The 244,532-nt window shown below is 45.0% G+C and overlaps 1 protein-coding gene across 1 annotated transcript; it reads right to left on the bottom strand.

Annotated features, from left to right (window-relative positions):
- Positions 1–37,743: 37,743 nt before the first annotated feature.
- Positions 37,744–233,967, bottom strand: LOC143773712 (uncharacterized). The gene is made up of 5 exons (XM_077261082.1): positions 233,790–233,967; positions 103,855–103,964; positions 66,599–66,674; positions 40,232–40,362; positions 37,744–37,942 (listed from the first exon to the last, which is right to left on the bottom strand). Exons 1-5 carry the CDS (start codon positions 233,823–233,825, stop codon positions 37,846–37,848), a joined length of 450 nt encoding a protein of 149 aa, XP_077117197.1. The 5' UTR covers positions 233,826–233,967; the 3' UTR covers positions 37,744–37,845.
- Between the last annotated feature and the right edge of the window lie 10,565 nt (positions 233,968–244,532).

Raw genomic sequence — 244,532 nt, 5'->3', positions numbered from 1 at the left:
GAATAATATAAATAAAGGTTAATACAGCTTCCTGTGTTAATAATTGTAATGGATCTGTGAAAAGTAAATAACATGTGAATGGTAACCTGAATGTGATCAGTTTTTTACACACCCATTGATTTATAATGGGCAAATATAATTTGAAATATGGCTCAGATTAGTGTACGCTGTGATCTTTTTACATGCAGATCATCAGTCCGTGTGTAAAACCGTACATGTGAACTACTACATTAATTTGCATTGGACCTTCTGCTAACTGTATTCCACCTGTTTTGTATATGGACAGATTAGGCTACTGTCACACTAGCGTCGTGCACTGCACGTCGCTATGCGACGTTGCAGCGCAGCGACGCATAGTGTGGAAGTGCCGCACAACGGGGGCAGCGAATGCTGTTTTACATCGCATCCGCAGCCCCATTGTGATGTGTGGGGAGGCGGGGGCGGAGTTCCGGCCGCGCATGGGCGCTCGGAAAAGACGGTAGCGACGCACAGAAAAACGTTACATGTAACTTTTTTTGTGCCGACGCAACCGTCGCACGACGGTTGCGACGTGTGGCAATGCGTCGCACTGCGTCGCTAATTCAAGTCTATGGAGAAAAAAATGCATCCTGCAAGCACTTTTGCAGGATGCGTTTTTTCTACAGAACGACGCATAGCTACGTGCAGTGCACGACGCTAGTGTGAAAGTAGCCTTACACGCTCTTCTGAACGAGCCCTTAGGTTTAAGACCGGAGAAGCATCCAATCTTGGTGAGACCAGCTGATCCTTTTCTGTTCCAAGGGCCACATTGTCATATTTAAAGAGAACCTGTCAGCACTATTTTGAAATATAAAGTAAAGATTTAGCTGTAATATTGATACCCTTGATGAAAAAATCTGCATTATTGTCCTTCTGCAATCAGAATTTAAAGTTTTGTGCTACTTAGAGCTCGGTGCACAGGGGCTGGACAGTACACGGGGTCTTCTCCCTCTTTGTGACTCCCTGTCCCCTCTGCTACCTCCTGTCTGTGAAATCTCGGCAGCGAGGCGGAGAATCGCAGATGGAGAAGGATCCAATTACGGTAGCAGAAAACCTCACATGCTGATTACAGAAGAACAATAATGTGGATTTCTTCACCACGGTATCAGTGTAATCAGTATTACAGCCAGGTCTTTACTTCATATTTCAAAATCGTGCTACAGGTTCTCTTTAATTATTTTCACGGGCTGCAATCAAAAGGGGGTATTCTCTTTTGGAGGTTTATGCCATGTACAAAGTATATGCCATAAATTTCTTATAAGATGTAGGTTCCACTTCCATGACTCCCCAATCCGGTATTCTAGAGAGGAGGAGACACTGCACTCACTGAAGACTAGGAGTTGTAGTATCTGGCTATATTTCACAATTCATGAGAGCTGCATGCATAGTTGGTCACCACTCTAGCATTCAGGGCAGATGTATGGCGGCCCACATATGGTTACACAGTGCTCTATGTGTGATTATTCCTGCTCCTGTATGATGACTTTTTCTCTCTGACATGGAATCTACTGTAAACAGAAGGTTGGGGTCCCACAAAATGACGTGGCGGGCAGCGGTTTGTTTACCCCTGGTCTACAGGGTCACCTGACATACAATGCTTGGCAAGCGTGTTTGTGTATGGTGCGGTTATGAGATAGCTGGCAGTTGAATGAGTTTTCGGCCAACAGCTATTTAAACTGTATGCGTGCCTTTACTTTTAGGCCCCTTTCACACATCAGTTTTTTGCTATCCGTCGCAATCTGTTGAATTTTGAAAAAAAGAAAACGGCAACTGATGCCGCGAGATCCGTTTTTTCTCACAGACTTGTATAAGTGACAGATGGCCTCACGTTTCATCCGTCGTTTGCCGGATCTGGCGAAAATGGTTTGACAGCCAGAGACAACAGACAAAGTAACGTTTTTTGTGTACGTCGAAAAATCGGACAGCAACGGATCCATCGCCGTCCGTCGTATGCTCGAAGGGAATCCGGTGCCCATAGGCTTCCATTTTTTTTTAACTGAGAATGCTCTGATTTATTTAGGATCCAATTACTCAGATCCGCTAGTCAGATCCGTCAAAAAAACGAATCCGTCGCATCACTTTTTCACAGTCTGCGACGGATCCATCGAGCCAAAAAGTGATGTGAAAGGGGCCTAACAGATGTCAATTGTAAAATAAGATTGCCTAACATAAAATAGGGTATGTGCACAAGATGACTTTTTCAGGTAAGCAAACCTGATGAGTTTTTCAAGAGGAAGATGTTTCATGGAACGCTGTCTTTATTTCCTCCTACGGCGCATTTTAAAGATTTTTTTTTTTTTTTGCAGACTACTTTTTCATCTTTTTTGACCACTGCTGTTTATTGGAGCATTTGTCCTTAGTTTTTGGGGTGTGTATTTTTACTATCATTTTCCAGATTTTTTTTAGTTTACTTCATTTCAACAATGAAGAAACTGCTGGCAGTTTTTCAAACATGAACTCTGCAAAAATGCTTTTGGGCCTTCCCATTGCCTTCTATTTTAACCCCTTCCTGCAAACCGCCATACATTTACGACATGATGATCACACGGGCTTGAGCCAAGCGCCACCCCAATCGAATGTGGGTGTCAGCACTATATGAGAACTGACACCATGCAGCAACGCCCACGATCAGTGCTAGCGCCAATCGTGGACTTTGAACTCCTTTAACACTACTATCAGTGACAGTGACATCGATCGGCATCACAGAGGAAGAGGGCTACCTCTCTGCTCCGATTGGCACAATGCAATTGCGTTGTGGCAACGGTGTCCCCCAGCCCAAAAGATGGTTCGGAGTTACCCAAGGACAGTGGCCTGTAAGCTCCTACTCCGAGAAAAAAACTGACAATCCTCCTCCCTGTCTGCGAGATGCTGATCTGATGCCCTCTAATGCAAATGCATTGCAGAGTATTAGATCAGGACAGGGAATTTTGATGTCCCGTACTGGGACAAGGTAAAAAAAAAAAGGTTTTAAAAATTGTACAAATATTTAAAAAAAAATCACAAAATGAAAAATGCAAAACTAATATTTCAATAACTAACTTTATGTACACGTTTGGTATTGCTGCATCCGGAAGGACATGACCTATAAAACTGTCCCACTAAATAACTCCTTCAGTGAACACTGTAAAAATAAAAAAGTTGCAAAAAACTATGCTTTTTCATCATACAGACCAACAAAAAGTGTAATAAAGCATAACAAAAGAAGTAAATAAAAATGCTATAGCTGAAAATGCCATCTTGTCCCACAAAAAACAAGCAGGCATAAAGGTCCATCAGCGGAAAAATAAAAAATTTATAGCTCAGAATAAAGCGAGGCAAAAAAATACTTTTTTCTATAGAATAGTTTATATTGTGTAAAAACGTCAAAACACAAAATAAAATATAAATGTGGTATCGCTGAAATCATACAAACCTGAAGAATAAAGCTGCCTTATCAATTTTACCAGACACAAAACGGCATAAAAAAAAATTTTCAGTTTTTGTTCATTCTGCCTCCCAAAAATGTCATAGAAAACTATCAAAAACGTTATATGCCCGAAAATGGTGTCAAAAGTGTCAATTCATCCCACAAAATAAAGGCTCTTACATTACTGTCTACAGAAATATAGAAAAAGATATAGCTATCAAAATATGGAGATACAAAAACTTTATTTTGAAAAAAAAAATAGTCTTTTAATGTGTGATGGCAGCCAAACATAAAAAACATCTGGTATCACTGTAATCGCACCAACCCTATGAATAAAGTCATCTAATCACTTATACAGTACCAGAAAGAGCGTAAAAAATGAATAAAACCAATTTTTCGCCTGCTGTTGATTTGTTCATTCTGCCAACCAAAGATTGCAGTAAGGCTCTGCTTACGTCCTGCGCTCTACACTGAGCGCTGACACCAGGATTTCCGTGTAAATCTCTGAAATATGTGATTCAGATGGAACTCCCAGCTTAAGACTATGTGCACACATTGCGGATTTACCTATGAAATTTTCTGCACAGATTCTTCCTCTCTTGGCAAAAACGCAGTTAAAAATCTGCATGTTTTTGATGCTTTATTTTATGCTGATTTTCATGTGTTTTTTTCATGCGGATTTGTATGCGTTTTTGTAAGCTAAATATAGATATATTATTTAACAAAAAAAAGAATTGTGATGTCATTTCTTTGTCCAACCTCTTTTTTCTTTTTACATACTCCATTGAAGTCCATAATATCACATACCAGGTTCAAACATAATGTTTACACACACACAAAACAAATATAAGTGAATATATAGATAATACCAAGCCCGATGTTTAGTAATGAACATAATAAAATGGTACATAAAGAGTTGAATAAAGACACACACACACAATCTGCATTAGGCTGGGGTCACAGTTGCGAGAAACTCGCACAGCCGCCAGCACTCAGACCGGGGCATTCAGCTGCATAGAAATACATGCAGCTGCACATTCCGGTTCCGGCGGCAGTGTTGGCTATTGAGGTGCGAGTTCTCTCAACTGTGACCCCGGCCTTAAACACAATATCTGTTTAATTTTTGAAAAAACATTGCTTGGGCTCCCGCGCAATCTTCAAAACCAGAACAGGGAAAGCCAGCGACTGGGGGCAGATGTTTATAGCCTGGGAAGGAGGTAATACACATGGAGCTTCCCATGCTATTAATATCAGCTCACAGCTATATATTTAGCCTTTACTGGCTATTAAAATAGGGGGGGCCAAAAACATGACTTGGGGTCCCCCTAAAATTAATAACCAGAAAAGATTATGCAGATATCTTCGGGCTGATATTAATAGCCTAGGAAGGGGCCATGGATATTGTTCCCCCGGCTGCAAATACCAGCTCTCAGCCACCCCAGAACTGGCGCATCTCTAAGATGCGCCAATTCTGGCACTTAGCATCTCTCTTCGCACTTGCCCTATAGCGTTGGCAAGTGGGGTAATAGTTGTGGGGTTGATGTCACCTTTGTATTGTAAGGTGACATCAAGCCCATGGCTTAGTAATGGAGAAGCGTCAATAAGACACCTATCAATTACTAATCCTATAGTTGTTATATGTTAAATAAAGACACAGCCAGAATAAAGTCTTAATGAAATAAAACAACACAGTTTCCCATATTTATTATATGCCTAATTCCTGCGACGCCCTCGATCTCCTGCAAAAAAAAATAAAATAACAAACCAACACAAATACTCCCTAATCCGATGTAATCCATTTAATAACGACTGTCCCACTACGATCTCCTATGTAGAGCTGTCACACCAAAAGATGTGACTGCTCTACAGGGGCCTCCAACGATACACTGGAGGTGATCCTTCCGCAGTGTAGTTCATCTGAGTTTGTGCTCTCACTTTACGGCACTACAGCTTCGTGAGAACTGTGTGGTGCCGCAAGTGACAGGACGAACTCCGGCGACCTCTAGGTGGCGGAGTGATCCACTGCGGGAAGATCACATCTGGTCACTATCACCGGAGCCTCTGTAGAGCAGTCACATCTGATGTGACAGCTCTACATAGGAGATCGTCGTGGGACAATCGTTATTAATTGGATTACATCGGAACAGGGGGTATACTGTTGGTTTATTTTTTGCAGGCGATCGAGGGCATTGGGGATTAGCTGTTTGGTGAGTATGAATTTACTATTCAACACAGTAGCCGGATGATGAGACTACTATCCCATCATCGGCTAATCCTGTCACTGTTCTATGTGACAGCAGACAGCCGGACGATGCCTGCCTACGCACAGACACACATAGTTTCCGCCCACTCACGCTTCCTCCCTATCTGCAGCGTTTTTCGCATGCAAAACCGCAAATCTTTTAACACCTGCGGTTTTGCTGCAGATTTGACTGACTCAATGGGTGCCGAAAAGCTGCAGATCCGCAAATAGAATTGACATGCTGCGGAAAATAAAATGCAAATCCGCGCTGATTTTTCCGCAGCATGTGCACACCAAGTCTAGATTTCACATTGACTAACATTGCTTGTGCACTACACTGCGGATTTGATGCAATTCTGCACGTCCAAAAATGCTGTGGATCCACATCAAAATCAACAACGTGTGCACATAGCCTAGGATTCCCTATAATGTGGCAGATGGAGACACTATGGACGCTGTCTGGCCTGTGATCTAGCAGTGCCCGTACTTTATAAGTGTGCGTAAAAGTGCGGTCCGCCACAGTTTTGTGCTCCTCTGAAAAGAACACAGGCCAGACGTAGTCCAGAGTAACTGCTGCCTCATTATAGTGAATGGATCCCTCAGAGGTTTCATCTGAATCACGTCACTCAGAGAATTAGATGGAAACCCCAATGTAATTGCTCAGTATAGCGCACAAGATAAACATGATCCAAAATGTTATGTAAAATGTTACCAATAAAAGCTTTAAATGAATGCACAAAAAAACCAAGTCCCCACTCAGGTTCTTCATCTGTTAATGGAAATATAGGGGGCTTCCACATTACTTCTAGTACAATGGCTCCTCGCCCCCCAAAAGAAACCCTTCGAATTCTGCACTCCCAAATCCAAATGCCCGTCTCCCTTCTGAGCTCCAGTGTGCCTAAACCACATTTAGCGTACATGTCTGTCTTTTCTGTAGCGATGAAAGCCCGCTTAATTTACAGGTGCATGTCTCTGGAAGCACGAGTTGGGCACAATGTATAGGCACTACAATGTATGGGCACTACAACTGCAGTTATCATCTACGTTTGGCATTTTCTGTAACGGTGAGAGCGTGCTTAATTTACAAGGTCCATTACTCCAGGAAAACGAGCAGAGCTCAATGTCTGGCCACTACATCACACCGGGCACTACACTGACAGATTTCAAATTTTCAGTCAGCAACGTTCATTGCTACTTGTTTCTGTCAAACACCAATGGAGTGAAGATTGTCACTACACCTGCACATAAATTCCCTGAGGGGTTTAGTTTCCGCAATGAAGGTTCTGCTCTTCTGGTCCTTAGGGGCTCTGTATATGGAGTCTGCAAACTATTTTATGATCATTTGTTCTCCAAGAGTCAAAAAGCACTCCTTTCCTCGCCATGTAGCCAAGCAGTACGGCACAGCCACATAATGGGGTATTGCCACGTTCAGCAGAAATTGTGTGTCCAATTTTGTTGTCATTTTTACCCATTTCCCAAGTGACAATCAAAAGTCTAGAGCTAAAACTATATTTTTGCGGTAAAAATGTAAATTGTGCAACATATTATGTGGTCCATTTTCTCCTATTAACCCCTTTTGAAATTAAAAACTTGGAGCCAATGTAACATTTTAGTGGGAAAAAAATGGTAATTTTCCATTGACACAGCCCAATGTTATATAATTTTGTGTACCGTTTGAGGGTTAAAAATGCTCACTACACGACTAGATGAAATTCTCAAGTTTCCAAAATTGTGTCACTTGTGGGGGTTTCTGCTGTTTTGGCATGTCAGGGGCATTTGCAACCTGTTCCAGCCTAAATTGCACTACAGAACTCAATTGGCACTCCTTCACTCCCGAGCCCAGCCATGTGCCCATACCGTAGTTTTCCACCACATATTGGGTACTGGTGTACTGAGGACAAATTGCAAAGCAAATTGTATGGTCCATTTTCTCCTGTTACCCTTGTGAAAATGAAAAATTTGGGGCAAAAGGATCATGTTTGTGGGAAAAATGTATTTTTTTCATTTTCACAGCTCTACGTTATAAAATTCTTTGAAGTACCTGTGGGATCAAGGTGCTCACCACACCTCTAGATGAGTTCCTTGAGGGGTGTAGTTTCCAAAATGGAGTCACTTGTGGGGGGGAGGTATCCACTGTTTAGGCACATCAGGAGCTCTGTAAACACAACATGGTGTCCGCTATCTATTCCAGCCACTTTTGTGTTCAAAAAGTCAATTGGCTCTACTTTTGTTCTGAACCCTAACACAGTAGTTTTCCCCCACATATGGGGTATCAGCATACTCAGGAGAAATTGTACAACAGATAGTGTTCATTTTCTCTTGTTACCCTTGGAAGAATGCTAAATTTGGGGCTACATGAACATTTTATGGGAAAAATTAAAATGTTCATTTTTTCTTTCCACATTGCTCTAATTCCTGTGAAACACCAAGAGGGTTTTTAAACTTGTTGAATGTAGTTTTGAGCACTTTGAGGGGTGCAATTTTAGAATGGTGTCACTTTTGGGTGTTTTATGTCATACAGACACCTCAAAATCACATGTGATGTGGTTCCTAATAAACATTGTTTTAGAAATTTTGTTGGGAAAAATTAGAAATTGCTGATAAACTTTTAACCATCTTAATTTTATGTTTCAAAACTGATGCAGATGTAAAGTAGACATACGGGAAATGTTATTTATAAATTATTTTGTACTGCATGACTGTTTTAAGGATATGAAAATTAAAAGTTTGAAAACTGGGACATTTTTGTCAAGATTCCAAACTTTCCACAAATAAACGCAAGTCATATTGAAAATTTTTTATCATTAACATGAAGTACAATATGTCACGAAAAAAACATTCTCAGAATCAGTGGAATCCATTGAAGCGTTATTACCGTTAGAGGCGGGCGCATCCCTGGATGTTCGGGTCCGGTCGGTTTGGCCGAACAGTTAAAAAAGGGTTCGAGTTCCGGTATCTGGCTGGTTATCAAAAATACAGGAGAACCCACTCCATTTTTTTTTTTAAATACAGTATTTATTTAGAGCACAGGCGCCGGCTGGTGAATACTTCCATCAGCCCCGCCTGCTCTCACTGTTAATAGAGGAAGCAGGAATAGGCTGATGGTAATAGTATTTCCTTTGGCCGACACTAGTGACCAGAGGTGAACTTCTTACCTCCAATCACAGCTGCGATACCATGCGGTCATTTAACAGCGTGGGAACTGCGGCTGTCTGACCGGCGGTAATGATTTTACCTCTGATCAGAGGCGTGAGAAACACCTGGTGTTCAGGGTGCCGAACAGTAACACTGACTTCCTGGTGAAGTCTGTGTTCAGGGTCCATGCCTGAACAGTAGGTGTTCGGTACGGACCCCAATCTTTAATGTTTGGGTTCACCCATCTCTAATTACCACATACAGTGACACTGGTCAGAATTGAAAAAATTGGCTGTGTCAGGAAGGTGAAAATAGGCTTCAGGGCGAAGGGTTGAAGTGTACAGCATCTTTAGAGCTGAAACCACCTGTAGAATGTCGAACTCTTCGTTTAACTGTTTGGCATGTTTTGAAAACTGAAGTGGTTAAAAGATACTGAACATATGAACAGCAATTAATTTTTATATGGAAATGTATATGTTCATTCTTTTGAGAATTTAGGTTGTAGTTTTTCAGGCTGCAGAATCCTGCTTAGGCTAGTTTCACACTTGCGTTTAAATCCGCAGCGTTTAATCCGCATCCACAAGTGGTGGAAAAAACGCATATAAACGCGTACAAGCGCGGCGTTTTTTAGACGCATGCGGTAACGCATGCGGTTAAAAAAAGCCGCGTTTGTACGTGTTTACACTATGTTCCAAATTATTATGCAAATTACATTTTTATCAGATTTTCCTAAATGGTCGGTGCAAATGACAGTCAGTCTAATAAAAGTCATCACCCGTTATAGTATACATCGAATTTTATTGAAGAAACCTCCCAATGATAACAGTATAATCTCCAAAATGAATAAAAACTCAAAATGCACTGTTCCAAATTATTATGCACAGTAGAATTTCTAAACATTTGATATGTTTTAAAGAACTGAAAATGCTCATTTGTGGAATTTGCAGCATTAGGAGGTCACATTCACTGAACAAAAAAGCTATTTAACGCCAAAACATCCCAACAGGCCAAGTTACATGTTAACATAGGAGCCCTTCTTTGATGTCACCTTCACAATTCTTGCATCCATTGAACTTGTGAGTTTTTGTAGAGTTTCTGCTTGTATTTCTTTGCATGAAGTTGGAATAGCCTCCCAGAGCTGCTGTTTGGATGTGAACTGCCTCCCACCCTCATAGATCTTTTGCTTGATGATCCTCTAAAGGTTCTCTATAGGGTTGAGGTCAGGGGAAGATGGTGGCCACACCGTGAGTTTATCTCCTTTTATGCCCATAGCAGCCAATGACTTAGAGGTATTCTTTGCAGCATGAGATGGGGCATTGTCAGCATGAAGATGATTTTGCTCCTGAAGGCACGTTTCTGCTTTTTAGACCATAGAAGAAAGTTGTCAGTCAGAAACTCTATATACTTTGCAGAGGTCATTTTCACACCTTCAGGAACCTTAAAGGGCCTTACCAGCTGTTTCCCATGATTCTGGCCCAAAACATGACTCCTCCACCTCCTCGCTGACGTTGCAGCCTTGTTGGGACATGGTGGCCATCCACCAACCATCCACTACTCCATCCATCTGGACCATCCAGGGTTGCTCAACACTTATCAGTAAACAAGACTGTTTGGAAATTAGTCTTCATGTATGTGTGGGCCCAATACAACCATTTCTGCTTGTGAACACTGTTTAAGGGTGGCCGAATAGTAGGTTTATGCACCACAGCAAGCCTTTGAAGGAGCCTACACCTTGAGGTTCGAGGGACTCCAGAGGCACCAGCAGCTTCAAATATCTGTTTGCTGCTTTGTAATGGCTTTTTAGCAGTTGCTCTCTTAATCCGATGAACTTGCCTGGCAGAAATCTTCCTCATTATGCGTTTATCAGCACAAACACATTTGTGCTCAGATACAGCCACAAATCTCTTAACAGTACGATGATCACGCTTATGTTTTTGGAAAATTTCTAATGTTTTCATCCCTTCACCAAGGCATTGCACTATTTGATGCTTTTCAGCAGCAGAGAGATCCTTTTTCTTTCCCATGTTACTTGAAAACTGTGACCTGCTTAATAATGTGGAACATCATTTTTAAGTAGTTTTTCTTTAATTAGAATCACCTGGAAAACCAATTATCACATGTGTTTAAGATTGATTTCAGTGATCCATTGAGCCCTGAGACACAATACCATCCACGAGTTTATTTGAAAAACAAAACAATTAAATCTTTATGACACTTAAATCCAATTTGCATAATAATTTGGAACACAGTGTATATGTGTTTTTTTCTGCGTTTGCGTTTTTGGTGCGCATGATGAGAAATTTCACAAGAGAAAAATCAAGATAACCAGACACCGCCAATGGGACTACAGAGGGCGTGTATTATGGGATTTCTTTATATAGACCCCTGAACAGCTGTAATCTTCAGATTTTGCTCCTGTATCCTGTGTCATGATGGATCTTCGCATGGAGAGCTTTTATTTCAACCTGGATTTAAGCATCAAGCTGTTTCTTGCCTGTCCTTTTGCTTGGGAGCAAGACAGAAATCGCGAAAGATGGAGAAGGAGACAATGTAGGCGTTTTTGGAGACACCCCATTATCGAACTACGTGAGAGCCGTGGAGCCTATCACACGCTGTATGGCGAGCTTAATGCCAACCCTGAGAAATTCCATGAATATACAAGGATGTTGCAAGACTCGTTCTGGGATTTGCTTGCTCATGTCCAAGGAGCCATACGGAGACAGGACACCCAGCTCCGTAGAGCGATTCCACCAGAGGAACGTCTGCTGGTTGCATTAAGGTATGTTCCAAATCTAAACCAATGACAGTCCAAATTTTGTGTTTTCTGACATGTATGTTTTGGGTATTTTCCTTTCTTTAGCGTAACCACACCATAAATAGAATAGTTTGTAATTTTTGGGGGGTTTCTTTTTCTTACAGATTTCTGGCAACCGGAGAGAGTTTATCATCCCTACACTTCCAATACTGGCTTGGAATATCCACCCTGTCCGGAATAGTTGCGGACACCTGTCGGGCTTTGTGGAATGTACTCTGGGATGAGTTTATACCCCTACCCACCGTCGACATGTGGCTTGAAATTGCGGAAAAATTCTGGAGTGCGTGTGATTTCCCCAACTGTTTAGGAGCGGTGGATGGAAAGCAAATCCGCATTATCAAACCAGCCAGAACAGGATCGGAGTATTTCAACTATAAAAAATATTTTTCTGTTGTGCTCATGGCAATAGCTGATGCGAACTGTCGCTTCATCGCCGTGGACATTGAAGCTTTTGGCTGTGGCAACGATTCCCAGACTTTCAAGAACTCGGATATGGGCCGCCGTGTGTATGGCAAAAATTTAAATTTTCCACGGCCACAACCTCTCCTCAACACTCAAGGTCCACCGATGCCATTTGTTATGGTTGGGGATGAGGCCTTTCAGATGTGTGAAAACCTACTGAAGCCCTATTCCAGTCGGGACTTGAACCACACTAGAAGGATCTTTAACTACAGACTGACCAGGGCCCGAAGAACAGTAGAGTGTACCTTTGGCATTCTGGTCTCTAAATGGTGCATTCTTGCATCAGCCATAAATCTAATAGTGGAAACAGTCGACGAAGTGGTCAAAGCCTGTGTGGTTCTGCACAATTATGTAATGGCTAAGAAGCAACCCAACATTGAACTGGATGAACCAGTTGCACACCCACTGCCCGATTTCCAGCATCACCCGCTGCTTTCAACTGCAGCAGTTGGTCACATGCGGGACCAATTTGCTGCCTTTTTTGATTCAGATATTGGACGTGTGTCATGGCAGGACAATGTTGTGTAAATTTCCTGTTGTAATTCAATCTATACCAGTAATTTTCTGCTATGATAATAATATTTCTCATTAATAAACTTTAGTTTTGGTTGTGTTGACCGTGTCTCCTATGTTTTTCCTCTACAAACCAAGGCTGTCCTAAAACTAGCAGTATTTGGTCTGTATTTAATATCAGTATTTGTAATCCAAAACCAGGAGTGGGTGATAAAGGCAGAGGTGCTAGTTATTATGTTAATATCATAATTTACCTCTAATTGTTCCACTCCTTGTTTTGGCTTACAAATACTGATATAAAACACTGGCCACATACTGCTAGTGTTATGGCAGCCTTGTTGCTTTATTGGTAAGCTTGTTGACGTCATTGCGTCGTGATTCTGTTCTGCTGTATCCATTGGACACAAACTGAAGAGACAATCACTGTCACACTATCTATACTCATCAAGTCAGGTGTCAGAAATAATGAATTCATGATAAACATATACAGGCTCATGAATTCACTATTTCTGACACCTGTGCAGGTGAGCATAGATATGCCGTGTGTGATCACCATCGTCCCTTCAATTTGTGTGTAATAGATTATGTACACAGAAGAGAAAATGGAGGTTATACAAGGCAGTTCTCTACTCACCAGGTCAGGTGTCCTAACTAATGAGTTTTTTGACACCTGACCTGAGTGTGCAGCCATGCCAGAGTCCATAGTGCTCGTAGAGCGTAAGGCTATGCCAGAGTCCATAGTGCTCGTAGAGCGTAGGGCCATGCCAGAGTCCATAGTGCTCGTAGAGCATGCAGCCATGCCAGAGTCCATAGTGCTCGTAGAGCGTAAGGCCATGCCAGAGTCCATAGTGCTCGTAGAGCGTAAGGCCATGCCAGAGTCCATAGTGCTCGTAGAGCGTGCATCCATGCCAGAGTCCATAATGCTCGTAGAACTTGCAGCCATGCCAAAGTCCATAGCGCTTGTAGAGCGTAAGGCCTTGCTAGGGTCCTGCTGCATCATGGTGGTGGCGGTACTCAAGGCCATGCCAGGGTCCTGCTGCATCGTGGTGGTGGCGGTACGCAAGGCCATGCCAGGGTCCTGCTGCATCGTTGTGGCAGTACGGAAGGCCATGCCAGGGTCCTGCTGCATCGTGGTGGTGGCGGTACGGAAGGCCATGCCAGGGTCCTGCTGCATCGTGGTGTCAGTGGAGGAGGTCCAAGCAGGAGCAGCGGTTGTCATGGTGGTGGCGGTGGGATGTCCAACTGCACTCGGCATGGTGGTGGTGCTGTAGTGGTGTCCGGCAGTGCTAGGAATTGAGGTGGCCGTGCAGTGGTATGCAGCAGAGGTCGGCATTGAGGTTAATCATGACAGTGAAGGCCCAGTTGGATATGCCGACACTGTCTGCTGGAAATACAGACTGTGCTGCATAGCCTGCACGTAAGCAGCATTGCAGGCCTGCATGACACTCAGCTGGAGATCAGGAGTAAGGTGTTCCGACATGCCCTGCTCAATTTGGTTAAAAAAATGATGTGCTGGCCTCTGGAGGTCGGCTTTCACTTGGTCAAGGCTTTTGGTGACCTGAATACGTGCATTCAAGAGGTTATGGGAAATATCCATTCGGTCACCCAAAGCCTTGATTTCTATGTGTAAAACCGAGCTCAAGTGCAAAAACTCGGGCATGAGTGACCTGTCCGATGCCCTCTGCCGCTGCCGGGAGGAGCCCAAAAAAAAAGGGGCAGTGGAAGAGGACTGCGAAAGGGGAAGACCTGATGGACCAGCTCCCTGGTCTCCAGTTAGTGTGGAAGGCCCACTTGCTGCAGCGCTGCTGGATGGCTGGGACGGATCCGTGGCTGTCAGATGAAGGACCTCTCCAGAACCTGGGCCAACAGTTGTGCTCCATGTGCTGTGAAAAAAAGAAAAAAAATTAATACCAAAAATTAACCAGATGCAAAATCCTGTGGAATAGAAAAATACAGATTATGGCAATACAATACAACCTAATGCACGTGATAAATACTTACGTTCTCTGGGCAAGGACCGGTCTTAAAAATGCCAGAACTCGATAGTATTTGTATTTTCTGATCCTTGCTCCTGAATCACTGGGAACACGGCTCTCTTGATGCAGGTCCTTGTTGAAGCGGTCCTTCATCGAACGCCAACGTGTTTTGACTTTGGCCACTGTTAAAAAAAAATTATGGTCAGAAAAAGGACCTTTGGCCGTGCTTACACAACTGTGTGTGATGACAGAAACTCCTGAGAGTTTCTTTCATCACACACAGTCGAGTGAGCACGGCCAAGGTCTCTGCTGCTTCACACTGCAGTGCAATACTTGCAAATGCATTTGAAAATGCATTTCGGACCCGAGTCGGGGCATTGTCCCAGCCATCCCACATCTCTTTGGCCACCTCATTCCAGATCGTGACGTTGTTTGAGTGCAGTGGATCCCGGGTGTCCCACAACGGGACTCACTCCTAGACCAGGGAGATGAGGAGGTCATTCTCAATTAGGTCATCTTCCCATTGTGGAACCTAAAAATTAAATACAGTCATTAAAGTTTAGTGAATTAACATAAGGAAAAAAAAGATGCTGAGAAATGGCATGAATAGGAAAGTCAACATACAAAAGGATTCCAGAAGAAAAAAGTTAAGAAATAGGAATGGAAAGAAAAGAAGATTCAAGAATATTACACTGAGGATACAGTAAACAGTCAGCCTTGTATACGTACCCGCTGCCGTCTTTCCACCCGATCTAGAGTCTGCTGCTCCTGCCCAGTCTGTGCCGCAGTTGAAGAAGAGCTCTAAAAAAATTAAAAATTCAAATTGTCACATGTGTAGATGTGACAGTGAATACTTACCAATCTGACGAGGCAAGTACTCACCTCACTGACATGCTCGACTTCCGACGGCCCAGGACGAAACTCCTCATCAGAAGAAGAAGAAGACATTCTGATGCATGTAGAAAGAAACAAATGCAAGAATATTAGGACATGTAGAGACAGAAAATAGAAAATAAAAGGCATTGGCTAGGATATACTCACATTGTTCAGTGTCTTGTTTTCCTCCAAGATGTAGCCTGTGTCTCGTCTGCTTCAGTGTCTGCTGAGTAGTGACCTGCAAATGTCCACTCCCACCCTTTATCACCTTGTATGAGGGGGGTGGCTTATCAGTGTCTAGACATGTTTTTCTCTTTTGAAACGCATGCGTTCACGAACGCAAGCAAACGCATATGCTTGTGGACGCATGCGTTCATATAGACAGCAATGCGGTTTTTGGCCGCAATCCTTGCGCAATCAACCGCATGCGTTTCCAGGTGGCAAATTGACGCCTCTAAAAATTACTACATGTTGCATTTCCGCGCCAAGCCGCAAACGACAAAACGACGCATGCGTCGTCAGACACGGCAAAACGCGAACAATCAAAAACGCATGCGTCCCTAATGTTAAATATAGGAATACACAACGCATGCGGATATTTGCGGAAGAAACGCTGCGGACACAACCGCAAATGTGAAACCAGCCTTAGAGACAGGCATCATGATCTTGCTGAAATGACAACAAAGTATCTCCTGATAAGCTATCTATCAAAAACCTCCTCATGAACCATAATCTAAGATGAGGAAATGTGTCGAGGTCATGGTAAACTGCTAGATATGTGTTTTTTTCACCTTATGTGACAGACTGGGACAGATTGCATTGCCACTTGACTGATGTGGTGTACAAAATGAGGTACAATCAGGCGATTGTAACGCACAGAGGCTGTGTGCACGGTATCACCGCCAAGTGTCAGCTGATTCAGACATCTGACACCCGGCACTAAGTCACAGAAGCAGTGCCTGCACCACTCCCGGCACTTTAACTCCCTAACCCCCTAAATGCAGGGAAGAAAGCCCCTCTGTCATTGGCCGTCATTGCTGGGTCCCGATCGTTGCCATGGTGATCCCATGACATCATGACGACATCCGGGTCACCAGATACTAGCAAGTTAGTTAGATCAAGCACAGTGCATGATATAACTAACTTGGGTCTGCAGGACTAACAGGCTATAATCTATAGCAATTCTCCCACATTGCTATACCTTATAACTGCAGAAAGTGAAACTATGGGACTAGGTAAAAAAAAAAGTTGTAAAAGTATATATATTTTTTTTTAACACATCAAAAAAAAAAAAAAAATATATATATATATATATATATATATATATATATATAAAAAAATATATATATATATATATACAGTATATATATATATATAATTTGTATCCATAATTATTTGCATGAAAAATCAGTACACATATTTTGTATGCCGCATCCGGAACAACCCAACCTATAAAACCTCCCTACCAGTTAACCCCTTCATTGAACACCATAAAAAAATTAAAAAACAAGGCAAAAAAATATGCTTTATCAGACAGACAAAAAGAAAAGTAGATAAAAGGCGATTAAAAAGACGAATGTAAGTAAAAATGGTATAGCTGAAAATATAATCTTGTCCCGCAAAATACTGAGCCGTATGGCAGCTTATCAGCGGAAAAAAAGTTATATCTCTGAGTAAAGCGATGCAAAAATAATTATTTTTTCTATAAAATAGTTTTGTAAAAGTGCCAAAACATAAAGAAACTATGTGGATGTGGTATCGTTGTAATCGTACTGACCTGAAGACGTAAATCTGCCTTATCAATTAAAACACATGCGAACAGCATTTTAAAAAACAATTTCTGAAATCCTGGTGTTTGTTCATTTTGCCTCCCAAAAATTGGAATAGAAAGCTATTAACAAGTGTCATGTCCCTGAAAATGGTACCATTAAAAATGTCTGCTCATCCCGCAAAAAACAAGCCCTCACATAACTCTGTTGGCCGAAATATGGAAAAATTATACCTCTCAAAATATGGCAGTGCACAAGTTTTTGCAAAAAAGCGTCTTCTAGTGTGTGACAGCAGCCAAATATAAAAATCCATTATAAATCTAGTATCGCTGTAATTGCACCGACCAAAAGAATAAAGTCATCTAATCACTTTACCGCACGAGGAACAAGGTAAAAAATAAAACCAATTCTTCACCTGCGGTTGATTTGTTCATTCTGCCTCCCAAAGATCTTGTAAGTCTCAGCTCACATTTATCTACACTGAGTGCTTGCACCAGGGTTTCTGTGTAAATCTCTGAAATATGTGATTCAGACAGATCCCCGGTGAAAGATTCCCTGCGATCCGGCGGTGTCCGTTTTTTTAGGCGTGCATAAAAGTGCTGTCGGCCACAGTTTTGTGCACTTTTGAAAAGAAGGACAACGCTGAACAGTGGCCAGATGAAATCCAGAGTAATTCTGCTGTTTCACTATAGTGAATGGATTCCTCAGGGGTTTCATCTGAATCACGTCACTCGGAGATTTAGATGGAAACCTGAAAGTAAGTGCTCAGTGTAGAGTGCCGGTTAAATGTGATCCTAAAGGTTATGTAAAATATTTCCAATAAAAGCTTCAAATCAGTCCACAAAAAAGCAAATCCCCACTTCCCCACTCAGGTCTGTCATCTGTTAATGGAAATATAGGGGGCATCCACGTTACTGGTTGTACAAATGCTCTGGAAAAGCAAAATGGCTCCTCACACGCCAAAAGAAATCCAGAGATTTCTGCGCTTCCAAATGTCCTCCCTTCTGAACCCCACAGTGTACCTAAACTACATGTAGCGCCCACGTTTGGCATTTCTGTAGTGATGCGAGCCCACCTAATTTACGAGTGCATGTCTCCAGAAGCATGAGCTCAGCATAATGTACTGGTCACTACAGCGTACTGGTCACTACAGCTGCAGTTTACAATTTTCACTTGGCAACATCCACTACTGCTTGTTTCTGAAAAACATCCATGGAGTCAAAATAGTCACTACACCTGTAGGCACATTTTTCAAATGGCTATAATTTCCAAAATGGGGAAGTTCTGCTCTTCTAGCACCTAGGGGCTCTGTATATGGAGTCCGCTGACTATTCTAAGAACATCCTCGCTCCAGGAGGCAATTAGCGCTCCGTTACTCTGTGTGGCTATGTAGTACTGTACAGCCACATATGGGTTATTTTCACATTCAGCAGAAATTGTGGGACAAATTTTGGTGCCATTTTTACCCATTTCCCAGCGTGAAAATGTAAACTCTGGGGCTAAAACAAAATTTTGGTGGTAAAAATGTAGTTCTTTTTTTCTTCACAGCCCAATAGTATAAAATTGTGTGACACACCTTTGGTGTCAATATGATCAATGCACCCCTAGATGAATTCATTGAGAGGTGTAGGTTGTAAAATGGGGTTTCTTATTGAGTGTTCTGCTGTTCTGGCACCTTAAGGGCTCTGCCAATGTGACATGGCACCCTCAAACCAGTTCAGCAAAATGTGAACTCTAATATGCCTATTCTCTTTTGAGATTTTCACTGTGCCTCAAAAGTATTTTTAACTACATACGGGATATTAGCGTACTCAGGAGAAATTGCACAACAAATTTTCGGGTCCATTTTCTTCTGCTATCCTTGTGAAAATGAAAACATTTTGGGCTAAAACATTTTTGGGTGAAAAATATTTTTTCTCCATTTCCACTGTTGAGCGTTGTAAAATTCTGTGAAGCACCTGCAGGTTGAAGGTGCTCACGACACATCTAGATAGATTCCTTGAGGGGTCTAGTTTCCAAAACGTAATCACTTGTGGGGGTTTTCCACTGTTTAGGCACATCATGGGCTCGCCAAATGCGACATGACACCAACAGACATCAAAGTTTGCATTCCAAAACATCACCCCTTGTTTTCTGAGCCCTGTTAGGTTATGTCTCCATGGGCTGGATTACAGTACATCCGGATTAGCTGCGGATTGAGCGCTGCGTACAACCTCAGCGTTCAACCCGCAGCGTCCAGATGTTACAGCATAGTGGAGGGGATTTTATGAAATCCCGTCTCCACTATGCATGTGAACACGCATCTGGCGGCCCTGTGTTTACAGACATAGCCCCATGCGGGAAGTAAGCAGATTAATGCATTCCTAGGTGTGCGGAATCCCTGCGATTCCGCAAATTTAATGAACATGCTGCATTTTTTTCTGGAATGCGATTCCGCTCAGGAAAAAAACGCAGCATGTGAACAAAAAATGCGGATTGCATTCTATTAAATAGGATGGTTAATGTGAGCATTTTTTCGCGGTTTTATAGCGAAAAACCGCGAAAAAAACGCAAAAAATCTGTTACGTGTGCACATAGCCTAAGGGTTTAGTGATGACCCCTGAATAGGATTTTACTAGTAATACCCCAATGACATTGTAGCCTATTTATGGAACAATAGGGACAGTGACAGTCTTATTCCTCATCGATGCTCTATCCATCCTTTTTAATTTTGAAGTATCAAAGTATTATCCAAGTGTTGAGAAGTCTGACAGATCGACAAAGCGATCAATTGGATCAAGTAACAACAGACAAGGCAGTGGTTTAATACATTCATAGTGTACTTAATTGCTAATGTTTCACTTTGCAGTCTGAGGCATTCATCTAGTACTTCCATTGTAAGATCTGAATTGGAATTGTGAGGACTGTTTTTTGTACTTTAGAGTAAATATGGACACCTTTTTAATGAAACCTGATTGCTTAAAAATGCAGACAAGCTTTACCCTTCTATGGATTTTTGTGATGTTCCGGTGAAGGATTACCGGTAGAAGTCTTGATTATATCTCCCCAGATGCGTTTGATGTTGACAAGAGCCAAATTGTGATGAACAGACGACTGGTCAAAAATGTTTTTTGATATGTAATGTTTAGTATTTACCAACATTGGCCAAGGCAGGATGATCATTAAAATTACAACACCGTGATGGGCGTCCAAAGTTCACTGATGTGCAGGGTAGCCTGCCTGGTTTGAGTCCCTCAGAAGAGCTACTTTAACACTAAATGGTGATGAAATCAAACCATTTGATGAAAACTTGTTGATCGGTGGGAAGCTGACCACTGGGACACTCACCAGTCAGTAATGGTGCACTTTTATCCACGTTAGAATGAGGCAGCAATGTGCATGCTCAATCACTCCGTAGCTTTTTCTAGTGGGTAGGAATGGAATGGCAGTCAGGCATCTCACATGATGCTCCATTTTGTGACTTTGGTAAAACAAGTAACTTTTATTAATCTGTGTAGGCACCAGCAGTCAGAGCTCCACCTAGCAACAAGTTATCACCGATCTAAAACACCAGATAGACCTGCCACTCATGCACAGCCGGACAGGTAAAAGTTGTCGGGACCCTCATCGCTGACTAGTCAACTCAGTCACCATGATTTGGGCTGTCTGCTTAAAATGTATTTTCTCCAAAAATTCTGCACCGTTTCAGAGTTAAACAGGAATTGTTAATAAGAACAGTTGCCTCCAATTCATTTTGCTGGTCATTAGGGAAGGTTGAATCACTTGACAGCTTCAGTTTATTGCTTTAGATTCTTTTTTTCATGTTGGATGCAGTATCTCCAGTCTACCTGCCATTATTATAGTCAGACTATGCTCTAAAGTCTGTAAATGTCATCTAGGATGTACGTCATAAAACATCAGCTTGTTCTTGGCAACGATAACTAAACTATATTCCTAAATATCCACAAAGACATTGCTCCATATTAAATTCAATTGTTTTAATTCAAAGTGGCATGTGTCTTTGAGCAAAAAGTGATTTGCCAAGTCTGTCAAGCTAAATAATGCACAACAAGGCTTTTACTGTCTATGATATTAAATAGGGCTTGTAATGTAGTAGCATGATCTGTGGTTGAGCAAGATCTCTGACACAAACATATAGGTTGTGAAAGTGTAGCAGCTGCAAAGTAGAGAGGCTGTGACCTCTCCATGGTAATAGGGAATAACCACACTTTTTGACTGAATGGTAAGTGCAGAGGATTTAGTCTTAAAGCATGTAATAGTTTGGCTGATGATTACTCAGATTTGGAGTACACTATAAAGAAACACTTTGAGCATAACTGGATACACAGTTGTTTGTCCAATGCAGAGGTTTACGCGGCCAGTGTACGACATGGATTTTCGTTTTATGGTCTTCTCATAGGCATCGCAGATTAGGGCACCCATAGCCATAGACATACAGTATGAGACATGTCTGTGCTACAAATGGCACAATGTTGTTCTCTTTTAAAAGCCAAACTTCAACCTGCAATTTTAGAATGAGCTGTTGAAGAGCTGGAAAACTCAGCATGGAGCCAACGTGCATGTACAGGTCTGTGACCACCATCCTATTAAAAAAAAAAGGTGGAAAGACATACTGTATACAAAAGACTGGTTGTACTTCCTAAATTTGAATAATGTAAATCTTTATATAGTAACAAACACAAAAGATTAGACAAGACAAAGAAAAATATTTAAAATGTGATGCAATGGGAGTTTGGACAAATACTTTTATACACTGAATTGTAACTGTTGTGCCACGTAAGGGTTTTTGGATATTACTGTAGTATTTTTTTCCAACCTGCAGTTCCAGAATGGCTGATTAACTAGGAAAGGTTCCCTTTTAGAAGCCAAACTTCTACCTACAATTTTAGAATGAGCTGTTGAGCTGGGGAACTCAGCATGGAACCAACATGCATTTACAGGTCTGTTACCACCATCCTGTTCCCCCAAAAAAGTGGAAAGACATACTGAATACAAAAGACTGGTTGTACTTCCTAAATTTAAATAATGTAAATCTTTATATAGTAACAAACACAAAAGATTAGACAAGACAAAATATTTAAAATTGTGCAGATTCCACCAGAACTTGTTTCCTAGGCCAAATATGATCTCTGATATCCACCACATTTAGGTAAGACAGATAATATGAATGGACACTACCACTAAAGTGATGTGATTTATTGTCTGTACATGTGCATTGCGCCTTTCCTCTTAACTGAATTCTACTTGACATCACTTTAGGGGTAGTCTCCATTCATACTTACAGTTTTGCTCAAAAGTTTACATACCCCGGCAGAATTTTTGCTTTCTTGGCCTTTTTTCAGAAAATATGAATGATAATACCAAAACTTTTTCTCCACTCATGGATAGTGGTTGGGTGAAGCCATTTATTGTCAAACTACTATGTTTTCTCTTTTTAAGTCATAATGACAACCCAAAACTTCCAAATGACCCTGATCAAAAGTTCACATACGCCATTTGTTAATACTGTGTATTGCCCCCTCTAACATCAATTACAGCTTGAAGTCTTTTGTGGTAGTTGTGGATGAGGTTCTTTATTTTCTGAGATGGTTAAGCTGCTCACTATTCTTGGGAAAAAGCCTTCAGTTCCTGTAAATTCCTGGGTTGTCTAGCATGAACTGCGTGCTTGAGATTTTCCCAGAGTGGCTCAATGATATTGAGGTCAGGTGACTGAGATGGCCACTCCAGAACCTTCACTTTGTTCTGCTGTAGCCAATGACAGGTTGACTTGGCCTTGTGTTTTGGATTGTTGTCATGTTGGAATGTCCAAGTACATCCCATGCGCAGCTTCTGGGCTGATGATTGCAAATTTGCCTCCAGTATTTGCTGATAACGTGCTGCATTTATCTTTCCATCAACTTTGACCAAGTTTCCTGTGCCTTTGTAGCTCACACATCCCCAAAACATCAGCAATCCACCTCCGTGCTTTACAGTAGGAATGGTGTTCCATTCATCATAGGCCTTGGTGACCTCTCTCCAAATATTATGTTTATGGTTGTGGCCAAAAAGTTCAATTTTGTTCTCATCACTCCAAATTACCTTGTTCCATAGTTTTTGAGGCTTGTCTCTGTTTTGCGTATTGTAAGCAAGATACTTTATGGCATTTGCACAGTAATGGCTTTCTTCTGGTGATTCGACCATGCAGCCCATTTTTCTACAAGTGCCTCCTTATTGTGCATCTTGAAACAGCCACATTGCTAGTTTTCAGAGAGTCTTGTATTTCAGCTGATGTTTTTAGTGAGTTTTTCTTTGCATCCCGAACAATTTTCCTGGCAGTTGTGGCCAAAATTTTTGTTGGTCTTCCTTACCATGGTTTTATTTTTATAGAGCTCCTGATTTTCCATTTGTTAATCACAGTTTGAACGCTGCTGACTGGCATTATCAATTCCTTGGATATCTTTTTGTATCCTTTGCCTGTTTTATACAGTTCAACAACCTTTTCCCGTAGATCCATTGACAATTCTTTTGCTTTCCCCTTGACTCACAATCCAGAAATGTCAGTGACTGGATGAAAGATGCAAGAGTCTGTCTGGTTCCCAGAAACTCACTCAGCTTTTATGCACACACACTGATTACAAGCAAACAGGTCAGAGGTGAGGATGTTACCTTTAGTAGCCATTCAAACCCATTTGTGTCAACTTCTGTGCATGTTATCAGGCCAAAGTCACCAGGGTATGTGAACTTTTGATTAGGGTCACTTGGATGTTTTGGGTTGTCATTATGAATTAAAGAGAGAAAACACAGTAGTTTGACAAGAAATGGCTTCACCCAACCACTAACCATGAGTGGAGATAAAGTTTTGGTGTTATTCATATTCTCTGAAAAAAGGCAAGAAAGCAAAAATTCTGCCAGGGTATGTAAACTTTTGAGCACAACTGTATCTTTGGTTTCCACCACATTTACATGGCTCTATTAGTTATCATGCCGGTCGTATGGGTTGCATCCCACTGCCAATTTGTGGCCTAGAAAACAGTTTCTGGCCCAATGTGTACATTTTTATTTTTTATCTTGTATAGATTGTGTTTGTTAATAAATAACTATTTACATTGTTCAAGTTTAGGAAATGCAACCAATCTTTTGTACGTGTCTTTCCGCTTTGTCTTTCAAGTATTTTGGTATGCACTCCATTAATATACAGTATATGTTGGGGGTCGAGTTCCCGCCTCTCCACAGGGGGAATCTCGGGCCATCTCCGCTACGGTCTCCCATTCTTCTCCTGCCGCGGTGGAGCCTGCTCAGCAGAGATGTCGGTCCCAGTGTCTCGCTCAGTTTGACTATGCAAAGGGTTACTGCTGCTTTTCCAGCTTCTGCCATTGAAGCCAGTGCTGGGCAGCGGCGAGCAGACGCTTTTGGGACTAAGTCCTGTTTTTCCCCTTCTGAGCATGCCCAGGGTAAGATCTCTTGTTGGAGATCGAGGGTCACATGCTTAGATACTGCAGAAAAACCCATTGGTTCTCCAGAAAGGTCCTGAAGTTGCTCAGGCTCTGTGGCAGCCTCTCATTGGTCCTTCTAGGAAGGTCCTGTACTTGCTGCAGCTATAAAAGGTTTGCATGGCCGCACAGCCATGCGCTAGTATCAATTCATGTCATGAGTTTTGCGCCAATGTGGTCATACATGTGTGTATTCAGGGCCCCGGCTGAAATAAGCCACTAGAATACCGGCACCTCCGGTGAGGAGATTGTGTGTATGTTTCTAGGGCCCCGGCTGAAATAAGCCACTAGAATACCGGCTCCTCCGGTGGAGACTGTATGAGTGCCTCTTTGACTGCGTGACCACAAACTGCTATCTGCTCGGCAGTTACTGTGTACACCTGTGAGCTAAACAGGACACAGTGCTTTCTTTATAGGCGACTCTGTGAAGTAACAGAGTTTGCTTCGACCGCCATATAGGGCCGCCATTTGCCAGCAGCAGGTTCTCTCCTGCACGGTGGACCCCGGGCTGCGAACGCACCAAATATCTCATTATTTACTTGGTGCGTTCCGCCAGCCCTAACAATATAGATGTAGGTGTTTACACTACATTTTTACTTTTTGGTAGTTCATCATCCTGTTCCTGTATAACCTCAGCATTAGTTTTTTTCCAACAAAAGTGAAATTTGCTAATCTAATCTACTCTTGACTTCATCAACTATGCCACAACAAGATCTGGTACCAGAACTGGCACTAAAAACGTATAATTTCTGTAAGATAATCCAACTGCAAATTTGCCTAAATTAAGTACACAGACAACTAGCCGGGTGACTTGCTTTAGGCTTGTCTAGGCAATGTTCAGACTTCCACTTCATTCCACAGGCGACAGTGGCATCCACTTTGGTCACAGACGAAGAAGCCTCAGCACTTGGGAACAGCAGAATGAATCCAAATGGCATTGGTTTCTATACATTATTTATTCATAGGTAAGTTTTATTAACTGGTCTGGGGCTGTCCTTTTAAGTCGCCTTAATAAGTAATTAATTAGTAATTATAAACTAGGGATGGCGGTTTAGGATTAGTATTTATATGGGGTACTGGAAATCCTGTGCATGCTAAAATACCTGTTTTATTTGAGGAGTTACTTTTTCAAATTTTCCACTTACAGAGGATCTGTCATCTTTCCTGATATTATCTCTTTTAGTAAATTCTTGCATTTCCAATGACCTAACAATTCTGGTTCTTCTTGACCGCTGAATATGACGCCCCCCCCCCCTTCTCAAAGGGGTGCATCCCTACTGAGCGAGCACCTACTGCTCAATGCTATCAATTAGATGTCAGTTTATTCAGTAAGATTTAGAAGGCATTACAGGGAAACAGTGCAATGCAGAATGTAAAAATGCTCCAGAATTTTATTTAATGATGGATATCCAAAGGAAAGCTGGCAAGTCCTAGATGCCTTGAGTTAAATCTTCAGGAGCATTCTGCTTCCTGCCCATGTTGCTTGCTTTGCTGGGTCAGTGTGGTCTTCAAGAGTGACAGTTCACACCAGCGGTATGGTTCCTTCCAGCCAGCTTCAGTGTAGCCAGCAATCCGACCAGCTTCAACATGCCTCGAGAAGGCTGTAAAGCATAGAGCCTTCTTGAGCTGTGCCCTCCTTTCCTAGGCATCAGCCATCCTGGAACTGCAAGTTGGATAAAATACTACAATATCCAAAAACCCTTACGTGGCACAACAGTTACAATTCAGTGTATAAAAGTATTTGTCCAAACTCCCATTGTCTCACAATAGCTACCATAAATCACACGATAATATTTCTTCAATAATTATTTATATTCTTTTCTTGCAAATACAAGACAGCAAATATTGGTTACTTCCCTATGCTAAGACATACAACATACAATAAAGTATTGCACATAAAATATTCATCCCAAGTGAAAAATGAGGGTCCTTCTCCAATTTTTTGATGCAGCAAGATCACAATTATTGTAGAGATTTTGTTACAGTTTTCATCACATAGACCAACATACATAATGATACGTTTCGAGGACACGCACCTTCCTCAAAAAGCACTTACATGCTGCTGTCAGTAGTTGACAGTGGCATTTAAGAGGACAGCGGAGATCAGTGGTAGTGCCAGCTGCTACTGTTAAAGACAGATACCACTATGTGATATGGTTGGCATCTGCCCTGTCTGGAGCAGATTCGGCTCTTGAGCTTGCTCAAAACACTCCGAGATGCTCGAAGATGTAATGGTACATCATGGAGATTTAAGGGAGTAATATGGGTTTTCAATTCACACACATTCTTCTGCCAAAATACAATCAGTTTATATGGTGTCTTCCTGTTGAACAGTCTAGAGCAGAGTATATTTGGCCTGCGAAGACCCCGCCCGGCATCGCACTTCCACAAGACATCACACTTCCTACTCTATCGGCATCCGAGGTGCTGATACAGTTGAAAGTAATGATGAAAGCGGAGAATCAGCTGATGCTCCCTTTCCCATCATTCTTGTTCTGCGTCTGACGTCACAGCGCAGCAGACATCATTATAAAGTGTCCGCTGTACCTAGATTCTGAGATGAGCAGAAGCTCTGACGACACCATGTAGAGACCGGAGCAGCAGGGAAATGGGCATAAGTATTTTTTTTTTATGTGGGGCCTATTATACTGTATGAAGCGGCCTATTATGCTGTATGAAGCACTATGTGGGGCCAATATACTCTATGGAGCACTTTTTGTGTTCATTATACTGTATGGAGCATTATGTGCGACCATTATACTGTATGAAGCACTATGTGATTGCCTTTATAGTGTATGGCGCACTATGTGGGGCCATTATACTGTATGGAAGGCAATATAGGGCCCCACTATACTGCATGGGGGACTATGTGGGGCCCATTATACTGTATGGAGCACTTTTTGTGGCCGTTATACTGTATGGAGGGCCGTGTGGGGATTACAGTTAGAGACTCATACTGTGATGAAGTCACCATTCTTTGTTGAGGAGATTAAGGGAGGAGGGTACAGTAGAGTCATCATACCGTACCTGTGGAGGAATTCACTGTGGGGGTATCATACCTTGTTTTGGGCACTTTTGTTGGCATCATACTTTATTATCTGTATTATTCAAGGTTCTTTTTTATCCTTTCTTATTACATATTTAAATTAGGCCATTGGGCCATATGCTTTTTACTGCTCTTACATAACATATTATATTATTTCAAAATTTATTCTAAGATCTATTAATTCAATTGTACTTTGTTCGTGGGACAACCACTCTGTTTGTTTTCATTTGAAAAAGTTCATCGTTATATTTGATGATAAGGAAAAACATCCTCAATTGCAGACTTTGTCCAAGCTTTTAATTTTGGTCCTCTGTGTATTTGAGTTAGACATCCATTGTCTAGAGCAGGGGTGTCAAACTGCATTCCTCAAGGGCTGCAAACAGGTCATGTTTTCAGGATTTCCTTGTATTGCACAGGTGATCATTTAATCACCTGCACAGAATGATTCCAGCACCTTGTGCAATGAGAAGGAAATCTTGAAAACACGCATGGTTTGAGGCCCTCGAGGAATGCAGTTTGACACCCCTGGTCTAGAGCAAAGGTCCCCAACCTGTAGCTTGGGAGCCACATGTGGCTCGTGGTCCCATGATTTGTGGCTCGCGGCTGTCTGTCAGCTCGGGCATTAGTTCTAGTTCTAGCAAACAGGTACGAAGAGCACATCTGAAAATGGTGAATTTTGTGAGCCACCCTGCACAGAAGAGCAGATCTGGATGCACATATACTCTTCTTAGGGGTTTTGAGATGATTTAAGTATGGTACGCTGGAGACAAGATGACACCACCTCCCAGAGGAGGTGTTTGAAGCTGGATGTGACAGTGTCTTGGGAGTGCTTTATAGGAGAATACTGAATGGAGGTATTGTAGGAACCACTGGATCTTTGTATACTGCATTGGGGTGATTGATTTTTGTGGAAAAGCTTTGGTTACCATTATGCCTGTAATGGGGATTTGGTTGCCACTATTGTAAGTGGGGCGGGAGCTGAATGTGGCTCGCGACCCTCTCTCAAGGCTGGATGTGGCTCGTGACCCACGCAGAGCTGCATATGGCTCTCAAGGTCAGAAACGTTGGGGACCTCTGGTCTAGAGAATTGAGGTCTGTGGTACTCTACTGCTTATTGTCTGCAGCTCTCTTAAGAATCTTGCATCTACATTTGTTTTGGTCACTGCTTAACACCATTGATGCTTATTATATATACTATATGGAGGCCCGATGCGATTGCAGTAATCACGGTAATGTCATGATGGGGGCAGGCATGCGGCGCTGTTGTTGCCTAATGGCATCCTGTGATAATCTAATGACTTTTGCATCAAGGGACTCATGTGCTTGACGCCTACGCTTATATGCATTGTTTTTGTCCCAGCGATGCTGTTGCTCTTCAATAGTCTCATTTGCCTATGTTGTCTTCGACCTTGTGCCTTTGCTGCTTTCCTTTAATTGTCATTGGCATACGTTTTAGGAGGAGCCATGTTGGCGTTGATATTTGCTTTTTAAAGGGGTTTTCCCACGAACAAAAGTTTGTTTTAAAAATTGTCTGTGTCTAACCGTGTACCGAATATACCACAGCTCCTGGGCAGGGGAGGAAGCAAAAAACAATACTGACATTACAGCAGGAGATCGCAGAGGATACATTTTGTGAGGTAAAATATTTTTTAAAAACAGTCAGTGAAATATTCCGCTGGTGGTACCACGCAAGAGGCTGTGTGAGTGTGTGAGTGTGAATGTGTGAGTGTGAATGTGTGAGTGTGAATGCATGAGTGTATGAGAGTGTGAGTGTGAGAGAGTGTGTGTTATTGTGTGTGAGTGTGTGTGAGTGGTGCGTATGGTGTATGCAGTGTGTGTGTGTGTGTGGTGCGACGGTGTTCCTCTGGTGGTACCGCGCAATAGGTTGGTACCAGAAGCAGTTTCCATATTGAGACACCCATCACTTGGGTGTCCCAATGTGGCGGTCGGTTCACTTCCTCTGCTTGGAATTCTGGGATATGGTGACATCTGGACAGAACAGGAAATGAAAACATTACAAGGCAATTGTATAAATAGATATCTATATTGTAACCCTTTGTCTTTTGGGTTGAAGATATGATTGTATTGAAGATATGATTGTATGATAACTATGCATAAATACTGGTGAATGTATATAAATATATTGAAATATATGAATTTATTATTGAGGTGCAGACCCCCTTTTTTACTTTGGCATTCTTTTATAGCCTTGCTTAAAGGGAATCTGTCAGCAGGATTTCACCTCCCAAATGATTCATATGCGTATTTAGCTCTTTAGAAAAAATACATTCAGCCATACCGTCACATGGCCAATCTATTCCTCCATTCCTGAGAAATCAATGTTTGAATTGATATGCAAATGAGCCTGTAGATCTAAAGCCTCTTTCACTCCAGCTCTATTTTCCACCCAGTGCTGCCTCCTCCTGCTTCCTGCTTGACTGACAGCCTCTATATTGTGTGACTTCAAGCAAAGGAGCCATCAGTAATGAAGAGTGTAAGTGCTCGAGACTCGAGTTTGCCTAGGGTGCAAAGGTATGCACCGAGTATCCCGGGTGCTCGATTGACATGTTCGAGTCCCCGTAGCCACAAGTTTTGCAGCTGTTAGAAAGCCACAAAACATGCTGGGATTGCCTGACAAACTTGGGCAATCCCCGCATGTTTGATGGGTGTCTAACAGCCATGAAACAAGCGGCTGCGGGGACTTGAACATGTCACTTGAAAATCCGCAATACTTGGTGCATACCCTAGCACCCTAGTCAAACTCGAGTAACGAGTACTTGTGCTCATCACTAGCAATCAGCCAAACAGAAACAGGCGTCACTGAGAGGAATAGAGCTGGCGAGGCAGAGGCTTCAGATCTGCAGCCTCGTTTGCATTTCAGAGCTACTGTACATGCTTTACATGTGAAAAGACGCAAATATAGACAAGCAAAATAAACATGAGCAATACAAGGACAGAAGGAGAGAGAACCCTGCCCACGAGGGCTCACAATCTACAGGGGATGGGTGAGGATGCACTAGAAGAGGGTAGAGCTGGTCGTGCAGCAGTACAGCAGACTAAGGATCACTGCAAATTGTAGGCTTGTCGGAAGAGGTGGGTCTTCAGGTTCTTTTTGAAGGTTTCCTTGGTAGGCGAGAGTCTGATATGTTGGGGTAGAGAGTTCCAGAGTATGGGAGAAGCACGGGAGAAGTCTTGGATGCGTTTGTGGGAAGAAGAGATAAGAGGTGAGTAGAGAAGGAGATCTTGAGAGGATCGGAGGTTGTGTGTGGGTAAGTACCGGGAGACCATGTCACAGATGTATGGAGGAGACAGGTTGTGGATGGCTTTGTATGTCATAGTAAGGGTTTTGAGCTGGAGAGTCTGGACAATAGGAAGCCAGTGAAGCGCTTGGCAGAGAGGAGAGGCTGGGGAATAGGTAGACCAATGGATTAGTCGGGCAGCAGAGTGTAGGATGAATTGGAGTGGTGCCAGGGTGCTGGATGGGAGGCCAGAGAGTAGGGGTACCGTCACACTCTGCAACTTTCCAACGATCACGACCAGCGATACGACCTGGCCGTGATCATTGGTAAGTCGTTGTGTAGGCGCTGTAGAGCTGTCACACAGACAGCTCTCCAGCGACCAACGATGCCGAAGTCCCCGGGTAACGAGGGTAAACATCGGGTTACTAAGTGCAGGGTCGCGCTTAGTAACCCGATGTTTACCCTGGTTACCATTGTAAATGTAAAAAAAAAAACACATACTCACATTCCGGTGCATGTCACATCCCCGGGCGTCCGCTTCCCTGCACTCCTCCTGCATCCTGTGTAAGCACGGCTGTAAAGCAGAGCGGTGACGTCACCGCTGTGCTCTGATGTACGGCCGGTGCTGACACAGGATGCAGGAGGAGTGCAGGGAAGCGGACGCCCGGGGACGTGACAGACACCGGAATGTAAGTATGTACTGTTTTTTTTTTTTTACATTTACAATGGTAACCAGGGTAAACATCGGGTTACTAAGCGCGGCCCTGCGCTTAGTAACCCGATATTTACCCTGGTTACCAGTGAAGACATCGCTGCATCGGCGTCACACACACCGATGCAGCGATGTCAGCGGGTGATCCAGCGACGAAATAAAGTTTCAAACGATCTGCTACGACATGCGATTCTCAGCGGGGTCCCTGATCGCAGTAGCATGTCAGACACAGCGAGATCGTAACGATATCGCTGGAACGTCACGGATCGTGCCGTCGTAGCGACCAAAGTGCCACTGTGAGACCTTAAGAGGTTGCAATAATCGAGGCGGGAGATGATAAGGGCGTGCACTAGCTTTTTTGTGGTTTCATGGTCAAGGAATGCACGGATCTGGGAAATATTTTTGAGATTGAGTTTGCAGGAGGCAAGGGCTTGGATATGAGGCTTGAAAGAGAGGGCAGAGTCGAGAGAGAGAGCATGTGGGACTGGGGAAAGTGAGCAGCCATTGACACTGATGGATAGGTCTGGTGGAGGGGTAGAGAGAGAAGGGGGAAAGATGATGAATTCTGTTTTGTCCATGTTCAGTTTTAGAATGCGAGCAGAAAAGAAAGCTGAAATAGCAGACAGACATTGTGGGATTTTGGTGAGTAAGGAGGTGAGGTCGGGTCCAGATAGGTAGATTTGCGTGTCATCGGCGTAGAGATGATACTGCAAACCGTGGGATTCTATGATTCTAGATCCCACTGATATGAAGTAATTTGGCTGATGTTTCACTTCTATTGTATGGCCAGCAATTAATTTCAATAGTTCATCAAGAAGGGCTGTGACATGAAAATAAATAAATCTCGTTGAGCACAAGGGGGGTTTATTTTCAGCTTTACCCTCCTCCATGACTATTTGTATTCTCGTTCTGCATACTGACAGCTTTATAGCAGGACATGGAAGACTAACTGTAAATGGAGATCTCTGGCTGGAGAAAAAAATAATTTGTGCTCAGTCAGTGAGGAGATATACAGTCATGGCAATGTAAAAAAGTAAAAAAAAAGTTAATAAAAAATTATAAAAATATTTTTAAAAAATCACGAAATAGTAAAAAAAAGAACAAATATTATTCCAATAAATACAATTATTTAGGTAAAAACAAAAATAAAAAAAGTACACATATTTGGTAACACCACGTTCCGAACGACCAGATCTATAAAACTGTCCCACTAGTTAACCCCTGCAGTGAACACCGTTAAAAAAAATAAAATAAAAAACTAGGCAAAAAACTATGCTTTATGATCGTACCGTTGAGCAAAAGCTGGAACAAAACGCAATCAAAAAGATGAATGTAATTAAGAATGGCATAGCTGAAAACGTCATCTTGTCCCGCAAAAAATGCCATCATACAGCGCCGTCAGCGGAAAAATAAAAAAGTTATAGCTCTCAGAATAAAATGGTGCAAAAATAATTATTTTTTCTGTTAAATAGTTTTTATTGTGAAAAAGCTCCAAAACATAAAAAAACTATATAAATGAGGTATTGCTGTAATCGTACTTGACCAAAAGAAAAATAAAGATGCCTTATTAATTTTACCACATGCAGAACGGCTTATAAAAAAAAAAACATTTCCTGAATTGCTGGTTTTTGTTCATTCTACCTCCCAAAAATCGGAATAGAAAGCGATCAAAAAATGTCATGTGCCCGAAAATGGTACCAATAAAAACTTCAACTCGTCCCGCAAAAGACAAGCCCTCATATGACTCTTCAGCCAAAATCTGGAAAAATTATAGCTACCAACATATGGCGATGCAAAAACTTGTTTTTTCAGTAAAACGCATCTTTTAGTGTGTGACAGCAGCCAAATATAGAAACCTGATATAAACCTGGTATCGCTGTAATTGCACCAACCCGTAGAATAAAGTCATCTAATCACTTATACCGCATGAGGAACAGTGTAAAAAAATTAAATAAAACCAATTCTTCACCTGCTGTTGATTTTTTCATTCTTCCTCCCAAAGAAAGATCGCAGTAAGGCTCGGCGCATATTTATCCTGCACTCTGTGCTGAGAACTTACACCGCAGTTTGTGTCTAAATCTCTGAAATACATGATTCAGATGGAACCTAAGGCGGAAAATTCCCTATAATGAGGCAGATGGAGGCACTGTGGACTCCATCTGACCTGTGATCTGGCAGTGTCTGTTCATAACAGTGCGGTCCGTGACAGTTTTGTGCACTTCTGAAAAGAAGGACACCGCTGAACAGAGACGGAATCCAGAGTAACTCTGCTGCCGCATTATAGTGGATGGATCTCTTGGGGGTTTCATCTGAATCACATCACTCAGAGATTTAGATGTAAACCCTGATGTAAGTGCTCAGCATAGAGCGCCGGATAAATGTGATCCAAAACGTTATGTAAAATGTTCTCAACAAAAGCTTCAACTCAATCCACAAAAAAGCAAGTCCCCACTGAGTTCCGTCATTTTATTAATGGAAATATAGGGGGCTTTCATGTTAATAGTAGCACAAAGGCTTTGGAAAAGCACTATAGCTTCTCGCCCCCCAAAAGAAACTCAGCAAATCCTCACCTCCCTTCTGAGCCCCACAGTGTTCCTAAACCACATTTGTCATCCACATATTTGGCATTTCTTTAGCAGCTCACCTAATTTACAGATGCCTGTCTCCAGAAGCATGGGCACCACAGCATACTGGGCACTACAAAGTACGGACATTACAATGGCTGTTTGCAATTTTCACACCCATGGAGTCAAAATCGTCACTACACCTGTAGATAAATTCCCAAAGGGGTATAATTTCCAAAATGGGGTCACTTAAAGTGGAATTCTTCTCATCTAGAACTTAGAGGCTCTGTGTATGGAGTCTGCAAACTATTCTAGGAAAATCTGAGCTAGCAGTGAAGGGATTATATCTCTGAACCTCCAATGTTCACAATTGGGCAAAATGAACCTTGAGTCAGGAAAAGTGAAACTTATTTATCAATCTTTACTACCATATTTCTGTTTAAGGCCTATTTACCAGTCTATGTTGAGTTTTAAATGACCGGTTTGTTTAGATATGTTTTCTTCACCATGCATCCATGAACATTTTTACTAGGAAAAATCAAGATATTATCTTGGTCTGTACTTTCTCAGCACATTACAGTAGAATTGAGTTGAATCCAGTCAAATCTCCTAGCGAGAAATGTGTTGTATAGTTACATCTTTCGAAGGTTAACTGTACCGATACCTGCTGGTTTTCAAGCTAATATCTGCCTGTAACACTTCTTAACTCTGATATTGCACTTTCAACCATATAAGCTAATGTGGAGATGTTCAGAATCTTGATATTTCATTTGAATTTATGTGTTTTCGCATGAGCAGTTTTACTTGCAAAATGTTGTTATTTGTATGTCTTCAAAGGGCATCAAATGAAAATAAACAGTAAACTTTCAACCTGTATGATCAAACAGATAATCGTCATAGTGAGTAGGTTTTTGAATGTCTAAAGAACAGGCAAATGTTTTCATGTTTAAAGGGAACCTGTCATGTAAAAAACACTATTATCCTACAGCTATGTGGTTAATCTGCAGGTTAATAGCGCTCTAAAACTGTGTGGCCGCCTCTGTGAAAGCCAGGCTGCCGGGAGAATATGAACTTTATTGTTCCCGGCAGTCTCTGATATTTAGTCATAGAGCTGTGGCCTGGGTGGCCTCAGTCACCGCTCAGTACATAATGAGCGGCAGCTGTAACCACACCCCAGCACTGACTGACAGCTGGCTCTACAATACATTCGAGCTAAGCTGGCTGTCAGTCAGTGCTGGGGTGTGGTTGCAGACGCCACTCACTATGTACTGAGCGGTGATTGAAGCCGTGCTAGCCAGCGCCTCTATGGCTGAAAGCCAAAGACTGCCGAGAAGAATAAAGTTAATTTCCTCCCGGTAGCTGAGATTACTGCGAGACATCTACACAGCTTTACAACACTATTAGCCTGTATATTTGCAGGTGAATTGCTTTTATTGACATGACAGGTTCTCTGTGAATGAACCCAGATATTCATATATAAAATACCTGTAACCCAACAATGGTTCTCCCTGACTTTTATGAGACCAGTAGGTGTCTGAGCCCAGCTGGCTGAACGATTCTGCCCTCTGAAAATAATGGATAGCTGACTGAATGGTGGGAAACCTGATAGCGACAGATCACTTTTGCCTTTAGGGCTTGCTCACATGAGCATAAACATTGGACTAATGCTATCCGATGTTTTTTTCGGATAGCACTCCAGTGTTATTCTATGGGACAATGCTGATCAGCGTTTTTTCTTACTGATTCAGTATGAGAAAAAATGACAGCATGCAGAGCAAATCAGATGCCACACACCCATTCAAGTCTGTAGATGCATGGAAATTATTGGACCGTGCTTGGATGACATCCAAATGCAGTCCGATTTCCACAACCTCACAGAATGGGAAAAAAGGTAGGAGAAATTTTGTTCTCCATCTTCTCCTCTTCTGTGCTTCAATTCTCTCATGCAAGAGAATCGGATCAGACTAAGCTGTCTCTGATCAGAGTTTGATCTGAGTGTTATTTATATAATCGATCCGATCTTCTCAACTGAGATAAACTACAGTTGTGTGTCACCGTAGCCTTACAAAAATTAAATTGAAACCATCAGAAATGCTAATAGAATGACACCTCTACACATTTCTGTAAAGATGATAGAACCAACTAACAGACAACAGTCAGTGGAACAGAGCCTTTCACCCACCTCTGACTGGGTCTATTATGTTCATGACTTCCATGATAGCTTACTTCTGTGATGTAATTCAGCTTAGTCATAAAACAAGGAGTATCTTGTCTTGATAGAAAACATTGAGGTTGAGACAGATGTTTCTTTAGTGTCACACCTGATAATTCTGCATTCTTCTGAAGATTATTGGTCAAGTTTTGTTAGTCTGGTACCATAATGGAATTTTATTAAATCTTATTTACTACAGACTAGTTCACTCGATTACACATCCGTCATGTGTGTATGCATGTATCCTTATATTAAAGGACTCCTATTGAGCCATTCTTTTTTACTTAAATGCGTGTATTTTCAGCTAAAAATAACTTTCATGTGTTTTAGACACTTTCTGCACCATCAAAAAAATGTCATCTTCCAGAAAGGAGGGTGGGCTTAATGCAACTTGTGAGGCAAATTTGCACAAAGTAAGTCAATCAAGAAGTGGAGTGTACTTAGATTAGAAATTTGCATTACGGTTATCAAATAGCATGAGACACTGGGATAAACTGGGGCAGTTTTGGAAAGTATAGACTTTGCTCTGTCGAAAAATTAGAGATTATTGATTGTTTAATTATGATTAATGTGTGCAGATAGAGCACGCAGGTGAAGACGATGTAAACTATCAATATGGTATGTCATAGTGAAAATGCTTTGGAAATTAGCTCCTTTGGCATCTTGATTTAAAAATGAACGGAGGTGAATTACACAGCTCTGTTCCTAACAGAATTCACAATGTGTGGGCCTATTTCACAGACCAACTTTCACAGTCCGTACATGGACCGCCATGTCCGTACCAGTCACCGGTCTCCTGACCCAAACTCAACAGCCTAATATGCTGTTGTGTTCGAGTCAGGATACCCATGGTCAATCTGAGCATTGCACTCTGTACATAGAGCATGAAGGTTTTATGTGTGATACCTGACTTAACCATTGTTTATTTTGCTTATTGACATGGAGAGATTGGCATTACAAATACTCAAAAATGGTTCCTATACACCTCCGATGCCTATTAGCCCCAGCTACTGTATCTTTCCTGACCTCTTCATGTTTCTGAACATTCAGCTTGGCCAAGCGTCTTATCTGGCATCAGATTATCTGCCTGCAGAACAAAATGATCAGGTTATCGTTATCTTCCCCACATCATCAGTTGAGAGATAGTTGAAAAGTCCCCATACACACTAGATGGCCGGCTGACCCCATAGAAACTTTTTCCTACAATGGGGCCTTTGGGTTTAGGTCTCAGTGGAAATCATTGTTTATATAGGGAATTAGGCAAGATCAGGCTGCATTTTGGTCTCAAATGTCTATTTCAGATTTTATTAAATGGATTTCTTTGATTGTGGAGGATTTCAAAATTCAATATTCTAAAAAGATTTCATTGTAGAAATGTATGTATATTCCACTTATCGCGTCCTCTTCTTTTTCACCTGTGGTCTGTTACCAAGGGGAAGACAGTAGATTCGTAGTGGGATATTTTTAAAATAACTTGATACCCAGGGCCTGAGAAAGAACAAAAACATGCATATTTATCAGAATTGTTGCACACACCATAACATACCGTAACTTTCTAATAGGAATGTAATAGAAATATAACAACCATGCACTGTTATAATAGTCCTGAACCATACAGAAGACAATTTAAAGTTTGCCGTGCGACACAAACATTTTGGTGATTTCATTTCTTGGATTTATGCTATGAATGAACTGTTTTAACAGAAGAATTATTCTGCAGTATATGAATCTAACTGCACTGATCCTCTATTGCAGTACTAGTTTAAGAAGATTCTAAGAAAAATTACGTTTTTGCACACTTTTCATTACAGATATTATTATTCAGGCTTTGTTCAATGTAAAAAAACAAAACATTTTGCTATATCTTGGAGTATTTTGAGTTAATAGATACTGAATTTCTGTTCAGTGTTCCCATCTTATTTCCAGAGTGGAGAGTAGTTACAAAAAAGCATCTCTCTGGAGGACCTGTCTTGTCCTGCATCACACAGACAGCTCATCGATTTGAGTAGACATCTCTGATAAAGGAATTTTAAGCATTTTCTGACAGGTTACCCCCACAGGTAACAGTTGATCACTGAAGTTCACCACAGTAAGACATTTAATTATCTTAATGTCAATGAGCACCTAATAAGTAAGGATATGGAGAAACCCTTTAATTATTTAATTATTTTCTTAATTAAGATTAAACACAATAGCCAATGGAAAATGGACCCACTTTATGATCAATTTTCAGAAATGTGTGTTATATATAAATTTGTGCAACCTACTAATATACTCTTTCCTGAAGTTCTATGCCAGTTTTATATTGATTAAGCAACCCACAGGTGTGCGACCAGCATTTTGTGCCGTCAAGTAGAGCAGTCTTGTTCATAAGATGGCTGCTAATGAAAGGACATCCTTCTCCACTGAAATGTACACATTGGAAATTGTGTATGGTCAATGTTACACATCTGTCCCAGATCCGTGCTTTGCTTCCCTCCCCCTAATCCGCTAGACTTTCTTGTGCTCCATGTCGAGCTTTGCAAGTAGTCCGGCGTGTTCCCATGTGTTGAACTTCCAAGGCCTATAAAATGCCTCAGAACACACACACCTGTGTCTTGGAATTAAGACTTTTAGGTATGACTTTTATTTTGACTGTGCACAGTTCCTGTCAGTGGTCTGCAGGACGTCACTTGTCTGTCTGCGGCTTCCAAGACATCTCCATTCCACTCGGGGCTTCCAGGACTTTAAGACATTTCCTTTGCCTTTGCTATGTGTCCATCTGTGGCCTCCAGGACTTCTCCTATCTACTTGTGGCTTACAGGGTTTTATTAGGACTTTTAGATTGCCTTCTACGTGCCCACCTGTGGCTTCCAGGACTTTATTAAGACTTTAGTGTTGCTAGACTCTGGCTTTCTCTGTACAACATGACCTGCTCAACTTCTGTCTGCAGTTTCCTGGATGCATCCCACCAGTTTGCGGTCTACTGGACGTCTCCAGCCTGCCAGCGATTTCCAGCATCCTGCCTGCTTGCCTTCATTTTCCAGCATTTGACCTATCTACCTATGATTTCCAGTCCCTCAGCTGCCCATCTTCCGCGTACTCCACCTAGCTACTACACCGACGCCCATGTGCTCATCTGAATCTTGTGCTTATAGGATCCACCTCACCTAGTGAGTCTAACAGTCACATGTACCTCCATCAATCAATATTATGGAGGGGACCTCCATGCGAATGATAATCAAAATTAGATAGATAAGCAACTGCATCATAAATCTAGAAGCTTCTAAACTTTGTATGCCAAATATATGCTAGAAAAGAAAAAGACGCGCACTCTTGCTACGGTGGTGCTGACTGAACGTGGAGTTATTCCACAAAATGTAATCCCAAGGATAAACAGTCGCACTCAAATCCTTTAAGTTGCAAACAATTTAGAATTTTATTTTCAAAACACCAAAATTAAATGATGAACCGCAGTCGAGACAATAAGGTATTCCAATGGTATAAGGTAACGTTTCGACCCACTGGGTCTTTATCAAACCTTACTCATAGTAGAAAGGCAAGGAGAGGTAATATTTCATGAGAGGTGCTGGAGTCTCATTAATGGCTACTTGTATGCTGCATCTGGAGACTGCGGTGGTGTGTGGAATTCTGAGTGCGACTGTTTAACCTTGGGATGCCGAATATATACAACATTTGCATTATTTATATAGTTACAAATACATTTATGATTTTTAGTTATGGATTTGTTCAACTGTTTTACTCTGCATTTTGTCAGTATTTTTTCAGCAACCTTACTTGCTTAAACATTGGTTGAGAGTTATAAAATGCAAATTTCTCCATCGTTCCCTGTTTACTTCTTGCTGAAGGTATTCTAGTTCCAAATCCTTTCTCTCCTTCTGCTTCCTTTGTTCTTCAACGATAGCAAGCTTTATAGAAAAGAGACATATCATTAAGGTCTGGAACAAGGATCTGAACATTTATTTATCCACTCCGATACTAATCCTGTGATGAACCACTGTCTATCTACATTGTAAGGCTAAGTTCAATCATCCGTTAGATTGGATCCAGCAGCAATCCGTTGACAAGAAAGTTGTGTTGACACAACTTTTTGGTCCGTCTGAAAAATCTGATTTCAACTGTTTTATTTTTTTTTACATTGGAGTCTATGGAATACGGATCCATTAAATAGCCATCTGTTTTTCCTCATTTCAAAACAATTTTAGATTACTGGACATGTGAATTTAGACTAAGTAGATGTTACAAAATCTACAATGTGTTACTCTAGCTCTGCGTCTTACTTTTAGGGCTCATACTCATTTGTGAGAAAACGGACGAGTGCAATCCGATAAAAAATCGGATTGCACTCTGACCAATGTTATTCAATGAGTTACATCTCATCTGCAATTTTTTTCTCAGCTGAAATCGGACTGAGAATAAAATCGCAGCATGCTGCGATTTGCTGTGTATGGGCTCATTTCCACTTTTTACACATACCTTACCATTCTGTTTCATAGAACACTGTAAATGGTCCTGTAAATGATTGTAGAAAAATAGTAGCAGAGAAAAAAAACGCATTGCATACGCATGTCATACGGATGCTGTGTGAGAAAAATCGCATTGTACTCGCATGGCACTCGGCCATTTTTTTCGGTCCAGATTACGGACCTTTTTTTTTCTCACAAATGGGTATGAGCCCTTAGACATTTATACAGTATATCTGTTTGAAATGAGGCCCAAAGCCATTATGAGGTCCAAAGCTAAGGAAATCCTAATGGAATGTCCCCTTTAGATTTCTTTCAGGTACAGGATTTTCATGAAACGTCATTTATATCAATATCTACATCTTATCTGGTTACACAGCTTCAACATTTAGGCCTATTACAGATAAACATTTGGCATGCGTATGTAACACTAGTAGCACTTCATCATATTTCATCAATATTCTCTTAGTATTCGATAGAAAATAATAGCAATGAATGCAAACATAGTTGCAAAAACTGATCAAATGTTGATAGAATATTGATTAAATACTGTTGTTCCCTGGTCCATTGTACTAATTATTGCATTCTTATTTTAAGCATTCTCTTTAGACTTCTGCAAGTGCATTCTAGATTTAAAAAAAATTTCATGAGAACAGCCTTATTAGTTTAATTTTGCACTGTATTTCAATCCGCAAGAAACAAATGGAATATAAATTGCAAATATGCCTGTCTGAAAGAGGCTGTCCATTTTTCATTGATTCATTGATGGGAATCTGTCAGCAGGTTTTTGCCATCTCATCTGAGAGCAGCCTGATGTAGGCAAAGAGACTCTGATTCCAACGATGTATCACTTAGATTACTGGATGCAGCAGCTCTCACACAATGAGTTTTTAGATTTAGCATGAAGCAGAGCCGAGAAAAGGAAAAGCTATCCCCACCCACACCAGGTTCTGCATATACAATGTCTATAGCCAGTAAGGTACTTATCACCGTAGGGGGCAGAGTCGGACTGGGGGGAACCACATTTTTATTTTTTGGGTGAAAAAATTGGCTATATTGTCATCCATAGAGTATAGCTACTTTGTGAAACATTTATGTGTTATATAACACTCCAAAAAAGCCTTGAAACATTTTCTGTATTCAATTACTCATCCATATACTATTACATGGTCTGTGGTGCATTTCAATGTTACATAACAATTCAAAAAAGCGTTGAAATATTTTTCTGTATTCAATTACTTATCCATATACTATTACTTGGTCTGTGGTACATTTTGGTGTTTCATAACATTCCAAAAAAGCTTTGAATAATTTATCTGTATTCAAAAATATTTAGAATTGAGAGTCCTCACTGGTTGATACCTTTCAATGGCTAACTGAAAAGATGGTGACAAATTGCAAGCTTTTGAGACTACTTAGGTTCCTTCATCAAGCATAGACTAATACAAATTCTGAAGAATCACATATTTATGCACAATACAGCCCAGAAATAATGCCATAGATAAGACAGGTGACGTGAAGCAGCACTACCATTATGTGAGAGCGCTAAACAGTTGTGTCCATAAATATTGGAACAGTTCATAGAAAAGGAGTGTGAATGTTTTATTGTCCTCGGATTGGGGTGTGGTTCTGTTATGAGGCCCCCACATGGTCTGAGGAGCAAATTCCTTAATTGATGTAAAAATGCAAATTGCCTCTTCTGAGAAAAAGAGGACTTAACTCTATAGCGCCACCTGTTGGAAGTAGCGATCCTACAAGTCACAATCAACCCTCTAACGAGTGGTGCAATATGACTTAGGATAAAAGCCAAATCAGTATCTCAATTCGCAGACACGGTGTTTCGGGCTGTTGGCCCTCGTCAGTGCGAAGCATGAGAACTGATTTGGCTAGGTGAGAGGCTCTGGACTGGGGTCTAAGGGGTATCGTTTCTCCTTATGGAGAGTGACATACCATCTCTGGCTTGTCAAGGTAAGGAGGCTTATTTGCCGTACAATGCTCCTCTGGGAAATTAAATATGCAAATTGCCTCTTCTGAGAAAAAGAGTTAAGTCCTCTTTTTCTCAGAAGAGGCAATTTGCATATTTAATTTCCCAGAGGAGCATTGTATGGCAAATAAGCCTCCTTACCTTGACAAGCCAGAGATGGTATGTCACTCTCCATAAGGAGAAACGATACCCCTTAGACTTGATGTAAAAAGACATAAATCCATGTGACACATTCACTCCTGCCCTGAGTGTGTCAAAGGTCATCATCAGTTTATATTCCCAGACCCTTCTGTCTCTCAGATTTGAAATTACCCTTTAATACAAGTAATCTCATGTCCATGGTGCTGTGATCAGGGAGGCAGAAATTTTTAGCCACAGGTAGATCCATTCTTTTTTCTCTTTTTGTGTGGTGATGAGAGTTCATCCTTGTTCTCAGTTTTTACCCTGTCTCCCCTACATACAGACCCCCAGTTGGACATTTAGTACATATAATTAGGTACACCACATTAGATATGATGCAGCTGAAAGTACCTGGGATCTTGTAGTCCTGATGTGATTTGGGGATCTTTATTTTGTCTGCGGTCATTATAAATTGACAGGTTTTACATTTTTTCTGGTTGCAAGGAAAGGTTCCTGCAGCTGTTTGAGAGAAAAGGGAGCTTCTCACAATGAAACTTCTTAGATTTGGGGGCTGCCTAAAACACAGTAGTGGGGGGACCTGGAAAAATTGGATTGTAATCGGGCATCTTTTTGTAGTAAAAGTTGTCATTTCCTCCAGATTTGGATTGTAGGTGTTATGATCTGGTGGCCTAAGAGCAGCATGAGACGTACTCTGGAGAAGGTGGTACCTGTACTGACCGCAGACCCTGAACTTAACACCGCAACTAGAAGTAGCTGTGGAATGTACCTATCACTCCCTAGACATCTCGACACAGCCGGAGGACTAATTACCCCTAGAGATAGAAAAGGGAAAACTATCTTGCCTCAGAGAAAATCCCCAAAGGATAGACAGCCCCCCACAAATATTGACTGTGAGAGGAGAGGGAAAAAACATACACAGACTGAAATCAGGATTTAGCAAAGGAGGCCACTTCTAGATAAATAGAAAGGATAGGACAGAGTACTATGCGGTCAGTATTAAAACACTAGAAAATATCCACCACAGAAAATACAAAATCTCCACATCTAACTAAAGATATGGAGGGTATATCTGCATCTCCAGAGATATCAGCTTGGCTAAACAAATCCTTATACAGACCAAGCTGGACAAGACAAAACCATGGAAAAGAACTGAACAATAAGGCCACAGCATGTGGACAGCAAAAATCAAGGCCAGAACTTATCTTTGTTGAAATGAACAGCAAAGCAGGAGAGACCAGGCAGGGATGTGAATCCTCCAGGAACAATGGACAACTGGCACTGACTAAAGGGTCAAGCAAGACTAAATAGCCCAGTCAGAATTGCAAAAAGTGAACACACCTGATAAATGCTGTGATTTAGAGACAGCAGCGCTACCACTTACAACCACCGGAGGGAGCCCAAGAGCTGAATTCACAACATGTAGGTGACTACTAGAGGCACCCGGTTATTTTCTTCTTTAGCTTTTTGATGTAGCAGGTGATTCCTTGATATTCTAGTTGCTCTGATTCTAAAAGGTCTTTCTGAGGTGACCATAGGGTGTTCATCCCTATCCATGTGTTTGGAACATATACGATTGTATCTGATGGCTTGGCTGTAGACAGTAGAGTTTTTTATGTGCTTTGGATGGAAACTGTCCCATTTAAGGTATGTTGGGCGGTCGATTGGCTTCTGATACAGGGATGTTTCTATTTCATTGTTCTGCAGCTTAATGATGGTGTCCAAAAAGTTAATTTCAGTTCTGGAGTAGTTGAGTGTTAAGTTGATGGTGGGATGAAATTGATTAAACTGTTTGTGGAACGTCTTTAGCTGTGTCTCAGACTCCATCCAGATGATTACAATATCATCAAAGTAGCTGTAGTAGGCCAGAGGCCTGATGGGACATGAGGACAAAAAGTCGCTTTCAAGCTTGGCCATAAAAACATCTGCACGCTGTGGGGCCATTTTACTTCCCATTGCTGTACCAGTCTCCTGTAGATATATCTTTTTGTCAAATTCAAAGTAATTGCGGGTGAGGATGGATTTTATAAGTTTCTCCACAGAATCAGCATCAGTCCCTGTTTTTTCCATTAAGAATTTGAAGGCATTTAAAGGGAACCTGTCACCCCGTTTTTTCAAGATGAGATAAAAATAGGGTTAAATTGGGGCAGAGCTGTGCTTTACATTAGTGTATTTTTTGTGCCTTTATTCCCCACCTATGCTGCCGAAATACCTTTGTAAAGTCGCCGTTTTGGGCTGTCACTCACGCTGGTCTGGTCATATGGGCGTGGTGACATCGCTGTTTCTCCCCCAGATCTTGCTCATCTTTCCGTTGGTGGCATAGTGGTGTGCGCATGCCCAACAGGCGAATCCACTGCGCAGCTGAGGGAAAAGAGCGCGATCTGCGCTATTCAGCGGTTAATCGGTGGGCGCAGCAATCTTCCTGAGGCCGCACGTGCGCAGATGGTAGTGCTCGGCTTGTATCTGCAATCTGTGTAGTTTCTTTTCGTTGTTATGAATCAGAAAGGTCCATAGTTTGTTGCAGTATTGTTGTAATTTTTGCTCTGTGTTTTCCGTAAGTGTTTAACTCAGAGTTTCAAATTGCTCTTGAACTTTACTCTTTATCTGTATTCAATTACTCATCCATATACTATTACATGCTCTGTGGTAAATTTCGGTGTTACATAACAGACCAAAAAAGTGTTGAAATATTTTTCTGTATTCAATTACTCAGTCATATACTATTATGTGATCTGTGGTACATTTCAGTTGTATATTACATTCTCAAAAAAGCGTTAAAAAATTTGTCTGGATTAAGTTAGTCATCAATACAGTATTAAGTGCTTTTTGTGACATTTTGGTGATATTTAAGTCACCAAAAAGCATTGAAAATTTGTCTGGATTCAATTAGTCATCCACACATTATTAGGTACTTTTTGTGACATTTTGGTGGTATTTAAGTCTGAAAAAAGTGTTGAAAAAATTGTCTGGATTCACTTAGTCATCCATACAGTATTAGATGCATTTTGTTACATTTTTGTAGCACATTACACTCCAAAAAAAATTGAAAAATATTTCAGGATTCAATTAATCATCCATAGTCTATTAGGTGCATTCTGTGACATTTTGGTGGTTTATAAGGCTTTAAAACAGCTTTAAAAAAATTGTATAGATTCAGTTAGTCATTAGTGACGGGCAGGCACTAAAATGCTCGGGTGTTCATTGCTTGGGTCGAGCAACGAGTTCAATGTAAGTCTGTGGGAAACTCAAGCATTTTTCTCCTCCACCCCCCGGCGGTCTGCGGAGGGTCTAGAAATTGTGGACATCGATGGGAACAGTGCTCAAATGACATGGGAACAGCATGGAGAAGACCCCTGGAAGCATTTCTAACTCCCAGGTCACTGCTGTGAACAATGTTGTCCGAGTCTTACACCACTTTTACAGACTTACAAAAACAACATACAAAAATGAAACCAAAATGGATTTTCCTCGGAAATATGTTAAGGAACATCCTTTCCAGGGTAATGACTTCTGTATAAGGCAAAATAAGTAACCAAAAACAAAAATGCTCCTCCACATCTTGGGCTATATTCACACACACAGTGTTTTTAATGTGTTTTTGAACTTTAGCATTGCTTTCAACCAAGACAAATGCATTCACTGGGAAATGTCATTTTAACATTTTACAACCTTATTTACCCATGGGCTGTGTGACACATTGTCAAACTCATCCTGTTTCATTTATAAAGGAGTGACTCTCAGTCACAAAGCCTATTTTTATAGAGCCATCAGGTGGCCTTTACTATTCTTAAAGGGGCAGCAGTTGGCCCTCACTATTCTTAGAGATCCATCAGCCGGCTATGCTTTGTTGTTCCCATTATTAAACAATGGGTCTCCTATACTGTTATTGCGTGTGCAGTGAATGCAAGGCCTGTCCAAAATTTAGATGCACCCCAATACCCCTTTTCCAAGACGTACAGGAGGGACTCATGAAAAAATGTTCTGATTATTAGGAAGTGGGTCTCCCATAGTGTTTGCCTATGCAGTGAGTGGCAGGTTTGCACCAAATTTGGACGCACCCCAATACCCCTTTGAAGAGACGTACAGGAGGGCCTCCTGAAAACAATGTTCCCATTATTAGGAAGTGGGTCTCCTATACTGTTTGCCTATGCAGTGGATGCAAGGCCTGACCAATATTTAGACGCACCCCAATACCCCTTTGACGAGACATACAGGAGGGCCTCATGAATAAATGTTCCCATTATTAGGAAGTGGGTCTTCCATAGTGTTTGCCTATGCAGTGAGAGGCAGGGCTGCCCAAAATTTGCATGCACTCCTATACCCCTTTGAAGAGACGTACAGGAGAACCTCCTGAAAACAATGTTCTGTAGTGTGGTCAAGGGTCGCATAGTCAGTGGGAGGTAGGTGTCACAGAGATGGCTTGTCTCTGTGATGTAGCCCGTAGTGTTCTCTAATGCATGAAAGGCCTAGGAGGTTCATTTGTTGCACCTGGGACTGGGCTGCAGGTAGCTATGAGAGATGGGTGGGTCTGGCTACCGACATACCTCACCTCTGGGCAGGCGCGGACTGGGCCGGGTTGCAAAGGGGCATGTGCCCCCCGGGCCGGTCACCAAGCAGCTGATTCGGGCTGCTGGTGGCCGGCGCTGTGTTCTCTGTGTCTTGACAGCGGCCTCACAGTGGAGCAGACACGCCCCCTGCCCCCTGTGTGCGGCCGGCCGGCTGCTGAGGAAGAGGGAACACTGCTGCATGTAACTGCTGGAGATCTGCACGTGGCCGGCTCACACATCAGTGAGTACCTTCAGCTCTGTGTGCGGTGAGGGGATGGACGCTGCTGCTCACCTCCCGATTAGTCCAGGGCCGGTCCCTATAGTATCAGTGGCCGCTCTGCTGATGCTCACAGATTTATTGCAGGAGACTGAACTTTCACCCTGTCAGTGCCAGGTCATCGGCTCCAGAGTTACCAGACTGCAGGAAAGTTCAGTCTCCTGCAATAAATCTCCCTATACTGAGAGTGAGCAGAGACTGTCTGCAGAATCCAGCACTGGAGTGATCACGCCTGAACCTGGTGACTGGACATCACATGCTATATACATGGCCCTGTATATATACAGTGCATGTATGTCCTGGGCCAGGTGCAGGATTGATCCATCCAGTGTATATAACATTGTGTACCTGTGCCTATAGTATACCCCTATCGGGCGTAACTACAGAGGTTGCAGCGGGGCCCAGAGTGCTAAGGGGCCCCTAAGCACGCTGAGCTACAAAATGGGCCGCCGGCCCTCTAAATCCTCTGCACAGGCCCTGGTGCGTGCTCTCTTGGTGAACGCGCTGTCCAAGGCCGTGGCGGCCCACATGAGCACGGCCCTCGTTCTTGCTTGCGTACATGGCTGCCGCCTTTGTCAGTGAGGGAAAACAGGAGAGCGCACGCACCAGGGCCTGTGCAAAGGTTTGAAAAGGCCGCCACCGCGCGCAGAGATGCCTGAGCCTTACTGTGTCTGACCCTGGCCAGAACCAGTGTCAGAGAACAGTGCTCTCCTCACCAATCCCCGGCCTGCATCTGCTCCACATCCTCCGCACCTCCGATGCTGGCTGGACAGTGGACCCTCCTCATCCTCCCCTATCTCAGATGAGACCCAAGATGAAAATTTTTTTATGTATAAGCAGCATTTGCAGTTTGACCTGTCTAATGTATATTGACTGTTGTATATGCAATATATAAGTGATACTGCGATTATATACCGCAGTAGCAGTATCACCCATATAATGTATGTACAGCAGTCTATATACATTATATAGGTGAAACTGCGGTACATACATTATATAGGTGATACCACTGTGTGTAATATACTGCGACCGCTGTGTATAGCCCATATAGGTCAGCCGCAGTGTATATGTGTGTGTGTGTATGTGTGTGTGTATATATATATATATATATATATATATATATATATATATATATATATATATATATATATATATATATATATATATATATATATACACACACACACATACACACACAGAGCGCCTGGCCTATATGGGCTATACATAGCGGTCGCAGTATATTACACACAGTGGTATCACCTATATAATGTACGTACCGCAGTCGCAGTTTCACCTATATAATGTGTGAGTGAGTGTGTGTGTCTATGTATGTATGTGTATATATATATGTGTGTGTGTGTCTATGTGTGTGTGTGTGCATGTATGTGTGTATGTATGTGTATATATATGTGTGTGTATGTGTATATATATATATATATATATATATATATATAATACATATATATGTGTGTGTGTGTCTATGTATGTATGTGTTTGTGTGTATATACATATATATATGTGTGTGTCTGTCTATGTGTGTATGTGTGTGTGTGTGTGTGTGTGTGTAATTATGCGTGTCTATGTTGTATATATATGTGTGTGTGTGTGTGTATATATATATATATATATATATATATATATATATATATATATATATATATATATATATATATATATATATTATACACACCACTTATTTTTCGGATTATAAGAGGCTCCGGATTATAAGACGCACCCCAAATAATAAGAAAAAAATATTTTTTAATAAAATGGTGGTGCTTCTTATAATCCATGTGTCTTATTGCTTACTGGGAGTAGTGGGTGCAGTGAAGGGGGGTCTCAGGGTCGTTGCTGGAGGAGGCAGGAGTGGGGTGATGCTGCAGGCCAGGATGAGGGGGGCTCTGATGAGCGACGTGATGGTGTGGGGGGGTCTTGTGCTGGTGCATGTCCGATGCTGTTGCCGGGTGTCTCTGGGTGCCTGGCGGTTGCTGGCCGGTGCTGCGGGTGTCTCCGGGGCCCAGCAGTGCTGCGTGGGTGTCCGGCGCTGCCATTTTGCGACAGGCCAGAGCCCCGGAAATTCCACGGTTCCCTGTGTGTGTGCAGTGGACTCCGAGAATATGGCCAAGAATATGGGCTAATAAAGAGTCCATTGCTTAAAGGGACTGTCTCCCACTAGGACAACCTCGTCTTAAACTGAATGTTCGGCCCCGATACATTAATAAAGCCTATACTCACCTGCCGTGCCGCGCCGTTCCCACAGTGGCTGTTATGTGGTGTTATGCCACATGTTGCCCGGAACCAATCAGTGCTGGTGTCACTGTCCCCGCCTTCAGACAAACTGAACATGAAGAGGAAGTGCAGGATGAGCTGCTTGATCCCGGACGTCCTCTTCATGTTCAGTTTGTGCAAAGATTGAGACAGTGACACCAGCACTGATTGGTTCCGGGCATCACATGTCATAACACCACATCACAGCCACTGTGGGAACGGCGCAGCACAGGAGGTGAGTATAGGCTTTATTAATTTATCGGGGCCGAACATTTAGGGGTTGTCCTAGTAGTGGACAAGCCCTTAAATATTTGGTGCTGCTCAGTTATATATATATATATATATATATATTGCTTGCGTGGTGTAAATCTAAGTATCTGTGTATATACACTGCACAGTACCACTCCTCCTGTATATACACTGCACAGTACCCTCCACCTGTCCTGTATATATACACTGCACAGTACCACTCCTCCTGTCCTGTATATATACACTGCACAGTACCACTCCTCCTGTATATACACTGCACAGTACCCTCCACCTGTCCTGTATATATACACTGCACAGTACCACTCCTCCTGTCCTGTATATACACACTGCACAGTACCCTCCACCTGTCCTGTATATATACACTGCACAGTACCACTCCTCCTGTCCTGTATATATACACTGCACAGTACCACTCCTCCTGTATATACACTGCACAGTACCCTCCACCTGTCCTGTATATATACACTGCACAGTACCATTCCTCCTGTCCTGTATATATACACTGCACAGTACCACTCCTCCTGTATATATACACTGCACAGTACCACTCCTCCTGTATATACACTGCACAGTACCCTCCACCTGTCCTGTATATATACACTGCACAGTACCACTCCTCCTGTATATACACTGCACAGTACCACTCCACCTGTCCTGTATATATACACTGCACAGTACCATTCCTCCTGTCCTGTATATATACACTGCACAGTACCACTCCTCGTGTATATATACACTGCACAGTACCACTCCTCCTGTATATACACTGCACAGTACCCTCCACCTGTCCTGTATATATACACTGCACAGTACCACTCCTCCTGTCCTGTATATATACACTGCACAGTACCACTCCTCCTGTATATATACACTGCACAGTACCACTCCTCCTGTATATATACACTGCACAGTACCACTCCTCCTGTATATACACTGCACAGTACCCTCCACCTGTCCTGTATATATACACTGCACAGTACCACTCCTCCTGTCCTGTATATATACACTGCACAGTACCATTTCTCCTGTCCTGTATATATACACTGCACAGTACCACTCCTCCTGTATATATACACTGCACAGTACCACTCCTCCTGTATATATACACTGCACAGTACCACTCCTCCTGTATATACACTGCACAGTACCCTCCACCTGTCCTGTATATATACACTGCACAGTACCACTCCTCCTGTCCTGTATATATACACTGCACAGTACCACTCCTCCTGTCCTGTATATATACACTGCACAGTACCACTCCTCCTGTATATATACACTGCACAGTACCACTCCTCCTGTATATATACACTGCACAGTACCACTCCTCCTGTATATATACACTGCACAGTACCACTCCTCCTGTATATATACACTGCACAGTACCACTCCTCCTGTATATATACACTGCACAGTACCCTCCACCTGTCCTGTATATATACACTGCACAGTACCATTCCTCCTGCCAATCCTGTTCCTGTCCTGTTCTCGGATAGGCGACATTGGTCTTTGGGAGAGTTAATATTGGTTTATTATTTTCAGGAATACTATGGGAAAATAAAATATATATATATTGGAAAACACATTTAAATGGATTATACCAAGTAATCCCCTTTCCCGAGAACTTTGTAGTTGCTGGGGTCCGACCGCTGGGACCCCCATGATCTCGAGAACCGGCGCTCTAAAGAAGCGATCAATCGTGGGCACTGTGGCGACATTCACACATAGCTCTTCAAATAACGCCTTTAAGAGGAGCGTTGAAGGGCACAACACAGTATAGGAAAATCCACTGATCGGGTGTGGGGGGAGTGTTAAGGTACCGTCACACTCAGCGACGCTGCAGCGATATAGACAACGAGCCGATCGCTGCAGCGTCGCTGTTTAGGTCGCTGTAGAGACGTCAAACACAGCAGCTCCAGAACGATGCAGGAGCGATCCTGTGACGTAACGGTGACTCACTTATCGTTCTCACAGGTCGTTAGCTCCATGTAAAACATTGCGGACATCGTTGCTTTTGATGTCAAACATGACGATACACGCCGACCTGACGACCAAATAAAGTTCTGGACTTCTAGCTCCGACCAGCGATATCACAGCAGGATCCAGATCGCAGCTGCGTGTCAAACACGACGAGATCGCTATCCAGGACGCTGCAACGTCACAGATCGCTAGCGATATCGTTGTAAAGTTGCTGAGTGTGAAGGTACCTTTATAGTCTGTGGGCTGGTGGGGTTTGTGTGGCATTGCTCCTTTTTTGTCCCAGTCCGGCCCTGGACAGCTCTGCAGGGAGGCTGCCATACTTTGTACTGGTTTTACTCCCTGCATATTGTGGGGCAGCTGAAGGGTTCAGGTAGCAGTGTCATCGCCCTGTGTTGTTCTGTAGCCCACATCCCCACACTGACTATATACAGTGGGCAACTAAGGGGTAGACAGCAGTTCCTTATGAATAGTAGGGTCAGTGGGTAAATGTGTCTACCTGTTTTACAATGGTATGGCCCAAATGTGAGCTGAGGTAAAACATTGCCAGAAGCCAAGAGGGACCAAGCTTTCTTCTCTCTAGCCTCTGACATGTCCATACACAGGCACTAATGCCCTCACACTTCTGCCAGTATGTACTGCCGTGTGTGTGGCAGTAGTTTTTCTAATAGTCTTATCACACCTGTCTGCCTTACTTCCTTGAGGAGGGACGGGAACCAAAGTTGACGTGTTCTAATATTGAAATTCCATTTCCCAGCTCTGGAAATTCACCACTTACGGTTGGAGGATTGGCAGTGATTGCATGGTTTAGAGGAGCACACTTCCATTTATAAGGGGTTGTCCCCGTCAGGCTGGGTTTACAGGAGGGATACCCTCCGCGAGGCTGGAGGTTGTGGTGCGTATACAGAATGTAAACTTCACTCTTGTGAACCCAGCCTACAACTAATTATGTAATGGTGCATGTATTACTAATGCAGATGACGTTTGCGTGTGTCGCCATTTCTAATTCATCTATATATTTTACTATATTATACTGCTCTGTAGTAAGCTCCGTTCTGCGCCCATATGTCTGTAGTAAGCTCCGTTCTGCTCCCATATGTCTGTAGTAAGCTCCGTTCTGCTCCCATATCTCTGCAGTAAGCTCTGTTCTGCTCCTATATCTCTATAGGAAGCTCTGTTCTGCTCCAATATCTCTGTAGTAAGCTCGGTTCTGCTCCCATATCTCTGTAGTAAGCTCGGTTCTGCTCCCATATCTCTGTAGTAAGCTCGGTTCTGCTCCCATATCTATGCAGCAAGCTCAGTTCTGTTCCCATATCTCTGTACCAGCCTGTTTTTAAAGCCTGTTATGTCTGCTGCTTTAATGCAATGGTCAGAGGTAAGCAGGGAAAAGGAGGGCCACCGCAACTCGAGGGCCACTGCCTTGTGATTGCCCCCCAGGCTGAAAAGTGCCAGCCAGCCCCTGCCTCTGGGTGTGATTACAACCTACATAATGGTGGCTGTTGTTTGGCACATGGTCTGTGTGTTGGGGGAGAGAGAAGGCCTCCTGTGTGTGAGGCTCCAGACTAAGCCTGAAGTACTGGACATTATCCCAGCCTGTGTGCCCACAGGCGTGGAGGAGCAGAACCCTGCTATGGACATTTATACTTTGTTTTGCCTGAGCTAAAGGCTATTTATATTCTGTTTGTGCTTCTGGGGTTTATGAAGAAATAAACTCACATGAACTTTTAAAGGAACGTGCCTCCTGTTTTCCTCCTGACGCACCTGAGCAAGTACAACCCCTAAAATTGGTGGAGAGTGCGGGCAGCGTTCCCAGCAGAGACATGAGACTGCTACAGGAAGGACTGCATGTCCTGGGTCAAGTTTGTTGCGAGCCAGCAAGCATCGCCACACAAAATGGAGGACTTGCTGAAACACCTGGTCCAATCACAGCAGCAGTATCAAGAAGCCAACAGGCTGTTGTTACAACAGATCCAGCAGAGCCAGCTGGAGCAGCGGTAGCAGATGCAGCTTCTGGCGACCGCCATCCAGGGCAGGATGAGCGCCCCAACCCCAGGTCTGGCTGATGACGCTCTTGTCCGGAAAGCGGTAAGACGGGCTTTGCAGAGAATGACTCCTGGGGATGTTGAGGCTGAAGAACCTGCAGTGGAGAATTTTAATGTTGAAGCTGAAGAACCTGCAGTGCAGAATTGCAATATTGAAGCTGAAGAACCTGCAGTGAATTGCAGTGTTGAAGCTGAAGAACCTGCAGTGGAGAATTGCAGTGTTGAAGCTGAAGAACCTGCAGAGGAGAATTGCAGTGTTGTGGCTGAAGAACCTGCAGTGGAGAATTTCAATGTTGAAGCTGAAGAACCTGCAGTGGAGAATTGCTGTGTTGAGGCTGACGAACCTGCAGTGGAGAATTGCAGTGTTGTGGCTGAAGAACCTGCAGTGGAGAATTGCAGTGTTGAGGCTGAAGAATCTACAATGGAGAATTGCAATGTTGAGGCTTTCCTGGCGGTGTTTGAAAGGGTGGCCAAGAGAGAGAAACTCCCGCCAGAGCAGTGGGCAGAGGTACTGGCACCATACTTGACGGGGGAACCCCAGAAAGCATACTATGATTTAGCTTTGCAGGATGCTAAAGAGTATGGCAAGCTAAAAATGGACATTCTTGCCTGCTTGGGTGTAACATTGACTCTCAGGGTACAGCGGATTCACCATTGGGTGTATCACCGGTACAAACCACCATGTTCCCAAATGTTTGACCTATTGCATCTGGTCCAAAAGTGGCTGCAGCCAGAGTTATCTATGCCTGCGCAGATGGTAGAATGGGTGGTTATGGACCGGTTTGTGCACTCCCTGCCAAGGCCCTTACAGACTTGGGTTGCCCACGGTGATCTCCGGAATGCCGATGTACTGGTCGTAACTGGTCGAGAGATACCAGGGGATGGAAGGTGTTATGACCCCAATGGCGAGGGTCTCAGAGGAACGTGGAAGTCTGCAGAATACAAAAATCCAGCTCATAGGGCAGTGGTAACTGGGTTGACCATATATCTACTCCTAACGCCAACACTAGAAGTAGCCGGGGATCATTCCTACGTTGATTCTAGATGACACGCGCCAGCCGGAGAATCTAGCTACCCCTAGTAGAGGAAAACAAAGACCTTTCTTGCCTCCAGAGAAGGGGACCCCAAAGCTGGATAGAAGCCCCCCACAAATAATGACGGTGAGGTAAGAGGAAATGACAAACACAGAAATGAACCAGGTTTAGCACAGAGAGGCCCGCTTACTAATAGCAGAATAAAGAAAGGTAACTTATATGGTCAACAAAAACCCTATCAAAATCCACACTGGAAATTCAAGAACCCCCGAACCGTCTAACGGTCCGGGGGGAGAACACCAGCCCCCCTAGAGCTTCCAGCAAAGGTCAGGATATAGATTAGGAACAAGCTGGACAAAAATACAAAACCAAAACAAATAGCAAAAAGCAAAAGGCAGACTTAGCTGATATAACTGGAACCAGGATCAGTAGACAAGAGCACAGCAGACTAGCTCTGATAACTACGATGCCAGGCATAGAACTGAAGGTCCAGGGAGCTTATATAGCAACACCCCTAACTAACGACCCAGGTGCGGATAAAAGGAATGACAGAAAAACCAGAGTCAAAAAACTAGTAACCACTAGAGGGAGCAAAAAGCAAATTCACAACAGTACCCCCCCCTTAGTGAGGGGTCACCGAACCCTCACCACGACCACCAGGGCGATCAGGATGAGCGGCATGAAAGGCACGAACTAAATCGGCCGCATGAACATCAGAGGCGACCACCCAGGAATTATCCTCCTGACCATAGCCCTTCCACTTGACCAGGTACTGAAGCCTCCGCCTGGAGAGGCGAGAATCCAAGATCTTCTCCACCACGTACTCCAACTCGCCCTCAACCAACACCGGAGCAGGAGGCTCAGCAGAAGGAACTACAGGCACAATGTACCGCCGCAACAAGGACCTATGAAATACATTGTGAATAGCAAACGACACAGGAAGATCCAGACGAAAAGATACAGGATTAAGGATTTCCAATATCTTGTAAGGCCCAATAAAACGAGGTTTAAATTTGGGAGAGGAGACCTTCATAGGAACAAAGCGGGAAGAAAGCCATACCAAATCCCCAACGCGTAGTCGGGGACCCACACCGCGGCGGCGGTTGGCAAAGCGCTGAGCCTTCTCCTGTGACAACTTCAAGTTGTCCACCACATGATTCCAGATCTGCTGCAACCTATCCACCACAGAATCCACCCCAGGACAGTCAGAAGGCTCCACATGACCCGAAGAAAAACGAGGATGGAAACCAGAGTTGCAGAAAAAAGGCGAAACCAAGGTGGCGGAACTAGCCCGATTATTAAGGGCAAACTCAGCCAACGGCAAGAATGTCACCCAATCGTCCTGATCAGCAGAGACAAAACACCTCAAATAAGCCTCCAAAGTCTGATTAGTTCGCTCCGTCTGTCCATTAGTCTGAGGATGGAAAGCAGACGAAAACGACAAATCAATGCCCATCCTACTACAAAAGGATCGCCAGAACCTGGAAACGAACTGGGATCCTCTGTCTGACACAATATTCTCAGGGATGCCGTGCAAACGAACCACGTTCTGAAAAAACACAGGAACCAGATCGGAAGAGGAAGGCAGCTTAGGCAAAGGAACCAAATGGACCATCTTGGAAAAGCGATCACATATCACCCAGATAACGGACATGCCCTGAGATAACGGAAGATCAGAAATGAAATCCATGGAGATATGTGTCCAAGGTCTCTTCGGGACAGGCAAGGGCTTAGCTCGAGCACAAGTCCCACAGGACTGCACAAATGACCGCACATCCCTTGACAAGGAAGGCCACCAAAAGGACCTGGCCACCAGATCTCTGGTGCCAAAAATTCCCGGGTGACCTGCCAACACCGAGGAATGAACCTCGGAAATGACTCTGCTGGTCCACTTATCCGGGACAAACAGTCTGTCAGGTGGACAAGACTCAGGCCTATCAGCCTGAAATCTCTGCAACACACGTCGCAGATCCGGAGAAATAGCTGACAAGATAACTCCATCTTTAAGAATACCAACAGGATCAGCGACTCCAGGAGCATCAGGCACAAAGCTCCTAGAAAGAGCATCGGCCTTCACATTCTTTGAACCTGGTAAATACGAGACAACAAAATCAAAGCGGGAGAAAAACAATGACCAGCGGGCCTGTCTCGGATTAAGGCGTTTAGCAGACTCGAGATACATCAGATTTTTGTGATCAGTCAAGACCACCACACGATGCTTAGCACCCTCGAGCCAATGACGCCACTCCTCAAATGCCCATTTCATGGCCAACAACTCCCGATTGCCCACATCATAATTTCGCTCGGCAGGCGAAAACTTCCTAGAGAAAAAGGCACAAGGTTTCATAACAGAGCAACCAGAGCCTCTCTGCGACAAAACGGCCCCTGCCCCAATCTCCGAAGCATCCACCTCAACCTGAAAGGGAAGTGAGACGTCAGGCTGGCACAAAACAGGCGCCGAAGTAAACCGGCGTTTCAACTCCTGGAAAGCCTCCACGGCAGGAGGAGCCCAGTTAGCTACATCGGAGCCCTTCTTGGTCATATCCGTCAAAGGTTTCACAATGCTAGAAAAATTAGCGATAAAACGACGGTAGAAGTTAGCGAAGCCCAAGAACTTCTGAAGACTCTTAACTGACGAGGGCTGAGTCCAATCAAGAATAGCTCGGACCTTGACTGGGTCCATCTCCACAGCAGAAGGGGAAAAAATGAACCCCAAAAAGGGAACCTTCTGTACACCAAAGAGACACTTTGAGCCCTTGACAAACAAAGAATTTTCACGCAAAATTTTAAAGACCAACCTGACCTGCTCCACATGCGAATCCCAATTATCAGAAAAAACCAAAATATCATCCAGATAAACAATCAAAAATTTATCCAGATACTTCCGGAAAATGTCATGCATAAAGGACTGAAAAACTGAAGGCGCATTGGAGAGCCCAAAAGGCATCACCAAGTACTCAAAATGACCTTCGGGCGTATTGAATGCGGTTTTCCATTCATCACCTTGCTTAATGCGCACAAGGTTGTACGCACCACGAAGGTCTATCTTGGTGAACCACTTGGCACCCTTAATCCGGGCAAACAAGTCAGACAACAGCGGTAAAGGATACTGAAACTTGACAGTGATCTTATTCAAAAGCCGATAATCAATACAAGGTCTCAAAGATCCGTCCTTTTTTGCCACAAAAAAGAATCCCGCACCAAGAGGGGAAGAAGACGGACGAATATGTCCTTTCTCCAGAGACTCCTTGATATATGAACGCATAGCGGTATGTTCAGGTACCGACAGATTAAACAGTCTTCCCTTAGGAAATTTACTGCCTGGGATCAAATCTATAGCACAGTCACAGTCCCTATGAGGAGGCAGTGCACTGGACTCAGACTCACTGAAGACATCCTGATAATCAGACAAATACTCCGGAACTTCCGAAGGCGTAGAGGAAGCAATAGACACAGGCAGGGAATCCCCATGAATACCACGACAGCCCCAACTTGAGACTGACATAGCCTTCCAGTCCAGGACTGGATTATGGGTCTGTAACCATGGCAGCCCTAAAACAACCAAATCATGCATTTTATGTAAAACCAGGAAACGTATCACCTCGCGGTGTTCAGGAGTCATGCACATGGTAACCTGTGTCCAATACTGCGGTTTATTTGCTGCCAATGGTGTAGCATCAATACCCCTAAGAGGAATAGGATTTTCTAATGGTTCAAGAGTAAAACCACAGCGCTTAGCAAATGAGAGATCCATGAGACTCAGGGCAGCACCTGAATCTACAAACGCCATGACAGGATAAGATGACAGTGAGCAAATCAAAGTTACAGACAGAATAAATTTAGGTTGCAAATTACCAACGGTGACAGGACTAACAACCTTAGCTATACGTTTAGAGCATGCTGAGATAACATGTGTAGAATCACCACAGTAGTAGCACAAGCCATTCCGGCGTCTATGAATTTTCCGCTCATTTCTAGTCAGGATTCTATCACATTGCATTAAATCAGGTGTCTGTTCAGACAACACCATGAGGGAATTTGCGGTTTTTCTATCACATTGCACCGAATTAGGTGTCTGTTCAGACAACACCATGAGGGAATTTGCGGTTTTGCGCTCCCGCAACCGCCGGTCAATTTGAATAGCCAGTGCCATAGTATCATTCAGACCTGTGGGAATGGGAAAACCCACCATAACATTCTTAATGGCTTCAGAAAGGCCATTTCTAAAATTAGCGGCCAGTGCACACTCGTTCCAATGTGTCAGCACGGACCATTTCCGAAATTTTTGGCAATACACTTCAGCCTCGTCCTGCCCCTGAGACATAGCCAGCAAGGCCTTTTCTGCCTGAATCTCAAGATTGGGTTCCTCATAAAGTAAACCGAGCGCCAGAAAAAACGCATCAAGATCAGCCAATGCCGGATCTCCTGGCGCCAGCGAAAAAGCCCAATCCTGAGGGTCGCCCCGTAAGAACGAAATAACAATTTTTACTTGCTGAGCAGAATCTCCAGATGAACAGGGTCTCAGGGACAAAAACAATTTACAATTATTCACGAAATTCCTAAACTTAAACCTGTCTCCGGAAAACAGTTCAGGAATCGGTATTTTAGGTTCTGACCTAGGATTTCTGATAACATAATCTTGTATGCCCTGCACACGAGTGGCCAGCTGGTCCACACTTGTAATCAAGGTCTGGACATTCATGTCTGCAGCAAGCATAGCCACTCTGAGGTAAAGGGGAAAAAGAGAAGAAAAAAAAAAACTCAGAATCTTCTTTCTTATAATCCCTCTTCTGCAATGCATTAAACATTTAATACTGGCCTGGCAAACTGTTATGACCCCAATGGCGAGGGTCTCAGAGGAACGTGGAAGTCTGCAGAATACAAAAATCCAGCTCATAGGGCAGTGGTGACTGGGTTGACCATATATCTACTCCTAACGCCAACACTAGAAGTAGCCGGGGATCATTCCTACGTTGATTCTAGATGACACGCGCCAGCCGGAGAATCTAGCTACCCCTAGTAGAGGAAAACAAAGACCTTTCTTGCCTCCAGAGAAGGGGACCCCAAAGCTGGATAGAAGCCCCCCACAAATAATGACGGTGAGGTAAGAGGAAATGACAAACACAGAAATGAACCAGGTTTAGCACAGAGAGGCCCGCTTACTAATAGCAGAATAAAGAAAGGTAACTTATATGGTCAACAAAAACCCTATCAAAATCCACACTGGAAATTCAAGAACCCCCGAACCGTCTAACGGTCCGGGGGGAGAACACCAGCCCCCCTAGAGCTTCCAGCAAAGGTCAGGATATAGATTAGGAACAAGCTGGACAAAAATACAAAACCAAAACAAATAGCAAAAAGCAAAAGGCAGACTTAGCTGATATAACTGGAACCAGGATCAGTAGACAAGAGCACAGCAGACTAGCTCTGATAACTACGATGCCAGGCATAGAACTGAAGGTCCAGGGAGCTTATATAGCAACACCCCTAACTAACGACCCAGGTGCGGATAAAAGGAATGACAGAAAAACCAGAGTCAAAAAACTAGTAACCACTAGAGGGAGCAAAAAGCAAATTCACAACAGGAAGGTTCCATGGGAAAGCAGCCCACTCCATACTGGGGGTCCCAAAAGGGGGTGGAGCACCCAAGGTCCAAAGGGGCGGGGAGGTGGTGTCCAAGGTCCCTACGGGTTATGTTAGTTGCTGAGGTGCCACAGGCCAGGACATATAGCCACCTGTTGTCCCCTGACCACTGAGCAGATGGACTGCAGCATGGGACGCCGTAGTTCATATGCATATCCGGCCTGCAGTGTGAACTCTCCACTCAACGAGGGGCCTCAAGCGTGTCCCATGAAGGTGAATAGTGGAGGGGTAACAGCACTGCTAGATTCCAATAGGAGCTTAGTGACCCTCGTGAGGGCCACTTTTCCTCTCAAACTGATCCTGGGGAAAAAGGTTGGCATTCGGTGCTTACATGGTGATGCAAAGGACTACCATATGGCCAGAGTGGACATGGAAAGGCCCCACGGTACTGAGTCCCATGAGGTCGGCGACGTTTGGGACTTGTTGCACCCTATAATAATAGGCCTGGAATTTTGTTTATTTTGGGATCTGTGGGGGAAGGGTTCTGAGGTCACTATCATGAATAGGGAACCAGGGAACCTTAATAAGTTATCACCACACTCAGAGGCAGACGGGTTTCCCTTTTGTGTCCTTGTGGGGGATGAGGAAGAAGTGTCCCCTGTATCTGACATTCCAAAGTTAGGGGTTACCGGTGAGAATTTTGGGAGTGCCCAACATAGGGACCCATCTCTGAAAGAAGCCTTTAACATTTGGCCAATTCATGTCCTGGAAACAAGAAACGCCTTAACATGGCTTCCAGGTACACATGAATTGGCCAATTTATGCGCTAAGCTTTCTCAATTTTTCATATTTCTAGTGCAGTAATGCAATTAAATTTTCATATTTCAGGTTTGCAAGCTATGGCGCTACAGAATGCTGCCTTATTTATTTGATTGTATATGAGTTGGTGACTTTAGGTAAGCACCTGTTCACACCTAGTCTGTTTGGATGTGATGGTTAGTTTTTTGAAATTTGTATTCATTAGCCTTCTGACTGAGCACTCCGCCTCTTAGCCTCATGCGTTTTTAATCACAGCAGGACCTTACCCCTCAACAGAGATATAGATTTCAGTCTAAGAGAGGATTCACAGGTTCCCATACAGGTGAAGATATTTATTCTAAGAGAGGATTGGCATTGTTAGGTCATGGAAACGAGAAGCGTCTTAACATGGCTTCCAGGTACACATGAATTGGCCAATTTATGCGCTAAGCTTTCTCAATTTTTCATATTTCTAGTGCAGTAATGCAACTCAATTTTCATATTTCATGTTTGCAAGCTATGGCGCTACAGAGTGCTGCCTTATTTATTTTATTTTATATGAGTTGGTGACTCTAAGTAAGCACCTGTTCACACCTATTCTATGTTTGGATGTGACAGTCAGTTTTTTTGAAATTTGCTCAAATATTTGGGCATCACTACAAGCGATCTCCTCTTGCCCCGCTTCAAGTTGACCGGGCAAGAAGCCCGAAACTCTAAATGGAAAAGAGAACAGCTCTTCGGAGTGTCCAAGTGTGGGATTAGTTGTCTCTGGGCACTCGGCCTGATGGGAGGAAGGATGATCAGGGTGAGGAATATGTGGTCCAGACTCATGGCTACTGAGACTTGACCATGTGGAAGACAGGGTGGTGATGGTGGCAAAGTGACTGGAAGCATTATCCGCTATCAAACCAACAACCTATTGACACTGCTTTGGGTTCAGTAGTGGTGTGCTGATGCGGTCCCCTAGTAATTGGGACAGGAATGTCAAGCGAGAAGATGTGGGTGTTTGTTGTGGCACAATTTCAGCTTGCCCACGGCCTTGGCTTCTGCATTCACCATCATGTCCAGTTCCCCATCCCTTGACACATGCCTTGCCCATTTGAAATGGAGGACAATACTGTATTTTCCACGTTCACTACAAATGGATGAATTTGGAGCGATCTTATATGTAATCCGTGTGACGTAAAACCACAGTTTCAAATATCTGGTCTGTAGGTAACTATTTTTTTTGTTCAGCAAACTGGTGTCAATAACTTGGCAAAGACACTGCAAAAATATTTAAATGGAGGCCTGAAATGGCACAATTTTCAGCATTCTGATATGTGATGCATGGGACGGACAAACTCCAGTTTAAAGATTCATATACAGTAGAACTGGCCTATATATGGCACTTCCCACAGTCATGAAAAAATCCTACCGATGAAACGGAAGCAAATACCAGAGTACAAACTACAAAATCTTTATTGGGTTATTTAAAAAAAAAAAAAAAAAAAAATTAAAATTTTTTTTAAAAGCCTATTTGCACACAATAGAGATACACAAGCAAATTATGACTGCAGGATGCTGATCAATCACAAATTAGGTATATACCCTGAAATTCTACTGTAATCAGAAGGATAGAGTAACATGTTTATCCAATAGTATACGTAAGTATACATAATTGATTCGAATACATATTTTTTCTGATAAATAACTCCGTAACAGAGAACTATTAAATCTCCTAACAAATCAATGCCTCTTATAGAAAAAAATTTTTTCCAAAACATTATATGCATACAGACTGATTTAGAGGTGAAGGCAAAAAAAAGTGCTTGTGCTTATATACTAGCAAAGTGCATAATAATAATTATTATCCACCAATAAATGAGCCCATGCTATAGGAGTTTTAAGAGGAGTGCAGATCTAAAGATTAGCCAAAAAGCAATCCGATACCAGTGTACATATGCAAGTGCATCGGGGATTCAATATACCCCATATCCATATCCTCACACATAGACACTGCAAATGAGATAGAAGTAAATGTGATACATAACCTGCACATGCACACACAAATTCCCCCGGAAGAAGCTAACGCGAAACGTGAGTTGGGGCTAAGGACTTCATGGATAATAATTATTATTATGCACTTTGCTAGTATATAAGCACAAGCACTTTTTTTTGCCTTCATCTCTAAATCAGTCTGTATGCATATAATATGTTTTGGAAAAAAAAAAATTTCTATAAGAGGCATTGATTTGTTAGGCGATTTAATAGTTCTCTGTTACTGAGTTATTTATCAGAAGCAATATGTGTTAGAATCAGTTATGTATACTTTTACTATCGGATAAACGTGTTACTCTATCCTTCTGATTACAGTAGAATTTCAGGGTATATACCTAATTTGTGATATTGATCAGCATACTGCAGTCATAATTTGCTTGTGTATCTCTATTGTGTGCAAATAGGCTTTTAAAAATTTTTGTAAAAATGTAAAAAAATAAATAAATAAATAACCCAATAAAGATTTTGTAGCTTTTACTCTGGTATTTGCTTCCATTTCATCTGTAGGATTTTTCCAGTTTAAAGTAAAGGATCAGGCTGTATTCTGCAGTGCCAACAAGCAAATGGGGAACAAAAAGGGTGTTCTCTGGATTGCTTTTAAGGAAAATAATCAGGATTAAGATCTAAAAAAAATTACTGAATATTACTGGCCCCTGATACCTGGGGCTATGTCTATAAATATCTGTAATAGGCAGCAGCAGCAGACAGAACTGGTATGGACACCCTCTTGCTATATGCACTGCAGTCTGCCACACACACTGCCTGTCTGCCTAGCTCTGATATCTCTGCAGCTTTATTAGTCCTCAGAAAGAATGTTAGTTTAGATGGATATCTGTATAATATATGGTATACCCACACTAAGTATGAAGCAAAAAAAACCCTAGCTCAGCAGCAACTCTCCCTACACTGCCTGATTCTGTAGTAGACTGTGACGAGCATGGCGGCGCCAGGTCTGATACAGACCAGATGAAGCTGTGTGGACAGCCAATCACTGTAACACCACAACCAACATGGATGCGGCATTACAGTGTGTGGCAGACAATCATTGTATGTTCATTGGCTCTCTAAAGAGCACCAAATATGCAGGGCAGGGACCCAAGCTCCCGCCGAGCAGAGCTGGAAATGCTCGGCGAGCTCCGAGCATCCTGAGCACTGGGATGCTCGGGCGAGCGCCGAGTAGTGGCGAGCAGACTCACTCATCACTACTGCAGACTCCTCACAAACCTGGACAACCTCTTTAATGCTCCTAACATAAATAACTATATGAGCATTAGTATCACAAACATTTTTAAATCTAGGTACCAGAGACGTTCTTTGTTTTCATTTTAATTTTGTCCAGACACCATGATGACTTTTCTCACCAACAGCTCATCTCTGCAGGTATCCATCTTCTCCAGTCTTGTGCAACATATCCCCACACGATGGGTTTAAAGAGAGCAGTGCCATTATAATGCTTCTGAATAAAAACATCTGCCCTATACTAAGCACCTGAATAAATAATTGCCCCTTACTATAGTTCATGTACAAAATATGACCCACACATTGTCCCTCTTATGATACAAGCCCTCCACACTCCTTTCCATATTGGGGATCCGCTTCACTGTGTCCCCCGTATAGAGCAGTCTCTATACTATGCCCCTCACCACGCGTCCTCTCCCTGGCTATGACCTTACACTGTCCCCCCATGGAACCCCCACACTACTCAGTCTTTATTCTGTGCCCACTTACGCTTTTCTCCCCTCATACTGTCTCCTCACATTATTCCCCTCAATAGTATCCTCACACATTTCCCCCTCCCTCCTCAAGCTGTCTTCTCTCACATCCCCCTGCTAATCATTCTGTCTCCTCACAAATCTCCCCCTACTAACTATACTGTGTCTACACCCATCACTTCCTTCACTCTTCATTCTGCATTCGCACCCATACTCCCCATTCTGTGTCTGCACCAATTCCCACACTCACCATACGGTGTCTGCACCCATCTCTTCCAATCACCATACTGTGTATGCACCAAACTACTCCAAACTGTTTCCTCATACATGCCCCCCAACTCCCAACTTGCCCCTCATACTGTGGCTTCTAATCTTTCCTGCTTTCCATAGTGTCTGCACCTGTCCCTCCTTGCTCCCCAAACTTGTATCCTTAAATATTCTCCCATTAAACTAAATTCCTCCCCACAAAGTAAATCTCCCCCACCGAATAAATCACCCCCACGGATTAAATCTCCCTCCCCCCCGAGGTTACATTTAATCTTCAGTGTCTTCAGCTCCAGGTGGAGCACTTACCACAGATGTTCTTTGCGCTTCTGGGCATCAGCGAGTGATGTCAGCAGCCTGACTACATGACCTTGACAGCTGGATCAGAGAACGTCTGACTACTAGTCCAGGGGGCAACAGACTGCAGCTGCCAGGGGAGACACTGCACCCTCCGCTGGCTGTGCTCGGGGCGCATGCCACTGCTGCCCCCATCCCCCCCAGATATGCCTCTGGGCATGTATGAGGCTGTTAGTTTCAATTAGGAGACTTATTGAGGATCCAGGCACTGTGGTCTATATACGGACTGTGAAACATGGATATCTGAATTCAGTCCGATTGAACAAATTTGTAAGAAAAATGCCCGACGTTCCCTCTCTGACTGACATACACAAAAATGCTTTTTAGATTCCACATTGAATTTAGGAGGTGTAATCATGGATTTATTCATCAGAATCAAGTTGTGCTTACTTCTTCTAAGTAACTAAATGACCCTGCAATGTCTTTAGTCTGAACCAACTTGTTTGATCCTTTGATGCGTTCTGACCTAGAAAGGAAGACAAACAGATCAGTTCATTGAATTAGTATCACATCAAACATATCACCCCAAAAAAAGATGTGTTCTAATAAAGACAAATTGTTGTAATTTATTTTTATAACTTTTTTCAATTAGTCTTTTCCCTTATCAAACAGCATGGGAGCGGTTACATGCACTCAGAACTGCATGGTCTTCAATTCTGCAGATAGGTGAGGTTCCAATCAGAGCTGTAAATCCTTAAAATAGGAATAAAAATAACTTTCCTGACACTAAATTTATTCCAGAAATCAACGCTATGAGCCATAAACTTTTGTTCCAATAAAGCACATGAAATTGTGTATTAAAGCTTGTAAAGTGTGAATAATATTGATGTACTATTGATCCACATATTCCTGTTCTTAAATACCATACAGTGTTATTGTAATGAGGCATGAATTCAATTTTCGGCATTGGGAAATAGCTGTGTCCACTGTCATGTATGTCCCTGCTGTATGTTACTGAAAATTCAATTTAAGTCACAGATTTCCAGACTGCAGCAGGCTTCAGCTTTATATAAGTGAAGTGAAAGTTTTTGTTAAAGACATTAAAATTAAGATCATAATTTCAGCTTTTAAAACTGAAGTACTTTTGTCTTTCTTATGATATCTTTATTAATTGTAGCATAGCGCCTACTACGTGTCTTGGGGAACACTCGCTTGGCAGCAGAATCAAAGCACTCGGGCACGGTTTTCTATCAAAAACAGTCTTTTCGGTTTATTTCTCATAATGTAAACTACATCCACAGGAACTTGGTAACAGTTTGAACACAGTCTGCATATATTCATCTTTACCACAGTTCGTCTCTTACCCCGGTCAGCATTATACACGGTTTTCAGACCGTTACCCGTTGGCAACCTTGACGGGTTCCTGGACACCCCTTGGCCTCCGAGGTGCCCATACACAATGTCTCTCACTCTGACCCCGGTCAGTGTCACACGGTTCCTTCCCGTTACCTGTTGGTGCCGCACAGGTTTCCCGGATCCCTCTTCTCCACAGAGGTATCCATCAGACGTTTCTCACTCACACTGACTTCTGGTCAGTCCCAGGTCCTCAACACAGACCTCCCAGGTCTACGGTCTCCAGGTGCTTCCAGGACGACTCCACTCGCCGGAGCCTCCAACACCAACCGTCCGTGCTATGTCCAGCACGCAGGCTCTCCAGCCTGGAATGGTCACTGTGTGCTTCCAGGACGTCTGTCCCCACCTGGGACCGTCCAGCACACAGGCCACTTTGCAGTGTCCTACCAGGACACACGGAAGTGTGTCCACCCTGACGGACACTTACTCACAAACACTCACATTCCACCATGTGCTCCACACACCTCCTTTACATAGGTGTAACCACACCCAGGTACCTTTCACATGGCTAGTCAGGTGAGCGTGACATCACCACAGGTCCTTGCACACCATATACATGCCTCAATGCATATCTCAAGGAGCACACACAGCGCCCCCTAGCTGCCACCGGGGTCGCTATACCACATATTCCCCCCCTCTGTTCAAACCCGTAGGGTTGAACACTTATCACACACCATCTTCATCATCACACCTTTGTCAGGTCTTTTCCCCGCCCCAGCGGTCAACATGTAAACCCTGAGCTTTAGCCGACAAGTCACAACATTTTTGTAACAAGGTCTCCCACCAATGTCATGTCCGTAAGTTGGGATCGTCCACCTTCTTCCCCGGTCACGCCCAACCCAGGACCGTCAACCACAAGGGCACTCTCCGCACCAACCTCCATACCCAACAATTAATTTGCCCCGGACAACATTCCGACTGCATCACCCTTTTGGGACGCTCCGCCCCCTTTTGAGAAACCATGATTTGGCAGAACTCCACCCTTTTTTTGGAAACCACCATTTGGCAGAACTCCACCCTTTTTTGGAAACCACCATTTGGCAGAACTCCACCCCTTTTTTTGGGAAACCACCATTTGGCGGAACTCCACCCCTTTTAACAACCATCTTTTGGAAACCACCATTTGGCGGAACTCCACCCCCCTTTTTGGACTCCGCCCCTTTTAGGGACACCAGCTCCTTCCCTGGGGTACACCCAACAGTACCAGTTCACACAGTACAGAGAAAAAAAAACCATGTCTCTTTGGGTCGCACTGGCCCTTTAAGAGTCTGCACAGAGAAAAAAAAATGTTCTTTTTTTTTTCTTCAACACTTCACCAGCTCCTGCTGGCAATCACAAGCCGCTGCTGAACCTCTTGCTGCAAGTGCAGCCGCACTCCACAATGCTCTGGACGGCTCCACTGCAGACTTCGTGGACCCGCCGATCCACGGCAAGACGCTTGTCACCTTCATAACCCAGGCGAGTTACAGCATTACAGCACAAACACATTTTGCTCACTGATCCCGATCAGCATAACACACGGTTGTCAGACCGTCGACTCCTCTGGCTCAGCCAGCACCGTACATGTGCTTCTTAGGGAACTGTTTGCCCCCATTCTCCACCAATTGTAGCGTTTCAACCGCTACGGGTCTTGGGGGACACTCGCTTGGCACGGTGTTATGATCTGCTGGCCTAGGAGCAGCATGAGGCGTACTCTGGAGAAGGTGGTACCTGTACTGACCGCAGACTCTGAACTTAACACCGCAACTAGAAGTAGCCGTGGAATGTACCTATCACTCCCTAGACATCTCGACACAGCCGGAGGACTAATTACCCCTAGAGATAGAAAAGGGAAAACTATCTTGCCTCAGAGAAAATCCCCAAAGGATAGACAGCCCCCCACAAATATTGACTGTGAGAGGAGAGGGAAAAACATACACAGACTGAAATCAGCATTTAGCAAAGGAGGCCACTTCTAGCTAAATAGAAAGGATAGGACAGAGTACTATGCGGTCAGTATTAAAACACTAGAAAATATCCACCACAGAAAATACAAAATCTCCACATCTAACTAAAGATATGGAGGGTATATCTGCATCTCCAGAGATACCAGCTTGGCTAAACAAATCTTTATACAGACCAAGCTGGACAAGACAAAAACATGGAAAAGAACTGAACAATAAGGCCCACAGCATGTGGACTGCAAAAAATCAAGGCCAGAACTTATCTTTGTTGAAATGAACAGCAAAGCAGGAGAGACCAGGCAGGGATGTGAATCCTCCAGGAACAATGGACAACTGGCACTGACTAAAGGGTCAAGCAAGACTAAATAGCCCAGTCAGAATTGCAAAAAGTGGACACACCTGATGAATGCTGTGATCCAGAGACAGCAGCGCTACCACTTATAACTACCGGAGGGAGCCCAAGAGCAGAATTCACAACAGTACCCCCCCCTTGAGGAGAGGTCACCGAACCCTCACCAGAGCCCCCAGGCCGATCCGGACGAGCCAAATGAAAGGCACGAACAAAATCCTCAGCATGAACATCGGAGGCAACAACCCAAGAATTATCCTCCTGGCCATAACCCTTCCATTTGACAAGATACTGAAGCTTCCGCCTCGAAAAACGAGAATCCAAAATCTTCTCAACCACATACTCCAACTCCCCATCAATCAACACCGGGGCAGGAGGATCAACAGAGGGAACAAGGGGCACCACATATCTCCGCAACAAAGATCTATGAAAAACATTATGGATGGAAAAAGAGGCTGGAAGGGCCAAACGAAAAGACACTGGAATGATAATCTCAGAAATCCTATAAGGGCCAATAAACCGAGGCTTGAACTTAGGAGAAGAAACCTTCATAGGAACATGACGGGAAGACAACCAGACCAAATCCCCAACCCGAAGCCGGGAACCAACACACCGACGACGGTTAGCAAAACGCTGAGCCCCCTCCTGAGACAACACCAAATTGTCAACAACATGAGCCCAAATTTGCTGCAACCTGTCAACCACAGAGTCCACCCCAGGACAATCAGAAGGCTCAACCTGCCCTGAAGAAAAACGAGGATGAAAACCAGAGTTACAAAAGAAGGGTGAAACCAAGGTAGCAGAACTAGCCCGATTATTAAGGGCAAACTCGGCCAATGGCAAGAAAGCCACCCAATCATCCTGATCAGCAGACACAAAGCATCTCAAATAAGTTTCCAAATTCTGATTAGTTCGCTCGGTTTGGCCATTTGTCTGAGGATGAAATGCGGAAGAAAAAGACAAATCAATGCCCAGCCTAGCACAAAAGGCCCGCCAAAACCTAGAAACAAACTGGGAACCTCTATCGGACACAATATTCTCCGGAATGCCATGCAAACGAACCACATGCTGAAAAAACAACGGAACCAAATCAGAAGAGGAAGGCAATTTAGGCAAAGGTACCAAATGAACCATCTTAGAAAACCGGTCACAAACCACCCAGATAACAGACATCCTCTGGGAAACCGGAAGATCCGAAATAAAATCCATAGAAATATGCGTCCAAGGCCTCTCAGGGACCGGCAAAGGCAAAAGCAACCCACTAGCGCGGGAACAGCAAGGCTTGGCCCACGCACAAGTCCCACAGGACTGCACAAAAGAACACACATCCCATGACAAAGAAGGCCACCAAAAGGACCTACCAACCAAATCTCTGGTACCAAAAATCCCAGGATGACCAGCCAACACAGAACAATGAACCTCAGAAATCACTTTACTAGTCCATCTGTCAGGAACAAACAGTTTCCCCACTGGACAGCGGTCAGGTTTATCAGCCTGAAATTCCTGAAGAACCCGTCGTAAATCAGGGGAGATGGCAGAAAGAATCACCCCCTCCTTCAGAATGCCGACCGGCTCAAGGACCCCAGGAGAATCAGGCAAAAAGCTCCTAGAGAGGGCATCAGCCTTAACATTCTTAGAACCCGGAAGATACGAGACCACAAAATCAAAACAGGAGAAAAACAGGGACCATCGGGCCTGACTAGGATTCAGCCGTTTGGCAGACTCGAGTTAAATCTGATTCTTATGATCGGTCAAGACCACAGTACGGTGCTTGGCCCCCTCAAGCCAATGTCGCCACTCCTCAAATGCCCACTTCTGTTGTGAACTCTGTTTTTGGGCTCCCTCTTGTGGTCACAACTAGTACTGTGTGAGTGCTGTCTTTGGGCTCCCTCTGGTGGTTCTTTGTGTCATTCTGCAGGTCTGAGGCTGATCAGCTGTCTCGTTATCTGTTAGCTGGTTTCCTATTTAGTTCACCTGGATTCTCAGTTGTTGCCTGCTGTCAATGTCTTCAGTGCTATTTTGGAGCTCTCCTGCAGTCCTTCGTTATCAGTCTCTTCAAGACAAGCTAAGTTTTGCTTGGTTCATTTTTTGACCATCAGTGGTCATGTGTTTCTTGGTTTATTTTTGTTTCTTTCCCAGCTTGCTAATATGTGATTTCCTTGCTTGCTGGTAGCTCTAGGGGGCTGAGTTTCTCCCCTCACACCATTAGTTGGTGTGGGGGTTCTTGTATTCTCAGCGTGGATATTTTGCATAGGGGTTTTTACTGACCGCACAGTTCCCTATCTGTCTTCTGCTATCTAGTATTAGCGGGCCTCTTTTGCTGAATCTGTTTTCATTTCTACGTTTGTGTTTTCCCCTTACCTCACCGTTATTATTTGTTGGGGGCTTCCTATATCTTTGGGGTGATTTCTCTTGAGGCAAGTGAGGTCTTACTTTCCCTCCAGGAGTAGATAGTTTCTCAGGCTGCGTCGAGACGTCCAGGATTTTAGGCACGTTCACCGGCTACCTTTAGTGTTTTGGTTAGGATCAGGTTTGCGGTCAGTCCAGTTTCCACCTTCCTAGAGCTCGTGTCTATGTTCATAAACTTAGCTAGTCCGTTTTGTGATCCTCAGCCACTAGGATCATAACAGTACAGCAGGCCCTAAAGTGTTTAATGCATCGCAGAAGTGGGATAAGAGAAGCCCTGAGTACAATTTTTTTTTTTCCTCTATCTTTGCTGCAGTCTGTCCAGCTTCTCTCATCCCCTTAATCTCTGGGTGGTTTTGTGTTCAGCTGCAGACATGGATATTCAGAGTCTGACTTCTAGTGTGGATCATCTTGCTGCAAGGGTGCAAAGCATTCAGGATTTTGTTGTTCATAGCCCTATGTCAGAGCCAAAAATACCTATTCCTGAGTTGTTTTCTGGAGATAGATCTAGGTTTCTGAATTTTAAGAATAATTGTAAATTATTTCTATCTTTGAGACCTTGTTCCTCTGGTGATTCCGCTCAGCAAGTTAAAATTGTTATCTCCTTGTTACGTGGCGACCCTCAAGATTGGGCTTTCTCTCTGGTGCCAGGAGATCCTGCATTGCTTAATGTGGATGCGTTTTTTCTGGCGCTTGGACTGCTTTATGAGGAACCTAATCTTGAGAACCAGGCAGAAAAGGCCTTGCTGGCTCTTTCTCAGGGCCAGGATGAAGCTGAGGTGTATTGTCAAAAATTTCGGAAATGGTCGGTGCTTACTCAGTGGAATGAGTGTGCCCTGGCTGCAAATTTCAGAGAAGGTCTTTCTGAAGCCATTAAGAATGTTATGGTGTGGTTCCCCACGCCTGCAGGTCTGAATGACTCAATGGCTTTGGCCATTCAGATTGATCGGCGTTTGCGGGAGCACAAATCTGCGCACCATCTGGCGGTGTTTTCTGAACAGAGACCTGAGTCTATGCAATGTGACCGAGTTCTGACCAGAATTGAGCGGCAAAATCATGGACGTCAAAATGGGTTGTGCTTTTACTGTGGTGATTCAACTCATGTTATATCAGCATGCTCTAAGCGCGTTAAAAAAATCGCTAAACCTGTCACCATTGGTACTATACAGCCTAAATTCATTTTGTCTGTTACTTTAATTTGTTCTTTGTCATCCTACTCGGTTATGGCTTTTGTGGATTCAGGTGCTGCCCTGAATCTGATGGATTTGTCATTTGCCAGGCGCTGTGGTTTTGTCCTGGAGCCTTTGGAATTCCCTATTCCACTGAGGGGAATTGATGCTACACCATTGGCTGAGAATAAGCCTCAATATTGGACTCAAGTTACCATGTGCATGACTCCTGTGCATCAGGAGGTGATTCGCTTTCTTGTGCTGCATAATTTGCATGATGTTGTCGTGTTGGGTCTGCCATGGCTGCAGGCCCATAATCCAGTTCTGGATTGGAAAGCTATGTCTGTGTCAAGTTGGGGTTGCCAGGGGATTCATGGCGATGCTCCTTTGGTATTAATTGCTTCTTCCACTCCTTCTGAGGTCCCTGAGTTTTTGTCGGACTACCAGGATGTATTTGACGAGCCCAGATCCGGTGCCCTGCCTCCTCACAGGGATTGTGATTGTGCTATAAATTTGATTCCTGGTAGTAAGTTCCCTAAGGGACGACTTTTTAATTTGTCTGTACCAGAACATGCCGCAATGCGGAGCTACATAAAGGAGTCTTTAGAGAAGGGACATATTCGCCCGTCCTCCTCCCCTCTTGGTGCAGGATTCTTTTTTGTGGCCAAGAAGGATGGTTCTCTGAGACCTTGTATAGATTATCGTCTTCTAAATAAAATCACGGTCAAATTTCAGTATCCTTTGCCATTGTTGTCTGATCAGTTTGCTCGGATTAAGGGGTCCAGTTGGTTCACCAAGATAGATCTTCGTGGTGCGTATAACCTTGTGCGCATTAAGCAGGGGGATGAATGGAAAACAGCATTTAATACGCCCGAAGGCCATTTTGAGTACTTGGTGATGCCTTTTGGACTCTCTAATGCTCCTTCTGTGTTCCAGTCCTTCATGCATGACATCTTCCGAGAATATCTGGATAAATTTATGATTGTGTATCTGGATGACATTTTGGTCTTTTCTGAGGACTGGGAGTCCCATGTGAAGCAGGTCAGGATGGTATTTCAGGTCCTGCGTGCTAATGCCTTATTTGTGAAGGGCTCAAAATGTCTCTTCGGAGTACAGAAGGTTTCCTTTTTGGGTTTTATTTTTTCTCCTTCTACTATTGAGATGGACCCAGTCAAGGTCCAGGCTATTCATGACTGGACTCAGCCTACATCTGTTAAGAGTCTTCAGAAGTTCTTGGGTTTTGCTAATTTTTACCGTCGCTTCATTGCTAATTTTTCTGGCGTGGTTAAACCCTTGACGGATTTGACCAAGAAGGGTTCTGATGTGACTAATTGGTCCCCTGCGGCCGTGGAAGCCTTTCGGGAGCTGAAGCGCCGGTTTTCTTCGGCTCCAGTTTTGTGTCAGCCTGATGTCTCTCTTCCTTTTCAGGTCGAGGTTGATGCTTCTGAGATTGGAGCAGGGGCTGTTTTGTCACAGAGAAGCTCTGATTGCTCTGTGATGAAGCCTTGTGCTTTCTTTTCAAGAAAGTTTTCACCTGCCAAGCGGAATTATGATGTTGGTAATCGGGAGTTGTTGGCTATGAAGTGGGCATTTGAGGAGTGGCGACATTTGCTCGAGGGAGCTAAGCATCGTGTAGTGGTCTTAACTGATCACAAAAATCTGATTTATCTCGAGTCTGCCAAGCGGCTGAATCCTAGACAGGCTCGTTGGTCGTTGTTTTTCTCCCGTTTCGATTTCGTGGTCTCGTACCTGCCTGGTTCGAAGAGCGTGAAGGCTGATGCTCTTTCTAGGAGTTTTGTGCCTGACTCCCCGGGAGTTTCAGAGCCGGCTGGTATCCTCAGAGAGGGAGTGATTTTGTCTGCCATTTCCCCAGATTTGCGACGAGTGCTGCAGAAATTTCAGGCGGATAGACCTGACCGTTGCCCACCAGAGAGACTGTTTGTCCCAGATAGATGGACCAGCAGAGTTATTTCCGAGGTTCATTCTTCGGTGTTGGCAGGCCATCCTGGGATTTTTGGTACCAGAGATTTGGTGGCTAGGTCCTTCTGGTGGCCTTCCTTGTCGCGGGATGTGCGTTCCTTTGTGCAGTCCTGTGGGATTTGTGCTCAGGCTAAGCCTTGCTGTTCTCGTGCCAGCGGTTTGCTTTTGCCTTTGCCTGTCCCGAAGAGGCCTTGGACGCACATTTCCATGGATTTTATTTCGGATCTTCCAGTCTCTCAGAGAATGTCGGTCATCTGGGTGGTGTGTGATCGTTTTTCCAAAATGGTCCATTTGGTGCCCTTGCCTAAGTTGCCTTCCTCCTCCGATTTGGTTCCTCTATTTTTTCAGAATGTGGTTCGCTTGCACGGCATCCCTGAAAATATTGTGTCTGACAGAGGATCCCAGTTTGTGTCCAGATTTTGGCGGATCTTTTGTGCTAAGATGGGCATTGATTTGTCTTTTTCGTCGGCCTTCCATCCTCAGACGAATGGCCAAACCGAGCGAACTAATCAGACCTTGGAAACTTATTTGAGATGTTTTGTTTCTGCTGATCAGGATGATTGGGTGACTTTTTTGCCATTGGCCGAGTTTGCCCTTAATAATCGGGCTAGTTCTGCTACTTTGGTTTCGCCTTTTTTCTGCAATTCTGGTTTTCATCCTCGTTTTTCCTCGGGTCAGGTTGAGCCTTCCGACTGTCCTGGGGTGGATTCTGTGGTGGATAGGTTGCAACAGATTTGGAACTATGTGGTGGACAATTTGAAGTTGTCACAGGAGAAGGCTCAGCGCTTTGCCAACCGCCGTCGCGGTGTGGGTCCCCGACTTCTTGTTGGGGATTTGGTATGGCTGTCTTCTCGGTATGTTCCTATGAAGGTTTCCTTTCCTAAATTCAAGCCTCGCTTCATCGGTCCTTATAAGATTTTGGAAATCCTTAACCCTGTGTCATTTCGTTTGGACCTCCCAGCGTCGTTTGCCATTCATAACGTGTTCCATAGGTCTTTGTTGCGGAGGTATGTGGTGCCTGTGGTTCCTTCTGTTGAACCCCCTGCTCCGGTGCTGGTTGAGGGCGAATTGGAGTACGTGGTGGAGAAGATCTTGGATTCTCGTATTTCTAGACGGAGGCTTCAGTATTTGGTTAAGTGGAAGGGCTATGGTCAGGAGGATAATTCCTGGGTTGTCGCCTCTGATGTTCATGCGGCCGATTTGGTTCATGCCTTCCATGTGGCTCATCCTGATCGCCCTGGGGGTTTTGATGAGGGTTCGGTGACCCCTCCTCAAGGGGGGGGTACTGTTGTGAACTCTGTTTTTGGGCTCCCTCTTGTGGTCACAACTGGTACTGTGTGAGTGCTGTCTTCGGGCTCCCTCTGGTGGTTCTTTGTGTCATTCTGCAGGTCTGAGGCTGATCAGCTGTCTCGTTATCTGTTAGCTGGTTTCCTATTTAGTTCACCTGGATTCTCAGTTGTTGCCTGCTGTCAATGTCTTCAGTGCTATTTTGGAGCTCTCCTGCAGTCCTTCGTTATCAGTCTCTTCAAGACAAGCTAAGTTTTGCTTGGTTCATTTTTTGACCATCAGTGGTCATATGTTTCTTGGTTTATTTTTGTTTCTTTCCCAGCTTGCTAATATGTGATTTCCTTGCTTGCTGGTAGCTCTAGGGGGCTGAGTTTCTCCCCTCACACCGTTAGTTGGTGTGGGGGTTCTTGTATTCTCAGCGTGGATATTTTGCATAGGGGTTTTTACTGACCGCACAGTTCCCTATCTGTCTTCTGCTATCTAGTATTAGCGGGCCTCATTTACTGAATCTGTTTTCATTTCTACGTTTGTGTTTTCCCCTTACCTCACCGTTATTATTTGTTGGGGGCTTCCTATATCTTTGGGGTGATTTCTCTTGAGGCAAGTGAGGTCTTACTTTCCCTCCAGGAGTAGATAGTTTCTCAGGCTGCGTCGAGACGTCCAGGATTTTAGGCACGTTCACCGGCTACCTTTAGTGTTTTGGTTAGGATCAGGTTTGCGGTCAGTCCAGTTTCCACCTTCCTAGAGCTCGTGTCTATGTTCATAAACTTAGCTAGTCCGTTTTGTGATCCTCAGCCACTAGTATCATAACACACTTCATAGCGAACAACTCACGATTGCCGACATCATAATTGCGTTCCGCAGGCGAAAACTTTCGAGAAAAGAAGGCACACGGTTTCATCAAGGAACCAATCTCAGAAGCATCAACCTCAACCTGAAAAGGAAGAGAAACATCCGGCTGATGCAACACAGGGGCAGAAGTAAATCGGCGTTTAAGCTCCTGAAAGGCAGAAACAGCCGCAGAGGACCAATTCGTCACATCAGCGCCTTTCTTCGTCAAATCGGTCAGGGGTTTAACCACACTGGAGAAGTTGGCAATGAAACGGCGATAAAAATTAGCAAAGCCCAAAAATTTCTGAAGGCTCTTCACGGATGTGGGCTGGATCCAATCATGAATGGCCTGAACCTTAACCGGATCCATTTCTATAGATGAGGGAGAAAAAATGAAGCCCCCAAAAAAAACCTTCTGTACTCCAAAGATGCACTTAGACCACTTCACAAACAAGGCATTATCATGAAGGATCTGAAATACCATCCTGACTTGTTTCACATGAGACTCCCAATCATCTGAAAAAATCAAAATATCATCCAAATATACAATCATGAATTTATCAAGATAATTCCGAAATATATCATGCATGAAGGACTGAAACACAGATGGAGCATTAGAGAGTCCGAATGGCATCACAAGGTATTCAAAATGGCCTTTGGGCGTATTAAACACAGTTTTCCATTCGTCACCCTGCTTAATACGAACAAGATTATATGCCCCTCGAAGGTCAATCTTAGTAAACCAACTAGCCCCCTTAATCCTAGCAAACAGATCAGAAAGCAAAGGCAAAGGGTATTGGAATTTGACCGTGATCTTATTCAAGAGGCGATAATCAATACAGGGTCTCAAGGAGCCATCCTTCTTGGCAACAAAAAAAAAACCTGCTCCCAATGGTGAAGAAGATGGCCGAATATGTCCCTTCTCCAAATACTCCCTAACATAGCTCCGCATGGCGGTATGTTCTGGCACAGACAGGTTGAAAAGTCGGCCCTTAGGGAACTTACAGCCTGGAATCAAGTCAATAGCACAATCACAGTCCCTATGCGGTGGAAGGGAACTGGACTTGGGCTCATTGAATACATCCTGGAAATCTGACAAAAACTCAGGAATTTCAGAAGAGGGGGAGGAGACAATTGACATCAAAGGAACATCACCTTGAACCCCCTGACAACCCCAACTAGTCACAGACATAGATTTCCAATCTAATACCGGATTATGCACCTGTAACCATGGGAAACCCAGCACAATAGCATCATGCAAATTATGCAACACCAGAAAATGACAATCTTCCTGATGGGCTGGCGCCATGCACATGGTCAGCTGTGTCCATGTGAGGTTTATTGTTAGCCAACGGTGTAGCATCAATGCCCCTCAAAGGAATTGGACTCTGCAAAGGCTGCAAGGGGAAACCACAACGTCTGGCAGATTCTAAGTCCATTAAGTTTAGAGCGGCGCCTGAATCCACAAATGCCATGACAGAAAATAACGATAATGAGCAGATCAGGGTCACATAACAGAAATTTAGGTTGTACAGTACTGATGGTAACAGAACTAGTGATTCTCTTGGTATGCTTAGGGCAATCAGAAATAACATGAGCAGAATCGCCGCAGTAAAAACACAACCTATTCTGACGTCTGAATCCTTGTCGTTCAGCTCTAGACACAATCCTATCACACTGCATAGGCTCAGGAGTCCGCTCGGAAGACAATGCCATAGTGTGCACAACTCTGCGCTCACGCAAGCGCCGATCAATCTGAATGGCCAGAGACATAGAATCACTCAGACCAGCAGGCGTGGGGAACCCCACCATAACATCTTTAACGGATTCAGAAAGACCCTTTCTGAAAATTGCCGCCAAGGCATCCTCATTCCATTTAATCAGCACAGACCATTTTCTAAATTTCTGGCAATATGATTCTGCCGCTTCTTGACCCTGACACAGGGCCAACAAGGTCTTCTCAGCATGATCCACTGAATTAGGTTCATCATACAATAACCCAAGCGCCTGGAAAAAGGTGTCTACATTAAGCAAAGCCGGATTCCCAGGTTCCAGGGCAAATGCCCAATCCTGGGGGTCACCACGCAGCAGAGATATAACAATTTTAACCTGCTGGATGGGATCACCAGAGGAATGGGGTTTCAGAGCAAAAAACAGTTTACAGTTATTTTTAAAGCTCAAAAATTTGGACCTGTCCCCAAAAAACAAATCAGGAGTTGGAATTCTAGGCTCTAAAACCGGAGTCTGAACGATATAATCGGAAATACCCTGTACTCTAGCAGCAAGTTGATCCACACGAGAAGCCAATCCCTGAACATCCATGCCAGCGCCAAACTCCTGAGCCACGCAGAGGTAAAGAGGGAAAATAAAACACAACAGACTACAGAAAAAAAAATGGCTCAGCACTTTCCTTCCCTTCTTCTGAGATGCGGTTAACTCATTGTCGGCCAGTTGTACTGTTATGATCTGGTGGCCTAGGAGCAGCATGAGGCGTACTCTGGAGAAGGTGGTACCTGTACTGACTGCAGACCCTGAACTTAACACCGCAACTAGAAGTAGCCGTGGAATGTACCTATCACTCCCTAGACATCTCGACACAGCCGGAGGACTAATTACCCCTAGAGATAGAAAAGGGAAAACTATCTTGCCTCAGAGAAAATCCCCAAAGGATAGACAGCCCCCCACAAATATTGACTGTGAGAGGAGAGGGAAAAAACATACACAGACTTGAATCAGAATTTTGCAAAGGAGGCCACTTCTAGCTAAATAGAAAGGATAGGACAGAGTACTATGCGGTCAGTATTAAAACACTAGAAAATATCCACCACAGAAAATACAAAATCTCCACATCTAACTAAAGATATGGAGGGTATATCTGCATCTCCAGGGATACCAGCTTGGCTAAACAAATCCTTATACAGACCAAGCTGGACAAGACAAAAACATGGAAAAGAACTGAACAATAAGGCCCACAGCATGTGGACTGCAAAAAATCAAGGCCAGAACTTATCTTTGTTGAAATGAACAGCAAAGCAGGAGAGACCAGGCAGGGATGTGAATCCTCCAGGAACAATGGACAACTGGCACTGACTAAAGGGTCAAGCAAGACTAAATAGCCCAGTCAGAATTGCAAAAAGTGGACACACCTGATGAATGCTGCGATCCAGATACAGCAGCACTACCACTTATAACCACCGGAGGGAGCCCAAGAGCAGAATTCACAACAGCACGGGATTAAAGCACTCGGGCATGGTTTTCTATCAAAACACAGTCTTTTAGGTTTATGTTGTGTAAAATAAACCTAAAAGACTGTGTTTTGATAGAAAACCGTGCCCGAGTGCTTTAATCCCGTGCCAAGCGAGTGTCCCCCAAGACCCGTAGCGGGTGAAACGCTACATAATGTAAAAGTACATATCGGTTTAAATGGATAATTATGGATGTAGATAAAATTATGCAGGTTATACCAGACATACCAGCATTAGGTTATGCTATAAAAGTCTTTTTTAGTATTAAATAATAAACGTGTAAAAACAGTAAAAAAATAATTATCTTCATTAAAGAGAAACTATCACCAGGTCAAAAGTGGCTAGTGTTGGCACTTATTTTACTCCAGTTGCTTTGCAGATCAATCCTTTTAACTTAATTGATTTTTCTTTTTGTTTTTTTTTGTTTTTTTATTCCATCATATGGTTTCATAGATATGGGCTTCATTTTCTTCGGCCTTTTTATTTAGTGATAATTTTTACGGTCGTAACTAATGGAGCATTACTCACAAGGTAATTATGCAGAACAGCTTAAAGAGATGCCGTCGGAGAATCTTGTGAGCTCCAAAACATAGCAACAAAGAAAATGGCCTAAGTTTTATAATTCGTAGAAAAGAAAATCATAGATTTCAAATGTAATGAGAATCTCAGGCTAGTATGAACCAAGCTAATTTTGAAATTCCCTAACTTCTCCATGTACCAACAGCTTCATACATACAAAGTTGATGACAATGGAGCATAATCTTCTCACACGCATTTTTGGTAAGGGCTCATTGTCACTTGCGATGAAATCGGACCAATGCAATCCTATAAAAAATCAGATTGAATTCGGACCAGTGTTATTCTATGATTGTGTGTTCATTTGCATTTTTTTTTTCCAGATCGGATAGGATCACGATCAGACTGGAAAAAAGTCGCAGCATGCTGCGACTGTAATCGGAAATCGGGTTGCATCCCGCAATAGAAGTCAATGGGTGCGAGAAAAAAATCACACAGTACTTGGACCATGCGAGTGCTGTCTGATTTTTACACACCAATCGCATGTGAAAAGCTGTCAATTCTTATTCTGGGTACAGTAAAATCACACTGACAGGTTAGAATAGAATAGATAGAATAGATATATAAGAATAGAATACATTTATATATAGATGTCAGTGACACACACACACATATATATGTATTTATATTACATAGATAGATAGGTAGAAGAAAAGCCGGCAATTCAGTAGCCGGGTAGTGAAAAATCACTGCAGGAGCCCACAGGATAGACGAGAGAGATTGCATACAGTAAATAAAAATAGAATAGGTAGATATATAGATGTCTGTGACAAATATAATTCGTTCACTGTGTGCAGCTTACTGTACATGTATTTAATTAATAAAAGATTATTTTTTGGAAAACAATGGCATGGGCTCCCGCGCACTTTTCGTAACCAGCAGAGGGAAAGCCAACAACTAGAGACAGATGTTTATAGCCTAGGAAGGGGGTAATACCCATGGAGCTTCCCCGGCTATTAATATCAGCTCACAACTGTATACTTAGCATTTACTGGCTATTAAAATGGGCTCCTCTCCCAAAAAGTCACATGGGGTCCCCATATAATTAATAACCAGCAAAGGCTATGCAGACATCTGCAGGCTGATATTAATAGCCTGGGAAGGGGCCATGGATACTGCCACCCCAAGTTAAAAACATCAGCTCTCAGCTTCCCCAGAAAAGGCGCCTCTCTAAGATGCACCAATTCTGGTACTTAGCCTCTCTCTTAGCAGGGGCAAGTGGGGTGATAGTTGGGGGATTGATGTCACCTTTGTATTGTCAGGTGAGATTAAGTTCTGAGGTTGGTAATGGAGAGGTGTCAATAAAACGCCCTCATTACTAATCCCATAGCCACATTGTATAAAACACACACACACACAGAAAAAAGTCCTTAAATTGAAAGAATGATACAGACTCCTTTAATATTTTTAGTTAGACCATACTTATGATCTCGCCCATTCCCCCAATGCCCTTGTCATCAGCAAAAGAGGTAAAAATAACAAACAATTTTTCTCACCTTTCCGCAGACATGCTATTAATCTATTTGTTCCACAACATTTCCAGCTCTGTGTTCAGAGTCTGTGTAAACTGCTATTCCCTGTCTGAGGGCACCGCGAGCGTGAGAAAGCTCACACGGTGCTCAGTTTCTCTGGTGGATGACAGGCTGCATGGTCGCAACATGCAGCCTGCCATCTATTGTAGCAGAGCTGGACTCGTCCTGGGACAAATGGATTAAAAGCATGTCTGCGGAAAGGTGAGGAATACTGTGGTTTGCTTTTTTTACCTCTTTTGCAGATGACTAGGGCATCAGGGAATGGGTGAGGTCATAACTATGGTTTAATTAAGAATATTAAAGGAGTCTGTGCCATTCTTTCAATTAAAGGACTTTTTCTGGGTGTCTGTGTTTCCTTACAATGTGACTATTGGATCAGTAATGGGGGCATCTTATTGACACCTCTCCATTACTAACCTCTGGGCTTGAAGTCACCTGACAATACAAAGGTGACATCAACCCCCCAACTATCACCCCACTTGCCACTGCTACAGAGCAAGTTGGAAGAGTGAGGCTAAGTGCCAGAATTGACGCATCTTAGAGATGCGCCTTTTCTGGGGTGGCTGAGAAATTATGTTTTAAGCCTAGGGTGGGGGGCCAGTATCCATGGCCCCTTCCTAGACTATTAAAATCAGCCCTCAGCTGTCTACATAGCCTTTGCTGGTTATTATTTTATTGGGGGACCCCACGTCATTTTTTTGGGGAGGTCACCCATTTTAATAGCCAGTAAAGGCTAAGTATACAATTGTAAGCTCATATTAATAGCCTGGGAAGCTCCATGGGTATTACCCCCTTCCCAGGCTATAAACATCTGCCCCCAGCCGTCTGCTTTCACTCTGCTGGTTACGAAATTTGAGCGGGAGCCCACGCTATTTTTTCCAAATAATAATCTTTTATTAATTAAATACATGTACAGTCGCTGTCACTATTGACAGTGGCATCAGGACTGTTAAAGGGCATCAGAGGGCGTTGCCGAAGGGTGTCAGCTCTCACATCCATGATCAGTGCCGTACATACAGCTCTGGCAAAAATTAAGAGACGACCACCACATCAAAACCCTGTCATGGACAGCCCAATCTCCAGACTTGAACCCCATTGAAAACCTCTGAAATGTAATCAAGAGGATGATGGATAGCAGCATCAGACTGAAGCACCTTGGGCCCACCAGAGAAAATCATTATTGGGGCCCACTATGTAGCTACATAGAAATAAATTCAAGACCATCAATTGTGTAGTAAAACATGCTAATATCAGGGTATAATATAAGGTAGTACACGATATATAATATATATAGAATAGAATATAATGCATCCCCCCTCATAGGGTATAATACAGCACCCCACAAAATATAATGCAACCCCCTCATAAGGTATAATGCAGCGCCCCATAGAATACAATGTAGCACCCTCATATAGAATAATGCAGCCCCCCTCATATAATATAATGCAGCCCCTCCACAGAATATAATGTAGCCCCCTCAGAGTATAATGCAACCCCTTATAAGGCAGCCCCCTTAGAATATACTGTAGCCCCCTCAGGGCATAATGCAGCTCCCCTCATATAGTATGATTTAGCCCCCGGAGAGAATAATGCAGCCCCCACAGAATTATAATGTAGCCCCTTCATAGGGTATACTGCCGGCCCCCTGAAAAGGTATAATGCAGCCTCACTCCATCACCATCATTGTTTTCCCCCTCCACTCCCATCATTTTACTCATCACCACCTCCATCATTGCCTTCTCCCCACCACCATTGTCCTTTCCACCACAACCATCATTGCCTTCTGCCCCACCATCATCATCATTGCCTCCCCCACCATCATCATCATTGCCTCCCCCACCATCATCATCATTGCCTCCCCCTCCACCACCATCATTGCCTCCCTCCACCACCACCATCATTGCCTCCCTCCACCACCACCGTCATTGTCTCCCTCCACCACCACCATCATTGCCTCACTCCACCACCACCATCATTGCCTCCCCCCACCACCATCATTGCCTTCTTCCCCATCACCCACATCATTGCCAATCTCCAATACACGCACACACTAATTATAATGCCAAATTTTTATTTGTCAACCAAAAACAAAAAACATCACACAATTAAAATCACTTAAAACCTCAATACAAATATAACATGGGTTCCACAACGGGAATCACCCCCCCTGGACATGGTTGATAGAAAAAAGATGCACATACACTCACCGGCCACTTTATTAGGTACACCATGCTAGTAACGGGTTGGACCCCCTTTTGCCTTCAGAACTGCCTCAATTCTTCGTGGCATAGATTCAACAAGGTGCTGGAAGCATTCCTCAGAGATTTTGGTCCATATTGACATGATGGCATCACACAGTTGCCGCAGATTTGTCGGCTGCACATCCCAAAGATGCTCCATACAAGGCAGGTTGGATCCATGCTTTCATGTTGTTTACGCCAAATTCTGACCCTACCATCCGAATGTCGCAGCAGAAATCGAGACTCATCAGACCAAGCAACGTTTTTCCAATCTTCTACTGTCCAATTTCGATGAGCTTGTACAAATTGTAGCCTCAGTTTCCTGTTCTTAGCTGAAAGGAGTGGTACCCGGTGTGGTCTTCTGCTGCTGTAGCCCATCTGCCTCAAAGTTCGACGCACTGTGCGTTCAGAGATGCTCTTAGGCCTACCTTGGTTGTAACGGGTGGCGATTTGAGTCACTGTTGCCTTTCTATCAGCTCGAATAAGTCTGCCCATTCTCCTCTGACCTCTGGCATCAACAAGGCATTTCCGCCCACAGAACTGCCGCTCACTGGATTTTTTTTCTTTTTCGGACCATTCTCTGTAAACCCTAGAGATGGTTGTGCGTGAAAATCCCAGTAGATCAGCAGTTTCTGAAATACTCAGACCAGCCCTTCTGGCACCAACAACCATGCCACGTTCAAAGGCACTCAAATCACCTTTCTTCCCCATACTGATGCTCGGTTTGAACTGCAGGAGATTGTCTTGACCATGTCTACATGCCTAAATGCACTGAGTTGCCGCCATGTGATTGGCTGATTAGAAATTAAGTGTTAACAAGAAGTTGGACAGGTGTACCTAATAAAGTGGCCAGTGAGTGTATAATACAAACACTATACAGGGTAAATAGTGGTAAACTGTGACTATTACACTAATATGTCTATCCCATACAGCAAAAATCCTGTAATAGTACAAAACATGGCACAGCTCGCTGCATAATGACCAGAAATGAATGTATGTAGATATTTACCCAAACAATAAAGGCAAGTTAGACAGTATGAACACTATAGGATGGAAATAGATGATATATACAATAGGATTTAACCAGCACTGCAGTCTTCGTAAATATGAGGAGATGCACCAATGTTATACATAAAGGACTGATCACAGTTGGACTAAGTGCTAACACATCCTATGTTTAACAGCCCTAAATGCAATAATATAAGCTGGTGCATAAGGAAAAGAGCTGACCGAACCTGTGCAAAATGTGGTGGGCTAAAATGGAGCCAACACCGCTAATAATGGGAAGTAGCCTGCTGTAAGAACATGACCATTACCACCATAATACCACCATAGCCCAGAGGTCCAGGGGGCTGAGAGCCCAACGCGTGTCACCACCTAGCGTGGCTTCGTCAGGAGCAGATACCTGTGACGGCGGCTGACTACTATATATACAAAATTAAATTATGTACCTTATTAAAGAAACCCCCAGCAGCTGGAAGAAGAGACGGCATGGAGATCGGGCATCTTTTCTCAGCGTCCCGGAAACGGAAATGACGACGCTGAAGATGCTAAGCTATCTTGGCATATTGGCACTCTCGCTATAGCTTAGCATCTTCAGCATCGTCATTTCCGTTTCCGGGACGCTGAGAAAAGATGCCCGATCTCCATGCCGTCTCTTCTTCCAGCTGCTGGGGGTTTCTTTAATAAGGTACATAATTTAATTTTGTATATATAGTAGTCAGCCGCCGTCACAGGTATCTGCTCCTGACGAAGCCACGCTAGGTGGCGACACGCGTTGGGCTCTCAGCCCCCTGGACCTCTGGGCTATGGTGGTATTATGGTGGTAATGGTCATGTTCTTACAGCAGGCTACTTCCCATTATTAGCGGTGTTGGCTCCATTTTAGCCCACCACATTTTGCACAGGTTCGGTCAGCTCTTTTCCTTATGCACCAGCTTATATTATTGCATTTAGGGCTGTTAAACATAGGATGTGTTAGCACTTAGTCCAACTGTGATCAGTCCTTTATGTATAACATTGGTGCATCTCCTCATATTTACGAAGACTGCAGTGCTGGTTAAATCCTATTGTATATATCATCTATTTCCATCCTATAGTGTTCATACTGTCTAACTTGCCTTTATTGTTTGGGTAAATATCTACATACATTCATTTCTGGTCATTATGCAGCGAGCTGTGCCATGTTTTGTACTATTACAGGATGTTTGCTGTATGGGATAGACATATTAGTGTAATAGTCACAGTTTACCACTATTTACCCTGTATAGTGTTTGTATTATATGTGCATCTTTTTTCTATCAACCATGTCCAGGGGGGGTGATTCCCGTTGTGGAACCCATGTTATATTTGTATTGAGGTTTTAAGTGATTTTAATTGTGTGATGTTTTTTGTTTTTGGTTAAAAAATAAAAATTTTGCATTATAATTAGTGGTGGTCCCTATTATATAGCTTGATGCTTTTCTCCTTTTTCGGCTGCACTTTGTCTTTATCAAGCTTTGGTCGACCCCCTATTTCATAAAAAATATTTTTTTCGCTATTTTGTGCGGATGGTGCCCTCCACCTTTGTGTGTGTCAATACACGCACACACACAACACCACTATCACACATACAGCACCACATAGACAGCACTGCACCACTCTCTCACCCACACACACACAAACACACACAAAGCACCGCACCACATACACACACAGCCACAGATACACATGCAGAGACACACACACACACAGCACCCACTCACCTCTCCGCACATTCCCAGCAGCAGCAGCACATCTCGGCAGCTTCCTCTCTGAAACAGCCACGCTGAATGATGCGCTGAGTCAGACAGGAAGTGTCCTGCAGGTGGACAGGAAGGAGGATGGCGTCGGATCCCTGCATCCCCGCTTCGGTCCCAAGCTGCAAGGATCGCAATCAGTGTTCGCCGCCCTTTAGGGGCCCACCTCCGGTGCCCCGAATCAGCAGCACCGGAGGGCAGTGTTAGCCTCAGCCGCTGCCCGCTATTAAGCTGAAATGGTATTCACTCCTCTCCACATCCATGGCGGCGTGGGGAAGCATAAATATTAATTTCCAGGTCACCACCTGACAGCACCATGGAGGATGTCCTTCTTATCCGTAATGGGATAGGAAACACGATAGGTTAAAAGGGCCCTTCCCCTACCACCCTTCAGTGTTTTTCCTGTCCCATTATGGATAGAAACGGCGAGAGTGTAAGACCGACCGTTTCTGTGCGGGAGGTGTGGATCGGGGGCTCTGCTTCTTCCTTCCCACCATGAGGCACCCGCAGGCCGACACCCACCTAAGGGTCCCTCAGCCTACCAGTGCAGCGCTGCTCCTGGTCCGAGAGTCGCTTCCCCCTGCCAGGGGCTCTCAACCCTTCCGTCGCGCCCCCTGGTGTACTGGGCTCCAGACCGCCTCTGTTGATGGGGGCATCTCCACGTGGCCTTTCGGAGGAAGTCAGATGGCCTTGCACCGCTCTCAGCTCTTCCATGGAGAAGTACTCCGGAGCGGTCGGAGGGCGTGGGAAGCGCCGCACCACTACAACAGAAGATCAGGATATAAAGGTATGGAGCGGGGCTGTGGGACACATAGGCGATCCTCAAACTAGTTCACCATGGAGGATGCGGCTAAGTCTGATGTGGGGCAAGAAAGCCTGGGACACGTAAGTGACAGAGTAGAAGCCCCTAAAGTACACATAGAGGTCAGTCCCACATTGACAGCTACAATTATATTTTGTAGGTTTCCTCCTTGCCAGAGAAGACTGTAAAGAAGCCAGCAAAAGTAGAAAATGTCCTATTTGCGCTACTAAGCTGAAGGATTCCTGGCAGAAACCCCTATGTGAGACGTGCGTCAGCAGAATTGTGGGAGAAGAGCAGGCTTCTCTTATGTCTAATATGAGAGCCATTATAAGAGAGGAAGTTCAGGCCTCAGTATCAGGCCTGGTACTCCCTCAACCCTCACATTCAGAGAGATCCAGGAAGAGACCAAGGGAAGAGGTTTCCTAGATGGACTTGACCCCTTCCGACTTAGAGCTGGAGGAGGAGGAGGGAAAAAGTAGAGAACCTCCAGAAAAAGGAAGGAAATATTTATTTTCCTCCGGGGACTCGGAAGAACTTTTAGAGGCTATAAGGCAGACTATGCAGATTGAAGAGCCTCAACCTACGTGTTCTGTACAGGATGAAATGTTTGGGGGTTACGCTCCCAGACTTCAAAGGTCTTCCCGGTAAACTCCCATATTCGCTCTATGATTTTATAGGAATGGGAGGAGGCGGAAAAAAGACTAACGATCACCAGAGACTTTAGACTCCGCTTGCCATTTGACCCAGGAGAGGTCAAGGAATGGGTAGACATTCCCAAAATAGACATTCCGCTGGCTAAGGTGTCCAAAAGGACTGCGATTCCTTTTGAAGACTCCTCTAGCCTGAAAGAGCCCATGAACAGGAAGGCAGATGGCCTTTTAAAGGGGGCCTGGGATAGTTCAGCAGCAATCATAGGAGCAACTATAGCTGCGACATCAGTAGCTCATTCCATGCATCTGTGGATAGACGATCTCCAAGATCAGTTATCAGCCAAAACTCCTAGAGAAACCATATTAAAATCCCTTCCTCTGTTGAAATTGGCAACCGCCAATTGGCAAATTGGCTGATGTCTCTGCAGAATCAGTTAGATTTGCAGCTAGGAGTCAATCTCTATCTAATGCAGCCAGAAGAGCTATCTGGCTCACGAGCTGTTCAGGAGATATGGACTCTAAGAACAAGCTTTGTTCTATACCCTTTTCCGGGGACAGAGTCTTCGGAGCTGTCCTTGATGATATTTTAGAGAAGGCCTCAGACGAAAAGAAAGGGTTTCCAGAGGAAAAGCCAAAAAGATTTCAGCCCTTTCGTAGACCCTGTTATAATCAAAAGACAGATTACAGGGGGAAAGGGAAGCAAGGTAGATGGAGTTATCAAAAAGGGGGAGAGAGCAGAGTCAAGAATAAGGACTCGAGCTACTCAGGTTCTGGGTCTAACTACCGAAGAAAATGACACCATCAGAGCAGGGGGCCGACTATCCGAGTTCCTAGGGGGATGGCGGGAAGTTACCACAAGCCCTTGGGTCTTACAGGTTGTTTCCCAGTGATACAGAATAGAGTTTGTGTCTCCCCTTTCTGAAAGATTCCTTGTTTCCAGCTCCCATCTAAATTCAGCGTCCCCTATGTGGTCAGATATCCAGGACCTCCTGGACATGGCAGCGATTGTTCCGGTACGCCCTCAAGAAGAGCGCAGAGGTCACTACTCATATCTCTTCTCAATAATAAAACCATCAGGAGAGTCCAGAACAATAATAAACCTAAAACACCTAAACAAATGGGTAACATACAAAAGGTTCAAAATGGAGTCGATTCGGTCCACCATTCCCCTGTTAGGGAAGGATGTGGTAAAGATGACTTTCTAATAGCAGCAGACTCTGTAAGCCAGCTCAGAATCAACTGTCAATCCCTAATTTCCACACTGCAAGAGCTAGGATGGATCATAAACTGGACCAAATCAGATCTAGTACCCAAGACAAAAATAAAATTCTTGGGGATCATACTAGATTCGGAAGCAAGAATGTCTTACCTACCAGAAGAGAGGCTAAGGGGCATAATAGGAAAAGCACAACAGTTTGCCAAAAGCCAAATTTCCATCAGAGACGCAATGAAGATCTTAGGACTAATGACAGCCTGCATTCCTTGTGTGAACTGGATCCAGTTTTATTCTCGGCGATTACAGCGGAAGTCCTTGCTCCCTGGGACAGGAAGCAAAGCTCGCTAAATCTAGGATTGAGACTGTCTCCTCAAGTCAGAAAATCCTTAAAATGGTGGACCCTTCCCAGAAATCTTCCAGTTGGTGTGGCGTGACTTCAAAACCCGGGAGTTTCGGTCACAACAGACGCAAGTCAACAAGGCTAGGGATGTCATGTCCAGGGAAGATACAGTACTTCCAGGGACAATGGAGGCAAAAGGACAGCAGAAGATCATCAAACTACAGGGAGCTACACGCAGTCTGTGTTAGGGCTAGCGGAACGCACCAAATAATTAGACAAAAGGAAAAGGGTGCATTCGCAGCCCGGAGTCCACCGTGCAGAGATGGAACCTGCTGCTAAGCAATGACGGACTATATGGCGGTACAATGAGGATAAACACGCGGGTTAGCTTCACCTTGTGTGAAAGAAGCGAACCCTGTCGCGTCACAGGGCCGCAGTACAGCACGTAACAGAAATAATAAAGTAGCACGAGAGTGCATGCGGTGCCGCACTGGCGGACGCCACTAGCCACCCAGACTTGGTTTGGAAAGCGCGGCGATAGCGCACGGCGCCGCACTGGCGGTCACAGCAATAGACGCTGTTTGTGTACTTGTGTTGGTAACAATTCGGGTGCTAGATTACAATCATCCTCCTTACGCGAGCATTCAAACACAAGGGAGGGGTGATTAAAGCAACTTTCACTCACAACACACACACGTAAACAAGTGTATACTAGCGCATGGCCGTGCGGCCATGCAAACCTTTTATAGCTGCAGCAAGTTGAGGACCTTCCTAGAGGACCAATGAGAGCTGCTACAGTAACTGAGCAACTACAGGACCTTCCAAGAGGACCAATAGGATCTACTGCAGTACCTGAGTGTTGTGAATTTGCTTTTTGCTCCCTCTAGTGGTTACTAGTTTTTTGACTCTGGTTTTTTCTGTCATTCCTTTTATCCGCACCTGGGTCGTTAGTTAGGGGTGTTGCTATATAAGCTCCCTGGACCTTCAGTTCAATGCCTGGCAACGTAGTTATCAGAGCTAGTCTGCTGTGCTCTTGTCTACTGATCCTGGTTCCAGTTATTTCAGCTAAGTCTGCCTTTTGCTTTTTGCTATTTGTTTTGGTTTTGTATTTTTGTCCAGCTTGTTCCAAATCTACATCCTGACCTTTGCTGGAAGCTCTAGGGGGCTGGTGTTCTCCCCCCGGACCGTTAGACGGTTCGGGGGTTCTTGAATTTCCAGTGTGGATTTTGATAGGGTTTTTGTTGACCATATAAGTTACCTTTCTTTATTCTGCTATCAGTAAGCGGGCCTCTCTGTGCTAAACCTGGTTAATTTCTGTGTTTGTCATTTCCTCTTACCTCACCGTCATTATTTGTGGGGGGCTTCTATCCAGCTTTGGGGTCCCCTTCTCTGGAGGCAAGAAAGGTCTTTGTTTTCCTCTACTAGGGGTAGCTAGATTCTCCGGCTGGCGCGTGTCATCTAGAATCAACGTAGGAATGATCCCCGGCTACTTCTAGTGTTGGCGTTAGGAGTAGATATATGGTCAACCCAGTTACCACTGCCCTATGAGCTGGATTTTTGTATTCAGCAGACTTCCACGTTCCTCTGAGACCCTCGCCATTGGGGTCATAACAGTTTGCCAGGCCTGTATTAAATGTTTAATGCATTGCAGAAGAGGGATTATAAGAAAGAAGATTCTGAGTTTTTTTTTTTTTTTTTTTCTTCTTCCCCTTTACCTCAGAGTGGCTATGCTTGCTGCAGACATGAATGTCCAGACCTTGATTACAAGTGTGGACCAGCTGGCTACTCGTGTGCAGGGCATACAAGACTATGTTATCAGAAATCCTATGTCAGAACCTAAAATACCGATTCCTGAACTGTTTTCCGGAGACAGGTTTAAGTTTAGGAATTTCGTGAATAATTGTAAATTGTTTTTGTCCCTGAGACCCTGTTCATCTGGAGATTCTGCTCAGCAAGTAAAAATTGTTATTTCGTTCTTACGGGGCGACCCTCAGGATTGGGCTTTTTCGCTGGCACCAGGAGATCCGGCATTGGCTGATCTTGATGCGTTTTTTCTGGCGCTCGGTTTACTTTATGAGGAACCCAATCTTGAGATTCAGGCAGAAAAGGCCTTGCTGGCTATGTCTCAGGGGCAGGACAAGGCTGAAGTGTATTGCCAAAAATTTCGGAAATGGTCCGTGCTGACACATTGGAACGAGTGTGCACTGGCCGCTAATTTTAGAAATGGCCTTTCTGAAGCCATTAAGAATGTTATGGTGGGTTTTCCCATTCCCACAGGTCTGAATGATACTATGGCACTGGCTATTCAAATTGACCGGCGGTTGCGGGAGCGCAAAACCGCAAATTCCCTCATGGTGTTGTCTGAACAGACACCTAATTCGGTGCAATGTGATAGAAAAACCGCAAATTCCCTCATGGTGTTGTCTGAACAGACACCTGATTTAATGCAATGTGATAGAATCCTGACTAGAAATGAGCGGAAAATTCATAGACGCCGGAATGGCTTGTGCTACTACTGTGGTGATTCTACACATGTTATCTCAGCATGCTCTAAACGTATAGCTAAGGTTGTTAGTCCTGTCACCGTTGGTAATTTGCAACCTAAATTTATTCTGTCTGTAACTTTGATTTGCTCACTGTCATCTTATCCTGTCATGGCGTTTGTAGATTCAGGTGCTGCCCTGAGTCTCATGGATCTCTCATTTGCTAAGCGCTGTGGTTTTACTCTTGAACCATTAGAAAATCCTATTCCTCTTAGGGGTATTGATGCTACACCATTGGCAGCAAATAAACCGCAGTATTGGACACAGGTTACCATGTGCATGACTCCTGAACACCGCGAGGTGATACGTTTCCTGGTTTTACATAAAATGCATGATTTGGTTGTTTTAGGGCTGCCATGGTTACAGACCCATAATCCAGTCCTGGACTGGAAGGCTATGTCAGTCTCAAGTTGGGGCTGTCGTGGTATTCATGGGGATTCCCTGCCTGTGTCTATTGCTTCTTCTACGCCTTCGGAAGTTCCGGAGTATTTGTCTGATTATCAGGATGTCTTCAGTGAGTCTGAGTCCAGTGCACTGCCTCCTCATAGGGACTGTGACTGTGCTATAGATTTGATCCCAGGCAGTAAATTTCCTAAGGGAAGACTGTTTAATCTGTCGGTACCTGAACATACCGCTATGCGTTCATATATCAAGGAGTCTCTGGAGAAAGGACATATTCGTCCGTCTTCTTCCCCTCTTGGTGCGGGATTCTTTTTTGTGGCAAAAAAGGACGGATCTTTGAGACCTTGTATTGATTATCGGCTTTTAAATAAGATCACTGTCAAATTTCAGTATCCTTTACCGCTGTTGTCTGACTTGTTTGCCCGGATTAAGGGTGCCAAGTGGTTCACCAAGATAGACCTTCGTGGTGCGTACAACCTTGTGCGCAATAAGCAAGGTGATGAATGGAAAACCGCATTCAATATGCCCGAAGGTCATTTTGAGTACTTGGTGATGCCTTTTGGGCTCTCCAATGCGCCTTCAGTTTTTCAGTCCTTTATGCATGACATTTTCCGGAAGTATGTGGATAAATTTTTGATTGTTTATCTGGATGATATTTTGTTTTTTTCTGATAATTGGGATTCGCATGTGGAGCAGGTCAGGTTGGTCTTTAAAATTTTGCGTGAAAATTCTTTGTTTGTCAAGGGCTCAAAGTGTCTCTTTGGTGTACAGAAGGTTCCCTTTTTGGGGTTCATTTTTTCCCCTTCTGCTGTGGAGATGGACCCAGTCAAGGTCCGAGCTATTCTTGATTGGACTCAGCCCTCGTCAGTTAAGAGTCTTCAGAAGTTCTTGGGCTTCGCTAACTTCTACCGTCGTTTTATCGCTAATTTTTCTAGCATTGTGAAACCTTTGACGGATATGACCAAGAAGGGCTCCGATGTAGCTAACTGGGCTCCTGCTGCCGTGGAGGCTTTCCAGGAGTTGAAACGCCGGTTTACTTCGGCGCCTGTTTTGTGCCAGCCTGACGTCTCACTTCCCTTTCAGGTTGAGGTGGATGCTTCGGAGATTGGGGCAGGGGCCGTTTTGTCGCAGAGAGGCCCTGGTTGCTCTGTTATGAAACCTTGTGCCTTTTTCTCTAGGAAGTTTTCGCCTGCCGAGCGAAATTATGATGTGGGCAATCGGGAGTTGTTGGCCATGAAATGGGCATTTGAGGAGTGGCGTCATTGGCTCGAGGGTGCTAAGCATCGTGTGGTGGTCTTGACTGATCACAAAAATCTGATGTATCTCGAGTCTGCTAAACGCCTTAATCCGAGACAGGCCCGCTGGTCATTGTTTTTCTCCCGCTTTGATTTTGTTGTCTCGTATTTACCAGGTTCAAAGAATGTGAAGGCCGATGCTCTTTCTAGGAGCTTTGTGCCTGATGCTCCTGGAGTCGCGGATCCTGTTGGTATTCTTAAAGATGGAGTTATCCTGTCAGCTATTTCTCCGGATCTGCGACGTGTGTTGCAGAGATTTCAGGCTGATAGGCCTGAGTCTTGTCCACCTGACAGACTGTTTGTCCCGGATAAGTGGACCAGCAGAGTCATTTCCGAGGTTCATTCCTCGGTGTTGGCAGGTCACCCGGGAATTTTTGGCACCAGAGATCTGGTGGCCAGGTCCTTTTGGTGGCCTTCCTTGTCAAGGGATGTGCGGTCATTTGTGCAGTCCTGTGGGACTTGTGCTCGAGCTAAGCCTTGCTGTTCTCGTGCCAGCAGTTTGCTCTTGCCCTTGCCTGTCCCGAAGAGACCTTGGACACATATCTCCATGGATTTCATTTCTGATCTTCCGCTATCTCAGGGCATGTCCGTTATCTGGGTGATATGTGATCGCTTCTCCAAGATGGTCCATTTGGTTCCTTTGCCTAAGCTGCCTTCCTCTTCCGATCTGGTTCCTGTGTTTTTCCAGAACGTGGTTCGTTTGCACGGCATCCCTGAGAATATTGTGTCAGACAGAGGATCCCAGTTCGTTTCCAGGTTCTGGCGATCCTTTTGTAGTAGGATGGGCATTGATTTGTCGTTTTCGTCTGCTTTCCATCCTCAGACTAATGGACAGACGGAGCGAACCAATCAGACTTTGGAGGCTTATTTGAGGTGTTTTGTCTCTGCTGATCAGGACGATTGGGTGACATTCTTGCCGTTGGCTGAGTTTGCCCTTAATAATCGGGCTAGTTCCGCCACCTTGGTTTCGCCTTTTTTCTGCAACTCTGGTTTCCATCCTCGCTTTTCTTCGGGTCATGTGGAGCCTTCTGACTGTCCTGGGGTGGATTCTGTGGTGGATAGGTTGCAGCAGATCTGGAATCATGTGGTGGACAACTTGAAGTTGTCACAGGAGAAGGCTCAGCGCTTTGCCAACCGCCGCCGCGGTGTGGGTCCCCGACTACGCGTTGGGGATTTGGTATGGCTTTCTTCCCGCTTTGTTCCTATGAAGGTCTCCTCTCCCAAATTTAAACCTCGTTTTATTGGGCCTTACAAGATATTGGAAATCCTTAATCCTGTATCTTTTCGTCTGGATCTTCCTGTGTCGTTTGCTATTCACAATGTATTTCATAGGTCCTTGTTGCGGCGGTACATTGTGCCTGTAGTTCCTTCTGCTGAGCCTCCTGCTCCGGTGTTGGTTGAGGGCGAGTTGGAGTACGTGGTGGAGAAGATCTTGGATTCTCGCCTCTCCAGGCGGAGGCTTCAGTACCTGGTCAAGTGGAAGGGCTATGGTCAGCAGGATAATTCCTGGGTGGTCGCCTCTGATGTTCATGCGGCCGATTTAGTTCGTGCCTTTCATGCCGCTCATCCTGATCGCCCTGGTGGTCGTGGTGAGGGTTCGGTGACCCCTCACTAAGGGGGGGGTACTGTTGTGAATTTGCTTTTTGCTCCCTCTAGTGGTTACTAGTTTTTTGACTCTGGTTTTTTCTGTCATTCCTTTTATCCGCACCTGGGTCGTTAGTTAGGGGTGTTGCTATATAAGCTCCCTGGACCTTCAGTTCAATGCCTGGCAACGTAGTTATCAGAGCTAGTCTGCTGTGCTCTTGTCTACTGATCCTGGTTCCAGTTATTTCAGCTAAGTCTGCCTTTTGCTTTTTGCTATTTGTTTTGGTTTTGTATTTTTGTCCAGCTTGTTCCAAATCTACATCCTGACCTTTGCTGGAAGCTCTAGGGGGCTGGTGTTCTCCCCCCGGACCGTTAGACGGTTCGGGGGTTCTTGAATTTCCAGTGTGGATTTTGATAGGGTTTTTGTTGACCATATAAGTTACCTTTCTTTATTCTGCTATCAGTAAGCGGGCCTCTCTGTGCTAAACCTGGTTCATTTCTGTGTTTGTCATTTCCTCTTACCTCACCGTCATTATTTGTGGGGGGCTTCTATCCAGCTTTGGGGTCCCCTTCTCTGCAGGCAAGAAAGGTCTTTGTTTTCCTCTACTAGGGGTAGCTAGATTCTCCGGCTGGCGCGTGTCATCTAGAATCAACGTAGGAATGATCCCCGGCTACTTCTAGTGTTGGCGTTAGGAGTAGATATATGGTCAACCCAGTTACCACTGCCCTATGAGCTGGATTTTTGTATTCTGCAGACTTCCACGTTCCTCTGAGACCCTCGCCATTGGGGTCATAACACCTGAGCATGTGACCCCAGACCTCCACTGAGAGGTCTTCCTTTGGGCATGCTCAGAAGGGGAAAAGGTGGAGATAGTCCCAGAGACATCTGCTCCCCGCTGATCAGTACAGGCTACAATGGCAGAGCCTGGAAAGGCAACAGTAACCCTTTGCACAGAATCAGACTGAACAGGCTCCACTGTGGCTGATGCAGAATGAGAGACCGCAGCAGACATGGTTCAAGAGTCCCCCTGTGCAGCAGCGGGAACTCGACTCCTAACAGCCTGGAAGGTCTTATCAGCCACCCAGTCTCTGGTGAAAAACAGGCATGTGAAAATCTTTTCGGACAATACAACAACTGTCATCAGGGCGGTCCAAGACATATAGCATTACAGAACCTGGCCGAGCGAATCTTCAAATGGGCAGAAAAGTCTGTACTTTCGATCTCGGCAGTACATCTGGAAGGTACCAAGTATCAGCTCGCAGACTTCCTGAGCAGGAAAGAGGTGGCCCCGACGGAGTGGGAACTGAACAATGAAGTCTTCAGCAGTCTCTGTCAACTTTGAGGAAAACCCGATGTGGACCTATTCGCTGCAAGACGGAACGCGAAAGTCAAAATCTTTTACTCCCTAAATCCTTGGGAAAGCCCAGCAGGGATCGATGCCTTCTCACAGCCCTGGAACAGCAGGTTACTGTATGCATTCCCTCCTCTGGCAATGATTCCAAGAACTCTCAGGAAAATTTTACGAGGACAGAGCCAAGGTCATGCTTATAGCACCCCTTTGGCCGAAGAGGAGTTGGTTCCCCTTACTAAAAAAGTTATCGGAAGAGGAACCCCTCTTGCTGCCGGAAAGAAGGGACCTTCTTCATCAAGGCCCGGTTCTACAGCAAAACCCAGAAGCTCTACTGTTGGCAGCCTGGATCCTGAATGGCAGGTCTTAAAAAGCAAAGGGACTGTCAGATGATGTTTTCTCTACCCTCCAAGCCAGTAGGAACCCGGCGATGTCTGCTATCTATACCAAAATATTGAAACGATTTTGCAGTTTCTGTGGGGAGATGACAGTTGATACTGACCATCCTGATAATCCGAAAATCCTTGATTTTTTGCAGTCAGGATTCAGGAAAGGGCTTAGACCTAGTACTTTGAGGGTCCAGATAGCAGCCCTGAGTGTACTTTATGACTTCCCTCTGTCAGCTCATCCCTGGATAAGTCAGTTTTCTAGGGTAGTTCAGAGACTAAAGGTACCGTCACACTAAACGATATCGCTAGCGATCCGTGACGTTGCAGCGTCCTCGCTAGCGATATCGTTTAGTTTGACACGCAGCAGCGATCAGGATCCTGCTGTGATGTCGCTGGTCGCTGAATAAAGTCCAGAACTTTATTTGGTCGTCCGATCGCCGTGTATCGTTGTGTTTGACACCAAAAGCAACGATACCAGCGATGTTTTACACTGGTAACCAGGGTAAACATCGGGTTACTAAGCGCAGGGCCGCGCTTAGTAACCCGATGTTTACCCTGGTTACCAGCGTAAAAGTAAAAAAAACAAACAGTACATGCTCACCTGCGCGTCTCCCAGCGTCTGCTTCCTGCTCTGACTGAGATCCGGCCCTAAAGTGAAAGTGAAAGCACAGCGGTGACGTCACCGCTGTGCTGTTAGGGCCGGAGCTCAGTCAGTGTCAGGAAGCAGACGCTGGGAGACGCGCAGGTGAGTATGTACTGTTTGTTTTTTTTACTTTTACGCTGGTAACCAGGGTAAACATCGGGTTACTAAGCGCGGCCCTGCGCTTAGCAACCCGATGTTTACCCTGGTTACCCGGGGACCTCGGCATCGTTGGTCGCTGGAGAGCGGTCTGTGTGACAGCTCTCCAGCGATCAAACAGCGACGCTGCAGCGATCGACATCGTTGTCGCTATCGCTGCAGCGTCGCTTAATGTGACGGTACCTTAAAACCTTTAATTAGGAGATCGGTGCCGCCTTGGGACCATAACCTGGTCCTTATCTATGTGAACAGCCGTGGGGTCTAGAGGGGATCATAGAGATTAGCAAACTTTCCTTTAAGGGTATGTGCACACGCTGCGGACTGGTGTGCGGATTTTTCCGCACTGATATTGATAAATCCGCAGGGCAAAAACACAGCGTTTTTGCTGCGGATTTATTGCGGATTTTCTGTAGATTTTCCGCGGTTTTTGTGCGGATTCTTCTGCGGTTTTACACCTGCGTTTTTTTAATATGTAGCAGGTGTAAAACCGCTGCGGATTCCGCACAAAGAATTGACATGCTGCAGAAAATAAACTGCAGCGTTTCCGCGCGTTTTTTTCCGCAGCATGTGCACAGCGGTTTTTGTTTTCCATAGGTTAACATGGTACTGTACGCCGCATGGAAAACTGCTGCGGATCCGCAGCGTCAAAAACGCTGCGGATCCGCAGCAAAAACCGCAACGTGTGCACATGGCCTAAAACTGCGTTCTTAGTGGCTTATACGTCAGCAAAAAGACTATGGGAATTACAGGCTTTATCTGTCCAGAATCCGTATTTACAGATTTTCGATGATAGACTAGTCTTAAGACTCGATCCAGCTTTTCTCCCGAAAGTCGTCTCAAATTCTAATATGAATCAGGAAATCGTTCTTCCCTCCTTTTGTCAGTTCCCTAAAAATCAGAAGGAGAGGTTTTACCATAATTTGGACGTTAACGGTACTCAAATACCTTGAATCAACTCGACCCTGGAGACAGGATTACAATCTGTTGACCAGTTTAGGGGCCCAAATAAGGGGAAAAAAGTGTCCAAAGCTACCATTGCAAGGTGGATAAAGTCTACAATTAGCTTAGCTTATGAAGCTCAGGGAAAGAGTTCCCTGGTTGATCTTAGGGCCCATTCATTTAGGGCCATGGCCACGTCATGGGCAGAGAAAGGGGGCCTACGGCAGAACAAATCTGCAGAGCTGCATCTTGGTCCAGCCTTAGTACCTTTTCGAAACATAAGCTAGATGTAGTATCAACACAGTTAGCTTTTGGTAGAAAGGTACTTCAGGCAGTAGTCCCACCCTAAACACCATTCTCCTTTGGTATTTCCCCATGGTGCTGTCAAGTGGGACCTGGAAAATGGTAATTAGACCTACCGGTAATTGTATTTCCAGGAATCCATCCTGACAGCACTGTTACTTCCCTCCCTAATGTTGTTCTATATACTCATGTGACGTAACATTTGTATGATTGATTACTTTGCTGGAATAAACCTTATTTTTTGCATCCATCCAGATGTGTTACTTTGAAAAGCACTGAAGGGTGGTAGGAGAGGGTCCTTTTAACCTCTCGTGTTTCCTGTCCCATTACGGATAAGAAGGACGTCCTCCATGGTGCTGTCAGGAAGGATTCCTGGAAATACAATTACCGGTAGTTCTAATTACCGTTTTCTCTTTAGCAGCGGGGACAGGCTCCTGACTCAGGGGCCCCATAGCAGCTGGGTGTGCCGCTATTAGCGACATGCCACTGGCTGGGGGGCCCCTGGAGCAGTGGGGACCCTAGGCAGCTGCTGGCCAATATGCTAGCAGGTGTCAGTGCCTGGGCCAGTATGACCCTGATGGATAGTCACAAGCCATCAAACGAAGAAGAACTGCTTAAATTTTTGCGCAAGATGCAGTGTGAAAGACTGGTGGAAAGTATGCCAAGACACATGAAAGCTGTGATTAAAAATCATGGTTATTCCACAAAATATTGATTTCTGAACTCTTCCTGAGTTAAAACATTAGTATTGTTGTTTCTAAATGATTATGAACTTTTTTTTTTTTTTTGCATTATTTGAGGTCTAAAAGCAATGCATTTTTTTGTTATTTAGACCATTTCTCATTTTCAGATAATACCAAATTTATTGCTTGGAACTTCGGAGACATGTTGTCAGAAGTTTATATAATAAAAGAACAATTTACATTTTACTCAAAAATATACCTATAAAGAGGAAACTCAGACAAACTGAACATTTTGCAGTGGTCTCTTAATTTTTGTCAGAGCTGTACACTGCGGTTTGCGGAAACGCAGCTCCTGCGGCGCCGTATATATGTACAGCGCATGTTAGGAAGAGGTTAAAGTGAACCTGTCATGTGAAAAAAAAAACACATTCAACCTGCAGATATGTGGTTAATCTGCAGGTTGGTTAATAGCGTTCTGAAGCTTCTCAGTGCTTGCACTGAAAGCCCGGCTACTGGGAGAAAAAGAACTTTATCCGTTCCGGCAGCCTTCGGCTTTCAGTCATAGAGGCACCTCTTCAGTCACTGATTAGTACATAGTGAGCAATGGCTGTAACCACACTCCACCACTGACTGACAGCCGGCTTAGCTCTGATGTATTGTAGAGCCAGCTGTCAGTCAGTACCAGGACGTGGTTACAGCTGCCACTGATTAAAGTTAATTTCCTCCTTGTAGCCCAGCTTCAGAATGCTGTTAACCTACAGGTTAACATCGTATCTGCATATTAATAGCATTTTTTTCACATAACAGGTTCCCTTTAAATAACTTATTAGTATAGGTCAACTTGCACTATTACATTGGGTTTGCTATTGGGAAATATTGGGAACTCTGCTGTGACTACTACAGTAGAACCACCGTTATGAGTACTGCTTGTACACTACAATATGGCAAGTACTATTATTTGGATATTACTATGTGGCTACTGCTGTATGGGTACTACCATGTACACATAACATTGATCAGAACTTATCTTGGAGTGCCATGAGAAATATTTGACCTAGTTTTTGTTGTGCGATTTTTTTTTTTCTCGCACCCATAGGCTTGCATTGGCGAGTCTCGGTGCCAATTGCAGCCTGCTGCGGTTTTACATGCACGCCGAATACGCCTGAGGAAAAAAATGCTGATCTGGATTGCCCCATAGAGTAACACTGGGCCAAGTGCTATGCGATTTTTTTCTCGCATACCACTCGGCTGGATTCTACAGTAGTGTGACTCCGGCCTTAGTGCCATAAACTGAGAAAAAATGTCCTGAGTAGTAAAAGTACATAAAGCAAATGAGACACTTTTATAAGCATCCTGAATAGGACCTGTGCTAGAAATAGAAGGAAACCACTATGGCTGAATAGAGCTGTAAGGGGCGCAATAAATGACAAAAAGAAAGCGTTTAGAGAATTAAAGTAAGTGGGTAGTGACAAGGTCTTAAATAATTATAGGAAAAAAATGGAGTAATGCCACAGAAAGCAGAAATAAACCAAAATTATTCTACAACTATATAAACAGTAAGTAAATGAAAAATGATAGTGTTGGCCCCCTCAAAAATAATCTGGGTGGAATGGTGGAAGAGGAAGAGGGAAAAGCCAATATGCTAAAGTCTATTTCTCTTCAGTATTTATACAAGAAACCCCAGGACAGACGACATGATCAGGGATACTAGAAATTCTCCACTAAATCTCACCTGCTTAACCCAGTAGGAACTACAGCGCTGCCCCAAAATAAAAATCATTAAAGTAGACAAATCCCCCGGCCCGGTGGCATACACCTCTGAGTACTGCAGGAATTAAGTACTGTGATAGACAGAACATTATTTCTCATCTTCAAGGATTCCATAATAACTGGCCATAGCAAATGTGCTGCTAATATTCAAAAAGAGGACAAAATCTGAGTCAAGAAATTATAGGCCAGTAAGTTTAACCTCGACTGTGGGTAAAATCCATGGAGGTGCTGTGCTGGAGTATCTCAATAAGAATAACCGTATGACCCAGCATCAACATGGTTTTATGAGGGATCAGTCATGTCATACTAATGTGATCACCTTCGTCGAGGAGGTAATTTCCAGACTAGACCAGGGAAACGTGGATATTGTCTACATGGACTTTATGGTTTTAGGTTTCTGTTTATTAATGTCTGCCGTTTATAGTGTTAAATCTGGTGACAGATCCTCTTAAGAAGTATTCCCATTTGAGTTTTTCCTGACTGAAGCTCTAATAATCCATCCAGGCTCCAATAATTTCTTTTGGAATTATGTAAGCAGCGTAACTCATCCACTGTTGGCTGTTTTCAAAACTCCACCTCCATTTAATTTTTGCCAGGAATATGGTGGCTGAATGGTTTGGCGCTATACCGGCTGTATAATGGTATGATAGAATAGGTAAACATGGCTGTCAGGATTTGGATTATGGCAGATACCTTGTCACAAACATGCAATCTCCTGTCGTGAAGTAGTTTTTTGGAAGGAAAGTGAAAATAAATGGAATAGGAGACATTATAATCCAATTCTTTGCAATATTTAGGGCCTGTTATTTGTTCCTTGGCATCAAGTAAATGCATTATAATAAATAATGTATGGATCTCTGTCACAGCTGAGATGATACAAGAAGAATAGAATTACTGTGGTCGTGGTGGCGTAGAACTTTCTTTCTTTATTTGATGCATGTCCTGGTGCAGAATACTTGAATGTGAACCACACGGTTTATTCCTCTGCTCCTGTAAGTGACAGCACTACAACACAAAAGGGATGTCAAAGTCAGAAAACTCTGAGAAAAATACCTCTGAGAGTAGACATCATGTTCAAAATGTAGTATTTTTTAGCACACACTTTATGATAAGCAACTAATTTTGTAGGTAATGTATAATTGATGTTATAGTGAAAAATGGGTGCTCGACCATGTGATCACTGGTGCTCAGAAGTAAATAGATATAGCAAAATTGAATGTAAACTTCGGCACTCAAAAACTATGTTGCAATAAATACGGTAGTTTATTTACAGAAAAAATGACCCAAATGGATTCCAGATAATCGAAATCAACGTTTCGGCCTAATATCAGGCCTTTATCAAGAAATATCTGTGTTAGGACATGAAAACAAAAGAAAAGCATGTAAATAATCATATATATAGTACATAATACAGTATATATAGCACATGGTATAGGTGTTTTCGCAGTATCTATAGACATAAAGGATATATAGGGTAGCCCTTTGAAACAGATGCTATCTTGGCGGATGTGATTTTAAACATGACCAATTATATATGGTAATTGTTGGTCATAATTCATGAAAAGCGACATTTTCATATATATTTTTACATTCACAGCACAATGATCAGCAGGAAATAGCAAAAAATAGTATCATCAAATGGAAATAATCTTTTCAATGTCCGAACTGCTGATGAAGAGAATAGTAAAGGACTATTACAGCGTTTTTTTTAATTCCACCATCTGTTAGCTATTAGTGTAGTATGTTCAATGTATGCACTAAAATAATTACCGGATCATGTCTTTTGCTTTTCCCAGCACTGCTTACATCCTTCTGCATCATGTGACCACGGCTCTCTCTTGCCTACTCACCCCGCAGAACTTTAGCTCCTTTCTTATTGTAAGTCTATAAAAGCATAGTTCTGAGTCTCATAGACATACAGTTGTGTCAAAATAACAAAAAAATTTACCTTTGGCTGTTCTAAAAAATAACAGTATCTGCATTTGTCTTTACAAACTGCCAATTTGTACTATTTTTACGACAATTTAGCATTCCTGTGAATCACTAACCTAATATTTAGCTGTATACCAGCAGTTTTTTAGAACTGCTTCACATCTATGTTGCACAGAGTCAACCAACTTCTGGCACCTGTCAACTGTTATTACAGCCCAGGATGGACTACTTTTGGCATTTTTTGTCTTTGCCTCAGAAACAACATTTTTAATGTCACCTTCACAAGTGTTCTATCGGATTAAGATCCGGGGATTGGGCTGGCCACTCCATAACCTTGATTCTGTTGACTTGAACCAAGATTTTGCTAGTTTACTAGTGTGTTTAGGGTCATTGTCTTGTTTAAAAACCCATTTCAAGGGCCTGCCTCTTCAGCATAAGGCAACATGACTAGTGATGAGCGAATTTGTTCGGAAAACGATTGCCAAACATAAATTCGGCACGAATACGGCACATTTGGATTCGTGATCGGAAACATAAGCAAAATTATCTAAATTCAGTAAAGGTGCAGGAAAATATTTGCGTTGCCACAAAAGGTTTTCCAGCACTTTAGCAACGATAATGGTGGTGTATCATGAGCGTTTGGCACGTGTTTGATGAGGGGAGGGGGTTTGCAGAGCTCAGAGGTGCTGCGTTCTTGTAAACAGTCATTTTTTAAATCTATCTTTATGTGTACACATTGCGGCTAGCAAACCAGGGCACAGGAAACACCCACAATGTACTGACACAACAACTTGTGTTATTGGCTGCTGAAATCATATGTCCGTCTCCATAAAAATAGCGGACATCTTGTTTTAGTGCCATTTTGACACGATAACAGCGCAGAGGCTGCTCCTGACGCTAGCACTGTTAACAGCAAGATTTTAGCTAGTTTGTAAGGCGGTTGTATATCAGTCAGATAGTGTAGCTAGCTACTGTCCTGTGTGGCTGTTAAATTTACCTTCCAGCACTTTTTTTTGGCCATGACTGAGGTCCACAGACAAAACCAGCAGGGCACATGTCCTACAAGTGTGTTGTGCACTGCTTCTATTGTGCTCCATGCACAAGTATAGCATTCTAATTAATATTTTTTCACTAGCTATGTTTGAAAAAGCCTGCTGTATCCCAGATTTTAGCTAGTTAGCTAGGTAGTTGTGTATCAGTCAGATAGTCATTTAGTGCTGTCATGATATAAAACTGTCTGCAGATCTAAGGCATATTAAAACAATTATATTTTTTTCTGTTGCTAAATGTGAAACAGTCTGCTGTATCCCACTTTGTAATTTTGCGTCGGTGATATGAACCTGTCTGCAGACCTAAGGTACATAAAAAAATATATAATTTTTCAGTTGCAAAAAGTTAGACAACCCGCCATATCACACTTTGTCATTTGGTTGGGTTGAAATTAAGCTGTAGAGGCCTGACCCACAGGCCACAAAAAAATCTTCTGTTCCTAGTGTCGTACAGTCGGGGACCTGACGTTAAAATAGTTTGAAGCATCTAGTGTGTTACAGAGGCCTGATCCATAGGCCACAAACAATTCTTCTGTTCCTAGTGTCATACAGTAGGGGGCCTGACTTTAAAATACTTTGTAGCATCTAGTGTGTTATAGAGGCCTGATCCAGAGGCTACAAAAAATCTTCTATTCCTTGTGTCATACAGTAGGGGACCTGACTTTACAATAGTTTGTAGCATCTAGTGTGTTATGGAGGCCTGATCCAGAGGCTACAAAAAAATCTTCTGTTCCTAGTATCATACAGTAAGGGACCTGACTTTAAAATAGTTTGTAGGAGCTAGTGTGTTATAGAGGCCTGATCCATAGGCCACAAAAAATATTCTTTTCTAGTGTCATACAGTAGGTGACCTGACTTTCAAATTGTTTGTAGCATAACAGCTTTGTCATACAGGCCTCATCCACATGCCATATTTCAACTTGGAATTTACTGTCACTGAAATTCAGCTGTTTGCAGAGGTGGTGCAGAGTTTAAAATCTAACTTTTTGTTGCTAATACTGTTCTCCCACCACACTATCTGAGCAACATGACTGGGAAATAGCGAAGCCATGGTGGAAGGGGGATTAGGCTTGATGTTCAAGGTGCACATAGGTGGTAATGTTTGTTAATGCACTAGTGAAGCAACGTCACGTCCTATGCAAAGACAACTGACAACTTATGTTACTGGACAGGCTACACTACTGCCTTTCTTTGGCAGATGCACAGCCAACTCACGTAATCTGCCAACTTTGCACAAAAAAACTGAGTCAAGATAAAAAGTGCAATAATTTGACTACTACATGTATGAAATTTCACATGCGCAATCAACATGCTTTACAGTGGGAATCCCACTGCACGAAAAGGAAGATCTCAACAACCATCAGCCGCCCCATCAATCGCATCTGCTGCTTCTTCCTCATCTGTTACCATGCCAAATATTGAGATGCACGTCTTCGACCACAGAACCTCAGGTTCTTTACCCGCTCCAGTCACGCTGACTGAGAGCCCGCCTTCAGTTGTAACGGAAGCAGATATGCCTGCTGTTTTTGACCGATTTCAGAGAAAGAGCACACCACAAGTTTCTCAATCCACAGTAACATCTCCGCCTGCACCTCTCTCACGGTCCAGTAGTTTGTCTGGTTCACCATACTCTGCCCTCTCTCAGCACTGCAGCCAGCCCACTGCTTCGCAGTTGTGGTTACGCAAAAGATTGTTTCCTCCTATGCATGACAAAGCTAAGAGGTTGTGTGACACCCCAGGGTCCTGGTTGTCACAGTGGCATTGCTTTCCTCACGGGGAGAGTGATGTCACGCTTGGAAGCGAAGGAAGATCTCTTTCACCAGGTAAACACAAAGCACACAACATGTTCGCACTCCAGGCCAGAAGGGGGAGCTCTGAACCCGGTTTTCAGGGGAACTTCCTTAGATATATATTCTGGCTGGAGGGGAAGTGAGTGAGTAGTCTGTCAGGAGGACAGAGAAGAGTGCAGTCAGACAGTGTCGGAAGGACTGAAGGGGCCTTGTAGCCAGAGGTGCTGCAGCTCCTAGATAGTGAGATATGGAAAGAAGAACAGCGTTCAGTGAGCCTGCAGGAGAACGAAGCACAGGAGAGAGACATCAGGGGAGCATAGCAGCGTTTGGGCTACCTCCCTGGCCGAGTGCAGATTCTGGTAGCCGGAAGACTGAAGTTGTGTCGGACTCTAGGAAGCACAGCAGAAACCGACAGGACAGGTGGATTACACATCACCTGTCTGCACTAATACCCAGGAGGCACAGTGGTACATAGAGCCCGGGTCATGATAGAGACCCTATAAAAAGGCTCGAGCCACCTGTCATACGGGCTTGTGTCCTAACCTTTATGGAGGACAGAGAGAATAGTGAGGACCTTGCCAGAAGCCAAAGGCAGTAAGGGACTACAATATCACCACGCTAATAGGAAGGCTTCTAACTCCACCTGGTAAAGGGGACTCTGATTCGCTTCGAAGCCGGCAGGACCCTGCCTGTACCTGTGATCTGGTGCCCTGGACTGCTGTTGCCTGAAGCCTTCAGTAAACCAGGTAAAGAGACTGCAAACCTGTGTCCTCCATTCTTTACTGCACCACTCACCAGCCTCATCTATACACCGGGAGCCCTGGGGACCTACTTCACCTGTGGGAAGTTATACCATCTAGCTGCCTTAACATCACCCCAGAGGACCCCTATAAGCAAACGTCGGTCCCCACTGGCCGAATACCACAGGTGGCATCACGAACAAAACTTTATTCAAAACCCCTTTAAAGACTTTCCCTTTTACTGGGCGCCCAGGCCCATGGACCGGGTCGCAGTCACCGTGACATCCCCTTTATGTACCGGACCCGGTACCGAGTACCCCACGGTCCTGGTGGGTGTTCCAGTTAAAATCCACGATCTCCAATCTGTTGGCCACGAAAATGCTACCTAGTATATACAGACGGTTTCTGAAAGTTGATGGCTGTCGCAGTCCCCCAGTACCAATTACCCAGTTGCCATTACTTTTCTAAGGAAGCTATGCCTGCGTTACACCAACATGTCATAGACAACATCACCCATTCCTTGACAAAATCTCTGTCTGCCAGGGTGCACTTCCCCACAAACACTTGGATGAGTAAGCATGGCTAAGGGCGTTACATCTTGCTGACTGGGCACTGTGTGACTCTGGTGGCTGTGGGGACAGGCGCTGCTCCACAAGTCTTCGAATCCCCAAGCCTTGCAGGAGAAACCTCTACATTTAACACTTCCTCCACTGCTTCTGCCTCCTCTACCTCCTTTAGGGCTTCTACCTGCACCCTCAACCTCTGTCTTAACGAGACACGTGTTCCAACAGTGCAGAGCGAATCCCCACCACCTCCGTACTGGGAAGCCAGTGCTCACTGCAATCAAGCAGTATTAAAATTGATATGAAAGAAATACGGAAAAAAAGGAGTATATAGGTAAAAAAAAATACTTTATTAATAGGTATAAAAAAGTAAATATTAAATATAGACAAAAAAAACACAGGATAAAGTGCACAAGGATAATGCTGAAAGATTACCCCGATCCTGTCCGATGCCGCTAAGGCCGGCGTCACACTCGGCGTAAGACAATACGGTCCGTATTTTACGGCCGTAATACGGCCGAAATACGGTGAAATGTTCCCAAAATAGTGATCCGTAGGCAGGGTGTGTCAGCGTATTTTGCGCATGTAATGTTGCGTATGCAATCCGTATGCCTACCGTAATGCGTATTTTTCACGCAACCTGCCAAAATGGACATTTAACGGTTTTTGAGGCTGTAATTGATTTAAATCAGCCTCAGAAACCCTATTTAAGGCCTCGACAACAGGTGCCACCCTCCCACATGGCCATTTTGTGCTTGTGCATTTGTTGGTGTATTCTCTCAACCTTTGCAGCATGTCTGACCTCCTACACTTCACCCCAACGCAGCGGGTTTTGTATAACTGGCTCTTGTCACGTTGGTTTATCCATCCATATCCAGTTATTGCTGATCCGCGAAGGAGGAGAACAAGAATGTGGGTGCATCCTCTTCTAATGAAACACCAAACTAAAGGCCATTTCAAGAGGCTATATACAGCTCTGCGGCAACATCCCGATAAATTCTATCTATACTGTCGGATGACTATCACAACATTTGATAGATTGTTGGAGATTTTACGTCCTGGTATAACATATCAGGACACAAGGTTGCGCAAAGCCATATCCGCAGAGGAGCGTCTTCTACTAACCTTACGGTATGTATTACATATTCACCCTCCTCACATACTGTTTTTTATTTTTTAAAACAGTTGCTTTTTATCCTTTATTTCCAGGTATATGTGGACAGTAGGTCACAAACATATATCTAAGCTTTACCAAAAGTTAAGAGTCAAGTTGCATTTTTTATGTTTGGCTTTTGAAGACCTTATCCTGCTCTACAAGAAATAACACAAAATTGGGCCTAGTAATGTTTTTGGTGTACTGGTTTAACATAACTATTTTTTTGTTTGTTTCTTTTTTCAGCTTCCTGACAACAGGCTTGTCATATGCGGGACTTCACCTGGAGTTTTTAATAGGACGCTCAACAATATCTGGCATTGTCCGTTTAACCTGTCGCCAAATCTGGGAGAAAATGAAAGACATTGTTATGCCTGAGCCAAAGCAGGCTGATTGGATACAAATAGCCCGTGGTTACCAGCAAAATTGTGACTTCCCTAACTGCATTGGAGCCGTGGATGGGAAACATATCAGGGTACGTAAGCCGCCGAACTCTGGCTCCCAATTCTATAATTATAAGCAGTTTTTCTCTGTAGTTCTGTTAGCTGTAGTTGATAGTAACTACAGGTTTATAATTGTAGACATTGGGGCCTATGGGCGAACTGGAGACTCTAGGGTCTTCAATTCGTCTATTATGGGTCGGCGGCTACGTGACAACCTGTTAGATCTCCCACCGCCTCAACAACTCTCAGGCTCCAGTGCAGAAGCAGTGCCTTTTGTTTTTGTTGGAGATGAGGCCTTCCAACTAACCAGACATGTCATGAGGCCTTATCCACGGCGCAACCTTGACCACCGGAGGAAAATCTTTAATTTACAGCTTTCACGGGCGCGGAGACTGGTGGAGTGTGCCTTTGGGATTCTGGTTGCAAAATGGCGTGTCCTCCAGTCTTCCATTCAACTCAGTGAAACTTCAGTGAACGAAGTGATCAAAGCGTGTGTAATTTTGCATAATTACACTCGCATACATGAATGCTCATCAGATGCTATTGGTGAACACATGTTGAGCAATGTGATTCGGCCTACACCACATGGCCCTCCTACGCGCCGTCCCCTTTCTGGCATAAAACTAAGGGATGTTTTCACCAATTATTTTGTCTCTCCTCCTGGTGCCACTCCCTGGCAAGATTATGCTGTGTCTCAGTTGTGATGTGATTTTTTTGCCCTTATCTTTCTTTAATACAATTTAGTATGCCATTTTAAAAGGTAACGTGTGTGTCTGATTTCCTTAAGTACCATTTTTGTAGCTGACCATATGTGTGGGGTGTTGAAATGATTAGTCCACAAACTTTTTGTTTGTTTTCTGTTTTTTTTTGTCACAAACTGCGTCCAAATTTTTAGGGCAACTTGCCACCATATTTGTGTTTGAACATGGTTTTTGGGCTTAACCAACAAAACCCAAAAATAACAAAAAAACAAAACAAAACAACAACAGCCATGGGTTGGCTTAACATATATGGACCTTAAACAAAAGCAAAGCCTAATTACAGATCCCTGTATGTAGGCGGGGGAGATAGCGGCAGCTTGGGGTCCTGTTCAGGGGGCCTTGGTTGCGCCAATTGTCCTTGAGCCTGTGAGGAGGCAGATGGTTGCGGAGCGGAACTCTGCCCTTGTCCATATTGGGCATTTGGTTGTTGGCCATAAATAAATTCGCGCTGCAACTCCTGCTGACGCAGATATTGTTGGTAGTCATACCCCATCCCAAAATGGCCATGTTGTCCAAGCCCATGTTGGGCCCAGCCTACATCACTGGGTCTGGAAAAGTGGCCATATTGGGAATGGGGGTTGTAGGCTGCCATTTGTTGCAGTGCAGTCCTTTGCATATTTTGAGGTGGGATGGGCTGAGGTGGAGGCCTACGTGGAGTAGGTGGTGCAAATCCTGATTGATCCTGCCCCTGTTGAGGAAATTGAAGGCGCAAGAGGTTTGTTGGTGAAAGCTGCCTCATCTCAATTAATTCAAATACCTCATAGGGGTTATTTGGAGGGGTGCTTAAATCAATCAGGATTTGCATGCACCCTCTCACACGTAGCCTAACCTCACGGGGAAGGGGACGAAGGTAGCGGGCAAGGCTGCGAGCAAAGGCCTCCTCACCATCATCTGTAGCTGCCCTGGACAAATAATTAAGGACACCTGCGTCCACATCCCTCCTTGTCGCTTGCACCTCTCTCCTTCGGCGCCCCCTCTGGGTAAAGGCACAGATGCCTGTGGGGATGCGACCGGTGGGCCAGTAGGACTGCTGCTCAGGCCTTGCTCCTCCTGGCTTGCAGGGTCATGTGCAGCTGAGGGTGGTGGGTCTTGATGTTGGCCACTTGGTGCTGTGTCTTGGGATGCTGGAGCAGATTGTCTTGGATTGATGGAGTGATCATATGAAGAAGATGGGCCTGCCACCTCTTCATCCACACCAACCGGATCAATTACTGCTTCCGATTCCGACCCGGTCTCCCTCTCTGTGAGGTTGGAGTGTGTTCTGTCAAAAAACAATAAAGACAAAAATAAAACAGGAAAGCGGTCAATATTTTTCTCACATTATTTTCTGGAACATCTGTGACCTCATGTCAGGAAAGATATTTCCGATAAACTACAGAGCAGCAACAGCTATAATTCCAAAAACCCATGCTATATGCAATTCACACAATGTGATCCAAGATTTATCCCGTGAGTCTCACAACCTGATGAAAATACTACCACAACACATCATACTGTCGCATACCATTGAAAAGCTACACAAACAGAGTGAAGACCCACCTCTTACAACGATCACATAAAAAGCAGTAACCACATAGGAAAAGCAAAAAATAATAACCAGCTGGACCCACGCCTACTGTATTGTCACCCATCCCTTGTTGGAGCTTGTGAGGCTTTGCGGACAGGGTCCTCTCTCATCCTGGCCCATATTTGGACAATTATTGTTAGCCATTTTGATTTTGCATATCTTTAACAATCCTTACATACAAAGTGGCATGGAATAACCCTACCAAAAACCACAAACACTATCCCAAAAAATGACTAATAAAGTGTGTTGTGGTTATAACTTACGGCCTTAAATCCATACTGCCATCCAAAAACGACAGACGGTCATAATATATGTATTTTCTTTTTTTTGGTGGTGCTGCTGACCCACTTCTTGCACGCATCTGACGTTCCCGCCGGTACTGGTCCCGGATGCTGCGCCATCTTCTCATAACATCATCCACTGCAATGACATGGTCCAACATTTTGTAATTACCAAGCCCTCATTCTGCACATTGCTTAAAACAGTTGTCATTGATATCTAAATAATCTTAGTATGATTTTTTTAGATAGCACCATTAATTCCATGGTGCTGGACATCTGAAAGGGGTTACATACAGGGTTCGAGATATCCTTTACAGTTAACAGGTTTACAGTGTCAGAGTGGTACTGAGGGGAGAGGACCCTGTCCTTGCGGAGTTACATTTCTGGAGTTTGGTAAGACGAAACATCAAAAGCATTAGGAAAATATTACCCTAAAGTAATACCTCAATTATGACTAAAAACAAGAACATGGCCCACAACCCTCAGTACTAGTTTTTTGCTTACTAAAATAGGACACAACGACACATCAATATTAGCTATGTCCGGTAACACTATATCATGTTACTAATCTTTTGTTTGTTACCTAAAGTTGCCATAATAGCAGAATAGAAATAGTTAAAGTATAATCTTGCTTGAAAAAAGGTCTGGGAAGCATTTTGGAAGGAGACATAATGGGAAGACATTATTGTACTTACAAAGTTGGGTCTGCTCCGCAGGTGGCCTTTGGCCATAGTCTGTGAATAAAATCCCACATATCGCACGCCATGCTGCCTCTTTCCTGGCCCTGTTTGAATAATTTGCATCCCGCTGGTCCCAGATTTCTGGCCTTTCTTGGACCAGGATGAGGAGCATATCCACGTTTATGATGGTGGACATGCTGCTTGCAACTCCGTGGAGGCGAGAACCAGACTTCCGGGATGTGTGTGGGGCGTTTTCAGCTAATTAGCATGTCTGAGATTGAAGATTGAGTGTTTGTCACAATTCCTTGCACCTGGCGATGTCTGGAGATGTCTGGCGTATTTCTCGCAAGTCACACTGCTGGTCCGTGTGGAATCCGTATTTTTCTCGCACCCATAGACTTTCATTGGCGATTTATTTGCGCAATACGGTGCCAAACGCAGCATGCTGCGATTTTGTACGGCCGTAGAGGACCGTATAATACGGATCAGTAAAATACGGCTGATAGGAGCTGGGACATAGGGAATCATTGTGCCGTGTGTTATGCGTATTTTACGGATGTATTTTCTGCGCTCATACGTCCGGAAAACTCGCCAGTGTGACGCCGGCCTCACCCTCCACCTTATACAGTATACTGGTAATCGCTGTTTATCTGCATCTATTTATACTGTTTTTGGACTATTTGGCCACAATTACTGCTACTATTGATCTTACTAGATAAACGCTCCCTGTTTACTGTTGGCGGGTGCACAGCATCGGTGATCCTTCAGCATTATCCCTGTGCACATTATCCTTTGTTTTTATTGTCTATATTTATTATTTACTTTTGCATACCTATTAATAAAGTATCTTTTTACCTATATACTCCTTTTTCTCTGTATTTCATTCTTATTATGGAGTTGGTATATTTTCTGGTTTGGGGTCCTGTTTGCACAATTTAGTGCTTCCCATCAAACCGTCTTATTGCCTGGTTCGTGTCTTGGTATTAAAATTGATATGCCTTGGAGAGCGCAGTCATACTGCTCTCCAGGCTGAGTTTTATCAATGGCTGTCAATGCTGAACCTGTATCCAGGGAAGGCCATGTCCAATAACGGTGCAAACCTGGTGGCGGCCCTATGGTGAGGAAAGGTCACACACGTGCCTTGCATGGCTCACATCCTCAACCTGGTGGTACAGCCTTTTCTCTGCCACTATCCTGACCTGGGTGAGCTGCTCCAGAAAGCACATATGCTGTGTGTTCATTTCTGCCGTTCGCACTCCTCTAGTCATCGACTTGCATCGATACAGAGGTCTTTGTCCATGCCAGTTAACAGGTTGATATGCATTGTGCTAACATGGTGGAATTCCGCCCTGCACATGTTGCAGCGACTGTGTCAGCATCAATGAGCCCTGACGCAGTATGTCATGTAGTATAGCCTGGACTAACACAGTACGGACGTGGCGCATATCACATTTACAGAGTGGGCACAGGTTAAGGACCTATGCATCTTTCTGCACAGTTTTGAAATGGCTCTTAAGATTGTTAGTGCTGACAACGCCGTCATCAGCATCACTATTCTGGTCATCTATATGCTGGAGCAGACTTTGAATAGCCTGTGGGAGAAGATGGTGGTTCCAGAAGAAGAGGAGGATGTGGAAGGGATAACATTGTCTCTAAGTTCAAGACTGTCATCACACAGGTGGGTGTCAAGGGAGGGTGAATTACTGCGATCGAGGGGGGCTGGTGAAACTGTTATGGAAGGTGCAAGATCCGAGGAACAAATGGAGGAGGAAGAGGTGATGGGCGAGCAACTGTCAGATGAAGGGGATAACTCTCCCCTCTCTGTTGTTCATGGTTGACAGGAGGGGACGGAGGAAACAAGCCTCATTGTTACCCAGCCACCAACACAGCATGGGCTTGGACCTCATGGTAGAGCCCGACATATGATTACCTTCTTGCTGCACTTTCTGCAACATGATCCCCGTAAAATTATAATTAGGAATAATGCTGACTACTGGGTTGCTACTCTGTTAGATCCACATTCTAAAACCAAATTTTGCCAGATGATTCCCGCCCTAGAAATGGACCCGCGAATGCTGGAGTATCGAAATACGCTTTTACACAACCTTAAAGGGCCACTGTCACCCCCTCCAGCCGTTATAAACTAAAAGAGCCACATTGTGCAGCAGTAATGCTGCATTCTAACAAGGTGGCTCTTTTAGTTTTTGCTTCTGTTATTCCCTCAATAAAGCATTTTATAATTTTCCCTAAATACCTGTCTTTGTACCTGGAGGCAGGTCTGAAGCCTCCTCTGTGAAGCGCCAAACTGCCGTCACTCATCTCTTCTGGGGCTATGGTCGCCGCCCCCTGCGCGCTGTTCTTCTTATATCCGGCGCCTGCGCTGTGCGTGCCTGCCTGGGGCAGGTGCAGTATTCATTGGCCGTCATAGCTCAGATGCCGGGTGCCTGACTGCGCCTGTGCGGGCAGTGCGGCCACCCTGTTACTGAATCCCCGCCCCACACTGTGTTATGCATTATGCACAGTGCGGGGCTGGGATTCCTGGGCAGATTCCTGCACAGACCGACCCTGGAAGGCGGGGACCCTGGGGGAGCGCCTGACAAGCGCAGTGCGCATGCCCAGGAATCCCAGCCCCGCACTGTGCATAATGCATAACACAGTGCGGGGCGGGGATTCAGCAACAGGGTGGCCGCACTGCCCGCACAGGCGCAGTCAGGCACCCGGCATCTGAGCAATGATGGCCAATGAACACTGCTTTTCCCCAGACAGCAGTGAAGCACACAGTTCACATCGCAGCCCTAGACTTCCTCCAGGACATCAGTTCCTCAATGCCAAAACATTAGCAGCAGCAGCAGCGGTGGTGGAAGCGGAAGTGGAAGAAGCAATTTCTGTGAGTCCTTTGACACTTTTTTTTAGACCAACTCGTGCACCAGCACAACAGAGTCCAAGTCTTACACGTGGTGAACAAATGGAGAGGATGGTGCAGGAATATCTAGAACTGAATATAAATACCATCAGGGAGGGTTTGGATCCTTTCACATTTTGGTCTTCCAAAATGGAGGCGTGGCCTGAGCTCGCCTCACACGCCTTGGAGATTTTATCATGCCCGGCAGCCAGCGTTCTCTCAGAACGTATCTTCAGCGCTGCTGGTGGTGTCCTGATGCTGTCTCCCAAAAGTGTAGCCTGCCTAACTTTTATCAAGATGAACAAGTCATGGATCTTCAAGGACTTTTGTGCCCCAATCGCAGTCTGTACAGACTAAGTGATATTGCATTTTTTAGTGTGATGCATTAATGTCACGTAACTGCGCTCTGTGATATCTTTAGTGTGGCTTCTGTGCCATTCTAAAGAAATGCATTTTTTAGGCCATGCTAAAAAACTGTTGGCTTTGAGAATTGTGGCTGCTGCTGATGTTAACACAAATTTGTGAATTGTGGCTGCTGCTGATGTTAACACAAATTTGTGGAAATGTGCACAGTCATGGTTGGTCTACATCTGCTGGGTTAGCTGCAGTGGAAAACGTCTCGGTCCCAATTATACTATTTCTATTCTCGTGACAGTTATTCCACTTCGGTGATGTCAGTCTCTCATTTTTTTAAATGTGAACACTCCTGGTTGGGTGTCCATCTGTTGGATTGGGTGTAGTGGAAGACCTTTTGGTCCCTATTATACTATCTATACTGTGGTGAAATTGATGCCACTTTTGTGGTGTCTGCCAGTAATTTTTGGAAATGTGAACACTCCTGGTTGGGTGTCCATCTGCTGGATTGGGTGTAGTGGAAGACCTGTCAGTCCCTATTATACTATTTCTACTCTCGTAAAATTGATGCCACTTCTATGGTGTAAGGCCCTCATTTGTTTAAATGTGAACATTCCTGGTTGGGTGTCCATCTGCAGCATTGGGTTTATTGGAAGACTGATCTGTCCCTATTGTACTATTTCTGCTGTGGTGAAATTGATGCCACTTTGGTGGTGTCTGCCAATAATATTTGGAAATGTAAACACTCCTGGTTAGGTCTCCTTCATGTGTGTTGCCTGTAGCAGTAGGCCTCCGACACCGTCACGCCCCCACTTCCATGGACTCAACTACCCGTGTTACTATCCTTAAAGGGACTCTGTCACCTGAATTTGGAGGGAACAATTTTCAGCCATAGGGGCGGGGTTTTCGGGTGTTTGATTCACCCTTTCCTTACCCGCTGGCTGCATGCTGGCTGCAATATTGGATTGAAGTTCATTCTCTGTCCTCTGTAGTACATGCCTGCACAAGGCAATCTTGCCTTATGCAGGCGTGTACTATGGAGGACAGAGAATGAACTTCAATCCAATATTGCAGCCAGCATGCAGCCAGCGGGTAAGGAAAGGGTGAATCAAACACCCGAAAACCCCGCCCCTATGGCTGAAAATTGTTCCCTCCAAACTCAGGTGACAGAGTCCCTTTAAATTTTTCTGGTCCATGATCCCTGGTATGCGGTAAATAAGTCCAGCACCATAGTAAGAGAAGCATGCCCATATCATGATGCTTGCACCACCATGCTTCACTGTCTTCAGAGTATACTGTGGCTTGAATGCAGAGTTTGGGGGTCGTCAGTTGAACTGTCTGCAACCCTTTGACCCAAAGAGAACAATTTTACTTTCATCAGTCCACAAAATGTTTCTCCATTTCTCTTTAGGTCAGTTGATGTGTGCTTTGGCCAATTGTTTCCGCTTCAGTACACTTTTTTTTATCAGTGGGGCTTTGTCTGGACTTCTTGCTAAGAGATTACCTTCACACAGGCGTCTTCTAAAGCCCCCGTCTCACATAGCGAGATCGCTAGCGAGATCGCTGCTGAGTCACTAGTTTTGTGACGCAACAGCGACCTCCATAGCGATCTCGCTATGTGTGACATGTACCAGCGATCAGGCCCCTGCTGCGAGATCGCTGGTCGTGTCAGAATGGCCTGGACCTTTTTTTGGTCGTTGAGGCCCCGCTGACATCGCTGAATCGGTGTGTGTGACACCGATCCAGCGATGTCTTCACTGGTAACCAGGGTAAACATCGGGTTACTAAGCGCAGGGCCGTGCTTAGTAACCCGATGTTTACCCTGGTTACCAGCGTAAATGTAAAAAAAAACAAACAGTACATACTCGCCTTCTGATGTCCGTCAGGTCCCCCGGCGTCTGCTTCCTGCTCTCACTGACTCCCGGCCGTACAGTGAGAAGTGAGAGCACAGCAGTGACGTCACCGCTGCGCTCTGCTCTCGCTGTACGGCGGCTCAGTCAGAGAGCAGGAAGCAGACGGCAAGGGACCTGGACACCGAAAGGCGAGTATGTACTGTTTGTTTTTTTTGGTAACCAGGGTAAACATCGGGTTACTAAGCGCGGCCCTGCGCTTAGTAACCCGATGTTTACCCTGGTTACCGGGTGCTGCAGGGGGACTTCGGCATCGTTGAAGACAGTTTCAACGATGCCGAAGTCGTTCCCCTGATCGTTGGTCGCTGGAGAGAGCTGTCTGTGTGACAGCTCCCCAGCGACCACACAACGACTTACCAACGATCACGGCCAGGTCGTATCGCTGGTCGTGATCGTTGGTAAATCGCTATGTGAGACGGGGCCTTAACTGTCACAGTCCTCACAGGTAACTTGAGACTGTCTTTGATCATCCTGGAGCTGAACATTGGCTGAGCCTTTGCCATTCTGGCTATTCTTCCATCCATTCGAATGGTAGTCTTCTGGTTTCTTCCATGTCGCTCTGGTTTGGCTTTTCATTTTATAGCATTGGAGATCATTGTAGCTGGACAGAATGTCATTGTCTGCACTTCTTTATAAGGGTATGTGCACACGTTGCGGATTCTCTGCGGATCCGCAGCGTTTTTTGCAGTGCAGAAACGCTGCAGATCCGCAATTGATTTACAGTACAATGTAAATCAATGAGAAAAAAAAAATGCTGTGCACACTTTGCGGAAAATCCGCTGCGGAAACGCTGCGGTTTTAAAGAAATAGCATGTCAATTCTTTTTTTGTGAATCTGCAGCGTTTTTGTACCCACTCCATTATAGAAAACTGCAGGGGTAAAAAAACGAAGCAAATCCGCAAGAAAACCGCAGCAAAAACTCACAAAAAAACGCTGCAGAACCGCACAAAAAAACGCAGGTGCGTTTTCTGCCAGGAGAGACAGAATCCGCACCAGAAATTCCTAAGCCGAATCCGCAACGTGTGCACATAGCCTAAGTTTTACCCTCTCCAATCTACTTTTTAATCAAAGTATGCTGTTCTTCTGAACAATTTCTTGAACTACCCATATTTCTCAGGCTTTCAAGGAGAAATGCATGTACAACATGTCCTGGCTTCACCCTGAAATAAGGGCCACCTGATTCAGACCTGATTCTTCACAGAATTATTGACCTCACTAAGGCTACGTTCACATTTGCGGTCAGCGCCGCAGCGTCGCCGCATGCGTCATGCGCCCCTATATTTAACATGGGGGCGCATGGACATGCGTTGTGCTGCGTTTTGCGCCGCATGGCCGCAAGCGTTGGACGCAAGAAACGCATCAAGTTGCATTTTTTTTGTGTCCAACTTTCGGCCAAAAAGGACGCATGCGGCGCAAAACGCAGCGTTTTAGCGTGCGTTTTGCCGCGTTTTTGTTTGCGTTGTGCGCTGCGGCGCCGACGCTGCGGCGCACAACGCAAATGTGAACGTAGCCTAATTGAACTCCACACTGCTATTGTTTGGAACACCCCCCTTTCAATTAATTATTCTAATAAAAAGACTCAAAAACATGCAGATAATGAATGCTGAGTGGTTTCTTAGAATCTACTGCACCAACTAGTAAATTGTTTATGCCAAAACCAGTGATTAATCTGGTTAGTCATATTGGACTTCTAGTATTTTGAAACCTACTGTATGTTGACTAAGTGACTTCCTATCCACACAGAAATGCTGTTCTGAGGGTGCTGGTCTAACTACAATCACACATTGCAGTAGAGGACCGGAACAGCGCTGGAAACTACAGACGACAGCAGCTGATGAGTATGTTAATGCATACACTGAACATACTTTACCGATATCTAGCAACTGAGGACATTAAAAAACTCTATGGAGTGTCACTTTAAGGTAGTAGAAGAGTGTATGGATATTGCTGCAGATACTGATAATTATTTTTAATGCTTTTTATTTCTATAGCACCAACATATTCTGAAGCACTTTACATTTCAGAGGGAACTTGTACAGACAATAAAGACATTACAGAGTAACACATAATTCAACAGATACCAAGAGGAGTGATACAAAAAAATGTTGTAAGGACAAAACGGGAATAGTTATATAAGTGTAGTGAGGCGATAGGCCATTCTAAAGAAATGCATTTTTTAGGCCATGCTAAAAAACTGTTGGCTTTGAGAATTAATCAAATTGTCTTGTTAGTGCATTCCAGAGAACTGGCACAGCTGGTAGGATAGGATCCTTATATAGTCAGCTCTATCATGTATAGTAGGTTGGTACATTTGGAAATAGCCCTCTGCTCCTTTTTATGTTATTTTTAGGTAATCCTATGGGCTTTAGTTTAAATTAGGTAAAAAAAATTGTCCCTTTTGTTCTGGTCTCCAGTGTTTCCCAGCATGTAAAACATGATCTATTTAGACACAGAGGGGAGAGTGAAGAGACAAGTAGTAGTAGATAAGAGGCATGTAGTGTGTTACATCCCATACTACAGGAAAAGGGGAGACAGTCAAGTGTTCAGAGAACAAGACATCACACAAACAGGACATAAACACCAGGCTTACAGACATGTGACTCTAGAGGTATTTTTCAGCTATATAAGCTTTATTAGTCAGTAATCTTCATGCTCATAAAAACATTTTTATTTTCTTTAAATTCTTCATATAAAATTTAGGAAAAGATAAACACATCATGAACAAAGTGACATAAATGGTCTTTTTATGTATTGAAGAGCTGTCCACAGGGGAACAACTACAGCAGTCACGGCGGTCGCCAATGCGACGGGTTCTAGCAGGGCAGGGGCCCGCTGGCGCCAGCAGAAACTCCAGCTGGATGTATGCCCTTCCCCTTACTTCCCCTGACGAAGCCCTCTCTGGAGGGCGATACGCGTGGGGCCTTGTTCCTGGGTCCGTCCACTTTGTGTATGGGGTGACCTGCCCCTGCCAATATCTACAAATGGGTAATCTATACTCTTTTCTGATCTCTAGGGTTTCTGCTGTATGGGCCTTTGTGTCAATTCACAGACGTTTCCCGGCCAGGGGCTTTTCAGCCCTGGGAATGTTCGTGCTCTATTCCTCCTTTTGTAGGATATATATATTTCTCTGTTAGAGTCATACTTGTGTGACGGGTTATTAAGTTCAGATTAGCAGTCCCATGAGCCAGTAGTTGTATAGGCCATGTTTAGGTATTTTTGAATTGTTATGTGGATTTCATTTCTAATGGACCAGGTTCTTTGCTGTGTTGCATTTTTAGTTATGTTTTAACTAGTAATGAGCGATACCTTCCGATATCGGAAAGTATCGGTATCGGAAAGTATCGGCCGATACCGTCAAAGTATCGGATCTAATCCGATACCGATACCCGATCCCAATGCAAGTCAATGGGACGAAAATATAAGAATTAAAATAAACCCTTTCTTAACTTGTAGGTTCATTCTACATGAAGGAAAACAACTAAGAATAATGTAGGATGTATTGGGGGAGGTGGCGGAGACATTAAAGGCACAGAGGTTTAGCCCAATCTAATAGAATAGCAGGATTTTGTTTTGTTTTTTATGACGTTCGGCGTTAGAAAGATTTTGACTATGTTAATTTTTTTTTTAATTTTGTCAGATATTGATGTTTCACTACTTCCACGCCCTTCACCTTCTTTTTTACTTCTCCCACACTTTCTTCTTCATTATCCTCATCATCAGCTTCTTTGACATCAACTTCTTCACCTTATTCATCTTCTTCTTCATCTTCTACCTATTATTTTTTTTTTTACATTGTTCATATTCTTTTTATTTTACAATTATCTTCTTCATATTCAACTTCTTCATCATATTCTTATTTGTGACAGGCATTCCCGTAGTTGTTATCTATAAAAGTTTGAAGATTACACCTTCCGTTCTGCCTGTCACAAAACAGTTACATTTGTCCACGTTCAGTTAGGCCTGCAGCATCAGGCTTTATCCAGGGGCACCACGAGGAGGAACGGACTCACCCCCATACACTGCTTAGTCTTCTTCTGCTTATAATTTAGATAATATCTTTTGCTCTGATATTTAGTCTTATGCTTAATGTTCTTCTGCTCTTTGTTCTGCAGCCTCTTGTTCTTCTGCTTCTCGGTCTTCCAGGTCGTCGTCGTCTCCAGGGTCGTCGTCTCCGGGGTCGTCGTCATCGGGGTGGTCTTCAGGGTCATCGTCTCCAGGGTCGTCGTCATCTCAGTGGTTGTCGTCTCTGGTGTCGTCGTCATCTTAGGGGTGGTCTTCCGGGTCGTCGTCTTTAGGGTCTTGAACTTGGAAATGTAGCAGAAGGTACAAGAAGGCTGAGAAAATGCCGAGAAACAGCTGATGGAACTGGAACTCGGATGGCTACCCGAAGGTCCAAGAGCCAATGGAACTACCGAGGACCAGCTGACGTTACTGGAACCCGGTTACTAAGCAGGAGGTACCCGTGCCTGAAAGCACTACCAAGGACCACCTGACGTTGGTGGAACTCGGATACCCAGAGGGAGGCACCTAAGCCAAAGACACTGCCGAGAACCAGCTGACGGTACTGGAACCCGGATGGGTAGCCGAAGGTCCAAGAGCCAATGGAACTACCGAGGACCAGCTGACGTTACTGGAACCCGGTTACTAAGCAGGAGGTACCCGTGCTGAAAGCACTACCAAGGACCACCTGACGTTGGTGGAACTCAGATACCCAGAGGGAGGCACCTAAGCCAAAGGCTCTGCCCGGAACCAGCTGACGGTACTGGAACCAGGATGGGGAGCAGAAGGTACAAGAGCAAAAGACACTGCCGAGAACCAGCTGACGGTACTGGAACCCGGATGGGTAGCCGAAGGTCCAAGAGCCAATGGAACTACCGAGGACCAGCTGACGTTACTGGAACCCGGTTACTAAGCAGGAGGTACCCGTGCCTGAAAGCACTACCAAGGACCACCTGACGTTGGTGGAACTCGGATACCCAGAAGGAGGCACCTAAGCCAAAGGCTCTGCCCGGAACCAGCTAACGGTGCTGGAACCAGGATGGGGACCTATTCAAGCTTGTCTTCCTAGAGCCCCAACTAGCGGTGTTGGAGCAAAGGGTCAGCAGGGGGAGCAGAGTGTAGGCCGAAGCCTGCACTGGAGGCATTTGTAGGTCTGTTGTGTCTGCGTGGCTGTTGCAGGACACGTTGCCGGCTACACAGCAGGGGAACAGCTGGCGGTGCTGAACCCCACTGACACATTGGCTGGTGTTTTTCTCTGTGCAGCAAGCAGTACCAGGCCCCAACTGGCGGTATTAGAGCCCAGGGTCAGCAGGAGGAGAGGGAGCAGAGTGTAGGCCGAAGCCTAATTGAACCAATTTTAAAGGTAACCTTTAACCCCCCCTCAGGTGTTACAAACTAGAAGAGCCACGCCTTATGCAGCAGTAGTGCCGCACAAGTCAAAGGTTGCTCTTTTAATTTTGTTCCTTGCACAAGCTGAATGAAACACGTACAACATTTTGGCCCTTATACAGTCAATCTGTCTTGGAGGCGGGAGTTCCCTTTGTAATGAGACGCAGCACAGCTGGCAAAAATACCACCTTGGTGCTGGGCGCGGCCTCCTGAGGATCGCATTTTGCTGTACAGGAGTCTGCGTTGTTGCGTTATCCCTTGGCCATGCGCTGCCCGTGTTCTGACATCATTTCATGTCGGCTGGTGCGGTTCGCGATGCCCATGAATCCCAGCCCCGCAGTGTCTTTACAGTGTTTCACACTGCGGGGCTGGGATTCATGGCCTGGCGCAGTACATATGTTCGCCTCTCGCTCGTGTCCTTACACCTGCTACAGACTGTGCGGCGTCAGCTGATCCCTTATCGCATGCCACGGCCATGAAGCCGCACAGTCTGAAGAAGGCGGAAGGAGCTGAGTGACAGCCTGGCGAAGATATGCACTGCTCATGCCCGTCAATCACACCCTCGCAGTCAAAATAAATAAGACACCGAGGGGCGTTGTGTCAGGCAGGGCGGCCGCAGAGGCGCAGCCAGCCAAACAATGATGTCAGAAGAAGGGCTGTGCTACCAAGGGGGTTGTTGCGTGTCATTACAAAGGAAAGTCACACCTCAGGGACGTTTTAATGGTCTCAGGGGACACATTGTAGACGTGTTCTGTTCCACGTGTGCAAGGAGAATAAGTTTATGAGCCACCTTGCACACATGCAGCATTACTGCTGTACAAGGTGGCTGTAAAACATACAAACACCTGGGGGAGGGGGGACAGGTTCCCTTCAATTTCAGTTCTTGTGTCTGCGTGGCTGTTGCAGGACAAGTTGCCGGCTACACAGCAGGGGAACAGCTGGCGGTGCTGAACCCCACTGACACATTGGCTGGTGTTTTTCTCTGTGCAGCTAGCAGTACCGGGCCCCAACTGGCGGTGTTAGAGCCCAGGGTCAGCAGGAGGAGAGGGAGCAGAGTGTAGGCCGAAGCCTGCACTGGCGGCAGCTTTGTGTCTGCGTGGCTGTTGCAGGACACGTTGCCGGCTACACAGCAGGGGAACAGCTGGCGGTGCTGAACCCCAATAACAGAGGAGCGACTGTTGACTGTGTGGACAGCACTACCAGGCAACAACTAGCGGTGTTGGAGCCCAGGGACAGAAGGAGGAGGTGGAGGAGAGAGGAGGGATTTCCACACACACAGCTGGGGAACAGCTGACGTTACTGAACCCCAATAACAGAGGAGCGACTGTGGACTGTGCGGACAGCACTTCCGGACAACAACTAGCGGTGTTGGAGCCCAGGGACAGAAGGAGGAGGAGGAGGTGGAGGAGAGAGGAGGGATTGCCACACACACAGCTGGGGAACAGCTGACGTTACTGAACCCCAATAACAGAGGAGCGACTGTTGACTGTGCGGACAGCACTACCAGGCAACAACTAGCGGTGTTGGAGCCCAGAGACAGAAGGAGGAGGAGGTGGAGGAGAGAGGAGGGATTGCCACACACACAGCTGGGGAACAGCTGACGTTACTGAACCCCAATAACAGAGGAGCGACTGTTGACTGTGTGGACCGCACTACCAGGCAACAACTAGCGGTGTTGGAGCCCAGGGACAGCAGGAGGAGGAGGTGGAGGAGGAGGGATTGCCACACACACAGCTGGGGAACAGCTGACGTTACTGAACCCCAATAACAGAGGAGCGACTGTTGACTGTGCGTACAGCACTACCAGGCAACAACTAGCGGTGTTGGAGCCCAGGGACAGAAGGAGGAGGAGGTGGAGGAGAGAGGAGGGATTGCCACACACACAGCTGGGGAACAGCTGACGTTGCTGAACCCCAATAACAGAGGAGCGACTGTGGACTGTGCGGACAGCACTACCAGGCAACAACTAGCGGTGTTGGAGCCCAGGGACAGCAGGAGGAGGAGGTGGAGGAGAGAGGAGGGATTGCCGCACACACAGCTGGGGAACAGCTGATGTTACTGAACCCCAATAACAGAGGAGCGACTGTGGACTGTGCGGACAGCACTTCCGGACAACAACTAGCGGTGTTGGAGCCCAGGGACAGAAGGAGGAGGAGGAGGTGGAGGAGAGTGGAGGGATTGCCACACACACAGCTGGGGAACAGCTGAAGTTACTGAACCCCAATAACAGAGGAGCGACTGTTGACTGTGCGGACAGCACTACCAGGCAACAACTAGCGGTGTTGGAGCCCAGGGACAGCAGGAGGAGCAGAGGAACACAGTGTAGGCCGAAGCCTGATTTGAGAAAGTCGAAAGGGAACCTTTAACCCCCCCCCCCCCAAGGCGTTTGTAGCTGAAAGAGCCAGCTTGTGCAGCACAAAGGATGCAAAAGGAAAAGGTGGCTCTTTTCATTATGCTCCTTGCAAACACAGAACTAAACACTTATAAAATGTGTCCCCTGATACCGTGAGACCGTCCCGGAGGTGGGACTTTCCTTCGTAATATGACGCAGCACAGCTGTCATTCCTACCCCCTTGGCGCCGTGCCCCGGCTCCTCAGCGTTGTTTGATTCCGTCCCGGAGCCTGCACTGTTATGTTATCCCTTGGCCAGGCACACTTAGCGCTGCCCATCTTCTGACATCATTTGGTGTCAGGCTGGCTGCGCCTGTGCGGTCGCGCTGGCCGAGAGCCCGCCTCGCAGTGTCGTCTAATGTAATCCCACCGCGGGCCTGGGATCCGTGGCCATGCGCAGTGCATATCCTCGCCTCTCACTCCCCTCCCTACGGCTTCTTCAGACTGTGCGGCGTCACGGCCGTGGCATGCTATTAGGGATCAGCTGACGGCGCACAGTCTTAAGAAGGCGTAGGGAGATGAGTGTGAGGCGGAGGTTCAGATATGCACTGCGCATGTCCATGGATCTCAGGCCCCCAGTGGAATTAAATCAGAAGACACTGCGAGGCGGGCTCTCGGCCAGCACGGCCGCACAGGCACAGTCAGCCTGACACCAAATGATGTCAGAAGAGGGGCAGCGTTAAGTGTGCCTGGCCAAGGGATAACATAACAGCGCAGGCTCCGGGACAGAATCAAACAACGCTGAGGAGCCGGGGCACGGCGCCAAGGGGGTAGGAATGACAGCTGTGCTGCGTCATATTACGAAGGAAAGTCCCACCTCCGGGACGGTTTTATGGTATCAGTGGACACATTTTATAAGTGTTAAGTTCTGCGTGTGCAAGGAGCTAAACAAAAATAGCTACCTTTTCCTTGTGCAGCATTACTGCTGCACAAGATGGCTCTTTCAGTAACAACCGTCTTGGGGGGGGGGACAGGTTCCCTTACATTTCAGTTGTTGTGTCAGTGTGGCGGTCGCAGGACACATTGCCGGCTACACAGCTGGGGATCAGCTGACGTTACTGAAACCCAAGAACACTGGGTCGTATGTTTTGACTGTGCAGACGGCACTTCTGAGCCTCAACTGGCGGTTGGAGCCCAGGAATTAAAGTTCAGGTGGTAGAAAGATGAACACAACAGGAGACCTGGATACTGTAGACAGTCACCTAATTATTTAATCAGGAAGAGGAGTGGCAAATTCCTGCGAGATCCAGGCCTTGTTCATTTTCAGGAAAGTAAGCCGGTCAACGTTATCGGAGGATAGTCGCATGCGACGGTCAGTTAGTACACCACCTGCAGCACTAAAGACGCGTTCCGATAATACACTAGCCGCAGGGCAAGCCAGCACCTCCAATGCATACTGGCTTAGCTCTGGCCATGTATCCAGCTTTGAGACCCAAAACTTGAAAGGGGAAGAGCCGTCTGGGAGTACAGCAAGAGGGCAAGACATGTAGTCTGTCACCATCTGACGGAACCGTTGCCTCCTGCTGACTGGAGCCGTCTGTGATGGTGTAGACTTTTGTGGCGGGCACACAAAACTGTGCCACAGTTGGGCCATACTGGTCTTGCCTTGGGCAGAGGCACTGCTTCTGCTCCCTCTTTGTGCAGAGCCTCCTCCACTGCCTGGACGCACTGAGCTGCTTTGTAATGCACTAGCAGCACTTCTCTCACTTGGAATGGAGAAGATGATGGAATTCACCAGTGTCTCTTGGTACTCCCGCATTTTTCACTCCCGGTTCAACGGTGTGATGAGGCTTTCTACGTTGTCCTGGTAGCGAGGATCGAGGAGGGTGAACACCCAATAATCAGACATGTTGAGAATGTGGGCGATGCGGCAGTCGTTTCTCAGGCACTGCAGCATGTAATCCACCATGTGCTGCAGACTGCCAACTGCCCAAGAAACGCTGTCCCCTGCTGGAGGCGTGATCTCTGCCCGCTCGTCATCACCCCACCCTCGCTGTACACACTGAGTACTGGACAATTGTGTAACTCCCTCCTCTGGACGGATGTCTTCCTCCTCCATTGACTCCTCCTCATCCTCCTCACAAAGTGTCCCCTGCCTACGCGTTTGTGAGGAACCACGTGGCGCTGACTGTCCAGAAGATAATGGAAATGGTGAATCCTCATCCTCCACCTCTTCTACAACATCATCCCTTAGCGCTTGCAGTGATTTTTCAAGCAGGCAGATAAGGGGGACAGTCATGCTGACTAGTGCATCATCTGCACTCGCCATCCGCGTGGAATAATCGAAGGGATGCAAAACCTGGCAGACGTCCTTCATAGTGGCCCACTCTGTGGTTGTGAAGTCTGAACGGCGCGGAGTGCGACTTCTTTGCGCCTGATGCAGCTGGTACTCCATTACAGCTTGCTGCTGCTCACACAACCGCTCCAACATATGTAACGTGGAATTCCACCTGGTAGGTAGGTCACATATGATGCGATGTTCCGGCAGGCGGTGTCGGCGCTGCAGAGCCGCAATGCGCGATTTTGCCGTGCTGGAACGCCGCAAGTGAGCACACTCTAGGCAGACCTTGTGCAGCAGTGCATCAAGATCCGGATAGTCCCTCAAAAAACTCTGCACGACCAAATTGAGCACATGTGCCAGACATGGGATGTGAGTGAGGTTGCCGAGGCCCAGAGCTGCCACCAGATTTCGGCCATTATCACACACTACCATGCCTGGCTGGAGATTTGCTGGCACAAACCACATATCGCTCTCCTGCTTGATGGCATTCCAGAGCTCCTGCGCTGTGTGGCTTCGATTCCCCAAAGAAATTAATTTCAAGACGGCCTGTTGACGTTTGGCCACGGCTGTGCTCATGTCGGTCGTAACAGGTAAACGTTCATCACGAGTCCATGTGGAGGTGGACTGTGACGGCTCCTGCAGCGATGATTCTGAGGAACTGGTGTAAGAGGAGGAGTCAATGCGTACAGAATGGATTCCTGCAATCCTTGGAGTGGGCAGGACACGTCCTGCGCCACTCGCACGATCTGTACCCGGCTCAACGACATTAACCCAATGGGCAGTGAGGGAAAGGTATCGCCCCTGTCCATGTTGACTGGTCCACGCATCGGTGGTGAGGTGGACCTTGCTACTGACTGCGTTCAGTAGCGCGTGTTTTATGTGTCCCTCCACATGCTTGTGCAGGGCAGGGACAGCTTGCCTGCTGAAGTAAAAGCGGCTGGGCACATTATACTGTGGGACTGCCAATGACATCAAGTCACGGAAGCTGTCAGTCTCCACCAGCCTGAATGACAGCATTTCCAGTGACAGAAGTTTGGCAATGCCTGCAGTCAGAGCCTGTGCTCGTGGGTGGTTTGACGAGAAAGGCCACCTTTTCTCCCATGCCTGTACTACCGATGGCTGTAGACTGGGCTGGGAGTGTGTGGATGACTGGGAAAGTGGTGCTGCGGGTGGAATTACAGTGGGTCTCTGGACAACAGGGCCAGAGGTTCTTCCACGGCGATCCTGGGAGGAAGCCGAACCAGCTGCGTGTGAGCTGGAGGAAGAGGCAACACGAGCTGAAGAGGTGGTAGCTGCCGCTGTTGGTTGGCCTAGCTCTTCAGTGTGTTTTTCTAACTCCGCCGCGTGCCTGTTGCGCACATGTTTCCACATGTTGGAGGTATTGAGGTTGCTGACATTTCGACCTCTTTTGACTTTGTGATGACACACCTTGCATTTGACATAGCAAATGTCATCTGCAACTGTGTCAAAAAAGGGCCAGACACTGCAAGTCTTGGGAGCGCCCTTTTTGGCTTTTGGAACAGACATGCTCCTAACGGGTGCCAAAGTGGAGGCTACAGGCTGCGCAGTCTTCCCCCTCCCTCTACCTCTTTGGCCCGTTCTAGGAATCTCTTCCTCGGAGCTGCTCCCACCACCTTCCTGTCCCTCACGCCACGATGGGTCAAGGACCTCATCATCTACACTACCCTCTGCCACCAACTGCTCCTCCTGGGTAGTCTCAGCAGCAGAGCACGCACCAGAAAGTGGCACCTGAGTGTCATCATGAGCGGATGCGGCCTGCGATGTGGTGACCGGAGGCACTGGCCCACCCGCCTCTTCAGACTCAGAGAGAAAAAGCTGTTGGGCATCACTGCACCCTGCCTCTTCTTCCATTTCTCCAATGCTGCTTGGCTGGCCCCCTGTTTCCAAGCCAAGAGATTCAGAGAACAGAAGTAGAGACGGCTCCTGTCCTGGGCTCTCTGTCTGCCTGGCCAATTTGGCAGGTGGTGAAGAGACAGATGGCTGCTCTCCAGTGCTCTGTGTCTGAGAGGATGTGGCACTAATTGAAGTCGATGCGTTAGCTGCCATCCATCCGACAACGGCTTCAATTTGGTCTTCACGCAGCAGCGGTGTACGGCGCTCTGCGACAAAGCTGCGCATGAAGGACTGTTCCCTGGTGAAACTGGGTGCTGAGGAGTCACCGGTGCCCGCAGCAGGCACAGAATCCCCACGTCCTCTCCCTGCTCCGCGCCCATGCCCACGTGCCTTACTCCCTGCCTTCTTCATCTTGGTTGACTGATAAAGATAAGCAGAAAAGTACTAACGGCTTTGTGTGCTTATTCCTGAACAGCTCCGAGTCCTAACAGGTATAGGAAACACTAATTTTCTAAAGTGTGGACTAGACTTTAATATGAGCTAATGTGGCCTACACAAATGTAAAGTGGTGTGTTTGGTGAACTTTATTATTTATTTGTTTTTGGGGGGCTGAACTGACAACAGAGAGAGCTGCAGTCACACGGAGACCGTGCAGACAGCCGTAAACGGCGCTGCAAGGCCCAAAAAACCTCCTCTACTTTATCCTATGTAGTGTTTTTCCACAAGTTAGCTGGATACGGGTGGAAAGACACTAATAGGAATTTTTTGAAAAAATGTGCAGCAGCCTGCACTACTTAAAACAAAAGGAAAATTGATTTTACGGTATGACGCAGTGAAGAACCCTGAGCTGGATACAACCAGGCTATGGCTGCTCACAGACTACAGGGCGAGCTGCAGTCACACGGAGACCGTGCAGACAGCCGTAAACGGCGCTGCAAGGCCCAAAAAACCTCCTCTACTTTATCCTATGTAGTGTTTTTCCACAAGTTAGCTGGATACGGGTGGAAAGACACTAATAGGAATTTTTTGAAAAAATGTGCAGCAGCCTGCACTACTTAAAACAAAAGGAAAATTGATTTTACAGTATGACGCAGTGAAGAACCCTGAGCTGGATACAACCAGGCTATGGCTGCTCAAAGACTACAGGGCGAGCTGCAGTCACACGGAGACCGTGCAGACAGCCATAAACAGCGCTGCAAGGCCCAAAAAACCTCCTCTACTTTATCCTATGTAGTGTTTTTCCACAAGTTAGCTGGATACGGGTGGAAAGACACTAATAGGAATTTTTTGAAAAAATGTGCAGCAGCCTGCACTACTTAAAACAAAAGGAAAATTGATTTTACGGTATGACGCAGTGAAGAACCCTGAGCTGGATACAACCAGGCTATGGCTGCTCACAGACTACAGGGCGAGCTGCAGTCACACGGAGACCGTGCAGACAGCCGTAAACGGCGCTGCAAGGCCCAAAAAACCTCCTCTACTTTATCCTATGTAGTGTTTTTCCACAAGTTAGCTGGATACGGGTGGAAAGTCACTAATAGGAATTATTACAAAAAATGAGCAGCAGACTACACTACTTGAAAAAAAAAAAAAAAAAAGAACAGTATGAGGCAATGAACCACCCTCCCTGAACTGAATACAACCAGCTATGGATGGCCTATGGCTGCACACAGACTAGAGAGTGGGCTGCACTCACACACACACACACACACACACACACAGACCTTGCAGATCGCTGTGAAAACAGCGCTGCAAGGCAAAAGCAAGGTGATTAGTAGGTGAACACAGCAGTTGCTAAATTAGCCTTGGAAAAGCACAAAGAAGCAAATCGCTATCTCTAAACTGGCCCTCAGTCAGCAAACAGCGTCCTGTCACTAACTGAATTCACAGCAGAGTGAGCGAAAAATGGCGCCAGCGACTTTTAAACTGCATCTTGACATCATTTCAGCAGCCAATCACAGCCTTGCCAGTAGTTTCATGCCCTCCATGCTGAACAGGATGTGCCCACGCTTGGAATCATTCTCATTGGCTGATTTCATGCAAATTTGTGCAGTTTGAATCCTGGGAACTTCCGATTCCGGTATCCGATACGCGGCAAGTATCGGATCTCGGTATCGGAATTCCGATACCGCTAAGTATCGGCCGATACCCGATACTTGCGGTATCGGAATGCTCAACACTAGTTTTAACCCATGTGTGTTGTATCAATAAAAGCCTCTTGTATTTTGTGTACATATGACGTGGCGTGCATAATTACAGTGGTGCTTTTTTTTCTACATTATACAAGGATGTATGCCCTTGGACGCTCATCCAGTTGAAGTGTATTATGGTGCACGGACCACCTTGCATAACAATACCCGCTGCCGGCCAATCAGAGACCAGCAGCTGACGTAGGCATGCACCTGACGGAACGCATGGCCATGATGTTATGGGCTCCCGTCGCATGCTGAAGTCAGCATTATATTTTATGGATGACTATGAGGTGCATTATACTTTATGAATGAGTATGGGTGCATTATACTTTATGGATAACTATTGGGTCCATTATACTTTATGGATGACTATGAGGTGCATTATACTTTTTTGATCACTATGGGCTTCATTATGCTTTATAGATGACTATGGGCGGTGCATTATACTTTATAGATGACTATGGGGGTGCTTATACCAAGATGGGAGATACACAGTGGGGAAAATAAGTATTTTATATACTGACGATTTTGCAAGTTTTCCCACTTACAAAGAATGGAGAGGTCTGTAATTTTTATCGTAAGTACACTTCAATTGTGAGAGACAAAATCTAGAAATATAAATCAGAAAATCATATTGTATGATTTCTAAATAATTAAATTGCATTTTATTGGATGAAATAAGTATTTGATCACCTACCAACCAGCAAGAATTCTGGCTCTCACAGACCTGTTAGTTTTTCTTTAAGAAGTCTTCCTACTCTCCACTCATTACCTGTATTAATTGTGTGGTGCCCCAGGGTCCTGGTCGTCGCAGTGGTATTGCTTTCCTCTCGGGGAGAGTGATGCTACGTTTGGAGGCAAAGAAGGATAACTGCATCCAGGTATCACAAACATGCAACACATTTCACACTCCAGGCCACCAGAGGGAGCTCTTGCTCCTATTTATTAGGTCACTCCCCACATTGGTAAAACTGGTGACTTGTAGGGAAAGTTAGTTGCTGGCTGAGCTCCGCTCAGTTAGTTGGTCCCTGGCAGGGGTGGGATCCTGTCAGAGAATGAAGGAGAAGGACACGGAGCTGTGCATGCCCTCAGAGCTGCAGCTCCCAGAAAGAGACACACAGAAGGCAGAACTGTATTGCAGCGAGCATGAAGGAAGTCGTAGCAAAGGAGTGGATACCAGAAGGGGACCAGCCCTACACAGGCTGCCTCCTTCTGAGGTGCAGAATCCTGGTAGCCAGAACACCGAGGGAGTAAAGACCTCTATGCTTTGCTCCAGAGACTGGCAGGACAGCTATTTTCACGTTACCTATCCGCCCTACACCCAGGAGGCACGGTGGCACCCCTTAGAGGCTGGGGCATGATAGAGTCCCTATAAACTGCCTCAAGCCACCAGTCATACGGGTTTGTCCTATTCTATATGGGGGACAGAGAGAGAGACATTACATCTGTGAGGACCTTATGTGAATCCTTAGGCAGTAAGGAACTACAACACTGCAGCGCAAGGGAAGGCTACTGATTTCCACCTGGACAAGGAGACTCTAGACTTGCCTCCAAACCGGCCAGACTCCGCCTACCCTGTGATCTGGTGCCCTGGACTGTGGATGCTGAAGTCTTCAGTAAAGGTAAAGAGACTGCAACCTTGTGTCCTCGTTCTTCTCTGCGCCTCTCACCATCTACACACTGGGAAGCCCTGGGGACATACTTCACCTGTGGGAAGGTATACCATCTAGCTGCCATAACATCACCCCAGGAGACCCTTTAAAGCAGCGTCGGTTACTATGACCGAATACCACAGGTGGCGTCACGAACACAAACTTTATCCCTTATAAAGACCTTTCCCTTTTACACGGACGTCCCAGGGCCACGGACCGGGTCAGCCACCGTGACATCCCCCTGTGAACCGCAGGACCCGGTACCGAGTACCCCATGGTACCGAGTACCCCAATTGCACCTGTTTGAACTGGTTGCCTGTACAAAAAACACCTTTCCATACACTCAATCACAATCCAACCTCTCCACCATAGCCAAAAACAATGAGCTGCCTAGAGACACCAGGGACAAAATTGTAGACCAACACAAGGCTGGGATGTGCTACAAGACAACGGGCAAGCAGTTTGGTGAGAAACCAACAACTGTTGGCACAATTATTAGAAAACGTAAGAAACACAAGATGATTGTTAATCTTCCTCGGTCTGGGGCTCGATGCAAGATCTCGCCCTGTGAGGTAAGGACGATTCTGAGAAAGTTCAGGAATCAGCCCAGAACTACAGAGGAGGACCTGGTGAATGGATTGAAGAGAGCTGGGACCACAGTCTTAAACATTACCATTAGTAAACCGCTACGCAGGCATTGATTAAAATCCTGCATGGCACGCAAGGTCCCCCTTCTCATGCCAGCACATGTCCAGGCCCGTTTGACATTTACCAATGACCATCTGGATGATCCAGAGGAGGTACAGTGGGGCAAAAAAGTATTTAGTCATTCAGCAATAGTGCAAGTTCCACCACTTAAAAAGATGAGAGGCGTCTGTAATTTACATCATAGTTAGACCTCAACTATGGGAGACAAACTGAGAAATAAAAATCCAGAAAATCACATTGTCTGTTTTTTTATCATTTTATTTGCATATTATGGTGGAAAATAAGTATTTGGTCAGAAACAAACAATCAAGATTTCTGGCTCTCACAGACCTGTAACTTCTTCTTTAAGAGTCTCCTCTTTCCTCCACTCATTACCTGTAGTAATGGCACCTGTTTAAACTTGTTATCAGTATAAAAAGACACCTGTGCACACCCTCAAACAGTCTGACTCAAAACTCCACTATGGTGAAGACCAAAGAGCTGTCAAAGGACACCAGAAACAAAATTGTAGCCCTGCACCAGGCTGGGAAGACTGAATCTGCAATAGCCAACCAGCTTGGAGTGAAGAAATCAACAGTGGGAGCAATAATTAGAAAATGGAAGACATTCAAGACCACTGATAATCTCCCTCGATCTGGGGCTCCACGCAAAATCCCACCCCATGGGGTCAGAATGATCACAAGAACGGTGAGCAAAAATCCCAGAACCACGCGGGGGGACCTAGTGAATAAACTGCAGAGAGCTGGGACCAATGTAACAAGGCCTACCATAAGTAACACACTACGCCACCATGGACTCAGATCCTGCAGTGCCAGACGTGTCCCACTGCTTAAGCCAGTACATGTCCGGGCCCGTCTGAAGTTTGCTAGAGAGCATTTGGATGATCCAGAGGAGTTTTGGGAGAATGTCCTATGGTCTGATGAAACCAAACTGGAACTGTTTGGTAGAAACACAACTTGTCGTGTTTGGAGGAAAAAGAATACTGAGTTGCATCCATCAAACACCATACCTACTGTAAAGCATGGTGGTGGAAACATCATGCTTTGGGGCTGTGTCTCTGCAAAGGGGCCAGGACGACTGATCCGGGTACATGAAAGAATGAATGGGGCCATGTATCGTGAGATTTTGAGTGCAAACCTCCTTCCATCAGCAAGGGCATTGAAGATGAAACGTGGCTGGGTCTTTCAACATGACAATGATCCAAAGCACACCGCCAGGGCAACGAAGGAGTGGCTTCGTAAGAAGCATTTCAAGGTCCTGGAGTGGCCTAGCCAGTCTCCAGATCTCAACCCTATAGAAAACCTTTGGAGGGAGTTGAAAGTCCATGTTGCCAAGCGAAAAGCCAAAAACATCACTGCTCTAGAGGAGATCTGCATGGAGGAATGGGCCAACATACCAACAACAGTGTGTGGCAACCTTGTGAAGACTTACAGAAAACGTTTGACCTCTGTCATTGCCAACAAAGGATATATTACAAAGTATTGAGAAGAAATTTTGTTTCTGACCAAATACTTATTTTCCACCATAATATGCAAATAAAATGATAAAAAAAACAGACAATGTGATTTTCTGGATTTTTTTTTTCTCAGTTTGTCTCCCATAGTTGAGGTCTACCTATGATGTAAATTACAGACGCCTCTCATCTTTTTAAGTGGTGGAACTTGCACTATTGCTGAATGACTAAATACTTTTTTGCCCCACTGTATAGGAGAAGGTCATGTGTGTTATGATCCTTAGTGGCTGAGGATCACAGAATGAACTAGCTAAGTTACTGAACATAGAACGAGCTCTAGGGAGGTGGTAACTGGACTGACCGCAAAACCTGATCCTAACAAACACACTAAAGGTAGCCGGTGAACGTGCCTAAATTCCTGGACGTCTCGACGCAGCCTGAGAAACTTGCTACCCCTATAGAGAAAGTAAGCCCTCACTTGCTTCAGAGAAATGACCCCAAAGATATAGGAAGCCCCCAACAAATAATAATGGTGAGGTAAGGGGAAAATACAAAACGTAGAAATGAAAACAGATTCAGCAAATGAGGCCCACTAATACTAGATAGCAGAAGACAGGCAGGGAACTGTGCGGTCAGTAAAAAAAACCCTATACAAAATATCCACGCTGAGAATACAAGAACCCCCACACCAACTAACGGTGTGAGAGGAGAAACTCAGCCCCCTAGAGCTACCAGCAAGCAAGGAAATCACATATTAGCAAGCTGGACAAGGACAAATAAATAACCAAGAAACATATTGAACACTGATGAGCAAAAAACAACCAAACAGAAACTTAGCTTCTCTTGGCGAGACTGATAACGAAGGGATTCAGGAGAGATCAAAATAGCACTGAATACATCGACAGCAGGCAACCACTGAAAGTCCAGGTGAGCTAAATAGGAAACAGCTAACAGATAACGAAACAGCTGAACCAGCCTCAGACCTGCAGAATGACACAAAGAGCCACCAGAGGGAGCCCAAAGACAGCACTCACACAGTACCACTTGTGACCACAAGAGGGAGCCCAAAAACAGAGTTCACAACAGTCCCCCCCCTTGAGGAGGGGTCACCGAACCCTCATCAAAACCCCCAGGGCGATCAGGATGAGCCACATGGAAGGCACGAACCAAATCGGCCGCATGAACATCAGAGGCGACAACCCAGGAATTATCCTCCTGACCATAGCCCTTCCACTTAACCAAATACTGAAGCCTCCATCTAGAAACACGAGAATCCAAGATCTTCTCCACTACGTACTCCAATTCGCCCTCAACCAGCACCGGGGCAGGGGGCTCAACAGAGGGAACCACAGGCACCACATACCTCCGCAACAAAGACCTATGGAACACGTTATGAATGGCAAACGACGCTGGGAGGTCCAAACGAAATGACACCGGGTTAAGGATTTCCAGAATCTTATAAGGACCGATGAAGCGAGGCTTGAATTTAGGAGAGGAGACCTTCATAGGAACATACCGAGAAGACAGCCATACCAAATCCCCAACACGAAGTCGGGGACCCACACCGCGACGGCGGTTGGCAAAGCGCTGAGCCTTCTCCTGTGACAACTTCAAATTGTCCAACACATGGTTCCAAATCTACTGCAACCTATCCACCACAGAATCCACCCCAGGACAGTCAGAAGGCTCGACCTGACCCGAGGAGAAACGAGGATGAAAACCAGAATTGCAGAAAAAAGGCGAAACCAAAGTAGCAGAACTAGCCCGATTATTAAGGGCAAACTCGGCCAATGGCAAAAAAGTCACCCAATCATCCTGATCAGCAGAAACAAAACATCTTAAAAAAGTTTCCAAGGTCTGATTAGTTCGCTCGGTTTGGCCATTCGTCTGAGGATGGAAGGCCGACGAAAAAGACAAATCAATGCCCATCTTAGCACAAAAAATCCACCAAAATCTGGACACAAACTGGGATCCTCTGTCAGACACAATATTTTCAGGGATGCCATGCAAGCGAACCACATTCTGAAAAAATAGAGGAACCAAATCGGAGGAGGAAGGCAACTTAGGCAAGGGCACCAAATGGACCATTTTGGAAAAACGATCACACACCACCCAGATGACAGACATTCTCTGAGAGACTGGAAGATCCGAAATAAAATCCATGGAAATGTGCGTCCAAGGCCTCTTCGGGACAGGCAAAGGCAAAAGCAAACTGCTGGCACGAGAACAGCAAGGCTTAGCCCGAGCACAAATCCCACAGGACTGCACAAAGGAACGCACATCCCGCGACAAGGAAGGCCACCAGAAGGACCTAGCCACCAAATCTCTGGTACCAAAAATCCCAGGATGGCCTGCCAACACCGAAGAATGAACCTCGGAAATAACTCTGCTGGTCCATCTATCTGGGACAAACAGTCTCTCTGGTGGGCAACGGTCAGGTCTATCCGCCTGAAATTTCTGCAGCACTCGTCGCAAATCTGGGGAAATGGCAGACAAAATCACTCCCTCTCTGAGGATACCAGCCGGCTCTGAAACTCCCGGAGAGTCAGGCACAAAACTCCTAGAAAGAGCATCAGCCTTCACGTTCTTCGAACCAGGCAGGTACGAGACCACAAAATCGAAACGGGAGAAAAACAACGACCAACGAGCCTGTCTAGGATTCAGCCGCTTGGCAGACTCGAGATAAATCAGATTTTTGTGATCAGTCAAGACCACCACACGATGCTTAGCTCCCTCGAGCCAATGTCGCCACTCCTCAAATGCCCACTTCATAGCCAACAACTCCCGATTACCAACATCATAATTCCGCTCGGCAGGCGAAAACTTTCTAGAAAAGAAAGCACAAGGTTTCATCACAGAGCAATCAGAGCTTCTCTGTGACAAAACAGCCCCTGCTCCTATCTCAGAAGCATCAACCTCGACCTGAAAAGGAAGAGAGACATCAGGCTGACACAAAACTGGAGCCGAAGAAAACCGGCGCTTCAGCTCCCGAAAGGCTTCCACAGCCGCAGGAGACCAATTAGTCACATCAGAACCCTTCTTGGTCAAATCCGTCAAGGGTTTAACCACGCCAGAAAAATTAGCAATGAAGCGACGGTAAAAATTAGCAAAACCCAAGAACTTCTGAAGACTCTTAACAGATGTAGGCTGAGTCCAGTCATGAATAGCCTGGACCTTGACTGGGTCCATCTCAATAGTAGAAGGAGAAAAAATAAAACCCAAAAGGGAAACCTTCTGTACTCCGAAGAGACATTTTGAGCCCTTCACAAATAAGGCACTAGCACGCAGGACCTGAAATACCATCCTGACCTTCTTCACATGGGACTCCCAGTCCTCAGAAAAGACCAAAATGTCATCCAGATACACAATCATAAATTTATCCAGATATTCTCGGAAGATGTCATGCATGAAGGACTGGAACACAGAAGGAGCATTAGAGAGTCCAAAAGGCATCACCAAGTACTCAAAATGGCCTTCGGGCATATTAAATGCTGTTTTCCATTCATCTCCCTGCTTAATACGCACCTGGTTATACGCACCACGAAGATCTATCTTGGTGAACCAACTGGACCCCTTAATCCGAGCAAACAGATCAGATAATAATGGCAAAGGATACTGAAATTTGACCGTGATTTTATTTAGAAGACGATAATCTATACAAGGTCTCAGAGAACCATCCTTCTTATCCACAAAAAAGAATCCTGCACCAAGAGGGGAGGAGGACGGGCGAATATGTCCCTTCTCTAAAGACTCCTTTATATAACTCCGCATCGCGGCATGTTCTGGTACAGACAAATTAAAAAGTCGTCCCTTAGGGAACTTACTACCAGGAATCAAATTTATAGCACAATCACAATCCCTGTGAGGAGGCAGGGCACCGGATCTGGGCTCATCAAATACATCCTGGTACTCCGACAAAAACTCAGGGACCTCAGAAGGAGTGGAAGAAGCAATTGACACCAAAGGAGCATCGCCATGAATCCCCTGGCAACCCCAACTTGAAACAGACATAGCTTTCCAATCCAAAACTGGATTATGAGCCTGCAGCCATGGCAGACCCAAAACGACAACATCATGCAAATTATGCAGCACAAGAAAGCGAATCACCTCCTGATGTACAGGAGTCATGCACATGGTCACTTGAGTCCAATACTGAGGCTTATTCTCAGCCAATGGTGTAGCATCAATTCCCCTCAGTGGAATAGGGAATTCCAAAGGCTCCAGGACCAAACCACAGCGCCTGGCAAACGACAAATCCATCAGGTTCAGGGCAGCACCTGAATCCACAAAAGCCATAACCGAATAGGAAGACAAAGAACAAATTAAAGTAACAGACAAAATGAATTTAGGCTGTATAGTACCAACGGTGACAGATTTAGCAATTTTTTTTACGCGCTTAGAGCATGCTGAGATAACATGAGTTGAATCACCACAGTAAAAGCACAACCCATTTTGACGTCTATGATCTTGCCGCTCATTTCTGGTCAGAATTCGGTCACATTGCATAGACTCAGGTCTCTGTTCAGAAAACACCGCCAGATGGTGCGCAGATTTGCGCTCCCGCAAACGCCGATCAATCTGAATGGCCAAAGCCATTGAGTCATTCAGACTTGCAGGCGTGGGGAACCCAACCATAACATTCTTAATGGCTTCAGAAAGACCTTCTCTGAAATTTGCAGCCAGGGCACACTCATTCCATTGAGTAAGCACCGACCATTTCCGAAATTTTTGACAATACACCTCGGCTTCATCCTGGCCCTGAGAGAGAGCCAGCAAGGCCTTTTCTGCCTGGTTCTCAAGATTAGGTTCCTCATAAAGCAATCCAAGCGCCAGAAAAAACGCATCCACATTCAGCAATGCAGGATCTCCTGGCGCCAGGGAGAAAGCCCAATCTTGAGGGTCGCCACGTAACAGGGAGATAACAATTCTAACTTGCTGAGCGGAATCACCAGAGGAATGAGGTCTCAAAGAAAGAAATAATTTACAATTATTCTTAAAATTCAGAAACCTAGATTTATCTCCAGAAAACAACTCAGGAATAGGTACTTTTGGCTCAGACATAGGACTGTGAACAACAAAATCCTGAATGCTTTGCACCCTTGCAGCAAGATGATCCACACTAGAAGTCAGACTCTGAATATCCATGTCTGCAGCTGAACTCAAAGCCACCCAGAGATTAAGGCGATGAGAGAAGCTGGACAGACTGCAGCAAAGGGAGAGGAAAAAAAAAAATTGTACTCAGGACTTCTCTTATCCCACTTCTGCGATGCATTAAACACTTTTTTTGGCCTGCTGTACTGTTATGATCCTTAGTGGCTGAGGATCACAGAATGAACTAGCTAAGTTACTGAACATAGAACGAGCTCTAGGGAGGTGGTAACTGGACTGACCGCAAAACCTGATCCTAACAAACACACTAAAGGTAGCCGGTGAACGTGCCTAAATTCCTGGACGTCTCGACGCAGCCTGAGAAACTTGCTACCCCTATAGAGAAAGTAAGCTCTCACTTGCCTCAGAGAAATGACCCCAAAGATATAGGAGGCCCCCAACAAATAATAATGGTGAGGTAAGGGGAAAATACAAAACGTAGAAATGAAAACAGATTCAGCAAATGAGGCCCACTAATACTAGATAGCAGAAGACAGGCAGGGAACTGTGCGGTCAGTAAAAAAAACCCTATACAAAATATCCACGCTGAGAATACAAGAACCCCCACACCAACTAACGGTGTGAGGGGAGAAACTCAGCCCCCTAGAGCTACCAGCAAGCAAGGAAATCACATATTAGCAAGCTGGACAAGGACAAATAAATAACCAAGAAACATATTGAACACTGATGAGCAAAAAACAACCAAACAGAAACTTAGCTTCTCTTGGCGAGACTGATAACGAAGGGATTCAGGAGAGATCAAAATAGCACTGAATACATCGACAGCAGGCAACCACTGAAAGTCCAGGTGAGCTAAATAGGAATCAGTTAACAGATAACGAAACAGCTGAACCAGCCTCAGACCTGCAGAATGACACAAAGAGCCACCAGAGGGAGCCCAAAGACAGCACTCACACAGTACAACTTGTGACCACAAGAGGGAGCCCAAAAACAGAGTTCACAACACATGTGGTCAGATGAGACCAAAAAGTAAATTTTTGGCATCAATGCCACTCACCGTGTTTGGAGGAAGAAGAAGGATGAGTACAACCCCAAGAACACCGTACCAACCGTGAAGCATGAAAACATCATACTGTGGGGGTGTTTTTGTTCAAAGGGGGCAGAACGACTGCATCATATTGAAGGGAGGATAGATGAGGTCATGTGTGAGATTTTTGCCAACAACCTCCTTCCCTTCAGTAAGAGCATTGAAGATACAGTAAGTCGTGGTTGTGTCTTTCAGCATGACAATGACCCAATACACAAAGCCAGGGCAACTAAGCTCCATATGAAGCATTTCAACATCCTGCGGAGGCCTATCCAGTCTCCAGACCTGAACCCAATAGAAAATCTTTGGATGGAGCTGAAACTCAATGTTGCTCAGCGACAGCCCTGAAACCTGAAAGGTCTGGAGAAGATCTGTACAGAGGAATTGGCCAAAATCCCTGCTGCAGTGTGAGAAAACTTGGACAAAAAACTACAGGAAATGTCTGACCTCTGTAATTGCAAGCAATGGTTTCTGTACTCAATGCAGCTTGCATCTGTAGGTGCATCTGTATGTGTATGCAAAATTATCATGGTTAATAATTGAACAGTACTATTAAAATCCATGAAAGTGAAGAAAGCACCAAATGTTATCTATTTAACTATGTTGCAAAAGGAAACTGAGAGACTCCATTTGTTGTTACTTCAATATAAAAATAATTTCTCTTCAGATGGGTGACTTTTTGGCCACTCAAACCTGATACTGTTGTATCAAGTTTATCACTCTGCTGCATGAAAACTCTCTAATTAGTTGAATAAGTGCTGCACACCCCTACAAGCAACCAGACATTAGATAAACATTGGGCAGCACGGTGGCTCAGTGGTTAGCACTGCAGCCTTGCAGCACTGGGGTCCTGGGTTCAAATCCCATCAAGGACAACATCTGCAAGGAGTTTGTATGTTCTCCCTGTGTTTGCTGGGTTTCCTCCAGGTACTCCGGTTTCCTCCCACACTCCAAAGACATAAAGACAGATTGTAAGCCCAATCGGCGACAGTGCCAATAATGTCTTTAAAGCGCTGTGGAATTAATGGCGCTATGTATAAATCTAAATATATATAAAATAAATACAAATAAATAAGTGCTGCACACCCCTTCAAGCAACCACCATTAGATAAATAAGTGCTGCACACCCCTCCAAACAACCAGCATTAGATAAATCAATGCTTCAAACCCCTACAAGCAACCAGGCATTAGAAAAATAAGGAAAGAAAAAAGTTCACATCAGCTCACCAATTCTAAATAGACAAGTCCACAATGGGTGCGGTGCACGGGAAAGCCTTGGGGGGCTTGGTAAGTATTGATTGTAGCATTCGAAAAAATCCAGCTACCGCAAGGGGATGAGATTCACCTAACTATAAAAACGTCTTAATCCTATTTTATGAGCATAATTAATAAAGAAGTTTTAATAGTTAGGTAAACCTAATCCCTTTGTGATGGATGGATTTTTTAACTCCTATAATCATTAGATAAATAAGAGCTAGACACCCCTACAGGCAACCAGGCATTAAATGAATAACTGCTGCACACCCCTTCAAGCAACCAGACATTAGATAAATAAGTGCTGCACACCCCTACAAGCAACCAGGCATTAAATGAATAAGTGCTGCACACCCCTACAAGCAACCAGGCATTAAATGAATAAGTGCTGCACACCTCTACAAGCAACCAGACATTAAATGAATAACTGCTGCTGCAGCGCCCCAGAGTCCTGGTCGTGCAGTATTGTCGCTCTGCCGCTAAGGGGAGTGATGGTACGTCTGATTGTACTAAAGGAGTTCACCTGACCAGGTATCACAGTCACACATTACACTTCACACTCCGGCCACCAGGGGGAGCAAAAGGTTCTATGTATTAGGCCACTCACACTCTGTCAGGGGTGGGATCCTGACAGAGGCCTAGCAAGAGACAGATCGTTACGGAGCCGCGCCTGCACTTCATTGCGGCGGTATCTTAAGAAAGGACAAGAAGCGAAGTATATTGTGGAGAAGTGAGAAACAGGATCACAGCAACAAAGGAGATAATACCGGGAGGAGTCGTGCCCTAAGATCGTGGCAACATCCTTCTGAGGCGCGTAGCCGGTGGCCGGAACACCGAGGGAGTACTGGCTCTACGCTTTACTTCAATCACGGCAGGGCAGTTGACTTTAGGTTGGCTGTCTCACCTTTTCACCTAAGCAGATGCAGCGCCCCAGAGTCCTGGTCGTTGCAGTACTGATGCTCCGCCGCTAAGGGGAGTGTTGGTATGTCTGATGGCACTGAAGGAGTTCACCTGATCAGGTATCACAGACACCAATACACTTCACAGTCTGCCTCCAGGGGGAGCTAAGGGTGCTATGTATTAGGCCACTCCTCACAATCTGGTAAAACTGGGGGTTAGATAGGAAGTTAGACAGAGAAAGCTGACTGGGTTGGAACCAGGCAACATCCTGTGGCAGAGGGTGTTGCAGGGGAAGATTCAGGGGGGTCCCTGTCAGGGGTGGGATCCTGACAGAGGCCTAGCGAACAGAAAGAACGTTACGGGACCGCGCCTGCACTTCATTGCGGCGGTACCCCAAGAAAGGACAAGAAGCGAGGTTTATTGTGAAGAGTGAGAAACAAGATCAACGCAACAAGGAGAAAACACCAGTAGGAGTCGTGCTGTAAGATGAGGCAACATCCTACTGAGGTGCGTAGCCGGTGGCCGGAAACGCCGAGGAAGTATTGAGCTCCAGGCCTTACTTCAAACCTACGGCAGGACAGTCAGTTATAGGCAGGCTGTCTCACCCAAATCACCTAAGCAGACATAGGGGGCAACAGTTGGAGAGGGGCGACTCTAGGGTCCCGGAAGAACTCCAGGCCTACCCGTCATACGGGTGCGTCCTAGCCATATCATCTGGGGGACGGAGAAGAACATCAGAATCAGTTGTGAGGGAACTTCAGAAACAGACACAACAGTTGTGAGGACTATCCAGTGGTGCTAAGCAGGGAAGGAATACAACACACACGCGTAGGCACAGATTTCCACCTGCAAAGAGAACTCTGGAAGTGCCATCGGACCGGCCGGTCTCAGACAGCCCTGTTAACCGTACTACGGATTGAGGATCCTGAAGCCTTCAGTAAAGAGGTAAAGAGACTGCAACCTGGTGTCCTCGTTATTCAGCGCGACCTGCACCACACCACATCATTCTCAACTCTCACTGGACGCCCCTCAGCAGGGTCACGGACCGGGTCTAGCCACCCTGACAATCCCAGAACCGAGACAGAGAGGCCCGGTACCGGGTACCCCTCGGCCCTGCGGCAGTGGGGGCGCTCCAACTTAGCGTCACGAACAGGATCTACTTAAGCCTGAAGAATCAGGTCATGTGTGCCTTGGAACTGTGATTTATTGTGCTTGGACTGTGACTTATTGCAAAGACTGTGTCTTGCCACTTGTCGCCAAAATCACCGCCTTTACAGCGCTAGGAGAGCGCAGGAGAAGAAGAAGGGCGTGGAGTGGGCGTAGACACGCTGGAGAGCGCGAAAGACAATGGCCGCCCAGTCTAAATATCTCTGTATCCTGAGGATGTGCCCGTCAGCAGCTGAGGTCCGCCTTCTCATCCTCTTTGGAGGGTGGAGACCATGGAGACGGGGCCTCCCACGAAAGAGAGCGCGGGAAGATGATACCGAGGAGGAGGCAAAGATGGCGACGTCGGAAGCACCGCATGGGGACGACCCGATCCAGCATGAGGCTGCACTACCCGTCACAGCCCCAGACTCGCCATAGTTGCAGGGACTGGCCCTTACGGAGCTACCGCCGGGCAGACCCAACTGGCTGCCGTCTGAGGAGTGTGTGGCTGCGGCTGAGGCTCGGCAGATAGCACGCCGCCTCAAGGCCGACGCTCGTGTGACCGCTCAGCTGGGTCAGCCTACGGAGGTTCGCCTAACTCCGGTGTCCCCTGCTTCCTCCCTCCCGGCCGCGGCAGAGTGTGAGCTGCAGGCACAGGGCCTGAGGATCCTGCCGGAGGCAGAACACCTGTGGCGCCTGATGGCGGCGTGGCAGATCAGACCCCAACCTGCGGCCCAGGTCAACCTGACGAGCGTTGAAGAGGCTCCGCCATCACACTGGGGTGTGGTGGTGTTCTTCAACTCCCGGGAAGGAAGGGGAGTCATCCAAGAAATTGGAGAGCCGCTGCAGGTCCGTGTTGACCGGAAAGAAGTGGAGCCCTGCGGAGAAAGGTATGACCGCGACATGGAGCCCGGAGATGCAGTAACCTACACAAGGTGGAGGAGGGAGGTCAGCTGGGTGGCTCGGGGTGTCCAGCGGTGCGTCACACTCCAGGCCGCTGCCGGAACGTCGGAGGACGAATCCCTTGCGGAGAAGGCGACGGAACCTGCCCCCGCGGAACCCCAGGAAATCCAGACCCACCGCGTATCTATGAGTCATGGTCGCTCCCGATTGAGGAGGGTGTCCCAAAGAGGAATCCTGTCGTTGCTGAGGCCAGGACCAGTCCTTGTTACGCCACCACGACCCGTCTGCCAAGTGAGGCCCGGAAGGAGGCCACCCCCGGCTCAGCCAGAACCTGAGTAAGCATAAGTGCTTTACAAACTGTATATAGTTAAATGTTCGTCTTTCTATGTGTCTTGCTGCTGCTGCAACCCGATTAGGGTTAACTCTTAAAGGGATCCCTTAGTTTACCCGGGATCCCTATTTTTTCCCTTTTTGTTTTGTTTCCCTTTTATCACTGTTGAAAAGAACTACTGGATCATGAACACTGCATGATTACAAACTTATTGTAAATAGTTTGCACCTTCTTAAAGGTGCTCCCTACTGGTTTTACAGGAGAAAGGACTCTTTGTGAAGAAACTGTTCCTGGAAACAGTACAGGAACCCCTGCCTTACACGAACTCGCAGCTTGAGAAGTTGCACTACCTCCAAGAGACTTGGTCCCCTCTTAAAGGGAACGTTCACCAATAGCACTTAAAGCATAATGTTGCCTTAAAAGAAGTAATGATAGTATTTATATGTAGAAGTTATATGTAGTTAGTTAGTTGCTTGTAGGAAATGTTTAATAATGTGTTAAAGAATGAGGACAGAAAGTGAACCCGTACGGGGTTAATTGATGAGTCCTCCGAGGAGCCATACAGAGATGGCTCAGTGGTCTTGTGCTGAGAGAAGGTTGATAAGTCCTATACTGTGTATAGAAAGAGAAAGGCAGTAGGCCCGGATGAGAATGGGGCGGTCCTGCAGAAGAGCAAGAGGCAGTAGGCCTGGGGCAGATAGACAGGCGGTCCTGCGAATGTAAAGTTGGAAAAATGAAGAAAAGTTGATTAGCCTTGTAGTGTTTTATAGTAAGCCTTTAGTGGATTCAGCTTATACGTCCTTAGAGGCAAAGTTAAATTATTGTTCAGAGAGTGCACTAAGTAGAATACCCGACTGGGTAATAGAAGTTATTTATGATATGTTATTTAAAGTATTTAACCATGTTTGTAGCGTTCAAGTGCTCTCACCTCCCATAAAGGGAAGCTCTGTTCAAATTTACTTGTTTTTGCATTTCTGAAAATTGTATGTCCTTTTGCTGACATGTATTGTTGTTTTCTTCCCAGTCCAGGAGTACTGGATTTAACCGGGGGGGAGTGCAGCGCCCCAGAGTCCTGGTCGTTGCAGTACTGATGCTCCGCCGCTAAGGGGAGTGTTGGTACGTCTGATGGCACTGAAGGAGTTCATCTGACCAGGTATCACAGACACCAATACACTTCACAGTCTGGCCTCCAGGGGGAGCTAAGGGTGCTATGTATTAGGCCACTCCTCACAATCTGGTAAAACTGGGGGATAGATAGGAAGTTAGACAGAGAAAGTTGACTGGGTTGGAACCAGGCAACATCCTGTGGCAGAGGGTGTTGCAGGGGAAGATTCAGGGGGGTCCCTGTCAGGGGTGGGATCCTGACAGAGGCCTAGCGAACAGAAAGAACGTTACGGGACCGCGCCTGCACTTCATTGCGGCGGTACCCCAAGAAAGGACCAGAAGCGAGGTTTATTGTGAAGAGTGAGAAACGAGATCAACGCAACAAGAAGAAAACACCAGTAGGAGTCGTGCTGTAAGACGAGGCAACATCCTACTGAGGCGCGTAGCTGGTGACCGGAAACGCCGAGGAAGTATTGAGCTCCAGGCCTTACTTCAAACCTACGGCAGGACAGTCAGTTATAGGCGGGCTGTCTCACCCAAATCACCTAAGCAGACATAGGGGGCAACAGTTGGAGAGGGGCGACTCTAGGGTCCCGGAAGAACTCCAGGCCTACCCGTCATACGGGTGCGTCCTAGCCATATCATCTGGGGGACGGAGAAGAACATCAGAATCAGTTGTGAGGGAACTTCAGAAACAGACACAACAGTTGTGAGGACTATCCCGTGGTGCTAAGCAGGGAAGGACTACAACACACACGCGCTAGAATGTAGGCACAGATTTCCACCTGCAAAGGGAACTCTGGAAGTGCCATTGGACCGGCCGGTCTCAGACAGCCCTGTTAACCGTACTCCAGATTGAGGATCCTGAAGCCTTCAGTAAAGAGGTAAAGAGACTGCAACCTGGTGTCCTCGTTATTCAGCGCGACCTGCACCACACCACATCATTCTCAACTCTCACTGGACGCCCCTCAGCAGGGTCACGGACCGGGTCTAGCCACCCTGACAATCCCAGAACCGAGACAGAGAGGCCCGGTACCGGGTACCCCTCGGCCCTGCGGCAGTGGGGGCACTCCACAGACAACGGAGGCAAATTGTGGGAGAGGGGCATCTCTAAGGTCCCTATAAAATAGCTCCAGGCCTACCCCCGTCATACGGGTGCGTCCTATCGAAACTGGGGGACGGAGAGAGAGAACATCAGAAACAGATTCAAGAGTTGTGAGGACTATCCCGTGGTGCTCAGCAGGGAGGTACTACAACACACAGGCGCAAGTAGGAAGGCTACTGATTTCCACCTGCAAAGGGAACTCTGGATGTGCCTTCGGACCGGCCGGTCTCAGCAAGCCCTGTTAGCAGTGCTCTGGATTGTGGATGCCGAAGTCTACAGTAAAAGGTAAAGAGACTGCAACCTTGTGTCCTCGTTATTTACCGCGACCTAAACCACCACCACCTACACCTTTAATTGGACGCCCCTTAGCAGGGCCACGGACCGGGTCGGGCCACCGTGACATCCCCAGGAACCGAGACAGAGGGACCCAATACCGAGTACCCCACTGCCCTGCGCCTGGGGGCGCTCCACTGCACACCCCTACAGGCAACCAGGCTTTAGATAAATAAGTGCTGCACACCCCTACAAGCAACCAGGCATTAAATGAATAAGTGCTGCACACCTCTACAAGCAACCAAGCATTTAATGAATAAGTGCTGCACACCTCTACAAGCAACCAGACATTAAATGAATAAGTGCTGCACATCCCTACTGGCAACCAGACATTAGATAAATAAGTGCTGCACACCCCTGCAAGCAACCAGGCGTTAAATGAATAAGTGCTGAACAGCCCTACAGGCAACCAGACATTAGATAAATAAGTGCTGCACACCCCTGCAAGCAACCAGGCATTACATGAATAAGTGCTGCACACGTCTACAAGCAACCAGGCAATAAATGAATAAATGCTGCACACCCCTACAAGCAACCAAGCATTAAATGAATAAGTGCTGCACACCCCTACTGGCAACCAGACATTAGATAAATAAGTGCTGCACACCCCTGCAAGCAATCAGGCATTAAATGAATAAGTGCTGCACAGCCCTACAGGCAACCAGACATTAGATAAATAAGTGCTGCACACCCCTGGAAGCAACCAGGCATTAAGGTACCGTCACATTTAGCGACGCTGCAGCGATCTAGACAACGATGCCGATCGCTGCAGCGTCGCTGTGTGGTCGCTGGAGAGCTGTCACACAGACAGCTCTCCAGCGACCAACGATGCCGAAGTCCCCGGGTAACCAGGGTAAACATCGGGTTACTAAGCGCAGGGCCACGCTTAGTAACCCGATGTTTACCCTGGTTACCAGTGTAAATGTAAAAAAAAACAACCACTACATACTTACATTCCGGTGTCTGTCGGGTCCCCCAGCGTTCTGCTTCCCTGCACTGTAATCGCCGGCCGTAAAGCAGAGCGGTGACGTCACCGCTGTGCCCTGCTTTACGGCCAGCCGGCGCTGACACAGGTCAGGGAAGCGGACGCCGGGGGACCCGACAGACACCGGAATGTAAGTATGTAGTGGTTTTTTTTTTTACATTTACACTGGTAACCAGGGTAAACATCGGGTTACTACGCGCGGCCCTGCGCTTAGTAACCCGATGTTTACCCTGGTTACCAGTGAAGACATCGCTGAATCAGAGTCACACACGCCGACTCAGCGATGTCTGCGGGAGATCCAGCCACGAAATAAGGTGCTGGCCTTCTAGCTCCGACCAGCGATATCACAGCAGGATCCTGATCGCTGCTGCGTGTCAAACACAACGATATCGCTATCCAGGACGCTGCAACGTCACGGATCGCTAGCGATATCGTTGTTAAGTTGTTCAGTGTGAAGGTACCTTTAAATGAATAAGTGCTGCAGCCTGCACACCCCTACAAGCAACCAGGCATTAAATTAATAAATGCTGCACACCCCTACAAGCAACCGGGCATTAAATGAATACGTGCTGCACACCCCTACAAGCAACCAGGCATTAAATGAATAAGTGCTGCACATCCCTACAGGCAACCAAGCATTAAATGAATAAGTGCTGCACACCCCTACAAGCAACCAGACATTAGATAAATAAGTGCTGCACACCCCTACAAGAAACTAGGCATTAAATGAATAAGGGCTGCACACCCCTACAAGCAACCAGACATTAGATAAATAAGTGCTGCACACCCCTGCAAGCAACCACGCATTAAATGAATAAGTGCTGCACACCCCTACAAGCAACCAGGCATTAAATGAATAAGTTTGCACACCCCTACAAGCAACCAGACATTAGATAAATAAGTGCTGCACACCCCTACAAGCAACCAGGCATTAAATTAAAAAGTGCCGCACATCCCTACAGGCAACCAAGCATTAAATGAATACGTGCTGCACACCCCTACAAGCAACCAGGCATTAAATGAATAAGTGCTGCACACCCCTACAAGCAACCAGGCATTAAATGAATAAGTGCTGCACACCCCTACAAGCAACCAGGCATTAAATGAATAAGTGCTGCACATCCCTACAGGCAACCAAGCATTAAATGAATAAGTGCTGCACATCCCTACAAGCAACCAGACATTAGATAAATAAGTGCTGCACACCCCTGCAAGCAATCAGGCATTAAATGAATAAGTGCTGCACAGCCCTACAGGCAACCAGGCATTAAATGAATAAGTGCTGCACATCCCTACAGGCAACCAAGCATTAAATGAATAAGTGCTGCACACCCCTACAAGCAACCAGACATTAGATAAATAAGTGCTGCACACCCCTACAAGAAACTAGGCATTAAATGAATAAGGGCTGCACACCCCTACAAGCAACCAGACATTAGATAAATAAGTGCTGCACACCCCTGCAAGCAACCACGCATTAAATAAGTGCTGCACACCCCTACAAGCAACCAGGCATTAAATGAATAAGTTTGCACACCCCTACAAGCAACCAGACATTAGATAAATAAGTGCTGCACACCCCTACAAGCAACCAGGCATTAAATGAAAAAGTGCCGCACATCCCTACAGGCAACCAAGCATTAAATGAATAAGTTCTGCACACCCCTACAAGCAACCAGGCATTAAATGAATAAGTCTGCACACCCCTACAGGCAACCAAGCATTAAATAAATAAGTGCTGCACACCCCTAAAAGCAACCAGGCATTAAATGAATAAGTCTGCACACCCCTACAAGCAACCAGACATTAGATAAATAAGTGCTGCACACCCCTACAAGCAACCACTGCTACCTGTTAAACACCGCTTTCAGGAATTGAGAGGATCTAGTATTCCACAAATAGATAATATAGAGGCCATCTTACGTGCTGCATGGTCCTCTCCTTTACACAGCACAGGGAAGATGACACTGAACCATGGCGGCTGAAAAGAGGTTGCTAAAAGATTGTACACTGTCTGGCCTTATTCCAATATGATAGGTAGGATAATGGACTGTCGTCTAGGTAACTTCATCTGTCTGTCTGTCAATCCAAGATTAAAAGGCAGTATTCCATCTTCAAGTAAAGTGGACTTTATTCAACCAAAGTGTTATAGCAAACTTTTGGCTGCAAACACAATACTAAGCTTTCCAATACATATATAATATATATTATCTCTGTTATTCTGAAGTGCCTTGTTTTTGATCATTTTTTATATAATGTGAGGTTATAACCATGGCTGTGCATTCCACTATGGAGCACACATCATTACCTTTGATACACCATAGGAGTATAAGGTGCACAATGCAGGATTTTTCAGCTTTTTGGCGGCACACACTAGTGGAAGTACTGGCGAATACAGGCAGAAACTGGAAGGTACAGGCAGGTACAAGCAAGTACAGGAGGATACGGCATGAGCAGGCAGGTACAGGTGGGTACAGGCAGGAACAGTCAGGTACAGGCAGGAACAGGCAGGTATACAACATTAGGAGACCTGACAACTAGCAAGCGTGCAGAAAACTTACAGAACACATTAGTCAGGCACCTCCCAACAGGTGGAGGTGCCTTAAAGAATAAGGGTCTCCCAACCATTGGCAGGGGACACTTTAAGACAGTGTGCACTGTCTCTGTAAGAGACCGAGAGTGAACGCGCCCTAAGTGCAGTACCTGGGGAATTGCTAGATGTGCATAGAGCCCTGAAGACTGCAGGAGCAGAAGAAAGCATGGGCCATGGGCCAGGGTGCTGAGTGAGTCATTGTCCTTGCCAGAGGAGAGGAGGATGGGAATTGCACAGGGATGCTGACACTATAGTACCAGCCCTTTACACCCCCTCTCCTTCAAGCCTGCAAGAAATCTCTTCAGAAGGAGAGGGGCATGTATGTTCTTCTTGGGCTCCTATGACCTCTACTCAGGACCAAACCCCTCACAATCCACTAGAAAAAAGCTTTTTCCTCTTACCCTTTTAGTGGCTAGAATATTCACTACCTCGAAGACATCTTCAAAGCTGACTGGAGTAGGAGTGGTATCCGAGTCACTGAAGAAGGAGCTTAAGATGACTGACTTGTTGAGAGACACGTGGAATGAGTTGGGGATACGTATAGAGGTTGGGAGCTGAGCTTGTATGATACAACATTTATCTGTCTGAGAATGAGAACTTCAAAAGGACCGATAAAGCAAGGAATCAACTTGTACAAAGGTAGCTTGAGATGGGCAAATTATTATGAGTTTACCGCGACAGAGAGGGGTCAGAAGACCGCAGCGCCAGATTTCACATACTCCTGCACTGATTAGTAGCACTTCTCCTTCATATTACATTACAACCTGTGTTTAAATATTTTTGTAATCCGATTTGTGTGTGATGCAGCAGCACTAAATTGTCTAAGTTGGTGAAATGAAATGAGAGAAATATAGGCATAAACTAAATTTATTGGATCAAATTACTAAAAATTGGCATGTTTGCATGTATTCACCCCTTTCCCTATGAAGCTCCTAAAAAATTTGAGTGCAAGCGATTACCTATATCTCACATGCTTATTGAAAGGAAGTCCACCTGTATGCAATATAAGTGCACCATGGTCTATCAGTATATACACAGCTTTTCCTAATGGCTACAGGGGCTGCAACATCATTAAGTAGGGGCATCACTTTTTAAACAATACATTTTTATTAAGTAGGGGCATCACAAACCGAACAACACCATGAGGACCAAAGAGATCTCCAAACAAGTCAGGGACAAAAGTTGTTAAGTACAAGTCAGGGTTGGATTTTAAAGAAAAATATCCCAATCTTTGAGGATCCTGCGGAGCACCGTCAACTCCATTATCATCAAATGAACAGAACATAGTTCCACAACAAACCAGCCAAGAAAGGTCCACCCACCAAAACTCTCAGTCTGGGCAAGGAGGGCATTAATCCAAGAGGCAGCACAGAGGTCAAAGATAACCCTGAATGAGCTGCAGAGTTCCCAAGCAGAGACTGGAGTGTGTTCATGAGACCACAATAAGCTGAACATTCCATAGTGCCTTAATGGAAGAGTGGGCAGAAAAAGCCTGTAGTTACACACAAAAATTTTAAGGCTGGTTTTGAGTATGCCAAAAGACATGTGGTTGACTCCCCAAAATACATAGAGGAAGATGCTCTGGTCAGATGAGATCAAAATTGAACTTTTTGGCAACCAAAGGTAAACGCTGTGTCTGGTGCCAAACAAACAAAGTTCATCACCCCAAGTACACCATTCCGACAGTGAAACATAGTGGTGGTAGCACCATGCTGTGGGGATGTTTGTCAGCAGCAGGGACAGGGAAAATGGTCCGAGTTGAGGGAAAGATGGATGGTGCGAAATACAGGAATATTCTCTGTCTAAATCTGTTTCAATCTGTCAGTCGTACAGAGGTAGTGCAGAGGTTCACCTTCTAACAAGACAATGACCCAAAGCATACTGCTAAAGCAATACTTGAGCGTTTGAAGGGGAAACATGTAAATGTTTTGGAGTAGCCTAGTCAAAGCCCAGGCCTTAATCCAATTGATTATCTGTGGCCAGACTTGAAGATTGCTGTTCACCAGAGGAAACCATCTAACTTGAAGCAGCTGGAGCAGTCTGCCTTGAGGAATGGTAAAAATCCCAGTGGCAAGATGTGGAAAGCTCACAGAACCTTATCTGGATTGACGTTCTGCTGTAATTGCCGCAAAAGGAGACTCTACAAAGTACTGACTTTAGTGGGGTGAATAGTTATTCACACTGAAGTTTTCAGTTATTTTCTTCTATTTGTTGTCTGCTTCACAAAAAAAAGCAGAAAAAAAGGCAGCAACTCTTACCTGCCCAGGTCTTAGAACAAATGCACTGCAGGGTGCGCCAGTCCATAAAGCGAGATGTTAGCAACACAGGTGCAAAATACCAGATCAACAGCCACTCTCCACCTACCCATTCCTGGAGGGGGTGACTGCCCAGTATACGATTGCACAATGAAGGCCCACATAGGGCGTTGTTCACACAAGGGTACTGTATAGTGTCTGGTTTACAGCCTATTAGTCACGCCCTTACTTTTCGAGGTGGGCTGGCCAGCACACTCTCAATGCATCTCAGTGCGAACACCCCTCATGCGAGACCAAATGTGTTTGGGCTTGGCTGCACCCCGAAAAATATAGTGCAAAAAATATAAAAATAAAAATAGTGAGGTATTGGTTAATATTTTGGCCAAAATACGCAAGCTCGTAACCCATGCCAAGGGTCCTCACGCTTGCGAGTCCTACACTAAACTAAATAGCAAAGCCACTAAAGACTCAAGGTCTCCAAAAATTCAATTTAAAACAGCAGAAAAAAAGGCATCAACTCTTACCTGCCCAGGTCTTGGAACAAATGCACTGCAAGGTACAGCCAGCCCACAAAAAAAGGAAACCAAATGATCACAATTTTAGGCATGTTCTTTACATGAACTGATGCAAACCCTAAAAAAATAATGAAGTTCCAGGTTGTGAGGTAGCAAAACATGAAAAATGCCAAGGGGTGAATAGTTTTGCAAGCCACTGAATGATTGCTATTTTTATTTATCCCTTATACACTATTACTCCCCACTACCCTGGGTGGAGCATGAGGACAGATATGCGGCTGATTCAGGAATTCAGCAAGTTACCTGGCCCCGGAGTCTCCACCACCAGAAGTAATCCGATTAGCAGAGGTAGCTACAGTAGGACGCCCCTAGCGTTAAGGCCCCGTCTCACATAGCGATTTACCAACGATCACGACCAGCGATACCACCTGGCTGTGATCGTTGGTAAGTCGTTGTGTGGTCGCTGGGGAGCGGTCACACAGACAGCTCTCTCCAGCGACCATCGATCAGGGGAACGACTTCGGCATCGTTGAAACTGTCTTCAACGATGCCGAAGTCCCCCTGCAGCACCCGGGTAACCAGGGTAAACATTGGGTTAATAAGCGCAGGGCCGCGCTTAGTAACCCGATGTTTACCCTGGTTACCAGCGTAAATGTAAAAAAAAACAAACCGTACATACTCACCATCTGATGTCCGTCAGGTCCCTTGCCGTCTGCTTCCTGCTCTGACAGTGCCGCCGTACAGTGAGAGCAGAGCGCAGCGGTGACGTCACTGCTGTGCTGTGCTCTCACTGTACGGCGGCACTGTCAGAGCAGGAAGCAGACGGCAAGGGACCTGACGGACATCAGATGGTGAGTATGTACGGTTTGTTTTTTTTTACATTTACGCTGGTAACCAGGGTAAACATCGGGTTACTAAGCGCGGCCCTGCGCTTAGTAACCCGATGTTTACCCTGGTTACCAGTGAAGACATCGCTGGATCGGTGTCACACACACCGATTCAGCGATGTCAGCGGGACCTCAACGACCAAAAAAAGGTCCAGGCCATTCCGACACGACCAACGATCTCGCAGCAGGGGCCTGATCGCTGGTACGTGTCACACATAGCGAGATCGCTACTGAGGCCGCTGTTGCGTCACAAAACTTGTGACTCAGCAGCGATATCGCTAGCGATCTCGCTATGTGAGACGGGGCCTTTAGGGACAGGGAGGGAGCCCTTGACCACAGGTATTCCAACAACAGAATTGTGACACAAACTGTGAAGAAAGCCATGCCTTGTCCCCAGACCAAAACAGAAGCGGGTCCAAACGCCTCTTGTCTGCGTTTCTCTTTATCCATTCTGAAGACTTCACCAAAGAGGCCTTGGTATCCTCCCAAATTCTAGAGAAGCCCTTGGTGAAAGGTTCGGCCTCAGGGATATTGGAGGTAGTAGCTACAGGGAATTCAATATTGGGGTATTGACCATACACAATAAAAAATGGGGACTTAGTAAAGGATTCACTCACGTGGTTATTGTAAGAGAATTCGTCCCAAGGCAGGAGATCGGCCTAATCACTGTGATGAGCATTGACAAAATGCAGCAGGAAATTGGTTAAACTCTGGTGTACCTGCTCTACCTGGCCGTTGGATTGAGTATTGTAGGCTGAAGAGAAGTTCAGGGTTACATTCAGTAGCCCTCCATAACCGTGAGGTGAACAGGACACCTCCATCAGAAGCTATATAAAGAGGTAACCCATGAAGACGGAAGATATGCTGGATGAACTTCTCAGCAAGCACAGGAGCAGATGATAGAACGGACAACAGAGTAAAGCTGGCCATCTTTGAGAAGCGATCCACAACTACCCAGATGACGGTACAATCGGTAGACACTGGAAGATCGGTAATGAAGTCCATCGTGTTGTACTGCCAGGGAGCTGATGGTATGGACAGAGGTAGTGACTGACGGGGCGGAAGCTGTTTTGAAGTCTTATTCTGGACACAGGACAGATAGGCCATGACAAAATCTGCAATATCTTTGTGCAGGGATGACGACCAATAATGCTGTTGAAATGAGAAGTGCAGTTTTCTTCTTCCCGGGATGACCAGACAATTTAGATGAGTGACCCCACTGAAGAACCTAGTTTCTGTATGGTTCCTCGACTAAGGTCTTCCCAGGAGGAACCTGAGACACATCAACCAGACCAACAGTAAGCATCTTGGAGGACTCAATGATGTGTTGAGGCTCCTTCTCCTGGTCAGAACACAGAAAGGATCTAGAAAGTGCATCTGCCTTGATGTTCTTGTCTGCCAGCCAGAAATGGAGAACAAAATCAAAGCAGATGAAGAACAATGACCACCTGGCTTGACGTGGATTTAGCCTCTGTGCGGACTGAAGGTAGGCTAATTTCTTGAGGTCAGTGTAATTTATAATTACTGGATGAACTGCTCTTTCTAGTAGAAGGCACCACTCTTTCAAAGCAAATTTAATCGCAAACAATTCTCAGTCGCCAATCAAGTTGCATTCAGGACCTGAGAAGGTTTTGAACAAAAAAACGCAAGGCCACCATACGTCTGGTAGGAGGCTTCTGCATGAAAACGGCCCCAGCCCCAGAGGAAGAAGCATCCACTTCCAAAAAGGAATTGCTTATTACTGTCTGTAACGGGGTCTACCATGCTGGAGTACCTCTTTCAGTAACACCCCGTGTTTCAGGAGGTCCACTCTGCTTTGGCTGGAGTCTGCATGAAGGACGCTGGCTGGAATTCCTTGGTTACATGGGCGTATATAAAAGATCACTGCTTCTCCACGTATTTTCAGTATGACAACACTTTACTCACAGGACACAGAATATATATCACACAGGTACAGAGGGCAGGCCCATTGAAAAGCAGCCAGACATACATTACAATAGCCGCGGGGGGCCGGAGCCTGCCGATATTTACTGTGGGAATTACAAAGGTGGGAGAGGTCAGAAGGGGGATATCTTGTCCCCTCTGCCCAGGGGCGCAGCCTGTGGGCTGATGCATTAGGGACATACATCTCACATGGAACCTATTATACATACATATAATTGCACAACATAATCTGGGTGCTGAGGGGTTCCGTAACACGGCTCCCCCTTTTCAGCAACGCGATCGGCATACACAATCTGATCCTTAACGGATCGGTTTGGGGATGACCGAAGTTCATGGGGTTGATACAAGTTCCGTTTGTCGACTTAGTCCGTCGGCGTTACCGTTTTGTTTGCCGGGTCTGTAGTGGATGGTGAAGTCCAGACGTTGTAGGGCTAAACTCCACCGCAGTAATCTGGCGTTGTCTCCGGAGACCCAATTAAGCCAGACTAGGGGATTATGGTCCGTTAGGAGGGAAAACTGTCGTCCATACAAATATGGTTGCGACTTTTTGAGTGCCCATACTACCGCCAGGCACTCCTTCTCGATGGCCGCATAGCTTAATTCACGGGGCAGTAGTTTCCGACTCAGGTAAGCTACCGGGTGTTCTTGGCCGTCCGGCCCGACTTGGCTCAATACTGCCCCAATCCAAACATAGAAGCGTCTGTGTGAACAAGGAAATGTTTAGTTGGATCGAGTGCGGCCAATACAGGGGTATTGGTGAGGGCGTCCTTTAGCTGAGGAAGGCTTCCTCACACTCTGGGGTCCAGGTTACCTGGCGGAGTTGGTTCTTACGGGTCAGATCAGTGAGGGGCTTGGCTACGCTGCTGTAATTGGGAACAAATTTCCAGTAATACCCCGCTGTCCCTAGAAACGCCATGACCTGGGTTTTAGTGCGTGTGGTGGGCCATTTGGCTATGGCCTCAATCTTGGCTGGTTCTGGTCGCTGTTTCCCACTTCCCACCCAATGCCCTAAATACTGAACCTCTGCTTTGCCCACGTGACACTTGTTTGGGTTCAGGGTGATTCCGGCCTTGTGGATCCTGTCCAATACTGTCTCTAGGTGATTTAGATGCTCTTCCCATGTCGTGCTGTAGATGGCGATGTCATCCAGGTAGGCACAAGCATAGTCCTGGAGACCATCCAGAAGCCGGTCAGACAGCCTCTGGAAGGTCGCCGGGGCATTCTTCATCCCGAATGGCATAACTCGAAACTGGAATAAGCCGAACGGGGTGACAAATGCCAACTTGGGAATAGCATCAGGACTAAGGGGAATCTGCCAGTAGCCTTTGCATAGATCGATGGTGGTCAAATACTTTGCCCCCACCAGCCGGTCTAACAACTCATCCACACGTGGCATGGGATACGCATACGTCACCATTTTGTCATTGAGCTTACGATAGTCTACACAAAACCATGTAGTCCCATCCTTCTTGGGCACTAACACTACGGGGATGCCCAGGGACTATCTGACTCTTCAATGACCCCTAAACGCAACATCTCTTGTATCTCTTGTTGCATCCCTTCTCGTACAGACTCAGGGACGCAGAAGGGGGGTCTGATCCTGGGTCTCAACCTTGTGTTGTGCCAGGCGAGTGTACCCTGGTCTCCCGAAAACATACTCTGTCGCTGCCTGAACAACATCTCCACCTGCTGTCTCTCCCGGGGACCTAGGTCTTCACCCCAGTGTACCTGGTCCCATGTTTTAGACTGAGTCTTTTCCCCTAAGACATCCGGCAAGGGAAGTCCGGCTAAATCCTCTGCTTCAGGTGCACAGATGGCCACTACCTCTTCAGGGCGCTCCTGGTAGGGCTTCAGCATATTCACGTGGAACATGCAGATAACCCTGGGGTCATCACAATCGGCGACATTATAGGTGGTGTCGGCTATTTTCCCCACTACCTGGTAGGGCCCCTGCCATGCAGCTTGGAACTTGTTCTGCCTAGTGGGCTCTAACACCAGCACCTTCTGTCCTATTTACAAGGTGCGTTCTCTGGCCCTCCTATCGTACCATACGTGCTGGTGCCGCTGGGCCACCTGCATGTTCCCACGTACAGCCTGGGTCAGCTCCAGTAGGCGGTCCCGGAATTCCAGCACATAGGGTACAATAGGTACCCCTTCTATGATGCCCTCCCCTTCCCAGTGTTCTAGCACTAAGTCTAGGGGTCCCCTTACCCGCCTCCCATATACCAGTTCGAACGGGGAGAACCCCGTGGATTCTTGGGGCACCTCCCGATAGCCAAACAGGAGGTGTGGAAAGAATTTCTTCCAGTCCCTGTAAGTCCTGGTAAAAGTCCCAATGAGTTGTTTTAACGTCCCGTTAAAGCGTTCACACAATCCATTGGTTTGCGGGTGGTACGGGGCGCTTCTAATGGACTTTACGCCGCACAGCTTCCACAGTTGGTTGGTCACCTCTGCTGTAAACTGGGTACCCTGGCCCGAGATAATCTCCCGGGGAAATCCAACCCGTGAGAAAACCTGGAGCAGAGCAGCCGCCACCGTCTCTGCCAGTATGTTAGGTAACGCAACCGCCTCTGGATACCGTGTGGCATAATCTACCACTGTCAATATATACCTTTTCCCTGACGGACTGGGTTTGGCTAACGGCCCTATCAGATCGACCACTACTCGGCTAAATGGTTCCTCCACAATGGGGAGGGGGCGTAATTTGGCCTTGCATCGATCTCCCCTCTTGCCAATGCGCTGGCAACTGTCACAGGTCTGGCAGTACTGACGAAAATCATAGGTTACCCCCGGCCAAAAGAAGTTTTGTGTCAGACGATTCCTGGTGCGACTGACGCCGAAGTGCCCGGCCAATGGTATGTCATGAGAGATTTGCAGTAACTCCTGCCTATACTTCTTGGGAACTACCAGCTGTCGTTTTATAGTGGGGCTCGTCCCTGTGTGGTGCTGCTCTGTGATCCAGTAGAGGAGTCCCTGCTTCCATACAAACTGTTCCCCTTCCAGTACCCCTCTCCCCTCCTGTGCCTTCCCACGATATCCCTCCAATGAAGGATCCTCAAGTAACTCCCTCTTAAATTCAGCTGGGGTGGCCCAAGAAATGTGTCTGGCTATGGGAATACGTGTAGGGCTGGGATGTCTTACCTGGGCCTCCTCTGAGTGTGATTCCGCCTCCGCAGCTCGAGCTTGTCTCCGGGTGGTCACAGGATATGTCTCAGCCAGAGGAGCAACCGAGAAGGCAGATAACATGGGCCCCAAGTCATTTCCCAGCAAGACGTCTGCAGGCAAATCCTCCATCAAGCCGACCTCAACAAGGCCATCAACAACTCCCCAGTTCAGGTGAATCCTGGCAGTGGGCAGTCGATGTATGGCTCCCCCTGCTACACGGACTGCCACTGTCCGGTCCGTCTTCTCTTGGTCCCGGACGAGATGAGGCTTCACAAGGGTCAAAGTTGCCCCGGAATCTCTTTGTCCCTCCATACATTTCCCATTAACCCACACGACCTGTTGATGCTGTTGTCGATTATCTGCCCGGGCTGCCTGCACGGGGGTCTACTTCATGCAGCACTTCCTCCATCACTTCCACCCCCTGGTTAGTCGTAGCCCCCAATGCCGGGTCAGCTTCGCCTTGGTAGCAGTATACAGCGGCCCGGCTGAAGGTAGCTGTTCCCGCCTTTGGCCACTGGGTATGCTGAGTCCGGTTGGGACATTGTCTTTGCAGGTGGCCCAGCTGATGGCAGATGTGGCATCGCGCCCCAGGGGGACTGTAGTAGGCCGGGTTTTTAGCTGGTCCCCCTACAATCTTTGGTGGTTTAAGGGCCTCCAGGTCCATGGGCGGACCCCTAGCGACCATCTTTGATCCGGACAACTGAGGCCTCCTGGCATCATGATGTTCATCGGCCAGACGAGCGGCCTCCTCAAGAGTTGTTGGCCGCCTGTCCCGAAGCCATTCCTGTGTCTCGGGGGTTAGTCCATTAAAGAATCGTTCTAACAAGAATAGCTGGAGGACATCCTCCTTAGTGGTTGCTTGGCTCCCTTGTACCCACTGTAGCAGTGACCGCCGTAATTTACAGGCCCATTCAGCGTGGGTATCGGTTACGCATTTTATAAGTCTGCGGAACTTTTGGCGGTATGCCTCTGGTGTCAGCGCATACCGGGCCAAGATCACTTCTTTGATCCGCTCATAGTCCATACAGTCCTCATCAGGTACCGTGCGATAGACGTCCGCTGCCCGGCCTGTCAGCTTGCTGGCCAGAATCTGAACCCGTTCCTCCGGCTTCACTTGATGAAGGGCACACTGTTGCTCAAAGTCCTGCAGAAAGCCATCAATGTCTGCCTCCCCCAACTGTCGGAAGGCATTATACTGGATCTTTTTGTAGCTTACTGCTGAAGGTACCTGGTCGGAGACCAGAGCTCCCCCTGCTCGCTGACTCTCCTCGCTCCGCTCTGCCATCTCCATCTTGGCCAGCTCCACTTTGGTCCGCTCTGCCATCTCCATCTTGGCTAGCTCTATCCTGGTCCGCTCGGCCATCTTTTCCTTCAGATCAGTACGCACATCAGCCATCACCTCTCGTATGATCTCTACTGCAGGGTTTGGGCCATAGAATGCCAGTCTGTTCTTTACCTCCCTCTGGAATTCAGTCTCCTCCGCGTTCACATTGGAGGGTGCTGCACTGTCGTGTTCCATGATGGCTGCTATCAAATCCGCTTTTGTTTTGTTGCTGGCGATTAACCCTCGGGCTTCCACCAGATCTTTTATTGTAGTCCTCTTTAACTTCTGGTAGTTGTTTTCCATTCATTCCTTTCCTCCTGTACATGGGTATCACATCCTGCTGTCTGCCACGAGTGTAACGGGGTCTACCGTGCTGGAGTACCTCTTTCAGTAACACCCCGTGTTTCAGGAGGTCCACTCTGCTTTGGCTGGAGTCTGAATGAAGGACGCTGGCTGGAATTCCTTGGTTACATGGGCGCATATAAAAGACCACTGCTTTTCCACGTATTTCCAGTATGACAACACTTTACTCACAGGACACAGAATATATATCACACAGGTACAGAGGGCAGGCCCATGGAAAAGCGGCAGGCCAGACATACATTACAATAGCCGCAGGGGGCCGGAGCCTGCCGATATTTACTGTGGGAATTACAAAGGTGGGAGGGGTTAGAAGGGGGATATCTTGTCCCCTCTGCCCAGGGGCGCAGCCTGTGGGCTGATGCATTAGGGACATACATCTCACATGGAACCTATTATACATACATATAACTGCACAACATAATCTGGGTGCTGAGGGGTTCCGTTACACTGTCAGGTCTGTGCAGTACTGGAGCTGAAGAGAAGGCCTGTTTTAGGGAGGCAAAGGTGCTTTCAGTCACCGGAGTCCATACAGTAGAATTAGCACCCTTGAAGGTCAGTGCGGAAGATGAGGTGGTCCGAGAGGAGAAATGTGGCATGAACTGGCGGTAGTAATTAGCGAAATTGCTGGGTTGCTTTTAGACCATGAGGATGGGGTCACGTCAGAACATCAGACACCTTCTCTGGATCCATTCTTTGTCTGGTCACTGAGATAATATATCTCAGGAAGGGAAGAGAGGTTTGCTCAAAGATGCACATCTCGAGATCAAGCTTGGTAAAGACTCTAGAGCCTCTGAAGGTATGTGCACATGCTGCGGATTTTGCTGCGGATTTGCAGCGTTTCCGCAGCTGCGGGTCCGCAGCAGTTTCCCGTGAGCTTACATTACAATGTAAACCTATGGGAAACAAAACGCTGTGCCCATGCTGCAGAAAAACCCGCGTGGAAACGCAGCGGTTTACATTCCGCAGCATGTCACTTCTTTCTGCGGATTCCGCAGCGGCTTTACACCTACTCCAATAGAAAACCGCAGGTGTAAAACCGCAGTGAAATCCGCAGAAAAACCACGGTAAATCCGCGATAAATCTGCAGTAAAAATGCAGCGTTTTTACCTTGCAGATTTATCAATTCCGCTGCGGAAAAATCCGCAGAGGACCAATATACATGTGCACATAGCCTCTGATGATCAAACAACGGCGAGATGAGGGGCAGAAGATAACAAAGATGAATCCTGTTCCAGCCCTACAGGATGACTTCCGGATAAATCCCCTAGCTAGATTAGCGTTGATACATTCAGTCATGGCTCAGTCTTTGCCTGGGTCAGAAGGCAGTCGTACGGGACGTCCATGTAAGTTCAATAAGCGGGAGGCAAGCCAGGTACATTTGATGGAGTAGTTGGAGGTCGAGCAGGATGGATAGGGACAAGACATTTCTCGTGACAGGACTGACTTCAACATAGTACCTCTCTGGATCTTCAATTCAAGACAGGCTCATGCGCTCGTAATCATGGCAAGCCCAGGAGCAGAGGATGGGAAAAACCTGGTAGCACATAAAAGGGGATCTTCTCAAAGTGCAACATTCCTACCTGAAGTTCTTCTGGCTCGTAAACTAAAAGAATGGCTTTGTGTAGAAGTCTAACATCAATGGATGTTACCGCTAAAGGACTCTGATGATGTTGGATGGGGATCTGATACTGGTCCACCACAGCCTGTTGTAGGAAACAGATGTTGCCACAGGACACTGTGTCAATGGGACAGAGGAGTAGTTCCCACCCTACTGATCCTAGGCTTTGGAGTTTAATCACTTCTCAGGACAGGAGTGAATTAAATGTTTGGGACTACCACAGTAGAAGCACCTCCTCTTGGAACAACGAACCTCCTGATGATCCTTAACCAGCTTCACATGGTCAACTTGCATAGATTCGGAGGGGAGTGTCAAAGCTGAGGTCCTCGGCATGATCGTGCTCTGGAAGGTAAGAACCAAGCACATACATTTTTTTTTCTTGGATCACCACCCTGGAGCGCTCCTGAAACCTGAGGTTGATCAAGGCAGCCAAGGATACCAGGTCATCTAAAGAGGCAGAAAAATCTTGACTGGACAGTTTGTGCTTAATTCTCCCAGACATTATGGTATAAAAAATGTTCAGCACAGCCCGTGAGGGGAGGTGCAGAGTTATAGGTTCCCAAACCTTGATAATTAGAATATAAGTAACTAGCACACTCCAATAGATTGTGAATGATGCAAAGTGGGGGGGTGTTTATTTACATACAGCAGTCACAAACGTTTCGGTCTGCACTTGACCTTCATCAGTGTGCTAAATGTAGTGGTACACTTGGTAGAACCCCGGTGGTGATTACTTAATTTGAATCCACTTGAAACGAACTGGGAATATACACTCACCGGCCACTTTATTAGGTACACCATGCTAGTAACGGGTTGGACCCCCTTTTGCCTTCAGAACTGCCTCAATTCTTCGTGGCATAGATTCAACAAGGTGCTGGAAGCATTCCTCAGAGATTTTGGTCCATATTGACATGATGGCATCACACAGTTGCTGCAGATTTGTCGGCTGCACATCCCAAAGATGCTCCATACAAGGCAGGATGGATCCATGCTTTCATGTTGTTTACGCCAAATTCTGACCCTACCATCCGAATGTCGCAGCAGAAATCGAGACTCATCAGACCAAGCAACGTTTTTCCAATCTTCTACTGTCCAATTTCGATGAGCTTGTACAAATTGTAGCCTCCGTTTCCTGTTCTTAGCTGAAAGGAGTGGTACCCGGTGTGGTCTTCTGCTGCTGTAGCCCATCTGCCTCAAAGTTCGACGCACTGTGCGTTCAGAGATGCTCTTAGGCCTACCTTGGTTGTAACGGGTGGCAATTTGAGTCACTGTTGCCTTTCTATCAGCTCGAACCAGTCTGCCCATTCTCCTCTGACCTCTGGCATCAACAAGGCATTTCCGCCCACAGAACTGCCGCTCACTGGATTTTTTTTCTTTTTCGGACCATTCTCTGTAAACCCTAGAGATGGTTGTGCGTGAAAATCCCAGTAGATCAGCAGTTTCTGAAATACTCAGACCAGCCCTTCTGGCACCAACAACCATGCCACGTTCAAAGGCACTCAAATCACCTTTCTTCCCCATACTGATGCTCGGTTTGAACTGCAGGAGATTGTCTTGACCATGTCTACATGCCTAAATGCACTGAGTTGCCGCCATGTGATTGGCTGATTACAAATTAAGTGTTAACAAGAAGTTGGACAGGTGTACCTAATAAAGTGGCCGGTGAGTGTGTATATATATATATATATATATATATATATATATATATATATATAATGAACCCCCAAGGGTTTTACTACAGTTAATAATGCAGAGCCTTGAAAATAAAAAATCTTTTTTTTCCACAAAAATTCTTTAACACCCAGTTTTGTATTTTCCCAAGGGTAACAAGAGAAATTGGTCCCCAAAAGTTGTTGTCCAATTTGTCCTAAGTACGCTGATACCCCATATGTGGGGGGAACCACTGTTTGGGCGCATGGCAGAGCTCGGAAGGGAAGCAGCGCTATTTTGTGTAACATATCTCTGTGATTTAAGGGCATAAAAATTAAAAGTTTGAAAATTGCAAAATTTTACAAATTTTCGCCATATTTCTGTTTTTTTTCATAAATAAACACAAGTAATATCGAAGAAATTTTACCACTAACATGAAGTACAATAGGTCACGGAAAAAAAAATTCAGAATCAGTGGGATCCGTTCCAGAGTTATAACCTCAAAGTGACAGTGATCAGAATTGTAAAAATTGGCCTGGTCATTAAGCTGCAAATTGGCTCCGTCACTACGGGGTTAAACATCAACGTCAATCTTAATAATGGGATTTTTAGGTTTTGTTTACTGCTCATTGCCTAGGTAACAGGCCACCACTGCAGTCTATCAGAGGTGGCTGGTCTCCTAGCCAAGGGGTGCAGTGCTTACATACTGATGATATTGAGCTTGTTGTAAGCACTGCTCTGAAGCGGGCCAGGAATCTTTGGATTCGTCCAGTTGCAGATCTCTTGTGCTACCCTGAAGTTAAAGGCACAAAGCTGCCTCTGCTTGCACTGTTCGGAGCACACTATTCTGGCCAACAGCTACGCCAATCATTGGAAGTGCCCTAGTCCTAAACAAGGCCCGGTAATGGTGCCCTGATGAAGAATGAATACAGTTTATTAGTTAAAGTGCTTGTCCTAAGATATCTAAAGGGTTATCCAGGACTTGCATCTCTTCTTCTATGGGGCTAAGCGATTACCTGCCGATAAGTGACAACTAGGGTTGAGCGACTTTCATTTTTTTAAGATCGAGTAGGGTTTTGGGAAACCCGATTTTGTCCAGAGTCGAGTCGAGTGCAGTCGGCCGATTATCGCTAAAAGTCGGGGATCGACCGAAACACGAAACCCAATGCAAGTCAATGGGGAAGCATAGTCGGCAGTGAGTGGAGGCCAGGAAAACACCTACAGTGCCCATTTTAATGCCAAAAACATCCATTCTTGTTTCTGAAGCTTGCCAATCTTAATTAACTGTATAATAATAGTTGGGCATAGGGAATTGGGGGAAAGTTGTGGGGGGAGTAGGGCTGGCTCAAGTTTTTCGTGGGCCCAGGAAATGCGGACTACGTCACGGCGGTGTTGCAGGGAAAGGTAAGTATTTAAAAGTTGCAAGTGCTGTGATCCTGAGCAAGCAGGGGGGGCCCACTCGTTCGCATTGCCACTGGCACAGGGCCCCTCAAAGTACGGCGGTGTGTTTGCATGGCGGGGGCGCCTCCCACCAGCAGCGACACTTTTGCGTACTCTGAGGGGCCCTGTGCCAGTGACGTCGCCAACGAGTATGCCCCCCCACCTGATGAAGGAACCTGCACTTTCATCTGCACCTTCCTCTTTGTCCCTGTGTAAGGTGGTATAACATGCGGGAAGGGGAACCTTACTTTCAGCAGGGACAGATTCTGGCTGTGTAGAGTACAAGGGGAATGTAGTGGTCTAGGTCAATGTACCAGCAGACTCATTTAGCAGTGGCTGGGCAATGGGCAGGATGAGGAGGAAACAGATATAGGGCCAAAGAATAAAGTAGGCTACATGCAGTTCAAAATTGGTAACAGGACTAAACAGGCGGCATTGCTTTGTTCAGTGGAGTAGCAAACCCAAGAGCAGCAGACACTGTTTCAAGGGCCTAACCACACTAGTAGGCCAAATGCAGTTTAATATCTGATAGTATAGGGCGAAAGCCAGAATGTGGAAGCTCAGCTTTGTTCAGTTGAGGACAACACCAGGGAGGGGCAGACACCTTTAGTAGGCCGGAAAAGCCTATTGCATTTTTTAAAATGGTAATTTGGAGCAGAAGGTTGAAGCTCAGCTTTATTTAGTTGAGGGCAACACCAGGGAGGGGCAGAAGCCGTTAGTAGGCCCTAACCACCATTTTTTTTTTAAAACCACATAATGAGAGCCGGAAGGTTGAAGCTCAGCTTTATTTAGTTGAGGACAACACCAGGGAGGGGCAGAAGCCGTTAGTAGGCCCTAACCACCATTTTTTTTTTAAAACCACTTAATGAGAGCCGGAAGGTTGAAGCTCAGCTTTATTTAGTTGAGGACAACACCAGGGAGGGGCAGAAGCCGTTAGTAGGCCCTAACCACCATTTTTTTTTTAAAACCACATAATGAGAGCCGGAAGGTTGAAGCTCAGCTTTATTTAGTTGAGGACAACACCAGGGAGGGGCAGAAGCCGTTAGTAGGCCCTAACCACCATTTTTTTTTTAAAACCACTTAATGAGAGCCGGAAGGTTGAAGCTCAGCTTTATTTAGTTGAGGACAACACCAGGGAGGGGCAGAAGCCGTTAGTAGGCCCTAACCACCATTTTTTTTTTTTTTAAAACCACATAATGAGAGCCGGAAGGTTGAAGCTCAGCTTTATTTAGTTGAGGACAACACCAGGGAGGGGCAGAAGCCGTTAGTAGGCCCTAACCACCATTTTTTTTTTTAAAACCACATAATGAGAGCCGGAAGGTTGAAGCTCAGCTTTATTTAGTTGAGGGCAACACCAGGGAGGGGCAGAAGCCGTTAGTAGGCCCTAACCACCATTTTTTTTTTAAAACCACATAATGAGAGCCGGAAGGTTGAAGCTCAGCTTTATTTAGTTGAGGACAACACCAGGGAGGGGCAGAAGCCGTTAGTAGGCCCTAACCACCATTTTTTTTTTTTTTAAAACCACATAATGAGAGCCGGAAGGTTGAAGCTCAGCTTTATTTAGTTGAGGACAACACCAGGGAGGGGCAGAAGCCGTTAGTAGGCCCTAACCACCATTTTTTTTTTTAAAACCACATAATGAGAGCCGGAAGGTTGAAGCTCAGCTTTATTTAGTTGAGGGCAACACCAGGGAGGGGCAGAAGCCGTTAGTAGGCCCTAACCACCATTTTTTTTTTAAAACCACATAATGAGAGCCGGAAGGTTGAAGCTCAGCTTTATTTAGTTGAGGACAACACCAGGGAGGGGCAGAAGCCGTTAGTAGGCCCTAACCACCATTTTTTTTTTAAAACCACTTAATGAGAGCCGGAAGGTTGAAGCTCAGCTTTATTTAGTTGAGGACAACACCAGGGAGGGGCAGAAGCCGTTAGTAGGCCCTAACCACCATTTTTTTTTTTAAAACCACATAATGAGAGCCGGAAGGTTGAAGCTCAGCTTTATTTAGTTGAGGACAACACCAGGGAGGGGCAGAAGCCGTTAGTAGGCCCTAACCACCATTTTTTTTTTTAAAACCACATAATGAGAGCCGGAAGGTTGAAGCTCAGCTTTATTTAGTTGAGGACAACACCAGGGAGGGGCAGAAGCCGTTAGTAGGCCCTAACCACCATTTTTTTTTTTTTTAAAACCACTTAATGAGAGCCGGAAGGTTGAAGCTCAGCTTTATTTAGTTGAGGACAACACCAGGGAGGGGCAGAAGCCGTTAGTAGGCCCTAACCACCATTTTTTTTTTAAAACCACTTAATGAGAGCCGGAAGGTTGAAGCTCAGCTTTATTTAGTTGAGGACAACACCAGGGAGGGGCAGAAGCCGTTAGTAGGCCCTAACCACCATTTTTTTTTTTAAAACCACATAATGAGAGCCGGAAGGTTGAAGCTCAGCTTTATTTAGTTGAGGACAACACCAGGGAGGGGCAGAAGCCGTTAGTAGGCCCTAACCACCATTTTTTTTTTAAAACCACTTAATGAGAGCCGGAAGGTTGAAGCTCAGCTTTATTTAGTTGAGGACAACACCAGGGAGGGGCAGAAGCCGTTAGTAGGCCCTAACCAAAGTTGAAGGCCAAATGCAGTTTAATTTCTGATACTATAGGCCGAAAGCCAGAAGGTGGAAGTTCCGATTTAGACAGTGGAGGACAATTTGAATTAGGGACTGCAGACAGACTTAGTAGGCTGTCCCCTGTGGACCATGCATCCACCACATTAACCCATTGCTCCGTAATGGACACGTAATCTTCCGTGGCCATGCCTACAGGTCCATGCGTCTGTTGTCAGGTGCACCTTTGTACTCACAGATTGCCAGAGTGCATGGACAATGCGGTCTTCTACATGCTGGTGGAGGGTTGGGATGGCTTTTCTCGCAAAAGAAGTGTCGACTGGTTAGCTTGTAGCGTGGTACAGCGTAGTCCATCATGGCCTTATTAATAGTAAATAAAATATATAACTAGGCTCTATGAACTTTTAAATAGGTTCCAGGGGTACACGGGCAGCATTGGTGTGGTCAGTGGAGGAGTATTGCAAGTAGGGGCTGCAGACAGGCTATCAAAGGCCTAAAATAACAAACAGTAGGCAGTCATGGCAGTTTTACATCGGTTACATGGATACACAGGCAGGCACTCCAGGCAGCATTGTGCTCAGTGGAGGAGTATTGCAAGTAGGGGCCGCAGACAGGCTATCAAAGGCCTAAAATAACAAACAGTAGGCAGTCATGGCAGTTTTACATCGGTTACATGGATACACAGGCAGGCACTCCAGGCAGCATTGTGGTCAGTGGAGGAGTATTGCAAGTAGGGGCCGCAGACAGGCTATCAAAGGCCTAAAATAACAAACAGTAGGCAGTCATGGCAGTTTTACATCGGTTACATGGATACACAGGCAGCTAGGTGGTGAGTGGAGGAGTATTTAAAGTAAGGACCGCAGACAGGCTATCAAAGGCCTAACATAACAAACAATAGGCTCATGGCAGTTTTACAGCGGTTACATGGATACACGGGCAGGCAGCTTGGTGGTGAGTGGAGGAGTATTTAAAGTATGGACCGCAGACAGGCTTCGAAGGCCTAACACAATAAAATGGGCTGGCTGTAGGCACTTTAAAATTGGTTCCAGGGGTACACGGGCAGCAGTGGTCTGGTCAGTGGAGGACTAGTGGAAGGAGGGAGCGCAGAAAGGCTTCAAAGGCCTAACACAATAAAATGGGCTGGCTGTAGGCACTTTAAAATTGGTTCCAGGGGTACACGGGCAGCAGTGGTCTGGTCAGTGGAGGACTAGTGGAAGGAGGGAGCGCAGAAAGGCTTCAAAGGCCTAACATAACAAACAATAGGCTCATGGCAGTTTTACAGCGGTTACATGGATACACGGGCAGGCAGCTTGGTGGTGGTGAGTGGAGGAGTATTTAAAGTAGGGACCGCAGACAGGCTATCAAAGGCCTAACATAAAAAAACAATAGGCTCATGGCAGTTTCACAGCGGTTACATGGATACACGGGCAGGCAGCTTGGTGGTGGTGAGTGGAGGAGTATTTAAAGTAGGGACCGCAGACAGGCTATCAAAGGCCTAACATAACAAACAATAGGCTCATGGCAGTTTTACAGCGGTTACATGGATACACGGGCAGGCAGCTTGGTGGTGAGTGGAGGAGTATTTAAAGTATGGACCGCAGACAGGCTTCGAAGGCCTAACACAATAAAATGGGCTGGCTGTAGGCACTTTAAAATTGGTTCCAGGGGTACACGGGCAGCAGTGGTCTGGTCAGTGGAGGACTAGTGGAAGGAGGGAGCGCAGAAAGGCTTCAAAGGCCTAAAATAACAAACAATAGGCTCATGGCAGTTTTACAGCGGTTACATGGATACACGGGCAGGCAGCTTGGTGGTCAGTGGAGGAGTAGGGACCGCAGACAGGCTATCAAAGGCCTAAAATAACAAACAATAGGCTCATGGCAGTTTTACAGCGGTTACATGGATACACGGGCAGGCAGCTTGGTGCTGAGTGGAGGAGTAGTGCAAGGAGTGTCTGTCCCAGTACTCCCAAAATATAAATAGATGTTAATGTCTCGCAAAACAACCAAAACAAAAAAAAAGATGGCATACTTAGGTACAGGGGTGGGCTCATCTGCTGTGTTTCTGACATAGTAATTTGGCAGTAACTATTTAATGGTGCCAATATAGGACACAGACACAGACTACTTTAAGTTGCATCATAGATGTCTACAAATTTGTATTGTCAGTGCCAGACATTGAATGATGTCAGCGAATAGACTAAAGATTGGTGGAGCTGTGCGACATAATTTTGCACGTAGTAGAGCCCAGTTTGAGCTGGGGTAGGGGGGAACTCTCTTGAGGCCGGCGGGACCGCCCCAGGGCCACTCATGTTACAACGGTGTGTCTGACGTTGGGTGCGCACCACCACCGCCAGAGACACTACATTGTACTATGAGGGACCCAGTAGCAATGCCGTCAACCAAAAGCGAGCACACCCACCTCTTCAGACAAACAGCAGTCTCACGGGTGCTTGCGCCAAGTCGCGATACCACGGCCCCGTGTGGGGAGTTTGGCCATTTAGGGAGGTGTAAACATGTCGTATGCTGTACAATCTGCAGCAGCAAATTAGACATTAGAAAAGTAATTCACAGGCAAGAGCTTTTCATAGGAAAGCTAGGTGTCGGCCGGGCAAGGTGGGGCAAAAGATTTTGAAATCCAGTTGTGGTTCATTTTAATGAATGTTAGATCGTCAACATTTTGGGTAGCCAGACGAGTCCTTTTTTCGGTTAATATTGACCCTGCAGCACTGAATACTCTTTCTGATAGGACACTTGCTGCCGGGCAAGCAAGCTCCTGCAATGCATATTCTGCCAATTCTGGCCAGGTGTCTAATTTGGAGGCCCAGTAATCAAATGGGAATGACGGTTGAGGGAGAACATCGATAAGGGATGAAAAATAGTTAGTAACCATACTGGACAAATGTTGTCTCCTGTCACTTTCAATTGATGCAGCAGTACCTGTCCTGTCTGCGGTCATAGCAAAATCACTCCACAACCTGGTCAGAAAACCCCTCTGTCCAACGCCACTTCTGATGTGTGCACCCCTAACACTCCTAGTCTGCTGCCCCCTGGAGCTCGTGTGAGAACGATCACGTGCGCTGTGTGCTGGGAATGCCTGAAGCAAACGGTCAACAAGAGTTGATTGTTTGGTTGCTAATATTAGTTCCAAGTTCTCATGTGGCATAATATTTTGCAATTTGCCTTTATAGCGTGGATCAAGGAGGCAGGCCAACCAGTAATCGTCATCGTTCATCATTTTCGTAATGCGTGTGTCCCTTTGTAGGATACGTAAGGCATAATCCGCCATGTGGGCCAAAGTTCCACTTGTCAAATCTCCGGTTGTGATTGGTTGAGGGGCAGTTGCAGGCAAATCTACGTCACTTGTGTCCCTCAAAAAACCAGAACCCGGCCGTGACACGCAACCAATTTCCTGTGCCCCCGTGAAAGTTTCCGCATTAAAAATATACTCATCCCCATCATCCTCCTCGTCCTCCACCTCCTCTTCGCCCGCTACCTCGTCCTGTACACTGCCCTGACCAGACAATGGCTGACTGTCATCAAGGCTTCCCTCTTCCTCTGGTGCAGACGCCTGCTCCTTTATGTGCGTCAAACTTTGCATCAGCAGACGCATTAGGGGGATGCTCATGCTTATTACGGCGTTGTCTGCACTAACCAGCCGTGTGCATTCCTCAAAACACTGAAGGACTTGACACATGTCTTGTATCTTCGACCACTGCACACCTGACAACTCCATGTCTGCCATCCTACTGCCTGCCCGTGTATCCTCCCACAAATAAATAACAGCACGCCTCTGTTCGCACAGTCTCTGAAGCATGTGCAGTGTTGAGTTCCACCTTGTTGCAACGTCTATGATTAGGCGATGCTGGGGAAGGTTCAAAGACCGCTGATAGGTCTGCATACGGCTGGCGTGTACAGGCGAACGTCGGATATGTGAGCAAAGTGCACGCACTTTGAGGAGCAGGTCGGAGAACCCAGGATAAGTTTTCAATAAGCACTGCACCACCAGGTTTAAGGTGTGAGCCAGGCAAGGAATGTGTTTCAGTTGGGAAAGGGAGATGGCAGCCATGAAATTCCTTCCGTTATCACTCACTACCTTGCCTGCCTCAAGATCTACTGTGCCCAGCCACGACTGCGTTTCTTGTTGCAAGAACTCGGACAGAACTTCCGCGGTGTGTCTGTTGTCGCCCAAACACTTCATAGCCAATACAGCCTGCTGACGCTTGGCAGTAGCTGGCCCATAATGGGACAACTGGTGTGCAACAGTGTCATCTGCCGATGGAGTGGTTGGCCGACTGCGTTCTGTGGAAGAGCTGTAGCTTCTGCAGGAGGACGAGGAGGAGGAGGAGGGGGTGCGAACGCCTACAGCCAACTGTTTCCTAGACCGTGGGCTAGGCACAACTGTCCCTAAATTGATGTCGCCTGTGGACCCTGCATCCACCACATTCACCCAGTGTGCCGTGATGGACACATAACGTCCCTGGCCATGCCTACTGGTCCATGCATCTGTAGTCAGGTGCACCTTTGTACTCACAGATTGCCTGAGTGCATGGACGATGCGCTGTTTAACATGCTGGTGCAGGGCTGGGATGGCTTTTCTGGAAAAAAAGTGTCGACTGGGTAGCTCGTATCGTGGTTCAGCGTACTCCATCAGGGCTTTGAAAGCTTCGCTTTCAACTAACCGGTAGGGCATCATCTCTAACGAGATTAGTCTAGCTATGTGGGCGTTAAAACCCTGTGTACGCGGATGCGAGGATAAGTACTTCCTTTTTCTAACCAGAGTCTCATGTAGGGTGAGCTGGACTGGAGAGCTGTAGATCGTGGAACTTTCGGGTGTGCCGGTGGACATGGCAGACTGAGAGACGGTTGGAGACGGTATTGTTTCCGCCGGTGCCCTACATGCAATATTTCCTCCTACAAAACTGGTGATTCCCTGACCCTGACTGCTTTTGGCTGGCAAAGAAACCTGCACAGATACTGCCGCTGGTGCGGAAAATGGTGGCCTTACAGTGACGGAAGGGATGTTGCGTTGCTGACTAGCTTCATTGGCCGAGGGTGCTACAACCTTGAGGGACGTTTGGTAGTTAGTCCAGGCTTGAGAATGCATGGTGGTTAAGTGTCTATGCATGCAACTAGTATTTAGACTTTTCAGATTCTGACCTCTGCTTAAGCTAGTTGAACATTTTTGACAGATGACTTTGCGCTGATCAGTTGGATGTTGTTTAAAAAAATGCCAGACTGCACTCTTCCTAGACTCTGATCCCTTTTCAGGGATTGCAGACTGAGCTTTAACCGGATGGCAACGCTGTGCTCCAACAGGTTTTGGCTTTGACACGCGTTTTGGTCCAGATACGGGCCCGGCAGATGGAACCTGTTGCGATGTTGATGCCTGCTGCGGCCCCTCCTCCACCTCCGCTTCTGAACTACTGCCGCCTGCACCCTGTTCCCCCAATGGCTGCCAATCGGGGTCAATAACTGGGTCATCTATTACCTCCTCTTCGAGCTCGTGTGCAACTTCGTCTGTGTCACTGTGTCGGTCGGTGGTATAGCGTTCGTGGCGGGGCAACATAGTCTCATCAGGGTCTGATTGTGGATCTGTACCCTGAGAGGGCAATGTGGTGGTCTGAGTCAAAGGAGCAGCATAGTACTCTGGCTGTGGCTGTGCATCAGTGCACTCCATGTCAGAATATACTTGTAATGGGCATGGCCTGTTAAATGTTTCACTTTCTAAGCCAGGGACGGTATGTGTAAAGAGCTCCATGGAGTGACCCGTTGTGTCGCCTGCTGCATCCTTCTCTCTTGTTGTAGTTTTTGCTGAGGAGGACAAGGAAGCGACTTGTCCCTGACCGTGAACATCCACAAGCGACGCGCTGCTTTTACATTTACCAGTTTCGGAAGAGGAGGCAAAAGAGCTAGAGGCTGAGTCTGCAATGTAAGCCAAAACTTGCTGTTGCTGCTCCGCCTTTAAAAGCGGTTTTCCTACTCCCAGAAAAGAGAGCGTTCGAGGCCTTGTGTAGCCTGACGACGAAACTGGCTCCACAGCTCCAGACTTAGGTGGAATATTTTTATCCCCACGACCACCTGATGCTCCACTACCACTACCATCATTACCAGCTGACAATGAACGCCCACGACGACCTCTTGCACCAGACTTCCTCATTGTTTTAAAATCTTAACCAAAGTAACTTTATTTGTTGCTATCAAACAACTTACACGGTGAGCTATAACTTCAGTATGATTTCAATATCCCTTAACAGGTTGGTGAGACCACAAGGAAAATCAGGCACAATGTTACACACTCTGTTTTCTGTGGCACAAAATCACAGAGATGACACACACGCAGGACTGTCACTCAAGCACTAATGTCAATATTAATCTCCCACCTAATTTATTTATTTTTTTTTCTCAGGGAGACTTTAGAAACCAAATAATATTAAAAAAAAAAAAAAAAAAGGCTTTCTATGGCCCACAATTAGAGAGAGAGAGGTGGCACAACCAGGAGTCAAGACTGGCGCACAAGCTGAAAGGGCAATATTACTCTCCCACTGTTTTTTATGTTTTTTTTGTTTTTTTCAGGGAGACTTTAGAAACCAAATAATATTAAAAAAACCAAAAAAAAAAAAGGCTTTCTATGGCCCACTGAATGAGAGGGAGAGAGGTGGCACACCCAGGAGTCAAGACTGGCACACAAGCTGAAAGGGCAATATTACTCTCCCACTGTTTTTTTAGGTTTTTTTTGTTTTTTCAGGGAGACTTTAGAAACCCAATAATATTTAAAAAAATAAATAAATAGGCTTTCTATGGCCCACTGAATGAGAGGGAGAGAGGTGGCACACCCAGGAGTCAAGACTGGCACACAAGCTGAAAGGGCAATATTACTCTCCCACTGTTTTTTTAGGTTTTTTTTTTTTTTTCAGGGAGAATTAGAAACCAAATAATATTAAAAAAAAAAAAAAAATAGGCTTTCTATGGCCCACTGAATGAAAGGGAGAGAGGTGGCACACCCAGGAGTCAAGACTGGCACACAAGCTGAAAGGGCAATATTACTCTCCCACTGTTTTTTTAGGTTTTTTTTTTTTTTTCAGGGAGAATTAGAAACCAAATAATATTAAAAAAAAAAAAAAAATAGGCTTTCTATGGCCCACTGAATGAAAGGGAGAGAGGTGGCACACCCAGGAGTCAAGACTGGCACACAAGCTGAAAGGGCAATATTACTCTCCCACTGTTTTTTTATGTATTTTTTGTTTTTTTCAGGGAGACTTTAGAAACCCAATAATATTTAAAAAAAAAAATAAATAGGCTTTCTATGGCCCACTGAATGAGAGGGAGAGAGGTGGCACACCCAGGAGTCAAGACTGGCACACAAGCTGAAAGGGCAATATTACTCTCCCACTGTTTTTTTAGGTTTTTTTTGTTTTTTCAGGGAGACTTTAGAAACCCAATAATATTTAAAAAAAAAAATAAATAGGCTTTCTATGGCCCACTGAATGAGAGGGAGAGAGGTGGCACACCCAGGAGTCAAGACTGGCACACAAGCTGAAAGGGCAATATTACTCTCCCACTGTTTTTTTATGTATTTTTTGTTTTTTCAGGGAGACTTTAGAAACCCAATAATATTTAAAAAAAAAAATAAATAGGCTTTCTATGGCCCACTGAATGAGAGGGAGAGAGGTGGCACACCCAGGAGTCAAGACTGGCACACAAGCTGAAAGGGCAATATTACTCTCCCACTGTTTTTTTAGGTTTTTTTTTTTTTTTCAGGGAGAATTAGAAACCAAATAATATTAAAAAAAAAAAAAAAATAGGCTTTCTATGGCCCACTGAATGAAAGGGAGAGAGGTGGCACACCCAGGAGTCAAGACTGGCACACAAGCTGAAAGGGCAATATTACTCTCCCACTGTTTTTTTATGTATTTTTTGGTTTTTTCAGGGAGACTTTAGAAACCCAATAATATTTAAAAAAAAAAATAAATAGGCTTTCTATGGCCCACTGAATGAGAGGGAGAGAGGTGGCACACCCAGGAGTCAAGACTGGCACACAAGCTGAAAGGGCAATATTACTCTCCCACTGTTTTTTTAGGTTTTTTTTTTTTTTCAGGGAGACTTTTGAAACCAAATAATATTAAAAAAAAAAAAAAAAAAAAAATATAGGCTTGCTATAGCCCACTGAATGAGAGATAGCGCACACACAGCAGTGGCACACAAGCCCTGACTGAGGCCAATATTTTTCTCCCACTGATTGATGTAGTGTTTCTGTGTTGAGGTAGATTTTAGAACACAAATCACGGAAAAAATAAATAGGCTTTCTATGGCCCACTCAGTGAGAGATGGCACACACAGGGATGGCACTGTAGCAGAAATGCCAATCTTAATCTCCCACAAAAAAAAAACAAAAAAAAAAAAAAAACTGTCCTACAATTACTATCTCCCTGCAGTAATGTAAGCCAGGTATGGCAGGCAGCAATAGGAGTGGACTGATGCACAAATTAAATAAAAAGTGTGGACAAACAAAAAAGATAGCTGTGCAGAAAGGAAGGAACAAGAGGATATGTGCTTTGAAAAAAGCAGTTGGTTTCCACAGTGGCGTACACACAGCAATACAGCTATCACGGAGCCTTCTAGGGCAGCCCAATGAGCTACAGCGCTGAGGGGAAAAAAAAAAAAAAATAGCTTCCACTGTTCCTGCACACCGAAGGTGGTGTTGGACAGTGGAAATCGCTGCAGCACAAGCGGTTTGGTGGTTAGTGGACCCTGCCTAACGCTCTCCCTGCTTCTGATGAAGCGGCAGCAACCTGTCCCTAAGCTCAGATCAGCAGCAGTAAGATGGCGGTCGGCGGGAACGCCCCTTTATAGCCCCTGTGACGCCGCAGACAGCAAGCCAATCACTGCAATGCCCTTCTCTAAGATGGTGGGGACCAGGATCTATGTCATCACGCTGCCCACACTCTGCGTTCACCTTCATTGGCTGAGAAATGGCGCTTTTCGCGTCATTGAAACGCGACTTTGGCGCGAAAGTCGCGTACCGCATGGCCGACAAGCACAGGGGTCGGATCGGGTTTCATGAGACGCCGACTTAGCCAAAAGTCGGCGACTTTTGAAAATGATCGACCCGTTTCGCTCAACCCTAGTAAGGATACTAATGACACAGAGCCCAAAGCTGCTGATGGCGCACGTAAGATTAGGTCTGATATAAAGTATACTAATAATGCAGAGCAAAAAGACGCAGATGCCGCACGTAAGCGTAAACAGCGTGTTAACAAGAGTACAGAGGATAGATGCAAGTGCCTGGATACTGTTAAGTATACTAATGACACAGAGCCCAAAGCTGCTGATGGCGCATGTAAGATCAGGTGTGATATAAAGTATGGTAATGATGCAGAGCGAAAAGCCGCCGATGCCGCACGTAAGCGCAAACAGCGTGTTAACAAGAGTACAGAGGATAGATGCAAGCGCCTGGATACTGTTAAGTATACTAATGACACAGAGTCCAAAGCTGCTGATGGCGCACGTAAGATCAGGTGTGATATAAAGTATGGTAATGATGCAGAGCGAAAAGCCGCCGATGCTGCACGTAAGCGCAAACAGCGTGCTAACAAGAGTACAGAGGAGAGATGCAAGCGCCTGGACACTGTTAAGTATACTAATGACACAGAGCCCAAAGCTGCTGATGGCGCACGTAACATCAGGTCTGATAATAAGTATACCAATGACGCACAGCGAAAAGACACCGATGCTGCACGTAAGCGCAAACAGCGTGCTAACAAGAGTACAGAGGATAGATGCAAGCGCCTGGACACTGTTAATGCTGCTTGCAATAAACGCATTACTAATGAGTCTTTTGAGGACAAAACTAATCGATTAAGTAATAAAGCTGCTGCTTCACGCTCTCAACGTTGCAAACATAATATTTCAACGTCCTCAGTCATAGATTCTGCCCACAATACAGCTTCTTTGTCTCCATTCATAGAATGTGTGCAGCCTGAAGCTCCTTTAACCGTTGGTAAATCTGCACGTAAGCGCAAACACTGTCCTACTTACACTCCAAATGATAAACGCCGTCGCCTGTACACCGTTAAGTCTGCTTATAAGACATGCTTCACACCTGACTCTTCTAAGGCAACAAACAAACCATTACCAAATGCAGCTGGTGCACGCTGTGAACGGCGCAAAAAAACCGCTTGCACCTCCATATTAATAAACCCTGACCACGATACACCTTCCAACTCCTCAGTGATTGAATCTGTGGACAGTGAAGATCCTCTACCAGGTCCACGCTTTATATATGTTGGCTTAAAGAAACATTCCAATGCTCCGTTACCACAACCTGTACCTCAACATCCTACAGGTTTTACTAATGATGACAGTACCATAGTAGAACACTCCTGTGGTCCTATGAACTATTTATGTGAACATTGTCAAGCATTACATTTTAATGCTGAGATACCAGCAGATAAAAATTTTACTCTGTGTTGTCACAAGAGTAAAGTGCATATACCTATACCCCAATATCCCGAGGTCTTTAAACGATTGCTGACAGGGGAGAGTGCGTTCAGTAAGAATCTCATGGAAAATATTCGTAGTATTAACAGCTCATTTGCTTTCGCCTCCATGGGTGCCAATATATCCCTTCCACCTGGACATGGCCCTTACTGTTTCCGTATACATGGACAAATATATCATCGTACTGGAACCCTACATCCCAGTGATGATCAAGTTCCAGCTTATGCCCAACTGTATATTTTGGATACCGCTACCGCGAATGAACAACGTTTAAACTGTGAACAAAATCAAAAATGTCATCCCACTTTGATGAGTATAATTGCTCTTCAGTTAGACAATGTGAATCCCTTTGTTGCTGCCTACAAAATGTTACGAGATGTGGAACATGAAGAACATCTTAAAGCTGAAGCTAATGGCACTCTCATGCCAAATATCATCATGGCCCTTAAACAAGATCGGAATCAAGACCCTCGCCGATATAATAATCCAACTGTCAATGAAGTTGCTGTCGTATTTGAAAATGACAATGGAGAGCCACCATTTAATCGTGATATTTTAATACATTTACAACCGGACCCCAAAAATCCTTTGGCGCCAAGAACACAACAGGTCAGCATTCTACACAGTAATTTAGATGCTTTACTCTATCCTTTATTTTTCCCTTACGGAGACCAGGGCTGGCATGATGGCCTCAAGCAACAAGGGCAAAGTCCACGCAGAGTTACACAACTGCAATATTACTGCTATGTGCTGTCTGTCCGTAATCAGTTTAATCCACTCCTGAATGGTGGCAAACTCACTCAGCAGTACTTAGTGGATGCTTATGTGAAAATCGAGGCAAATCGCCTAAATTATATCCGTCAACACCAAAAGGATTTGAAAGTAGAGGATTATTGTGTACTCCAGGAACATCTCCAGAAAAAATCCATTGAGAAGGGCATCCCCATTGGAAAAACGGTCATTTTACCATCTTCGTTTGAAGGCAGTCCCAGGAATATGCAGCAGCGGTACCAGGATGCCATGGCTATTGTGACTAAATATGGTCGTCCTGATCTATTCATCACCATGACCTGTAATCCGAAATGGAATGAGATTACTGAGAATTTGGAACCTTGGCAGCGTGTGGAACATAGACCTGATTTGGTGGCACGTGTTTTCAAAATAAAACTGGAAGCACTCTTAAAAGACATTAACAACGGATTATTTGGGAAAGTTTGCGCTATGGTTCATGTAATTGAATTTCAAAAACGTGGCCTTCCACACGCTCACATTTTGATTATTCTGGACAGCAACTCCAAATTAAGGACTGAGGAGGACATAGACAATACAGTGTGGGCTGAAATTCCCAATCCTACCCACTACCCTCAGCTCCATAAAATTGTTCTCCAACATATGATTCATGGTCCGTGTGGAGAACACAACCCAAATTCTCCCTGTATGGATCTGGGGAAGTGTACAAAAGGTTTCCCTAAAGATTTGCAACCAAGAACCATCATAGCTAAGGACGCCTATCCTACTTATCGCAGACACTTTGGCCCATCTTTTCAACACCATTCTAACATGATTGACAATTCGTGGGTGGTTCCATATAATCCGTTCCTGCTATTAAAATACAAGTGCCATATAAATGTCGAAGTTTGTGGTTCCATTCAGGCTGTGAAATATTTATTTAAATACGTCTACAAAGGACATGATAAAGCCAATCTTGAAATCTGCCAGACTAACATCCAACATGATGAAACACACCAATTCATGGATTCAAGATATGTCAGTGCACCAGAGGCAGCTTGGCGAATATTCTCATATCCAATGCATAAACAATCTCATAGCATCATTCGCCTTGCTGTACATCTACCGCATTCTCAGCCACTCTATTTTCATGAGGATGACTCTATTGGAAACATCAAACAAAAGCTCCATCAAAATTCTACACTTATGGCCTACTTCAAGCTTAATCAGAACGACCATCATGCTCATATTTATTTATACCGTGAAATTCCCGAAAACTATGTTTGGAAAGAAGGTTCTTGGGAAGTTAGAAAGCGAGCAGGTGGTTCTGTGATTGGACGAATGTATACTGTCAGTGTGAAAGACCAAGAACGCTACTATTTAAGATTGTTATTGTTACATGTCAAATGTGCAACCAGTTTTGACAGCATAAAAACTGTACACGGAGTCACACATGAAACCTTCAAAGATGCGGCATTAGCTCTTGGCTTACTATTTGATGATAGTCTGTGGAGAAATACATTACTTGATGCCAGTATTCTCAACATGCCAGCACAGCTACGTGACATGTTTGCCTACATTTGTATTTTTGGTCCTCCAGCTAAACCTCGGGACTTATGGGATGAATTTAAGGAACACTTTGTAGAAGACTACTGCTATGCATACCACTCCGACACTCTGGAGTGTGTCAATTGTGAAGGCTATGCTATGACAGATGTCCAACATGTTCTTAACCCCTTCCCGACCCATGACGCCATGTAGGCGTCATGAAAACCCGTGCCAATCCGACCCATGACGCCTATGTGGCGTCATGGAATGATCGCGTCCCTGCAGATCGGGTGAAGGAGTTAACTCCTATTTTACCCGATCTGCAGGGAGAGGGGGAGTGGTACTTCAGCCCAGGGGGGGGTGGCTTCAGCCCCCCGTGGCTACGATTGCTCTGATTGGCTGTTGAAAGTGAAACTGCCAATCAGAGCGATTTGTAATATTTCACCTGAAAAACTGGTGAAATATTACAATCCAGCCATGGCCGATGCTGCAATATCATCGGCCATGGCTGGAAACACTAATGTGACCCCCCCCCACCCCACCGATTGCCCCCCCAAGTGACCGATTTGTGCTCCGCTCCCCTCGGTCCTGTGCTCCGCTGCCCCGTGCTCCTGCCCGCTCCCCCCGTGCTGTTATGCCACCCCCCTGTGCTCCAACGCCCCCCCGGGCCCCGATCTCCCCCCCCCTTATACTCACCGAGGCTCCCGGTGTCCGTCCGCCTCCTCGCTGGGCGCCGCCATCTTCCAAAATGGCGGGCGCATGCTCAGTGCGCCCGCCGAATCTGCCAGTCGGCAGATTCGTTAAAAGTACATTTTGATCGCTGTGATAGGTTCTATCACAGCGATCAAAATAAAAAAATAATAAATTACCCCCCCCTTTATCACCCCCATAGGTAGGGACAATAATAAAATAAAGAAAATATATATATTTTTTTTCCACTAGGGTTAGGGTTAGAACTAGGGTTAGGGTTAGAACTAGGGGTAGGGTTAGGGGTAGGGTTAGGGTTACGGGTAGGGTTAGGGTTAGGGGTAGGGTTAGGGTTATGGCATGTGCACACAGTGCGGATTTGGCTGCGGATCCGCCGCGGATCCGCAGCGGATTGGCAGCGGATCCGCAGCGGATTGGCCGCGGATCCGCAGCGGATTGGCCGCGGATCCGCAACGGATTGGCCGCGGATCCGCAGCGGATTGGCCGCTGCGAATTCGTACCAGTTTTCCATCAGGTTTACAGTACCATGTACACCTATGGAAAACCAAATCCGCTGTGCCCATGGTGCGGAAAATTCCATGCAGAAACGCTGCGTTGTATTTTCCGCAGCATGTCAATTCTTTGTGAAAGCGTTTTACACCTGTTCCTCAATAGGAATCCGCAGGTGAAATCCGCACAAAAAAACACTGGAAATCTGCTGTAAATCCGCAGGTAAAACGCAGTGCATTTTACCTGCAGATTTTTCAAAAATCGTGCGGAAAAATCTCACACGAATCCGCAACATGGGCACATAGCCTTAGGGTTAGGGTTGGAATTAGAGTTAGGGTTGGAATTAGGGCTAGGGTTGGAAATAGGGTTAAGATTAGGCTTGTGGTTAGGGTTACGGATAGGGTTAGGGGTGCGTTGGGGTTACAGTTGTGGTTAGGGTTGGGATTAGGGTTAGGGTTGGGATTAGGGTTGGAATTAGGGTTACGGGTGTGTTGCGGTTAGGGTTGTGGTTAGGGGTGTGTTGGGGTTAGGGTTGTGATTAGGGTTATGGCTACAGTTGGGATTAGGATTAGGGGTGTGTTGGGGTTAGTGTTGAAGTTAGAATTGAGGGGTTTCCACTGTTTAGGCACATCAGGGGTCTCCAAACGCAACATGGTGCCACCATTGATTCCAGCCAATCTTGCGTTCAAAAAGTCAAATGGTGCTCCCTCCCTTCCAAGCCCCGACGTGCGCCCAAACAGTGGTTTACCCCCACATTTGGGGTACCAGCGTACTCAGGACAAACTGGGCAACAACTGTTGGGGTCCAATTTCTCCTGTTACCCTTGCAAAAATAAAAATTACTTGCTAAAACATAATTTTTGAGGAAAGAACAATTATTTTTTATTTTCACGGCTCTGCGTTATAAACTTCTGTGAAGCACTTGGGGGTTGAAAGTGGTCACCACACATCTAGATAAGTTCCTTCGGGGGTCTAGTTTCCAAAATGGGGTCACTTGTGGGGTGTTTCTACTGTTTAGGCACATCAGGGGCTCTGCAAATGCAACGTGATGCCCGCAGACCATTCCATCAAAGTCTGCATTTCAAATGTCACTACTTCCCTTCTGAGCCCTGACGTGTGCCCAAACAGTGGTTTACCCCCACATATGGGGTACCAGCACACTCACAACAAACTGGGCAACAAATATTGGGGCCCAATTTCTCCTGTTACCCTTGTGAAAATAAAAAATTGCTTGCTAAAACATCTTTTTTGAGGAAAGAAAAATGATTTTTTATTTTCACGGCTCTGCGTTGTAAACTTCTGTGAAGCATTTGGGGGTTGAACGTGCTCACCACACATCTAGATAAGTTCCTTGGGGGGTCTAGTTTCCAAAATGGGGTCACTTATGGGGGGTTTCTACTGTTTAGGCATATCAGGGGCTCTGCAAACGTAACATGATGCCCGCAGACCATTCCATCAAAGTCTGCATTCCAAAACGTCACTACTTCCCTTCCGAGCCCCGGCATGTGCCCAAACAGTGGTTTACCCCCACATATGGGGTATCAGTGTACTCAGGAGAAACTGGACAACAACTTTGGGGTCAAATTTCTCCTGTTACCCTTGCAAAAATAAAAAATTCTGGGCTAAAAAAATATTTTTGAGGAAAGGAAACACATTTATTATTTTCACGGCTCTGCGTTATAAACTTCTGTGAAGCACTTGGGGGTTCAAAGTGCTCACCACACATCTAGATAAGTTCCCTTGGGGGTCTAGTTTCCAAAATGGAGTCACTTGTGGGGAGTTCCTACTGTTTAGGCACATCAGGGGCTCTGCAAACGCAACCTGACACCCGCAGAGCATTCCATCAAAGTCTGCATTTCAAAACATCACTACTTCCCTTCCTAACCCCGACGTGTGCCAAAACAGTGGTTTACCCCCACATATGGGGTATCAGCGTACTCAGGAGAAACTGGACAACAACTTTTGGGGTCCAATTTCTCCTGTTACCCTTAGGAAAATAGAAAATTGTGGGCTAAAAAATCATTTTTGAGAAAAGAAAAATTATTTTTTATTTTCATGGCTCTGCGTTATAAACTTCTGTGAAGCACTTGGGGGTTCAAAGTGCTCACCACACATCTAGATAAGTTTCTTGGGAGGTCTAGTTTCCAAAATGGGGTCACTTGTGCGGGAGCTCCAATGTTTAGGCACACAGGGGCTCTCCAAACGCGACATGGTGTCCGCTAATGATTGGAGCTAATTTTCCATTCAAAAAGCCAAATGGCGTGCCTTCCCTTCCGAGCCCTGCCGTGCGCCCAAAAAGTGGTTTACCCCCACATATGGGGTATCATCGTACTCAGGACAAACTGGACATCAACATTTGGGGTCCAATTTCTACTATTACCCTTGGGAAAATAAAAAATTCTGGGATAAAAATCATTTTTGAGGAAAGAAAAATTATTTTTTATTTTCATGGCTCTGCGTTATAAACTTCTGTGAAGCACCTGGGGGTTATAAGTGCTCACTATGCTTCTAGATAAGTTCCTTGGGGGGTCTAGTTTCCAAAATGGGCTCACTTGTAGGGGAGCTCCAATGTTTAGGCACACAGGGGCTCTCCAAACGCGACATGGTGTCCGCTAACGATTGGAGCTAACTTTCCATTCAAAAAGTCAAATGGCACGCCTCCCATTCTGAGCCTTGCCGTGCACCCAAACAGTGGTTTGCCCCCACATATGAGTTATCGGTGTACTCAGGAGAAATTGCCCAACAAATTTTAGGATCCATTTTATCCTGTTGCCCATGTGAAAATGAAAAAATTGAGGCTAAAAAAATTTTGTGTGAAAAAAAAGTACTTTTTCATTTTTACGGATCAATTTGTGAAGCACCTGATAGTTTAAAGTGCTCACTATGCTTCTAGATAAGTTCCTTGGGGGGTCTAGTTTCCAAAATGGGGTCACTTGTGGGGAAGCTCCAATGTTTAGGCACACAGGGGCTCTCCAAACGTGACATGGTGTCCGCTAGCGATGGAGATAATTTTTCATTCAAAAAGTCAAATGGCGCTCCGTCCCTTCCGAGCCTTACCATGTGCCCAAACAGTGGTTTACCCCCACATGTAAGGTATCGCGGTGTACTCAGGAGAAATTGTCCAACAAATTTTAGGATCCATTTTATCCTGTTGCCCATGTTAAAATGAAAAAATTGAGGCTAAAAGAAATTTTGTGTGAAAAAAAAGTACTTTTTCATTTTTACGGATCAATTTGTGAAGCACCTGAGGTTTTAAAGTGCTCACTATGCTTCTAGATAAGTTCCTTGGGGGGTCTAGTTTCCAAAATGGGGTCACTTGTGGGGGAGCTCCAATGTTTAGGCACACGGGGGCTCTCCAAACGCGACATGGTGTCCGCTAAAGATTGGAGCCAATTTTTCATTGAAAAAGTCAAATGGCGCTCCTTCCCTTCCGAGCCCTGCCGTGCGCCCAAACAGTGGTTTACCCCCACATATGAGGTATCAGCGTACTCAGGACAAATTGGACAACAACGTTCGTGGTCCAGTTTCTCCTTTTACCCTTGGGAAAATAAAAAAAAATCGCTAAAAGATCATTTTTGTGACTAAAAAGTTAAATGTTAATTTTTCCCCTCCATGTTGCTTCTGCTGCTGTGAAACACCTGAAGGGTTAATAAACTTCTTGAATGTGGTTTTGAGCACCTTGAGGGTGCAGTTTTTAGAATGGTGTCACTTTTGGGTATTTTCAGCCATATAGAACCCTCAAACTGACTTCAAATGTGAGGTGGTCCCTAAAAAAATGGTTTTGTAAATTTTGTTGTAAAAATGAGAAATCACTGGTCAAATTTTAACCCTTATAACTTCCTAGCAAAAAAAACATTTGTTTCCAAAATTGTGCTGATGTAAAGTAGACATGTGGTAAATGTTATTTATTAACTATTTTGTGTCACATAACTCTCTGGTTTAACAGAATAAAAATTCAAAATGTGAAAATTGCGAAATTTTCTAAATTTTCGCCAAATTTCCGTTTTTTTCACAAATAAACTAAAAAATTATCGACCTAAATTTACCACTAACATGAAGCCCAATATGTCACGAAAAAACAATCTCAGAATCGCTAGGATCCATTGAAGCGTTCCTGAGTTATTACCTCATAAAGGGACACTGGTCAGAATTTCAAAAAACGGCAAGGTCATTAAGGCCAAAATAGGCTGGGCCATGAAGGGGTTAAAGCTCATGGCAAAACTTATACTGATTTTAATTTGCCACGTCCAGTCAAGAAACAACACCTCCTCCCACAGTATGATAAAGATTATGAGTTATCAGCAGCTGCTGAAATGAAAGCTACTCTAAATGAGGACCAACTTTTTGCTTTTGATTAGTGTTGAGCATTCCGATACCGCAAGTATCGGGTATCGGCCGATACTTGCGGGTATCGGAATTCCGATACCGAGATCCGATACTTTTGTGGTATCGGGTATCGGTATCGAAACAACATTAATGTGTAAAAGAAAGAATTAAAATAAAAAATATTGCTATACTCACCTCTCCGACGCAGCCTGCACCTTACCGAGGGAACCGGCAGCGTTCTTTGCTTAAAATGCGCGCTTTTCCTTCCTTCCGTGACGTCACGGCTTCTGATTGGTCGCGCGCCGCCCATGTGGCCGCGACACGACCAATCACAGCAAGCCGTGACGTAATTTTAGGTCCTTCAGTATTTTAAAATTACGTTCCGGCGTTGTGATTGGTCGCGTCGCGGTCACATGGGCGACGCGACCAATCACAAGCCGTGACGTCACGGGAGGCAGGAGGCGCGCGCATTTTAAAATGCGCGCGTGTCCAGCCTCCCGTGACGTCATGGCTTGTGATTGGTCGCGTCGCCCATGTGACCGCGACGCGATCAATCACAACGCCGGAACGTAATTTTAAAATACTGAAGGACCTAAAATTACGTCACGGCTTGCTGTGATTGGTCACGTCGCGGCCACATGGGCGGCGCGCGACCAATCACAAGCCGGGACTTCACGTAAGGAAGTTAAAGCGCAAATTTTAAGCCAACAACGCTGCCGGTTCCCTCGGTAAGGTGCAGGCTGCGTCGGAGAGGTGAGTATAGGAATATTTTTTATTTTAATTCTTTATTTTACACATTAATATGGTTCCCAGGGCCTGAAGGAGAGTTTCCTCTCCTTCAGACCCTGGGAACCATCAGGAATACCGTCCGATACATGAGTCCCATTGACTTGTATTGGTATCGGGTATCAGTATCGGATTAGATCCGATACTTTGCCGGTATCGGCCGATACTTTCCGATACCGATACTTTCAAGTATCGGACGGTATCGCTCAACACTACTTTTGATGCTATCACTCAAGCTTTAGAAGACACTAATTCTACAGCAAAGTGTTTTTTCCTTGATGGTCCTGGTGGCAGCGGAAAAACGTACCTATATCATCTACTCCTACATCACCTAAGAGGACAAGGAGACATTGTGTCACCTGCTGCCACTACTGGAATTGCCGCCAACTTGCTACAAGGTGGACGAACCATTCATTCTCTTTATGGGATTCCAATTCCTGTGAATGAAACATCTGTTTCAAGGATTAAGAATGATACCGATGCAGCAAAAGATTTGCACAGCACTAAACTTTTTATTATTGATGAGTGCACAATGCTATAAAATATGCATTGCATGTCATTGATAGAGTTTTACGTGATGTCATGACAACAAATGTAGCTCACAAAGAAAAAACACCGTTTGGAGGTAAAGTGATTGTTTTTGGAGGCGACTTTAGACAATGTCTTCCTGTCATCCCTCATGGGACAAGAACTGATGTTGTAGAGAGCTGTATAAAATATTCACAACACTGGCAACATTTTACTCGCCTGCCACTTATTAAAAACATGCGCTCCATTGATCCTCACTACAGCAGTTGGTTGCTTCAACTGGGAAATGGTGAACTATCTAATGAACATAACCTTGGAGATGATGTAATTGAAATTCCTCCAGACATGGTATGCACTGGCTCTTTAATAATTGAAATTTTTGGAGATAATCTTTGTATTGATGTGAATGACACCGAAAGCATAAATACAGCTGCATCTCATGCAATTTTATGTCCAAAAAATGAGGACGTTGAGAAAGTCAATTCCCAAGTCATGGATTTATTGATAGGTGACTATACTGAATATATCAGTGACTAGCTGTACTACCCGGCTTCGCCCGGGTTAATGACTGCTGTTAGCAAAATAGAATGTGTTAACAAAAATTTATTCTGCACACAAAAACCACAAAACAAATAGATAGAAATGTAATTATTAAAAGGCAAAAACTAAGCAAATAGAAGCATTTCACAACATATATTAGCTTTGTTATACTGAGAATGTCTTTGTTGCCTATATTAACCAATCAGAGCTCAGGTTAATTAACTGTAGCAAAATAGAAGCTGAGCTGTGATTGGTTGCTATTGGCAGCCTGATAAATCCCCAGCCAACAGGAAGCCCTCCCCCCTGGCAGTATATATTAGCTCACACATACACATAATAGACAGGTCATGTGACTGACAGCTGCCGTATTTCCTATATGGTACATTTGTTGCTCTTGTAGTTTGCTTATTAATCAGATTTTTATTTTTGAAGGACAATACCAGACTTGTGTGTGTTTTAGGGCGAGTTTTATGTGTCAAGTTGTGTGTGTTGAGTTGCGTGTGGCGACATGCATGTAGCGACTTTTGTGAGATGAGTTTTGTGTGGCGACATGCGTGTAGCAACATTTTGTGTGTTGAGTTGCATGTGACAGGTTAGTGTAGCAAGTTGTGTGCAGCAAGATTTGTGCATGGCGAGTTTTGCGCGTGGCGAGTTTTATGTGTGGTGCATTTTGAGTATGTGCAAGTTTTGTGTGAGGCAACTTTTGCATGTGGTGCAACTTTTGTACATGTGGCAATTTTTCTGTGTGTGCAAGTTTTGCATGAGGTGAGTTTTCCATGAGGTGAGTTTTGCACGTGTGGCGAGTTTTGCGTGAGCCTAGTTTTGCATATGGCGAGTTTTGCATGTAGCGAGTTTTGAGTGGTGACTTTTGTGTTTCGACTTTTATGTGGCGAGGTTGGTGTGTGTGTGTGGTGAAATGTGTGCTGAGGGTGGTATATGTGTTCAAGCACGTGGTAGTGTGTGGCGCATTTTGTGTTTGTGTTCATATCCCCGTGTGTGGTGAGTATCCCATGTCGGGGCCCCACCTTAGCAACTGTACGGTATATACTCTTTGTCGCCATCGCTCTCATTCTTTAAGTCCTCATTGTTCACATCTGGCAGCTGTCAATTTTCCTCCAACACTTTTCCCTTCACTTTTTCCCCATTATGTAGATAGGAGCAAAATTGTTTGGTGAATTGGAACGCGCGGGGTTAAAATTTCACCTCACAACATAGCCTATGACGCTCTCGGGGTCCAGACGTGTGACTGTGCAAAATTTTGTGGCTGTAGCTGCGACGGTACAGATGCCAATCCCGGACATACACACATACATACATACACACATTCAGCTTTATATATTAGATATACCTGTATGTAATCTCCTGTATATAGTATATACCTGTGTGTCATCTCACCTATATATAGTATATATCTGTGTGTCATCTCCTGTATATAGTATATACCTGTATGTCATCTCCTCCTATACATAGCATATACCTGTGTCATCTCCTCCTGTATATACTATATACCTGTAGGTAATCTGCTCCTGTATATAGTATATACCTGTGTGTCATCTCCTCCTGTATATAGTATATACCTGTATGTCATCTCCTCCTGTATGTAGTATGTACCTGTATGTCATCTCCTCCTCTATATAGTATATACCTGTGTGTCATCTCTCCTGTATATAGTATATATCTGTGTGTCATCTCCTCCTGTATATAGTATATACCTGTGTGTCATCTCCCCTGTAAATAGTATATACCTGTGTGTCATCTCCTGTATATAGTATATAGCTGTATGCCATCTCCTCCTGTATTAGCCCTCGTTCACACGTTATTTGGTCAGTATTTTTACCTCAGTATTTGTAAGCTAAAATGGCAGCCTGATAAATCCCCAGCCAACAGTAAGCCCACCCCCTGGCAGTATATATTAGCTCACACATACACATAATAGACTGGTCATGTGACTGACAGCTGCCGGATTCCTATATGGTACATTTGTTGCTCTTGTAGTTTGTCTGCTTATTAATCAGATTTTTATTTTTGAAGGATACCAGACTTGTGTGTGTTTTAGGGCGAGTTTCGTGTGTCAAGTTGTGTGTGTTGAGTTGCGTGTGGCGACATGCATGTAGGGACTTTTGTGAGATGAGTTTTGTGTGGCGACATGCGTGTAGCAACTTTTTGTGTGTCGAGTTGCATGTGACAGGTTAGTGTAGCAAGTTGTGTGCAGCAAGTTTTGCGCATGGCGAGTTTTGCGCGTGGCGAGTTTTATGTGTGGTGCCTTTTGAGTATGTGCAAGTTTTGTGTGAGGCAACTTTTGCATGTGTTGCAACTTTTGTGCATGTGGCAATTTTTCTGCGTGTGGCAATTTTTCTGCGTGTGCAAGTTTTGCGTGTGGCGAGTTTTGCACGTGTGGCGAGTTTTGCATGTGGAGAGTTTTGCGCGTGGCGAGTTTTGAGCGGCGACTTTTGTGTTTCTACTTTTATGTGGCGAGGTTGGTGTATGTGTGGTGAAATGTGCACTGAGGGTGGTATATGTGTTCGAGCACGTGGTAGTGTGTGGCGCATTTTGTGTGTGTGTTCATATCCCCGTGGTGGTGTGATTATCCCATGTTGGGGCCCCACCTTAGCAACTGTACAGTATATACTCTTTGGTGCCATCGCTGTCATTCTTTAAGTCCCCCTTGTTCACATCTGGCAGCTGTTAATTTGCCTCCAACACTTTTCCTTTCATTTTTTCCCCATTATGTAGATAGGGGCAAAATTGTTTGGTGACTTGGAAAGCGCGGGGTTAAAATTTCACCTCACAATATAGCTTTGACGCTCTCAGGGTCCAGACGTGTGACTGTGCAAAATTTTGTGCCTGTAGCTGCGACGCCTCCAACACTTTTCCTTTCACTTTTTCCCCATTATGTAGATAGGGGCAAAATTGTTTGGTGAATTGGAAAGCGCGGGGTTAAAATTTCACCTCACAACATAGCCTATGACGCTCTCGGGGTCCAGACGTGTGACTGTGCAAAATTTTGTGGCTGTAGCTGCTACGGTTCAGATGCCAATCCCGGACATACATACATACATACATACATACACACACACACACATTCAGCTTTATATATTAGATGATTCCATCGATCCTGATGAAGCTGATGACCTCGATCAATACCCACTTGAGTTTTTGAATTCACTAACACCAACTGGAATGCCTTCACATCGGCTGAAACTTAAAATTGGCACCATTGTCATGTTATTACGTAATCTGAACACGAACAAAGGTCTCTGCAATGGTACGCGGCTCATTGTCACTGCCTTACATGCCAATATCATACTGGCTAAAGTAATTAGTGGGTCAGCAGCAGGAAATGTGGTATTCATTCCACGAATTGATTTGTGTCCATCAGAGACTGGATTACCTTTTAAATTAAGACGGAGACAATTTCCCATCAAGCCCGCATTTGCAATGACCATAAATAAATCTCAAGGCCAGACCCTCCATCGAGTTGGCATTTATCTACCAGAACCTGCTTTTGCCCATGGTCAATTGTATGTTGCTTTTTCCAGGGTGAAGCAATGTTGCAATGTGAGGGTTAAAGTGGTTAATACACCACTTCAAGGACAATTATTGGCTGATAGTACTAAAGTCTTCACACGTAATATTATCTACAAAAATATTTTAGTTTAAAGTTACTTTTCTTTTTTTTCATTATTCAGTTTTTCTAATAACATAGACAGCAATAGGCAAATTCTATGTATAGAGATAAGGAAAAAAAACAAAAACAAAAAAAAATTAGTGTAGCCATAGACATATAGATTTTAAGTACTTATGTAGGAAATACGTATATAACATACGTACTCATTAGCATATAGGGTTAATAACTCTATATCATATCTACATAAATTTAGAAATATGATATATCAATACATATTTTTATAGGTAAGTAGAACACACATTAAGTACAAGATGTAAGATGTGTATCATCCAAATGCCTGTATTTGGTGATAGGAACCTGTATTTGAAGCTCCAGCAGTATAGCTGCTGAGAGATTTCATTTTGTTTTTAAAAAGGGTGAGGTTTTTGTGAACAGGTAAGAGACGGGTGGGATGGCTGTTCACACACATCTCTATCTCCAGGTGTGTTCTGTACATAGAAATAGATATATAGATAGGTACATATTTAGATAGATAGGGAAAGAATAGAGATTTTGCTTTCACATCAACATTTTTCTGCTATTTGGAGAATTTATGGTGGAAAAAAGGCTATTTCTGCACTTCCTGCCTAAGGGCTGACCCACGCCACTCTTGCTGTAAGTTGCATGCAATGTATACGGAATTTGTACTTCACTTGCGGCAGGTGCGGCACATGTGGTTTCTGCAGTTTTCGCCACAAAATCTCCACTTACCAGTGTTTTTGTTGTGGCTGCATTTAATGCAATTGTCGAAGCTGCGTTTGCCGCATTTACTGCAAGTTAACTCCAAGCTTCATCTACATTGCATGGCACTTGCTGAAAGTGTGTTGTAGGTCAGTTCTTTGGTGCCAAGTGTGGAAGTTGTATTGTTTTTAACATTACTTCTGCAAATATCAGAAACATGCAGATGTGAAAGAGGTTTGAGTATTAAGAAATAGGAATCAGTTAGTTAGGACCCATCAGTTCAAAGGCTACCGTGACGTGGTTGATGGGCATGCTTATATTAGCCCATCGGTGTACTATGAACGTTGATTTCTTAAATTTTACACTTCTGTAAAAATAAACACAAAAAATTTGGATACACAAAAAGGCTTTTATTTCTGTTGTACTTATTAGAATTATTTAAAATGAAGGCTTAGCTAAGCCCAAGAGATGATTAAAAACGTTTCATACCAACCCATCAGATGTAAAATTACTGTGAAAATACCTGATGGGCACACAAGTATGCGCCAGTATGGGTACTAAGAGCTTTTCCACATAATAATGAAATATTTTAAAATGTCATAGAACATACCAATATACATAGTTATTGATACATATTATTTATTATTTACATTATTGTTCTTAAGCAAAGAACCGTTGTTGTGGCATTTGCCACAACACGCAAAGTTGTTGTCTGATGTCTTTCATCACTCCCCTCATAAGCATGTTCATGGATCCTGTGTAACTGTACCTTAAATAACAAGAATTGTCAAGAGCTGGTGAGTGCAGCCATTTTTTGTTCTTTCTTACTATTATTTATTAATTGTATTATTCTTACATTTGAATAAATAAAGTATATATGGATTCTAGACTCCCGATTCTTTAGAATCGGGCTGCCATCTAGTATATATATATATATATATATATATATATATATATATATATATATATATATATATGTCAAAATAAGAAAAAGCAGCACAGAAAAAATACTTTTTCTGTGCTGCTTTTTCTTATTTTGACTATGTTATTGGAAGCCATTGGACTACTGGCTGGGAGAGCTTTGCACAACGATTGAGGTATTTTGGATGCTGTTCCAATAAATATAAATATATATATATATATATATATATATATATATATATATATTGTAAGGATTCACTCGCTCAGGTGCGTTGAAGGAAACAGGAGGCACATTCTCTTTAAAAGTTCACAGGTTTATTTGCGCCATAAACCATACAGCAAAACAGAAAAGAAATAGCCTTTAGCTCAGGAAAGGAAAATACAAATGTCCAGTCCTTCAGGCTCAGTCCTGTGGAGGCTTTCTCCTCCACACACACACAGACTCCTGTCTGTAGTGTCCCGCCTGGACACAGGGATCTCTGTCCACCATGACAGATTCCCACACTCTCTCTGGAGGCTAGCATTAGGCTTTCTTTAAAAGGTCTAACCACACCCAGAACCATCACATGATCAGACATGTGGTTGTGACACCACCACAGGTCCTGCAACAAACAGACAGGCATGGTTATGCCCCTTACCCAGGGGTGAGGTATATGGGTAGCCAGACCCTCCCATCTCTCATAGCTACCCGTAACCCGGACCCAAATATACTAAGCAACTCCTTATTGCTTTATGTGCAAAAACACTCCGGGTTACATCGCAGGGAGCATCCATCCCTGTGATACATACCTCCCGTCGACTATACAACCTTTTGCCACGCTACAATATATATATATATATATATATATATATATATAAGGTATATAAAAGATATATTTGCGCTAAAAATATCAGTATAAAAATATAAATAAATATACATAACACCCTTGGAACAAAGTGTTAATAAGGTGCTTTAGTATACCTTGCTCCTAATGCACTGAATGTAGACGTGAATCTCCTAATGATACGGGGTCCTGTATCATTAGGAGATTCACGTCTACATTCAGCGCATTAGGAGCAAGGTATACTAAAGCACCTTATTAACACTTTGTTCCAAGGGTGTTATGTATATTTATTTATATTTTTATACTGATATTTTTAGCGCAAATATATCTTTTATATACCTTTTACAGTGTCTATCATTTGATGAATAGGGTGGTTTTCATCATCATATTTGCTGCAAATTTATTCAGTTTTTGGGCAGCGCCTTCTGGACACCTGCTTATTTATATATATATATATATATATATATATATATATATATAGTCTTAGTTACTCACCGGTTAACGGTGTTTTTCGGAGTCCATGACAGAACTACGGAGAGAGGGGATCCGCCCTTCAGGAACAGGAAACCTACAGATACATAAGGGCGGCACCTCTCCCACGCATCAGTTGGTTTACAGAGCACAAGAGGACCACCAAGGTTAATAGCATATATAATAAACAATGATACAATATCTAACTATTCACTACCCGTGAATTATATAAACAAAGGAAGAGGTGTACACCCAGAACTTAAAAGACGGGAGGGTATGTACAGGTGCTGTCATGGACTCCGAAAAACACCGTTAACCGGTGAGTAACTAAGACTTTATCGGTCGTCCATGACAGCACTACGGAGAGAATTACAGAGAGTAACTAACTAGGGAGGGACTACAGCTTGCAGCACCCTTACACCAAAAGAGAGGTCAGAAGAGGCACCCAGGTTCAACCTATAGTGGTTATAGAATGTCTTTGGGGAAGACCAAGTAGCAGCCATACAAATTTGGTCGATCGACACCTCCATCTTTCCGCCCACGAAGCCGCCATAGCTGGAATAGATTGCAGTTGCCAAGTCACATTCGAAAAGCCCCTGACTTACCAAAACAGCAAAAAAAACACGAGTAACCTTATTTTGAAAACTACACCTCTCAATAAATTCATCTAGGGGTGTATTGAGCATGTTTAACATTTAGGCAAATCAGAGAATTGTATAATATTAGTAAATGGAAAATTACCATTTTTTCCACTAAAATGATTCTTCGGCCCTAAGTTTTTAATTTTGAATAGGGTTAAAAGGAGAAAATGAATGGTGCAATTTGTTATGTAATTACTCCTGAGTACGGCAATACCCCATAAGTGGTCAAAAACTACTTTTGAGGCAAAGTGCAAAGCTCAAAAGGGAAGAAGAGCACATTGCAGTTCAGATTTTGCTGGAATGGTTTGAGTGTGCTATATTAGGCTACTTTCACACTAGCGTCGGGAACAACCCGTCGCTATGCGTCGGGCCGAGTTTCCCGACGATAGCGTGGTCTCCGCCGCACAACGGGGACAGCGGATGCATTTTTCCCACGCATCCGCTGCCCCATTGTGAGGTGCGGGGAAGTGCGGGGAGGTGGGGGCGGAGTTCCGGCCGCGCATGCGCAGTCGGAAAAAGCGGACCGTCGGGAGCAAAAAACGTTACATGTAACGTTTTTTTCTCCCGACGGTCCCCTACCACACGCCCAAGCGTCGCAAAACGGACGTGACGTTTGGCAATGCGTCGCAAATGCGTCGCTAATGTTAGTCTATGACGAAAAAACGTATCCAGCAAGAACTTTTGCTGGATGCGTATTTTCGGCAAAACGACGCATTTGCGACGTATTGCAGTTAACGCTAGTGTGAAAGTAGCCTTACATTGGCAGAGCTCCTTAGGTGCTAGAAAAGCACAATCCCCATAAGTGACCCCATATTGCAAACTACACCCCCAATGAATTAATCTAGAGGTGCAGTGATCATTGACATCACAGATGTGTCACAGAATTTCATACCATTGAGCAGTGAAGAAAAAAAATATTTATATTTTTTCCACAAAAACTATGAACTTTTAATTAGCCCCAGATTTTGCATTTTCATGCAGGTAAATGGGTAAAAATGGCTCCAAAATTTTGACACAATTTCTGCTGAACATGGAAATACCCCATATGTATCTATACATGACCGTGTATGGTCAATATGGCTCCCCCTAATATCCCAACCTCACCCACCATTTTTTTGATAACCAATCAATAATACAAATAAAAACGTAACACCAATTTCAATTTTGGATAATTATGGCCACAGCGGCCAGTTTATTAACAAACAACAAAAACATTTTATTAAACATTAGCATAATTTTATGCAAAAAATTAGAAGGGAGGGTTCTTGGAGCCCAACGGGAAAAATTCTGGCTTAAAATATTTTGGCAAAACCAAAAACATAAAACACCTCAATTTACCCCCAGCCGTACCACCAGCTCGAGGGCACCATAATTCCCGTTTTGGGAAGAAATTAACCACCACCAGCTCCCAGGGTAAACACCCCGTCAAGAGCCTGTAACCAAAATGCCAGAACACCAAACCCATTTAACTGTCCGGAATTTCCTTCAAATTCCTTAGCCGCTGAATCCGAATAAACTCCAAGAACCCCATCCCCCCGCAACAGCCACTGTGACAAGAAAATTAAAAACCTTAAAAACTTGACCTACAAACGATCCTTGCCCTAACACAAAATACCCCGTCAACCCCATCTACCACTAACCCTTGAAAAGCACTATAAAAAAGAGGGAGGGCGGGTGGGTCTCTTTCCAGGGCTTCCTAACTGGCAATGTGCCTGATTTTCCCGCACTTTTACTTATATAGCCCCCACCCCCCCACAGATTACAAACCCCTCCCACACCACAGGAACGGCCAATCCCTGCAGAACAATTATGTTTAAAAAGAGAGCCCATGACCCAAGCACGGTCATGGGGGGCCTCCATTTATCTCTGCCTATTCCAGCCCCCTCCTTGACCGTGTATGGTCAATATGGCTCCCCCTAATATCCCAACCTCACCCACCATTTTTTTGATAACCAATCAATAATACAAATAAAAACGTAACACCAATTTCAATTTTGGATAATTATGGCCACAGCAGCCAGTTTATTAACAAACAACAAAAACATTTTATTAAACATTAGCATAATTTTATGCAAAAAATTAGAAGGGAGGGTTCTTGGAGCCCAACGGGAAAAATTCTGGCTTAAAATATTTTGGCAAAACCAAAAACATAAAACACCTCAATTTACCCCCAGCCGTACCACCAGCTCGAGGGCACCATAATTCCCGTTTTGGGAAGAAATTAACCACCACCAGCTCCCAGGGTAAACACCCCGTCAAGAGCCTGTAACCAAAATGCCAGAACACCAAACCCGTTTAACTGTCCGGAATTTCCTTCAAATTCCTTAGCCACTGAATCCGCATAAACTCCAAGAACCCCACCCCCCCGCCACAAACTCGCAGCCCTGAACACCTCAGGCCTGCGAGTGCCCCAAAGCCAACAATGCTTTCTCAATTCCTTCTTGAATAGACAAGGCCCATAAATCAATGCCAATCTCGTTCAGGTGCACCCCATCGTCCCTCCAAAATTCGCCAACACCTGACTCCAACTCGAAATGCCGAACACATATACCTCCATTTCTGGAGACAAACTTGGTAATAGCCCTATTTAACTTCACTCGCGCCCTGTTGATCCCCTTGACGGAACGCGCACCCCTCCAATTCTTACAAGGGACAATATCCGACCACACCGTCAGAACCTTAGGAAATGACATCCACAACCGTAGAAAATCGGAACGAATATCCCGTATCAAGTCCTTCACCGGTTTTGACCCCAAATCATTCCCACCCAAATGAAACACCACAATATCTGGTGCTCCATTCAAGCGGGCGGCACGGGAAAAATAATTAATCGCCCTACTCCAAGCCATACCCCGGAAACCGAGCCACCGAATTAACGCTTCCTTACGGCAGAAACCCAATTGCCTACCGTCCGGCCTGGCGTCCGCCCGAAGCGCCCCCCAATAAACAAAGGAATGTCCGAATATCCAGACCAGATATGGATCCGGACCAGCAATATATAATAACAGTAACCGTTAACCAAAAACGCCAATTACACAACCAACCCTTTAGTGCCGAATATAAGACCGATAACGGCTTGAATTCCAGTGACCAATACGTTTTATAACATCAGGCCCCAAACCTAAGCCATAAGCCTCCGACGCTGCCCCTATCCTGAAGGAATGCGATCCGAATTCGTCCCGCGAAAAACCCAAGGCCTTCAAACTTCTATGTAGAATCGCAATAAATTGAAAATGGGACAAGAAAACTCCGTCCTGATGGCACAACAATGGGCCAGAACGACCGGCCCATAAACTCCAATAATCCCGTAAACATTGTTCCGGGCACATGAATGACCCCGTAACTCTTCCTAACACCACCCGTTTACCAGCCCCCATTTGATCCGTCTTGGAACGCCGGATCCAAAATACAATGCCTCCCGTCCAAAAATCAACATCTTGGGCCAATAAACCACCAGCATTAACCCTGCTGCGTGACACCAACTCCCCAACTCGTAATGCCCCGAAAAAGGCCAGAGAAAAAGCCAACCGAAACAACACCGCTTCAAAATGAGAGCTGCACAAATCTACCAAAACACCACCCAAACGTTCCAGGACCTGAAACGATATAGGCCTGCGCCCATCAATGATCATCCCCTCAACCGGTAAACAAGGAAACGGCCCAGCCATTCGCCCCAACTCCACCTCTTTTTTTAACTTGTCATCCACCACACCTGCATGAACCACAGCCGACCTCAAATTTTTAATCACAAACGGAACAACATGTTCAGGGGGAGGGATACGAAAACCGTCAGCAAAACCCTGAGTAATCACACCAGCCTTCTCCCGATCCGTATACCTACTTAGAAAGGGGGCCATCTTTTCCAGCCTCACCGGCGTCACCCCCTTGACCGGCACCCACTGCCGATTTGCCTCTTGCTTTTTTGAAGCACTTGGAAGCCCCGTGTGAAACTCCGTTGCAATGGGAACACACATGTTTAAATTTGCAGGTGTTCCCGAATTTACACTGGGCCTCATTAAATTGCCAGCACGTTCCCGTTTTCTCTTTAGATCCCTGTCCTCCCTGACCACTGCTGCTATGTCCTGCCTGCTGTCCAGCATTACTTCCGCTCCCATGAAAGGACTGCCCGCACCTGCTTGGAGCCATCACTTTTAACCAGAGCCCTATGTCCTTTTGATCCCAACGTGTCTCAGGCCGAACCGCCTTCCTCTGCCTAAACTGTTCATCATAGCGCAACCATGCTTGTCCGCCATATGTACGTTGCGCCTTCCCAATCGCATCCAGATAACCAAATAAGCCTGAACAATTCTCAGGGGCCTTCTCACCTATCACACTCGCTAGGATTGCAAACGCTTGTAACCAGTTAACAAACGTCTGCGGTATAAGCCGCCACCTCCTCTTCTCCTCTTCCTCTTTCTTACTATCATCCTTTTTCCCTTTATCAAGATTAAATTTCTCTAGCGGGAGTAAGGAAAATATCTCCACATAATCATCGCGCCAGATCTTTTCTTTAACCTCCTTTTTTAAATGAGCCCCCAACGGCCCCTCAAAGCAGACGTACACCTCGCCTTTAGCTCTATCGTCCAACTTCACAGTGTCCCCTTTATTCTTCTCCGTTTGCACGGATACTGACACACCAGACGCCGATGGCGACTGCTCGCCCGTTAACAAACTCCCCGCATCAATTATGGATGGGCCCACAACCCCAGACCCAGGGGTCCATGCCCTGGCCGGTGATACCCCCGTCTCTCTACCTGCCCTGCTCTGTAAACTGCTCAAAAGTTGTGAAACACTCGCCAATACATCCCGCAATGCAGGCTCCGACAAACCACCGCTCCCCCTGATATCAGACGCGCGCCCTCCTGCCGCCTGATCAGCTATAACCTCCCCACAAAAAGCCCCTCCGGGCGACAAATTAGACATAGGGTGATACTCACCGAGCTGCACAGGTGCTGTGTCCCTGCCAGCCGTGCGTCCTGCATCCCGCCGATCTTCCCCAACGTCCAGTTCACCATCGGAAAACGATTCTTCTGCACCATCGTGCTGCTCCCGGCCCGCGCCCCTGGCCTCCACGTCACCAGGGGGGACCGGAGCGTCAGCTGCACTTTCCTCGACCGACCTTCTCCCAGACCTGGACCGTAGTTGCTCTGAAGGTCTCTGCTCCCTCTCTGGCACCCGACCACTCCTCCTGCCAGGCAGTGGAGCCCCACTGCCCGCCGCTCTTCCTGTCCAAAGCTCGTCTGTCGCTGTCCTTAGCTCAGACACCGCCTGCCCTGCGGCGTCCGCCGCCCCCCGACGTCCTGTGCACCCACTGCACGGTCCTGCTCCTGCCGTCGAACGCCCACCGCTCACTGCATCTTCCTCCCTGCCGCCGGAGACTGCCACTTCAGAACCGCTCCCATCTTGCCTGGCCGCCATGACGCTGCTCCTGGGCTCCGGTCTTGCCACCGCTGCTCTTCCGCTCCTCAGTGCCATGGACCGCACTGCTGGAGCCCTCACTTCCGGCGCAGCTCTTCCTCGCTGCGCACCACTCCTTGTAGCAGCGCCAGCCGGCCGGCAAGGAGGATTCCTGCCGGAGGGGGCACAGTGGGGGGACGCCGCACCGCTGCACCCAGCCTCCGCAGGGTCCCAGGAGGGGCTCCTAAGCCTGCGTCGACCGCGCGCGCTCACCTCTGGTGAGAGACGTTGTGGGGGCCTCGTGCGCCGGCCTCTCCTGCTGCTGGACTCCGGTGCTCCTGCTGTGCCGAGCAGCGCTGAGAGCTGCTCCTCTAACCACCCTCCTCTCCTGGACCTGGCTGCCTCCCTGAGTCGCCCCACCAGCGTATCCACCGACTCCATGACAAACGCTGCAGGACTCTAAGGTAGTCACAAGTTGTGGGTAGGGGGGGGGTGCGCTCTCTCTTTCCAGGGCTTCCTAACTGGCAATGTGCCTGATTTTCCCGCAATTTTACTTATATAGCCCCCACCCCCCCACACCTTACAAACCCCTCCCACACCACAGGAACGGCCAATCCCTGCAGAACAATTATTTTTAAAATGAGAGCCCATGACCCAAGCACGGTCATGGGGGGCCTCCATTTATCTCTGCCTATTCCAGCCCCCTCCTGTACTGCTTAGCCACACGACGAGACTCGTAAGGGAAGGAGCACTATTTGCCTCCTGGAACACAAATTTTCCTAGAATTGTATTAAAATAGTTAAACTCCATATACAGGGCCCCTAAGTGCCAGAAGAGCAGAATATCCCCCTCAAGTGACCCCATTCTGGAAATTTAACTCCTTTGCGAATTCATCTACAGGTGTAGTGACAATTTGACTCCATGGAGGTTTTACAAAAGCAAGCAGCAGTGGATGTTGCTGAGTGAAAATTGCAATTCTGGCATTGTTGTGCTCGTACATTGCTTTGTCCCGTATGTTGTAAGCCCAGTACATTATGCCCAGCTCGTCCTTTTGGAGTTGGAGACACGCACCTGTTAATTAAGCGGGCTCTTATCGCTACAGAAATGCCAAACATGTAGACGCTAAATGTGGTTTAGACACACTGGGGCTCAGAAGGAAGGGGGCATTTGGAACTGGGAGCACAGAATTCACTATATTTCTTTTGGGGGGTGAGGAGCCATAGCACTTTTCTAGAGCCTTTGTGTTACCAGTAACGTGGAAGCCCCCTATATTTCGGGTAGGTGCGATAACAGCGATACCGGATTTATTTGTCTTTATACACTCACCGGCCACTTTATTAGGTACACCATGCTAGTAACGGGTTGGACCCCCTTTTGCCTTCAGAACTGCCTCAATTCTTCGTGGCATAGATTCAACAAGGTGCTGGAAGCATTCCTCAGAGATTTTGGTCCATATTGACATGATGGCATCACACAGTTGCCGCAGATTTGTCGGCTGCACATCCCAAAGATGCTCCATACAAGGCAGGATGGATCCATGCTTTCATGTTGTTTACGCCAAATTCTGACCCTACCATCCGAATGTCGCAGCAGAAATCGAGACTCATCAGACCAAGCAACGTTTTTCCAATCTTCTACTGTCCAATTTCGATGAGCTTGTACAAATTGTAGCCTCAGTTTCCTGTTCTTAGCTGAAAGGAGTGGTACCCGGTGTGGTCTTCTGCTGCTGTAGCCCATCTGCCTCAAAGTTCGACGCACTGTGCGTTCAGAGATGCTCTTAGGCCTACCTTGGTTGTAACGGGTGGCGATTTGAGTCACTGTTGCCTTTCTATCAGCTCGAACCAGTCTGCCCATTCTCCTCTGACCTCTGGCATCAACAAGGCATTTCCGCCCACAGAACTGCCGCTCACTGGATTTTTTTTCTTTTTCGGACCATTCTCTGTAAACCCTAGAGATGGTTGTGCGTGAAAATCCCAGTAGATCAGCAGTTTCTGAAATACTCAGACCAGCCCTTCTGGCACCAACAACCATGCCACGTTCAAAGGCACTCAAATCACCTTTCTTCCCTATACTGATGCTCGGTTTGAACTGCAGGAGATTGTCTTGACCATGTCTACATGCCTAAATGCACTGAGTTGCCGCCATGTGATTGGCTGATTAGAAATTAAGTGTTAACAAGAAGTTGGACAGGTGTACCTAATAAAGTGGCCAGTGAGTGTATGTTTGGCTGCTATCACACACTGGAAAAAAACACTTTTTTTGACAAAAACAAGTTTTTGCATCGCCATATTTGAGAGCTAATATTTTTGCAGATTTCTACCGATAAAGTCATGTGAGGGCTTGTTTTTTATGAGTTTTATGAATAAGTATGGTACAAAATTTATTGAAGACAAAAAAGAGGGAAGCAAAGGATAATAGCACGTTAACAACACAAAGTGTGTACCTGCCCGTTATACAAAATGACCAAAAAGAAAACCATAAAAACTGACATAAATAGAAACATGACACAACTATAAAGATGATAGGTGCACTCAGAGATGTATAGAGGTAGATGTATATGTATATACTGTATATATATGAACAGTTGTGTACTTGCAGATTATAGTAGCATATATAAATAAATAAAAATAATCATGAAAAAATGAAAGGGGCGCGTTCCTGCTCGCATCAATATGACCACACAGGTAATTGCCTCTCAGGCAATTACCAGTCAGGTAAGATCCCAGGGGTGATCGGACTGTCACATTTCCTGTTCTGCGCACAATCGCCATGATGTACCTATACTTCATCGATCGAGAACCTCTATCTGACCATGATGTATAGGTACCTCAAATGTTGTGAAGGGGTTAAGGGATCGTGCTTAGAAGGAAAGGACGGTGGTCCTATCTTATCACAAGGGTTAACCTCAGCACAGAAAAAGAATATGGTGAACATTTTCATTAGGATCCTGAAATAGTGAAAGTTAAAGGGAACTTGTCACCACATTTTCCCCATATTAAGTACGGCCACCACCATTAGGGCCCCTTTTACAGCATACTGGAACGCTATGAAAAAAATCCCCAATCCAGTCTGCAGATCCCAAAAAAGACCTTTTATAAAGGTTCGCTCACATTTGCGTTTAAACTCGGCGAGTGCAATGTGAGAGAACCTCGCGTTGCACTAGCTACAATGTTAGTCAATTAAGCAGTGCTCATCTGCGAGTTTTTCCTTGCCTGGTATTGGGGTGAGGAAAAATTCGCAGCATGCTGCATATGGTTGTCTAAAATTGCAGACACTCAGCAATGAAAGTAGATGGGTGCAAGAAAAAAATCGCACAGCACATGGTCCATGCGCATGCCATTTGATTGTTACACACCCATCTCATAGGAAACCCGATATCTCACCAACCAAGTACAAAACATTCACAGCATAAACTGTCATAGTACAATATAATAGATATATAGATAGTAGTATACAAGAAAAAATAGTGCTGGGTCCTCCCTATTTTTCTTAACCAGCTGAGGGAAAGCTGACAGCTGGGGTCTAATGTTTATAGTCTTGGAACGGGGTAATTACCATGAAGCTTCCCATGATATTAATGTCATCTCACAGCTGTCTACTTATTCTTTCCTGGACTTTAACAAGCTATCTGCCTAGCCTTTGCTGGTTATTAAAAACTAGATTGTGGCCCGATTCTAACGCATCGGGTATTCTAGAATATGCATGTCCCCGTAGTGTATGGACAATGATGATTCCAGAATTCGCGGCAGACTGGGCTCATCGCTGATTGGTCAAGGCAACCTTTATGACATCATCGTCGCCATGGCAACCATTATGACATCTACGTCGATACTGTGCCCGTCGCTGATTGGTCGAGGCCTGGCGGCCTCGACTAATCAGAGACGCGGGATTTCTACGTCGATACTGTGCCCATCGCTGATTGGTTGAGGCCCAGGCGGCCTCGACCAATCAGAGACGCGGGATTTCCAGGACAGACAGAAAAACCCTTAGACAATTATATATATATATAGATAGGAGGGACCCAACATAATTTTTGGGGGGTCACTCCTTGTTAGTAGCCAGTAAAGGCTAAGTAGACAACTGTGAGTTGATATTTATAGCCTGGGAAGCTCCATGTTTATTACCCCCTTCCCAGACTATAAACATCAGCCCCCAGCTGCAGGCTTTTACTCGGCTGGTTAAGAAAAACATGGGGAACCCCACACCATTTTATTATTTTATTTATTTATTTAATTACTAGCTAAATATACTGTACTAGATGTGGCCCAATTCTAACGAATCGGGTATTCTAGAATATGTACACTCACCGGCCACTTTATTAGGTACACCTGTCCAACTTCTTGTTAACACTTAATTTTTAATCAGCCAATCACATGGCGGCAACTCAGTGCATTTAGGCATGTAGACATGGTCAAGACAATCTCCTGCAGTTCAAACCGAGCATCAGTATGGGGAAGAAAGGTGATTTGAGTGCCTTTGAACGTGGCATGGTTGTTGGTGCCAGAAGGGCTGGTCTGAGTATTTCAGAAACTGCTGATCTACTGGGATTTTCACGCACAACCATCTCTAGGGTTTACAGAGAATGGTCCGAAAAAGAAAAAAAATCCAGTGAGCGGCAGTTCTGTGGGCGGAAATGCCTTGTTGATGCCAGAGGTCAGAGGAGAATGGGCAGACTGGTTCGAGCTGATAGAAAGGCAACAGTGACTCAAATCGCCACCCGTTACAACCAAGGTAGGCCTAAGAGCATCTCTGAACGCACAGTGCGTTGAACTTTGAGGCAGATGGGCTACAGCAGCAGAAGACCACACCGGGTACCACTCCTTTCAGCTAAGAACAGGAAACTGAGGCTACAATTTGTACAAGCTCATCGAAATTGGACAGTAGAAGATTGGAAAAACGTTGCTTGGTCTGATGAGTCTCGATTTCTGCTGCGACATTCGGATGGTAGGGTCAGAATTTGGCGTAAACAACATGAAAGCATGGATCCATCCTGCCTTGTATGGAGCATCTTTGGGATGTGCAGCCGACAAATCTGCGGCAACTGTGTGATGCCATCATGTCAATATGGACCAAAATCTCTGAGGAATGCTTCCAGCACCTTGTTGAATCTATGCCACGAAGAATTGAGGCAGTTCTGAAGGCAAAAGGGGGTCCAACCCGTTACTAGCATGGTGTACCTAATAAAGTGGCCGGTGAGTGTATGTATGTATGTACGTTGCGCTTAGCACAGCCACGTAGTATATAGCACAGCCACATAGTATATAACACAGCCACGTAGTATATAATACAGCCACGTAGTATATAGCACAGCCATGTAGTATATAGCACAGCCACATAGTATATAGCACAGCCACGTAGTATATAGCACTCACATAGTATGTAAAAGCCACATAGTATATAGCACAGCCCACGTAACACAGACAACCACGTAGTATATAGCACAGCCCACGCAGTATATAACCCAGGCCATGTAGTATATAACACAGCCCACACAGTATATAACACTGCCCACGCAGTATATAACACAGCTCACGTAGTATATAGCACAACACACGTAACACAGACAGCCACATAGTATATAGCACAGCCACGTAGTATATAGCAGCCACGTAGTATATAACACAGCCCATGCAGTGTCACTACCGCCTTTTCTCCTTCTGCTGGACCCTCAGTGCCTCTAGGGACTCTGTCCCCTGTCTGTGCCGTTCCGGACCTCTCGTACTTTCCAGCTACCTTGGAAACCCTGTGGAGCCTCTGTCTCCGTTCACTGGACAAGCGTCCTTCTCCCTCCCCTACCATTATGTACCTATCAAGTGAGGTTTGACAAAGACCCTAAGGGTCGAAACGTTACCTCAGAACCCCATTGATCACTGTGGTGTTAATAAATACTTCACACTTTTTTGATGCAATCTGAATACAGTCTCTGAGTGCGGTTGTTTTGTCCAATTTTATGAGTTCTCTGGATCAATTCCAGGTTCAGCCTGCACCAGCTTTACTCCCACAGAGTGCACACCTTTCCCTTTAAACTATAGCAGTATATAGGCAGCATCAATAGTAAAAAGTTGGTCTGGGATGGGGTGACACACTGGCGCTGACTGGAGGGGAGTAGGAAGGGGGCACTGACTGGAGGAGAGTAGGGGTGGGCCAATTCGCGGCTGGACTAAGCCTGTTGCTGATTCAGCGACGCGGGATTTCCGTTACATACAGACAGACGGAAGTACCCCTTAGACGATTTATACTGTATGTACAGTAAGCTACACAAGCACTGCACTGATTAAATATCTCAATGACATCTTTCTATATACTCTTTCTATCTATCTATCTAGAGTCAAAAAAATCTGAAACAGCACTCCATATAGCAGTAATAAGGTGCTCTTTATTGGCCCATGTGGCGATGTTTTGGTCCTTTCTCAAGCATCTGCATCCAGGACTAAAACGTCGCCACATGGGCCAATGAAGAGCACCTTATTACTGCCATATGGAGTGCGGTTTCAGAATTTTTTGACTCTACTTACAAGATTTGGGTATATGCCTATTAGACTCTGCACACAGTTTTCTGCTGTGCTTAATTTCTTTTTTCTATCTATCTATCTATCTATCTATCTATCTATCTAATTATCTCTCTATCTATATTTGTATATAAAATTGTTTTATTAGATTGAAAACTAACTTGAAATGACGTAGAGAATTACTGTATGTAAAAGCTGATGTTAAAAACGCATATGCATGTCATATGGATGCTAGGTGAGAAAAAAAAACACATGACACTCGCCTGACACTCCCCAACTTTTTTGGCTGTGAATCTTAGCTACTTTATATGTGCAGATGTGAGCCTATCCTTATACTCATAGACAGCGCGGTCTGGTCCGATGGGTGTCTCTGGTCTTGATCTGGGGCTTGCCATCCTCCTTCCCTACTTCATGTGGATGATGCATCCTACGTCACCACGCAGTGTCCACATCGCACTTCTATGCAGCAGCCAAAAGCAATGTCCTGGCAGAAATACGTACTGTAGTCTAATGTAGTACATTTCTTGGAGAACAATTTAACTCTTTGTAGTTGTAATATTGGTCTTTGTACATAATGTTTTGTTCTGTAGAAGTATGGTAATATTATTCATTCCTTAGTTGATGGTATTAGTAATGGCCACAGTGTGGCAGTATTTTTTCAGGCTTTTATAATGGTATTATTGGTAACAATAGTCTTTGTATAGTGTGATTTCTTTGTAACAGTATTATATATAAATATGCCCCTGATATTTTAGGAATAAAGGGACATATTTCAATGAAAGCTTCTACAGCCAGGTGAGTGCAGCCATAAGATTGCCAGTCCCTTAACTAGGAGGAAGGGTGAGACAATTCCCTAATCTGCCTAACTGAGAAAAGTCATAAAGAATCAGAACACGTGAAACTACTACTCCTCAATCACGCTAGACCTCCAGGAAGGCTTTCATTTACTATCCTAAACCACCGGGCCTTTTTTGAGGTCAGGTTAAGTTAAATTCTAGGATTATTTGTAATTGTCACTGATCTATGTAATGTCTGAGCTATTTCATTAGAATTTCTCAAGACTGACTCTCCTCTAGACACAGTCTAACCTGCAGTACATGTGCTTCAAATTCTGAAGCGTTCATAAGAATATTCAACAAGTCATAACTGTGCTCTACACGTTTACTGACAATTTGCTGTAACCTCCTATATACTTATATACAGTAGCTTTCATTGTTAATGCCCATAAAAAGTTTTCGCCCTATTGGAATTGCTCATATTTTATTATATAATAACCTTTGTATGTAATTAGCTATGAAGACAACGATACATTGTAAACAGCAACTAGGTCACTGAGAAGTACCACTCAGGGGACTGAACAGAAATTAAGTTGCCTAATATTCCTCCTACCTTCTGGCAGGCTCCCTGTCAGTGCTAGACTCAGCTCAGCTTTATGGTGCTCTGTTTCACGCACGCTGCACCTCCCCTGAGTCCTAGTGTCTGCCTCAGATTTACCTCAGACACTGCCTAGCCTGAGCTTATCTCATGCTCTTCACTTACCTACAGCATGTTGGATGAGAACTACCTGTTTGCAACCTTCATCTGAGGGTGGCCAGAATTTATTAGGTTAATTAAATTCAGGTACTGTATGTGACTGCAGCCTGCCAAATCATGACAGGGTGCAGTGTGCCTGCTGTCATCAGTCCGACCAGGTGGAATCAGGAGGTTATACGACCACATGTTTGCTATTTGCTGACTAGATAAGTTAGGCATCTTTCAATAGAAGAAAATTGAGAGAAGCCGAAAGAGTGTAGTTGACACATGACTGCAAGTTGTATAACTGCGGTCACATGACTGCCTGCTCACATCACCGATACTGGGGCCATTATTACTGTATATAGGGCTACTCGGGACATTATTAAATGTTAATATAGGTAGAATTCGGCACTCAAGAAAGGTATGCAACAAGAATATTATTAACAATACAATTAGTCCAATGTGAATAAAATTTCATTTTTGTGGTATACCTCTCTTGAGTGCCAAATTCTACTTATATTTTCTGTTATGAATTGGAACCATACTCAGGCAGTTCTGGAGTGTGGTGTCCTAGTTATTAAATGTTAAGCGAGCACTTGATAAGCATTATTGTTTACAGGAGCACCAGTAGCGTACAGTAGCTACCAGGTGGCAGAGGGTGCAGTGACCCGGGGACCACACTCGAAGGCGGACACCCAGAGCTTCCACCTCTCCTAACTTATCGGCATACACAGCACACCAATATAGTTAGACTCAGTGAGAACACAGGGCGACATGATCTCTCTGCACTACTGCTCTCCGTTTTGAAGAACGCATGTCTCTTTAAGCCTACAGTTTACAGAACTCCAGAGTGACACACTGGGCGAGTTGCCGGCACACGCACAGTCAGAATCATTGCACGGTGTCGGCATTCTGTTGTCCTGTGTGTGCGCCAGCACGATTACATCACATTGGTCCACCCACGCTTTGCCAGTGTACTCCTTAGGTTCATGGATTAGGGGGAGTATATGATGTATTTTATTTTCATTAAAACTTGTAGTGTGACTGTGGGCACATAATATAGTATGAGGAGAACCTCATACATTGTAGGGACTATTATAGGGGCTATCATATGGTGTGTGGTCCTCATAAAGTGTGGGGGCCATTATGCAGCATGGGAGCTAATGTGGGGGCCATTATTCAGTGTGAGGACTACTATTGGGGTCCATATACTGTATGGAAGGTAATGAGAGGGCCATTATACAACTTGGGGACCATTATACAGTATACGGACTACTGTGAGGAACCCTCATGCAATTTGGGAGCCAATATAAAGTGTGGGGACTACTGTGGGGCTATTATACAATGTCAGAGTTAATGTGCGGGCCTTTACATAATTTTAGGGGTCACCATACAGTGTAGAGACTACTGTGTAGGCTAATATAAAGTGGCATGGCCATTATATAGTATTGAGGCTACTGTGGGAGCCATTATACAGTATGGGGCTATTATGTATAGGACAGCTGTGGACTCCTCATACTGTACATAGGGAAGCTGTGGGCCTCATACTAATTATTGGGGAGCTGTGGGGCAATATACTGTGTATAGTGGAGCTGTAGGTAACTCATACTGTGTATAGGGGAGTTGTACATGGTGAGTCTCAGGGGACATTGTTGAATGTAAGTGGGCACTAAAGAAGCATTATTGTTAGTGGGGCACTCAGTTTTGTGTCTGTCAGAGCTGCACAAAAGGCATTATTACTCTATGTGGACTAAATGTGGACACTTTTCTAGGCTACTTGCATAGGGCATTAATATTTTCTAGTAGGAAACTTTACCATCTAGAGCCCACAAGGGAGGCATTCTCACTATGTAAGAAGCACTGTAGTGGCATTACTCTGTGGGGCAGTAAGAGGAGCCGTTTTTGTACCACACAACAGGTGCAGTTATAGGGACAGATATGGCAAAGTCGGTTCATTATTGGGGTATCAGCAGGATGAGGAGTTTGGGCAGATTGGCAATAGATGGGGACGGTGATGGAAATGTGAGAAGTCAGATGTGTCTTTGTTGTACAATGACTGAGTCTTTGCTGGAGAAGTTGTCATGTCGTTCTTGGAAAGATGGAAAACCATCTATAACTGTACTGTAATCTCCTATATGATCTGCAGCACTGGTATCTACCACTATATCAGCACCATATGGCAGTAATAACAGTGTTGTTTTTTTACAGAGATTTATTTTCAGTAATACCATGGTCAACTGCTGAGGTTCCCCTATGCCCAGGGTATGCCACTATAGTTGTAATCAGGGTTACCTGGTTGGGAGCCCACTCAGATGTTTCGTCCTCCCCTGAGCTAAACCTCTAGTTAGCTTAATCAAAATGCAGGAAGCTAAATATGATGGACCTATAGTGGTGGTGGAATTATTATTAATGGCATTTTATACACTGGTCTTAATAAAATGTACACTGGAGTAAGATCTGCCTCATTTATTGACTTTAATTTATCAAACCTAGCTAGTGTACATGTACACTATAATTTGTAACAATTGTTGGCATGAATTCTAGTAAATTTGTCAGGTAGCGGGTGGCCACATCAACTCCACGAAGCCCCACATACATTTTGGAGAATTGTTTTGAGCATTGGAGAAAAAAGTCTCACAGTATTGTGCACATATGGCATGCACCATAATTTATAACTTTTATATGCCAGAAAACTGGGGAAGGGGGAATTACATATTACTCCTGGGTGTTTAGCTTGATGTCAGAAAAAACAAAACCTTAAATACATTGCACGACCCATCAGAGATGTTTAAACCACTGAAGACAAGGAGTTAACCCTGTCACTAGCCAAGGCCACGAGGCAAGTGAGCATTAACACTCTAATACTTAAAGGGAACCTACCACCCCGTTTTTTAAAAATTAGATAAAAATAGTGTGAAATAGGGGCAGAGCTGGGCTTTACATTAGGGCCTTTTCGGTGCCTTTACACCCCCGTTAGGCTGTCCAAATACCTTTGTGAAGTGGCCGTTTTCTGCTGTCACTCAAGTGGGTCAGGTCGGATGGGCGTGGTCACAGCGCTGTTTGTCCCCCAGGATCCTGCTCATCATTACGTTGGTGGCGTAGTGGTGTGCGCATGTCCAAAGAAGATCCACTGCCCAGGAGATGAATAACGGCGCGGTCTTCGCTATTCAGCCGTTTACCGGTGGGCGCGGCCATCTTTCCTGTGGCCGCGCCTGCGCAGATGGAGCGCTCTGCTGCCCGGGACTTCAGGAAAATGGCCGCCGCGATCTCCATCTGCGCACGCGCGGAATCCCGCGGCCATTTTCCTGAAGTCCCGGGCAGCAGAGCGCTCCATCTGCGCAGGCGCGGCCACAGGAAAGATGGCCGCGCCCACCGGTAAACGGCTGAATAATGGGCTGTGCTATACACTACGTGCCCTGTGTTATATAATGCGTGGCCTGTGCTATATACTACGTCGCCTTTGTGCCTGTGTTATATACTGCGTGACTGCTATATACTGCATGGGCTGTGTTATATACTGTTTGGGCTGTGTTATATACCACGTGGCCACTGTTATATACTGCGTGGCCTGTATTAACGCATCAGCTATTCTACAATATGTATGTATGTATATAGCAGCCACATAGTATATAGCACAGGCCACGTAGTATTTGTCTGCTATATACTACATGGCTCCTATATGCTACGTGGCCTGTGCTATATACTATGTGGCTGCTATATACATACATCCATATGCTAGAATACCCGATGAGTTAGAATTGGGCCACCATCTAGTTCTAGAATATGTATGTAGTTTAATTATGAAGTTTTCAGAATAATGCAATTTATACACAGGATTCGGCCGGCCGGGCGTGACCAATTAGCGAAGCGTGGTTCTAATTCCGCACCAATTCGTGGCCGGACTGCGCCTGTCGCTGATTGATCGCGGCCGGCCGGGCGTGACCAATCAGTGAAGCCAGGGCCTGCTCCAGGTTTTGAGGGCCCCGGGCAAAAGAGTCTCAGTAGGCCCCCTCTTTAACACATACCACGATTCATGATGCACAGATACAGCAGAGAAATATACCACAGCCACGTAGTATATAACACAGTCCACGTAGCATATAGCACAGCCCACATAGCATATAGCACAGCCACGTAGTATATAGCACATGCCACATAGTATATAGCACAGCCCATGTATATTGCCCAGCCACGTAGTATATAGCACAGCCATGTAGCATATAGCACAGCCCACATAGTATATAGCACAGCCCACGTAGTATATTGCCCAGCCACATAGTATATAGCACAGCCACGTAGCATATAACACAGCCACGTAGTATATAGCACAGCCCACATAGTATATTGCCCAGCCACATAGTATATAGCACAGCCACGTAGTATATTGCCCAGCCACGTAGTACATAGCACAGCCACGTAGTATATAGCACAGCCACGTAGTATAGAGCACAGCCCACATAGTATATAGCACAGCCCACGCAGTATATAGCATAGCCCACACAGTGTATAACATAGCCCACGTACTATACAGCACAGCCCATGCAGTGTATAACACAGCCCACGTAGCATATAGCACAGCCCACATAGTATATAGCACAGCCCACGTAGAATATAGCACAGCTCACGCAGTATATAACACAGCCACATAGTATATTGCCCAGCCACGTAATATATTGCACAGCCACATAGTATATAGCACAGCCCACGTAGTATATAGCAATGTGGGCACCATATCCCTGTTAAAAAAAAGAATTAAAATAAAAAATAGTTATATACTCACCTTCCGGCGGCCCCCGGATCCAGGCGAGGCGTTTAGCGATGCTACTCGCGACGCTCCGGTCCCAAGAATGCATTGCGTTCTCGCGAGATGAAGACGTAGCGGTCTCACGACACCGGTACATCATCATCTCGCGAGACCGCAATGCATGGCCCGGAGCATCGCGAGGAGCGGGAAAGGCGCCGGAAGGTGAGTATATAATGATTTTTTATTTTTTTGTTATTTTTAACATTAGATCTTTTTACTATTGATGCTGCATAGGCAGCATCAATAGTAAAAAGTTGGTCACACAGGGTTAAAAGCAGCGTTAACGGACTGCATTACACCGCGGCATAACGCGGTGTAACGCAGCCATTAACCTTGTGTGAGCGCTGACTGGAGGGGAGTATGGAGGGGGCACTGACGGAGAGTAGGAAGGGGCGAATTCACGGCCGGACTGTGCCCGTCGCCGAAATCAGTGACGCGGGATTTCCGTTACAGACAGACAGACGGAAGTGACCCTTAGACGATTATATAGATAGATTACAAGAAAAAAAATAAAAAATGTATAACCTTCTATTTTTCAAATCTGATGTTGAATTTCAGCAAAAAAAAAAACTAAAGAGTCAAAAGGCAAACTATAATTGCATCAGTATTTTCTTATAATAAAATACATGTGCTTGGGCATAAGAGGTTCAATATTGAACAGGTGGAAGGGACTCAAGTAGTCTTAACCGTCCACTGGTTAGGGTGTAAAATACTTGCCTTGCCCTGGTTGCTAGCAACCTATTCTATGCCACTGTTGGTTGCTGCTATAATTACCGGTAGATGTCATCTCATTTTAAGGACACCGCAACATCTGCTAATTACCTTTAAAAATAAGAAAACTAATTTCACTGAAAAATATATTTTTTGCTGCTCAGGGCTTTTGTAAATCAGAGGACAACAACTCTACTAAATCTCATGTCATATGTACAGTAGTCCATTAATGAGAGTGGAGTAGGTGATAACAATTTGTGACTTGTCAGCTTTTGTCTCCTAGGAGAGATAAAAATGAAGGATTTGCGATACCTATTGCCCATTGAATAGTTGCTGAATTGTGAGTGTATAGGTTTTCTCAAGAAGTGAATGCATTATACATTACATGGACATCAGTAAGAAGCAGGAGTTCAGGTTGCCGTGTCTGCCATTGTCTGCTGTCATACAATCTGTTCTCATTTACTATTCTCTGTTATGTAATAGAATCTCTCTCGATTTCCTCTATATTACTCCAGTTACTTACACCAGTGCTGTCAGTGAAGTGAGGCACGTAATACATGATACTCATAGTAACACACCAAGAGTGAAACATTACACAGTTTTACTGAATACATTATCACACACATAGTATCTCTAATCGACCATATAATTCCTAAAGAAAGTATTCATCTTTCGACTTCTTAAAAGTTTTAATGTTGTATTAACATTCAAGCAAAGTGTGGTAAATAGTATTGAATCAAAGTGGACATAAAGTGGTATATAATATCGATGCTCTATCATTCAGATAGGTCATCAATATCAGATTGGTGCTGATCGGGGACCCTACACCAACATCTGATATGTTATTAGCTCCCGTGATGGCCAGATCGAAACATTGATGTAAAAGAGCTGAAAGCTCTGTTCAATGTATAGTGTCCACTGCTGAGAACTGCAGATCAGCTGCTATTTAAGAGAATATAACATGGATGCAACAATACCATACAAAACAGGAACATTTTAGATTTGGTTCTGAAAGCTTGAAAGTGGATGTGGCTTAAGAAATAAGTTTAACATATTTTCATGATTAGTTTTCAATATAATGTGACAAAAAATTGGTGCAAATTGCACCACTTGCAAACTGGCAAGGTTTGACTTGGTTTGAATAATTTACCATTTTCACTGAACAAGCATCCAAATAAAAGTTATTTGAGTTATACTGAACCAAAATTATAATAATGTAAAATTAATTTTTTTTTGTCTTTGTTGACATATCTATGAATTTAAGGACTTTAAAAAAACACAGTCATGGCCGAAAGTGTTGGCACCATTGAAATTGTTCCAGATAATGAAGTATCTCTCCCAGACAATTATTAAAATTACACACGTTTTGTTATACACATGTTTATTTCCTTTGTGTGTATTGTAATAACACAAAAAAGCAGAGAAAAGCAAATCGGACTAAATTTCACACAGAAACCTCAAAATGGTCTGGACAAAATTGTTAGCACTTATCCAAAATTATGGTTAAACAACTTTGTTTCAAGCATATGATGCTCGTTCAATCTCGCACGTGGCAAGTATGGTAGGAGACCCAGGAGGACCCCACTACTGACACAGAAATATAAAAAAAACTACACTGCAGTTTGCCAAAATATATGTGAGTATGCCAAAATCCTTCTGGGAAAGCATCTTGCGGACAGTTGATACCAAGATAGAGTACATAATTCTACTGTTTACCAAAAAATGGAATGGGACCCACAAAGAAAAGAGCACAATACTTACAGTCAAATATGAAGGAAGTTGAAAGATGTTTTGGGGTTATTTTGCTGCCTCTGGCACTGAGTGCCTTGGCTGTGTGCAAGGCATCATGAAATCTGAAGATTACCAAAGGATTTTGGGTTGCAATGTAGTGCCCAGTGTTAGAAATCTGGGTTTGCGTCCTACATCATGGGTCTTCCAGCAGGACATTGACCCCAAACATACTTGCCAATCACTCAATGGAAATGAAAATGGATGAAAGCAAAGTGCTGGAAATTTCTGAAGTGACCAGCAATGAGTCCAGATCAGTGGCGTACTGCCAATGGCGGCAGGCCACATGACTGCTATAGGGCCCCGAGGAGTGATGACCATAACGGCTTTGCTAGGGGCAGACATACCTCATGTGAAGCCGGTGCGGCTGCACCGGGGCCCAGAAGCTCCTGGGGGCGCCAGCAAGGGGGCTAATAATGAGGGAAATCTGGCCTTTTGATCTGGCCCTGAGGCCCCGGGGGGCCCCTGGCCAGATTGCTCTCATGTGCAACGGGCAGGGAGAGATCCCTGCAGCTCCGCTGCCTACAAGAGAAAATGTTTGTGGAGCTTCAGCAATCAGTCCTGCTTCCTGCTCGGTGCCCGCACATTCTGTCCCACACAGCAGTCATTTGCGTGGCTGGATGACCTCATCATTCAGCGCCACGGCCGCTGTGCCAGTGAGAGGAAGCTGCCGGTGATGGTGATGCTGTGGCTGCGGGAGAGCGTGTGGAGAGGTGCTGTCTGCTGGGTGTGTGTCATGATTCTCAATGGCGAGAGAACATAGCCCAGCATATATGAGAACTAGCTCTTGGAAGATGGAAACTATACTGACCATGAACTAAACCTGCCGCACAACTAGAAGTGGCCGGGTAGCATGCCTACGTTTTTTAACCCTAGATGCCCAGCGCCAGCCGGAGAACTACCTAATCCTAGCAGAGGAAAAGACAGTCCTGGCTCACCTCTAGAGAAATTTTCCCAAAAGGCAGACAGAGGCCCCCACATATATTGGCGGTGATTTTAGATGAAATGACAAACGTAGTATGAAAATAGGTTTAGCAAAATCGAGGTCCGCTTTCTAGATAGCAGGAAGACAGAAAGGACACTTTCATGGTCAGCAGAAAACCCTATCAAAACACCATCCAGAAATTCCTTTAAGACTCTAGCATTAACTCATAACACCAGAGTGGCAATTTCCGATCACAAGAGCTTTCCAGACACAGTAACGAAACAGCAGCTGTGAACAGGAACAAAATGCAAAAACACACAAGGACAAAAGTCCAACTTAGCTGGGAGTTGTCTAGTAGCAGGAACAAGCACAGAAGGCTTCTGATTACATTGTTGACCGGCAAGAAACTGACAGAGGAGCAAGGTTATATAGCGACTCCCACATCCTGATAGGAGCAGGTGAACAGAGGGGATGATGCACACAAGTTCAATTCCACAAGTGGCCACCGGGGGAGCCCAGAATCCAATTTCACAACAGTACCCCCCCCTCAAGGAGGGGGCACCGAACCCTCACCAGAACCACCAGGGCGATCAGGATGAGCCCTATGAAAGGCACGGACAAGATCGGAGGCATGAACATCAGAGGCAGTGACCCAAGAATTATCCTCCTGACCGTATCCCTTCCATTTGACCAGATACTGGAGTCTCCGTCTGGAAACACGAGAGTCTAAGATCTTTTCCACAACGTACTCCAACTCACCCTCAACCAACACCGGAGCAGGAGGCTCAACGGAAGGCACAACCGGTACCTCATACCTGCGCAACAATGACCGATGAAAAACATTATGAATCGAAAAGGATGCAGGGAGGTCCAAACGGAAGGACACAGGGTTAAGAATCTCCAATATCTTGTACGGGCCGATGAACCGAGGCTTAAACTTAGGAGAAGAAACCCTCATAGGGACAAAACGAGAAGACAACCACACCAAGTCCCCAACACAAAGCCGAGGACCAACACGACGACGGCGGTTGGCAAAAAGCTGAGTCTTCTCCTGGGACAACTTCAAATTGTCCACCACCTGCCCCCAAATCTGATGCAACCTCTCCACCACAGCATCCACTCCAGGACAATCCGAAGATTCCACTTGACCGGAAGAAAATCGAGGATGAAACCCCAAATTACAGAAAAACGGGGACACCAAGGTGGCAGAGCTGGCCCGATTATTGAGGGCGAACTCCGCCAAAGGCAAAAAAGCAACCCAATCATCCTGATCCGCAGACACAAAACACCTCAAATATGTCTCCAAGGTCTGATTAGTCCGCTCGGTCTGGCCATTAGTCTGAGGATGGAAAGCAGACGAAAAAGACAAATCTATGCCCATCCTAGCACAGAATGCCCGCCAAAATCTAGACACGAATTGGGTCCCTCTGTCAGAAACGATATTCTCAGGAATACCATGCAAACGAACAACATTTTGAAAAAACAGAGGAACCAACTCGGAAGAAGAAGGCAACTTAGGCAAGGGAACCAGATGGACCATCTTAGAGAAACGGTCACACACCACCCAGATGACAGACATCTTCTGAGAAACAGGCAGATCCGAAATAAAATCCATCGAGATGTGCGTCCAAGGCCTCTTCAGGATAGGCAAGGGCAACAACAATCCACTAGCCCGAGAACAACAAGGCTTGGCCCGAGCACAAACGTCACAAGACTGCACAAAGCCTCGCACATCTCGTGACAGGGAAGGCCACCAGAAGGACCTTGCCACCAAATCCCTGGTACCAAAGATTCCAGGATGACCTGCCAACGCAGAAGAATGAACCTCAGAGATGACTCTACTGGTCCAATCATCAGGAACAAACAGTCTACCAGGTGGGCAACGATCAGGTCTATCCGCCTGAAACTCCTGCAAGGCCCGCCGCAGGTCTGGAGAAACGGCAGACAATATCACTCCATCTTTAAGGATACCTGTGGGCTCAGAATTACCAGGGGAGTCAGACTCAAAACTCCTAGAAAGGGCATCCGCCTTAACATTCTTAGAACCCGGTAGGTACGACACCACAAAATTAAACCGAGAGAAAAACAACGACCAGCGCGCCTGTCTAGGATTCAGGCGCCTGGCAGACTCAAGGTAAATTAAATTTTTGTGGTCAGTCAATACCACCACCTGATGTCTGGCCCCCTCAAGCCAGTGACGCCACTCCTCAAAAGCCCACTTCATGGCCAAAAGCTCCCGAAACCCAATATCATAATTCCGCTCGGCGGGCGAAAATTTACGGGAAAAAAAAGCACAAGGTCTCATCACGGAGCAGTCGGAACTTCTCTGCGACAACACCGCCCCAGCTCCGATTTCAGAAGCGTCGACCTCAACCTGAAAAGGAAGAGCAACATCAGGCTGACGCAACACTGGGGCGGAAGAAAAGCGGCGCTTGAGCTCCCGAAAGGCCTCCACAGCATCAGGGGACCAATCAGCAACATCAGCACCCTTCTTAGTCAAATCAGTCAATGGTTTTACAACATCAGAAAAACCAGCAATAAATCGACGATAAAAGTTAGCAAAGCCCAAAAATTTCTGAAGACTCTTAAGAGAAGAGGGTTGCGTCCAATCACCAATAGCCTGAACCTTGACAGGATCCATCTCGATGGAAGAGGGGGAAAAAATGTATCCCAAGAAAGAAATCTTTTGAACCCCAAAAACACACTTAGAACCCTTCACACACAAGGAATTAGACCGCAAAACCTGAAAAACCCTCCTGACCTGCTGGACATGAGAGTCCCAGTCATCCGAAAAAATCAGAATATCATCCAGATACACAATCATAAATTTATCCAAATAATCGCGGAAAATGTCATGCATAAAGGACTGGAAGACTGAAGGGGCATTTGAAAGACCAAAAGGCATCACCAAATACTCAAAATGGCCCTCGGGCGTATTAAATGCGGTTTTCCACTCATCCCCCTGCTTGATTCGCACCAAATTATACGCCCCACGGAGATCAATCTTAGAGAACCACTTGGCCCCCTTTATACGAGCAAACAAATCAGTAAGCAGTGGTAACGGATATTGATATTTAACCATGATTTTATTCAAAAGTCGATAATCAATACACGGCCTCAAAGAGCCGTCTTTCTTAGACACAAAGAAAAAAACGGCTCCTAAGGGAGATGACGAAGGACGAATATGTCCCTTTTCCAAGGACTCCTTTATATATTCTCGCATAGCAGCGTGTTCAGGCACAGACAGATTAAATAAACGACCCTTAGGGTATTTACTACCCGGAATCAAGTCTATGGCACAATCGCACTCCCGGTGCGGAGGTAGTGAACCAAGCTTAGGTTCTTCAAAAACGTCACGATATTCAGTCAAGAATTCAGGAATCTCAGAGGGAATAGATGATGAAATGGAAACCAAAGGTACGTCCCCATGAGTTCCTTTACATCCCCAGCTTAACACAGACATAGCTCTCCAGTCGAGGACTGGGTTATGAGATTGCAGCCATGGCAATCCCAGCACCAAAACATCATGTAGATTATACAGCACCAGAAAGCGAATAACCTCCTGGTGATCCGGATTAACACGCATAGTCACTTGTGTCCAGTATTGTGGTTTATTACTAGCCAATGGGGTGGAGTCAATCCCTTTCAGAGGTATCGGAGCCTCCAGTGGCTCCAAATCATACCCACAGCGTTTGGCAAAGGACCAATCCATAAGACTCAAAGCAGCGCCAGAGTCGACATAGGCGTCCGCGGTAATAGATGACAAAGAACAAATCAGGGTCACAGATAGAATAAACTTAGACTGTAAAGTGCTAATTGAAACAGACTTGTCAGGCTTCTTAGTACGCTTAAAGCATGCTGATATAACATGAGTTGAATCACCACAATAGAAGCACAACCCATTTTTTCGTCTAAAATTCTGCCGCTCGCTTCTGGACAGAATTCTATCACATTGCATATTTTCTGGCGTTTTCTCAGTAGACACCGCCAAATGGTGCACAGGTTTGCGCTCCCGCAGACGCCTATCGATCTGAATAGCCATCGTCATGGACTCATTCAGACTCGCAGGCACAGGGAACCCCACCATAACATCCTTAATGGCATCAGAGAGACCTTCTCTGAAAATCGCCGCCAGGGCGCACTCATTCCACTGAGTAAGCACAGACCATTTGCGGAATTTTTGGCAGTATATTTCAGCTTCATCTTGCCCCTGAGACAAGGACATCAAGGCCTTTTCCGCCTGAAGCTCTAAATGAGGTTCCTCATAAAGCAACCCCAAGGCCAGAAAAAACGCATCCACATTGAGCAACGCAGGATCCCCTGGTGCCAATGCAAAAGCCCAGTCTTGAGGGTCGCCCCGGAGCAAGGAAATTACAATCCTGACCTGCTGTGCAGGGTCTCCGGCAGAGCGAGACTTCAGGGACAAAAACAATTTGCAATTATTTTTAAAATTTTGAAAGTGAGATCTATTCCCCGAGAAGAATTCAGGCAAAGGAATTCTAGGCTCAGACACAGGTGCATGAACAACAAAATCTTGCAAATTTTGTACCTTCGTGGCGAGATTATTCAAACCTGTAGCTACACTCTGAAGATCCATTTGAAACAGGTGAACACAGAGCCATTCAAGGATTAGAAGGAGAGAAAGAGAGGAAGGCTGCAGTATAGGCAGACTAGCAAGTGATTCAATTAAGAGCACACTCAGAACTAGAGGAAAAAAAAAAAAAAAAAAAATTGTAGCAGACTTCTTTTTTCTCTCCTTTCTCAGCCAGTAATTTAACCCTTTTTTGGGCCGGTCAAACTGTCATGATTCTCAATGGCGAGAGAACATAGCCCAGCATATATGAGAACTAGCTCTTGGAAGATGGAAACTATACTGACCATGAACTAAACCTGCCGCACAACTAGAAGTGGCCGGGTAGCATGCCTACGTTTTTTAACCCTAGATGCCCAGCGCCAGCCGGAGAACTACTTAATCCTAGCAGAGGAAAAGACAGTCCTGGCTCACCTCTAGAGAAATTTTCCCAAAAGGCAGACAGAGGCCCCCACATATATTGGCGGTGATTTTAGATGAAATGACAAACGTAGTATGAAAATAGGTTTAGCAAAATCGAGGTCCGCTTTCTAGATAGCAGGAAGACAGAAAGGACACTTTCATGGTCAGCAGAAAACCCTATCAAAACACCATCCAGAAATTCCTTTAAGACTCTAGCATTAACTCATAACACCAGAGTGGCAATTTCCGATCACAAGAGCTTTCCAGACACAGTAACGAAACAGCAGCTGTGAACAGGAACAAAATGCAAAAACACACAAGGACAAAAGTCCAACTTAGCTGGGAGTTGTCTAGTAGCAGGAACAAGCACAGAAGGCTTCTGATTACATTGTTGACCGGCAAGAAACTGACAGAGGAGCAAGGTTATATAGCGACTCCCACATCCTGATAGGAGCAGGTGAACAGAGGGGATGATGCACACAAGTTCAATTCCACAAGTGGCCACCGGGGGAGCCCAGAATCCAATTTCACAACAGGTGTGTGTGTGCATATGTATGTACGTGTGTGTGTAGAGATGAGTGGTGGTGTGTGTGCGTGCGTAGCACTGCAGGGGAATGTGCAGAAAGATGAATAGTACTATGTGTGTCTGTGTGTGTAGGTGGAGGACAGGGCAATGATGGGGGTGATGGGGGAGAAAGCAATTATGGGGGTGACATAGAGGGCAATAATGGGGGAGTGTGGGAGGAGGAAATGATGGAGGTGGTGGAATGGGCAATGATGGTGGTGATGGGGGGAAAGGCAATGATGGTGGCAGTGTAAAGAACAATGATGGGGATGATGGGGAAGGAGGCAATGATGGAGGTGGTGGGGGAGAGGGCAATGATGGGGGTGGTGGGGGAGAAAGCAATGATAAATGTGGTGGAAAGGGCAATGATGGAGGTGGTGGGGGAGAAAGCAATGATGGAGGTGGAATGGGCAAAGATGGTGGTGGTGGAAAGAACAATGATGGTCATGGTGGAAAGGGCAATAATGGGGTGCTGGGGGAGGAGGAAATGATGGATGTGGTGGGATGGGCAATGATGGGAGTGGTGGAGGAAAAGGCAATGATGGTGGTAGTGGAAAGGACAATGATGGTGAAAAGGGCAGTGATGGGGGTGATAGGGGAGGAAGAAATGATGGAGGTGGTGGCAAGGGCAATGATGGGGTGGTGGGGGAGAAGGCATTGATGGAGGTTGTGGAATGGGCAATGATGGGGGTGCTGGGGGAGAAGGCAACGATGGGGGTGGGGGAGAAGACAATAATGGGATGTGGGGGGAGGAGGACAATGAGGGGTGTGGGGGATTGGGAAGGGAGGAAGGGGGATTTAAAATGGATTTAGGAACAGGAGGAGGTGGAGGAAGACGTTATTATCGCTTATTATGTTTAACACAGCCCCTTAGTATATAGTGTACTCACTTATTATGTATAGTGCTATCCCTCAGTATATAGTGTAGTAAATTTTTATGTATAGCATAGTCCCTCAGTATATAGTGTACTCACTTATGTATAGCACAGTCCCTTAGTATATAGTGTACCCACTTATTATATCTAACACAGACCCTTAGTATTTAGTGTGCTCACTTATTATGCATAACACTATCCTTAGTTACATAGTTTCCTCTTTTATCATGAATATCACCGTCCCTTATTAAATACCATCCTCTCTAATTATATATGGTCCCGTCCTTTATTATATAGCTTCCTCTGCTGTTATGTACAATGCTGTCTCTTACATAGTGCATTCCTGTTATTTTTGTTATTCACAGCGCCCTCTTTTATTACATAATCCGCTCTCTTGTTAGATATAAAATGACTGCTGATGGAGGAGCAGGTGACCAGTCTACCAGTCCTTCATCTCCTCCATTAGAAAAGCTTCCCCATGCTCCATGAGCCATCATTGCTTTATATATCTAACAAGAGAGGACGGTGTGTAATATAAAACAGGACTTTATATAATCCAATATGTGCTGTACATAGCAAGAGAGGGTACTGTGTAAGGGACAGCAATATACATAATAAAGGAGAATATATATATATACATAGCTTTGTCGCCATAAAAGGAGGGGGCCCAGACACATTTCTTGCACAGGGGCCCCAAGCTGTCAGTGTCCGCCCCTGGGCTGTGTTGTGTACCTTAAATTAAATGTGCGCACTGCCGTCATTCTGTACCTGGCTCCTCCAAAACTCCTTCTTTCTAGTCCTGCACTGCTTCCGGCTGAACTCTCTGGCTGGATTTGCATAAGGACGCTATGCCCCCTGGCTGACGTAGCTTTCCAGACAGAGCGAGCAGTGTATGCTGGGCCTGGCTGGAAGTAGTTGCAAAAGGAAGGGTGGCTACCAGCTCTTGGAGGCGGAGCGTAAGGAGCTGAGGCTGTGTGGAGACGCAAGACGGTGAGCTGGGCCCGGCGGTGAATTTTTTTTGGGGGGGAGGGGCATTCAGACTTTTGCTGTGGGGACCCATGATTTCTATGTAGGCCCCTGGTCCGGATCTAAGTCCCATTGAACACTTGTGTAGAGATCTTACAATTGCTGTTGGGAGCAGGCACCATTGAAATATGTTTTTAAAACACAGAAACACCAAAAATTTAAATTATTATATTGTTAAATAAATATATATATATATATATATATATATATATATATATATAAAGAAATAAAGATAATAATGGTGCTCTGTGAAGGAGTAGTGACCGAACACTAAGATACAAGACCAACCAGAACAACCAAAGAGTATGAACAGCCAAAGGAGTGTACCCACACAGGAAATCAATATAATTAGCCTTTATTGAGGTGGTAGTGGCACAATAAAAAAATATAACATCAAGTACGCGAATATATGACAGGAAAATTGGATACAAATCTCATATAGAACTATCACAATAATTATAATTAAGTGACCCCAATATATTCAATGCAGACTATATGTCAAATAAAAGAAAAGAAAAAAATTATATATGTAAATAAAATTTTTTAAAAATTGTGAAAATGTATATATATAATAATATTATATAGTGTAAAAGCAGATATACTCATTAAAAAAAGGCCACAAGAAGATGCAACTATAAAAAATGTGCAAAAGATAATCAATGTGCATGTGAAACACAAGTAAAAAATCAACACAGGCAACCGCAGTGATAACACATATAAAGTGCAAAGTGCAATATAACAGAATAATAAACGCCTTCAATAGGCGCCAATAATGTCTGCGATATACCAATTAAGACCTGTGAAAACAGTGCTGATAAAGTGCAGTGTGCACAATGAAAAAAATAGCGATATACTAACACCATATACGAAAGACAATAGTATCTGCGATATACCTTCCAGGGGTCACTAAGTCCCATCACCGCGCACCCCGACGCGTGTTTTGGAATCTCTTCCTTCCCCCATGACGAAATAGCGGCCTTAGAGTCTGACGGCTGTTGTAACCTGTTCAGAAGTTAGCAGCATTTAGGTGGTAAAAATACATTTTCATTTCTGTCATGTCACTTTGCATTAATTCCTGAAAATCACCTGAAGGGTTAATAAACTACCTGACTGCAGCTTTCAATATGTCAGGGGTGCTGTTTTTAAAATGGTATCACTTTTGAGGGTTTCCCAACATATGGGACCCCTAAAGGCACTTCAAACACGGATAGGTCCCTAAAAAATAAATTTTGTAAATTTCCTTGAAAAAAAAATGAAAAATTACTGCTACATTTAGAAGCCTCCTAAAATGCTAGCAAAATAAAAGAACATTTTACAAATGGTGCTGATGTAAAGCAGGCATGTGGGAAATGTTATTTATTAATGTTTTGCAGTGGTAAGACTAGATAATCATTCAAAGTTTAACAATTGCAAATTTTTTAAAATTTTTCTCAAATTTCTGATATTTTTTTTGTAATAAAAACAAAACATATCAACCTAAATTTACCATTATCATAAAGTATAATGTGTCCCGAAAACACAATCTCAAAATCACTGGGATTTGTTGAAGCGTTCCACAGTTATTACCTCATAAAGTGACATTGGTCAGATTTCAAAAATTTGGCTCCATTTGGCTTTTTTTTTTTTTTTGCATTATTTGAGGTCTGCAAGCAATGTATTTTTTTGTTATTTTGACCATTTCTCATTTTCAGAAAATAAATGCAAAATGTATTGCTTGGAATTTCTGATGTTGTCAGTAGTTTATACAATAAAAGAACAGTTTACATTTTAGTCAAAAATATACCTATAAAGAGAAAAATCAGACAAACTGAAAATTTTGCAGTGGTCTCTTAATTTTTGCCCGAACTATATATATATATATATATATATATATATATATATATATATATATATATATATATATATATATATATGCAGATATGCAGTGTATATATACTGTATATGTATATATGTACAGTATATATATGTATGTATATACACACACACACTGCTCAAAAAAAATAAAGGGAACACTTTACAACAGAATATAGCTCCAAGTAAATCAAACTTCTGTGAAATCAAACTGTCCACTTAGGAAGCAACACTGTTTGACAATCAATTTCACATTCTGTTGTGCAAATGGAATAGACAACAGATGGAAATTATTGGCAATTATCAAGACACACTCAATAAAGGAGTGGTTCTGCAGGTGGGGAAAAAAATGTAAAATAATGTAAAATAATTACAAAAATGTAATTATTTTTTCTTCACTGCTCAATGGTATAAAATTCTGTGACACACCTGTGGTGTCAGTATGATCATTGCATCCCTAGATGAGTTCATTGAGAGGTATACAATAGTTTGTAAAATGGGGTCACTTATGGAGATTTCTGCTCTTCTGGTACCTCAGGGGCCCTGCAAACGTGACATGGCACCCTCAAACGAATCCAGCAAAATCTGAACTACAATATGGCGCTTCTTCCCGTCTGAGCTTTGCACTGTGCCTCAAAAGTAGTTTTCAACCACATATGGGGTATCAGTGTGCTCAGGAGAAATTGCACAACAAATTTTTGGGTTTATTTTCTCCTGCTATATTTGTGAAAATGAAAACATTTGGGGCTAAAACAACATTTTTGTGAGAAATATTTTTTTCATTTTCACAGATCAACGTTGTAAAATTCTGTGAAGCACCTGTGAGTTCAATGTGTTTACCACACATCTAGATTAATTCCTCGAGGGGTCTAGTTTCCAAAATGGGGTCACTTGTCACAAAGGTGACATGACACCCGCAGACCACTCCATCAAAATCTGCATTCCAAAACATCACTCATTCCTTTCAGAGCCCTGCCATTCGCCCAAACAGTACTTTTGCCACATATGGGGCATCTGTGTACTCCGGAGAAATCGCACAACAAATGTTGTGGTCCATTTTCTCCTATAATTATGGGGAAACAAATGTGATTTTTTTATTTTCATGGCTCAATGTTATAAACCTCTGTAAAGCACCTGGGGGTTCAAAGTCCTCACCACACATCTATATAAGTTCCTTGAGGGGTCTAGTTTCCAAAATGTGGTAATTTGTGGGGTTTTCCACTGTTTAAGCACATTAGGTGCTCTACAAACGTGACATGGCGTCCAGTGATGATTCCAGCAAATTTTGCATTAAAAAATTCAAACGGCGCTCCTTGCATTTTGAGCCCTGCTTTGTGCCCAAACAGTAGTTTTCCTCCACATATTTGATATCAGCGTATTCAGGAGAAATGGCACAATATAGTGTATTTACATTTTCTTTTACAACCCTTGTGAAAAAAAACTGGGGGCTAAAGTAGCATTTTTGTGGGAAAAGTTTTATTTTTTTATTTTCATAGCTTAACAATATAAACTTCTGTGAAATACCTGGGGGTTCAAAGTGCTACCCACACATCTAGATGGGGTAATTTGTGGGCAGTTTCCACTGTTTAGGCACATCAGGGGCTCTCTAAATATGACATGGTGTCCGCTAATGATTTCAACAAATTTTGCATTCAAAAAGTCAAATGGCGCTCCTTCATCTTCTAAGCAATGTCGTGCACCCAAACAATAGTCTTCCCTCATACTGTACATGGGGTATCCGTGGGCTAAGGAGAAATTGCACAACAAATTTTTGCATCCATTTTCTCTTGTTTCTCTTGTGAAAATAAAAAAAAATTGGGTGTAAAATAATTGTTTTGTGAAAAAAGTTAAATGTTCAATTTTTCCTTCCACATTGCTTCAGTTCCTGTGAAGCATCTGAAGGGTTAATAAACTTCTTGAATGTTTTTTTGAGCACCTTGAGGGTTGCAGTTTTTAGAATGGTGTCACTTTTGGGTATCTTCCATCATATAGACCCCTCAAAGTGACTTCAAATGTGATGTGGTCCCTAAAAAACTGGTTTCATAAATTTTCTTGGAAAAATGAAAAATCGCCGGTCAACTTTTAACCCTTATAATTTCCTAACCAAACAAAAAATTTGGTTCCAAAATTGTACTGATGTAAAGTAGACATATCGGAAATGTTATTTATTAACTATTTTGTATGACATCTCTGTGATTTAAGGGCAAGAAAATTCAAAGTTGGTAAATTTTGAAATTTTTGACAAATTTCCATTTTTTTCACAAATAAACGCAAGACATATCAAAGCAATTTACCACAATCATGAAGTACAATATGTCATGAAAAAACATTCTCAGAATCACTGGGATCCGTTGAAGCGTTCCAGAGTTATTACCGCATAAAGTGACAGTGGTCAGAATTGAAAAATTGGCCTGGTCATTAACATCAAACCACCTTCTGGGGTAAAGGGTTTAAAGCTTAATCATACCAAGTCTCATCTCCTGGTATTCTTTCAAATTAAACAACCACATGACACTCATCATCATCTATAGGACTATTATGACTCTTGTAGCACATTCTTATGTTCTTGCTCATCATTGCATGTCCTTCCTCATACACATCTATTCCCCAAATTGTTCAACTTTATTTGAAAAATCTCATTCCTCCCTTCTTCAACATTACTTCATAATTGCACCTTATTAATTCCTCTTATTTAAATGAGTCCCTTGAAAACATACATGTATCCATCAAGCTAATATTTCATATTTAATGCTATATGTTTGGTTAATGATTGTCTGAGAAATGTTCTGCCACAATGAATGCAAGTGTGCAAGCAAATCATCAAGATCCTCTACTGGCAGAGGCTTTTTTTTGCAATACAGGACCAGATGCTCGATGGGAGACAAGTCCAGAGAAGCTACAGTCCATAGTAGCACGTGTAGGCTACGCCGACTACTCAGAGTAGCACAAGCTTATTAACTGCTGTCCTCATCATTACATGCTATTCCCAGATTTTGTGGTCCAAATGTCATCAGTTTTTATTATATGTGAAGAAAAAAAAAGTTTCTCCACCTTCCCCTTTCTGACAATCCGTGAAAATTGGACTGCACTCGGATGTCACTTTTTCACGAACCCATATACTTGAATAGTCAATTTTGATCTGACCCTTTGATTTTGATCTGACATGTCTCCACGATTTTCCAAAGACCACTCAATCCGCGACAAATCACAGACGTGAATGGCCTCATAAACTATGACAGGTACAAGTGCTCTCCGGGAAAACCACAGGTAGCACTCATATGAGAATATCGTACATTTGAATGAGGCTTAAATCTCCGATCAGCCAAAAGAAGAGTATAGAGGAAGCAGCAAGGACAGTGTCCATATCAAAAGATACAAATTGTATAACGTATACTAATTATCTTGTCTACTTGTATACTAAAGTCTTCTGAATATTATGGAGAAATCAGCATTTTGACATTGCTTTTAATTTACTAACTTTACTAGAAGTTGTTGCTAGTTCTACTACAGGCACACTGCTGTCATAATGGTACACTCAATCCTTGCCCTGTACGTTTGCCTAGAGACAAGTGGCTGTCACATACTCTGTCATATTAGTGGAAGTCTGCTACACATACAGTAGTTCTTTTTTAAGGCATAATTGAAAGAAATGCACAATTTGCTGACTGATCAATGTCTCTGAAGTCTTGATTGATTCAGATCTATTTTTATACTAGTATTTTATTAATTTGTTGTTGCTTAAAACTAGCACACAAGACTAAATAGGATCACCCCATAAAACAGGGCATTTGATCAATGACCGCAACTTTCCGGATTGTGACTAGAAAAGTACAATGCCATCGCACCCAGTGTTTACCTTTCTCGTATTCATGGTTTCCTGCCCAATGTCCATACCCAGCTTCTTATGTCTTTGTCTTGCTCTTTTGAAAGATCTAACTCTTCTCTGCGTTTCTTCGTCTTATATGCTAGTGGATCAATCAATAATGCATAGGTGAAAAATCTACTGTTTCCTTTTTCAAACAGATCCTTACTGCAATATTAGATCTTCCTAGTTATGTCACCTACTTCCAGTCACATATGCACCTGATGATGTCACTATGTCTGTTACCTTCAGTGGATAGACATTGTGTGGGAGTTTACATAAGTAATTCGTATAAAAGTCAACAGATCCAAATGCCTGCTTGTGTCAGTTTTAGAACACAGTTTAGTTCTAGACATCCCCAACAATCATACATTTATCATCTATCCTGTAGTTTGTGGGAAAAGTGCAAATTCCTCACAACATATATGTGACAAAACTCCAATGAAACATTGATGAGGGCAAACTATAAATTTCCCACCTCTAGATTTATGAATGCAGCTCTGTAATTTGAAGGGAACCTGTCATTACATTCATGCTGCCTGAATCACAGGCAGCATGAATCAGAGCCTCCCTTCAGTGTTTGCATCCATCCAGTGATGTCTTACACTGAAATGCTGAGGCATTTTGGAGAAAACCTAGTCTGAGAAGCCGGCTGGGAACTATCGAGAAAGACCCGACTAACCCAATGGAGCCCACAGAAGGCTTTTCCCTCCCCGCTCCGGTTAATTGATACGTACATACATGCAAGAGACCTATCAATCAACTGGAGAAAACGAGGAGAAGCCAGCTGGGAGCGGCATCTGACAGGTTAGATCTGTCCCTCAAACTATTTTTCAAACTATGTTATCTCTGAAACGCTGCAGCGTCTTAGAGGAAGACATCACTGGCTTCAGTCACGCAGCCTTGTTCTGATTCATGCTGCTTGTGGTCTGGGCTCCAAGAATCTAGTGACAGGATCTTTTGAATAAATGTAACTCCACAGCAGATATATAATTCAATGTGGCCAATTATAGAGTAAGACTGGTCAAGTCTGTCTCGGTTCACAGCCTTGAGATGCCGCAATGCCTTGGCAATTAGTGGGGGTCAAGAATCTAGGACAGTGATGGCGAACCTTTTAGAGACCAAGTGCCCAAACGGCAACCCAAAACCCACTTATTTATCACAAAGTGCCAACCTGGGGCTGGTGCGGAGACTAGAGGAGGCACTGCCCCTCTGAAAAACATATACACACACACACTGCCCCTCTACAAAATGTACACACACACTGCCCCTCTGCAAAATATATATATATATACACACTGTGATGCAGTGACCCCTGTTACAGCTAGGGGGCGCTGTGTGTGCTCCTCGGGATATGCATGGAGGGGTATCTGTGGTTATAATGATGATGTATCAGTGACTGGCAGAGTTGAAAATGGCCAATATGTGTCACAGAGGGAGTCTGCGCTGTAAGCCTGAAGTAATGTTGCTGTTATAGGACCTGTTGTGTTTGTATAATTGCGAAGGGAGGCTTACAGGGATAGTTATGAGAGCTGGGCGGGTCAAACTAGCCACACATCTATGGGAGTGGTTACAACTACATAATGTGACCATGGTGTGATCACATGGTGGTGTAGTGGTCTCTGTATTGGAGACTGTGTGAGATGCTGGACGGCTTGTGTGTTGGCAGGTCCTGTGTGTGGACTGGATCCCCGAATAGCGCACTGTGAGGCCATGGATTCTGAAGACTGGTGTGTTAGGAGATCCTGGGAGTAGGATCAGATCCCTGAACAGCGCACTTAGAGACTTGTGTGTTGGACGGTCCCCGGTGGGGACAGACGTCCTGAACAGCACACGCAGTGGCCTGTATTGGAAGTCCTGGGAGTAGTGAGCAAGGCATTGTCCGGGATGGTGATCCCAGGTTGGCAGCTTCCCTGAGGAGAGAGGACTGACAGGAGTCAGCGTGTGGAGCAGGAGCTCCTGCAAGGTAACCCAGAGTATAGGGAAATGTGTGCACTGACAGAGTGTCAGTAATGAACTGTGCAGTCTCCCATGGTAACTGGACAAAGTGAGGTCCAGCATGTTTAGAGATGTCGAACCAATGTCGTGTGTGCTATATGACTAGAGACATTGATACGGCGTATGGACACCCCTGGGAACTAGTCAAGGAGGGCTGGCGGGTGCAGTGTCTGAACTGTGAGTTAAAGCCGTATAAGAAGTGTCTAAGTTAAAGCTGCAACTTAATGTTATCTGTTGGTGCCTATTGTGTCCAATGAAGTGTAATGGATTGTGCATGACCCAGTTTATGATGCCATAATAAACCACATGGACATTTTTGTGAGAAAAACGTGCCTGTGTGACTGAATCCTGTTGCCAAGTGAGTGTCCCCAAAACACATGCAGTAAGCTCTATCTCATAACACACACACACAATGCCCTCTGAAAAGTATACACACACAAGCACACTGCCCTCTGCAAAATATATATACACACACACTGCTCCTCTGCAAAATGCACATGCACTAGCTTGCTCTGTTCCTGGGATTACTTCTGATGGTGAAGATGCTGGGGCCACATACCTTGCCTTAGCTCTTAAATCCTCTCTTAGTCTGTACCCTTTCCTCACCCAAGAAAAAGGGTAGTAGCAGTGTACCATAATACACCAACCAGACTAACAAGGTAATATATTTCACGAATCCGTACATTCCTCAACCAAGAATCTGCAAAAACCCTAGTCCATGCCCTCATCATCTCTCGCCTTGACTACTGCAACCTCCTGCTCTGTGGCCTCCCCTCTAACACTCTCGCACCCCTCCAATCTATTCTAAACTCAGCTGCCCGACTAATCCACCTGTCCCCCCCCCCCCGCTATTCCCCGGCCTCTCCCCTCTGTCTATCAATGCACTGGCTCCCCGTTACCCAAAGACTCCAGTACAAAACCCTAACCATGATGTACAAAGCCATCCACAACCTGTCTCCTCCATACATCTGTGACCTCGTCTCCCGGTACTTTCCTGCATGCAACCTCCAATCTTCACAAGATCTCCTTCTCTACTCCCCTCTTATCTCCTCTTCCCACAATCGTATACAAGATTTCTCTCGCGTATCACCCCTACTCTGGAACCCTCTACCACAACACATCAGACTCTCGCCTACCATCGAAACCTTCAAAAAGAGCCTGAAGACCCACCTCTTCCGACAAGCCTACAACCTGCAGTAACCACCAATCGACCAAACCGCTGCATGACCAGCTCTATCCTCGCCTACTGTATTCTCACCCATCCCTTGTAGATTGTGAGCCTTCGCGGGCAGGGTCCTCTCTCCTCCTGTACCAGTTATGACTTGTATTGTTTAAGATTATTGTACTTGTTTTTATTATGTATACCCCTCCTCACATGTAAAGCGAAATGGAATAAATGGCGCTATAACAATAAAAAATGATAATAATAATAATATGAACAGGGATAATGGAAAATACCAATCATACAAATATACACACATAAACAGCAGAGGAAAACACTGGGGAGTGGAGGATGGGGTTAAACCAAAGTAGGAGAAGCAAGGGAATTAAGACACACTCATAACCAAGCCAGTGTGACAGACAAATCCACCAAATGCCTTCTCCAATAATAACCTCCAGCCATGCAGCATAAGCTACTCTGACAATGAGTGCAGGACCCAGTTTATATCGGAGATGGGAGTGGCTAACAGTGCAAAGCTGAGAGATTTAATGCAGGGAAAGCTTCAAGGAGCTCTTAACTAAGCAGATTAACTCCTGCACTGCTAAAAGAAACTTACACTGTTTAATATGAAGGTGAAATGCTTCTAATCAGTGCAGGAGGAGTAGGAGAAATCAAATGCTGCAGTGTTCTGGCTACTCTCTGTCATGATAAACCTGTGACACTACCCCCTTCTACGAGGGACCTGTGGAACTTCAGTACTGGGTTTATCAGGGTGTGCAATGTGAAAAGACCCACATCCTCTCTTCAGAACCGTATCCCTTCCAGTGTACCAGATACTGAAGCGACCGACGAACTAAGCGAGAACAAACAATCATGGCTATTTCAAATTTCCATCCACAATGACTGGAGATGGTGGTAGCAGTGATGGTACAGAGGACGGAACATATTTTTTGAATAGAGCTCAATGAGACACATTATAAATCCTAAAAACGAGAGGCAAAGCGGAATGCTACGGTATTGACAATGGTCACAATCTCTTCAGGACCGATGAACCTGGAACCCAGTTTCCAAGCGGGAACTTTCAAGACAACCTTGAAGACAACCACACCAAGTCACCAACACACAAGTCCTGACCCATCACACGTCTCCGATCAGCTGCTCTCTTATATTTGGACCCCATCTTCCTCAAATCTACTATATAATTGTCTAAGGGGCACTTCCGTCTGTCCTTCTGTCTGTCTGTCTGTCACGGATATTCATTGGTCGTGGCCTCTGTCTGTCATGTAATCCAAGTCGCTGATTGGTCGTGGCAAAACAGCCACGACCAATCAGCGACGGGCACAGTCCGGCGGAAAAATGGCCGCTCCTTCCTCCCCGCAGTCAGTGCCTGCTCCATACTCCCCTCCAGTCAGCGCTCACACAGGGTTAATGGCAGCGTTGACCGCGGTGTAATGCACTCGGTTAATGCTGCTATTAACCCTGTATGACCAACTTTTTACTATTCATGCTGCCTATGCAGCCTGAATAGTAAAACGATCTAATGTTAAAAATAATTTAAAAAAATAAAAAATAGTTACATACTCACCCTCTGTTGGCCCCCGGATCGACAACAGGCCTTTCCCGATCGCGACGCTCCGGTAACCGGTCCATGCTGCGATCATGAAGAGTGCTCCATGCACTCTTCAGACCGGAGCGCACGAGGAGCATCGGTAACCGGCCGCTTCGATCTGGGCGCCAACAGAGAGTGAGTATGTAACTATTTTTTATTTTAATTCTTTTTTTTTAACAGGGATATGCTGTATACTATGTGGCTGGGCAATATACTACGTGGCTGGGCAATATACTACGTGGCTGGGCAATATACTATGTGGCTGGGCAATATACTACGTGGCTGGGCAATATACTATGTGGCTGGGCAATATACTACGTGGCTGGGCAATATACTACGTGGCTGGGCAATATACTATGTGGCTGGGCAATATACTACGTGGCTGGGCAATATACTACGTGGCTGGGCAATATACTACGTGGCTGGGCAATATACTACTTGGCTGGGTAATATACTACGTGGCTGGGCAATATACTATGTGGCTGGGCAATATACTATGTGGCTGGGCAGTATACTATGTGGCTGGGCAATATACTACGTGGCTGGGCAATATACTACGTGGCTGGGCAATATACTATGTGGCTGGGCAATACACTACGTCGCTGGGCAATATACTACGTGACTGGGCAATATACTACGTGGCTGGGCAATATACTACGTCACTGGGCAATATACTACGTAACTGGGCAATATACTGCGTGGCTGGGCAATAGCATATTCTAGAATACCCGATGCGTTAGAATCGGGCCACCATCTAGTTATCAATAACCTCTTGCCACACAGATGTAATTGATGCTGAAAAATCATTCCTCTTCATGTATTCTAGGAGCACGATTCCTATTAAATGAGCTGTACTGAGTATGAAACCCATATGCCCCAAAAAACGGAGACCTACCAGTAGACTCATAACAACGATTATTTACCACAAATTCAGCTAGAGGTAAGTAGGTAACCCAACCCTCCTGATTCTCAGACATAAACACCTAATATAAATCTCAAGATTTTGGTTAATATGTTCAGTTTGCCCATCAGACTGTGGTTGAAATGCTGAAGAAAACAACAGGTGGATCCCCAAACTAGTGCAGGGCGCCCTCCAAAATTTGGAAAAGAAAACAACAGGTGGATCACCAATCTAGTGCAAAACGCCCTTCAAAATTTGGAAATAATTAGCCCCCCCCCCTCCCTCCCCGGTCAGAGACAATATCAGTAGGGATTCCATGTAATTTTACAATCTCACTGATGAAAATTTGCACCTAGGTCTTGGCTTTAGGTAAAGCGGGTAGCGCATTTTGCTGAATCTGTCCACCACCACCAAAATTACAGTATTACCTGCTGACATGGGTAGAACAGAGATAAAATCAACCGATAAATTAGTCCAAGGTCTACTGGGAATCGCCAATGGTTGGAGAGACCGAGACAGACGAGTTTGAAAGGTTTTAGAAGGTGCACAGACACTGCAGATGGCTACATACTCCCGGAAATCCTGATGTATCCCTGTCCACAAAAAACACAGAGTAAGAAGATCTGTGGTGGCTTCATTACCGGGATGTCTGGCCAACATCTAATCATGATGTTCACTAAGAACTCTCAGACGGAGGAGATTCACAGGTGCAAACAGTTTCCCTAATGAACAGGCAACAGGGGCATCCCTCTGAGCCTCTACATCCTCTTTCTCAAGATTGGAGCATATAGATTCAATAACCACCCCTTTTTGTAGTATAGGAGCCGGTTCACAATTATCTCCACCTCCAGGAAAACAACGAGTTAAGACATTTGCCTTAATGTTCTTGTTCCCTGGCCTATATGTGACAAAAAAGTTAAACGTGATGAAGGATAATGCACATCTAGCCTGTCAAGGCATTAGATGTTTCACATACTCGAGATATACCAGACTTATGATCTGTGATTACCATAACAGGATGAGCTGCCCCTTCCAAAAAATGACGCCACTTTACAAAGGCCCACTTGATTGCCAAGAGTTCCCCGTTACCGATGTCATAATTTCTCTTCACAGATGACAGTTTTTTTTAGAAAAGTATGCACATGAGCACCATTTACCTGGAGATAAAACGCTGCATGACGTCAGGCTGTATAAGAATCAGTGCAGATGCAAAATACTCCTTCAAGTTATCGAATGCCTCCCTGGCCGGACTGGACCACTTGGAAAAGTCTGTCCTTTTCCTGGTCATATCCGTCAGAGTTCTGGCCACTACCGAAAAGTTTTTGATGAACTTACGGTAGTATTTCGCGAAACCCAAAAACCTTTGTAATGCGTTTGAATCTTCAGGATGATCCCAACCCAGTACCGCCCGGACTTTTGCTGATTCCATGCGAAAACCGGAGGACAATTAAACATATCCTAGAAAAGGAATCTCCTCAACGGAGAACATACATTTCCATGGTTTGACAAATAATTTATTGTCTCTGAGTATCTGTAAGACCTGCCTCACATGTACCTGATGTGACTCAAGGTTAGGTGAATAAATTAATATGTTATCAAGATAGATTACCACAAATCTACCTACCAGGTGACTAAAGATGTCATTTAAAAAGTGCTGAAAGATGGCTGCCGCATTAGTCAACCCAAATGGCATTACAAGATTCTCATAGTGTCCCTCAGGCTAATTGAAAGCTGTTTTCCAGTCATACTCCTCTTTAATACAAATGAGATTATTCGCCCCCTTGAGATCCAGTTAAGAAAACTTAAAGAAAATTGCTCCTACAATTAAAGAGGTCCGGGATGAGAGGGAGTGGATATGGATCCCGGACCGTGATCTAATTGAGTTAGCGGAAATCTAGGCTCAGGCAAAACCCCCGTCTTTCATTTTTACAAACAAAAACCAAGCAGCAATGGAGGATGAGGATGGTCTGATATAACCCCTTGCCAGACTTTCCCCAATATAGTCCCTCATTCATGGCCTGCCTTTCTGGACCAGAGATATTATATAGTCTGCTCTTTGGCAGCTTGGCCCCAGGGACAAGATTAATGGCGCAGTCATAGATTAATGGCGCAGTCATAAGGATGATGGGGGAAGTTCTTGTCACCCCTGCTACGAAAACACATCCCCAAAGTCAGACAGGTATTTAGGAACAGACTAGGTGTCGACCCTTGCACGCTGGGTGCCCAAACAGTGTTCTTGACAATACTCAATCCACTTTACCACCTCCAAAGTCTGCCAATCTACTACAGGGTTGTGCAGAGCGAGCCAAGGAAGTCCAAGAACCACAAGAGAGGGCAGACCCTCTAGCACATAACAGTCAATACCCTCTGAGTGCATGGACCCTACCAGTACATGTAACCCTCGGATGAGTTAAATGCCCCTGTATCAAGGGTGCAGAGTTCATGGAGATTATTGGTATAGGTCTAGACAATGTATGTTGTTTGAGGCCCTGGACCTGGACGAACCTAGCATTGATCAAGTTAAACCCATCCCACTGTCCAGAAAGGCAGAAAGAACCACCTTATTTTTGCCCAAATGAATTTCAGGGGGCAGAAAAAATTGTGTCCTACCCACGGAGGAGATATGTTCACCCGGGTTGCTAGCCTTACTGCAAACAGGGCTCCTTAGTTTTCTGGCAGCTGTTTACAGATAGGGAAGAACACGTGCCCACAAAAAGACTCTTTCAACCATAGTAAAAACATACTTCCCCTTTGCGCTGAACAACAGACAGCTTTCTAGAATGAGTTGCCAACTGCATAGGTTCCTCAGATGACTCAGACCAGGTTTCCCTTGGCCCCGGACCTCCCGTGTCTCTTTATTTCTTCGCAAAGAAGGCGATCCACCTGGATACGTAGAGACATGGCTGCCTCAATGGAAACTGGAGTCTCATACAGGGCTAAAGAATACTTCACCCTTACTGATAGCCCTTCACTGAACTGGCTACAGAGCGTGGGGTCGTTCCACTTAAGGCCCCGTCTCACTAAGCGATTTACCAACGATCACGACCAGCGATACGACCTGGCCGTGATCGTTGGTAAGTCGCTGTGTGGTCGCTGGGGAGCTGTCACACAGACAGCTCTCTCCAGCGACCAACGATCAGGGGAACGACTTCGGCATCGTTGAAACTGTCTTCAACGATGCCGAAGTCCCCCTGCAGCACCCGGGTAACCAGGGTAAACATCGGGTTACTAAGCGCAGGGCCGCGCTTAGTAACCCGATGTTTACCCTGGTTACCAAAAAAAACAAACACTACATACTCGCCTTTCGGTGTCCAGGTCCCTTGCCGTCTGCTTCCTGCTCTGACTGAGATCCGGCCGTACAGTGAGAGCAGAGCGCAGCGGTGACGTCACTGCTGTGCTCTCACTTCTCACTGTACGGCGGCAGTCAGTGAGAGCAGGAAGCAGACGGCAAGGGACCTGGACACCGAAAGGCGAGTATGTACTGTTTGTTTTTTTGTACATTTACGCTGGTAACCAGGGTAAACATCGGGTTACTAAGCGCGGCCCTGCGCTTAGTAACCCGATGTTTACCCTGGTTACCAGTGAAGACATCGCTGGATCGGTGTCACACACACCGATTCAGCGATGTCAGCGGGGCCTCAACGACCAAAAAAAGGTCCAGGCCATTCTGACACGACCAGCGATCTCGCAGCAGGGGCCTGATCGCTGGTACGTGTCACACATAGCGAGATCGCTATGGAGGTCGCTGTTGCGTCACAAAACTAGTGACTCAGCAGCGATCTCGCTAGCGATCTCGCTATGTGAGACGGGGCCTTTACTGTCAGTGGACCACCTCCGAAACTCGGAGCAATACTCCGCCAGCCGGTCTCCCTGCTGAAGCTGAAGTAGTGTGGACTCAGCCTGGGAGATGCGGTTGTGGTCGTCGCATATATGACCAAGTGCCAGAAAAAATTCCTTCACCACACCATCTGCAGCGACAGGGAGTCAGGCGGAAGAGAGAATGCCCATGCTTGGGGGATACCCTGAAGGAGTGAGATTATTATCCTTACCCGTTGCTCCTCAGTTCCTGAGAAATAAAACGTAACCTGAAATGTAGTTTACAGTGTTCCCTGAAAACAACAAGCTTGTCATGCCCCCCAGAAAATCTGTCAGGCAAAATGATCTTGGGCTCCACTAAGGGTTGACTGAGAGTGACGGTCCCAAAACCTGATGTGTTAGGGTGCTGCATAACAACTGTGCATAGATCTGCCACCTTCAGGCTGAGCTGCTGCAGTTGCCTTGTCAGAGCAGTGATAGGATCCATAATGGATCCAAAAACGGTTTTGGTCCTAGCTAATGTCACAACTCTGTTGTCGGGTGTCCCAGGACCAGGGGCTCCTTCCCTGTCCCTAATGCTAGGGGCACCCTAGCTCACCCTGTTCCCCTGATTACTTCTGATGTTGAAGATGCCGGGGCCACATACCTTGCCTTAGCTACTGAATCCCCCCTCAGTCTGTACCCTTCCCTCACCCAGGGAAGAGGGGAGTAGCAGTGTACCATAATACACTAACCAGACTAACAAGGTAAACAAGGTAATACAAACAGGGTAAAGGAAAATACCAATCATACAAATATGCACACATAAACAACAGAGGTAAACACTGGGGAGTGGAGGATGGGGTTAAACCAAGGTAGGAGAAGCAAGGGAATTATCACAGACTAAAAACCAATCAACAGTCACAGAGAAATCCACCAAACGCCTTCTCCAATAACAACCATCAACAACCTTCAGCCATGCAGCAAAAACTAAATCTGACAATGAGTGCTAGCCATGGCCCACATTATATAGGAGATGGGAGTCGCTAACGGTGCACAGCTGTGAGCCTTAACGCAGGAAAGCTTCTAGGATCTCTCAACTGAGCAGATTAACCCCTGCACTGCTAAGAGAAACTTACACCTTTTAATATGAAGGTGAAGTTCTTCTAATCAGTGCAGAAGTAGACGAAATAAGACGCTGCGGTCTCCTGGCTCCTCTCTGTCACGTAAACCTGTGACAGACCAATTGGAGAGTTTTTATTTTTTTACATA

Source organism: Ranitomeya variabilis, chromosome 5 (genome assembly GCF_051348905.1).
Source record: "Ranitomeya variabilis isolate aRanVar5 chromosome 5, aRanVar5.hap1, whole genome shotgun sequence".
Classification (NCBI taxonomy): Eukaryota; Metazoa; Chordata; class Amphibia; order Anura; family Dendrobatidae; genus Ranitomeya; species Ranitomeya variabilis.
Note: the sequence above shows the minus strand (reverse complement) of the source record. Positions and strands in the feature narration are given on the sequence as shown.

Excerpts from the sequence above, each read along its gene's own strand:
- LOC143773712 (XM_077261082.1), bottom strand. The coding sequence starts at position 233,825 with ATGGACATTGGGCAGGAAACCATGAATACGAGAAAG. Across the intron at positions 66,675-103,854 it reads TCTACGCCACCACGACCACA|GTCAGAACGCATCAAAGGAT; the intron begins GTAATTCTATTC and ends CTTCCTTTCTAG. Across the intron at positions 37,943-40,231 it reads CTCAACCAATGTTTAAGCAA|GCCCTGGGTATCAAGTTATT; the intron begins GTAAGGTTGCTG and ends GTTCTTTCTCAG.